The sequence below is a fragment of the Staurois parvus genome, unplaced genomic scaffold (assembly GCF_062004578.1).
Source record: "Staurois parvus isolate SC_StPar_1 unplaced genomic scaffold, SC_StPar_1.0 ptg000541l, whole genome shotgun sequence".
Taxonomy (NCBI): Eukaryota; Metazoa; Chordata; class Amphibia; order Anura; family Ranidae; genus Staurois; species Staurois parvus.
Genome location: NW_028318337.1, coordinates 797731 through 1086088, shown reverse-complemented (window position 1 = coordinate 1086088; position 288358 = coordinate 797731). Strand labels below are relative to the sequence as shown.

The window sequence follows — 288358 nt, the reverse complement described above, 5'->3', positions numbered from 1 at the left end:
TATCCAAACCGGTCAGCCTGCTGTCTGAGAACCCGCCTTCCATTGTCCAGCCTGGTGCCCGCTGTTCAGCCTGATGACCCAGGGTACGCTACCCAGCCTGATGATCCTACCCAGCCTGATGATCCTATCCAGCCTGATGATCTGGTGCCCGCTACCCAGCTTAACGATCCTATCCGGCCTGATGACCCGATGCCCGTTATCCAGTCTGATTACCCGGTGCCCGCTGTCCAGCCTGAGAAACCAATGTCTGCTGTCCAGCCTGAGGAACCGATGTCGGCGATCCAGCCTGATGACCCAATCCAGCCTGATGACCCAATCCAGCCTGATGACCCTATCCAGCCTGATGACCCGATCCAGCCTGATGACCCGATCCAAAAAAAGGGGTTGTGAAAAGAAATTCACAAAGAAAGCGGCTAGTTTGAGTAGATTTTCTCCAAGAATAACTATAATATAAATGGGCATTTGAAATCTGGGTACTTTTGATAAAGGAATTTATAATGAGATCCCTTAGTCAATATTGCCATCTTGTGGTGGCTTTATGGTAATTTATATTGTACTTTTAGGAATTTGATTTAATAAATAGGCCTGGTAATTCTTTCACTAATATTGCCATCTTCTGGTGAGAATGTGGTAATGTCTTAACTGATCATTATATTTAATCTATGCTCTTTTGATTTATATATGTATTGTTAAAATTGCTAAGCCTTTCCGTTCTCTGATATTTCCAGTCGCCTGTTTTTAATTGTATTCAATAATGACCAGCAGCTGTGCTAAGTATTTAGCCTCTTTTTTTCTCCATTGGGAATAGCTGCAAGCTAGTTTTTGCATAAATGGGTGGGTCTTAACCCACTATAAATAGGAAATTGAAATGCAGTTGTCTCATTGGTCCTGACGAAGCTGAGTGAGATACGCCCATCGGCGAAACGCGTTGACGTCATACGTCAGATACGTCACTTCCGGTCATGCGCATTAGGTGGAACGCACGCTGACCTACAAGGAGGAAGCCATTTTCACATGCCATGAGGCAAGCCTAGGCAGCACAGGCGCCGAGAAGAGGCTGGAGCCCGCGGTATATCGGCGGATGTCAGCGGTGGCTCCCTGGCCTCTTTGGCCTTGTATGGCAGTACCTATGAAGGATATTCTTTCCTCTCCTATTATCCATTGCACAGGTGGTGAGTGGACTGTTGCTGGACACTAGATATATGGTCCTATGTGACATATATGACCTATATATCCTATATAGAGTGTAAGCTCTTTCAGTGACTTTCCACATATTGTCTGTTTCACTACAGGATGGGGACATCACGGTGCTTTGTATAGGAAACAAGATATACCACATGTATTTCAACAGGCAGAAGATCTATTGGGATGTGTCTTGTTTTTCTCACAGAAAGTGGTATGTAGTCCACGTGTAGTGGTGAAGAAACCATTTCAAGCAGTGCGCTGCTTTATGCATCTATCCTTTCACCCTGGTAAAAAATGGGGCATATTTTTATTCAAGAGCCCTAGGAAACAGCTGGTTATAATCACAGATGAATGGGCCCCAACCACTTGTGCCGGCATAGGAATGTACTGCATTATTTACATGACATGTATGTTTTGTTTCATATAGGCCTAGAGGCATGCCTTCTTTTTGACGCATACTGTGCTTGCTGTATTGCATACATGTGATATTTATATCTATGGTATAATTTTTTGAAACTCCCTGTTTGGGATATAACCACTCTGGTAGTAGCATAGTCTACACATTTATAAACACGTGTTATGGTATACCTATGGTATAATTTTTTGTATACACCTCCTTTGGGAAGTGTTCACCTATGCGCCAGTGCCACAGGGACTTTAGACTCTTGTAGTCATTGTCCTTTTTGCACAGGTATTTAGACCGGTACTGGTGTCATTTTATATGGTTTTAGGTCTGTGTGTATTGTCTCATACTGAGGTGATGGTAAACCAGGGCGATTGCCCATATGTCAAATTTGTATGTGTAATAAAGCATAATTTTTGGAAATTTTTCTGAGTATCACATTCTGTTCATTATGTAGCCGCTTTCTTTGTGAATTTCTTTTCACAACCCCTTTTTTTGTATGCCTTTTTTGGCTACTGAATGGAGACCATTTACTGGGTGATATGGTAATTTATTGTACGACCTCTTAATAACTATCTTTAACAAATGTGTCTTTAGGGTTCTTATGGACCTGTTCTCATAGAGGTTATCTGACTTTTGGAAATTTGGTTTGCCACTACCTCAGTTGATGAGTGTTTTATTTTTTAAGGCGGCTGGAATATATTGATTGGAAGGGCTTGTATTCATGGCATTTATACCAGGAGAAGAGGTTGAGTTGGAAATGCATCAAGCCTTTGTAGCAGAAGGCCCAAGTTTATCTACTGAAGATGAGGACATTAAAATTAAGTTTCGGGAACATAAAAAGCTTGTTATTAAACGTCTCAACCGGAAATGGGATGCATGCTTTTTGGAAGCCTACATTAGACAGTATTATCCCACGTGGCCTGAGAAGTAAGGTAGTTCCAGCTGAACATTTACATAATGAAAGGTTTCTGGAGAAATGGAAAATGCTATGCATAGAACATGGGATTAATGGTATGAAACTTATAGTTGAGGAGGAAAAACTACAACTTGAAGAATTGGATCAGGCTATTAGTAAAAGTGCATTTGGATGAGATCCTTTTAAAAATCAGGAGAATTTTGAAAAATATAATGAGCAACTGAAAAAGGAAGTTGAAAAAGTACAAAAAAATCTGAGAACTACTAAACAAACTAAATTTAAACGTGACCTTAAGGATTGGGAAACAGGTGAGATATTTGATCTCACTACTAAAAGAAGTAGAAGTCGATCTAAACGAAGAGGTTTTCGTTCACACTCTAGATCAATGGGGGAAACCATGTCTAGTGAAAGTGATTCTGAAAATCTTGGGAAATCTGTTTCTTTTTTAGACCAACAAAATGGAGAACTCCCTCGCACCAATCAATTACAGATGGGAAGAGGATCCAAAAAGAAAGTAGAGGAATCCTTAAAAAAGAAACATCAGGAAGACAAGGGCAGAACAAGAAGTCAGAGGAGGTAGCAGATGAAAATATTCATGATAAAAAGGTAATCAATTTGGCTAATTTTCCACTCAGAAGGGAACATATTTCTTTATTAAATAAGGGTATGTCCTTCTCACCAGTAACCCCCATGGATGAGTTTGAGGTATTTAAAGATGTTAACTTATTTTTAAGAAAAGTTTTCTTGAGAATGATACATGGCAATCCCACTATGTTGGAGGATATGGCCTCCGACTCGTCCATGGAGGACCGCAAGATGCTCGATATGTTGATATCTCTCATGGAGGAAAATGAGGATGGTGATGAGAGCGAAATAGACCTGGATAATCACAGTAATGTGATTAGAAAAGTCGATCTGAATATTAGATCGACGAAAATGCCGAAAATTCGTTCCGACATGATGATCTCGACATTTCTAGATTTTGTTGCTGATGATCTTAAAAATCTTGAGTGGAAAATGCCAATTGGTGACAATCTTACTAAAAAAGAAAGAAAAGCCCTTAAAGAATTAAAAGAGACTAAGAATATTGTAATTAAGAGAAGTGATAAAGGGGGTAATGTAGTGATTTTAAATGAACAAAACTATGTTAGGGAGGTGAAGCGCTTATTAAGTGATTCATCTACCTATAGGAAAGTAGCCACTAATCCTTTTCATATGGTGGCAAAAAAATTAAACTCTATCCTAACACTGGGAAAAGAAGTGGGTTTGTTAACTAAAAAAGAGTATGAGTATCTGAGAACTGAAGAATTTAATCACCCTACTTTTTATATTATCCCCAAAATACACAAAAATCAAGAAAATCCTCCGGGTAGACCTATTGTTTCTGCCATTAATGGTCCCCTAGACAAAACAGGGAAATATATAGATCTGTTTCTTAAAGACATGGTCCCTAATCTCCCCTCTTATGTAAGGGATACTAAAGACGTGTTGGCTAAGATTGAGAATATGATTATTAATGAAAATTCCATTCTAGTGGGAATAGATGTGGAATCACTTTACACCTCTATCCCACATGAATGTGGTGTGAGATCGGCCTCTTACTTCCTTGATAAAACATATCCTACTTTGGGAGGACAGAATGAATTTATTAGTGAGTTATTGGATTTTGCATTACGACATAACTTTTTTCAATTTAATAATACCTTTTATCAACAGACTAGAGGTACTAGCATGGGAGCACCGTGTGCTCCGGCCTACGCATGTCTTCATTTAGGTTTTTGGGAGGAGCAGTTTGTCTTTAGATCATCAAGATTTCTTGTTAATGTCCAGATTTGGTTAAGATATATAGATGACGTGTTCCTTGTATGGCGAGGAACATCTGAGGAATTAAAACTTTTCATGGAAGAGTTAAATCAAAACTCCTTCAATATTGGACTTACACATATATCTGATGAAAGATGTATTTCTTTTCTGGATCTGGAAATTAGACTCGAGAATGGAAGACTCCTCACAAAGACATATAGGAAACCAACTGCTGCCAATACCCTATTAGAGGCTAGGAGCTATCACCCACGTTCACTGATTTCAGGGATTCCAGTGGGACAGTTTTTGAGATGTCGGAGAAATTGTTCAAACATCAATGACTTTAGGATGGAGGCTCAGGACCTCTATAAAAGATTTAGGGAAAGGGGATACTCTCACTCTCAAATTAGAAAGGCTCGAAGACGGGCATATCAAACTGACCGCAAGGATCTATTATCTCCTAAAAAGGATGAGAAGGCCAAATTAAGTGATCAACCTGTCAGAATGATAACCCAATTTGGAGCCCAATGGCAAGATGTAAAATTAATATTAGAAAAACATTGGAAAATTTTAACTCAATGTCCCAAATTGAATAAAATTGTAGGTGAACGCCCCCAGATGGTAGCAAGAAGAGCACCAAATCTCGGTGATCTCCTTATTCATTCTGATTATCAACCGTTAAAACAAACAACATGGTTAAAATCGCGTACTAAGGGGATGTTTAAATGTGGAAAATGTCAAATCTGTAAATATGTGGATCGTACGGACTCTTTTTCTGATTCAGGAAACAACACTCACTATAAAATTCAAAGTCTCATAAATTGCTCCACAATAAGAGTGCTATATATTTTAACCTGTCCTTGTAAAAAGATGTATATAGGTAAGACCAAAAGACAACTTAAAGTACGAATAGGTGAACATCTTAGAGATATTAGATCAAATGACCCTGAAAGTAATCTTGCACAACATTATGCTAAATATCATGGAGGTAAACTGGACGGTACAAAAGTGAAAGGTTTCTATGCATTGCACTTTCCACAAAGGAGAGGGGATTTTGACAGAGAATTGCTTAAAAAGGAGAAATATTGGATATATAAGCTTGATACATTATACCCCAAGGGGTTAAATGTGGAATGTGATCTCCAAGTATTTTTGGATAAATAGATCTACATAGTTATGTACCCTTATATTTCCATATGTTGACTAACCTATGGCATTTCCCTGTTTTCATTAATAGTTGGATTATATGCTAAATAATTAAGGTTAATCTCTCTTTTTTCGCATTTGGGAACAATATTGATGATCTCATGATATAAGTTTGAGTAGATTTTCTCCAAGAATAACTATAATATAAATGGGCATTTGAAATCTGGGTACTTTTGATAAAGGAATTTATAATGAGATCCCTTAGTCAATATTGCCATCTTGTGGTGGCTTTATGGTAATTTATATTGTACTTTTAGGAATTTGATTTAATAAATAGGCCTGGTAATTCTTTCACTAATATTGCCATCTTCTGGTGAGAATGTGGTAATGTCTTAACTGATCATTATATTTAATCTATGCTCTTTTGATTTATATATGTATTGTTAAAATTGCTAAGCCTTTCCGTTCTCTGATATTTCCAGTCGCCTGTTTTTAATTGTATTCAATAATGACCAGCAGCTGTGCTAAGTATTTAGCCTCTTTTTTCTCCATTGGGAATAGCTGCAAGCTAGTTTTTGCATAAATGGGTGGGTCTTAACCCACTATAAATAGGAAATTAAAATGCAGTTGTCTCATTGGTCCTGACGAAGCTGAGTGAGATACGCCCATCGGCGAAACGCGTTGACGTCATACGTCAGATACGTCACTTCCGGTCATGCGCATTAGGTGGAACGCACGCTGACCTACAAGGAGGAAGCCATTTTCACATGCCATGAGGCAAGCCTAGGCAGCACAGGCGCCGAGAAGAGGCTGGAGCCCGCGGTATATCGGCGGATGTCAGCGGTGGCTCCCTGGCCTCTTTGGCCTTGTATGGCAGTACCTATGAAGGATATTCTTTCCTCTCCTATTATCCATTGCACAGGTGGTGAGTGGACTGTTGCGGGACACTAGATATATGGTCCTATGTGACATATATGACCTATATATCCTATATAGAGTGTAAGCTCTTTCAGTGACTTTCCACATATTGTCTGTTTCACTACAGGATGGGGACATCACGGTGCTTTGTATAGGAAACAAGATATACCACATGTATTTCAACAGGCAGAAGATCTATTGGGATGTGTCTTGTTTTTCTCACAGAAAGTGGTATGTAGTCCACGTGTAGTGGTGAAGAAACCATTTCAAGCAGTGCGCTGCTTTATGCATCTATCCTTTCACCCTGGTAAAAAATGGGGCATATTTTTATTCAAGAGCCCTAAGAAACAGCTGGTTATAATCACAGATGAATGGGCCCCAACCACTTGTGCCGGCATAGGAATGTACTGCATTATTTACATGACATTTATGTTTTGTTTCATATAGGCCTAGAGGCATGCCTTCTTTTTGACGCATACTGTGCTTGCTGTATTGCATACATGTGATATTTATATCTATGGTATAATTTTTTGAAACTCCCTGTTTGGGATATAACCACTCTGGTAGTAGCATAGTCTACACATTTATAAACACGTGTTATGGTATACCTATGGTATAATTTTTTGTATACACCTCCTTTGGGAAGTGTTCACCTATGCGCCAGTGCCACAGGGACTTTAGACTCTTGTAGTCATTGTCCTTTTTGCACAGGTATTTAGACCGGTACTGGTGTCATTTTATATGGTTTTAGGTCTGTGTGTATTGTCTCATACTGAGGTGATGGTAAACCAGGGCGATTGCCCATATGTCAAATTTGTATGTGTAATAAAGCATAATTTTTGGAAATTTTTCTGAGTATCACATTCTGTTCATTATGTAGCCGCTTTCTTTGTGAATTTCTTTTCACAACCCCTTTTTTTGTATGCCTTTTTTGGCTACTGAATGGAGACCATTTACTGGGTGATACGGTAATTTATTGTACGACCTCTTAATAACTATCTTTAACTGATGATCCGATCCAGCTTGACGACCCAACCCAGCCTGATGACCCAACCCAGCCTGATGCCCCGGTGCCTGTGGTCCAGCCTGGTGCCCCAGTGCCCATGGTCCAGCCTGGCGCCCCGGTGCCCGTGGTCCAGCCTGGTGCCCGTGGTCCAGCCTGGCGCCCCGGTGCTGTCGAGCTAGATGACCCCGATACCCGCTGTCGAGCCAGATGACCCGGTGCCCGCTGTCCTGTCTGATGACCCGGTGCCCGCTGTCCTGTCTGTCCTGAGACTTGAAGCTGCTTAAAACCAAGGCTGATTGGCCAGTACTTTAACCCTTTAAACTCCTTCATGTTATCTGTTTGCTGTGCTGTTATGCTCTGTATATTTATATATATATATATATATATATATATATATATATATATGTGTGTGTGTGTGTGTGTATATATATATATATATATATATATATATATGTTACATCTTCTTTCTGTAAATATTTCTTCTGCACCCCTTTTAACCTTTTGGTAATAAATCTTACTTTCTGAAAGTGTTGAACTGTTTCTATAGCTCTTGAATGTAACTTACGAGTCCCTGCCGCTGAAGAACGCTACTATGAGTGTTTAACCCTCTGTATAACCGGTCTGTAGAGATAGCGGTATACTGCCGATTAACCAATCATCCTAGTGTATTGGTGAGTTTCCTCTTTCTCTGTGTAAAAAGGAGGTGGTGGCAGTGTGAAGGGTTAATTGCGTAATTAACCTGACCCAGTAACAATCGCTCCCAGGCTGCCGGTACATAGATTGTGGTCCAATTAGCTAGAAAATCGTTGTGCAGGGTGCAGCTAGGCATGGCATTGTTACGCACGTGACATCGCGGTTTTAGATTGGCTAGTCCTTCGGTCACGAGTTTGGTGAGAGGCTTGGGTCTGATGCCGCGCCCGTCACAGTGAGCATGAAAGTGCAGCAGGTGGAGACGGTCTAGGAGACTGTGCTCAGATGCCTGGGTGAGTCTGAAGATCGGGACCCAGCAGATAAGAAGAGAATTGAGCACAGGAGGTGAGTCTCCCCCTACTTCCAGGGAAACATCACTGGGAGACTGAAGACCCCAAAACTCCTCACTGAGACCTATTAAAATGCCCCCTTCTACAGGAATAAGAGTATATACAGGACAGAGACCTGACGAATACAGAAAAGCACTACAAGGCCTTACAAGATGGCTGCCTATGTACCTGGAGCACAGTCGAGGATGGTGAGTTGCTGTGCTTCACGGCAAGACATTTAAATGTTTATTAATATAGAAGGCCTAGCAGTGAAAATTTTAAACCTGGAACAGTGAGTGGGGGGGGGGGGCAGGGAAAAAACAATAGATGTATTGTCAATTAAACCATTTTGTTTCAACGCTCCCACAACCATTGAGGACGTCGGAGGACATGTATCCATTTGAAAAATTGTTGAATGTAAATATAGCTCCAAAAGGAGTCACCTCTAGGATATATAAGATCATATGTTTATGGAAGGAACTGATCCTCCGGTATTCTTGGAAAAATGGGAAAAGGAGCTTGGAACAGAATTGAATGAGCAACAAAAGAATAGAATTTTTAAACTAACAAAGAGGTGAATATGAGCACAGTTGAAATGAATTATAAATGTTTGGCGAGATGATATATTACACCAAGTGTAGCACATAAACAAGTAGATGTTTCACCTTTGTGTTGGAGAGGATGTGGAGAAAAGGGAACAATGGCACACATATGGTGGGATTGCCCAAAAATACAGAATTACTGGAAGGAAATAATCCGATATACTCAGGAGATATGTGGGATGACTGTACAGAAAGACCCGTGGACGTGTCTATTCTATAATTTTGAGCCTTCAGTGAAACTACTCAAAAACAGAGTACTTTATCACTTAATTAGTGTGGCTAAGGGCCTGATTCCCAATCTCTGGCAGGTTCCGGAGCCACCAAGAATAAATGAATGGATAAATAGAGTTGAAAATATCTATATGATGGAGGAGTTATATCCCATAGAGGAGGATACAATGGAAACATTTAGGAAAATGTGATGTAGTTGGTTAAAATTTAAAACATCTGAAAGATACATGGAACTTGTTGGAGCAGAGGGAGGAAGTCAGGAGAGAGTTTAAAGGAAAATCAGACAGAGAGCATGGAGGAGTGAGGAAAGGGTCATAGATACAGATAGATAATCACGAGAGAAGATAGAAATGCAAAGGTTTTTGTAATTAAATTGTTCTTCTTTTGTACTGGAAAATTAAATAAAGATATGGGGGCGTGGCCTGGTGTGACATGGAGTAGGTCTCGAGCAAGCAGAGCTCCGCCAAAGATTTATTCTTTCAGCTATCCTGTGCATCACACAGCAGCCTTCCTGACCAGATTGAAAATAGCACTAATCATGTCTCCCCCTCGGAAAACAGCAGATGCCTGTGTTAAGCTGGACAAATATAGGCATAAAGAAAGGGATGTGTCAGGGGAAGATGGCGGCTCCTCTATTGCTCAGGAATCCACATCAGCAGAGACTACTAGGGTGTTGGAAGCTATCTCGACCTGCCAAACATCACTTACATCTAAAATAAAAGAAGTTAAGGTGGATATTTCCCTTATTCGGCTGGATCTCTAGAAGCTCTGGGCCCATGTATCTGAAGCAGAAGATAGGGTGAGTAGTGTGGAGGATGCCCTCCCCCCACTACAGGACTCCTCTGAACAGGCACTCTATCTTCTTTCCCAAACTGCAACAAAAGCAGGATGACCTTGAAAATAGGATGAGGCGTAATAACCTCCGCTTCATTGGCCTTCCTGAGGGTGCACAGGGAAACGATCCAGTGGGATTCCTGGAAAACCTTCTCATTTCCACCTATGGTAGAGAGGCCTTCTCAGCTATTTTTGTAGTGGAGCGTGCCCACCGCATGCTGGCTAAACCACCCCCTCAGGGAGCCCCACCACTGGCCTTCATTGCTAAATTTCTTAATTACGCAGATCGGAATGCTATACTATGCCTTTCCAGGGAGAGGGGTAATATACCTTTTGATAACACGAAAATTGCATGTTTTCTGGATTTCTCTATGGAGATACATCGTCGCAATAGATTTTTAACTGTTAAACAACACCTTAGAGTCTGCCATCTTAAGTATGCTATGCTGTACCCGCACGTCTCCGTGTGCTTGGAGAAGACCGTGCACACTTTTTTGAGGAACTGGAGGCTGCCAATGCATGGCTAGATCGACTGGATCCCTCCAGTAATGGACAAAGTTACAGGCAAGGATATTGGTGATAGGGCACTCAAATATTAGAAGGACAGATAAGGCAATGTGTCACAAAGACCACAATCACCGAACAGTATGTTGCTTGCTGGGCGATTGCAGGTCGGATGGCCAGATTGTTTTGTGTGGCAGGGGAGGACCCAGCTGTAATGGTCCATATTTGTACAAATGACAAAAGTGTGTCCTTAAAAATTTTGGGGACTTAGGTGATTTTGGGGACTTAGGTGCTATATTAAAGAAAATGACCTCCAAGTTAGCATTCTCAGAAATACTGTCTGTACCTTGAGCCACACCAGAGAAGCAGCAGGAGCTTAGAGAGGTAAACAAGTGGCTCAGGAAATGGTGGCGGAAATAGGTGTGACGATTGCGGCGTCAGACCCTAGCCCTTCTCACCAACTCGTGACCTAATGTCAGGGACCCGAGATCTTTCCGCGATCACGCGCGGGTCTGCGCATGCGTGGTGTGCCGGGCCGCATTAGCATGCGAGCTTTAGGACCTGGGCACCCGCGACGGCAGCGGCGGCCGCACATTCGCGATCGCTGATGCGCCCTTGGCACCAATGAGGGCGCAGGGCGCCCTATTTAAACAGGTCAGATCTACACTCTAATTGCCGTATGGTCTTATCTGTATCCTGTGTTTCCTGAATTAGATTGCCTTGTTGCCGACCCTGCCTGACCTTGATTTGCTGATTGTCTCCTGCTCTGATCCCTGGCTTGTCTGACCATTCTCCTGTCTAATCCTGCACATTTTGATCTCCTGTTACCGAACCCTGGCTTGTGACCAGTTATCCTTCTGTCTACTGTTTTGTACCGTCCTGCCTCCACCGCTACCCGACTCTCTACCTCCTTACATCAGGCTCTCACCAGCTATACACCTCCGGTAAGTGCTTCTACCACAGCTGGGTGCACCCAGGGGCAGCGACCTGGTTTCGGCCTGCTCCAAGTCCATCCCCACCATCAGGGGCCCTGGTGAACAAGCAGGTCCGGGCTTAGATTCCGCGCCTTAGGGAATTCTGGTCTGTGGAATGCTAGAGGCTACCGCCGGCAGGTCCATAACAGAACCATATGGCCATGACAGAGTCTGGAGGAGGACCCTCTCCCTGGGAAGAGATGTGCCAACACCTGGCGGCGCTCACACAGGCCGTTAAAACACTAGAAGAAGGATATAAGCATCTGGAGGGACAGGTTCAGAGCCTGGCCACACCTGCGCCCACAACATCAGACCCAGTTAGTGCGCCCTCTGCCAGGGGCTTAGCTGAATCTTCCACTGGAGCAGTATTCTCCATCCCTCTGCCAGAGCCGCGAGTGCCAACCCCCGAGCGGTTCAATGGGGGTCGAGGAAAGTTCAGGGCTTTCCAGAACTCCTGCCAGCTGTATTTTGATCTGCAACCCCGGACCTTCTCATCGGAATCTGTGAAGGTAGGATTCATTATATCCTTGTTGCAGGGTGAATCCCAGGGATGGGCTCACCGCCTGATGGAGACTCGCCACTCACACCTGAACTCTGTTGCCACCTTCTTTAAGGCAATGGCACAGTTTTGTGATGACCCGCATCGAGCCGCCTCGGTTGAGGCAGCCCTCTATTCCCTACAGCAGGGACGCCGGGCTGCGGAATATTATGCAGCTGAATTTAGGCGTTGGAGTGGAGACACTCAGTGGAATGACGCAGCCCTGAGTCATCAATTTCGGTTAGGATTGTCTGACCTGTTAAAGGATGAATTGGCAAGAGTAGGAATACCTGACTCCTTGGAAGACCTAATAAACCGGGCCACCCCGATCGATCGTAGGTTGCGGGAAAGGAGACAGGAGAGGTCCAGCAAGGGGCCAAGACCCACATGGATGCTGCCAAGGGTACCAGTCTTGCCAAGGGTCAGTGTCGACAATTGGAATCCGGAATCGTCAGATGGGGCTGAGCCCATGCAGCTCGGTCTGATGCGGTCTTCCCTCTCAACAGAGTAACGCCAGAGACGTTGGTCGAACAATCTATGCCTCTACTGCGGAGCAGCGGGTCACATGGTGAGCTCCTGTCCGGAGAAGTTCCGTAACTCCTCTTCTATTATTTCTGCTATGTCTACTGTGTGCACAGGCAACCCCACTCACTTGGCTGTGCCTGTGTCTTTTCAGCTCCCCGGAAGAATCGTACAGGTGACAGCTATTATTGATTCCGGGGCATGTAGCTGCTTTATTGACCTTAGCTTCGCAGCCCAGCAGCAAATTCCTTTGCTCACCATGGAGCATGGCCTGAACATTTTTTTGGCAGATGGGTCTCGAATAAAATCGGGGACGGTAGATCGGAAGACCCCTTCTATACACACCACAGTGGCAGAGCATCATAAGAGTTTCTCTGTTTGGACGCCATTGCGTCCCCCCTATTTCCAGTTATTTTGGGGCTTCCCTGGCTATGAGCTCACGACCCCCAAATTGACTGGAAGGCCGGTCGATTCAGTTTCACTCACCTTACTGCCAGGAGCATTGCTTACCCAGGTTACCACTAGATACACCAACCTTAATAAGTGTAAATACCGATACCGAGTTAGCCTAAATTGTGCCTGCGGCCTATCATCAGTTTCTTGACGTGTTTATCCCACGGGGGGCAGATATCCTTCCCCTGCATCGGGCTTACGACTGTCCCATTGATCTTCTGAAATACCATTCGGCCAAATCTTCCCCCTGTTAGAACGAGAGCTGGGGGCACTGAAAGAAAATATTGATGAGAGCCTTCGGAAGGTTTTTATCCGCCCTTCCACATCACCGGCTGGGGCAGGAATCTTTTTGTTGAAAAGAAGGACCAATCCCTGAGACCATGTGTCGATTATAGGGACTTAATTAAAATCACAGTCAAGAATTGCTACCCCCTTCCCTTGGTCCCCGAGTTGTTCCAGAGGTTGAAGACAGCCTCCATTTTTTCTAAACTCGATCTCAGGGGCGTTTATAACCTAGTCCTTATACACGAAGGGGATGAGTGGAAAACGGCTTTTCGCACTCGGTTTGGGCATTTTGGATGTTTAGTTATGCCATTTGGGTTATGTAATGCGCCGGCCACGTTTCAGCACTTCGTGAATGACATTTTTAGAGATTTTTTGGACATCTTTGTAATTGTTTATCTAGACGACATTTTGATCTTTTCCTTGTCTCTGGAGGCGCATCGGGGGCATGTCAGGAGCGTGCTGGAGTGACTCCATCAGCACGGGCTCTATGCCAAAGCTGAGAAATGCAGTTTTGAGCAGAGTAGTATCTCGTTTTTGGGTCTAATTATTTCCACCACTGGGATCGCTATGGACCCTCAGAAAATCATGGCAATTTTGGAATGGCCGGCCCCCACGGATAAGAAGGGGGTTCAGAGGTTTATTGGGTTTGCTAATTTTTATAGAAAATTTATAAAGAATTTCTCAGGCCTGGTAGCACCCATCACCCAACTCACAGGTGGGGGTACGTTTTCAATGGACCCCATGTCAGGGAGCGAGGAGCCAGACACACAAGGAGGTGCAATTAAAGGTAGGTTTATTATACAAAAACAAGACAGTCTATGCAAGTCCAACAGCAACAGCGGATGACTTGGTAGAACAGTAGCCAGGAAGGATGATCGCCAGAGCCAGGGTCAGAAGCCAGGAAGGATGGTCGCCAGAGCCGGGGTCAGAAGCCAGGAAGGATGGTCACCAGAGCCGGGGTCAGAAGCCAGGAAGGAGTCTTGCCAAAGCCGAGTCGGTATCCAGGAGAGCAATGAGAAACTAAACAGGAGCTTGCTGCTGTGCAACAGACAGGACACGAATGCAATGGACAGCTACAAACAGCAGACTTATATGTGATAAGCTGCCACCTCCTGGAGGCTGAAAGCATAAAGGATCCCACAATGCTTTGCAGACACCTAAGATGGATGCCAGCACATGGAGCAGCACAAGCCCTGAGGAAAGGTAGGACCTTGACACCCCAGCAGCACAGGCTGCTTTTGAGGCTTTAAAGAAACTCTTCACAACAGCTCCCATCCTGAGTCACCCTGATGCATTGTTACCGTATATACTAGAGGTAGAGGCATCAGAAGTAGCTGTAGGAGCAGTATTGTCACAAAGAGTAGGGGCCAAGGAACTAATGCACTCGGTGGCTTTCTTTTTAAGGAAGCTCTCCCTCTCGGAAAGAAATTATGACATCGGGGATCGAGAATTGTTAGCCATTAAGGCAGTATTAGAGGAATGGCGGTATCTATTAGAGGGTGCCCTACATCCCATTTTGGTCTATACCGACCATAAGAACCTAGAGTATCTGAAGACAGCTAACACCTCTGACCACGCCAGGCCAGATGGGCACTATTCTTTTCGAGGTTCAATTTACATATCACCTATTGTCCTGGGTCTAGAAACACAAAACCGGATGCTCTCTCCCGGATGTTTGAGGACCCTAGAGAGACACCCCAACCAGATACCATCTTACCGGCAGGTAGTTTCTTATTGCTCCAGTCTGAGCTTTTGTCCAAACTACAGGCTGCTTCTACCAGGGTTCCTGATCTACCTGGAACCTCAATACAGAGCAGGGAAGGTCTCTTGTGGAGGGGGGAACAGATCCTGGTACCCAAAGAGGCTCAGACCCTGGTTTTAGGCTATTGTCATTACCATCCATTGGCAGGTCACTTTGGGATACACAAGACCCTAGAATTGGCACGACGCACGTTTTGGTGGCCAAGTATGGCCAAAGATTGTGAAGCGTACGTTAAATCTTTCCCTATCTGTAATCGGAATAAACCCACCAGAGACAGGGCTTGGGGCCTGCTGCGACCCTTGCCAATACCTGACCGGCCCTGAAATATGATCTCTATAGATTTTATCGTGGAACTGCCACCTTCACAGAATCACACCATGATTTTTGTAGTGGTGGACCATCTCTCTCATCTTAGCCCACTTCCTTCCACTAGAAAAGACACCATCCCCTTCCAAAATGGCACAGGTCTTCATTAAGGAGATAGTGAGACTTCACGGAGTGCCAAAGAATATTGTTTTGGATCGGGGAGTTCAATTCACGTCCAAATTCTGGAAGGCTTTATGTGAGGGTTTGGAGATCATGTTGTCTTTTTCTTCAGCGTATCACCCACAGACTAACGGGCAGACAGAGGGGACCAATCAGACGCTTGAACAATATCTTAGATGTTACACTTCATTTCTGCAAGACGACTGGCTGACACTTCTGCCAATAGCGGAATTTGCCTACAATAATGCGAACCATTCTGCCACCAATCAATCCCCGTTCTTCCCCAACTATGGGTTCCACCCTACTTTCCTGCCAGATCTGGTTCCAGAGAACTCAGTCTCAGCAGCTCAAGAGACCCTAAATTTCTTCACAACCAATAATAAGTTATTACAGGAAACAATGGCTAGAGCTCAGGAAGATAGCAAGAGGTTTTTTGACAGGAGGAGAAAAGGGAAATTGGTCATACACCCCGGGGATCGGGTTTGGTTGGCAATGACCAGCCTGAAACTGGCATGCCGTCTAGGAAATTGGCACCCAAATTCATGGGGCCTTTTCAAGTAGAACGTAAGGTCAATGAAGTGGCATATAAACTAGAACTGCCCGAATCTCTTAAAGTACACCCCGTTTTCCATGTGTCGCTGTTGAAACCCGCAGTACCAGATCCTTTTTCAGATCGCAGATCTAGACCTCCAGAGGCCATAGACATTGATGGAGAGGAGGAATTTGAGGTAGAGGCAATTATTGATTTCAGAAAAAGGGGTGGGCAAACGCAATACCTCATCAAATGGAAAGGCTATGGGCCAGAGGAGAATTTGTGGGAACCTGCTCAAAATGTCCATGCTCCCAGATTGATGCGGAAATTCCTTCGCAACCAGCCTCAAAAGAGAAATCGGGTGGGCATCCGGAGGCTGCCTGTAAGGGGGAGGGCAATGTCAGGGACCCCAGATCTTTCCGCAATCGCGCGCGGGTCTGCGCATGCGCGGTGTGCCGGGCTGCATTAGCATGCGAGCTTTAGGACCTGGGCACCCGCAACGGCAGTGGCGGGTCACACATGCACACTCGCGATTGTGGACGCGCGCCTGGCACCAATGAGGGTGCAGGGCGCCCTATTTTAACAGGTCAGATCTACACTCTAATTGCCGTATGGTCTTATCTGTATCCTGTGTTTCCTGAATTAAATTGCCTTGTTGCCGACCCTGCCTGACCTTGATTTGCTGATTGTCTCCTGCTCTGATCCCTGGCTTGTCTGACCATTCTCCTGTCTAATCCTGCACGTTTTGATCTCCTGTTATCGAACCCGGCTTGTGACCAGTTATCCTTCTGTCTACTGTTTTGTACCGTCCTGCCTCCACCGCTACCGACTCCGCTCTCTCTACCTCCTTACATCAGGCTCTCACCTGCTATACACCTCCGGTAAGTGCTTCTACCACAGCTGGGTGCACCCTGGGGCCATGACCTGGTTTCGGCCTGCTCCAAGTCCATCCCCACCATCAGGGGCCCTGGTGAACAAGCAGGTCGGGGCTTAGATTCCGCACCTTGGGGAATTCCGGTCTGTGGAATGCTAGAGGCTACCGCCGGCAGGTCCATAACACCGAAGGACTAGCCAATCTAAAACCGTGCTGTCACATGCGTAACAATGCCACACTCAGCTACACCCTGCTCAAAGATTTTCCAGCTAATAGACAACAGTCTATATGCCAGCAGCCTGAGAGGGATTGTTACTTGGTCAGGTTAATTACGCAACTAACCCTTCACAGTGCCACCACCGCCTTTTTGTAGAGAAAAGGGGGAAACTCACCAATATTAGCAATAACACTATGATGTTTGAATAATCGTCTGTATACCACTGTCACCGCAGGCCGAGATATATAGAAGTTTAAAACACACAGTAGCGCTCTTCAGAGACAGGGATTCTTAGTTTGCATTAAAGAGCTTTAGAAACAGTTCAACACTTTTCAGATAATAGGATTTATTACTAAAAAGGTCAAAAGGGTGCAATAAAAATTTTTTCAGAAAAAGATGTAGCCAATATATATATATACATACAGAGAGCAATAACACAGCAAAGAGATAACAGAAAGAAGTTTAGAGAGGTAGAGTACTTGCCAAAAGTGCTAGGTTAAGCAGATCAGGTTTCAGAGCAAAAGGGTACCGTCTCCCAAGTTGGTTCTGATGTTAAAAGGGAGAATTCTTCAACTTCTTCTTCAAACTTAACAGCCTTTTTCTAGGAACTCAGCAGGGTGTCGCCCTACAGCAGAGAGCCAATCGCCTCATTTGGGGAGGGGTGTTTGAGGCGGGGGACTCAGGCTAGAACCAAAATCCCTCCCAAGTTATACCAGGGTCAATAACCTTCCCTAGGTACATGTAACATTCTATCCATGGGTAGATTAATATTCAGAATCATCTGCTGAACGTCTAGATATCAAACATGCCATATTTTACTGTTCCAGCTAGAACTATATGGCTTTCTGCTCTCCTGTAGACTTCATTTTATGTAATTATTTCCTATCTCCAGATATAAAATTATATGGAAAAATGGGTTTTAAATGTGAGGTCTGTTTTACGGCTAGCTGGAATGTTTTCGAGGTCAATGAAGGACTGGTTTATGGCTTTACGAATATCTCAGATTGAGAAGCTAACAGACACCCAGGCATCAGCTAATTTGGGATTTATAACCATGAAGCTGTGCCTGATTGCATGATTAATGCTCTGCTGGACCTACTATTTACAAATAATGCAGAACTGATTGCAGATATGGAAGTAAGGGTTAGTAAGGGACTCCTCAAAGACTTTAGCCATGTTATAGCCAGACCATTATTCATAGTTTTTAAGGAAAGCTTACAGAGTGAAATGGTACAAGCTGATTGGCAAAAGGCAAACAAGAAAGGACCAAGATATATACAGGGGAATTACAAACCAGTCAGCCTAACACCAATAGTATGTAAATCATTAGAAGGAATGATAAGGGAGCTCGCAAACAAACGAGCCCAAACAGAAAATTCCTTGATAGTGTAGTATTTATTATAAAATAGCCATATTATGCAGATTCAGAAAAGCACTCACAGTATGGGAAAGAACATCAAAGATGGCCGCCAGCCTAAACACGAGGCCCGAGCAGCGTGACGTCACACCCTGGCTCCCCTCTAACGCGTTTCGTGCACCAGCATGTTTTCAAAGGGCTCTTCAGAGCCCCCCCTTAAGGTGGATTCTGCTGCTGCTTTATACCCACCATTGATAGAGGTCCCCCTGGTGGCTATTTATGATACCTGACACATGAAGTGAGATCCCCCTGGTGGATAGCTGAGTGATTCCTGATCCCTGGAGGCTGATGATCCTACAACTACTTGACCTTCTGCTGGTTGGCCAGTTGAGCTGTGGATGTTCATCCTTCTGTACCCAGAGGACCAGGAGTGGTTTAATTACTCAAATGCGCACATGTTTGCGCTATCTGGTTAGTGCAATCTACACCTATTTTACACAGCACCAGAGTCATGATTTGCACCTATATATTGATTTGGGGACTCACATGTTAATGTGTAATATTCAAATATTGAAGTTCACCATCTGCACTTTATAACGTCCGTAGACGCTCATCGCACTTGACTTTACCTCAACGCTACACAGCACTATCATATCAATTGTTACTATTTGTGGTATTTAACATATAGCGCTGCATACTTATGATTAGAGGGTGTTGATTAATAACATATTTTCTAAAGGATCTGGAGTTGTACTTGGTGTGCCCCAGGGCTTTGTCTTAGGATCAATTCTGTTTAACTTGTTCATAAATGATATAGAGGATGGACTAAATGTTTCAATCACACTGTTTGCTGATGATACAAAGCTAAGCAGGGCAATAACTTCACAATAGGACATAACAACTCTACAAGACGACCTCAGGTGAGCAGCTACACTATATGGTAGATCAGGTTCAATTTGGGAAAATGTAAAGTAATGCACTTGAGAGCTAAAAATATGAATGCAACTTACTTGCTAGAAGAAGAACCTCTGTGGTAACACTGTTCAACAAATTTTTATTTTTTGCCAGTTTTGGAAACAAAAGGATCCATTTCTTAATGAATTTCACATTCTGAGTTCAAATATAACAATGAAATTTGTCAATTGGCTCTAGTTTTTCTGTAAACGGAAAGTTTTCTACTATAGGCGTAATGACTACATAATGCACAATAATTATATAGATAGATGTCTTTCCACAAATATAAAGCAAGTGATATTGATTACATAACAAAGCCTAAATGGCATAATATATTGCATAGGATTACCAAGAAAAATTATAGCCATAAGCTAAGTTGAATCATTTTAATAATTAGGATTCTCACTAGTTTTGTCTTCAGTTTGTGTCGGTTTTGCTTCTCTTGGCTTTTCTCTTGTATTCGAGGAAAGGGCTATCTCTTACAACTGCACGTGACTACACGCTTCAGGTTCTTCCTCACTTGACTCAACCACGAAGGATTCTGGTGCTTTAGGAATTGGTAGCCCCTCTCCATGAGGAACTGGACGTATTGCCGATGGAATATTTGGATAGTGCACAGATAACTTTTTCTTCTTATTTAGCCCTTTTACAATTGGAGGCACCATACAAAAGTAACAATTACTAACATGATCTGTTGGCTCTCTCCAAATCATTGGCACAGCGAAAGGCATAGATGCCTTTTTTCCATTCAACCATTGCTCCAGTGCCGTCCCACAAGAATTGCAGCATATATGTGGTGCCCAGCTCTTGTCCTGGTCTCCTATCTTGCAGCCAAAATACAAGTTGTAGGCTTTCTTAATCATTCCTGTTATCCTCCTTTTTTGTGAGATAAAAGTTATTTCACCGCAGATATAGCAGAAATTATCTGCTTTATTCACACAAGTTCGAGGCATTACTGAGTAGCCTATATAAGCATAAAACGAAATGTAAAGACGCTGTCGAACTACAATCAGCTACAGATACTGCAGCTTTTATGCAGTGAAGTGATGCAATTAAAGGCTAATATTGCATCATCTCAGTATACATGCAATTTTCTATTGGTCACCAGTATCAATTGTGCAATATGCAGCTGAAGTTGCATCATAATTTTGAATGGCTTACGTCATTAGATGGGTGAATATATCATGGAAACTAGAGCCAATCAACATTTTTTAGGGTCATTTTCGTTTTCAGCACCCCAAAATTATGTAAGATTAGCTAATTTTATGCCCAAAACTTTTTACCTGTTGAACAGTGTAATCGAAGATGGAAAAAGATCAGGGGGTCCTAGTAGATCACAGGCTTATCAATAGCATGCTATGCTGAGCTGCAGCAAGAAAGGCCAGCAGACTATTAGCATACTTTATATAAGGTATTTACTCAAGGGATAAAACTATAATTCTACCACTTTACAAAACTCTGGTTCAGCCACATCTTGAGTATGCCGTCCAGTTTTGGTCACCGATCACCAGGAAGGATGTGCTTAAACTGGAGAGAGTCTAGAGAAAAGAAGGGCAACAAAGATAATAAAGGGGCTGGAGGACCTCAGTTATGAGGAATTAGTAGAATTCTCCCTAATTAGTAGAATTCTCTTAAACATTCTCCCAGGAGAAAAGCCGATTAAAACAGAACTTTACCCATAACAACTTGATAAAAAATAATGTTCTTTAGCAAGAAACATACATTCAACATTAATATCTATACTACCAAAATTAGTGTGTGCTGTAAATTGCCTCCAGCATTGTTCCTTTGTCTTCTTGCTGGAGGCTGCCATTTTTCTGAAGCCAAGAGCCCCTGAGCAGTAGTAAATCTTTAGGCTGTTGGCCTCTATATTTTTGGCACAGTGCCAAAAAATAGAGAGCAACTGAGCATGTGAAGAGCAGGGTGAGACAGTGTATTACTGAATTTTAAACAGTATAGGTAGTTCTTTTTAATGTTTTACATAACTAAACCTGCAAAAGGGGCCAGCCTGAAGTGATCTAGCAGGACTTCATTTTCTGACTAAAGTTCCACTTTAAGAGGGGATATAATTGCAATATACAAATATTTAAATGTTGATTCTAGCATTCGAAGGAAACTCTTAGGTCTAGTAAGACCTGTAGCCAAGCAATGAAGTTGGATGAAAAGTAGTTCAATCCTAAACTGCTTGAGATGTTCTTTTTTGTTAGAGCAGTATGGATACAGAACTCCCTTCCGCAGTTGTTGGTGTCAGCAGGGAGTGTGGATAGATTAAGAAAAACTTTCAGAAGTGTTTTTGTACATGCCCCCTCAAGATAGCTGAAAATGCAATATCTGAAGAAACATGCAGGGGCATGGCCTAACTTAGTAATGTCATCACGTGCACAGTGGAGTTTCGATACTTGCTGGATGTTGGCTGTGTTATGTGTAAAGCGCTTTGACCCTTTGCATATGTAAGTGCATTTGAAGTTTCATAACATACATGGTGTGACATTTTTATACTATGTTCTCTTTTTTACTTCCATATAATGAGTTTATAAATGGAGAGGAATTATACCAGTCTCAGGACACAGATGCAATGCTGAGCCGGTTGGAGTCTATATGCATGCTGATCTTGACCACTCATGTCTGGAGGGTCATGGTGTCTTGGTAATCACTCTTTTTTTTATTAGGCACAGTGATGCCAATGAAATGCTGTGTGATAGATGAGGGAATTCCACCATCACTTTATACGTATTTTTTTTTGGCACTGAAGTTTCATTGGGACGATTTCTTTGGTTAATATCACACTGGACTTCCTAGTCATTGCTTGATTTCACATTGGATAATATTTATGGTTGTATGATTAATGATACTTGCACTTTTATGTTAATCTCAGTTGTGGGTTCACACCATCCTTGCACTCAATTGCAAATTTACTTTGAAAATGATTTAGATTTTCTGTGCTTATGAGTATTTTTTGTGGAATTTATATTTCATTAAGATCCATTTATGTCACAGAGCTGGATTTAGCACTGCCTGTTCTGTGTGTCCAATCAAAGCATTGATAGTGTGATCTCTGTAACTTACAGTTGTGATGAGATAGTGATAACTTCAACCTCAGTTGGTGTCCACAGTCAGTGACTCAATCAGAATGATATCTTGCAGATCTTGTGAAGTTTATTCCATACACTGAGAGAATCTTACAACAATAAACATTCGATAGGTCGAAAGAACATACTGTTTCTGCTTCTTGCCATGAGGCTGTTGCAATGCATCTCTGGGAAGGGGGGAGGGCTATCTATGCAACATTAGCTAAACTAAAGGAAAGGGAGGAGCAGAGACAAAACACTGAAAACATTTAAAGGTATATGACAGTCAACATGATAGTCATGTGAAACATGACACTGCCTCTATCTTGTATATATGCTCTTATGTGTAGAGTACCAGAACATTAGGCGAACAGCTTTATCCTTTACCTGTTAATAGTTGCAAGCAAGGTCCTTTTCTCTATATAGGAATTGTACAGTGGATATAAAAAGTCTACACACCCCTGTTAAAATATCAGGTATCTGTGATGTAAAAAATGAGACAAAGATAAATAATTTCAGAACTTTTTCTACCTTTAATGTGACCTATACACTGTACAACTCAGTTGCACACCCTTAAACTAATACTTTGTTGAAGCATCTTTTAATTTTATTACAGCACTCAGTCTTTTTGGGTATGAGTCTATCAGCATGGCACATCTTGACTTGGCAATATTTGCCCACTCTTCCTTGCAAAAACATTCCAAATCTGTCAGATTGCGAGGGCATCTCCTGAACACAGCCCTCTTCAGATCACTACACAGATTTCTGATCAGATTCAGGTCTGGGCTCTGGCTAAGCCATTCCAAAACTTTAATCTTCTTCTGGTGAAGCCATTCCTTTGTTGATTTGAGTGTATGCATTGGGTCATTGTCATGCATGTTCATCTTTCTAGCAGAAGCCTGAAGGTTTTGTGCCAATATTGACTGGTATTTGGAAGTGTTCACAATTCTCTCTACCTTGACTAAGGCCCCAGTTCCAGCTGAAGAAAAATAGCCCCAAAGCATGATGCTGCCACCATGCTTCACTGTATGTATTATTGTTATCAATATACAGTATTTATATAGCGCCAACAGTTTGTGCAGCGCTTTACAATATAAGAGAGACAGTACAATTACAATGCATTTCAGTACAGAAGGAATAGGAGGGCCCTGCTCGTGGAGCTTACAATCTGTATGGTGTTCTTTTGGTGATGTGCAGTATTGTTTTTGCACCAAACATATCTTTGGGAATTATGGCCAAAAAGTTCAACCTTGGTTTCATCAGACCATAACACATGCTTTTGGGTGACTTCAGAAGTGTTTTGCAAAATTTAGCCGGGCTTGGATGTTTTTCTTCGTAAGAAAAGGTTTCCATCTTGCCACTCAGACATATGAAGAATACGGGAGATTGTTGTCATATGTACCACACAGCCAGTACTTACCAGATATTCCTGCAGCTCCTTTAATGTTGCTGTAGGCCTCTTGGCAGCCTCCCAATCAGCTACACATCCAGGTAGCTGATTGACTCTGTAATCGAATGGCCGTAGGATAAGCCTATCATTCAACACATAGCCTTTCAACTTTTGCAGCCTCAGAGTGACCCTTGTACCAGCTCCAGAGAGGGGGAATTACCTACTCCACACATCTCTGCAAGGATATCTCTGGCCTGTGGGACTTCATCTTCACCACACGAGGGAGCTTGATCTCCACATTTTCCAGCTCCTATCCATTTTCTGACCAGAAAGAGAGGGGAATCTTCAGGATATTTTATACACATGCATATTACCAATACGCTTCTGGTTAGTGCGCATTTCTATCATTTGTACTGGAGAACAGCGAGCACTATTACAGGACTGCATTTCATTTAAATTCCATAATTTTATGTTTGGTTTTATTTCTATATCATTATTGTTGCCTACATTAGGGCAACACCACACAGCGCTGCATTTTATATTTGTACACTGTTCTTCAATTGAGTTGTACAGTTTATAGGTCACAGTAAAGGTGTAAAAAGTTCTGAAATTATTTATCTTTGTCTCTTTTTTTACATCACAGAAACCTGACATTTTAACAGGGGTGTGTAGATTTTTTTTATAGCCACTGTACAAATATGGCAAAAGCTCTGAAAGCCCTAACATTTGTGAGCAAATTATTTCTGCTTTAAATTATACCTTTGCTTTGCCCATGCAGAGCAAAGCAACAGGTTTGCTTTAATGTCCCCTCTCCACTAGCCTATATTTACCTTTTCTTTATTCCCCCACCATTTCAATCAGCCACCAGAAGGCAAAGATCTGCTGGCCATACACTGAGTAAATTACAGCTGGTTCCTGATCAGAAGCCAACTGAAATATAATTTTTGGGTGCCCCTGTCGGCACCCTCCTGCCCAACATCCTTCAGTTGAAAAATTGAAGGAGCAGGGTGTTAAATTGTGGGCTGGCTCTCAGAATACAATAGCCATCCATGCCATATCATCTTGCAGACCAAGCAACAAAAATGTATCAGTGTATGGTCAGCATAAGTCTTGATTTCTCTTTCTGTTCATATTTACATGAATAAATACATGAATACATTTTCTTTGATGTCAAAGTTTTTATTGACAAGTTTGAGGGAAAAGAAATTTTGGCTGCTCTGGAAAGCCATCTCTATGTCAGCTATAAACTGCATGTTTCATCCAGCTATGTGATGCAGATAAGTGAGGGTCTTGTGTTGTAAAACTACTGAATGCACCTATTCTGAGCCCTGTTCTATGCCCATATGAGAATTGTGAAGCAAGGAGGAAAGAACAGCAGATGTGTCTGCGATCAATGTGGTCATGTTCTTTAACACCGCTGTCAGAATGCAACAGTTGCTGCATCACCCAAAAAAAGCGAGCATGAGATTTGCAGTGTGTGATCAATACATGTCCTATAATCGGTGAACCTCCTGTCCACTCAAATCTGTAAAGAGCACAAAGCACAGTGGAACATTTTGAACATTTTTATAAAAGAGGGATCTAAGACCTTATGACCCCATGAAGGTTGATGATACTGCAAGACATTTCAATACAGATGCAGGGTGAATGGTGCACAGAGGGGGATCTAAGGCACACACAGTTTGTGCTTAAGCGTAACCTGCTTTTTTTTTTTTTGGTACCCCCTAGGAGGCTTTCCATCATAGTTACAATAGATATGGAAAAAGATTTGAGTTTCTATATAGTGTAAACAAAACCCCTTTTGGGGCTTGTCTAAGCTTAGTTTTTAAAGGTTAGTTTTTGTTTGAACTGCTTCTTAATAAATTTTGGTGGCCATATCATCATTATTAATCTCAGAATACAAGAAATTGATTGTTCTTTTTCTCATAAAAACCGTATGAGTCAAGATGTGGTTATATATATATATATTCATACTGAAAAATAACATTGTTGTTCAAAACTGTTGCTGCATTGCTAAAATGTGATTTATAATGTTTGCACTTGGATTTACTAGTTAAAGAGCATTTTGAGAAATTCATGGGCTACTCATCTCTTGATTTTTTTTTTATGTTGGAGCAGTTAGTATGGAGCCTGCTTGATGTGGACGTTTGTTTCTTCTAATTTTTTAACACAAGTGCAACTCACCCTTAAGTGAATATATATTACATTGAATGTGAATGTCTTCCTAATGCACTTTAACATGATGTTTTCTATCAGAATAATAATGCTTGAAATTATTTACATGCTGTAACTGCTCCTCCTTTGTGTTTTCATTTTCTTTCAAATTTACACTTTGTAGCAAAAGCCCTGGGTAGAGGGAAATTACACTGAAATTGCCTTTTATTCTTCTTTTTAAGACAGAAAATCTTTATTAATCCTCTCCATTGGGTAACAAAGCTTCTTCACCTTTAATCCAACCTCTGCCAAAAGGATCAACAAAATGATGTGTTCTGGTAGGGCACTAATTTGCCCTGACAGCTAAGAATACAAAAAAATGCGATCCCCTCAGCAAGTAAAACCATGCTAAAAAAATATTAGTAAAGTTAGATCAGGTGCTGTGTAATACAACACAAAATGTACTTATTGTATTTACAGACTCCTCAATGAATAAGCTATAACATTCAAAACATTTAAATAAATTTATTTTCTTAGATAGTTTCTTTGCTTAGCTCTTTACTTTGTTGATGCCTTTTGCTCAGAATCTTGACTCTCTCCTGCCCGTACTTCTAACTTGTTCTTATACCCTATTTACCTTTTTTCCACTGCCTGACGTATAATCCGCAAACAGCACGAACAGGTGTTGATCCTAACAAGTTTAAAAGAAAGAATAAGACTTTTAAAGACCCTGAAATCACTAATCCTGTTTGACCATTACTTGGAAAGAAAGGTATTGATTTGCTGTGCATTTAAAAACAGAAACTGAGCTAGAGGTTGTGGAGCAAAAACTTTCAGTAAAGAACATCACTCAGACAGGAGGAAGACTGTGTGGGACCAAGCTAAACATTGCAGAAAGGTAAGGTATATTAGAACAGTGTTAACTTTTGTTTAGTTGACTAATGTTTGCTGTTTCATATAACATTTGAGTTCATTACAGATTATTTATGTCAAATACATAAGTAATAACACTAATGGATAACTGTGCAAAAACTTTAGGAACTTATTAAAAGTGTATTTTTAAATTAAAAATGGTATAACAGAGGGTGGAATTTTTCAACATACAGCTATGCTCTTGCCTACTAATCTAAGAGCAATGGATAATGCTATAATTTTTTAGTCTTCCATAGCATAAAATGACAGCCAACATTTAAGATGCACAAGGTAGTGACAGAGATGTCAAAAATGTATTTTTAGATAGGTATATATACTTACTTTAACATATTTATGAAATTAAAAGGTTTTTTTTTCATATAAAGATACAATTTTGTTACATGTTTACTGACCTCTAAAATGTTGTACTTTGTTTTTTTATAGCAAGAATTTGGTTACTGATTCTCTTAAACTGTCACTAAAACCACAACAGTAAAATCAGTCTGTATATGCAGAAAAGCATGCTTGATATACTCACTGTGGAACCTAAGGGGTTAATCCTCTGCATTGCGTAAAAAGGCTGTTTGATCCTGTCTTCTCTGATCCTCCCCTTCTTTCAGTGTCCCCCTCTTATCTCCTGATAAGACATATGGTCAAGAGCAGGGGTGGATGGGGCCCCCGGGCAATAAGAGATCATGGGATCCCTGTGTCCTTGCCCAAACTCAAAATAGCCTATGAAAAAGGTACCAGGGGCATCTCATGGGGCCCCCTACTGACCCTGGGTCCTCGGGCAGTGCCTGGGTTTCCAAATGGTCAGTCCGCCCTGGCGTGGAGTCACTCTGCACATGCTTAGTTTGGTGTGTAATGCTAGAGAGTGCATTCTTTGGAGAGTGCATGTGATTAGCACAGGACCAATCAGAACTGTCCAGACAGAGGTCAAGGGTTCTGCATCCTCCTAGAGCCAAAATAAAACTCCTCCTACAAGCTGTAACTAGTGCTCTACTGTACACTGATAGGAATCACAAGACTGCTCTAACTTCTGATGAGAAAAGGTAATTAGCAGGTTATATTTACTAAAATAATTTAATTTCCATGTAGTGTGTACTGTGGGAGACCAAATATAATGAATGCAGGGTCCTGGGTTTAGTAACACTTTAATACAAAACCTAATTCAAAAGTAATTCTTAATTAAAAAAATAATGGCTAGATATACTGTATGCATTGTTGTGTAAAATGTTTGTCATATATTACTATGAAAAATAATTCTTATTTTTAATTATTAGAGCATGTTGTAATTACAGAGTTTACTTAGCTGTATGCTTTTTAGATTGTGTCTTGGAGTCCTGGTACAACTGATACAAGAAAACATGTTTTGCCTCAGTTGTAATAGTCGTAGATGCTATACAGTTCCTCTGGTCTATAACTTCCATCAGGAAAGATCTGAAGAATCATCATCTCCAGGTGCTGTTACTAGAAATTCCATAACCTCACTAACAGGTAAAGATGTTTCTAAGATACCTTTTGAAAGCTATTTTAGAATTGGCATACATTTGTCATCAAAATGTCAAATAAAATGACAACAGCAGTTAAATCAGATTCTAAAATATTGTATAGTTATCTGCTTATCCAGCAAAACACAAAAGCTGGCCATAAACAGCTTAAAAAAAAAAGCAATTCTCCTAATTTCAAGTACTATTTGCAATTATCAATTTCCCCTTCATTTTAGAGTTTGGAATGGAAAATCTGATCCCTGATCCTTCACTATGAGGAACAGTGACATATTACTGAAAACATGTGTATCATATAATATCTCCCTACTCACTAGGTTTTTATGGTCTGTTTCTTTTTTGGGAATTACTAATATCTGTTTCATTTTATTGTTTTGTCCAAAATTGTTTTGCCATATAGGCAGCCCTGAGTGTCAGATATGCAAAATATGCCATAATATATATTGTTTATTCTTATATCTACACCTTACTCTTCGAACTAACGTCTGAGTTGTAAATATAATAATTATTAGCAGCTGTTCCATGAGACGTGAAAATTATTTCAAGAGTTCCTTCAAGTTAAAATGGTTGAGAAAGGTTGGTTTATACAGTAAAAACTGAGCACTTGGTAAAATGATCAAATACATGACTGGCCCATTTCCAGGTAGGAATTTGCTTTTGTGTCTTTCAGTTTTTTATTAGGGAACTTATTACATAGTTTTTTGCTATATTTTTTTTTAATTTGAAACATGTAAAATAGTTTTGGAAAGTAATTCTTATGTCTTGCTTTTTAACATGAAGAAATATTATGATTGCAAGAATCTAACTATATAAAAATTCTGACTTGACAGATCTTTTGGAGGTGTCTAGGTTTAGGTTACATTATCATGTCCGTCGTTCAAGAACTTACTTCAGCTCCAAACAACTTGAAGTGCTCGAGGAAGCATTTGAAAAAACACCATATCCAGATATGGTAACAAGAGAACAATTAGCTGTCTCAATCAATCTTCCAGAATCAAGGATTCAGGTAATGTGTCGCATGCATTATATGTAGTAAATCAAATTTCTATTGTGTATGTGGTAAATTAGCTCCCATTTTCTTATATTGTAAACTTTCAAACCAAAGCGAATTGGCGACTTTTTTTAGGCAACATAGACCATGGTGCCAGGGGCATAGCAAAGGTGTTGTGTCCTTTTCTTAAAGCTGGCTCTTATATGTGCAATATTTTCATATTCTTATACTTTTAAAAACTATTCTACAGAAGCATTTCCATTGTTTATAAGGAGCTCTCTCAGTGTTGTTGCATTAAAGGGACACTCCATTTTTGCGCTATTCCTTTATTGCTTCTCCATGTGTTGAGATAAGTAGGAAAAACTAAACTGTTAGGTTTAGGGATACCTAAACCACCAAGCACTGATAATCTTCATTGCAATATCTCCTACACCCCTCTCTTTATAAACTAATTAGCCTGCCAGGGTCCCCTCCATTCATCTATACAATAGTTATTAATTTCAGCAGGTGGATTTAGTTTTTACACATGCTGATTGACTACTGGGAAGTTGCAAAGTAAATGTCATAGGAGCCCAGCAGTTTAAGTGTATCCAATTTGGGAAATGTTCACCTTTGGAAGGGTGGGCTCAGAAGGATAAGTGTACTCAAATTTTAACACACATTATTGGCCATAGTTCCTTTTTTTTATCTTTTATTTAAAGGTCTGCAACAGATAACAATAAAACATTGACTTCATACAGATGCCAAATGTATTTTCCAAATAGGTACAAGACAATTTTCCAAAGGTATCCAAGGAGTGGTACAACAATACATACAGAGGCTGCAATGAAGAATAAAAACCAATATGCACAGATATTAGCAACCTATCAAGGTAAAACTAGAAAAACTGGCCAATCATATAGAGAAGATCGTCTAGGTTCCCAGAACGCATAAAGCAGCATAATGCAGTAGTTTGAGGTATGCAGAAGTCATGTACACCTAGTTCAGGCTGCATCTGTACACACCACAAAGATTTCTTTATCTATGCAGGGGAAGGGAGTAGATGGGGATGGAATAGTGGAGGATAGAGAAAGAAAAAGAGTTAGGTGAAGGTTACGTAGGGGAAAAGGGGTAATGGAGTCACCACTGAGGGAGCAAGAAAGGCGGGAGCAAGGCAGACTCAAAATGAGGTTGGTGCAAAGTATTTCAAGCATTTTGAAGGTATTCATCAGAAAAATAAAAGACGTTCCAGTAGAACCACCTGGTGTTATGTTCCTCAGATTTGTATCAAAGGAATGATGTCAGGTTTTTTTGTTCAATACCATTCATTCTTGTGAGCCATTGGGAAACTTTTGGGGCAGTTTGTTGTTTCCACATACTAGGGATACAAGCCCGTTCGGCTTTAAACAAATGTTTAAGCAGGGCCTTATGATATTGCTTCCTGGACCAAGGAGTGAGGTAAACCAAAACTGCAGTGGGGTCAGTGTGTAAGGAAACGTCCGTAACTTTATGAATAAATTGAAGCCCTGGCTGCCAGAATATGTGAATTTCGGGGCAGTCTCAAAAAATATGTAGGCAAGTACTCACATACAAACCAAACTTCCAGCACAATCACTTTATTAAAGAAACTTCTTGGCAAAGAGTTTTATGTGCTCCTACTACAGAGACTCTGGAAATTTAGAGTTAGGATCACAATGTATACAGAGGTCCCTTGGTGCAGGCACTGTGGTTTATGCATATATTTGGCAAAGACAAAGCAAGCGAGTGCACGGACTCACACAAAGCAGCAGGCATGAAAGGATGAACCCATATATCCTCAAAAACTTTTTTTATGCATATATTTGCAAACAAAACCCTCTGTTTTTAATGCAAACTGTTAGACAGGGCTAATTCGGTCATTTTGCAGGCTGGTCGGTAAGTGAACAGGGAAATCTTTTGTTTATGTTGTGCATTGCCCTTCTATGTACACCTTTACAGATTGGGGAGGTTGCCACTTTCTTTTACAGCTGGCAAAGAGTTCCTCTTTTTAACCACTTGTCCGCAGAAATACTGCTACAGGGCAGCAGGGCTGCGCAAAATCACACACACACACACACATATATATATATATATATATATATATATATATACACACACATATACATATATACACACACACACATATATACACACACACACACACATATATATGTGTGTATGATTTTGCATGTACGGGTAGGAGGCGTGCACTGCCATTGGCAGCTTCAGCTGTTGATCACTGGGTCCCGGCCGGTGATTCCCCATTGGCACCCGGCGATCACCAAGTATCACTGACGGGGGAGAGGTCTGTATGTAAACAATACAGATCTCTCCCCTGTCGGCTCTAGCACGCTGCTTTGTATTGCTCTGCAATACAAAGCAGCGTGCTTACACTGTAAAACACACACAAGGCTCACAGTAAAACAGCACACAGTTTACCCTTTGATTGCCCCAGATGTTAACCCCTTCCTGCCCAGTGTCATTGGCACAGTGTCAGTGCTTCTTATTAGCATTGATCACTGTATTAGTGTCACTGGGGATGTCAGTGACAGTCAGTTCCCCCCCAGTGTCAGAATGCCCGCAGCAGTCTTGCAGTCCCGCTATAAGTCACTGATCGCCGTCATTACTAGTATTGAAGAAAAAAAAAATTCCAGTATATATGCCGCCATATGTAGATACTATAACTTTCACGTAAACCAATAATTTACATGTATTGGGATTTTTTTTTTGCAAAGACATGTAGAGGAATACATTTTGGCCTAAATTTATGATGAAATTTGATTTTAACATTATTTTTAAATGGACATGTTTAATAGCAAAACGTAAAAAAATTTTTTTTTTCTCAAAATTGTCGGGTTCTTTTGTTTATAACGCAAAAAATAAAAAACGCAGATGTGATCAAATACCACCGAAAGAAAGCTCCTTTGTGGGAAAAAAGGACATAAATTTCATTTGGATGCAGTGGTGCATGACCGCGCAATTGTCAGTTAAAGTAACGCAGCGCCATATCACAAAAAAATGGCCTGGTCAGGAAGGGGGGTAAATCCTCTGGAGGGCAATATTTTTTTTCCGTTGTCTCATATATGCTTTGTTAATAATAATTTTATTTACCTATTGTTAAATATATTTTGTCTCATCAGGTGTGGTTTAAAAATCGTCGTGCCAAGTTCCGAAAACATCTGAGACCTAGGGCAGAAGGGAATTGCCTACCAATAGAAGTAAAGAATTCAAAAAAAGAGATGCCTAAGTACCAGAGCACCTGGCCAATGTTAGAGACAAGTAATTATATACATAAATGTGAGGAATATCCTTTTTCAACTTGCCAGAAATTGGTCAGTCAGATGCAAAAAAACATTCAAATGCCGGGATTGAAATTTTTCCCACAGCCCCCTTTTGCTGTTCCATTTTCCCCTAACTCATGGCGTTGGAAATACTTAGCATATGACGTCCATTGCATGAATGAAAATCAGTGAATTTTCTTTAGCCTGAAACCTTTTCTAAAGCAGTGAATACTACTGCTATCACTTGTTATACTGTATCATAAAGCCAGACAGCTAAATCAATTTTGTAGTTCTTTGAAATCTAGCACTTATGATAAATGAACAAATAAAACAGATGTATTTTCAGCAGTCAGTGTTTTATGTGTGTTGTTAATAGCTAATGTAAACATATACTACAGTAGTTGGGAATTGCACCATAAAAAGTAATATTTGTTTTTGTTCTCAGATATATCCATACAAATGGCACAGATTGGTGGACCTAAAACCAAAAAACATATACGTTTTTAACAAAGTTCCCTAAATCCACGCCCCCAATCGCACCCCTCAAACTAAACTATGCTACTCACCCCTCTCCAGCCCTTTACTTTAGTTCCAGGGCTTCATCCTTATCCCTTGTTTACAGCCTGTCCCACATAAATGTCTTCAGTGCTGGCTACTTCTGTGCATTGGGTACTCATTGACATAAATAGGGTGTATAATGACGCTGAAGATCCCCAGTATACAGACCCATTCAAGTCAATGGGAACCTAGTGCACAGGCCCCACTTAAAGTGGAATTGCACTATATCTGGGTACCCCAAACTAAAAATGTGATATCATTAATTTTTAATATTTAAAACAAACTCCTCCATCCATCCATATCTCCATGCTTTATTTTGCTGACATTTCTGGTAGTGACCATCTTAGTAAGGGCAGATGATTCATGTAGCAGTTACTTCCTGGAATCCATCTGTCTTTAGGTCAGGCATTGGCTGGGCTGAGAATCCTCCCTCCCTTCCTGAAGACTCCTGGGATGTATGACATCATTTGCCTAGGCATGGAAACCAGAAAGTAATTGAAGGAATGAAAAAAAAAAAGATTAAAATAAGTACATGACATACTTTCTTATCTATTTACTAATGCTAGCAGCATAAGAGTTAAAAATAGTCAATGTTGGTTGACAAAGTGAAATTCTACTTTAAGAGATCAGAACAGGCTGTAAAAAACAGAGGAGGCTACGACTCTGGAACTGGAAATTGTACTTTCTATTTTCTGTAAAACCAGACATTTTGGTACATCTGTATGGATGGAGTCAGCAGAATAAAATGGGAAATTAAACTTTGAAATAGATTTGGTACTTATACAATTTAGGGCAGAGGTGCAACCTTTTGAAGAGCGAGGGCCAATTAAGCGACTTAGTAATCGGTCGCAGGCCACAATAAGCGGAGCAGGCAGGTCCACTCTGCCTATGCAAAGCAGATACAGACACAGACCACTCTACTCAATGGGCACTGCGATCCAATATGCCCAGACAGAAGGGGATTAATCCCCTTCTATTTGTTTTAGAGAATCAGATTGGAGGTAGGTGGGTGCAAACGGACACAAGTCCATTTACATCTGCCACTCCATAGAGATGAATGGGAGGGTCCGATTGGGACTGCCTGAAAAACGGACAGGTAGACCCGATCAGACAAATCGTGTGAAAAGGGCCTAAGGCTGCTTTCATACTGATGCACTGTGGTTTACCCACACCGCCATTGCAGTGCAGTCAGGGGTGGACTGACAACTCATGGGGCCCCCGATCAATAGGGGATCATGGGGCCCCTGTGTCCTCGCCAACACCCAAAAAAATCCTATGAAAAAGCCAATGAAAGGTACCAGGGGCATCTCATGGGGCCCCCTACTGACCCCGGGCCCTCAGGCAGTGCCCGAGTGCTCGAATGGCCAGTCCGCCCCTGAAGTGCAGTGTACCTGCGGCTTTTCTGCGGGTTAGCCACACTTTGCCATAGACTTCTATTATATCCTGCAGGTGTGGTGCACTTTTTAAAAGCACACAAAAACTCCTGCATTCAGGAGTTTTGGTGTGCTTTCAGAAAGTGCGCCAAACCCAGAGCAGGAGGTTGCGGGCCACATCAGAGGACTCCGCAGGCCACTGGTTGGGCACTCCTGTTTTAGGGGTTCCTTAGTTTAAAAAAACCTTGAAGAGATATGTTGGGCAAAATGCTACACAGGGTTCAGTTATTACTTGTTGCTTACATCTGTGAGATTGTTAGCCTGAATTGGATTGTGTCTGCCTAGCTACCAATCAGAAGATACTTTGATTTGCTATCAGAATGGGAAACTATATAAAGCATGTAAATTATGTAATCCTATTATTTTAGCCTGTCTTCAATTTGAGGTCATCTGTAAGCAAGCCAGCTAGATTTTCCAGATCACTTCAAAAGGTGTATGACCTCCACACTGCCCTATATAATTTTTGACAAAATGGGGCAGTGTATGCTACAAATCTGTAATGGCAGGGAGGTCTCAACAGAGAAAAGAGACTACAGTAAGTAAAAAAAAGGCAAATAGCATTAAGACTATTAATCACAATACTCTTAACAATCCCTACTATCCACACACTGTTGCCTTCAGCACTACACAGCATGCACCCCCATTATACTCAGGTCTTTCCATCATGTGCCCTATTACACTCAATACTTCATAGAATACTCTGCATTACACTCAGAAATCTGCACCATAAATCTCAATATATTCAGCACTCCGCAACATGCACCCCATTACCGTCAAAACTCTACACATGCACTCTGGTACATTTCTCCATGCTCCCTCTTATGGTCAACAACTAGCAGCATGTAAACCTTTACACGTAGATTCCCCATGCACCCTAATACACCAAGCATACCTCAGAATGCATCAAATACTTAGCACACTGCTAAACACACCATATATACACTGTGCAGCTTACTGCAGCTGGTACTCCAAAGACACTCAGGCCTTGCCACTTTGCCCCCTGTAACACTCAGAAATATAAGTATAAAGGACTTCATCATTGTGCAGATGTGTATCTCTTTATTGAACTTTTAGGCTTCAATATTGGAAAGCGCTCAGCACAAGCATCCTGGTGTAGCAATGAACATTATCGCAGTGGAGACTATTACATAAAAATCAGTTCTCTTAATAGAGGATTCTTTCTTAAAGTGGAGCTCTGCCCACAATAAACAAATCGATCCATATTTACAGTTAGGTCCATATACAGTCAGGTCCATAAATATTGGGACATTGACACAATTCTAACATTTTTGGCTCTTTACACCACCACAATGGATTTGAAATGAAACGAACAAGATGTGCTTTAACTGCAGACTGTCAGCTTTAATTTGAGGGTATTTACATCCAAATCAGGTGAACGGTGTAGGAATTACAACAGTTTGCATATGTGCCTCCCACTTGTTAAGGGACCAAAAGTAATGTGACAGAATAATAATCATAAATCAAACTTTCACTTTTTAATACTTGGTTGCAAATCCTTTGCAGTCAATTACAGCCTGAAGTCTGGAACGCATAGACATCACCAGACGCTGGCTTTCATCCCTGGTGATACTCTGCCAGGCCTCTACTGCAACTGTCTTCAGTTCCTGCTTGTTCTTGGGGCATTTTCCCTTCAGTTTTGTCTTCAGCAAGTGAAATGCATGCTCAATCGGATTCAGGTCAGGTGAGTTACTTGACCATTGCATAACATTCCACTTCTTTCCCTTAAAAAACTCTTTGGTTGCTTTTGCAGTATGCTTTGAGTCATTGTCCATCTGCACTGTGAAGCGATGTCCAATGAGTTCTGAAGCATTTGACTGAATATGAGCAGATAATATTGCCCGAAACACTTCAGAATTCATCCTGCTGCTTTTGTCAGCAGTCACATCATCGATAAATACAAGAGAACCAGTTCCATTGGCAGCCATACATGCCCACACCATGACACTACCACCACCATGCTTCACTGATGAGGTGGTATGCTTAGGATCATGAGCAGTTCCTTTCCTTCTCCATACTCTTCTCTTCCCATCACTCTGGTACAAGTTGATCTTGGTCTCATCTGTCCATAGGATGTTGTTCCAGAACTGTGAAGGCTTTTTTAGATGTCGTTTGGCAAACTGTAATATTGCCTTACTGTTTTTGAGGCTCACCAATGGTTTATATCTTGTGGTGAACCCTCTGTATTCACTCTGGTGAAGTCTTCTCTTGATTGTTGACTTTGACACACATACACCTACCTTCTGGAGAGTGTTCTTGATCTGGCCAACTGTTGTGAAGGGTGTTTTCTTCACCAGGGAAAGAATTCTTCGGTCATCCACCACAGTTGTTTTCCGTGGTCTGCCGGGTCTTTTGGTGTTGCTGAGCTCACCGGTGCGTTCCTTCTTTTTAAGAATGTTCCAAACAGTTGTTTTGGCCACACCTAATGTTTTTGCTATCTCTCTGATGGGTTTATTTTGTTTTTTCAGCCTAATGATGGCTTGTTTCACTGATAGTGACAGCTCTTTGGATCTCATCTTGAGAGTTGACAGCAACAGATTCCAAATGCAAATAGCACACTTGAAATGAACTCTGGACCTTTTATCTGCTCATTGCAATTGGGATAATGAGGGAATAACACACACCTGGCCATGGAACAGCAGAGAAGCCAATTGTCCCATTACGCTTGGTCCCTTAACAAGTGGGAGGCACATAAGCAAACTGTTGTAATTCCTACACCGTTCACCTGATTTGGATGTAAATACCCTCAAATTAAAGCTAACAGTCTGCAGTTAAAGCGCATCTTGTTCGTTTCATTTCAAATCCATTGTGGTGGTGTATAAAGCCAAACATTTTCGAATTGTGTCAATGTCCCAATATTTATGGACCTGACTGTATATTTGGACACAAGCACAATTTTAGTTTTTTTCAGGTATTTACCAAATCATATTCAAGCTATAGTTATATAATGGATATGGGCTGAAAGTGCACACTCTTAGGTTTAATTTGAGGGTATGTACTTCCAAATTGGAGGAAGGGTTTAGGAATTACAGCTCTTAAAAGTAGCCATCCCCCTTTTTCAAGGGTCCAAAAGTAAATGGACAATTGAATCAAAAGCTGTTTCTTGGCCAGGTTTGGGCTACTCCTTCATATGTCTTCATCAATTAAGCTGATAAAAGTTCTTGAGTTGATTCTAAGTATGGTATTTGCATTTGGAATCTATTGCTGTAAACCTACATCATGCGTTCAAATGAGCTGCCCATGCAAGTGAAAAACAGGCCATTGTAACAGGGCTGGATCTAGCCTGTCAGATGTGGGGGTGCAGTAAAAAATGTCAGGGGGCAGAGGATGTGAGGTCAGTAGGGTAGTATTCAGGGGGTCAGCAGGGCAGAGGATAGTATAAGCAGTTTATAGGGCAGTCTACAGAAGCCATTAGTTTGTAGGACAGTGTATATGGAGTTATCAGAGAAGAGGACAGTGTGCAGCTGAACAGTGTACAAGAGTCAGTAGGGTAGTGTACAGGGGGTCAGCAGTGTAGACGACAATGGCCAACAGAGCATAGGACAGGGATCAGCAGGGTGGAGAAAATGGGTTATCAGGTCAACAGGATGGAGGACAGGGGTCAGCAGGGCAGAAGACAATGGTCGGCAGAGAAGAGGACAGTGTTACTGCTGGCCGAGCACTCAGCAGATCTCTTCCTCCTTTCCCCGCACTGCAGACAGCCTGGGTACTCAGAGCTCCTCCACACCACAGTACATAGCTGAGATTGGATTCCCTTACAGACACAGCATCCATCTGCACAGATTGAGGCTGTATCCGTAAGGAACTTCAAGCAAAACTCAGCAATGTGCTATGAGGGGAGGAGAAGATCTGATGAGTGCCCTCATTTCATGTCTCACCCAAAAAAAATCATCCGTTCTAGCACACTTCATACTATCCTCAAATTTCCCATGTTAGCAGAAATCCTCCCTGCCAAATCCCCCTCCCAGAACAAATCCTATCTCCCAATTCCCCCCTCCTAGCATAATTCTCTCCCATTCCCCCTCCTAGCACAACCCCCTCCAAATTACTCTTACCAGCACCAATCCGCCCTTCCCACCCAAGTCCCCTCAAAATTCCCCTTTCTAGCACAAATCCTCCACAGCCCTCTCCTCTTAATCAAAATTCCTCTACTCCCTCCTGGCACAAATCCACCCACCCCGGAAATAATCCCCCTCCTAGCCCGAATCCCTCCACCCCAATCCCCCCTCCTAGCACATATCCAACCAAAATCCCTCCTAGCACATATTCCTTCCCAATCCCCCCACCTAGCACAATCCCCCCACGATTGTTCCTGACCACGATTGATCTGCTACCATTTGTGACCGACCCTTGGCTTGTGACCGGCTCTGCTTTCGTCTGATCCCTAACCTGTTGATCCGCTATTGGTTCCCATTCTGCTCATTCCCTGGTGGGGTGATCCTGAGATCTGCGACCTGGTATTAACACGCAGCCCAATCCATCTCCACCATTAGGAGCTCTGGTGAATACCGGTTAATACTTAGACCCCGCACCTCAGGTGAGCCTGCGTCATTCCCAGGGGGATCCGCTGGTGTACCTATCCTGCTGGTTCCAGGTAAGCCTTTTACTGCTATAGCAACTGGTCTCTGAACCTGACCTTACACCGTGACCGAATAATCTGGCCCACACATGGAGGCCGCTATAGCAAATGCCATGGCTCCTGTCAGGCAGCAAATTTAAGAGCTACAAGAGTTTGGTGTTACCTACCAAAAGAAATTTGCTGAACTGCAAAGTGTAGTAGAGGGGCAACAGGAAGAGATCCATGCTCTGCAGACACGATTGCTGGACATGTGCTCCCGCGATGTTGCTAATACACGCATGCCTCTGCCACTCAAGTTCAATGGAGACCGCCGCCACTACAGGGGTTTCCTTAACCAATGCCGCATTTATTTCCAGATGCAACCTGCTGCATTTAATACTGAGAGGCAGAAGGTATTGTTTGTTATAAACCTCCTGACTGAGGAAGCCCTAGCTTGGGCCTCTCCCTATATAGAGCAAAACAATGCAATGTTAAACAGTTTTGCGACTTTTGTGACTGCAATGAACCAGGTCTTTGATGATCCCAACCGCTGCGCTACCGCTGAAGCAAAGCTGCATAGTTTGAGGCAGGGTAGACGCCCTGTTGCGGAGTATACAACTGAATTTCGACGCTGGATCTCAGACACCACCTGGAACCCAGCAGCGCAAAAGAGTCAGTTCCGGCAGGGGCTCTCTGAACAGGTGAAGGATGAGCTCGCCAGAGTAGAGACTCCTAACGATCTTGAGAAGTTCATCCAATTATGCATTCGGATTGACCAGAGACTGACAGAAAGAAGAAAGGAGAGATTGGGAAGTAATGGTGGCATGCGTTTTTCTGCTAATCAGTTCAGTCAGAAGGATTTAAACATTTCTTCAGATTATAACACACCTGAACCTATGCAAGTAGATACTGTTAAAAGAGCAATTTCTACTCAAGAGAAGGAGAGAAGACGTTTGGAGAATTTATGTTTATACTGTGGGGACTCTGGGCATTACGCAGTCAATTGTCCTAATAAAGTCAAAAGAACAATTGCTGCGACTGATGTTATCCTGCCTGAACGCATAAATTCAATTACCCAGTCTATCTCCCCATTGATCGATGAAGAAAATAAAGTTGGTCCTAAACAGTCTCATTTTGTTGTCCCTATCAAACTTTTTACTGAGGGCCATGAAATTCCTTGTTCTGCTATGCTGGACTCTGGGGCTGGAGGAAACTTTATGGACATAGAGTTTGCCCACAATAATAATATTCTCAGGAGAAACAAATCTGCCCCTATTGATATGGAGACAGTTGATGGTTCACCTTTATCATCAGGACCAGTTACTCATGAAACAGTTCCTCTAGTACTCCAATTTCAGGCTGACCATTTTGAGACCATCAGCTTTCAGCTGATTACATCACCTAAATTTCCTGTCATCCTGGGCATCCCTTGGTTTACTACCCATAATCCCTTCATCAACTGGGGAGCATGGACCATAAATTTTACATCCCCCCATTGTGAGGAACATTGTAGGAAACCATGTGCTACAAGTTGTCTACCAATCAGGAAATCACAGGCTGATATGGTAACTACACAGTCATATGACAATCTGCCTCCACAATACCATGAGTTTCGAGATGTCTGTGATAAGAAAAATGCGGATCAACTACCTCCTCATCGTCCATATGATTGTCCCATTGAACTGCTTCCAGGAGCAGAAATACCATTCAGCCGCATTTTCAATTTATCAGAACCTGAGTTAAAGGTGCTAAGGGAGTGGCTTGATGAGAATTTGGAGAAGGGCTTTATCAGACCCTCAACATCTCCTGCAGGAGCAGCCCTCTTCTTTGTTGAGAAAAAGGACTCCACCTTGCGTCCATGCATTGATTTTAGGGGCTTGAATAAAATCACTGTTAAAAACCGTTACCCACTCCCTTTAATCGCAGAGATGTTGGAAAGACTCCGCTCTGCCAAAGTCTTCACAAAACTTGACTTACGGGGGGCATATAACCTGGTACGCATGCGTCAAGGCGACGAATGGAAGACTGCCTTTAGAACCAGATATGGACACTTTGAGTCCCTAGTTATGCCTTTTGGCCTATGTAATGCTCCCGCGACTTTTCAGCACTTCATAAATGATGTGTTTCGAGATTTGTTGGACCAGTTTGTTATTGCTTATCTGGACGATATCCTCATCTTTTCGGACAACCTGGTGGAGCATTGCAAGCATGTCTGCACTGTATTCAAAAGGTTAAGGATGAACCGACTTTACATCAAACTGGAGAAGTGTGAGTTTGAACGAGCCCAGATCCAGTTCTTGGGATATATCGTTTCTTCAGAAGGAGTGAGCATGGATCCTAAAAAGATCAAGGCAGTGGTGGATTGGACTGCCCCTGGAAACGTTAAGGAAATACAACGATTTATTGGATTTGCAAACTTTTATAGGAAATTCATAAGAAACTTCTCTAAGGTAATAGCACCAATTACACAGCTGACAAAGAAAGGAGTGCCCTTTGCATGGTCAACTGAGGCACAAACTGCTTTTAGTAAGCTAAAGACTCTCTTCACATCTGCACCAATATTGGTACATCCTGATCCTGAGCTACCTTTTATTGTGGAAGTGGATGCCTCAGACACCGCCGTGGGAGCTATCATTTCTCAGCGACGAGGAGAAAAAATGCAGCTTCATCCCTGTGCTTATTTTTCTCGTTTGATGTCATCTGCTGAAAGGAATTATGACATTGGGAATAAGGAGTTGCTGGCAATTAGGGAAGCCTTTTCCGAATGGAGGCATCTGTTGGAAGGGGCTAAGCATCCTGTGACTGTCTTCACGGATCATAAAAATCTAGAATTCATCCGTTCTGCCAAGAGATTGTCTTCTAGACAAGCACGTTGGTCACTGTTCTTTTCCAGGTTCAATTTTATTATCTCATATCGACCTGGGTCAAGAAACGGAAAGGCTGATGCCTTATCACGAATGTCGCCTGGGCCTCTCCAGGAGAACACTTCTGAATGCACAATCCTGCCTCAAAAGAACTTTCTAGGGGCCACAAGTCCTAAGGCATTCTTGAATCTTCTTAAAGAGGGGTATGAGAATGACCCACTTCTCAATCATCCACCTACGGACATTAACCTGACTTATAAGAATGGCTTTTGGATTCAAGGACATCATCTTTATGTACCTGAATCTGTTCGGGTGGAAGCTCTCAAGTTGGTTCATGATTCCAAACTTGCTGGGCATTTTGGAGTCGCTAAGACCGAAGAACTATTATCACGTTCCTTTTGGTGGCCGGGGTACAAGAAAGATGTCAAACGCTATGTGACCTCATGCTTGACCTGTGCACGCAATAAGATTCCCCGAGCCTCCCCTTTGGGGTTGCTTCAGCCACTCCCTGTTCCATCAAGACCATGGGGGTCTATTTCTATGGATTTTGTGGTGGATTTACCTCCCTCAAAAGGAATGACCACCATTTTGGTAGTGGTTGACCGTCTCACTAAAATGGCCCATTTTGTTCCAGTTAAGGGGGTGCCCACTGCTGAACAGACTGCTGAACTGATGGTTCGAGAAATCTTTAAACTGCATGGAATCCCTGATGATGTGGTGTCTGACAGAGGTGTGCAGTTTACTTCGAAATTCTGGAGAAGTTTTTGCTCAGCCTTAGGTGTTACAATTAATCTGTCCTCTGCTTTTCATCCCCAGTCTAATGGTCAGACTGAGAGAACTAATCAAACAATGGAACAGTATCTTCGATGCTTTGTCACTTATCTTCAGGATGACTGGGTGGACTGTCTTCCCACTGCAGAGTTTGCATACAACAATTCTAAACATAGTGCCACCTCTCAAAGTCCTTTTTACTTAAACGCCGGTTACCATCCAGTTTTTATTCCTGATCTCCCTATCACAACTCCAATCCCTGCTGTTACCAATAGACTAACTACATTGCAGGAGATTCAAGAGAAATTGGTTGAGACTTTGAGGGAAGCTCAGGAGTATTACAAAAAGTCTGCAGACAGACACCGGAGAACTCTTCCTACGTTTCATGTGGGTGAAAAAGTTTGGTTATCAACAAAGAATTTGAAGGTCCAGGTGCCATCTGCTAAGTTGGGTCAAAAGTTTGTGGGTCCTTTTCAGATTTCTGCCCAAATCAACCCAGTCACCTTTCGCTTACAGCTTCCGGATAGTATGAGGATTCACCCTGTTTTTCATATATCACTACTCAAACCGTTTCAGGAAAATTCTTTCCCTGGAAGAATTTTTCCACCTCCTCCACCTGTTGAGGTACAGGGTGAAGAAGAATTTGTGGTGGAGAAAATCCTTGATTCCAGGATCTTTAGGAATAAGTTACAGTATCTGGTTCAATGGGAAGGATATGGACCAGAAGAAAATTCTTGGGAGCCTGAGGAGAATGTTCATGCTCCTAGACTAACAAGAGAATTCCACCAGAGGTTTCCACACAAGCCTAGTCCTAAGACGTCCAGAGGACGTCCTGGGAGGAGGGGAGTACTGTCAGGGCCTGGACTTGAACCTGGGACTTCTACTGTGTCAGGCAGTAACTCTACTCACTGAGCTACCTAGGATGCTGGACAACACTTTGCCTCATCTATTGGATAATCCTGCCTTGTGCCTTGTTTGCTCTTGAACCTTGAACTCCTTGCTCCTCCCATGAACTTCCTATATAAGCCATGTCCTTGGACTTCCTCCTTGCCAGATTATTGTGCCTTTCCAGCCAATATCCTGCTACTGTTCCTGCTGCTGTCTACACCTCTGCTACTGACCTTTGGCTTGTTCCTGACCACGATTGATCTGCTACCATTTGTGACCGACCCTTGGCTTGTGACCGACTCTGCTTTCGTCTGATCCTTAACCTGTTGATCCGCTATTGGTTCCCATTCTGCTCATTCCCTGGTGGGGTGATCCTGAGATCTGCGACCTGGTATTAACACGCAGCCCAATCCATCTCCACCATTAGGAGCTCTGGTGAATACCGGTTAATACTTAGACCCCGCACCTCAGGTGAGCCTGCGTCATTCCCAGGGGGATCCGCTGGTGTACCTATCCTGCTGGTTCCAGGTAAGCCTTTTACTGCTATAGCAACTGGTCTCTGAACCTGACCTTACACCGTGACACCCCCAATCCCCCCTCCAAACACATATCTTTCCAAATCCTCCGTCCTAGTCCTAGTATATTCTCCCTTCCCAATCCCACCACCTAGCACATATCCCCCCCCCAATCCCCCCTCGTAATATGTTTCCCCCTGCTAACACATACCCCCCCTCCAAACACATATCTCTTCCAATCCCCCCCCCTAGTCCTAGCATATTCCCCCTCCCCAATCCCCCACCTAGCAAATAACCCCCCAACCCCCCCCAAACATATATCTCCCATAATCCCCCCTCCTAGTCCTAGCAAATTTCCCCTCCCCAATCCCCCCCACCTAGCACATATCCCCCCTCCTAATATGTTTCCCCCCTAGCACATATCCCCCAAAATCCCCCATCCTAATACATTCCCCTTCCTAAACACCTATCTCACCCAATCTCCCCTCCTAGTCCTAACATATTCCCCCTCCCCAATCCCCCACCTAGCAAATATCCCCCAAATCCCCCCTCCTAATATGTTCCCCTCACTCCTAACACATATCCCCCCAATCTCCCCTCCAAACATATATCTCCCCCAATCCCCCCTCCTAGTCCTAGCATATTCCCCATCCCCAATCCCCCCCACCCAGCACATATCCCCCCCAATTCCCCCTCCTAATACGTTCTCCCCCCTCCTAGCATATATCCCCCCAATCCCCCCTCCTAATACGTTCCCCCCTACCTAGCACATATCCCCCCAATCCCCCCTCTTAATACGTTCCCCCCCGCTAACACATATCCCGCCAATCCCCCGCTACAAACACATACCTCCCCAATCCCCACTACAAATACATATCTCCCCCAATCCACTCTCTTAGTCCTAGCATATATTCCCTCTCCCCAACTCCCCACCTAGCACACATCCCCCCAATCCTCCCTCCTAATATGCCCCCCCCCACTAACACAGCATACACTACACTACACATAGTCGCAAATCTCTCTACCTCTCATTCCAAGCATAAGTTACACCCCCCCAAACCCCTCACATTATGTTCCCCGCTTGTAAGTCTCCCCCCCCCCCCACAGGAGACAGGAGAGAGGCTGTGCTGTGTCCTCCCCCTCCTGTCAGTGCCGCTCCTCCACACAGCACATCAGACAGGATTGCTAGTTCAGGCTGCACACAGCTTAATTACCCGCCCCATACACATTCCCTCCGGCCGGGACATGAGCAGACCTTGGAGAAGGTAAAGTGCTGGTAATTACACTGTATGCAGCGTGAACTAACGAAGCTGTGTGATGTGCTGTGTGGAGCGCTGCACTCATAGGAAGGGGAGCACACAGCACAGCCTCTCTTCCTGTCTACCGCTGCCACTGTCTGAGCTTTACTAATCACACTTCACTGCACCAGGCTGCACATTCCAGTGTTGGGATGGGGAAGAAACTTAGCTGCCCAGGGGGGGCACAACTGAAATTTGGGGGGGCACAGCCCACCCCAGCAGCCCCCTAAATCCGGCCATGCATTGTAAGGCTTAAAAAATGAGACAAATCCATCAGAGAGATAGCAGCAACATTAAGAGTGGCCAAATCAACAGTTTGGTACATTCTGGAGGAAAGAAGAACGCACTGGTGAGCTCAGCAACATAAAAAGGCATGGACGTCCACAGAAGACAACAGTGGCGGATGATCGCAGAATCCTCTCTATGGTAAAGAATAACCCATTCACAACATCCACACAAGTGAAGGACACTCTCCAGGAGGTGGATGTATCATTGTCAAAGTCTGCAATCAAGAGAAGACTTCACGAGAGCAAATACAGAGGGTTCACCACAAGGGGCAAACCATTCATGAGCCTGAAGAATAGGAAAGCCAAATAAGACTTTGCCAAAAAAAACATCTAAAAAAGCCAGACTAGTTCTGGAAAATCATGGATGAAACTAAGATTAATCTGTATCAGAATGACGGGAAGAAAAAAGTGTGGAGAAGGCTTGGAACAGCTCATGATCCAAAAGCACACAATGTCATCTGTAAAGCATAGTGGAGGCAGTGTGATGGCATGGGTATGCATGGCTTCCAGTGGCACTGGGTCATTGGTGTTTATTGATGATATAGCAGAAGCAGCCGGATGAATTCTGCAGTGTTAGAGATATACAGTCAGCCCAAATGCAGCAAAGTTGATTGGACGGCGCTTCACAGTACAGATGGACAATGATCCAAAACACACTGCAAAAGCAACCCAGGAGCTTTTGAAGGAAAAGAAGTGGAATATTCTGCAATGGCCGAGTCAATCACCCGATCTCAACCCAATTAATACTGAATAATAATTGATCATGCATTTCACTTGCTGAAGGCAAAACTAAAGGCAGAAAGATCCACAAACAAAACAACTGAAAAAAGCTGCCGTTATAGCCTGGCAAAGCATCAGAAAGGAGGAAACCTTGTCTTTGGTAATGTCCATGAGTTCCAGACTTAAGGCAATCTATGCCAGTAAAGGATTCTCAACAAAATATTAAAAATGAACATTTTGTCCAATTACATTTGAGCCCCTGAAAATGGAGGGACTGTGTATAAAAATGGTTGCAGTTCTTAAAATTTGTACTTGATATTTATGTTCAACCTCTTGAATAAAAGCTGAAAGTCTGTACTTCAAATTCATTTGGATTGTTTTGTTTTAATTTATTCTGGTGGCATACAGAGCCAAAAGTATGAAAATTGTGCCCGTGTCAAAATATATATGGACCGAACTGTATATGAACTTAACTGTATATGTCACTGCCACTAAGCAAATCAATTCTAACATTATTGTAAGCTGACAATTCTGTACATAGTGTTTACCTACCAGTGATATTGAGAACAGAGTATTTCCTGTAGAGGGCCGACAACAGTCAGCCAGCATTGCTAAATTGAAGATCAGAGAGCCGAACAGATCTACTTTATTATCCTTGCCAGCAGTGATGTCATTACGTTAGTGTCCATCACCACACAAGTGTTGTTTAGAATGAAGCTATTGTTGAATCTCCTCTTCCATCCTCCCCAAAGGCATATTGCAAGATGCCACCGACTAGCTTTCTACACATCACAGAAAGCTTACATAAAATGTAAACTTTCCTATAAACATTCAAGTGCACCTTTGCCTAGACTACAGCCATTAGCCACTTCAGCTGTCGTACCTTTATACCCATTAAGGACCAGAGCAATTTTTATATTTTCACTATGAGCCTGTTTGGTGATAACTGTGGGCTCAATTCACTAAGAGTTAAATACCGCATAAGTATTTGCATTAAAACAACTCCTGTAGTATTTAACTCCGTAATATGCAGTTCTCAAAAAAGCACATTAAATAAGGCCTTAGTTATTTATTTTTATTTTGCCTCATTTAACATGTGTTTTTGCACATTATTTTACCACAGACTGGCTGCTGTGGGAACTGAAATATTTAGCAATGGTATTCCTATCACTGCTAAATGTGTCATCTCAGCTCAAGGCTGCTGGTTGTTAAGGAGCTGGCACCCGCCAATGTCCTAACAACCATGACTTATCTGCTGTGAGCAGGGGATTTATGTGGTGTATACCAAGTGTATTTTATTTTTGCTGTAAACACCACATAAACCAATAGTGAATTGGGATTTTCCGTATCGCATGCAATATTTGGGTAAAATGTATTACATGACCCAAATATTTGCATGAAAAATCCTTTTGTGAATTGAGCCCTTTGTCATTACTTAAGATGGCAAAGTAAAACAAATGTAATTTTAGAGACAATCTGGCAATATTGTCTTGCAAAAATCATTGTTTATGTAGTCTATAGACATAAAAAAGGCTTTAAAAGTGTTTATGTAGTTTCTTAGGGCTGTTTAGGGTTTACTAAGGTAATATTAAAGTGTCACTAAACCAACATAACAAAAACCATTAATAAATGCTGTATTACATGCTGCTCATACTCACTCAGTCACTATGGGATTCTTTTTCTGTACTCTGCAAAAAAACCTGGTTGATCCTGCTGCTCCCTATCTCCACCTTCTGGTCATGTCCCAAATTCAGCTAGAGATTTTGCAGCTGTAGATACAACTCTACACATACTCAGTTTTCAGTGAGTTTGTATACTGAGCATTTCCTCCGTATCACATCCGAGCAGTCGATGTGATTACAGACTCAAACATATGGGCCTGTACATAGCTGTGAATTACAGCCCACTCCCTCTCTCCTCCATGCCTCTGACCTGCGAAATACAATGGGGGTGGGATATTACCTGTAGATTAACGGAGGAGTCACCTCCCTTTTATTCTAAGACACAGGCTGGAAGGTTTTATTTTGAACATCTGATCAGAAGCAGGCTGGAAAAGATCTGGGTCATGTGACAGTTGTATACAGATTAGGAAAAAGGTACTTAGATTTTTTTTTTATTAAAATAATTTCAGAGCCATCATCCACATACAGAAATAGAAGGGATAATGTAAATTAAACAGTGTGTGTTTAGTATCACTTTATAGGAAATTAAAAAAAAAATTACAAACATGTCATACTTACCCGCTTTGTGCAGTGGTTTTGCACAGAGCAGATCCCATCCTCCTCTTCTTGGGTCCCCCACTGGTGCTCCTGACCCCTCCCTCCTGCCTAGTGACCCCAGAGCAAGCAGCTTGCAATGGGGGGCACTCAAGCAGGCTCACTCCTGAGCCACTGCTCTGCTTGTCCATTCACACACTTGGCCCTTGTCTCTCCTTATTGGCTCCCGCTGCTGTCTCAGCCAATGAGGTGAGAGAGATTCCAGAGAGCCGAGGTGCTAGTGCACATCGCTGGATTGCGATGGGGCTCAGGTAAGTATTAGGGGGATGCTGCACACAGAAGGTTTTTTACCTTCATGCATAGAATGCATGCAAGTAAAAAAAACTTGAGCCTTTACAACCACTTTTTTTTACTTTTACTTTACATTTTGCCAGCCATTATGTACTACATAGCAATTCACGGCTGTTATTTTGGGAAGGTAGAGTGAGGGAGAGGAGTTGAATGTAGGAGATATGCTTTAAAAACTTTGAAGTATACTGGGTCCCGGCTCAGATTGCTTACTTTAATCCGACTGGCGGAGATAGATGTGCCCGCGATTGACAGGCTTCTGGTCTAGGGTTTTTGGTCTGCTACGAATGCTATTTCACATTACGGTCCGTAGGGATGCAAGGGTGGCCCTTCTGCACTGCCCGATTTTGGGTCTGTCTAGATCTCAGCAGAAATTGGCATTCTACCTATTTATTTCGGCCAAACATGCCATAGCTCAAGCTTGGAGAACCCATTCGGTTGTCTTCCAAGGGGTGAAGACCCGGATGATATGTTGATCAATGAACAGATGTCTAGCATTCTTCATGATTCTCATCCGAGATTCCTTAAGGTTTGGGAACCTTGGATAAAATATTCCTTGCCATCTCTGCCCCATACTAGTTATGGCCTCTTGTAGTTGCTGCCTGTGCTAGCCCTGGATCCGTGATTCTCCTAGTCTCCCTTTCCTCTGTTTTCTTTCTGATTCCTTTTTTTTTTTCCCCCTTTCTTCTAATCCTTTCTTCTTTCCGCTTCTCTTTACGGTATTATGTTGGACTACTGCTGGTAATATTTGTTTCGGCTTTTCGCCGTCCTTCCTTGCTGTCATTGGACATTTTGTTATTTGGCTAATACAAGTCAGCAGGATGTATCTGTTCTGTGTTATTGTTATGCTCGGCCCCTGCGTGGGCGTATATTGAGCTTGTTATGTTCCTAAATCTTTCTTAATAAAAATATTGAAACAGAAAAACTTTGAAGTATTTTGGGTTATATCTAAAAGTACCCCATCATAATGTATTTACATAATCTTTACATGCAATAAAAAAAACTTTAAAACAGCGCTTGCTGATCTCACTAGCAGCTTGTACTGTGAAGAAATTAATTCTTAAAGATCACAACAAAGAATCTAAAGCTGATTTTCAAAAGGTTTTCTAGCATCTTAGAAAGACTCACTGTGGCTAGACGATTGCCAAGATTCTGATGCAAGAAAAGGTAATACAAAAAGAGCTACAATTTCTGTGCCTGTGTTGTGAACTTAAAATTGTATGTCTCTGTATTGCCTGTAGCTACACAGATTAACTAGGGCTTGTTTTTTTTTACCATTTGTTCAGAACACTGACATATTATGTGCATTTTTTGGGCATAGGTTCACTTTAAGTCTGGGTGACAGCATATGCCTCCTACCAAAGATGTGACCCAGTCACCAACATTTCTTAGAAATCAAAGACACAGTAAACTGATAATCAAAAATAAAACAATACACATTTGCAAATGACAGCTGTAGAAAAAAGTTATCTAAACAAAACTAATCATTGTAGAAACCGGAGTTGTTTGTGTCGCTTAAAGTGTAACTATAGCCAAAGCATTTTCCTTTGTTTTGGATAGTGGGGAAGGGTTAGAACCCCCGCAGGCATTAAGTCCTATCCCAGGCTCCAATGTAGAGGTTTCCTCTCACTTCTTGTTTTGAGGGACAACATTTTACCAGACAGGAAGTAAGGAAAAATCTGCAACAAGCAAACATACAACAATAGAAAAAAGCTGAGCCTTCCATCTAGTTAGTTTTAAACAAGCATATTTGTTTTGTCTGTGTTGCTTTTGGAGTATGTTCTTTACTTCCTGCCTGGTGTAAAAGATGTCCCCAGTATAGCAGTAAAAGCTCTCAGAGCTTCAGATCCTTCCCACCAAGAAAAATATTTCCCTTTTCTAATGACTAGCACAATGTTTCATGTAAATTCATTTAATACAGATGTCACTCATTCTTCATAAACTCCTTAGCTTTTTTATTGATGTCACTCTGTTTTCTTTGACTGGTGACAAGCCTGTCATATCCTTCACTATGGGAGAAAGCATAGCTGGACCGTCTTCTGGAATGGTTCCTTTTGAAAGCAGAGCTCAGTTCTACGTTATTTAATGTTGGGGTTACCTGGAAAGATTTATTAAAGAGGTTTATATATATAAAAAAAGGCAATTTTTTTTAAATTAACACACATATGTCTATATGTATCTAGTGGTTTTGTACAGACCAGCCCAGATGCTCCTCTTCTCAAGTCCCCCGCCAGCGCTCCTGGCCCCTCCCTCCTGCCAGGTGCCCCCACAGCAAGCAGCTTGCTATGGGGGCACCTGCTGCTCCATGTATCCATTCAAACATGGAGCCATGGCTTAGCCCAGCCCCCTCTCGTCATTGGCTCACTGGTTGTGATTGAGAGCAGTTGGACCCAATGGCTCTGCTTCTCTCATCCAATGAGGAGAGTGAGTCCCGGGATAACCGAAACTCCAGTGCACATCACTGGATTGAGAGGAGGCTTAGGTGAGTATTAGGGGGGGCTGCTGCACACAGGTTTTTTACCTTCATGCAAAGAATGCATAAAGGTAAAAAACCTTGAGTCTTTAGAACCACTTTAATAGTTATTTGCACTGTAAAGCTGACCATAGATGAATCTAAAGTTGGTTGGTTTAGCAGAAGCCAGCCAAATTTCGATCTGTGTGTGGTCATCCCTGTTTGACAGAAGTTAGATCAACTTCTGTCAAATGGACAAACTGAAAAATGTCTGTAGATCAGTGACTGCAGCTGCTGATTAGTGTATTCTGTTCTGGACAGGAGGATTCCTCCATACACCTCATTTGTGTGGATGGAGGAATCTGTTGGGTTTTTATTTTTTGTTCAGCCCACTGACTAAATGGAAAAAAAATCATCTATAGATAGCTTTAGTTTAGACAAAATATAAATGACCCATACAGTTGCTGCTACTGTAACATACAGTTATTTGTCCACTGCTCTCACTGTGCACTTTTGTATAAAAACGTGTCTAAGGGTCCTTTCACACAGGCATTCCGTTTTTTTTTCATCAGTTCAGTCACGTTTTTTCAAAGAAAAAACGGGTGAGTTTACAGCAGTTTTTTAATCAGTTTACATCCATTTTTCAACTGTTTACATCCTTTTTTTCATCCGTACCTAGTCATCAGCTGTCAGCGGGGTTCCCCACTGACAGTTGTATATAAGAAAAAAAAAAAATTGCCAGCAATTAAAAAATCATTTAAAAAATGGCGTCTGGTCCCCCTCTCCATCAATACTAAGCCCTTTGGTTCTGGTTTGGATTTTGAGGGGAATCCCCACACCACAATAAAAAATAAAAATGGTGTGGGGTCCCCCCCAAAATCCATACCAGACCCTTATCTGAGCATGCAGCCTGGCAGGTCAGGAAGGGGGGGGGGGCGAGCGAGTGCCCCCCCTCCTGAACCATACCAGGTCACATGCCCTCAACATGGGGCGGTGGATTTGGCCCCCCCCCCAAAGCACCTTGTCCCCATGTTGATGGGGACAAGGGCCTCTTCCCCACAACCCCGTGCTGTGGTGGAGGGGGTCTGCGGCCGCAGGGACTTATCAGAATCTGGAAGCCCCCTTTTGCAAGGGGGTCCCCAGATCCCGGCGCCCCCCCTATGTGAATGAGTATGGGGTACATGGTACAACTACTCATACACAAAAAAAGTGTAGTGTGAAAAAAGACAGGAGTCATTCTTTTATTTTTATTTTATTAATAAAAGACTGTCCTCTGAAATAGATCCAATGTCAATCACGCTGCCCGCCACCGCCCAAAAAGACAACAAAAAAGGCTCCACTCCCGACACTGGCTCCTGCTGTCTGACTGCTCCTCTGGTTTGACAGTTCTTAAATATGCAAGGGGTGGGGCAATCATGTATGTGCCCCCAGCCCCTTATGACATCAATGTCCCAGTATGATGATGTCACAAGGGTGATGTCACTGGGTGGCCCTGCCCCTTACATATTTAAGAACTGTCAAACCAGTGGAACAGTCAGACGGCGGGAGCCAGCATCGGAAGCGGAGCCTTTCTTTTTTTTTTTTTTTCAGGACTGCGGCAGCGGCCATCATGATTGACGTTGGATCTATTTCGGGGGACACTCTTATTTTCCTTCTTTTAATAAGGGACTTGTCAAAGACTGTCTCCTGTCTTTTTTCACACTACACTTTTTTTTGTGAATGAGTAGTGGTACCATGTACCCCATACTCATTCACATGGCAGGGGCCAGGAACTGGGGGCCTTGCTAAAGGGGGCTTCCAGATTCTGATACACAGCCCAGGTTGTGGGGAAGAGGCCCTTGTCCCCATCAACATGGGGACAAGGTGCTTTGGGGGGCGGGGGGGGGAGAGTCCCTCCCACCCCAAAGCACCGCCCCATGTTGAGGGCATGTGGCCTGGTATGGTCCAGGAGGGGGGGCGCTCGCTCATTCCCCCCCCTTTCCTGACCTGCTGGGCTGCATACAATCCGTCGACATCCGTTTTTCATCCGTTCTGAGTGTTTTTGCAGAAGAAAAATAGGGTTTTCGTCTGTTCAAAAAAACAGATGTTAACGGATGCAGACATTAACGAATGTAAAAAGATGTTCATCGGTTTACACCCACAAGTCCATAGAAATACATGAGGGGTCCATTTTTCATATGGACAGATGAAAAACAGACATATAGAACGCCCGTGTGAAAGGGGCTTTAGAATCAAGAAAACAGAGCCCAAACATGGAACACTTTCAGCTCAGACTATATTTTTTCTGGGAATATACTAAGTCATGGCACTGTGAATTCACTATAAATGCTGGCAACAAAAAATAAGAAACATCCAAACCAGATATATGGCCATATAAATACACATATTACAAAGATCCTTTCCACTAAAGCATTGGTTTGTTATGTTCTTGTGGCACGGCCTGTTCCACAAGCTAGCAGAGGCTCGAGAAGCAAGATGCAATACTAATCCGACGAGAAAACAGTTTGTATCATACCCACTCATTGTCAGTGGTACACAGTATAAGCACTCATATATATTGTTTTTATTTTTTAGATTAGTTCTTTTATCATATGCAAGACAAATCAATAAGGTAACACAAGATGGCTTCTCATCTTCAGGGTATATGTAGTATAGTGGCAGAGAACCCTGGGGAATAAGGGAAAAAGGGAAAGGCGAGAGGGGAGACACACATAGATTTCCCACTGTTGCCAGCGAAATATTTTCAAATTTGCATTTCTTAATCATCTTTAAGGAAAAATTAGTGTTCAGGTTCAATGGTTCATTCAAAAGACTGAACAGGAAAAGCTGCTCCCACTCCCAGCATACCTGTTTTTTGCTAATGTCCTTAAAAGATTGAATGTCTTCTCTCTGCTCTAAGAGAAGCAAACCATTTATTTTCCCTTTTTTTTAATAAACTGCATGTTTTCTACAAGCAAGAGGTTTCAGTTGCAGCAGAGTTCATGGAGCTCATTTTGCAGATTTCAGAATTGGAAGATTCTCTGCAGAATTTGCTTTGGGCACTGAACTTGTTACAGTCAGGTCCATAAATATTGGGACATTGACACAATTCTAACATTTTTGGCTCTTTACACCACCGCAATGGATTTGAAATGAAACGAACAAGATGTGCTTTAACTGCAGACTGTTAGCTTTAATTTGAGGGTATTTACATGCAAATCAGGTGAACGGTGTAGGAATTACAACAGTTTGCATATGTGCCTCCCACTTGTTAAGGGACCAAAAGTAATGGTACAATTGTCTTCTCAGCTGTTCCATGGCCAGGTGTGTGTTATTCCCTCATTATCCCAATTACAATGAGCAGATAAAAGGTCCAGAGTTCATTTCAAATGTGCTATTTGCATCTGGAATCTGTTGCTGTCAACTCTCAAGATGAGATCCAAAGAGCTGTCACTATCAGTGAAGCAAGCCATCATTAGGATGAAAAAACAAAACAAACCCATCAGAGAGATAGCAAAAACATTAGACGTGGCCAAAACAACTGTTTGGAACATTCTTAAAAAGAAGGAATGCACCGGTGAGCTCAGCAATACCAAAAGACCCGGAAGACCACGGAAAACAACTGTGGTGGATGACCGAAGAATTCTTTCCCTGGTGAAGAAAACACCCTTCACAACAGTTGGCCAGATCAAGAACACTCTCCAGGAGGTAGGTGTATGTGTGTCAAAGTCAAAAATCAAGAGAAGACTTCCCCAGAGTGAATACAGAGGGTTCACCACAAGATGTAAACCATTGGTGAGCCTCAAAAACAGGAAGGCCAGATTACAGTTTGCCAAACGACATCTAAAAAAGCCTTCACAGTTCTGGAACAACATCCTATGGACAGATGAGACCAAGATCAACTTGTACCAGACTGATAGGAAGAGAAGAGTATGGAGAAGGAAAGGAACTGCTCATGATCCTAAGCATACCACCTCATCAGTGAAGCATGGTGGTGGTAGTGTCATGGCGTGGGCATGTATGGCTGCCAATGGAACTGGTTCTCTTTTATTTATTGATGATGAGACAGCTGACAAAAGCAGCAGGATGAATTCTGAAGTGTTTCGGGCAATATTATCTGCTCATATTCAGCCAAATGCTTCAGAACTCATTGGACGCCGCTTCACAGTGCAGATGGACAATGACCCAAAGCATACTGCAATAGCAACCAAAGAGTTTTTGTAAGGGAAAGAAGTGGAATGTTATGCAATGGCCAAGTCAATCACCTGACCTGAATCCGATTGAGCATGCATTTCACTTGCTGAAGACAAAACTGAAGGGAAAATGCCACAAGAACAAGCAGGAACTGAAGACAGTTGCAGTAGAGGCCTGGCAGAGCATCACCAGGGATGAAACCCAGCATCTGGTGATATCTATGCATTCCAGACTTCAAGTTGTAATTGACTGCAAAGGATTTGCAACCAAGTATTAAAAAGTGAAAGTTTATGATTATTATTCTGTCCCATTACTTTTCGTCCCTTAACAAGTGGGAGGCACATATGCAAACTGTTGTAATTCCTATACCGTTCACCTGATTTGGATGTAAATAGTTAAAGCACATCTTGTTCGTTTCATTTCAAATCCATTGTGGTGGTGTATAGAGCCAAAGATGTTAGAATTGTGTTGATGTCCCAATATTTATGGACCTGACTGTATGTGCTCTCATAGACTGGCTGCCTTGGTGTAATGTGTGAGTTAGTAGTAGTGTGCTTTATCAGTCCAAAGTTGTGGTGCACCTGTCTAGGGGAACCTTGACCCTAGGGAATTCTTAGGGAGTATGCCCACTGGGATGGCGAAGGCTGTTTAGATGGGGCAAAGGACAGATCAGGGACAATCAAGCAAAAGGGATAGCTGAAGCTGGAAGCCAGGAAATGACAGGAACTTTATATGACTTATTGCAGCTTATAGTGCACACTGTGAGAAGTTCTATGCACAGTGTAATCAGAGTAAACATTTTCAATGCAGGTGAAGAGCCTACACAATTGTGGAAGACTGAAGCTAAGGCTTGAACTTTAAGCCACCAACTTTGATAAAAGATCAGTTTTTCAAGTAGGCTACCTTTTATTTAATTATACAATGAAACATAACTGTGTATGCTGGCTTGACTTACCAAATGGCTCCTATTATGGACTAGTCTATTCCATATGCGACAGAAGAGAGAAGGAATGATGCTTATAAATACACCCAACAGCAAGATAAGCCACATATATACGCTGCTGATGGAATTTACCATTGCACCTAAAAACATAATCAGAAACATTTCACTTGAAATGACATACAATTTTTGAGAACACTTTCTGTAGGTCCAGAATCCTGGTAGGTCAATAGTTACACTAGAGTTTTGTTATGCACCACTGGACCAAGTAAAAATTCTCTGTCATTCCATTGATTATAACATACTGTACTGTATATACCATTGTATATACAATATGTCATAATCAATGGGATGACAGAGGATTTGCATTATCTTCTTACTATGTTTTTAATCTAGTTGTATGAGCCCTGCCTTCTATCCATTGGGAAATGCAGGAGTTTTAAATTATTTAGAACTGTCTAAATAATTTAAAACTCCTGCATTTCCAAATAGATGGTAGGCAGGGCTCATACTACTGGATTAAAAACATAATAAGAAGATAATCACGGCTAAGTGTCTTGATGTTTGGGGTGTTTTAAAGTTCAATCCACAAAACTGACCTTTTTAGTTAAGGACTTGGGTGAGTACAGTTGTCTTTTGGATTCTTATATCTGTAGGGAACTTTAGCAGTAAGATCTTCCAGCCATACTTTCTGACTCTGTTCTCACCAACCAATGAGTATTGGGTTTTCACACCCACATCGGTGTGATTCCATTTCTCCTGCTGTATTCTTTATAATATAAAAATTTAACAGGTAGTGTAGGGTTCCCTTGCAAAAATACACTATATTGCCAAAAGTATTGGGACGCCTGCCTTTACACGCACATGAACTTTAATGGCACCCCAGTCTTAGTCCATAGGGTTCAATATTAAGTTGACCCACCCTTTGCAGCTATAACAGCTTCAACTCTTCTGGGAAGACTGTCCACGAGGTTTAGGAGTGTGTCTATGGGAATGTATTTCCATTCTTCCAGAAGCACATTTGTGAGGTCAGGCACTGATGTCAGATGAGAAGGCCTGGCTCGCAATCTCTACTCTAATTCATCCCAAAGGTGTTCTGTCGCGTTAACATCAGGACTCTGTGAAGGCCAGTCGAGTTCCTCCATCCCAAACTCGCTCATCCATGTCTTTATGGACCTTGCTTTGTGCACTGGTGCACAGTCATGTTGGAACAGGAAGGGGCCATCCCCAAACTGTACCCACAAAAAAGGGAGCATGAAATTGTTCAAAATGTCTTGGTATGCTGACGCCTTAAGAGTTCCCTTCACTGGAACTAAGGGGCCAAGCCCAACCCCTGAAAAACAACCCCACACCATAATCCCCCCTCCACCAAACTTTACACTTGGCACAATCCAGTCAGGCAAGTACTGTTCTCCTGGCAACCACCAAACCTAGACACGTCCATCAGATTTCCAGCCAGAGAAGCGCGATTCGTCACTCCAGAGAACGCGTCTCCACTGCTCTAGAGTACAGTGGCACCGTGCTTTACACCACTGCATCCAAAGTTTTGCATTGCACTTGGTGATGTAAGTGCTTGGATGCAGCTGCTTGGCCAAGGAAACCGATTCCATGAAGCTCTCTATGCACTGTTGTGCTAATCTGAAGGCCACATGAAGTTTGGAGATATTTAGCTATTGACTCTGCAGACAGTTGGTGACTTCTGCACACTGAGCACTTCAGCATGTGCTGACCGCACTCAGCCATGAAGTGGTAAGCCACGTAAAATGACAGAGTTGCTGCTGTTCCCAGTTGCTTCCACTTTGTTATAATACCACTAACAGTTGACTGTGGTATATTTAGTAGCAAGTAAATTTCACGGTTGGACTTATTGCACAGGTGGCAACCTATCACGGTACCACGTTTGACTTCACTGAGCTCCTGAGAGTGACTCATTCTTTCACAAATGTTTGTAGAAGCAGTCTGCATGCCTAGGTGCTTGATTTTATACACCTGTGCCCATGGAGGTGATTGGAACACCTCAATCCAATGATTTGGAGGGTGTCCCAATACTTTTGGCAATATAGTGTATGTATTCTCCATATAAGCAAGGAGCAGATATCATGCCCGCCTATCCTATGAGAAAGTCATGCTGTTTGTGATGAAACGCTTCAGGAGTGTGGTTACATGATGTCAGTATGCCAGAAGCACGAGGTCGGCCATTTTACTTTCTGTACTTCGGATGGATGTTTTTTCCTTAAGGGGGCAACTTGTATTTTTATGAAACAGGTGATGATTCTTATGTACGGGATTAGTGCACTATGTTTGTGAGTATGTTTTATTATAAATACGAATAAATGTATTCCTCTGGGGTTACTACACTATGAGAGATCTTTATTCTTTCCCCTACCATATTGGTTTTCATGTGACCCATTGAGCTACTGACATGAGATTGTGAAGAGAGAACGATTACTACCCACCATATTGGGAAGGCTGATTTTGACCTAACTTAAAAGTGGAGGTAAAGAGAAGCATTGACAGGTGGTGGCACATGGTGGTATTGCAGCACGTGGATACTGGAAGCACTTTTTTTACTATACAAGTGTGGACATTGCACTGTGAACACAAATCTGGAGCGCAGGAAGATACTCTTTGCAGTTTTAGAAGGACTTTATTATGAACTCATTTGTATTGTGCACATTTGGATATTTTATTTATCCCTGAATCACCAGGTAATATTTATTTATCTATATACACATATTTGATGTGTTAGTATACACTTTTAGGTAACACTTGGTTGCGCAGCACTTTTTTAGGGGGGGGGATCAGTGCTTTTTAATGTGGAAACACATGACAGGCACTTGCAGCAACAATTTATTCAGGTTTTGACTATAGATTCACTGTTTTGGTGGTTTTATCTTTTGCATATATATTTTTTTGGCACGCACATTGATTATTGTACAAAAGAGTCACCTTACTGACTTTTATAGGGAAATCAATAGTCCCACACCTCATAGCAGCTACATGGACTGTTATGATTGTAGAAACATATTTGATACCATTTGTTCAATTACACTAAGGACGCATCTTATATTTTTTAAAAAGCAAAAGGCAGGAGAAAATGGTGCTCACTTTAACATAATAAAACCAAAAAGACCATAATAAGTGTTTTACCCAGATAGTTGAAATATTGCATGCTGGTTAGATATGCAGATGGAAGAGTGGTTACATAGGATATCACAAAGTAGCTTACAAGCGATATACCAAAAGTGAAGAAAGCAAACACAGACCATGACGCAATTGCCAAGACAGCCTGTTGGAAGAAATAAAAATGTTACAGGAAGACGGAATAATTCTGAACATATTTTCAATAACAGTAGGGTCTCATGAACACGGAGCATTAAAAGCACTACTTACAGGGGTGTCTGGCTTTTCTTCTTTTTGCCTTTAAATGCCCTCCATGTTAGCCTATGTGTCCATACACACATTTAGAAGCATGTAGAGGCAGAAGGAAAGCCCACTATTCTGGCCAATGAAATGAATGAACGCCAAGCGCTTGACACAGCTAAATGCACCCAGGCGTGTTTACACGCACCAAGCATTTTTTCTGCCAAAACACTGCTGCCATGAGGAAGAGCATTGAGGGGGGGCTGGGAAAACACCCTGTGTGCATGGGGCTTAAAGTGTTACTAAACCCAGGACCCTGCATTCACTTTATCTGGTCTCCTACAGTACACAGAACATGGAAATGCAATTATTTTAGTAAATATAAACTGCTAAATACCTTTTCATCAGCAGTTAAAGCAGTCTTATGACTTCTATCAGTGTTCAGAAGAGCAGAAGAGTTAAGAGTTTTCTCTAGGAGGATGTAGAACCCCTGACCTCCGTCTGGGCAGTGCTGATTAGCCCTGTGCTGATCACGTGCACTTTCCCAAGAAAAAAAAAACCTCTTTAGCTATACACACTAAACTGAGCATGTGCAGTGTCTCCACACGATATTTCTTATTAGGAGATAAAAGGGAGACACTGGAAAAATTATAGAATCAGAGAAGACAGGGTCATACAACATTTTCACACAATGCAGAGGGTTAACCTCTTAGGTTCCACAGTGAGTATAACAAGCATGCGTTACTGCATATACAGACTGATTTTACGGTTGTGTGTTTAGTAACACTTTAAGGTAAATAGTATCATTCTTTTCCATACAATACATGTAATAACAAGAGTGTAATAAGCATACCACCATTGAGCTCATGAAACTTCACGGCACTGTAAACCAAAACCACTTTCTGCCACCTGAATTCTGTCAAAGCCAACATTTACTGATGACAAGTGTAGTACATACAGCCATACTTATATGTTCTTGACCCAGAGGAGCTTACAACAACTTGCTTACCTACGCTTACCTTAATTATCTCTGTGAAAGTAGAATCCAGAATACAGGTTTAGTACTTCCATAAATCAAGCCTCATGCACACAGGAAGTTTTTTAAACTCTCCTAGAAGCCTTTCCTCCTGGCAGTAGTGTTTTGGCAGCACATGTGACATTGCTAGGTTTCTCTTGCTCTTGTCCTTCAGCTCTGCTGATCCTCTGCCACTCAGTCCTCTCTCTCCAGTGCCCGCTCACCTTCTGCTATAGGGTCCCCTGCTCCACTCTCGTCTGGACCCTGCTCACCTTCCTGCTGCTCCACACTGCACACCAGATGTGAAGTCTGCATCAGATACTCCCAGAATATATACACATGACCCGGAAGTGACTGCTGATGATGTCTTTCTGAGAGCCTGGTGTTGTCTTACAATATCAGAAACACTCTAAAATCTCTTGGAAAGCCTTCCCAGAAGAATGGAGACTGTTTAGCCACAAACCGAAGGTGGGGAGGGGCTAGTGGCAACATGCCTATGATTTGGAATGGGATGTCTAAAAAGCTAATCTAGGTATTATGGTCAGGTGTGCCCAAACCTTTAACTATATAGTATATGAGCTAGAAATACACTGTTCAAAAAAATTAAAGGAACAGTTTGAAAACACCTCCGATCTCAATGGGGAAAAATATCATGCTGGATATCTATACTGATATGGACTGGGTAATATGTTAGGAACATAAGGATGTCCCATCATTTGATGGAAATTAAAATTATCAACCTACAGAGGACTGAATTCAAAGACACCCTGAAAATCAAAGTGAAAAAATGATGTAGAAGGCTAGTCCATTTTTCTGAAATTTCATTGCAGCAACTCAAAATTCTACTCAGTAGTTGTATGGCCCCCACGTGCTTGAATTCATGCCTGACAACGTTGGGGCATGCTCCTAATGATATGACAGATGGTGTCCTGGGGTATTTCCTCCCAGATCTGGACTAGGGCATCACTGAGCTCCTGGACAGTCTGAGGTGCAACCTGGTTGCATCTGATGGACCAAAATATGATATCCCAGGGGTGTTCTATTGGATTTAGGCGAGGCAAGCCTGGGGGGCCATTCAATGGTACCAGTTCCTTCATCCTGGTCAGAGACAATCACACCAGTGGCCTGCTAGAGGTCATTTTGTAGGGCTCTGGCAGTGCTCATCCTGTTCCTCCTTGTACAAAGGAGCAGATACCAGTCCTGCTGATGGGTTAAGGACCTTCTATGGCCCTGTCCAGCTTTCCTAGAGTAACTGCCTGTCTCCTAGGATCTCCTTCATGCTCTCGAGACTGTGCTGGGTGACATGGAAAACCTTCTGGCAATGGCACATATTGATGTGCCATCCTGGAGGAGTTGAACTGCCTGTGCAACCACTGTAGGGTCCAGGTATTGCCTCATGCTACCAGTAGTGACACTGACCCTAGCTAAGTGCAAAACTAATGAAAAACAATCAGAAAAGATGAGTAGGGAAAAAAATGTCAGTGGTCTCCACCCGTAAAACCATTTCTGTTTTGGAGGTTGTCTCATTGTTGCCCATCTAGTGCACCTGTTAATTTCATTAACACCAAAACAACTGAAACTGATTAACAACCCCCTCTGCTACTTAGCTGACCAGATCAATATCCCAGGAGTTTAATTAACTTGATGCTATGAAGTGTTCCTTTCATTTTTTTTGAGCAGTGTATATGTTACATGTAAAAGTAAAACACCAAAATAAAATGTGTCGTGAATACCCATAAACTCGAGAAAAATTAATCACAACACATTTTATTATTGAATTTTATTATTGATGATTTATCCAGTCCCACTTTAAACACTTTATTATTTTGGTGTTTTACTTTTACATGCATTTTTTGGTCTATATATAGTGGCAGCTTCTTCACACAAGTTGCATTTGGCGCGATATAATAGGTGTTGATTATATTATCACATTTATATTATACATTTTTTTCTGGTAAGTGAATATGTTACGTTATTTCTGAAAGCTCAACCTGTTATCCAGCGAAAAAGGAGACAGAATAAACAGACAGAATAGCCTTTTATATAATATATAAAAATATTGCATTTATTTCCAAAATATTATTTTCCTCAGTTTTGAAATTAAAAGTCCATCAGTGGCTCTATTGGCTTTAAATCTGGATTGAAAGGTTCGCTTTTTGGTTTCCCAGTGCTTCCTGGGAAATCTAATTTCTGCAATACCTCCAAAACAAAATGAAGCTAAAGCTGAATATAAGCCTCTCAAACGCTGCAGGCACTGCAAGTGAGCTTTGTCAAAGACTTCTATGGAGGCTTCGGAGATGCTTTAGAGCACCATGAAAGCATCATGGGGTATAATTTTTGAAGAAAAGCAAAAGCAACATGTAAACAGAACTGTAAGGTAACCTTTTAATTTAGTGACGGGCTTTGATTGGCATTCAGAGCACTTTAAAAAGTGTGTACAAAGCCACATTTTGGAGCACATGTAAACAAGCCCTTGGTGTGCGGTGTCTAGAGGGCGCTTACAGCTAAACTCTATATAGTCACCTTCTCCACCACTCCCCATGGATCTAAAGTTTTCTTACCTCAGCCAATGTTGCAAAGAAGTAGATGTTACTCATTGTGTATACAAAAACTTGGTGATCAAATATGCCTCCAGGTCCTGCTGAATCACAGAAAGCAAAATATGGAAGGAAGAACATAACCAATGAAGTGTAGATACCATAAATTATGTTTGCCAAGATCCTAAAACCAAGACACGTGTCCTTCTGGCCAATTATGTACAGACGAGGATGCTGAAGACTTTTCTTACTATCCACATCCTACACACAAAACAAAAAGACAACATTAGTTTGTTTAATGCTAGCAGTGTTTATGCTGGGCATATATTTCAATAACATTTTTGACATAATAGTTGACATAGCTAAATCACTTTATTCCATAAAGCACAAATGTTAATTCAATAGACAGACTTATTGACATAACACTTTGTGAGTGGAGGTATGCAGATGCATAACAACTGCAGATGCATTGTGTTCCCTGATGAATATCCAAAATAATAAAAAGCTATACTACATATTATACTGACTCCTTGGTTCTGGGCACAGAACTCGTTACTAGTGATGATGACATCAAGAGAATAACTGATTTGGCTAATTGCACACAGATCTGCCTGACCTGAGAAACACTCTAGTTAGGAACCCATGCATAGAAAATCATAATTTGAATAGCTAAATCTGCATGCATATATTTAGGCAAATAAAAAAAATTACAGTTTCCATGATTTGCAAATGACTTTGCTCATTATTACTTGCTACTGACAGATTCCCATTTCCTATATCAGATTCTTATAATTCCAGTTCCTCAGCGACAGGTTCAAAACAGAGAGGTGCAGTCTTCTTATACTATAATAAAAAACTGTAACTGCAAAATTTTAGCTTATCGCATTTAAAATGATGACATACATATCTAAATATCCCAGCATGTCTGGGTTCTGGATTTTTTGTTCCTATATAGATAAACTGATATAGGCAGCTACATTTAGAAGGTTTATGCTAAAAATACATCTAATGGTAGGATAATAACTTAAACCGTGAGTAAGAAAAAATACAATAAAACACATATGGTATCTGAAGAAGTTAGGCTGTCAATGTGCACATTGAAAAGCAGCGACAGAAACAGTCACGTTGATAATATCAATGACACGAGTTCGATACCTCCCCAGGCAAGGGGATTTCCTCTCGTTCTCCAGCTAATGGAGAATCCTGACATTACCCCAATTACCCCAATATCTGCACACAGTACCTTGGCATGTCCAGAGAGTTCCAGGGGGCCCTTCCGGGTATTCTCGGCAGGGGCATAATAAGAAACAAGAGTGCCTAGATCAGCACCCAACAAAACATGTGTGGGAATTTCATCCGAGACCCCCTTCTCCCTTATCCATCTTCCCGCACCCCAGTCTAGGAATACCTTTGCACAGGGTATGCTTGAATGGGTCCCCTCAACTCCTGTGAGGGTAAGGAACTTTCCTGGGATGAGGTTCCTTGGCTCGATTACCTCTGGTCGGATCAAGGTGACTTCTGCCCCGGTGTCCCGGAAACCAGTTAGAGACCAGTTGCCCACAGTGACTGGCTGCAAATTGGCGGGGATTACCCGCATCTTCCTGCGGCAAACAGCACGGAAGAAGAGTGGCTGGCCAGATGATGTCATCTGCTTCTGCTCAGGACACTGCGTCCTGAGATGTCCGGCTTTCCCACAGGTGGGACATCTGCGGTTGTCAGGCAGGGATGGCTTGGCCCCAGGGGCTGCAGGTGTGGGCGGAGGGGAATCTTGACTCACCGGCGTAGGAGAGGTTGCTAGGGGCGATATCCCTCCTTTCCAGCCGTTCGGAGGAGCCTTGCGATGGTCAGACACTCGCGTGTGGACAAAGGTATCTGCCAAATCGGCTGCAGCTTTAGTAGATGCTGGCTTTCTCTCCAAGACAAACTGTCTGACGTCGGCCAGGCAGATGTGTAGAAGTTGATCCGATATCATGAGATCTTCCAAAGACTCGTAGGAGTCAGCTTTCAGTCCCTTAGTCCACTGTCGAATGTTGTGCGTAAGTGACTCGCCACATCCGTGTAAGAGTCCCCAGGTTCCTTCTGCATGGACCTGAACCGCTTGCAGTACACTTCCGGGGTCATCTGGTACTTCCGGATGATGGCATCTTTTAAAGCTTCATAATCGTCATCCTGCCCCTCTGGCAGTTCTACAAACGCATCCAGGGCCTTGCCTCGTAGCCCTGGGGTCAGGTACCGAGCCCATTGAGTTAGGGGCACATCTTTTTCCATCACTGGAAACTTGGCTGCGCCCACAGCCAGAGAGGCGTCCCTGTGCTCTAAGGACCCGAGGTTCTGGCTCTGTCGCTGCTGCTGCTGCTGGAGCCTTGTCATCTCCAGCTCGTGCCGACGATCAGCTTCCCTGTGGCGTTCCTCTCTGTCAGCCGCTGCTTGGCGTTCCGCCACCTCTCTGTCAGCCTGGTGTTCCGCACTTTCTCTGTCAGCCTGGCGTTCAAGGAACCGCAGGTATGCCTCAAGATCTGTCTCCATGAGGCATTTCAGGGCTTCCTGCATCTGAGGAGTGTCTCTGCTGGTTACAGGCACTCCGGTGCTGGCCCACTCAGGCGGTGGTGTGACGATACCATTCGGTGATCCTCCAGTGTCAGTCTCTGTATGCCCATCCTGCGAGGCTGTCTCTGAGCCACTGGGAATGTAGGTAGCGGGAACCCTGTCATGCTCAAGTTCCCCTGAGTTCTGATCTGCTCAGCTATCATGCTCCTGTAGATCCCGAATCAAACCTTTTGCGACCGACGTCCATTCCCCGTGAGGCACATTCCGCACTCAAATCAATTTTGCTCATTTTCTTGTATTCTGTGTCACCAGGCATAATTGCAAGCAAATATAGAATGGGAAGCAGAAAAAGGATCTCTCTCTCTCTCTCTCTCTCTCTCTCTCTCTCTCAATAAAATATGCACCGCTTGTTTCTAAGGACTGTTTCCACAAAGGTTACAATCCTTCAGTGCAGAGCCAATTTTTTAACACTCCACTGAAGCTCTTAATGCAACTATCCCACATACGCTGCCAGCCAATATGTCACGATCGCGGCGTCAGACCCCAGCCCTTCTCACCAAACTCGTGACCGAAGGACTAGCCAATCTAAAACTGCAATGTCACGTGCGTAACAATGCCACACCCAGCTGCACCCTGCACAACGATTTTCCAGCTAATTGGATCACAATCGATGTACCGGCAGCCTGCGCAATTGTTACTGGGTCAGGTTAATTACGCAATTAACCCTTCACACTGCCACCACCTCCTTTTTGTACAGAAAAAGAGGAAACTCGGCGATATCAGTTATAACACTATAATGGTTGAGGTAATCGTCTGTATAACATGTTTATACAGAGGATTCAACAAACACAGTAGCGTTCTCTTTAGAGGCAGGAATTCGTAAATTGCAATAAAGAGCTATAGAAACAGTTCAACACTTTCAGAAGGAAAGATTTATTACTAAAAGGTCAAACGGGTGCAATAAAAATATTTACAGAAAAGATGTAACTAAAATATATATATAAATATACAGAGACTAACAGCACAGCAAAGAGATATCAGAGAGAGGTGAAAGGGTTAAGGTACTTGCCAAAGTCCTGGGTTAGTAGATCCAAGTTTCAGAGCGAAAGGGTGCGGGTCTCCCCAGGTGGTACTGATGTTAAAATGGGAGACGTCTTCAACTTAGCTCTCTTAGGCCTGACAACCCATTTTGTAGCTCCCCAGCAGGGGGTGTCTCTGAAGTCAAGGACCAATACCCCATTTAGGGAAGGGTTGTCTGGGCGTAGACCTAAACTAGCCTGCCAGTGACCCACAACCAGATGTCACTGTGGCTGAACAGAGAGGCAGGGGGAGAATGAGGGGGGATGAACATGGAGAACTCTTAACAAAATGGAGGACTGCGTCAGTCTCTGGTGCGCACGTTTGCGACACAAGCCTCATCTAAGCAACCATGTCCTTTAAACAGAGAGAGAGTGCAGCTTGACAGGCTGGCATCCATCATTATCACCCTCCAGCAGAGGGGAATGAAAGACTTTCCCGACTCCAGAGCTAAGCTTGTGACCCATCACACCAAAGCAAGACAGCACAAGCAAATGCACTTATCCCATGCATCTAAAATGTTGAGTTGCAATAGCCTGGAATTAAACTGGATGTAAGGGACTGCCTAGGAGGACGACTTGGCTGCACATTGGCAAATTTTGCTGTCCAGGGCTTTTGGCAAAACTGAGATACATATTTTGCCTTGGAAAGTTGTGTGTAAGAAAAGTAACCCTTACTGGGAAGGAAAGCATATTGCCAGGGCAAAAAGGTGCACCTATTCCTCTTGACCTTGATAAACTTGTCTAGGGTTGTCGCAAACAGACAGTTTCTCTTGAAAGGCATACCTAACAGATGTCTTTTGCATGAATTTTCTATGGCCCACTTTTTTAAGCAAAGGGTTCTCTACATGTGCACAGCATTGAAACTCATCATAGAGATTTGGAAGATTACATTCACCAGGCTATCAACACAAAAGCACAGAGCCACAGGAATGAGTTCCAGCTGATGCAAGACAGAATGATCTGAAAGGGATAAACCCAAAACCCCAGACATATCTGTAGCTCTCACTCCCACAACGGCAGGTTGCATGGCGGGACCTGCCAGAGTGAAAGAGTTTTTGAAATGGACCACTAGTTTTTTATTCATCTGATTCATGAATGCTGGTATATCCACTATTTGGACAGAGAAGGTCTTGTTAAGACAGCTAATGGCAGGATTCACATCCCACTATTTTAAGCACTCTACCACCATAGTGTATTGTGCAAACTGCTTAGGAGGCGTGAAAACCTTATGTGGGTTAGGCCAATTCTCATATAAAAAGGACAGTAGCAAAGAGTGTACGGGGAAAGACTTATTTGACATGGGGGCTTTTTAGAGAGCCTGGACTAGTGTCTCTAGGTATAACTGAATATGGCTATTCTATGCCTAGACATGTGTAGACCTTGTTAGTGAGAATGCCAATGGTGTCTTTAAGATTTAGTCTTATCCCAGTAAACAGACTCCTCAAATACCAACTTAGTAAGACAGGGTACCTGCCCCTGTACCCCCAACTACAGCTTGAAATTCATAAACAAATTTTGCAGAGACGGGTGAGGAAGCCCATTTGCAGTCCCTGCATTCTGAGTCAGCAATCAGTTAAAATTTTTCCCATAACCTCAGCCACTGCAGCTTTAAATTCCTCCCTGGCCAAAACAGAAGCAAGGGGTTAGGGGGAGACTCAGATGAGAGCTTCAGTTTAGGCAAAGGACCAGGATCCAAACTGTCAGTGTAAGGTTTGTTAGGGGTACACTGCAAGCCTCCCCTGTGCTGTAAGTAGACTAAAAGCTGTGAAGCATGGTACTGCTGCTTTTGCAGCTCTGATCTGCCATACTAGGTCTAGATTGAGACCACAAGGGGTACGCACAACTACTCTGGAGCAGGAAGGGTTAACACAAAGTGACTATACTCTGGAGAAAGCAGGAAGCTCAGAACATTCTAAGAATCATGGAACTTGTGGGAGGCATGGAATTGGCTAGAAAGTGGGCAGAATGGATAACCATAAAGAGGGTGAGCACACATCCATATAGCAACCAGTCCAGGAGTAAGCAAAAAAGGTGCTGAAATTAAAAGGCTGTGTCTTGACTGTGATCCAAGTGTTGCAGCCAGTGGGTTGTACAAACCCGTAAGAGAGTCGCAACATACGCACCCTGGCACCCCTTCCTTCCAAATAGGGGTCAAAAGACCCTGACTTATCCCTGTTGGTGCAGTCCCCACCACTTATAGAATATTAGGCAGGGCTTATTTTCCATGAGGCAAACAAGGCATTTGTCTTGGGTGTCATTTTTCGGGAGGCAGCACTGCTGATATCTCTGTGGCCAGTGACTCTCTCTCTCCCTATCTCTCTTTTGTGCCCTATCCTAACAGAATTATTTATATGGAAAAATAAAATATTATGTTCCAATACTCCCTTAGCTCTGTTTGCTCCAATTTAGATATGGGGGGGGGGGGCAGGCATTTAGTGTTGCCTAGGGCAGCACAAAACCAAAATACACCACTGATAATAGGTATCCATAACTTTACCCTTCTGGTGGTCAAACTCCTGCAGGAGACTTCAGTAACTAGGGACTTTTGAAGTGTGAGCCATGGCCCTGACCTGTAAAGTGCTCAGTGACTTCCACCAACATTACACTGATGGTACCAAGGGGGTGGTCACCTATATGCAGTGTCCAGTGCACTAAAGCTCTTACCAGATAATCCCAATTCTTCACTGCTGGGTTTGGTACAGCTTCCAAGGTGACTCTGAAGATGAACCAATCCATAAAGCTACAAAATGAGCCTACAGCTCTCTGCAGCAAATGTAGAAAAATCTTTAAAAAAAAGTTAAAAAATATTTTTGATTTTTATAGTCATTCTAACACACACCTTGTCCACTGTCCCTTTGTACAGTGCCAGGATAAAAGTACAAAATACAGAGTTGAAATTAAGAAAGCAAATATCAATGACAGCTTCTGCTCTCTTGGAACAGACGGAAGACATCAGTCTCCTAAGGACCCTAACAAAGGACTGATTGAACCCAAAAACATTTGCAATTTACCAAGGCCAAGTCCACCTAAATCTACAAGTTCATCTAACGCTACCCTTTCCCCAAATTGACAATGTTGCTGTCCAAAGACGTATCTGTTGCTCCTTCATCCAGTGTGGAGACACCCTAAGACAAAAGTGCATTACTAGCTGGATCACCAAAAAATAACAAACTAATAAAAAATAAAAAATAAATAAACTAATGCAGTCACTGCATCCCGTAACTGATAAACTGCAGTATATTGCATTTATTTTTTTGGAAGTATTTTCTACTTTAAAGCAGGCCAGGAGTGGGAGAGGTTATGCAATACTGTCCTAGCAGCTTTGCTTTGCCATTGTCATCTCCTGAAGGTGGCAGCATAACCCTACATTTCTGAATGTGCCTTGTAATGTACCAGAAAAAAATGATTTTATTTGTCATTCTGCCACTTACCTTGTCCAGCATCCCCATGTAAAGTGCTGGGTAGAAAGTGTAGAATAAAGTGTTGAAAATTAGGAACCAGATATCACTCACAGCCTGTTAAAATAAGAGTGACATACACAGCAAATAAAGCATATAAATATATACTGTAAATTTGCAGTTGACAAATGAGAATGGAGCTGTATGTAGTTAATTTTTATGTTTGTTTTTTCTTTACAATCTAACCAATGTTCTCTTCTGTCTATGCTTCTCTATTTTCATAACAGTAATAATCACTAGACATTATGCCTGAATTTAAAAAAAAAAAAAAAAATCACAACTCACAGGGGTATCCAACCCTGAAATGATTTTGCTAAAAGAATTGCCATGGCAGATCTTTTTGATTTGTGTTTTTTAGATTTTTATCTAGACATTTTTAAGCTTTTGAATGTTCCCTACATGGTATCACACTTATATATGGTATGTTGGTCTTCAGGACCAAGAACCCTTGCTCCAGGAAGTTCTCAATGTGGGGGCTTTGGCACTAAAAAGTTACCTGACCCTTAGGCTACTTCTCACATGAAGCACTCCTTATGCCAATCCTCAACTTTATCTTGCACTGATATACTATAGCAAATGGCAAAATTCAGTTTTTTTGTTTTTTAGAGTGGGGAAGTGCTGAAACCCATGCCAATTTTTTATTTTGTCTGTGTCCTCGTTGTGAAAATTCACTTTCTCTATTTGTCATGGCAACCGCTAATTGGTACTGTAGACAAGGGAAAATCTAAAATGTTACAATTGTCTCTAGAAAGAGAATAGACAAAGTCTTTCAGTGGAGACACATATTTTTGTGGTAATAAAATTGTGCATTTTCCTCTCACATTTTGTCACTGGGACATGGGAAATGTCAAAAGGAACAGTTTTAACAATTGCCCTTTCTACCCAGAGCTAGAATAAAAACATTTTATATTTACAAACACTTTATCACTTAGCCTAAAAAGTGACGTTTAACATTTATGAATGCAGGCATGGGGTTCAACTCAACACATTTTGTAAACCTATAATAAAAGTATATAAATCATTCTCTGAACATCCAGGTTAGCTGCCAATGTCCCTGAGATGAGCAAACAGACCAATGAGGACCTCAGATCCTATGTATTAAATATCCCTTCACAGTATCAAATCAAGTACCCCAAAGGGATACCAACCACCTAGGTGACCCACACATACATAGTGCTAGTATAAGGTTTGGGCTTAATGTGGACCCAATGGTCCTCCAGACTATCAGGGTGCCCAAAATAATGACTAACAGTAACCCTAAAATTTGAATCTTACATAACACCATAAATACCAACCTTAAAGAAAAACCTGTCATGTGATAATTATGAAGCCTACCATTGTCTGTGTGCTAACAAGCTTTAGACTTGGATGGGATTTACTCTACTGCAGGACCAATGTCCCTATCAATTCTATAGGATGTTAGTGAGCAGGTGTGGGCAGCCCAACACAAGATTTTTACTGGCTAGAATGAAGACAATACAGGAGGCTGCTGCTATAAAGGAGAAGGTAAATAAGCACCTCTGGGTGGGGGAATTATTTAATACTGAACCTATTCTTTAAACCAAACCAAGGAAGAAATATGGTGACTGTCATTACTGACTTCATTTTAATGTTTAGCCATCAGATTAGTAGGTAAGTAAGCACCTACAGGAGTGTGGGTGGTTAAATTAAATAGTAAATACCCCTGTGCTGCTTTAAACTGGAGATTGTGCTATTCAAATTAATGGAATATAAAATGCCAATGAACTGGGTGTGTTTCTCTTTAAATGTCTTTTGCTGCTGCTAGCATCCAAATGTGTTCCCACATTAAATGAAATGCAATACTGTGATAGGGGATGCTTTGTTGCTATAGGTAGTAGTTGATATAAGTGATATATGAAATGTGTATGAAATCCTTATTATTCAAATAACTAAATTGTCATGCATAGACAAACAAACATATATAAACTTCTAGTGCATTACAACATGTCCAGACATAGACTTATTGATTGTAGTAATTCATAAAGTCCACATTGATTCCACCAATTCTCTATGCCTCCTTCTCCTTCAGAGCACTAGGGGCTCACCATTCCTTTCTTACTTGGAACCAATGAAAGGTGCCTTTAAGACTCTTATGGACTCATACTGTTGCAGTCACCTTACTCGTATGTGGGGAGAGAAATGCGCCTCTTATGGTGTAGTATGTTAAAACATTCCAATATTTATTAAAATATATTACACTTTTACAATATTAAAATCTCTTCTCTTACAGAGCTCACAATAAGTGCTTCCGTATGATGTCACTTCCAATCTGCATCTGCCTCTGCTCTTGCCCTACATGTTACGTCATAGTCACGTGACGATAGCAGTGAGCAAACTACATGTCCTTAAATACTCTATAGATGTAATTGGATTGGTGGCCATTTTTTTGTATCCTTCGCATTCAGTATTAGTGGCGGCCATTTACTCTATGATTTTTTGGAACTAGAAGCCATATAATTGGAGTCCACAAAGGGAAACTGGGCTAATAGATGTGTGCTCATGCTGCGCTCGCATAATAATAATAATACAATCCATATAAAACATTGTTCTATAAAAATATGTACACATATCCACAATGAATATATTTAACTATAAATAAAACCCATACTAATCATCTAATACAGAGGCTATCTAATGTAGGTGCTAAATAGTCTGTAGTTTTTACCAGCAATAATCAATATTCATCATTAGTGGTGACCATTTTGTCTATGATTTTTTGGAACTGGGAGCCATCGGCAGCCATATAATTGAAGTCCACAGAGGGAATCTAGGTCTAGAATCATTAAGTCTATATTTACACGTTTAATGCACTAGACGTTATATATGTTTTTCTATGCATGACAATTTAGTTATTTGCATAATAAGGATTTCATATACATTTCAGATATCATATATCAACTGTTACCTATAGCAGCGCAACATCACCTATCACAGTGTGGGTGGTTAAGCTTAGTTACATTTGTCCTTTACATTAAAATTGAACTGCTATCCCTAACCTAAACTACCCCTAAAGAGGAATGCCCATGCAGGAAAACATGACAGTGTCAGCACTTTTAACTATGGGGGAGCATGTGACTTGCTTCTCTGTGACTGCTCAGGCTTAGCAGTCAATTGCCCATGCACAGTCACATGACTGAGAGAATGACAGGTTGCTAACACTGTTGATTTCAGTGCCAAAATGTCATGAATCAAATCAGAGCAAACATTTTATATGCCAACAGCTTAATTCAGATGCTTCGGAGTATACTTCATGTGACTTCCTGGCAATAAGTTTTTAGATCTCCATTTTTTAACGTTTTTAGAGAATAAGGTAATATCATCTATATATACATGTTTAGAACAAAGTCTGTTGTGAGTTTTTTCATTTCTAACGGATTGCTTTCTATATTACCCTTACAAGTATTTTGGCTAGTTTGGTACTTACTTGAGCAGAGAAGCCATTAAAAAATGCATACCAGATATTCTGGAAAAGACATGCAAATGTCTTGTAGTGGTAATACTGCAAGAACTTTGAGAAGCGGATATAGGATAAACGTCCATGGAAAAATACCAGCTTTTGGAGGTAAGAAAACTGGGCCACTGCAAAGTCACTAGCAAGGACAGCTTGAAGACCTTCCTTCCCAACCACACCAACACCAATGTGAGCAGCTGCAAAACAAGCATAGTTAAAAATTACTGCGGTCAAATCAGCATTCATTTTTTACTTCATTGGCAAGAAGATTTGAAGGAGCACGGTGAAAAATTTTTCTTGAACAAACTGATTTCTAACATTGTATGTGATTTTCATTTGGCAAAGTCCACTGACTCCAAAATCGAACTTTAAAAGCAAACAAATTTTGAAGAACTTTCGAATGACATCTGTCAAGTCATTGAATGTACTGAGAAGTTTCAAAAACCATGACCGTGACAGAATGACAAAATATAGTAACCCAAAGTAATCAGATTGTACTTTACCATCAAGTAAGACTTGTGAAAATAATAAAAGATTAGATCTGAATTGTTCCTTTGGGTAATTGCAGTTTACATAGCCATAGTAAAAAGACACATGCAAATTCAGCCTCTGAACTTTGTTAACCTATATCAAAACCGATATAGAAACATTATGACAGGCAGACAAATTATAGAAAGAACTTTTAGTCCTAGCCAACTGTCAAGCGTTTTTGATAAAACATATCTGTCCATTGCCATGTTCTTTTATGGAAGATTAATATAGATATAGCACCCTTCTAGTTAAGCTGCTAGCTAGGTTAGGTAAACTTAGCTTTTTAGCTCTCCCATAATCAGTGGAGCTGCTTGTGATTACTCTGGCCTGCTCTGAGTTTCACAGGCTATGGGTTTGGCTGCTTCCCCCTGCCTTCTGGATGGCTCCGGAAAGTAGTGGGCTGGGAGAGTCAAATATACAGTATGAATATTTATGTGGTCCCATCCAATTCTTGCAGAATGGTGCCCAGTAGGTGCCAGAGAGAGTGCATAAATAGTCTGGGGCCTGGAGCAGAGGAGTTCTTGTCCAGGAGGAGAAGGACCCAGACAGAAGTTCAACTGTGCTTCTCCATTTGCTCAATGAGGTCCCAGCTGTACTAGCTGTACTCTGCAGAACTTAGCTGGAGCTGACTTTTTTTTGGAGGATCTGGTCTAAAGAGTTTACTGAAATAATCACAAAAATAGAACGAAAAAAGGGGCCACCTATATTGACACGAATATTAGTGTCATAATCATATCTCCAACTCACTTAACTTGTAAGTGTGGATCCATAAACCCAAGAAATACATATTGAACAATATGGTAGTGTGACCAGAGCACCCCTACCGAAGAAAAGGAGGTTACTAAAGGATCCAAGCAGAGTAATATGGGTTCAAAAATTACAAACAATATTTTATTTGATCACATAGATCATAAGGAGGTTAAACATAAGCACGGTGAACATATCAAACAAATAAAATCATTTTAAAAGCACTTGGCGTCCTCATTTCTGGGTCATATTGGCAAATAGGGTACCATATAGGGCAATGTGAAATAGTGGTATGGTTCTGATCCTAGGTTTCCATAAATTTCCAACTTGTATTAGAGTAAACCGTGTATTCAACAGGTATGTTCTTGGTATAAGCCAGGGTATGTAGAATAACCTCCTGGTATATGGAAACTGGAACATAAAGATGAGATAAATAAATATATGTGATAATCAAGGAGCTAAATCGCACCTAAGCCATACTAAGCCACCCTATACAGTAGTCAATGGACACTTTTATTACCTTCTCAGTAGTTAGACTGTCATACCAGCTTCTTAAGTGTGGAGACTTCCTGGGTAACCACCCCAAGTGAAACAAAGTCCACAGTACCAAATGATTCTGAGGATATATATAAAAATTATTGTATAGATCACGAGCATCAAGTAAAAACCCTGAAAACAAACGCAAAATATGGGTATATTACCATCAATTATGATCAAGAGGACTCCTGTCGACTTGAAATAGGATCAGGTCCTTGATGCTTGTTCAAAGATGCATATGGGGGTGGGAAGCCAGGTGGTCATCAAGGAATATAATTTGTCCAGCAGTCAGTGTACACCGTGCAAATGTTTAAACACAATCAAAACCTCCAAGAGGTGGCAGAACAGGTTATAAGAACCTTTAAACAAATATATCACAAAAATAGAACGCAAAAAGGGGCCACCTATATTGACACGAATATTAGTGTCATAATCATATCTCCAACTCACTTAACTTGTAAGTGTGGATCCATAAACCCAAGAAATACATATTGAACAATATGGTAGTGTGACCAGAGCACCCCTACCGAAGAAAAGGAGGTTACTAAAGGATCCAAGCAGAGTAATATGGGTTCAAAAATTACAAACAATATTTTATTTGATCACATAGATCATAAGGAGGTTAAACATAAGCACGGTGAACATATCAAACAAATAAAATCATTTTAAAAGCACTTGGCGTCCTCATTTCTGGGTCATATTGGCAAATAGGGTACCATATAGGGCAATGTGAAATAGTGGTATGGTTCTGATCCTAGGTTTCTCCACACTTAAGAAGCTGGTATGACAGTCTAACTACTGAGAAGGTAATAAAAGTGTCCATTGACTACTGTATAGGGTGGCTTAGTATGGCTTAGGTGCGATTTAGCTCCTTGATTATCACATATATTTATTTATCTCATCTTTATGTTCCAGTTTCCATATACCAGGAGGTTATTCTACATACCCTGGCTTATACCAAGAACATACCTGTTGAATACACGGTTTACTCTAATACAAGTTGGAAATTTATGGAAACCTAGGATCAGAAGAACCATACCACTATTTCACATTGCCCTATATGGTACCCTATTTGCCAATATGACCCAGAAATGAGGACGCCAAGTGCTTTTAAAATGATTTTATTTGTTTGATATGTTCACCGTGCTTATGTTTAACCTCCTTATGATCTATGTGATCAAATAAAATATTGTTTGTAATTTTTGAACCCATATTACTCTGCTTGGATCCTTTAGTAACCTCCTTTTCTTTGGTAGGGGTGCTCTGGTCACACTACCATATTGTTCAATTTACTGAAATAATGTCTGGCTGATATTGGAGGGAGGCATCCAACTATCCAGAGACATCTGTCAGTACTGTAGCAATATGTTATATGCTGTGTATGGCCTCTAGGGGTCTCACTACTTAGATACTGGTACAACTGTGTTATTTGGTCTCTTTGGTTGTAGTTCTAAACACAGACACATGTTTAATGGCGGCTATGAGCACCTAATAAAATGTCTGCTACTAACTACAGTGTGTGAGCATCTGAGCAGGATCGACTAACAGAACATGGTGGCAGCTGGGCACTGGACCTCTGAATAGCAAGTCTTCTGTCTACAAATACAGATTGTGTGACACTAGAACTGTACAGAGAATCAGCAACTGTAAGTACAGAGTCCCTATCAGACTGCACTATGGAGAGTGGCCTGAAACCCCCTCAGAGACTGGATGTCACTTCTTCCAATCTCTCACAGACATGGAGACACTGGAAGGAAGAGTTTGCTCTGTATGTGGACCTGACAGTGGCACCCAGAGATGAGCAGAGGGAAGTAAAGCTGTTTATTACTTGATTGGGGAAAAAGGCAGAGAACTAGCCGAGGCCCTGCTCACAGACAGCATGGCACTGACAGACATACTGCAAGCATTTGATAAGCACTGTGACCCCAAAAAGAATGAGACAGTGGAGAGATACAAGTTCTTCTCAAGGAATCAGGAGATTGGGGACAGTGTGGACAGATATGTGACAGAGCTGAGGAGACTGGCTGCAACCTGTCGATTTGGGGACATCAGGGACTCCCTTATCCGAGACAGGATAGTGTGTGGCATCAGACACTCTCACCTCAGAGAAAGATTACGGAGGGAGGAAGAGCTGGCTTTGGAGAAATGTATACAAATATGCAGGGCTGCTGAGCTGACTAAAGACAGGCTGAAGATGATGGAGGGCACCAGTGATGCCTCAGTACATGCAGTATCTGTGAAAGGCAGAGCAAGGTCCAGGCTCCCTGTGAGCTCAGTCCAGTGTAAATACTGTGGCAAAAGACATGAAAGAGACAAAGAGAAATGTCCAGCATATGGGGAGTCCTGCAGGACTTGTGGCAAGATGAACCACTTTTCAGCTATGTGCAGATTCAAAACCAGCAAACAGTACAGACAAGTCCACACAGTGACCCAGGACACAGACGAGGACAGCACAGAGGGCATCACATGGCTGCAGCTGCAGTCTGCAACAGAGAACGTCAATGTAGTCAAACATCCAGTAGCCAATGATGCAAAGCAGCTCTTTGCCATATTTATGGTGAATGAACAGCCCATAAGATTTCAGCTGGATTGTGGAGCAAGCTGCAATGTCATTCCATTTACTCTGCTTAACAAACAGGTTCCCATTGAGCTCACTGATAAGGTACTGGTCATGTACAACAAAAGTGTTCTGAAACCCATGGGAACATGCAAGCTAAAATTAAGAAATCCACGTAACAGAAAGAGCTACAGAGTGGAGTTTACTGTGTTGCAGGAGGACGATCACATTCCTTTGCTAGGAGTTAAAGCAGTTCAGGCTATGGACTTAATAAAGGTGCAGTCCCATAACATCATGGCTCTGGAAGTTTCTGAGAATACTCAAAATCCTAAACAAAAGGCAGAATACATTTTGGATTTTCACCACATAAAAACAGAGTATGCTGATTTATTTGAAGGTGATGGGTGCCTGGAAGGTAAATACAAACTAGATATTGATCATACAATACAGCCTACCAGACTGCCTACAAGAAGAGTACCTGTAGCCTTAATGCAACCGCTTAAAGAGGAACTGCAGGATTTGCACAGCAGAGGTATGATAGCACCAGTACAGGAAAGCACAGACTGGATAAGAAGTTTGGTGGCAGTGAAAAAACCATCAGGCAAGTTAAGAATATGCATTGATCCTAAGCCACTGAATAAGGCCCTTAAAAGAAATCACTATCCAATGCCAACAATAGAAGATATTCTACCAGATCTATCAAAGGCTAAAATATTTTCGGTATGTGATGTGAAAAATGGGTTCTGGCACGTGGACGCTATAAGTGGCTGAGAATGCCAATGGGATTAAGCCCGGCTCCAGAAGTGTGCCAACAAAAATTCACAAAAAACCTCCTGCGCTTACATGGAATCCTACCCTTAGAACAAAGCTGCTGGCACTAAACTTATACTCAAAATAAGTAGATAAACAATTAAAATAAACAGTGCAGCGCTAAATGCAAAATAAATATATATAATCAATAAATACGTGTTGCAATTATTCAAACACAATATACCCCTACAGGTATAAAACCAATGTGATCAATAAGTAATTAATAGTGTCATACGTGTATATCCTTATAGGGAATATTTCGTGCAAAAAGTGACACATAAAATCATAAATAATAAAGTGACAAAACACATAACAGTGCTCAAAACAAAGATGAACCAATCTTCAGTTGCAAGAAAAGTCCAAACAATCGATAATAATGATACTAATGATGACGCAATGCTTAGTGCAGGACTTCACTCTTCATGCAAAGTAATGTGCAGTGTGCGTGATTCACACGTGACAATCCTTTAATGGCTAAAATGCCCCCTCACCTCCTTACTTAGACCCCAAAGGGCCCAACAAAAATTGATGCAAGCTTTGGAAGGACTGTCTGGAGTAAAAATAATAGCAGACGATATACTAATAGTTGGGGAAGGTGATGATCTAGAATCCGCAACACAGGATCACGATAAAAAGATGATACAATTCTTAGACAGATGTAGAAAAAAACAAATCAAACTGAACCTGGCAAACTTCAAACTAAAAATGACAGAAGTACCATATATTGGACATCTTCTTACCTCAAATGGTGTTAAAGTCGATCCAGAGAAGGTGAGGGCAATACAGGACATGCCGACACCTACAGATATACGTGGAGTACAACGATTCCTGGGCATGGTGAATTATCTTTCCAAATTTTGCAAGCATTTATCAGACATGTGTGAGCCACTGAGACAGCTAACTCACAAAGACGTACTCTGGGAATGGACAGAAAGCCATGAAACTGCTTTTCAGTCAGTGAAAAATGCTATTGCAGACGCAGCAACGCTAAAATATTTTGATCCAGATCAAGCAGTGGTAGTACAATGTGATGCCTCAGAAACCGGCCTTGGAGCCACACTAATGCAGGATAAACAGCCAATCACATATGCAAGCAGAGCGTTAACTCTAACAGAGCAAGGATATGCTCAAATCAAGAAGGAACTAATAGCGGTAGTATTTGGGTTAGAGAAATTTCCCCAGTACACCTACGGTCGACAAGTGGTGGTGCATTCAGATCACAAGCCTTTAGAAAGTATTACAAAGAAGCCACTACTGAATGCCCCAAAAAGACTGCAGCGTATGCTGTTAAGGCTTCAGAAATATGATTTTAACATTTGTTACTGTCCAGGGAAGGATTTACTGATTGCAGATGCCCTAAGCAGAGCTTACTTACCCATCACAAATGAAGAAGAAAAAGACATTGAAAGCATCAATATGTGTGAATATCTGTCTGTCTCAAAAGACAGGCTGAAACAAATACAGACCTGCACAGCGGAAGATAAAACTCTACAGATCCTAAAGACTGTCATCTTGAAGGGATGGCCAAAACACAAGCAGCATGCTCCAATGGAGGTTTCTCCATTTTTTCACATAAGAGATGAACTCTCTGTGCAGCATGGAATCATCTTTAAAGGAGAAAGGGCTGTCATACCAAAATCCCTTAGAAGAGACATTATAGAAAGATTGCACTCGACTCACTTAGGTGTAGAAGGATGTCTACGTCGTGCACGAGAATATGTTTATTGGCCTGGAATGAATGACCACATAAAAAACTTTATAGCACAGTGTGAAATATGTGCATCGTGCAATGATAAGCAACCGAAAGAGACATTGCAACCACATACAATTCCAAACAGACCACGGTCAAAAGTAGGAACAGATCTGTTCACGTGGAACGACAAGGAATATCTGGTAACTGTGGACTATTTTTCCAACTTCTGGGAGATAGACTACTTACAGGACACAAGGGCCAAAACAGTAATTAAAAAACTCAAGGCCCATTTTGCCAGATATGGCATTCCGGACAACGCTGCTCAATTTACATCGGAAGAATTCAAAAAATTCAGGGAGAGGTGGGAATTTGAGCACCAGACATCATCTCCTGGATATCCACAGAGTAATGGTAAAGCGGAGTCAGCAGTAAAAACAGCCAAAAGACTCATGCAAAAGGCAAAACAGGCAGGTACAGAGATTTACCTGTCTATACTGGACCACAGAAACACACCCACACAAAACCTAGACACGAGTCCAGCACAGCGGCTTATGAGTAGACGTACAAGGACTCTCCTACCAACTGCAGGTCAACTACTAAAGCCAAAGCTTGTGGGCAATGTTAAAGCCAAACTAACGAAGAATCAAGATAGGCAAGCTTTCTATTATAATAAATCTGCAAAAGATCTGCCTGTTCTCCAGAGCAATGATAATGTACGGATTCAGCCAATAGGCAAATATGACAAACACTGGAAAAAAGCGAAGGGTGTACAGAAATTGGGACCACGGTCCTATGAAATTATAACAGAGGAAGGAAGAAGATGGAGGAGAAATCGGAGACATCTGAGAAAAACACAAGAAGGAGATGATACAGGGCCCTGGGAACAGTATATGGACACTCAAAGCGATGAGACTATGAATACCAGCAACAAAGAAACAGGGACTGCTGAGGAGCATAGGGAGGTCTCTAGGCAGAGAGAGACAGTCCCAGAAAATAGACTGCCAGAATCAGAAGAACACCAAGATTTCTGTGAAGAAACCTCATATGTTACGCGAGCTGGCAGAACAATCAGAAAGCCGGCTCACCTCAAGGATTATATCTAACTTATAGCTATGTTCTACTTCACCATTTTGTGTTTGTTATATTTCATTGTTCTTTTATTTAAAAGAGAAAGGATGTAGCAATATGTTATATGCTGTGTATGGCCTCTAGGGGTCTCACTACTTAGATACTGGTACAGCTGTGTTATTTGGTCTCTTTGGTTGTAGTTCTAAACACAGACACATGTTTAATGGCGGCTATGAGCACCTAATAAAATGTCTGCTACCAACTACAGTGTGTGAGCATCTGAGCAGGATCGACTAACAGAACAAGTACAAACAACTGTGTGAGATCACAGTGAGTATGTGCTGCTGCTATCCTTCTTGTGCTGGAGTCAGCTTGTACTTAAAGTAGACATTGCTCATGGTGTCCCTGCGTATCTCAGCCCATCAATTATTACTACAAGGACTGTACTAAGAATCTTTAGGAGGGAGATACGTATCCTCAAGTTACTACTTAACATTACTGGAGTATCCCACAGTTACCCTTCACCCATCCAAGTTCTAGTTTTCAATAAAGCATAAAAAAAGGGTACCCCTAGAATAATCATTGAGCCAGGAAATTGTCAGAGACTGTGTGCTTTGCTGCTAGTGCACTTAATGTGGAAGGAACCTGTGACAGACCCAAGCAGGACAGGGGCTTTTGGAGAGGACTAGGGGCTAGCCTTCTATGGGATCACTATTCTTCAGCCACAGACACACTTGGGTAGCATACCATTGCAGCGCCCGATACCCATCGTCCAGCACCATTTCCGCCTGGACCAGCCTCTCCAGCTCCACCTGCTATTCCTCTCAAGGATCCTCTCCTAGGAATGGTAGTCACAATGCAAGCTGATCACAAAATTACTGCGGTGCGGTTGGAAGTAATTCTCCCCAGAGAACCTTAACCTCCCTGAGGGCCTCGTTCCATAGTTCTCTTTGAAACACATCCTTCCAGTCTACCTCGCCTTCTGTTGAGACAGAGTCATCAAACTGGGCCAGAGCGTCCTGCAGTCTCCACTGAAATTCAGCTTCCATTTCCTGTCCTTCATCCATAATGCATGGGTAGAAGGCTAGCCCCTAGTCCCCTGCAAAAACCCTTGTCCTGGTTGGGTCTGTCACAGAACCTTGGGATCAAATCAGCAGGCCCTTGCTGGACTGAGTGCTACACAAAGAACGGTTTTCATACAGTATGGAGGTTTGAATCTATGTGCTGCTCCTTCTTCCTGTTACAGCTAAAAGGTGAACTTGAACTTTTCAGTTTTGAACTAGGGGAGTCCCTTATTTTGCTACTGTAATGGATATATTAAGAAATTCTTCATGGCTGTATTGGCATTGAACTGTTGCTCTGCCTTGTATTGTGCATTGCACATCGTTTGTTTGCTATTAGAATAAGGCTATAAGTGTGCTTGTCAATTTAATTAACATAGTGGTTTGTAAGTAATGCAAATGTACTTACTGTTATTAACAGGCACCTACAACACTATAGAAAACCTTTAGGGTTAATAAACACCAGATGTGCTCGTGCCACTGCATATACAGTACATTGAAAAGGCAATGTATTTCAATAGCAACAGTTAACACCAGTGCATTGTGTTGATATGCACTGGCCTGTGCTGTATAAATGGAGAACATGTCCTACTTTTATTCAGCGCAACAACAGTAAATGCATGTAAGTGCACCACAATGACCATAAATGCAATTGTCAAAACAGTTGTAGCACTACCCCCTTAGGAGTTGCTGATGAATTGGGTCCGCCTATAGTACAGCACAGCCAGGCATCACGCATCTTCACAAAATCTTGCATCCGGAGTCAGAAATCAGTCCTTGAGGTTTGCTTTTTGTTGTGTATTGAGGGGATTTGAACTGGGATAAGGTTAGGGGTGTGCAGGATGCCCAAGGGTACTGATAAACTGAGGACAACTTCCTGAAACTATTTACAAGCCTTCTCTGCAGCACAGTCTCTATTGAAGAGCTAGCTAGCATCTCCTTAGTGTACCACCCCAGACCCTAGATTAATTTATTCTTGTCACCCAGCAATCTGGAGGTAGCCCTGAACAGGGGATCTGGTTCCTGTCACTTTAAGAGATGAACAGTCATTGGCAGGCAGCTAATCTGGTTTCCCACCAGAGTGTTCCTTCACCTATCCACCCAGGGGATGCAAGTGTACTCACTCAGATCCTCCCCTGTACCACTTGTGGGTTGGTGGTAGCTACCAGGCCTATCAGCTGGGCTACTCCTTCGTTGCCACACAGGTGGTCCTCTCTCAGGAGGTCGGTGAGCTCTGAGCTATCCTCCTCTCCAGCTCAAAGCCCGTAAGTAGACCTCATTCCACTGGGCCTCCTCGCAGCCTCCTTCCTTCAGCCTCACATCTTCCACCCAAACTCTCCCTCTAACTCTCCTTCTTCCACCTGACTCCTCTCTCACTGCACAGGCTCACTCATATTTAAGGGCTATTCTGACCCCTTGCCAAGCCTCCTGTTGGGGATTTCCTTGAATATGCAGATCAGCCACTCCTTACATCCGCCCCCTGCTTCTAGAACTTTCTCCAAAGTTCTAGGCAGAAGGAAGTCTCAGAGGGTTGAGTCTGCAGCGTCTTCCAGCTCCTGACCCTCTGGCTATTACACCTGAGCTGCTTTTCAGCTCCTGTTTAACCATTAGGATCTAGCTCCCCCTAGCTGACTACACAGTCAATGAAAGTTTCCTATACAGATACAGTTGGTTTAAAAAAAAAAAAGAAAAAGCAGTTGGTTTATAAAAAAAAGAAAAAGTATATCAGCACATTTAACCGCCTCCTGTCCGCACTATAGCAGAAGTACTGCTACAGGGTGGCACGGGTGCACAAAATCAAGTATATATACGTGATTTTGCAGTTCCGGGTAGGGGGCGCGCAAGCCTTACCTGCGCCGCCATTCAGGGCCTGGGCCGGGTCCTGGCCAGTGATTGCCGAGCATCTCCGATGAGGGGGAGAACTGTTTGTAAACAATACAGTTCTCTCCCCTCTCAGCTCCTGCACACTGCTTTGCATGGCTCTGCATAGCACAGCCATACAAAGCAGTGTACTTACAGTGAAGCACTAACACAGCACACTATGTTCAACGGCACATAGCACGCAGTTAATCCTTTGATCACCCCACATTTTAACCCCTTCCTGCCCAGTGCCATTAGTACAGTGTCAATGCTTTTCATTAGCACTGATCACTGTACTGGTGTCACTGGGGATGTCAATGACACCAAGTCAGTTCCCCTCAGTGTCAGAATGCCTGCTGCAATCCCGCTATAAGTTGTAGATCGCCGCCATAACTAGTAAAAATTAAAAAAAGAAATCCCAGTATAAATATATACAGCCATTTGTAAATGCTATAACTTTCACATAAACCAATTAATTTACACGTATTGGGATTTTTTTTAGCAAAAAAAATCCCATTATCCGTATCACCAGTGAGACCTACACTCCAGCACACACAGCTCACTCCCAACTATCCATGCCACCAGTGAAATCTACAGTCCAGCACACACAACTCAGTCCCCATTATCAATGCCACGAGTGAGATCTACACTCCAGCACACACGGCTGTCTTCCAATTATCCATGCCACCAGAGAGATCTACACTGCAGCACACACTGCTGTCTTCCCATTATCCATGTCACCAGTGAGATCTATACTCCAGCACACACAGCTCACTCCCCATTATCCATGTCACCAGTGAGATCTATACTCCAGCACACACAGCTCACTCCCTATTATCCATGCCACCAGTGAGATCTATACTCCAGCACACACAGCTCACTCCCCATTATCCATGTCACTAGTGAGATCTATACTCTGGCACACACAGCTCACTTCCCATTATCCATGCCACCAGTGAGATCTACACTCCTGCACACACAGCTCACTTTCCATTATCCATGCCACCAGTGAGATCTACACTCCAGCACACACAGCTCACTCCCCATCATCCATGCCACCAGTGAGATCTACACTCCGGCACACACTGCTCACTCCCCATTATCCATGCCACCAGTGAGATCTACACTCCAGCACACACTGCTCATTACCCATTATCCATGCCACCAGTGAGATCTACACTCCAGCACACACAGCTCACTCCCCATTATCCCTGCCACCAGTGAGATCTACACTCCAGCACACAGAGCTCACTCCCCATTATCCCTGCAACCAGTGAGATCTACACTCCTGCACACACAGCTCACTCCCCATTATCCCTGCCACCAGTGACATCTACACTCCAGCACACACTGCTGTCTTCCCATTTTCCATGGCACCAGTGTGATCAGCACTCTAGCAAACTATATATGCAGCATCTGATACATGCCCTTCACACAATTTGTCTATTAGTCCTGTGTAATTTCCTGAACAGTGGCAAGATTTATTAGGCAGTCATGTTATTAGGCAATCAGGCCATCTTTACATGTTTTGACACTGAAGATACAGAAGAGATTCTCAAGATGACATATTCAGTGTGCTGCAGCTCACTCAGTGGGGTTTATTTACTAAAGCTGGTTCACTCAATCTTGTGAACTTCTGCATAGAAACCAATCAGCTTACAGGTTTTATTGAAAGCTTAATTGAACAAGCTACATAGGTTACATAGTTATTAACCACTTCCAGTCCGGATACTTTTAACCCCTTCCTGTCCAGGCCAATTTTCAGCTTTCAGTGCTATCACACTTTGAATGACAATTGCGCAGTCATGCAACACTGTACCCATATTAATTTTTTAGCATTTTTTTGAGACAGATAAAGCTTTATTTTGGTGGTATTTATTCACCACTGGGAGTTTTATTTTTTTTGCTATGTAAATTAAAAAGTCAAATTTTTTTATATTTTTTATTTATAATTTTTTTTTTTTTTACATACGGTCACCCTAGCAGTACAGTGTCACCATGGTGACACTGTACTGCTTGTGGGTGGTGATGAAGATTTTTTTTTTCTTTTACATGGATTGCTTTTACATCCTGCGATGTCACAAGTGACATCAAGCTTACTACTCTGCTTGTGATCATTGATTGGCCAATCAGTGATCACATGATTGGGACCTCGTACAGAGGTCCCGTCCGATGATCGGTGTTCCACTGTGTCCGGAGGACACAGCACGCACCGGGTCGTGATGCTGCGCACTCCCAGGGAGCGCACACAAGCAGGGTGCGGGGAGGCTGTTTATAAACGGCCACCTGACCCTGCACTGCCACCGTCCGGCTGTTTATATACAACGGCCGGACGGGAGGTGGTTAAAAGGGTTTCACCACACACACATGTACATACATGCACTTGTTCATTTGTCTCTTACTCTTTAGCATGTTGACATCATTTCCCCCATCTCCAATGGCAAGAGTTGTGACCTTCTTGTTTGTTTTCACCAGCTGCACAATGCTGGCTTTTTGTTTCGGTGTCATTCTACAGCAAATAACTGACTGGTACTGACATGCCATCTCAACCAGTTTTCTTGCTCTTTGGCTGATTTTATTATCCGTTTGCTCCTTTCTTAGAGACAAAATCAGTTTCTTCCATATGGACGTTTCTTCAGTCTGGTTTTCATACGAGGTCATAAAATTATTCTGGAAGACATTTCCAGGACATAATAGGCTGTAATATATTTAACACTATTATTATTATTATTATTATTATTATTATTGTATCTCAGTCTGAAAATATAATACCATAGCTGTTACAAATTCTTTATTGATACCCACATGCAGAAGAAAACAATAATGCCTGTTTTGTAGATTTACAAAGTCTATTCCTAAAAAGTATATTTCAGAAGAACATAGCATTGCATAACATGCATATTGCAACATGCTTGGTCTTTATGTGAGCACATGATGACAGTAATAATACACCTGGGCACCAAAACGCATACTAAGGGGATTGTGCTGAAAATTCAGGGGTATCGTCTGTCTTTGTAACCAGAGTGATTCTAGTCAGAAGCTTTAGACATGATTTCAAAATAATGTTTAGAATAATAAACTTGCGGCTTCACATCCGGGTGCCCACTGCGCATGCGCCAGAAGTGCTGTGCTTTGTGAATGGCCCTGTAGTCTTTTGGGATCTGTCAAATGTCCCAGAAGACTACGGGGAGGGAGGGGGAGAGGACAACTTCCACTTCTGATCACTTAGCACAGCTGAAGTGGGAGCGGGTACCTGTCAAATTCAGATACCCGCTCCCCAAAGGAACCAATCCCCTTTTGGGTGGAACTCTGCTTTAAGGCTACATTCACACGGTTTTGTAGCTTGAAGCTTAAAGCTCCAAAAATGCTCAATCTTAAAAAGTCAATTGTTCTCTATGGTGCCTGTTCCTGCGATCAGGTATGAACAGGTACTATAGAGCACCATTGATATTTTAAGTTTGAGCTTTTTTGGAGCTTTGAGCTTCAAGCTACAAAATGCTCAAATGTAAATGCAGCCTTATACCAGCAACAGGAACACTGCACAATGAGATGGAAAATAATATTTTTCCTTTATTAAAATAGCCGGGAGGAACAATTTGTATTCTGACGTGTTTCGTATTAGGCACAGCGCTTTCTCAAAGAATGACTACATGTATAGCATTATATAGAAACATTAATGTGTTATTAAACCCACAACAGTAAAATTAGCCTTTATATGCAGTAAAGCATGCTTGATATACTCACTGTGGAACCTAAGGGGTTAATCCTCTGCATTGTGTAAAAAGGCTGTTTGATCCTGACTTCTCTGATCCTCCCCTTCTTCCAGTGTCCCAATCTTATCACCTGATAAGACATATCCTGTGGAGATACTCTGCACATGCTCACTTTTGTGTGTATTGCTAGATAGGTTTTTTTTTCTCTTGGGAGAGTGCATGTGATCAGCACAGGGCCAATCAGCACTGTCCAGACAGAGGTAAGGGGTTCTGCATCCTCCTGGAGCAGAAAGAAAACTCCTCCTACAAGCTTTAACCAGTTCTCTGCTGAACACTGATAGAAGTCACAAAACTGCTCTAACTGCTGATGAGAAAAGGTATTTAGGAGTTTATATTTACTAAATTAATTTCATTTTCATGTTCTGTGTACTGTGGGAGACCATGTATAGTGAATGCAGGGTCCTGAGATTAGTAACACTTTAATTAATGCCACATGATCATTAACCCATACCTCCCAGCTGTCCCTGATTTAGAGGGGATGTCCCTCATTTGGAACTAAATCCCTCTGTTCCTCCTTCCTCTTCAGATGTCTCTCTTTTTGGACTAAGGTACACTATATACCTCAAACCAAATGTATTATTCAATTGACCAAAGTATTTTACAGCAATTAAACTTACATCTATCCAAATTATTACATTTGTTATTTTAAAAACCTAGTATAAAAGAAAAGAGTGGTGACAAAAAAAAAAAGTTTGTTATAACCATAATTTTTTTGCACTTTTTTTCTTTATGGTCTGTTTAACCTTTGCCTACATGCTTTGTGCTATAACATGTCCCTCTTTCCCAACTTTTTCAATTTCATTGTGCAATACAAAAATATACATATGAAACATTAAAAACATGTTTACTACCTAATGAATAATTAAATGGTGAAGCGCTAACTAAAAATAAATATATACACAAATAATAAACGTGTACTGATATTAAACACACAGTGCTCTGATCCAAAGCGGATCCAATCAAGTGCAAAACTTGTGAAACTCACAGGAATCTCCTGTGACTGTGAATACTTGTATATCAATATAAATCCCCCCTTGTCCCTACAACAGGGACTATATTGTGATAAATAAATAGTGATCCCTTATAACAAAAGGGAAAAACACTCAAATTGTGTTTAGTGACATAGTAAAGTAAATAAATAATGAACCAAATATCAAAAGAATTGTGATCAACCATACATATAACAAATGAAAAATCTCACATAATGTCCAATTAACATATATTTGTGATCTTCAAAAAACACAAATCATGCAGGTGATGAAGTCAACTAGTGGTTTCCACTCTTGTGCCAAATCCTCAAAACAGCAGAAATGCCCCCTCACCTCCAAACCGTGACCCCAAGGGCCAACTCCCTTTTTAGGATCACCCCAATGATCCTTAAGGATACTATCTCGTCACAGGGGAAGATGTCGTATATGCTCCCTTCAGCAGTATCACTTACTCCTCTCAGGTTCCTTTCAGGTAATGGTACCGCAATACAGCTCACTCTCCACTCTCTCCACTCAGGGTCCTGTGGCACAACAGCTGAGATGCTCTTAGTGCTGAAGATACAAAGATTCAGGGAGGGGTCCTATCTTGACGCCTTGAAACAAAAAGTTTTGCCTATAGTTCTACTTTAAAGAAACCTTTTCCTCCTACTTGTCGAAATTATTACTATTATTATCAGTACCATACATCTTAACAATCATTAATCAAGTTCCATCATCTTAATCCTGCTCTTTAAAAATACAAATGGGTCAGCAAATTCCATCTAAACAAGACATGAAAAACACCATATGGAATGTAGCATAAAAAGACATATTGTTTCCACACGTTCTCAATTCCCAGGAGAAGGAAGTAATTGCATTCATAGTAATAAGTATTTTTTTCAAAGTTCATACAAACTGGAATCCTGGTGTTTAAAGTAAAAATCCCCAAAAAGTCCCCTGCACAGCTTAGAAAATGTATCTCCACCTATTTCTGCCTTTACAATATTCTCTATACCCTGTATCTTTAAAGAATTTACATCTGAATTATGTATGGCAATAAAATTTTTTTTTACCATTCATTGTTTTACCCAAATTAGGTTCTTTGAAATGAAAAATTAAGTGAATAGATCAACATACACTTGCAACCTTTTGTCACGGGACTACTTATTTTGTAGCAGGCTGTTCTACCACCAGATAGCATGCTCTGAAACTAAGATAATTGCATTGGTTACATGTATTCTCTATTTTTATTGTTACATTGTATTAGATTTTTTTTGTGATGTAGCACAATATACATTCCAGTACAAATGTTGTGAAAATTATTTACACAATAAAAATGTTTTTAATTATATACTGTATATATGTTTTGCACAATGAAAGTGAATATGTTAACGTGGGATTAGTTAAAGCGGAGTTCCACTCACCCTGTCAAAAAATAAAAGTCAGCAGCTACAAAAACTGTAGCTGCTGAGTTTTAAAAAAACAGCCACTCACCTGTCCCTCGGTGTGTCCCCCGCAGCCCGTTTCACAGGCTGTCCTGTATTCCAGGAGGGTGGCATCTTCAGTGTGGGCACCCGGCTGTGACAGCTTGCGGCTTCAGAGCCAGGTACCCACTGCGCATGCGCGTCCCAAAAGACTACAGGGAGGGAGGACACCTTCCGCTTCCCTTTGGGGGGCGGGTACCCGAATTTGACAGGTACCCGCTCCCCTCAAAGGTGCCAATCCTTAATGGGGAGCGGGGGAGCAGTCCTTAAAGCGGAACTTCCCCTTTTGGGTGGAGCTCCGCTTTAATGTTTCTATGCAATGGTGTATGGGTAGTGGATTTGTCATTGTTTAAGAAAGTGCTGTGTCTAGCTTGAAACAAGTCAGAATAGAACCTTTGAATACAAGACAAAAGATTTCTAAAGCACTAGGCTTTTCTATATAGAGTAAATTTGGAGGTCCTCCTTGTCCGCATACTTGTTCTGAGTAATTGAATTAACGTTTTCAAGCCAAAAAGACATAATGATAGTCTGGTAACTGGCAGAATAAGAAGTCAGAGATAGACATGTCTCTCTCTGGAAAGGTTTCCTCCCCATTAAGGGCTCATTCACACTATTAGCATTTTTTCACAATGGATAAATGCAGGTTTTCTATGTACCCCGCTCACACTGCAGAACTGGAGTGATGTGCGTTGCAGTATACAAAAAAATACATGTGCTGCACTTTTATACCATATACTTTTAGGTGTTGTTACCTTTACCTTGTGTGCTAGATGCTTTTCTTTATACTTGTTTCCAGAGCTCGCCTATACACAATATATTTGCATTAAAAAAATACAGAATGTCTGCATTTTTCCATACTGCACTGAATAGCACCACATGAGCACAGTTCCATCAATAAAGTGTCACTACCACACTTAAAATAAATGTAAAAAAGAGAGAGAAAGAGAGAGAGAGAAAAACAAGCTGGCCCTGCACTGGCCTGCATGGTTAAACACTGCATTTTGCCATGCAGTCTAATGTGACTGTAGCTTTAAACCTATATGTTACGATCACATGCGGTAAAATGTGTCTTTCAAAACATTTCACCCCAACGCACATACTGTGGTGTGTCAGTGTGGTGTGGGGAGTCCCAGTGCACTGATACAATGCACCTCCAACCGACACGTTGCGGCAAACCACAAGACATGGTAATACACATACTGGGAAGGGGGTAAAAAAACTAAAGTGTTATTGCTGACAAAAAGAATAATTGTCATAGCAAAAGCATCATCAGTAAGCACTAATATAAAACATTTTATCTATGAAAGCAGCTTGAAAAATGTTACCTGATGGGGTGTCTCTTTAATGTTACCTACTTGGTGCTCTGCTGGAGGAAAGTACCAGGATGAAATAAAACTGGGGCAAAGTAGGAGGAAGAGTAGGGATGATTAAAAGTAGAATGGTCACAAAATAAACTACCAAATGTATTCCTGCAAATCTTAGATATATTGAAATAAATGGAGAATCTTACCAAAAAGTCTCCAGTTACCACTAATGCTTTGTTGCTACTTAGCTGTCCTGATTGAGACTCTCTCATCAAATTGTTCTCCATACTATGTAAGCCGTTTTCTAGCAAGTACCTGAATAATGACAATATTGGAGTTTAGTGCAGTGTGCATATAGAGAACAAAGGAAAATATGAGCGACATGAAGGCAGGGAAGAATTGGAAGACTACATATAAATGCAACAGAGGCAGAGAACAACTGAATAGTGCTAGGAACATATTTGTAGAAAGAGGAACAAACAACTCTTGGGTACAGCAACTCATAGGGGCTGATTTCCTAAAACTGTAGAGTGAAATATCTGGTGTAGCTCTTCATGGTAGCCAATCAGCTTTTAACTTCTGTTTGTTCAATTAAGCTGTGACAATAAAACCTGGAAGTTGATTGGTGTTTAGGCAGAGCTGCACCAGGTTTTGCACTTTCCAGTCTTAGTAAATCAACCCCAGACTGTCTATTCAACCTTGATCTTGAATTTTGTACCACAAAAGGTAATACTCCAGACTTTTATTTATATGGATTTTAACCACTTCAATACCTGGCACTTTCACTCCCTTCCTACCTAGGCCAATTTTCACCTTTCAAAGCTGTCATACTTTGAATGACAATTGCACGGTCATGCAACACTGTACCCAAATTACATTTGTATAATTTTTTTGAGACAGATAAAGCTTTTGCTGCTATTTTGTGAGACAGAGCTTTTTATGGTATTTAATCACCACTGGGTTTTTTGTTATTTGCTAAACATACGCTAAAAGATCAAACAATTTGAAAAAAAAAATGTTTTTCTTAGTTTCTGTTATAAAATGTTGCAAAAAAAGTAATTTTTTCTTTCACTGGTGTGCTGATGAGGCTGTACAGATAAATCGTGATAGGCAGCACTGATGGGCACTGATAGGCTGCACTAATGGGCAGTGATAGGCAGCACTCAGTGTAAGTGTCCCGTCAGAATTGCCGGTTACCGGCTCTCCTTTTCTCACACTGTGACAGTGCATGAAGAAAGGAATACTGATAACCAGCAAGGTTGTTTACATGTGATCAGCTGTGATTGGACACATCTGATCACATGGTAAAGGGCTGCTGTGATTGGCCTTTTAGCACAATCTGTGATCATTTGTCCAAAGGACACAGCAATCACAGAGCGTGTCGCATACACGCCCCAGGGGGTGGGCAGGGAACATTGTTCTTGGAGGACATCCATGGATGCTCTCTCAGAACTGGACAACCATGCTGTAGTCGTCTTTTGCTATAGCACAGTCAGAAACAAGTTAAAGTATATATAGACCCTCACCTTTTAAAACATGCAAAGAAAACCAAATACTTTTCCATACAAGTACATGGTACAGCAGACACGTCAGGAACATGAAATGTTGGGTTTACATATTCCTTAAGTGTTACAGGTTTGTTACAACTGAGAAAGCTACAATTAATTGTTTTGCATCACTGGACTGCCTCAAAGCTGCTTACATGAAACTGTAATCTGAGGTTTGGTTGACATTAGTGCAATTTTAGATGTGATTTCAGTTGCGCAGGATCAGGACAATGGAAATCAGATTGTTTTCAATGGTGTCCGTTCATATCAATGCAACTTAGCATGGCACAATTTTAGAAATAGGTCTTATATGGGGGGTGCTCGTGAGCAGTGAACCAAGATGGCTGCGTGTTAATCTCGCTCCTCACCGCTCAGACACATCCACCATCTCCTCACACACCTGGAGGGTGCAAACCTCTTTTCTCTACCCAGACAAGGCCTGGTAAACCCCCAGAGCACCTGATGGGGAAAAAAGATGGTCACTACCTGGGCTTCCTGTGCCCAGAAATTGGATCAGACTGCAGACAAGGCCTTCCTGCCAGACGCCTTCTTTGAAGCCTCGACTTTGATCCCAGATCCTTTTGCAATTGCACTCTCTGGGGAATCTAACCAGCTCCTTGATTGGATCAAGGGCCCTGAAGGGACCCCAGAGCCTCCACAACCAGCACTGCAGGATACAGACCTACTGCTCCGCTTCAAGGCCCTGCTGCAACGGAACTATTGATCACCAGAGAATGGACACTGCAGCCTCTGTCATGGAGAACCATGAACAGGATTTGTAAGACCTTCATATAGAGCTGGAAGCGGAACTCTTGTGCTTTGGGGACTATGAGAACAGATCTTTTAGAGGTAACTTGGGCCTCCGGGGTATCCCTGAGACTGTTACTGACCTTACCTCCACAACTATTTGCTGACCTAGCCCCTCCATCATTTTAAAGCACAGGCAGATGAAACCGTATACACCCACGCTGCTGAACCACCAAATACACTACCAGTGGGGCTTTCCATTTAAACCGACTTTCTCCTATCAAGGCCATACCCACATCCTACACTCTCTTGATGAAGCCAAGACCATCCTGGAATCTCTCTGTCTCCTACCATCCAGTGAGTCCACTTGGTCTCCAGCTGGATCTTCACCTCCCCGGTCACCTCATGGGAGAAGGCGAAGGACCGCAATACCCAGGCAATGGCCAGCTCCTCCAGAGATGACCCAAGCTGAACCACCAGATTAGCTATCTGGATCCTTGTTCCTGCTGCGGACAGTACCCTTTCCTGTTGGTAGACACTCACCGGTTGTGGCCGGGGGGTTATTTCCCCTCCTTTTGGTTTATGTTTCTGATTTGTGACATTGTTGGACTCCTTGGCCCGTGTCCCTGCACCTCACATGGTCGAATTGCAGGACACTGAGTAATCCCACCATCAACATGTTGGGCTCACAAGACCTAACCTCCCATGATTCATGACCCTTAAAGTGGTTGTAAATTCTGTTTTTTTAATTTTACCTACAGGTAAGATTATAATAAAGCTTACCTGTAGGTACAATTAATATCTCCTAAACGTGCACCATTTAGGAGATATTCTCTCTTCATTTAATCCAGCGCATGCACTCTGAAGGAACGACATACCTGTTCCGTTCCTTCAGAGCTGTGTGTCATGACCTGGGACTCCTGTGTGCACGGGAATGACATCATCGTGGTCCAGCCTGTCAGAATGCTGGAGCTCGCAAACCCGAAAGGTAGAAGGGTGAAGATGGAAGCCTGTACAGTGGTGACAGCATGCCTCTGGAGGGCTTCCTTTTAGTTCCTTTTAGCTTCCTAAGTTTTACATAATGTGCTAGTATGCAATGCATACTAGCACATTATGTCTTTACCTTGCAGGGGACTTTTTTTATTTTATAATGGACGCGGTTTACTACCATTTTAACACCATTTCAGTAGACGACCTCACCTATGGACCTAGTTTTGTTTTTTTGTGTGTGCCTATGAGAACAGGACTACTCTTTTTGTGCTATATTTGGCTAGTTCTATGCTCTCTCCTATGCCTCCAGGTGCACACAGCTTATTTTTCACAAGGGATCTTTCCCAGTGAACCTATGGACTGATTGCCTGGATCTCTTTCCTGTTTAAATGTTTGACATGGGGCCCACACATTTGGTTTGTGTCAGGGATCTCCACGATCCCCGCAGCGATGGTCCCGACGCAGGCGCAGTGCGCCGCCCTGTGCAGGGACTCGGGCACTAGGTCCGGGCCGGCCGCGGCGTTCGAGTTCGCACATGCGCAGTAGAAGCCGCGGATGCCCGCTGGGCACCAATGGCAGCGCAGGGCGGGATATTTAAATGGCCCTGAGCTGTCATTCAGTGCCTTCTGGTCTTACCTGCATCCTGTATCCTGCGAACCTGTACCTAGTAAGTTGTTTGACCCGGATTGTTCTTGACCTGCTGATTTCTGCTGCCCAGACCCTTGCTTTGCCTGACCTCTCTTCTGAATGCCCCTCATTAGATCTGACCTGCTGTTGCTGACCTGGCGTGTGACCCGACGATTCTCTGCCCGCTCCCTTGTACCATACCGTCCTCTATGTTACCGACTCGGCCTGTCTGACTTCGCACTTGCTCAGCCATCCATCCATCCCATCGGGGTCACCCAACCTCCTCATATCAGGCTCTCCCCTGTTAGAGCCCCTGGCAAACACCCCTACCACTGACGGGTGTGCTCAGTAGTGGCGACCTGGTCTCGGGGTACTCCAAGTCCATCCCCACCATCAGGGGCTCTGGTGAACAAGTACCCTGGGGCTTAGATTCCGCGCTCTGGGCATGCCTGACCAGTGGAGAGCTAGTGGTGCCGCTAGGCGGTCCCTCACAGTTTGCTACCTTCTCATTCCCCCTATTAGTATCCCCCCTGCCTCCCCCTTTCTCTTCCCCCCTCACCATCCCCCCCCACTCTCGCTCCCCCCCCTTCCTCTACCCTCCCTTAACCCCCCCCTTCCCTTACCTCCTTCCTGTCAGTCTCCCCCTCTCTTCCTCCCATTCCCCATCTCCTCCCCCCCCCCTTTTCCCTTCCCATCTTGCAACCCTTCCTCTACCTTCTCCCCCAGTCCCTTACATTAAATTGCTCTCAGAAATTCATGCCCCTACATTCGTTCTGACTGCTATAGCCTTACCTGTGGGCCTACTACAAAGCATTAGATAGCTATTGTATTTGATGTTGTTTTCCCGGACTCTGGCCTCCGGACTCAAGCCCCAGCTGGGCAAGTTTACTTAATTGTACAAGTTTTCATTTGGGTTACGTTATGTTATTATCTGAGCTGTTTACCTTTATTGTTCAACTCTCCATGCCCATACATTAGTCTCTACATGGAGGCTGGGGTTTCCTCAATCTCATTTTTCTTCACTCTTTTTCCGCAACAAACCTGTATGCTCCTACTAGAGCTGGCAGAACTCCTCTCCCGCCTCCATCAGCATTCCCCCCAGGTATATCAAAGTTTTTTTTTCTATTTAACTAAGCCATGTGTCCAGCGGTGCTTTACCCCTACAACAGACATCCTACATTCTGGGATATGGTCCAAAAAAGTCTTAAAAGATCCATCAATGATATCAAATAGACAAAAGGATTCTTCACTTTCTCAATCCACAGTCATGTGATAGTAATCAAACACCTTTGAGCTTTCAACAGATTGACAATCTATTGAAAGCTCAAAGGTGTTTGATTACTATCACATGGCTGTGGATTGAGAAAGTGAAGAATACTTTTGTCTATTTGATATCATAAAGCGCATTTCCATGTGCTCTGAGGTGAGAGTTCTGTGAGCACTGAGGTGGCACTATATGTTATGTGCACTATTTTACGTGATGGTGTTTGGGATATCAAACACATGAATTATGGAAGAATCTTTATTACAAATTGATTGATTTTACATATATGGACTCATTATGGACGTTTTATTCAGCTATGTCACTCTTATTTTTTGTAGCTATTATTTAGCAACGCTACATCACTTATTTATTTTTAATCTACCTTCTACTTCGCTTCTGCTCCAGAGAAGCACTGGGGAGTGCTGATAGCGTTCTGTTGTAACCTTCTATTTCAGTGTAATAAGGAACTGGCAGTCCCTACTGGCTGCTATCGGCTACTTCAGGGAACACTTAATGGGCAGGAAACCACCCTGGTTTCCTATTACACCCCAAAAGGTTCCAAAACAAATTATTTTCTCACCTTTTGCAAGTGGTTGCACAACACACCAAAGGAACATTAATCCTTATGGGGGATAGCAATGTCACCTTAGATTCTTCATTAGACAGATGCTTCGCTCCCGAAGCAGTCTCAGCTCATGATTTAACTTTGGAAGCCCAGATGTGGACCCTCCTTCAGTCTCATGGCCTGCTGGATGTCTGGAGGGAACTCCATCCCAGGGGTTGTGAATATACTTTTTCCTCAAACCTGCATTATAGCTTTTGTAGAATTGACCACGTCTTTATGCATTTACGTTGTGTTTCCCTGGTTGATGCAATCACCATATCTGCCTCTCCTTAGTCAGATCATGATCCCATCATTTTTTTCTCTCACACTTTCAAGCCTCACCTGCCCTCCTTTGCAGTGGAGGCTCAACGAATCCCTTCTCACCTCTAAAGATTCCTGTTCCTTTTAAAGATTCAGTCTCACATCTAATAATGTCAGCTCTGTCTCCTCAGCAGTAACTCTGTGGGAGGCCCACAAGAGTATCTCCGGGGCTAATTGATTCAGCTAGCTTCCGAGGGGAAGCGAGCAAGAATACAGCGATTCAAAGAACTATCCAAACAATTTGCCTTGGTGGATGAAGTATGGAAGTCCCATCCTACGACCTCCAATCGGGAAAGGCATGACTCCTTAGCGGCGGAGCTAGACTTGAAAAGGCCCTCAGATTGGCCAAGAACAAGTTATATACTGTACCTGTGCAAACAAACTGGATACAATGCTGGCCAGGAAACTAAATGCAGCGAGACACGCTTACACCCTTATTCGGTTGCGTACAGCTAAGGGAGACTTAACATCGGACCCTACTAAGATTTCCTCCTCCTTTGCTAACTTCCTATCTTCATTATATGACAAACCAGCTTCCTTTTTGGTTGACCTTGCAGATCAATTTTTCCAAGGCCTTTGCCTCCCCTCTCTTGCCAAGACCACCCAGGAGACTCTGAATGCCAATATCTCTGATTTAGAGGTGGCCCGGGCCATTAAATCCATTCATGCCTCAAAGACCCCTGCTCCCAATGGCTTCTCGGGCCTTTACTATCAGAAATTTATATCCATTTTAACTCCACACCTGACTTCATATTTTAATGCCCTGAAGCAAGGCTCCCTGCCCTACTTAGACTCTTTACGGGCACATGTAACTATGATTCCCAAATCTTCCGAGAACACATTTGATCCCCAAGCTATCGTGCTAATTTCTTTATTGAATGAAGCTGTTAAGATCCTGGGAAAAATTCTGAGTTTCCGCATCCATAGGTACCTGCATTCTCTGATTCACAGGGACCAGGTAGATTTTATGCCCGGCTGCCAAGCAAGTGACAATATGAAAGGTGATTCACTTGATCCATCTATTGAACCAACACAAGATCTCAGGCTTCCTTCTATCCCTTGACATTTAAAAAACCTTTGACTCTCTCTTTCTTGGGATTATTGACGCTATGTCCTGGGGAGATGGAGCTTTGGGGCTTAGCATGGATCACGACTCTCTACTCTTCTCCCACAGCTCGGGTCAAATATGCTGGCCACCTCTCAGCCCCATATACCGAGGCACGAGGCAGGGATGCCCACTGTCTCCAGTCTTATTCAATCTAGCACTCGAACCTCTGGCCATAGCGCTTAGGGAGAACCCTAATATCTCTCTGGTCAGCTATGCAGGCATGCATTACAAAGTGAACCCATTTGCAGATGACTCACTCTTGACTAACTAACCCTCTCACCACCCTCCTTAATTTGCAGCTCCTCGTCTCACGTTTTTCTGAACGGTTGGGTCTTTGTATAAATCCCCAGAAAATGACAGCACTGAATATCTCCTTGTTTTCCTCTACACCTTGCACCTCCAGATATACTTTTCATATCATTGGGCCACTTCTTCTCTGGATTATCTAGGGGTCAAGGTTACTCCTTCCTATTCTACCCTTTTTGCAACCAACTACTACCCACTTTTGAAAGCTATCACCACTCTCATGCAATCTTGTCAGTTCCCCTCCTTATTGTGGATTGGTTGCATCCACGCGGTCCAAATGACCATACTCCCTAAAGTCTTATACTACTTTAGAACCCTTCTGGTCCAAGTACCCTCCTTTTACCTGCACCTTATGCAGTGAAGAATCCTCTCCTTTATTTGGGCCTTTAGGCGCCCCAGAGTCTCACGCTGCACCCTATACACCCACAGACTGCATGGATGGTTCGAGGTCCCTAATATCTCCAAATATTACATGGCAGCACAAATTTCCCACCTCACCCTACTTCATGTTACAACAGGTATCCCTCTTTGGGTCCTCTTAGAGCTCCCTAATTGTGCTTCGATCCCCATGACTGTTCTTCTCTGGTTCCCCCATAGGCTCCGCCCTTCGCCACTTAGTCTCCTCATGCTCCACAGCTTGCGACTTTGGGACTTGGACCATTACTCAGGCAATCTTATGTCCCCCTTCCTGCCCCTTCTACCTCTATTTAATAATCCCCTTTTCCCTCCAGGTTTAGAACAGCCAAGTACATTCTCGTGGTGGTCATCCCATGGCTTTACGCAGGACACCCTCTGTCTCGTTTGAAGTGGTGAAGGGCAAACTGACCTCTCTTATAATAAATTAAAAGATGTTAAGCATTCTGCATGACTCCCATGCCAAACTCTTGAAAGTTTGGACCCCTTGGTGGTCATATGTCCTACCCACTTTGCAGCTGGCTAGCTTTGGCTGCCTTTAATTGTGGATACTGACCAAGCCTGCTCCCTTTCCTCCTTCTCTCCTTCAGTGCCATTCCCGCTAGAATCTTTTTCTTCCACCTCTCTCTATTCCCCCTACCAGGATTGGCATGCCGGTTCACTACTCTCCCCCTTCCTATACTTTACTTTTCTTATTTTTCTTGGTATATCCCTGGACCCTTGGGCCCAGGGAACACGTGTAGACCAACGACTTTGTTTGTGTTGTCGCCCATTAGCAAACTTAACATAAAAAATTTTTGCACACCAATTCGCTCATGCTTACTTAACTCAACTATTGTTGTATTCCCCCTGCATGGGTGATCTACTGTATGTTTTATCTTTGCTGCAACAATAAAACTTATTGTACCAAAAATAGGTCCTGTATTCTACTTTGGTGTAATTTCAGAAGTCACACTACTTAATCGCACTGATCAGATCAAAATTGGATTGCAGTAACATGAACCTAGCCTTAGGGTTGTTAAAGGGCCAACATATTTAAAACCATTGTGTTCTGATAATAGTATGCGGTTAAAACATATTATTCCAGAGACCATTCTCCCCAATCTACTGGCAGAATAGTCAACTACAGTCAGTTGTCTAACGTTAAAATTAATTTGCAGAAGTTGGAAGCCCTATCACATATGATCAACTAGCTAATTTTAAATCTACTTTTGCCTTTAAATGGATGGATAACTAAATCAACCACATAGGAACCAAAATACCCTATCTACCTCAAAACTTTCTGAAACTAACTTTTCCCCCTCCTGGTCTGGGTGCAATGCAGTTTTTAAAATTATTGTACTTCCTCACCTACTCTACCTCTACCAGACAATCCATATATTGATCCCAAACACATTCCTAAGTGCTTTCCGTGGGCCCACAAATCACTGAGGATTGATTACAAGCTTCTTTCCTATTCCAAATTGCATAGATGTATTGGCTTCCCAGATACCACCAAATATTACCAAGCAACACATTTAGACAGGATTATAGATTGGTATGGACATTATCAGAATATACAATAGATTGCATTAGAACAAGAATGTATTGCCCCACTTGGCTAATGAAAACGCATACCAGACACTTAGATCAGCATCCCACCATTGGACCTACTCTGAAAATGGAGACTGCTGCTAACCTTTTATCCTTCCAGACCAACAAATCACAGATATGACCCCAATATTTAGTAACCCAGATTTTAAACCAGGCAATACTGGTAAACAGCTTTTAACTCTCTTATGGATCTGAAAACAGGTTCAAATACTTCTGATCATATAAAAAATATCCTCCCACTCTCTGAACTGCAGACATTTTTAGTTCTCTATTTAAGTTGGTGACCCTACACATCCAACAATTCTTGATTAATTCTTGCTCTGTCTACAGTGTTTAAGAACGTGTGCTGAAACTGGGATCCTACCTCTCTCTGTATTGCAAATCTCTGCTCCTGATTGTTTACCCAGAGCACTATTCTCTGCATTTTCAGCCAAAATGGGAAAGGGACCTAGGCATTCAGTTCACTCTAGATCAGTAATAACATGGATAAATACCCCATACAGAGTGACAAACTGTAAGGGCATATAATAGGCTCCTATGTGCCACATCTCATAATATTAAGTAGAATTAACCAAAGAAAAAATAAAAAAGGCCAATTGCAGACTTTAGAAGCACTGCAACAAATATATCTTTAAAATCACTTTATTGTAGAAATGTAGACCATTACATAGCAATCACATACATATTACTCCACTAGGAATGCATAACCCCCAAAAGAGGGGTAGAGTATTCTATGCCGTTTACAAAACTCGTCAAAAAATGATCAAAATTGACATAAATGTACAGTATCCCGGCAAAGGTATCAGAAGACATAAATCGAATGTTGATATGGGTAATCACTTGATAGTTACTCTGTAGCAGGAGTGGACTGACAACTCATGGGGCCCCCAGGCAATAGGGGATTATGGGGCCTCTGTGTCCTTGATCAAACTCAAAAAAGCCTATGAAAAAGGTACCAGGGGCATGTCATGGGGCCCCCTACTGACCCCGGGCCCTTGGGCAGTGACTGAGTTTCCAAATGGTCAGTCCGCCCCTGCTCTGTAGTTACTCGACATGTTTTGCGACAGTATCGCTTCTTCAGGAGTTACTACATAGAGAAAAGGATTGAATCTAAGTATAACACAAATCTATCTCTCAACCCCCCACCTCACCCCCTCAGGTTCTGCCTGAATCACACACCTACTGAGCGACATATAAGACTGGATGTTGCTCCACTTCCTTAAACTGAACCTCTCCAAAACCGAGTTTCTTGTCTTCCCCCCAGACCGGACACCACCCCCCATTGACTTCTCCATCACATCCAACAACGCCACCATCAAACCCGCCCCGCAGGCCAGAGTACTTGGTGTCATTCTGGACTCCAACCTATCCTTCCAGCCCCAAGTCCAATCTTTAACAAACTCGTGCAGACTCCACCTCCGCAACATCGTCAAAATACGCACGTTCCTAACCCCAGAAAACACTAAACAGCTCATCCACTCCCTCATCATATCACGACTCGACTACTGCAACTCCCTCCTCACTGGCCTGCCTCGCCGCTGGCTAACCCCGCTTCAGTCGATCCTGAATACGGCTGCCAGACTCATTCACCTTTCCAACCGCTCCGTTTCTGCCACCCCCCTCTGCCAATCCCTCCACTGGCTTCCGATTGCGCAACGGATCAAATTCAAAATCCTAACACTGACGTACAAAGCTGTCCACCATTCTGCCCCAAACTACATCACTGACCTAATATCCAAGTACCGCCCAGCACGCACACTCCTCTCTTCACAAGACCTCTTTCTCTCTAGTTCCCTGGTCTCCTCCTCCCATGCTCGCCTCCAGGACTTCTCCAGGGTGTCACCCATCCTCTGGAGCTCCCTGCCCCAACCCATCAGATTATCACCTACTCTCCTCTCCTTTAGGCGCACCCTGAAAACCCATCTCTTCAGGGAAGCCTACCCCACCCCTTGCTAACTTGCCGACCTCCTCCACTCTTCCTACCACTCCATCCCCCACAGCTATCTCCTCCTGTACCACTATCCCCTCCCTCATAGATTGTAAGCTCGAAAGAGCAGGGCCCTCAATCCCTTCATGTTTTGCATTGTATTGGTTTTGTTCGGTCACATGTTCTGTCCCCCGTTGTAATGTACAGCGCTGAGCGAACTATTGGCGCTTTATAAATACTGTATAATAATAATAATAATAATAATAATAATAAATAACATGGTGTCACTTAATATAAACTTATTTGTTAATGATATAAATTCAAAAATACCTTGAGGTATCAGTTACGGAGCAGAAAGTGTGTCGGGATAAATGATGGTAACGCATGGAGCAACCACGTGTCAGGCAAGTCAGCAGGGGGATTCCACAGGAATGAAACACCACTTGGTAGTCCCTATAGAGGGAGGGTTTTTTCTCGAAATCTAAAAGAGGTATATAGATCATAGAATACATACATCTCTTCCCCAATCCAGATAACAATATAATAAGGGACAAAAAATATGTTGTGCTACCCTTCCAAAGATATAGGCTGTAAGATTGATGTGAGCATCGATTTTAAAGCCCAAAAAGCCACTTGAAAATATTCACTAAAGTGAAAAAATGTAGAAAGATATATGAAGGCCTCAAAGATATCCACTCAGCCACAATGATTGCTAAGAAGCATACTGTATAAAACCTACAAAAATCCAGAGAAGGGGGAAGGGAAAAAGATAAAAAATAAATAATAAATTATTAGGGAAGATATTTAAACCTGTAACCATTATATTAGAGCTAGCCAATATAGAGACCACTCCAATATCAATTAGTAAAAATGAATTACCAAACAGTGTACTAACCTTGTTACACTACAGGCAAGGATGGAGCAACAGGGAGAATAGGGCCAATATAATACACTACCTCAATTCCACAAAGTAAGAATCAACCCAGGCAATTGGGGTAGTAAAGCCAGCACATCTCTGTAAATACAAGAACCACATAGGTCCAAAACTAGGTAAACAATGGCTAAAGAGAACAGTGTCTCAAAAGTATATATAAATAGTATGTAGTATATAGTATATAATATACAATATATACACTGCCATACCTAAACTTGAAGATCCAGTTCACGGCCAGTATCACCCTGAACACCTACTGTAGTGAGGCCCACAAAAGGTACTGCCAGAGAATGGTATGGGGGTGTCTGATGGAGGAGCCAAACACTCTCTGTCCTGCTGTAACTACAGGACCGGTTGATGCGTCTCCCTCTTATGGAATCCCAATGTGGGAGATCAAAAGCGCCGGGAAATGGCGCGTGACGTCATCACGCCCGGCCAGGGATGGCCACACATGCGCAGAGCGGCACACCCCCACCGCCAGAAGGGGCGGGGGAATGTCGCAAGCAACCGCCACCAGATGTGGGGTGGCCAAACGTCGCCGCGTAGCGGACTGGGTCCACCCGCAATACTGCGGGACAACCAAGGCCCAAGTAACACGGCGCCACCGGCCACCTGTTGACCAAGGCCATAGAAACGGTGGTGCCCCATGACAACACCCCTTGGCCAGACCTTCAATTCCATACCACAACCGACCCCCTGGGGACAGGAAGCACGGATGGGGAGGGATTGAGAGAAGGGGAAAGGGAATGAGAATGGAGGAAAGGAAGGAAAGGACAAGGAAAGAGGGGAGGGGTAGGACAATGCCAAGGGGTATCCCAGCCACATCATATCTGCGAAAGGTGACATACAACATAAAACAGTGATGCAAGATAAAAAATTAAACTGGTATGATTATAACAATTGGTAGATGGTTCAGCCAATTGATAGCCAACATATATGAATATGCATAGGTAAATAGATACACAAACTGACACATAGAAATCACACACATCAAAAAAAGATACAGAAAGGAGAATTCATTAAAACCAAAACCTCCAGAATATCATGAATCATACCCAAGATCTTAAAGGAATGGTTTATAGGACACATTTTCATTAATGCCTGGCAAAATCGTAGCATTTACCCATTCTGTCCAAAAAACTTCCTTTTGTAAGATGCATTTATCCCAGTTACCACCTCTAAGGTCTTTGGGAATAACTTCAAGGACCGTAAAGGAGATCATACTGGTATCAAATCTATGATAAAGATCCAGGTATCTACTAACTGGGGTAACCATTTTTCCGTTTACAAAATAGTAGATATGATCATTAATTCTAGACCGTAGCTTCCCCTATAGGGACTACCAAGTGGTGTTTCATTCCTGTGGGATACCCCTGCTGAGTTGCCTGACACGTGGTTGCTCCATGCCTTACCATCATTTATCCCGACACACTTTCTGCTCTGTAACTGATATCTCAATGTATTTTTGAATTTATATAATTAACAAATAAGTTTATACTATGTGACATCATGTTATACTTATATTCAATCCTTTTCTCTATGTAGTAACTCCTGAAGAAGCGATACTGTCGTGAAACATGTCGAGTAACTGCAGAGTAACTATCAAGTGATTACCCATATCGACATTCGATTTATGTCTTTTGATACCTTTACTGGGATACGGTACACTTGTGTCAATTTTGATAATTTTTGACGAGTTTTGTAAACAGCATAGAATACTCTACTCCCCTTTTGGGGGTCTTGCATTCTTAGCGGAGTAATATGTATGTGATTGCCATGTAATGGTCTACATTTCTACAATAAAGTGATTTTAAAGATATCTTTGTTGCAGTGCCTCTAAAGTCCGCAATGGGTTTTTTTTTTGTTTCATTCTACTCCAGATGAGAGCAAAAATACTATGCATTTTGCACATCATTCTTTGTTCTATGCTAAATTCTAGAAGTCTGGATATAAAATTACTACATTGTACCAAAGGTCTTACATAAATGCTATCAAATCCCCAAGGTTTGTTTGAGATTTAGGAAAAAAGAGCTCATTCTTGCATCTCTAGTGTTTGCTAAAAGTGAGGCCCTTCTGCAGACAAGTGCACAAAAAAAACACATATAAGCTGACCAACCTTGACCTGAGCAACAACCCAGCCGCCTATCTTCTCCACTCAAATCACCTTCCTATATAACAGTATCTCTTCTGAGAGGCCTATCCTGCCCCCACCTAACAACTGTACTTTTATTTTCTCCATCAGCTCATCCCCCACAGTTATTACCTTTTGTATCTCGTAACCATCCCTTTTAGATTGTAAAAATAGGTAAAAGTGAGCGCTAATCCTAGTAAGCTGCTGTGCATTCAAGGTAACCAACAGAAATCCTTAATTAAAATGAAAGCTAAAATAGTGGTTCTTTCTCTGATGATGTGCGTGGCACGTAACGCGTAAGGAGGAGCCTACTCACTCCGTCGGAGCATCGTGGAGCTCCGGCGTCCATTTCTCTATAGGGACGGTTAGTCCTTTTGCTCAATTCAACAATTTTTACTTCCCTGGATGCATCGTTATTTTACTGAATCAAATTGTTTCCTAATCCTACTACACTATGGGCATTCTTCTGTTTCTGACCCCTTATGGGGAGTATCATTTCCTTTAGATGCCCAGTACCCTGTGTATCCAGAGAGGGAGCCTCCAGTCTTAGCCTGTGAGAGCTGCACCCATCCATCCCTAAAGGGGAACTCTGGACACCCCTGGAGTATCAGCAATAAAGTTCCTGGACCCTTACCATCCCGAGAGGGAGCCTGTTCCATCTCTTGGCCCAGATGTCCACCTATTGACACCAGGATATATTATACAATGCACATTAATAGTGCACGTCCGGTGAGTGCACATTTCTCTTATTAACACAAGACACAAGCACCGGTTTGAAGTTGTGGGACTTTTTTTTCTCCATTACTATAGTCACTTCTGGGGATATTTGCAGATCTATAATTCATAAAACTTTATATCATTGAATACATATTAGCTATCTCATATGTGATCATTTGTACTTATTTGGCATAACATATTTATATGTACCTGCTTCTTATCCTATTGTCCAGTTGTTAACATTTATCATTTATTTAGACATTTTAATTACCTTTATTAGCGCTACACTATTTTATCTTTCATCCCTTTTATATTGTATCGTTTGCCTTCATGTTGTAAAGCGCTGCATAAACGGTTGGCTCTATATAAATGCTGTATAATAATAATAATGATTGATTTACTAAATGCAGCTAGGGCTGCGATCCCATGTGCTGGAGACAGGAATCATCCCCATCCACACAATTACAGCTCAAGAGGTTCACTGAAATCCATCACAAGGAGGATGTGAAAGCATCTCAGAGCCAACCCAATGATATATTTCGCCACAACTGGATTTACTGGGTGGACTTGGCATATTCCAAGGAGTATAAAAACCTGATAAATGGACAATCTGTGGGTTTTCTCCTCTTCTATCTTTTCTTTCTATTCTCTCTTTTGGGTACAGTATTTGCTTATTAAAAAATGTACAGATGGATGGTCCAATATGTCAATAGAAAAACTACAATTTAATTTTGGGTCTCAAATGACTACTTGATCATTGTTTTGCTTTTATACTATGGTTTTGTCCGTCTTGTTATGCTTTCTGTCATTGTCTGGGCAACACTGTATTGTTCACATGAAATATCTGTGACATTCCTTTCTGATCTTTAAATAAAAAATGTACAAAAAAATTTATGATAGTATTCAGTATATTAATTTGTTTTTATTTCACATTCCTTAAAGTGATTGAAACCCCTCACCTTGTAAAACAATCCATTCAGTTTAAAACAGAAATTAAAGGCAAACCATTTGTGTTCAGATATAAAAAAACATTATAAATACCCCTTTCCCCCTTTTTTATAAGTGACCACATAACCTCTGTTCTCAGCTGCAAAATTGCTGGGAGAGGGGAAACAGCATAACAATTACAGTATCTTCCCAGTGAAAGGCTGTGCATGTCAGCAGAAGTCTGATCATTGGAGGAGAGCAGGCTCTGTTCCAGCACAGTTAGAGAACTGACCATGGTGTATTGTCCTGTTTATTGTGGTCAGTTATTAATAGGAAAGCAGAGGGACTAACAGGAATGCCAGGGATTTCGTACAAAGGAAGCAATACAAAGAGAACAGGATACTTTTTCATATGAGTACATGGGACAGCAGGCACATATCAAGAATATGAAATGTTGGGTTTACATATTCTTTAAAGTGATTGTAAAGGCTGGAACCAGCACCTTAAAGGGTCCTGCACTGTACACACAAAACTACACCCACCACCATCACTACCACTGACCTCCTAACTAAAGAAGAGTATGCAGCTGCTCAGGGCTGTACACATGGCAGAAATTAAACTACATGTCACATTTGGTGGCCAGTACCACCAACAAGCACAACCAATTTAGGTGTACTGAGCTGTGTCACAACTGCCCTGCAACTGTTTGCAATACACATGGTTGCAGTGCAGTGGCTTGGCCTCTTTAGGGTTAAAACAGGCGGTGAAGAAGCGACATAACTCCACCTCACAGCCTGTCAAACACCCTATGAAAAAGAGAAACATTGCGCATTGCTTTTTAGAAGGACAGTAAGGGCTGCCACACATGAAAATGAGCCCTCAGAGCATACAGATGTGAGTGCTGTAATCTAATGTGAAAGAAAAACTAAAACAAAATAAATAGAAGTAGCAGCCTACTGGCTACCAAGGGTATATCTGCAATTTACAACATACTGTAGGAGGTTTTTAAAAATGATCTTTTTTTTACCTTATTTCTGTCTCTTCCACAATCTGCATGTCACTTGAAATAAGGTTACAGGAATATGCGATGTTCACTGCTGTCTCTGCAACAATACAAGGGTATTATTTATTAGGATGAAATAAAACTAAACATTACTAAGCTACAGTATTATTACAGGTATTTATGTAGTGCCATCAAATTGCACAGTGCTTTAAACACACACACACACACACACACACACACACACACACACACACACACACACACACACACACAGTATATTCACATCAGTCCCTAACTCTCAAGGAGCTTAAAAGCCAAGGTCCCTAACTCACATATACTAGGGCCAGTTTAGATTGGGGCCAATAACCTACCACAGGGAGAATATGCAAACTCCAGGCAGGTAGTGTCATGGTTGGGATTCAAACGGATGACCCCAATGCTGCTAGGCAGAAGTTCTAACCACTTAGTTGCTGTGCTACACAGTATTTGCAAACTGTTCATCATAAATGTCTCTTGCTTAAATGATAAAGTCAAGGTTTAGTCTACAATGTGTTTGGGGAGAAGAGAGGAGGTTGTGTTGTGAGGAGAGGAATTGAAGAAGTGCACAGAGAGCTCCATAGGACTTACTGTGGTAGCTTTTGTTGATATATTCCATGTGGTTCAAAACTTCAGCCAACCACCATCTACTACGCACGAATCATGCTTAACCAAGGTGTTCGGGTACCACCCCGAAGTGTTTGGATAAATATTTAAACAAGGGGAGTGCTGCCTTGGCTGCAAATATAGGATCTTGCTTTTCAAGGAAAATTGTGTAGAGCAACGATGGGACCATCTGGTAAACCATCATGCCAAAAGCCAAAGGCTCAAAGAGAGCAACACAGTCTTCAGAGTTTGGAAAGCCTTCGATAAGCAGAGATAGCAAACCCCTTGGGAGCGTACTGCTCATAGTGAAAGTGCAGGAGGCAGAGAAAGTGGAGAAAGTGTGCCCCTCAGAGAACTTTTACCTAGAGAGATTGAGCTCCACCCTCCAGAGTCCCCAAGACTGGGGACAAGCAGAGATGTGAACTGCACCTAGAACATGCCACCTGAAGTGATCATTCAAGAAGCATACAGGGTAAACCCTGTGATAAAAGTGTGCTTCGCAAAAAACGGGTACATAGCATAGTGAAATCCTCAGAAAACATGCTGCCCACAGTGAGAGCCCCTACAACCATGAAACTGTCCTCCATAAAGAAAGTGTTGCCAGCAGCAAAAGTGCCCACTGTAAACAGCAACCTGATCAGTCAGGAACACAAGTACTAAGAACTTGTTAGATGTCACTGGACCTGTTAATAAGAAGAAATCCACCTTCACCAGTTTGGTGAGAGAAGTGTGCATGGAGTATTGTGGTGGCATGCTAGTCAAATTGCAAGGTATGGCGATCATGGCATTGCAAGATAAAACTGAAGCCTTTCTAGGGAGACCCTTTTAAGAGTCTCAGCTCTGCTGCCTGCATGCCAAAAGGCCATACTGTTTGTTCAGGACATGCAGCTGGCTTAGAGGTTTCGAGGGGCACAGGACTAAACTTGGGGTAAGGGCCCCACTCTTGCCTCAAGGCCTTCAAAAGTTTAAAGTGTAAAGACTAAAGTCGTTTTTCTACTTTAATTACGAGTTAAGAAAACCAAATCTGAAGGTCAACATCCTTGTCTTAATTATTCACCTAGAACTTTACCAAGCCAAAGTCTCAATCTCTCAAGCAATACACCATGGAACTCAGTTGAGATGCCATACCTTGTTTATCACCAGTGAGCATCCAAATCTTAATGTTTCCATTTCTCAAGAGCTGAATTGTCTGAGGAACTTCGTTCTGCAATTTATCTTCAATGGCAGTGGCTCCAAGTAGCTGAAAGAGTGACATTTTTTTCCTACAGATCATGTAGATGAATATGAAATATTTACATGTAGACAAAGGTACTTCACTTTTGTTACATTTGAAGAATTATTCCTAATGCAGTATGCATGAACACACATTTTTGTCCCATCCTGGATAAAGATGCAGAGATAGTCAGTGTTATCATTGATGTGGTTTGTAGTTCGTAACAGTTCAAAGCATGACACATGTTCAGAATTCAGTAGTTGTTTTTAGTAGCAAATGTGAGGCTGATAAATATTCCCCCAGTGCTCTCCAGAGTGCTGAACTGCATTTGTTACTCTTGTTCAGATCTTTAACTGTTCGTTAAAATTGCAGTAAATGTATTATCTTTTGTTAACAAAAGTAAAAATGTCCCTGTTCCAGAATATGTAGGTTTGTAAAGCTCCTGTGGCAAAGTGCATGGGAAAAGATGGTGTGAGTGGAGAGCACAGTAGATAATGAAAGAGGTGCCCCAGAGATAGGGGCTGGAGACATTATGACCAAGGGGTGAGGTGGGTGTGAAGTGGTTTCTGTGACCATGTGGAGAGCTGGATGGAAGGAGGTGCAGTGACCCTGGGAGGGAGGTGGCAGGGCAGCAGTGGGACCATGTGGTGAGGTTTGCAGGAGAGGGATGAGGTGGCAGTAGAGGAGCGCTATGAACTTGGAGTATAGTGGTTGATGTGAGGTGGATAGCAAATGGGCACTGTGAGTGGATGCAGTGGATGGAAGGGCTGCACTGTGACAGTGGGGTGAGGTTGGAGAAAGGCCATCACTAAGAGGAGTTGAGGTGCTGGTGGTGATGGGGAAGAAGGGTACTGTGATGGGTGGGGGCAAGGTGGATGGAAGAGGTATGCTGTTGTGGGGGAATGGGGAACAAGTGATCTGGAGGGGGAGAAAGGCAGGTGGGAGGGAGTGTGCTGTGGCTGGGGGGGGGGGGATGATTACATGGCAGGGATGGGGGTGCTGCTTGCTGTGCAGAGAAACCAGAGCCTGACCTGGTGTGAAGGAGCAGAAGAAAGTGTTGAGCATTCAGAGGCCATAGCTGTCACTATGTAGGCACTGGTGGGCTGCACTGTGTGTGTCCTACCAGCATTCAAGTGTACAATCCCAATGCACATGTTCCTGCGTTAAAAATGGCTGTGTGTATAAGTGGGTGCACATAAGTGGGTGCTGCAGCGACCGTCGGCTGGAACTGAACAGAATCAGCAAGGGAGAATGTCACCAGCACACCGAGGATCACCAATATGGGTCCAAAAGTTTTAATGAATGATCACATAGTTACAGCAAGGCAACGTTTCGGAGTCTCGCAGGACCCCTTCATCATGCATGAGACAAGGCAACGTTTCGAAGTCTTGCAGGACCCCTTTATCAGGCATGTGATGTCACATGCCTGATGAAGTGGTCCTGCGAGACTCCGAAACGTTGCCTTGCTGTAACTATGTGATCGTTCATTAAAACTTTTGGCCCCATATTGGTGATCCTTGGTGTGCTGGTGACATTCTCCCTTTCTACTAGCATTGCCACATGGGAGGGCTGAAAGAGAAGCCAAAGTGTTAGGTGTTCTCTATTTCTACTCCCTGTGTGGTATGTGTCTTTTTCTGATCCCCCAGTGGCAAAATGGAGGTAGGATAATTTTGTACATACAACCTATCTGAAAAATAGATTTTAGGGTTCAAATTTAATGTGCAATAGGCTTGGTTCATAAAAATATTAGCACAGGACATGGATTAAGTGTGCTGTCTTTTTTTAAAAAGAAGGATACATATCCTGTGTTAGCTTTGTGAATTCAGCTTTGGATACCAATTGATGATCCTCTTCAGTGATGTACCCAGGATCCCTAATAGAGGAACAAGAGTTCCACCCTCCAAACTTCCCAGGCATTGGAAAAAAATATTCCCAGTTATGAAATGTGTACAGGGAATCTGGGGAATGTGTTTGTCTGAGATTTCCTATGACATCACTGGCACATACACCATATTTAGTATGGTGGATGGGTCACAGTGCCCATCTGAAAGAGCCCTTAAAGCAAAACTAAAGTCCACTATACTCACCTCCACTCCAGCGATGCAGGCTCCTTCTCCGGCATCAACATCTTCACTTGGTCATCCTTCAGGTTTGGCATCTTTTAATTGTTTGAAGTTTGTGAGCTGGCATATTAGAAGGTTTTACAGCATAACAGACATAAACATACACATTCACATGCATGTGCAAAATTCAGCTTGAGCTACAGAGCTCTGTGAGCAACTGTCTTTTTTTTTTTTTAATCAAAGGACATAAGGAAAGACTGTAAAAGTAAAAAGGACAATGCAAAATACCTATATGCAATATTTAATATTTACCGGTACATGATTAAAAATAAAGATAATTAGAGCTTATTCACACAGGGGCATGGATCTGTACACCCTTGCAGAGGGCCGTGCTAACTGCCTGGGAATCAGATGTGATCGGAGCATCTTCACAAATCTTTACACACATCCTTGAGTATACATCTGTGTGGAAATAAAGTTCAACTTTGAACGCAGTCTCTCTTGCATTCATAGCCATGCATCAGTCCTGTACAGATGTACATGGATATATGTGGGAATATCCATGTGCCTCCCAGACAGATAAACATAGCCCTCTACATGGGTGAACTAATAAATGCACCTGTAGGAATGAACTATTATACTATAGTATAATTTTACATAAAAGCAGTTGCTACACGGGGCAAAAACTGGTGTAGTCCCCCAATACTGGACTGTTCACAACATTGTGAACTGTCATTTCAGTCATAGTGCCTTGATGCACCATAGCCTGTGTATCATTTCAGTTACTTGCTGTTACCTGTAGATTTTTTTCCATGTCTTCATATACTTGTCCAAGATTATCCTCGCGATTCTGAAGTGTTATAGAGGCTTCATGGTGCTTTGCATCCCACATCCTATATTCATGTTCTTCCACCTCTTTATATGCCAAACAGAGCGTTCTCAGAGTCTCTTCAGAAAAGACCTAGGAGTACAGAGACAAAATGGAATTTAATCTTTGTAGTGCTTATGTCACAAATACATTTTTACTGAACAAATGGAGAATATTCCTGTCCTCTGATGCTTTCTTAAATGGCACTCTCTGTGTGGATTCTACTCAAATATAAAATCATGTTAGTTTAAAGAGAACTTTTTCCCTGGTTAATGCAAGTTAATAATGCCTAAATCCAGCCAAAATGTTTTTTAATTTTATTTTGTGCACAGTAGGGAAGAGTCAGGGGCGGACTGACAACTCTTGGGCAATAGGGGATCATGAGGCCCCTGTGTCCTTGGCCAAACTCAAAAAAGCCTATGAAAAAGGTACCATGGGCATCTCATGGGGCCCCCTACTGACCCCGGGCCCTCGGGCAGTGCCCGAGTTTCCAAATGGTCAGTCTGCCCCTGGGAAGAGTTAAATCTTATGGGAAGTTTTAAATGTGTGTGTCACTGTGAAAGAGACTTCCACTTATAGTTCTGTCTGACACTCATCACCTTGATAGGAAGTAAGCACAGCCAACAGCATTTGCGTCTTGGTGGTGGGATTGCAGACTGGACAATGCTGTACAGTGAATTCATAAAGTATTCACATCCCCTTCACTTTTTTCAATTTTGCTATGTTGCAGCCTGAAACTCCAGTTGTTTAATCACTTGCCTACCGGGCTTTTTTACCCCCTTCCTGTCTGTGTCTCCGCTTACACTCAAGCCACACCCACAAAACACCCCACCTATATATTACAGCTCAGCTGCATAAAAAGGGCATTAAAAATTATTTTAAAAATAATAAAACAATGGGGGGGGGGGTCCCCCTTCCATTCATACTAAGCCCTTCAGGTCTCTTATGGATTTTGAGGGGAACACCCACGCCAAAATTAAAAAACAAACGTCAATCACGATGCCCGCAGCCGCCTCTACCCAAAAAAAAAAAAAAAAAAAGGCTCTGATCCCGACGCTTGCTCCAGGCCGTCTGACTGCTCTGCTGGCTTGACAGTTGTAAGGGGAGGGGCCACCCGGGGACATCATGCGTGTGACCCCGCCGCTTGTGGCAACTTCAACCGGGGCATGCTGGGTCAATAATGTTACAAGGAGGTGGGGCCCGCCCCTTACATATTTAAGAACTGTCAAGCCAGTGGAGCAGTCAGACGAGGAGCCAACGTCAGGAGCAGAGCCTTTTTTTTTCTTTTTTCAGGAAGCGGCGATGGTGGGCATCGTAATTGATGTTGGATCTACTTCAGGGGACATGCTTTTATTTTTCTTCTTTTAATAAAGGACTTGTCCCAGACTGTCTTTTTTCACACACTAAAAGGGGGCTTCCAGATTTCAATAAGCCCCCCAGGGAAGAGGCCCTTGTCCCCATCAAAGCACCCCCCATGTTGAGGGCATGTGGCCTGGTATGGTTAAGGAGGGGGGGCGCTCGCTCATCCCCCCCCTTCCTGACCTGCCGGGCTGTGTGCTCGGATAAGGGTCTGGTATGGATTTTGGGGGGACCTCCACGCAATTTTTTTTTTAAATTATGGTGTGGAGGTTCCCCTCAAAATCCATACCAGACCTGAAGGGCTTGGTATGGATGGAGGGGGGACCGCACGCCGTTTTTTAATTATTTTTTTAATTGCCGGAAATTCTCTCTTTTATATTCATCTGTCAGTGGGGAACCCCGCTGACAGCTGAAACATTAACGCATGCTTTTCACTGCTGAAATACCGCATGACTTGATAAAATAACTCATGCGGTATTTTAGCAGCGTTTTTTTGGTGAATTCAAACATTTTTTTCTTTAAATGCTATGCGGTATCCTACCACATACTTGGATGCGGTAAAATACTGCTTAGTGAATTGTGCCCAGTGAGCCTCTCACCGGGCCCCCTATTGACCCCAGGCCCTTGGGTAATGCACGAATGGTCAGTCCACTCCTGAGTCTGAGGTATTTAGTGAGAGGCATGGCGAGTTTTTTGAAGTTGTAATTTTTTGGCATAATTTTGTGGAAAATTAACACACTGTCATCAATGCAGTACAGTGTCATCATATAACTAGTGTGGCAGTGGTCAGGGACACTAACTGGTGACAGTATGAACAAAAGAAAAAAAAAGAAAAAATGTTACATTAGTTTTTGTTGTGATCAGCTATGATTGGCCATAGCTGATCACATGCTACAGATAGGCTGTGATTGGCCCAGTCTATACATGTAATCACTGTGACCAATCACAGCTCACAGCATAGTTTTAAGCAGTGAATGGCATGTAAGGAAGCCATTCATTGTTTACAACTGTCATGTGATCTGCTGTGATTGGTCACCGCGATCACATGACACTGGCAGCAGGACAGTGTGGTGATCTGTCATCGGCTGTGTCCCGAGGACACAACCGGTGACAGATCGCCTTTTATAGAAAGGCGTGTGCCTTTCCAGATCATGTCTAATCAATTTAATTTACACACAGGTGGACTTCAATCAAGGCATAGAAACAACTCAGCAAAAATCAAGAGAAATGGGAGGCACCTGAGCTAAATTTCAAGTGTTGTTGCAAAGGGTCTGAATACTTATGCCAATGTAATATTTCAGTTTTTCCTTTTTTATGCATTTGCAAACATTTCTAAAATTCTGGTTTCACTTTGTCATTATGGGGTACTAAGTGTAGATTAATGAGGGAAAAAAACAAATTTATACAACTGTAGTATCAGGCAGCAACATAACATTGAAAAAAGTGAAGCGGGTCTGAATACTTTATGAATGCACTGTAACTATACAGCTTAAAGCAGAGCTCTACCACAAAGGGGAAGTTTCGCTATAAGCCTTTGTCCCCCGCTCCCCATTAAGGATTAGCATCTTTGGGGGCCGGGGGGGGGAGCAGGTACCCGAGTGTGTACCTGCTCCCACTTCCGCTAGGCGAGCGGAAGCAGAAGTTGTCCTCCCCGTAGTCTTCTGGGACACGTAGTGACAGGTCCCAGAAGACTACGGGGCCATGCACAAAGCGCAGCACTTCTCGTGCATGCGTAGTGGACACCCGGCTGTGAAACCGCAAACTGTCACAGCCGGGTGCCCACACTGAAGATTCCGGCGCCAGGGAGACAAGACGGCCAGTGAAACCAGCCATGGTGAGGACACCGCTGGACTGAGGGACAGGTAAGTGTCTGTATTTTAAAAGTCAGCAGCTTCAGTTTTTGTAGCTGCTGACTTTTATTTTTTTTTTCAGGTGGAACTCTGCTGTAAGAACTATAAGGGCTCATGTGTACAGACAGTAGTAGGCATTTTCTAATGCCTAGTGTAAATTTCCTGACACTTACAACATACAGCCTGCCATACATGTTAAGAGCTGTATGTAGGGTTGCCACCTCATCCCTTTAAATGCGAACACATATTTATTACACATGTTGTGTGGCAGATTAAGGTGGTAATTAAACTCACTTAGTGCCTTATCTGCATTAAATTAGCTTTATAACCTGTGTAATTAATATGTGTTCAGTTTTAAAGGGATGAGGTGGCAACCCTAGCTGTACACGGTTATACTTTTAAAAACACAAGTTCTTCCTTGCATTGGCTTTTACCCACGCATGCATACACAACAAATTTCTAAATACAGTGGACGTGTAAACACAGGGACATTTACACAAGGCATAAAAATGCCTATAATTGTCCAGGTGCATGACCCTCATGAATCTTAATACTTACATCCAAGGCATCCATTAGGACCTCTGTGTTACAATTAGGATGCAGTCGTTGTAATATGACACTGTCTGCTCCTTTGGTGTAAAGTTTTATTTTTCCTTCTTCAGTTCTTACTGTAAGAAAAACAAATACATTTACAAACATGTGAATCTGATCTTTTCTAGGCAAAGGTTTAGCTGGAGCTCCAAGAAAACATCTTTCCTTCTAAATACCTTATTAATACAAATGAACTATGAAAATAAAATATTTATAAGAACAGAATAGATTTTTTAATACAAATATTTCTCTTTAATTCTAAGCTGTCTTTTAATGTTTAACTCATCAAATTAACAAATTATCACTTTGAGGTCTCCAGTCACAGCACACTTTTTCAGTCATATGTTGTGGGGCTTATTTATAAGGATTGTAAAATGTGCAGCTTTATCCTTCACTGCGCATTGCTAGTAAAATGCAGCATGTTGCAAGTATAACCACCCTGGTTATAAACAACTAATAATGTCAAGGGTGATATCTTTTGTATTTTACTAAGTGAAAAATCAGCGATATGCAAGTTTCTTTTTAAAAAGTGGTCACCCATCAAAACACACCAGCTTTTTTTTTGTTTAAAGCATTTGTATAGTCAAACATTTTTTTGTCTTAGTTTTGGACAGAGCGTGGGAGGATAGGAAAGCCAATACGATTTGTATTGGGGAAGGGGGCCGTATAGCATCCAATGCCTCTGTATAATCTTTCCTGGGACCTGCAGCTGCTACGAACAGACACTCATAGACATCAATAAGAAGATTTGGCTGCACACAGTTATGCGCCAGGGGTTGTGGAAGGCACCTGCACTTTATCTGCATTTGAAGCATACACCCGTGCAGAAGCTTTACACACCCCCAATGTATAACCATGTACTGTTTCATCTCCTAGTTGATGTCTATGGGTAGCTTTACATAGCAGCTGCAGGTCCCAAGAAAGTTTTTATGGAGACTCTGGATGCTGTACAGCCCACTCCTGGTGCGTGAATCCTTTAACTGTTTGTTCTGTCCTAGACAACATATGCAAAATCACTATACATTACCTGTAATATGAATAAATATTGCATTTATTGCCCATGCTAGATAGAAGAAAAAGGGGTAGTGGTTGAGCGTTTAGTAGCACCCTTTCAGCCATTGGCGGAAACTTACTGATCTTGTTGTTAGTTTATATTATTGTGATTTATATAGTACCAACATGTTACGCAGCACTCTGCATACTGCATATCAGTACCTGCCCTCAAGCAGATCACTATCTCAATCTCTCTCACGTACATACACACACATACCAGGGTTACAACCTCATCCCTTTAAAAATGAACACGTATTTAAAAATGAATATGTATTTGGTTTTAAAGCAATGAGGTGGCAACCCTAACCAGGGCCAATTTAAACATTAGTGAATTAACCTACCATCATTGGAGGAAACCCACAAAAGCACAGCGAGAACATGCAAACTCCATGTAGACAGTGTTCTAGCTGGGATTTGAACCAAGAACCCAGTGATGCAAGGTAGAAATGCTAACGACTAAGATGATGTGCTGCACTGTTATCTTTATATTAATAATAATAAACAATAGCCTTGCCTCACTCTGGAATTTCAGAGATGACAGCACAAAAATCCAGAAAAATAAATCTATTTGTTGCAACTAAGGGTAATCACAAACAAGAAATATACACATAAATACATTACTATGCAAATGTTTTAGGCAGGTGTGAAAAAATACTGTAAATTAAGAAAGCTTTCAGAAACAGAAGTGTTAATAGTTTATCAAAATCTAAAGTAAATGAACAGAAGAGAAATCCAAATCAAATTAATATTTGGTGCGACCACTGGTTTCCTTCAAAACAGCATCAATTCTTCTAAGTACAATTGTACACAGTTTTTGAAGAAGCTTGGCAGGTAGGTTGTTCCAAACATCTTGGAGAACAAACCACAGATCTGTGGATGTAGATTGCCTTAAATCCTTCTACTGTTTCATGTAGTCCCAAACAGACTTGATGATTTTAAGATCAGGGCTTAGTGGGGACCAAACCATCACTTCTAGGACTCCTTGTTCTTCTTTATGCTGAAGATAGTTCTTAATTACATTGGCTGTATGTTTGGGGTTGTTGTCCTGCTGCAGAATAAAATTGGGTCCAATCACAAGCCTTTCTGAAGGTATAGCATGATGGATAAGTATCTGCCTGTATTTCTCAGCATTGAGGACACCATTGATCCTGACCAAATGTAGCACTACCTCTTAGGAGTCGCTGAGTTTGATTTGGGCCCCCCTATGCTCTGCCACAGCCAGGCAACATTCTTATTTTCTGTAATTTTATTAAGGGCTTGAGAACTTGGATGGGGTCATGAGGTTAAACTCCTTTGCAACCATCTACAAAAAATATGGGTAGCAACAGTCTCTCTCCCCTTGAAGAGCTCCAAAGACTTTTCCTACTGTACCTATTCAGACCCCGGATGATTACTCTTTTTCACCCAGCTGCACTGAGAGTATTTCCTGGGCAAGGGGGCCCAAGAACTGTTAGTTTAGAAACAGTCCCAGATGAGAGTTGGGTCCTTCACCTGACTGCCCTCTCCCCTTATCCTGCCCAGGATAAGAGTACCCACACTGTCCTCTCCTGTTAGCTTGGTGGGTTGGTGGCTGCCTTCAGGCCTTATGCTGAGCTAACTACTTTCCTGCTACACAGGCTGTCCTCCCAGGGAGACATTAAGGCAATGGAAATCCTCTTCTCCAGCAACTGGCCTGTAAGTGGGCTCCCATCCCTGGGGCCCCCGCCCAAGCTCCACACTCCAGCCTTCATCAATTCATCTTCTGCCTGACACTGCACACCTCCCCCCAGGCTCTGCCACACTTGAGGGTTGCCTTGGTCCACCAGGGGCTTGGCCAGGGTCCCTCAAACATGCAGATATAAGCATCCTTCCCTCCATCCACCGGTCCTCCAAAAAGCTCTCAGGTTTCTGGAGAGATGTGAGGGCTCCAGAAGCCCACCCCTGTAAGAGCCTCCTAGCCTGTCCTGAGGTGAACTTCTGCCTCACTCACAGGCTTACTCAGCCTCTGACTGACAAAATAAACTACTTAACTAAGCTGGAGGGTGTTACAGAAATCTCCAACTCCATTTGCAGAAATGCAGCCCCAACGCTCTCTTCAGAGTTTGCGTGGTGTAGGCCTGAGCACTGTGGGCCTAATGCATGTTTAGCCTAGGGCCCTGCCTGGTCAAAGAGGGTACACTATGTTGTAGAAGAGCCCGATGGATGTCTGCTAGAGGGGAAATGGTTTCTGCCCTCAGAGGGTCCACTTTCTTCTTTTTCCCAATGGATGTCTGCTAGAGGGGGACTGGAGTGTCTACTCTTGGAGAATCCTGACGCTACTTTGGAGTAATGGAGACTAGAAGCCTGGTTGCTATTGCGGCATTAACCTAGCTCTCTCTTACTTTGAGCTGGAGCAACAAAACTTCAAAATGTGGTGCCCTTCATTGTCATGTAATACTCTCTACTGTGGTCATGGATCCACCTTGAGGTAAATGCTGGCCTTATCCCTGCTGGAGATGAGCCCTCTCTCTCTCTCTCCCAGGTAGGAGGGAAGTTAAAGAAGTGACGCTAGATTATGGTTAGGATCACTAAAGTGTGAGTGCATCTCCTGGAGAGTGTTTTGAAGTGCAAAGAGAATGCTAGAACATTGCAGTAAGTCTGGTGGCATATCCAGGGACTGTAGTGCTGAAACTGCTGGTTCAATTTAAATGTTCCTTTTACTTGTAAGGTTGTAAGTAGAGGTTTGTTTTAAGTCTGCGCATTGTTCTTGAGAGTATTCTGTGGTCTTTGATAAAAACTTTGTTAATTGTTTAAACGTGACTGGTGCCCATTGGTTTACATTCTCACTACAGGTCAGCCCACTTGACCTCTGGTGGTCTCTAATAGAGGGTAAGGGGGTCCTATAAAATGTCATTGCTGTTACAAAAAGAATCTTAGTTATTGTTACTTTTGCCATAGATGAGCAGTTGTCTTGTCTTCCTTACATTTGCAAATCTTTGGAGGTGCTGGTAGCCACCAAAGTGTAAAGTGTGATTTGGCCAATGAAAAGCTGTAAATCTCTTTGTGCAGAAATATGAATTTCCAAGAGTAGGAAAGATCTATTATCATTTCCTATTATGATGCTCACTCAAGTACCTAAGTGTTGTATCGAGACATCAAATCAGTGCAGGATACAGCTTCTTGTGACCGCACTTACTGTAATCTTCAAGCACCAAACTAGCAGACTTTGGGGGAATTCAATAAAGCTGCTGATCCACTTTCCTGTCAGCAATTCCTCTTGTCACTGTATTGTCAAATTTTTGAAGCATTTGTAACACTTTTGGTTCTGACAGCGACTGGTACACCACGTTCAGGTAGTTCTAAAATGCGCCAATTTTACATTGTGTCGCATTGAATGCACCATTTCTACATGCGCCAAATTTAAAAATGGAGCTAGTTAAGACCAACTCTCTTTTGGGGTACAGAGAAAAACTGGCTGAGACAGATTTTGTGAAAATGTCTCAAGTGCATTCTAAAAGTGGTGGAACATGAGCCAAATTCAAGTACAGGTTCTAGACAGGTACATTCTTTACCACTTTTAGATTGCATGAGAGACACTTTTGCAAAATCTGACTGTACCAGTCTTTATGAATTCCAGGGTTTGTTCTTAACATCTGATTGTATATCAGTAGCATTATGGTGCATGCACTTACATAAAATGGACATCCTTTTGCGATCGCTATTAAAATCCATCAGTGCCAGGATTCTGTAGGTTACTTCTGTACCCATCTCACTTATGGTGATGGATTCTTGTGTGCGGGCAAGAAAAACATAGCCAAAATTTCTGGCAGCAGTGACTAAGGCCTCTTCATCTGGAGATGCAGCCTTATAGATTAAACCTTCTACAAAAATAAAATACACAAAACAAATAAAAATAAATGCCAACATAATAGTCCATTTAAAATTTGCTTATGTATTGTCTTATTATTTTTCATCACATTTTACCTACCGTACACAGTAGATGGGTAGAAACCCAATCTGGTATGAAGCACATGTTAAACCATAACACATTTTTTTATTATACAAAACAGTTAATTACATTTGTATAACAATTTTTATCATGTAAAAATAAATATATAATGCAGACTGTATAGGAAACACGTAAAATACAGCTAAATATTGTGGGCAAATTACTAAGTAAAATGAATGGTTTTGGGTGAATGTGCAGTAAAGGTTACATCAGGTTATAATTTAGATGATAATACTATTATCCCCTGAAGAACAGATGCTGGTAAATTTTGCTTGATATAGTGCAGGTTAATCTTCCCATGCAGTGAATGATCTGTGTGTAAATACACAATGCATTAGGAGTGAATATCACATTCACTGTTTCATAAATATAATATTTTGCTTTTTATAACTGGTATCAGAGGCATAACTATTGCCATAGTGGCCCACACAGTCACTCTGGGGTAGAGGGGGGCCTGTTGGGGAACAGGGGCTTTGAGATGTTTTTCCTGCCCTGCCAGCTCATATGCAGTTCTGAAACCGCACATCTTCACAGGCAGTGGCACAGATGTGCTCAATATGGGCAGTATCATAGGCAGCTGCTGTAGGGAGAGGCTTCTGACAGGAACACCAAGAGATCTTTACAGCCGGAAAAGCAGTAAACTGTTGCAAAAAAAAAAGAACCCATGTGAGACAGCTCAGGTAGGTGTGCATTAGAGTGCACGTTTTCATATGTGTGTGTGTCTATGTTGGTGTGTTTCGTGTTTAGTCTATGTTTGTGTGTGTGTTTTGTGTGTATGATGTGTGTTTAGTCTATGTATACAGTATGTGTGTTTCATGTTTGTGTCTTTTCTTCCACCGACCACCAGGATAAGGTAGAAATCTTCCTCCCACTGACCACCAATGTTAGAGGGCATTTTTCCCTCTACTGATCACCCACATAAAAGGAGACATTGTTATTTTACTGACCACCAGCATAAGGGGCATCCTTCCCTTTACTGACCATCAATGTAATGGAGAAATCTTCCTTCTACTGACTACCAACATGATGGAGAAATCTTCCTCCTACTGACCACCAACATGATGGAGAAATCTTCCTTCTATTGACTACCAACATAAAGGGCATTCTTCCTTCTACTGACCACCAACATAATGGTGAAATCTTCCTTCTACTGACAACGATATAATGGAGAAATAGTCCTTCTACTGACCACCAACATAAGGGGCATTCTCCCTTCTACTGACCACCAACGTAAGGAATAATCTTCCTCCTACAGACCACCCATATAAAGGAGCATTTCTCCTCAAACTAAACACCAATGGAAGGGTGCATTTTTCCTTACACAGAGCATCAATGCAAGGGAACATGCTTTGTTCTACTGGCCCTCAATGTAAGGGGCATTTAAAATAAAATGTGTTATCTTAGTAAATAACATTTGCGGTAGTTTTACTGGGGCCTGTGCTACATTACTGTGATATTTAGGTTGTTGTTCAGTGTTTTTTTTTTTTGTGTTTGGTGAGGGGCCCCCAAAAATAATCTGGTGCAGAGCCCCATGAGTTCTAGTTACACCCCTAGCTAGTATTATAGCAAATACCAAAGAATGATGGAATAATAGGCCACCACCATCTGTTTCCATTGCAAACCAGACTCTTGTCATGCTCATCAACTTATTGGTTAAGAAGATAGAACAAGAAAAATCAAAAGCAAAGGATTTGTTGCTCTGTTTGCAGTGGCAGAAAGACAATAGGAAAGTATATACTCTAGCTCAGTCTATAACTTTTCCTGCCCTGCCATTTCGCATCACACTTCACAATGTCCTTAAAAAAAATCCCTACACACAATGTTACCAAGAAAAAAATACAGTATATTAAATATAATAAAACTCCTACCCTACCAGAGGATCCAATAATGTATTCTAAAATGCAAAAAAATGTACAATGCACTAAAACTGTTGGAAAAAATAAACATTTTTTAATACATCTCAGAGAACACAAAGCAGAAATGCAATCAGTCTGAAATTACAGTAGTGCTTCATAAACACAGAAGGACCATTAGAAATATTGTAGGTAAAAGAAAGGAGGGGAATAGGATGAGAAGTGATTTTGGGGCTGATGATGATGGAAGCATCCAGAACCAGTTTGGGTGGTACAGTGAAAACACGCATACATATGTGGCCCACAGCAGGATTGTTAACCTCCCACAACTCTCTTACTCACAAAATTGCTGATAGCTCACATTGTTTAGAGATAACTGGAAATTTGACAAAAAATGTTATCAACAAATAACCAACCAATATTTAAGAAGTATAAACATGAAAAGATAAGTCCCACAGCAAATAAACTACAGTTAAAAGGTCAAACAGTAAGTGTGACAAACATTGGCAGCAATAGGAGGGGAAAGCAGCTGCTTCCCAGAGTGTTCCTCATTCCTCACACTGCAGAAAGAGTGACCTTGGCTGAGGTCAACTCTGGCTGCGCATGCATGGGTCAACTGTGTCGAAAGAAACCTGCTTCCACCGGCAGCCAGTAAAAAATTGTCTATAATTTAAGGACCCATTAGGAACTCTGCCAGGGCCCCTGCTGATTTGATAGGGCCCAATTCTGGTCCGAGAGGTATTATTGTAGTGGTTATACCCAGAGTGTCATGCCCGCATCACGTGACTGCTCCTTCTATTTAAACAGTGAGGTATGCTGTAACCTCTCCACCATGGTGTCAATATGCTCCCGAGCCTGTCCCCAATCGCTACCAGAGTACTCCAATTCCAGTGGTGTGGTCCTTTTGTTTGGACCTTTGATACCTCCAGCTGTTTGCCTGTGTTATCAGAATTTCTGTGGACGTCATTGAGGGATGCTATTTATGAGGATATTTGCAAGTAGCTGTTTGTGTTCAGAACTGTTATAGGCCTCATGCACACTGGGCATTTGTTCAGCCCCTGAGAATACCTTTACTCCTGGCAGGAAAAAAGCAGTTTAAGGAATGCACCCAAAACTGCATATTTTGCACGTTTACATGTGTTTAGGAGTACCAAGCATTTTTTTCTCTCAAAAACTCCTCCACAGAAAATGCTGGTGATGGGTTATTTCAGGCTGTAAATACTCATCTAATATGACTGAAAATGTGTACTGGCACATAATTTAACATTGCGGTGCTTTTACAGGCTGAAAAAAAACAGGGATTATGCTATGCAGCCAGATTACCCTGATAGAGCCAAAGAGACATCACTGTGAAGAGTCCATGCAAAGGCAAAGTTCAAGCAAAAAGTGTATACTAAGAGCACTGGACAAATCATTGAGCACTGCCAGTTCGTATTGATGCTGTAGTCCTTGTTCACTCCACTAGTGTTACCAAGAAAACATGTGTTTAGAAAAATATGGAGCCTGAGCTTGGTGATCTTTCCTTATGAGTAAACTCACTGTCCCATTAACATGCTGACCCTATGGTTTCAGAATTTTCTGAATGACTAACATGAAATAATTAAAAATTCCAGGCTTCTAACTTAATTTGCTGCATGCTTTTTCTGAAAGTACTAAAGCCACAGACATTTACACCCAGTTCACATACAGTATATGCGGTCGTGCGGGCCGCATTTTGCACGGGCACGATAGCCCATGCATTTGAATGGACTCCCGTGTCCATGACACGCAGGTAAGAAGTCCCTGCACTTCTTTTGAAAACGCAGCCCACACGGGAACCTCAATTCCCAGTACGGTTGCCTTTTCCAGTGCGGGCGGCGTGCCATTAGAACTAATGGCACCCGCCCGCAGGTCCACATTTCTCTGCGGCTGCACGGATTTTCGTGCGGTTTCGCAGCGGCACCACCCACGCAAATGTGAACCTAGGGTCAGGCAAACAGTACTTTCAGAAGGAGGTCAACAGTGGCAATTTGCATGCTTCTTCAAGTATACATTCCTTTAAGCACAAACACCATTGCACATCCTACATCAATGTGCTGGTAGTTAGCCTTACCCTTAAAATATGTTGCAGCAAACAGTAACTTTTTTTCAGCTAACATCCATATCCTATCCTATTATATCCATATTCTGATACTACTAATGACTTACCTTCCTTGCTGTTGTCCAACATAACTGTATGACAAAGTGCTACGCCCCTAAAGAATTCTTGGATTAAAGGGTCTTGATTCTTATGCAATTCTTCCACCAGGGTTTGGTCATAGAACTCAAATGATTTGTGTGCATACTTATTCCAAGTAAATGACACTTTCTGTAAAAATATAAAAATAAAATAGCTCTGCATAGATTATTATATTACCAACACTGGACACACACACACACACACACATATATATATATATATATATACCCTGACTCACCTCACATCAGTATCAGCACAACTTCTCGGTAGCAATAAAAAAGGTTCCCCCACCCTTTCCCAAGTGTTCTTTTTTTTGTCTTCCCACAAGGGGCTAAGTCAGACAAGAAGCCAAGCATGGCAACAGGTTTTTGATGTTATACCCTTTCTGTCCGGTGGGTTCAGATGACTTGAATACACCCCGTAGGGTGAATGTAGCTCTGCAGTGGTTGGTCAGACATGAAACACTGCCCTTGATGATTCAGGAACCTTCAGGCATGAAATGGACAAAAGATGTAATTCAAATATGAAAAGTATATATACCTCAGCAGGGGCAGTCTTTATACCTTTACTAGCCATAACTGCAATGTCACAAGCCCTACAAGTTTGGACGAAGATGTTGAGATTGCTCTGTCTTAAGGCATTCCTATGGATTCCATCATGAAAACATTGCAAAAGTTAAACATTGCCACTGACTTCACTGTAGACACAGCCTTTGATTTGACCCAGTTATTGGCACATACTGTACTTTGGTGTATTCTGTGATGGGCTGTTCAGAAAGCGGATATGTGAGATTAAAGCAAATACTGTGCTCAGTACCTTTTCTGGGAAGGTGGGGAGGGGGGTAAGAGTATTATCTAGGGCACCATGGCCAGGATAGGTGGCAGAGCCCATTTTCTACCCAGCTGCATGTACTGGAACTTCTTGTAACAAGGAATACTTTTCCCTATCATCAAGAATCGGTGAGTGACATTGGACTGCAGTAAATTACATATCCCACCAAGGAGGAGCCAATAATTTTTGTCTCCTTCAGTTTGCAGACATAATTTCTTGCACACAGGTTCATCTAATAAACTGCATCATACTTGATGGGGCTGCAGAACACTTTGGCAGAAAGCCTAAGCTGCAATTTTGTCAACAGCAGTGAATGATCAGTAAACCTTAATAACCTTCCTCCTAACTTCCACTTATGGCAGACACCAGAGGTAGACCTCATGGCATCTTCCACCAAATTGTGTGTTGGGTGTACTATCCTGGTGCTCTGGACCAAGATGACCTTTTCCCCATGGAATTTTTACTGTTCCAGTTATTCCTCTGTATGTCCATTGATTGTTCTTTAATGGAAGATGGATCTTCTCTGCCAGGGTAAACTGAGGCATCCCAATATCAGGCAGCTGAATTTAATTGTATGGAGGGTGAGAAGCAGGCACCTCCTAAAAGCAACTAGAGGTTCTATGAAAACAACCTACCATAGAGTCCAAAACAAAATTCTGAACTTTTACAAAGGAAAGGACTCTCACTGGGAAAACCTTCTGTGGGTAATGTACTTAATTCTCTTCTGCCAGCATTGGATGTTGTTATAATACAATAAGAATGAAGGTGTCTGAATTTTTGGCTCTGATGGGGACTCATTAGTCCATGAATTTTCTGGTAGTAAAGTTCCTACAAGCAGTCATGAAGATAAAACCATCGATGAGAACAGTGTCTTTGAAGTGGGATTTACCATTAGTCTCGGAATATTTGACTGCAGGCATTTGTTTCCTTTCACTACATATTCCCTATGACATCTGTCTCTACAGAACGTCTTCCTTATGGCCATTACGTCAGCTTGCCAGATGTCAGAGCTCCAGGATTTTTTGTATTGGGAACTTTGTTGTCACATTTTCCCAGAGTTCTACTGAAATCCTCTTTTGTCTTTCTTTCTAAAGTTTAAGAGTTCCATTTGAATGCAAAGATGATTGTACAATCCTTTGATATGTCAAGTGAGATCAAGGAAGAAGTTCCTTTGAGAAGATTGGACTTGGTCTACCTGTTATCAACATATCTCAAGAGAAGTTAGGAAAACAGACATGTTCTTTATTTTCATCAATTATCCAAAGAAAGGCATGGCAGCTTCCTCAAGGGTCTTCTTTACCTAGATAATCAGAACCATCCATCTGGCATACACTTCAACAGGCCTTCCCCCTCCAGAAGAAGGGCTCATTCTACTATAGCAATCTCTATGGCAGTGATTGCGAAAGTGCTTGTGGAAACCTTCTGTAAAAGTAGCAAGATGGAGTTCACTAAACACATTTATCAGGCCTTACAAGGTAGATATGCTCTGGGTTCATCTTTTTCCTTTGGGGATCCTGTCTTCTCTTCTTCATTTTCTCATAATTACACCTTTTTGCAGCCTTTTTTTTAGAGCTTTTCTTTGATTTCCACCCAGTTTTATTGCTATTTAAGTTCCAAAGTATGCTGACATGAGGTGAGCCAGGAAAAGGGAAAATTGTAAGGGAGTAGTAAGGAGGTTACTGAGAGGTTGTCCTGAGGGGTCAGAGCTGACCCATAGAATGCTAACATGAGGGAGAGCCAAGAAAGGCAGCATGTGTATGATAACAGAATAGCTCTATGTGTTAAAATGTATGCAAAAATCAGTTTGGTATGCAAAGAAGTTAATATATTAATAATAATTTATTGCTGATTTGCATAACAAAATATTGAAATATTGTCTGGTCACAAAGGTTTTGATTACACCAGACAAATCTTAGCTTTGGATAGAGTGGGTAAGAGGTGGAACCCTTGACAGTTTTCTGCTGCAATCCTGAGCTCCATCATAGTGATTTGCTCTTACTTCCTCTCCTGCTGACAACATTTTAACAAACAGAAATGGAGAACTCTCCAACAGTATCACAGAGATAAATAAAAATGTATTTTCTTTACTAGAGTAAGGAAATGTTAAAACCACTGTCAGATTTGTATTCCTGATTGTGCCTGATGCTGTTCCCTTTTTTCTTGTGTGATGAAACCATTGTCATCAAGGCAGGAAGTGAGGGGAGATCTCTTTAATGAACTTCTGGAGAGTAAAAAAAACCCAAAACGGTCTTTTAATCCTTCCCCATGCTATTTTTGGCTGGGAATACACATTGAAGTAAATGTGCACATTCTGTTAGAAAAAAAAAAAAAAAACATTCTTTTTTCTAGCTTTTATTAACATTGGACATGTGTCACAAGCTGGAGATGAGATCTGGCAGAGAATAGCCAATATTTTAAGACCTCACCTTTAGCTTGCTGCCTGTACCTAATTCTAATGACAGCTAGATAGTAAACATTATGCTCATGTAGTGGTACCTCCAGCTTCTCTTCTTTTCCTGATGTTGTTCCTGAAACATAATAAAAAAAATGAAAATCCAAAAGGTCAGAATATATTTTTCTGCATTATACAATTATAAAAAAATAATTATTGTTCAGGACTAGGTGTGTGTGCCTGTGTGTGTCTGTGTGTGTGTGTTGGGGAAGGATGTGGTTAATGATTTTTTTTAAAACAATGATAAAACCATTTCTATTACAAAAATACAATCAACAGGGAATAAAAAATAAAAACAAAGGTAAAACTGACAGTAGCAAGGCAATAAGAGGTCTGTCACGCAGGACTTTAGTATAAGGGCTCGTTCAAACTTGACTGTTTTATCAACGCTTGCCAAACGCCCCATAGCGTTTGGCAAGCGTTGGTCTGGCGTTTGCGGAGCGTTTTTTTAACGCTCTGCAAACGCCGCATGCGCGGTTTAGCGGAGGTTGCTAGGCATTTGCCGAGCGTTAAAAACGCTCCGCAAATGCCTATAATGAAGTTAAAATGGTGTTACCGCTCCGCAAACGCCCCGCAACCGTGCCGCAAACGCCAGCCGGGCGTTTGTGGAGTGGCGCCATAGACTAGAATAGGAGGCTTCAGCGTCTTCTGACTCGACCAGAGGCGTCCGTTTTGCTGTGACGCTTACACTCCCGTTAGAACAGCACCATGTGCTGCAATGTGCAGAATTGTCAGAGGTGTTTGGGAAGCGGTAAAAACGCTTCCCAAACGCCTCTCTGCCGCCTGCACACAACGCTAGTGTGAACGTAGCCTTAGAGCATATACTTACCAAGTGCAGCATACACATATTCAATTGTCATCATGTAAGTTATCAAACAATTAGCAGAAAACCATTAGAAACAATTAAGAGTCTATCTAAACTACTGAACATGTTGTCTCTGCAATTAGTAGTATCCATTGCCCTCTAACGGTAACAGGAGCATGGAACAGCTGAAGGAGAATAAAGAAATGCCCGCAGCGATAAAAGAAGAAAAGAATTAGCGCAGGGCAGGCATGACTAGGCCCAGAGTGGGAAGGAAGACGTGTAAGGTTAATGTTAGTATTAGGGTTGGTAAAGGATAGCTGGGGGATCTGGTTGGTAGAGGAGAATAATGCTAAACATCACCAGGCAGGTGGGGCCATAATTTGTTTCGGGTAAGAAACCAGGCTTGCTTTGACGGGCAACTCCAAAGGAGTAGGTATAGACAGATGCTTGCCTGGGTAAGAGAGGGTTTGGGTAACTAACTGCATATTTATCCAGGTTTTATTCAAATAAAAACAAAGATGTAACTTGCGAGCCACTCACTGCTATTACAGGATCGCAAACATACAACACATCCTCCAATAAATATATAAAAAAATCAATATTAATAAACTTGTGAAAAAACAAAAATCATGTGAAATCAAAATGTCATTCCGTGCTCATCATACAAAAATTATATAATATAAAAAAATATATAAAAATTAATCAGTCTTCAATGAAAAAAATATATGTGACTTTTCCCAGTGATTCAAATCAAATCAATAATTCCAGGTGACTTCCTTAGTGAGTAAAAGATGTGCGCTCACGTCCAGATTAGCCTGTAACAGGCTAATAACGCTTTTTGTCCACTCAATGGGACGGATGTTTGTTGCATCATATGAAGAGTGGTGGGTCCCTCTCAGGCTGCTTCCCGTCTCCTACTTCTGCTGAGATCTTACTCTTATACTGCCTATCTCCTGCTTTCCTTTCCTTGGCAGGTGCCCTCAGTGGAAAGAAAATTACCAAAAATAGTGCTTTATCTTTTTTAAAAAACAGTGCTTTAAGTACCAGTTGCACTCACATTTAAAAAGTGTAAAAACCACTTTTACATCACCAACAATTTTGTGACTTTTCCCAGTGATTCAAATCTAATCAGTAATTCCAGGTGACTTCCTTACTGAGTATAAGATGTGCGCTCACCTCCAGATTAGCCTGGAACAGGCTAATAACGTTTTTGTCCACTTAATGGGACTGATGTTTGTTGTACCATATAAAGAGTAGTGGGTCCCTCTCAGGCTGATTCCCATCTCCTATTCCTGCTGGGATCTCCCTCTTATACTGCTTATCTCCTGCTTTCCTTTCCTTGGCAAGTGCCCACAGTGGAAAGAAAATAGTGCTTTATCTTTTTTAAAAAACAGTGCTTTATTAAAGTACCAGTTGCACTCACATTTAAATAGTGTAAAAACCGCTTTTATATCACCAACAATACATCAACAGCATGCCAAACACTGCCTACCTTGTGTAGACCTGTTGTCCTTGAATGGCCAGTGATGTTTTAGCTCCTCCCCTACGCGTTACGCCGCTGGTCACGCGGCTTCATCAGGGGGTTGTGATTGCTGACAGCCTGAGAGGGACCCACCACTCTTTATATGGTGCAACAAACATCAGTCCCATTAAGTGGACAAAAACATTATTAGCCTGTTCCGGGCTAATCTGGAGGTGAGCGCACATCTTATACTCATTAAGAAAGTCACCTGGAATTACTCATTGGATTTGAATCACTGGGAAAAGTCACAAAATTGTTGGTGATATAAAAGTGGTTTTTACACTATTTAAATGTGAGTGCAACTGGTACTTAAATACAGCACTGTTTTTTAAAAAAGATAAAGCACTATTTTTGGTAATTTTCTTTCCACTGAGGGCACCTGCCAAGGAAAGGAAAGCAGGAGATAAGCAGTATAAGAGTAAGATCCCAGCAGGAGTAGGAGACGGGAAGCAGCCTGAGAGGGATCCACCACTCGTCATATGGTGCAACAAACATCAGTCCCGTTGAGTGGACAAAAAGCGTTATTAGCCTGTTACAGGGTAATCTGGAGGTGAGTGCACATCTTTTACTCACTAAGGAAGTCACCTGGAATTATTGATTTGAATCACTGGGAAAAGTCACATATATTTTTTTCATTGAAGACTGATTAATTTTTATATATTTTTTATATTATATATTTTTTTGTATGATGAGCACGGGATGACATTTTGATTTCACATGATTTCGTTTTTTCACAAGTTTATTAATATTGATTTTTTTATATATTTATTGGAACTATGTATTGATTTAATATTCAAAGAAGGAGCGCAACATATTGTTTTTATATTTATCCAGGTTGTTGCTGGCTGGCCAGACTAAAAGTTGTAAACATGAAGTTACACAAGACCAGAGGACACTACCCCACCTAACACCCTATCTTTGACTAGATAAAAGGGTGCTAGGCTGGGTGTACCTAGCCAGACCTCCCATAATTTTGTAAATTTACCGGCACTACCTCTGTGTTGATAGACTCATTTCTCTCAAGATGGCACATCAGTAATCGTCTAATTTCGTAACTTTTCCCGGGACGCATCATGTCGTTTAGTGAATATACTATAAGGTAGATTGCCTAGAAGACCTTGAAAGAAAATGGATGTATTTCCAAAGATGAGACTGTTACTTGGCTGTCACATAGAAATGATTCCTTTATCCAGTGTATCCAATTATAAAAGAATCCAGGTTTAATGAAGATTGCAAGAAATCTGCAATTTACATTAACAGCATGGTACCTATGTGCCGGAATAACTAAACTCCCACGCATTTGCTGGAGTTATGTCATCCCACACCAGCCAATCAAGGTGGCCAAAGACCGGCACCTGAAAGAAGCCAGAGAGACGATGCTGGCACCAGCGACGAACCTTGCAGTTGTTGAAACATTGTTGGGGAGATACGTATTGTGGACTTTAGTTCCACTTTAAGTGTTTAGAAAATGCAGAATCGTAAGAAAGACCTTGTATCTTTAAACTCCAGTTTTGTGGGAAAAAATAGCAAATAAAAAAAATTCTTCAGCTGGTTGTTTGCCTACACCCATTGTGTGCTCCAAGATCATATTAGTGGAGGTATAAGCTACCATTGGGCTGTTCCTAGACTTTTCCTTCTGTTGACACCATCAGTGTACTTCAGGAATCCATAGCAAGAGTTGGATGGGACATGCCTCTGATGATGTCACGCATGTGTGAGGCTAGAAGAATGCAGTATGCTTAAGTATTATCACATATGCTTTGTTACTTCCTATTAGGAAAGGAGATCTGGACCACTGCTTTCATACAAATTGTCTGGGTCTTTGGAAGTTTGAGAAGCCCCTTGCTCAGTGTTCCAAATAACAATGCTGCTCAGTGAGTGTGATTGATGGAAGAACTGTGCAGACAATGTGTCAGACTGCTGAAGACCTGACCTGGTGCACTCTGGAAGTAGTGGTTCGCCTGCAGAGCATGCTGCTGGGTCTCCAGCCTGCTTAAAATAGTTTGTAAGCCCTAATAATACCTACAAAAAAACCCAAAGAAATATTATTTTTGTAGAGGATGTAAAATGTCTTTCAGCTCCTGTGAGTACTACTTATATTTACTATTCTACAGCACAGTGTTATAGGAAGCTGAGCAACCCTGCATCTGAGTATACATCTTATTGTACAACTCTAGTTGTTCAAGTTCATCCTGCAGTATCTAAGCCAGAGTGCGTGGTGTCCTATGTGCTAACTGCCTAATGTGTATTGCTTTTGGAAAGCAGGCTAGCTTACAGAGTCTCTGCATGTTGCATTTTGGTTGTCTTACTTCTAAAATCTGAGGATTTAAGAATCCAGCACTGTGTTTACTTGCCTTTTGAGTTGAGGCTTTTGAATATTTCTGAAGAGTTTGGTGTTATGAGCTCTCCTTACAGTTTAATTCAGATTAGCAGGACTTGCATTAAGTTAGGCTGTGTTGCGTGTATGACCAGTTCAAGCCAACCATCCCTTCAACGATCCAGTATTCTGAGGAACCAACCAGGCCCAGAGAAGGCTTGTTTATAGAAATCTGCACAAAATTTGCTATCTACTGAAGTTTGCAAGAGACTGACATCTGCACCACCAGAGGCCCCTGCATCACTGTGTCAGACTGTGCCTCTTCTTGGTTTAGACATTTCCTCAAATCTCATACCCCTGTATGAGTTTCCTTACTCTAATTTTGTTACAACACCACCAAGACATTTTGCAATTTTGTAATACTGTAAGTATAGCCTTACCTCCAATATTCCAACAAAAGGTCCTCCTTTTGCAGAGGTATTGCCTCACTTTTCACAGGAATTTAATTTAAGGGAATGCTCCTTGCTATACTCTTATGGTTGTAAAGAACTATTTCTAACCCATCATATTAAAATAGAACTTTAAAATTAAACTTACCCCGATATTTTTCCTCCCTCCTGCTTGTAACTAAATTGCAGTTGGTAGTTTGATTTTTTGGGGAGCAAATACCTTTTTCTTGATGGCTCTCGCTTCTTGGTTCTTTGCCGTTGCCTTGACCCGCTCCCACAGCTTCCTGGGAACCCGCTCCCACAGCTTCCTGGGATAAGGTTACATATCTCAGGTGGCTGCAGGCCAATCTCAGGGCAATCAGTAATTCACATATGCACAGTAGGGGACCAGTTGTGAGTCACCAGGAAGCCACATGAAACAGAAGGTCCGAAGGCTTGAAAAGAATTGGCTGCATGGCAGACAGTGTAGAGGCTCCATGGTCAACAATGTATATTTCTTTAAAGTCAGCAGCTATGGTACTTGTATCTGCTGGATTTTAATTTTCCCATACCTGTGTGAAGTTTCTATTTATTGTTATTGACTGGCCATGAAACAGCCCAGACTGAACCCATATTGAAAGCCTTTGGGCAATACTAAAGTGTTAGAAAAGAAAGAGCAAGAAACAAACAAACAAGAATTTATATAATCTAGGATAAAGAGTAGATATCTATTGTTACTCCAAAAGAACATAAAAGTGTAGTACAAAGCTGTTATTGTTTCTAAAGGCTATCCAACCAGAAATTGATGTTTTTGTACATATAAGTATGTTTTTTGTTTAAATAACTCCTGTTTGAACACGATATTAGTATTTGTAAAATGTGATGAGTTTTAGAGCTTTTAGTGTAAATATCAAAGACTCCAAATTAGACAGATTCTACATTTTTCTAAAGTGCCCATAATGTTGGCCACTACTGCATCCTCCTTTAATCATGCAAACACTTTGGTGTATTGTAACACATTCATATTGGACTGTCACATTCACAGTATTTTTGCACCCTTAATTGTTTGCTGTATAGTGTTCATACTCTTACTGTCAGGGATCCCCGCGATCCGTCCCTCGATGGTCCCGGCGCAGGCGCACTGCTCCTCCCAGTACACGGGCACTAGGTCCGGGCCGGCCGCGGCGTTCGAGTTCGCGCATGCGCAGTAGAAGCCGCGGCCGCCCGCTGGGCACCAATGGCAGCGCAGGGCGGGATATTTAAAGGTCCCTGAGCTGTCATTTCGTTGCCTTCTGGTCTTACCTGCATTCCTGATCCTGTGAACCTGTATCCTGTAAGTTATTGACCCGGATTGCTCTTGACCTTGCTGATTTCTCCTGCCCAGACCCTTGCTTGCCTGACCTCTCTCCCTGGATGCCCCTCTGTAGATCTGACCTCCTGTTGCTGACCTGGCGTGTGACCCGACGATTCTCTGCCTGCTCCCTTGTACCTTACCGTCCTCTACATTACCGACTCGGCCTGTCTGACTACGCACTTGCTCAGCCATCCATCCATCCATCCCATCAGGGTCACCCGACCTCCTCACATTTGGCTCTCCCGGGTTGGAACCCCTGGCGGACACCCCTACCACTGACAGGTGTGCTCAGTAGAGGCGACCTGGTCTCGGGGTACTACAAGTCCATCCCCACCATCAGGGGCCCTGGTGAACAAGTACCCTGGGGCTTAGATTCCGCGCTCTGGGCACGCCTGACCGGTGGAGTGCTAGTGGTGCCGCTCGGCGGTCCCTCACAGTACCAGAAGGCCATGACTGAGCCTCGAGGAGGACTCACCCCGTTGGACGAGGTGTGCAGGCACCTGTCTACCCTGACGCAAGCTGTAAATACATTACAGGACAGATGTCTGCAGATCGAGAATCGGTTTCAGGCCTGCACCATATCTGTTCCTGTTTCACAGGCCCCGGCTCCTGCACCTCCAGTCGCAGCAGCCCACGAGCCGGCTCCTGGGCCTCCCACATCACTCCCTATGGCGGAACCCCGAGTACCCTTACCCGAGCGCTTCCATGGGGATCGCACACGTTTTCGGTCATTTCGTGACTCTTGTCTGCTCTTTTTTGAACTACAGCCACGGACCTTTTTGACAGAGTCAGTGAAAGTGGGGTTTGTTGTCTCCCTGCTGCAGGGTGAACCCCAAGACTGGGCCCACCGACTAAGGGGAAACAATGACCCTCACCTGGTTTCGGTCGACAGCTTCTTTAACGCTATGGCCATCTTATATGATGACCCACAACGGGCGGCCTCGGCCGAGGCCACGTTATACGCACTCCGACAAGGTCGGCGGACGGCTGAGGAATACGCCTCTGACTTTAGGCGCTGGATGGGTGACACTCGTTGGAACGAGTTCGCCCTTTTACACCAGTTTCGTATGGGCCTATCTGAGGCTCTGAAAGACGAGCTCGCCCGGGTAGAGGTGCCCGAGATATTAGAGGACTTGATTGCACTCACTATTAAAATTGACCGTAGGCTACGGGAGCGCAGATTGGAGAGGTCTGGTCAGGGTCGCGGAAATCCCTGGGGGTCATTTCAGGGATCCGGTCAACATACTAGGCCAAGCATCCAGAACCTGAAGATGCCCCCGAACCCATGCAGCTAGGCCTGGCTCGGCCTAAACTATCGCCTGAGGAACACCAGCGCAGACGCTCCCAGAATCTGTGCCTGTACTGCGGCGAAGCTGGTCACATGGTGCGTTCCTGCCCGCAGAAACTGAGTAAGTTCACTTCATCTTCTTTATCTGTTGGCGACATGACCCCGTCCCAGTACTTAGTTGTTCCCCTCTCCTTTCAGCTTTCCGAAAGGACCGTGGAGGTGTCGGCCATAGTTGATTCGGGGGCATGCAGCTGTTTTGTGGATATCAATTTTGCTCACCAGCAGGGTATTCCCCTCCGCCCAAAGGAGAAGGGGTTTCATATCTTTTTAGCTGATGGTTCCCGGATAAAGTCAGGAGTAGTCAACCAGGAGACCCCTTCCATTATGACTTCCATTGCCGGTCAGCACCGGGAACTCCTCCGCCTGGATGCTATTGCATCACCCCTTTTCCCAGTCATTCTGGGGCTCCCTTGGTTGCGGGCCCATAACCCCCAAATTGACTGGGAAACTGGGGTTGTCTCGTTCCCTTCCCCATATTGTCGGGAACTGTGTCGAACTTCGGGCCCGGGGGTCCCCCAGGTTCTTCTGTGCTCTGAAGGGGATGACAGCCTGAAACAAGTGGTTCCTGCAGCCTATCACAAGTTCCTTGACGTGTTCAGTGAACGGGGAGCAGATGCTCTACCCCCCCACCGCCCATATGACTGTCCGATTGATCTGTTGCCCGGTTCTGAAATCCCGTTCGGACGAATTTTTCCCCTTTCTGAGCTGGAATTAGGGGCCCTGAAGGACTATATTGAGGATAGCCTCCGTAAGGGATTCATCCGTCCCTCCACTTCCCCAGCAGGTGCAGGGATCTTCTTTGTAGAAAAGAAGGACAAGACCTTGAGGCCATGCATTGACTATCGGGAGCTGAATAGGGTCACCATTAAAAATCGTTACCCATTACCTCTGGTACCTGAATTGTTCCAGAGCTTAAAGGCTGCGGTAGTATTTACCAAGTTAGACTTAAGGGGAGCCTACAATTTGGTTCGCATAAGGGAGGGGGATGAGTGGAAGACGGCCTTCCGCACCCGATTCGGCCATTTTGAATACCTGGTCATGCCTTTCGGGTTATGCAATGCGCCAGCCACCTTCCAGCACTTTGTAAACGACATCTTTAGGGACTTCCTGGACATCTTTGTCATCGTCTACTTAGACGACATTTTGATTTTCTCATCCTCCCTGGGGGAGCACAGGGTACATGTAACAAAGGTGTTGGGGCGGTTGCGGCAGCACGGGTTGTACGCTAAAGCAGAGAAATGCTGCTTTGAACAGACTAGCGTTACATTCCTGGGTCTGATTATCTCCACCACGGGGGTCGCAATGGACCCTCAGAAGGTCTCAGCGATCCTAGATTGGCCTGAACCCACGGACAGGAAAAGTGTCCAACGTTTTATTGGGTTCGCAAATTTCTACCGGAAGTTCATCAAGAACTTCTCGGGTCTGGTCTCCCCTATCACTCAATTAACTAAGCTTGGGACGCGATTCAGATGGACGCCCGAGGCACAGGAAGCCTTTGAGGCACTAAAAAGGTTATTTACCTCGGCACCCATTCTGGGTCATCCCGACGCCTCCCTGCCCTACATCTTAGAAGTAGATGCATCTGAAAACGCGGTTGGCTCCATCCTTTCCCAGCGGAAGGGCGCCAAGGAATTACTTCACCCAGTAGCATTCTTTTCACGGAAACTTACCCCGGCGGAGAGGAACTACGACATTGGGGATCGCGAGCTACAGGCTATCAAAACCGCTTTAGAGGAATGGAGGTACCTGCTGGAAGGTGCCTCCCATCCCATCCTGATATTCACGGACCACAAGAACTTGGAATATCTGAGGACGGCCAAACGTCTACGCCCACGACAAGCAAGATGGGCATTGTTTTTCTCGAGGTTCCAGTTCCACATCACATACAGGCCCGGCTCAAAAAACACGAAGCCTGACGCATTGTCGCGCATGTATGAGGACACCAAGGAGATCCCAGTGCCCGACACTATTCTTCCGGCAGGGAATTTCTTGGCCCTTCAGACAAACCTTCGCTCCGAGATCCTGAGGGCGTCCACAGCAATGTCTACCTCCGATGGGGCCCCCCTCCAGAACAAGGAGGGACTCCTATGGAGGGAGGACCGGATTGTGGTGCCAGAGGATGCCCGAACCTTAGTCTTGGGACATTGCCATGATCACCCACTGGCAGGACATTTTGGACCGGTCAAGACCCTGGAACTTCTCCGGCGTTCCTTCTGGTGGCCGGACATGGCCAAGGATTGTAAGATCTACGTGGGCTCCTGTGCCATCTGCCAGCGGAACAAGCCTTCAAGGAACAAGGCATGGGGCCTGCTACGTCCATTGCCCATCCCTGAACGGCCCTGGCAGAGAATCTCCATGGACTTCATAGTCGAGCTCCCTCCTTCGCTGGACCACACAGCAATTCTCGTGGTTGTGGACCGCTTATCCAAGATGGCCCATTTCATCCCCTTACGGAAGACTCCATCTGCAGCCGAGACGGCACAAGTCTTTATTCGAGAGATCGTTAGACTGCATGGGGTTCCCGAAGACATCGTCTCGGACCGAGGGGTGCAGTTTACCTCACGGTTTTGGAGGGCGCTGTGCAAAGCCCTGGATATCAAGCTGTCTCTTTCCTCGGCATTTCACCCTCAGACCAATGGCCAGACCGAGAGGACCAATCAGACCCTGGAGCAATACCTGCGATGCTACACATCATTCTCTCAGGACGACTGGGCGCCACTCCTCCCTTTGGCAGAATTCGCGTACAACAACGCTTGCCATTCAGCAACTGGGCAGTCCCCGTTCTTCGCCAACTATGGGTTTCATCCGGTCTTCCTCCCGGACTTGGTCCCGGAATGCCCGATTCCAGCGACGCAGGATGCACTGACCTTCTTCACCTCCAACAATAAGAAATTACAGGAAGCCATCCGTCAAGCCCAAGAAGACTACAAGAAGGCTTTCAATAGGAAGCGAAGAGGGAACCTGGTGTTGCAGCCCGGAGAGAAGGTTTGGCTGGCCACGTCAAACTTGAGGATGCTTTGCCCGTCGAAGAAGTTGGGACCTAAATTCATAGGCCCTTTTTGCATCAAACGGATGGTCAATGAGGTGGCCTATGAACTTGTTCTCCCTGACACACTCAAGATCCACCCTGTCTTCCACGTGTCCCTGTTGAAACCGGTAGTCCCTGATGCCTTCCCGGAACGGGAATCCAGGCCCCCGGAGGCCGTAACGGTTGAAGAGGAAGAGGAATTCGAGGTGGAGGCAATCTTGAAGTGCCGTCGAAGGGGGGGCCAGACCCAATTTCTCATCAAGTGGAAGGGCTACGGCCCTGAGGACAATTCGTGGGAACCAGCCCATAATGTCCATGCACCTAGGCTTGTCCGGAGGTTTCTTTGTGATCACCCGTGGTGGAGAGATCGGGTGGGCATCCGGAGGTTGCCCGTAGGGGGTACGGGCCGTCCCTCGATGGTCCCGGCGCAGGCGCACTGCTCCTCCCAGTACACGGGCACTAGGTCCGGGCCGGCCGCGGCGTTCGAGTTCGCGCATGCGCAGTAGAAGCCGCGGCCGCCCGCTGGGCACCAATGGCAGCGCAGGGCGGGATATTTAAAGGTCCCTGAGCTGTCATTTCGTTGCCTTCTGGTCTTACCTGCATTCCTGATCCTGTGAACCTGTATCCTGTAAGTTATTGACCCGGATTGCTCTTGACCTTGCTGATTTCTCCTGCCCAGACCCTTGCTTGCCTGACCTCTCTCCCTGGATGCCCCTCTGTAGATCTGACCTCCTGTTGCTGACCTGGCGTGTGACCCGACGATTCTCTGCCTGCTCCCTTGTACCTTACCGTCCTCTACATTACCGACTCGGCCTGTCTGACTACGCACTTGCTCAGCCATCCATCCATCCATCCCATCAGGGTCACCCGACCTCCTCACATTTGGCTCTCCCGGGTTGGAACCCCTGGCGGACACCCCTACCACTGACAGGTGTGCTCAGTAGAGGCGACCTGGTCTCGGGGTACTACAAGTCCATCCCCACCATCAGGGGCCCTGGTGAACAAGTACCCTGGGGCTTAGATTCCGCGCTCTGGGCACGCCTGACCGGTGGAGTGCTAGTGGTGCCGCTCGGCGGTCCCTCACACTTACCTATGTGTACAGTATGTCCTTTTTGAACTGATAAATCTATATTCATCATTCATCTATTTTGTGTGTGCATTGCTGTATCTTACTGATATACTTTAAGAAATGGTACAGGGGTATGCAATGGGGTTGATTTACTAAAGGCATTTGCTGCAGAGCTTAGTAAATAAAGTGAAGCTTCGCTTTGCAAAGAATTCTCAATCACAGGCAAGGGGAACACAAATCAGCATTTTTGCTTGCACATGATTGGATGATTGAAGTCAGCAGAATTTCCCTTACTTTACCAAGCTCTGGAGCAAATACCCTTGTAGAGTGCAACCACATGCAAAGTGTACAGTTTATTTGCCTTTGGTAAATCAGAATGAATGTTTCCTTAAAGAGTATAAACTATCAAGCAAGTTCTCAAAAGGACAGAGATTACTTCCAGAAATCTTACTCATTCACTTGGAAAAGGTTAAGATGTCCCAACAACCATTTAAAAAAAAATGTTTTAATTAATGATGGCGAAATTAGGAACATTTTAAATAAGATAAATTACCATAAACCTTGTGTCCAATGCAACATTTCTTGAAAGTCATAATATTCTGAGTGAGGGTGCCAGTTTTGTCTGTGAATATGTAGTCTATTTGCCCCAACAGGTCAGAAAGACTAGAGGCCCTTGCCTGGGCTGGTGTGTCTGAGTCTGGGTGGTACATCTCCAAATCCTGGCTAATAAAGTTGTTGTGGACTGCATGAATTATTTCCAGCCTGTAAAAGTTAGATAAAACAGTATTAGGATGTGTAATAAACAGTATAATCAAAGTATACAGACACAGTGGGGGTTATTTACTAAGACTGGAATGCGCAAACTCTGGTGCAACTCGGCATAGAAACCAACCAGCTTCCAGGTTATATTGCCAAAACTTAACTGAATAAGCTGAAGTTAGAAGCTGATTGACTGCCATGCATAGCTGCACCACATTCCGAGTGCACCAGTTTTAGTAAATCTCCTCCAGTTTGTCACACATCGTCTGCCTGAAATCCGAAATCTTCTGAGCTTTATCTTTGCGTGTGCGCAGTTCACAGTCACTTGCAGGCTAGTTGTTGTCCTTGCAAGTTGTTGGTCAAATATAAAATAAGAAACAAAAGCAAATAGATACACAATGTCAGTCTAAAAAACCTATATACTATAAATACCTATTATTTACACCTTCTGAAGACACTGTACTGTTGTTTACTTACATTCAGTAGGATAGCTATTGTGCTGCTGGCTCTTCAATTAGCTGAACTCCTCCACTGATTCCCCCTCTACACCTGCTACTGAAATCTTCCAGTGCAGTGGGGGTTAATGGAGCCATGACAGGCACTCACCAAGAATGCCAGACTATGCCCGCCTTTTCTGCCCAGCTCCTCCATTCAAAGAAACTGTACTATAACTTCTATGAATGAAACACAATCATTGAATGGAAAGGACAGACTTTTCATTTATCTCCCCAGCCTCCATTCAGAGTTCACTTTCCATTTATAGATGTAATAATATAGCTTCTATGAATGTAACTCAGAGTTTGTAAAAAGTGCAATCAAATCACTGGTATAAATGATTCACAATGACATTGTTTGTGATATTTTAATAAAGTATGTTTAAAAAGTAAGTAAACAGTGCAATATGTCAGGATTGGACCCCAGATTCTGCATTGTAAGGCCATGAATGGACCCTAAAAGTGTTAGTTCACCTTTACTGACTTTTGCCAAAAATATCACCAAGCATTACATCATCCTCAGTAAATTAGCAGGCAGTGCTCAGTTTTATAAAAGAAAACTTACTTTTTTAGCTGCTCATTTAATTGGCAAAAGTCAGTAAAAATGATGAACTAACCCTTTATAATTGCCAGTTTGATGCAAAATAATTCTTCTTCTCAAAAGAAATAACCTACTTAGGTTTCTCTATGGTTTGGTAGTTCTGTGTTGGGGGTATTCTTCCGCTTTTCCTGTATAGGTGGAACTGGAACTTGTGTCCTTGGACTTTCACACCTACCTAAGATTCCTGGAGCATATGTGTTCCAGCACCTGGCCATTTTTTTTTTTTGCCCAAGTGAAAATAGGGAGTTAGAGGGACCCATACAGTACCTTGTACAGGGTGCACATCTTTGCTACCAGAGGGGACACTGTGGAGCTTCTGGGATGTAATTACAAAGCATTTCAGAAGAACGGGAACAGAAAGGTGAGATAGCGCAGACAATGGGAATCGCTACTGGCAATGGGAAAATTTGAAAGTTTTGTGTCTTGGGAGCTATGATGTAGTTATCCTGGTATTTGAGGGACAGTTCTCAGAGAATATTCCTTAAGAGTAGAGTCACTAACTGTCCAATGAAGCCAAGTTCAATGAGACATGACATTTTAATAGGAGTAATAGAATACAGGGCAACAAGAGGATTTAAAGCAAACCAATCAAGTACAATTATGTGCTTAAATTAACTGTACTAGGAAAGTCTAAGTACAAGTACGATTTATAATGCTTTTGAATTAACTTTATGTGCTCAGTGAGCCCTTGAATGGCAGCATATACTTATACAGAGGTTCTTCACTACTGCCAAACTAAGAGTTAAGCTCCATCTCTGCCAGTCAGTAGTCCAATGCCTTAGCCACAAAGACCAGTTCAGGTCCTTACATTGTACTTTTAGTTTTCAGGGCTTAGCTCCAAGTCAGGCAGAAGTCAGGGTCCTCTACATAGTGTGAATCTGGGGCCAGGGACCCAGGGACATGGAGTATTAAGTCAGAGGAACAGCAAAGGCACTTTCTGCCACCATAATAAGGTGCTTTGTCAGTATTGTCAATTCAAACTCATTATTCTTCTAAATGACTCTTTCTTCTTTCTGAGACATTACAAATTAGAATGAGAAGTGCGTTTTATTATGTTTTAGCCATGGCATCTTAGTGAAATAAAACTGGACCATGCACAGAATTATAAAAAAAAAAAAGATATATATATATAGAATTGGCTGTAAATAATACTCACGAGATGTACAGAAAAAAAGGTACAAGTGTGCTCAAAATAGCAAAGTATGCCCAAAAAAAGAGAAAGCCAATGGCAGAAGAAGACAGCTGTGGAATTTCAGGGATATAGCTGTGTTTCTTTATATACCAATAATTCCAGACTCCAGCTCCAATAGCCATTGCAAGTGACATAACAGTTAACAACACTGATATCTGCAAAGCACAGAACAAAGTTCTTAGATCTAAGCATGAATTTCATTATGCAAGCTTACTAAATACAAACTTACTTACAAAGAGTACACATTTTCCCATTACGCTGTCCAACTTTGTGCTCTTCATTTTCACTTTACCAGAGTTTTTCATGATTTTTGTGTCAATGCCTAAAATATAAAAATAGAAAAAATAATTGTTGGTAATAAACCAGATTTATTTAAATGTCAGACATACAACCTTTCAAAAATATCAGTGCTTCATAGATTATATGAAAGTATATTTAAACTACATGAGGCATTCAAAACACATATTTAAGGTACATTTGACAGTATGATCTCCATGTATATATACAAATATATAAATAATAATATATAAAATAAAAAAGAAATTGATATATTAAATAATATTATTATATAGATTACATATAAACAGTAACCAGAATACAATACTTTTGAAAACTTTCATTTACCCAGAGCTGGGAAAGGCAGAGGGCAGAACGGGCATGTGTCCTGAGCACAGTGGAGCAGGGTGCACTGGGAGCTTCAGCTGCTCCATTCTCCTGCACTTCACTGACAGGAGTCCCTGCAGTGTCACTCCTGTCAGACGTAGCAGGGTTACGATAGCTGTTGGAGGGAGGATTCTGCTCTCCCTTTCTCCAATAGCAGCCTGCTGTGGGCACAAGAGGGCATGTACTCATTGAGAACTCACCTCTCTCTTAGTGTGGTGCCGCTGGGAAGTGAAGGCAGACTGCCCCTCTTCCTGTCTCTCCTTGTAATGTGACATGTTGCATCACCGGAGATGGGAAGAAGGAAGAACTGCCCTCTCAGCTTTCCCCTTTCCTCTTCAGAAACCCCCCAAAGCCCCTTTGCCTCATCTCTTCCTTAGAGTCCTTAAGCCCTTTTTCATCCCTCTGGATCCATTTAATTCTATGCAGCCCACAGAGCCCACCTCCCAGCTCCCACTAACATGTAGATACCAAAATAATCCTCCTTACATTGAGGCCCAGAGATACAGTATTTTTTCCTTCTAGTTACACCACCAATTCAAACACATAGTTTTCATTCCAGTGACAACACAGATACATGGACACAAGGAGTGACAAACCTACACAAAATTATTATAATTTAAAAGCATAAAGATACATTTACAAGATAATATACTACATTCACATGTGGGTCAACACTTTTAATATTTTGGTATTGCCAAAGGACTGTATGGTGTGTATTTTTTCTCCAGGGCCCATGTCCTACTTTTAACTACATTTTTTATTTTAGCTTCAATTTTAGAAAATTTCTGCAATGTGGTTACCTTTTTTTTTTTTTTTTTTTTTTTTTTTTTTTACACACATTGTTATCGGAGTTGCTCTGATATGATTTTTTAAACTGCAATATAAACCAGGGTGTTCATGCTTTGGTAAGGGAGTGCCGATGTTGTGATTAATAAGGGTAGTTTTACCGACCTGCATAAATGACAAGCCCATAACAGTGTGAAGTGTTGCGAATCCTACAGTCCCTCATGAGAAGGTTGTCAGTATTGAGGGGATACTTTTTTCCTTTCCAGTCCAGAACCCCCACAAAGCTGTTTATGCGAGCATTTGGAGCTTCGCATGTGATCAAACCTATACATATATAGATAGAAAAGGCCATGATAAACTGTCATTTTTAGTCATGTACATTGAAGGAAACAACTATGCAATTTCAAAATACAGTGTAAAGTATAGCCAATGGGGAAAAATATGTAGAGCAACAGTATGGTAGATGGCACACATATAACTGTACTTATAAAAATAGAATGCTGCATATATGACACTTACTCCATGTTTATGTTAACAACTACCAAACTGATTACTCACCATCAAATTCTGACAATGCTTGCTCAGTTTGTAGTGCATAGTGTGCAACCATCGGAGCTTGACGGAATTTAAGATTAGTCTCTCTGTAATTCACAAAACATTTGCAATGAGAATGTATAAAGAGTACAAAATATCTGAATATATACCTTTAGCAGCCACCACTTTATGTGTGTTGCTGGTAGTTGGGTGCTCCCAGAACTTAAGTGGGAGATATTGGATTGCCAGATTATTGCACCTAAACTGGAGGCCATTCCCTAGTTCGGTGAGTAGTTGAGGTGGGTAGCCAAGGTCATTGCCAGGGGTAGAAAAAGGCAAGTGTCTAAGCCAAAAGGGTTGAACAGGGACATAGTCAATAACAAAGACAAGATTAGGGCTAACAGGCAAGGCACTAATAGGAACTAGATATATAGGAACCAAGAGTGAAAATTATGGGAGACAAGAGTAGAGGGAACAGGAATGAGGCTTTGAACGGGGAACTAGGAACACACCAGGATGAGGCAAAACAAAGATAAAGTAAATCAGAATCACAGACACAAACCCTAGCTAAACACTATAATGGGCCACTGGAGCATGGATAGTTGTAACGGGGATTATGAATGGCTAAGTATTGGTACTAAAGAGTACAAGTCCCTGACCTGCGTTTTCTTTGACAGAACAACCACCCACTTGCTGGTATCCCTCTACCTTCTGCATATTGTGCCTAACTCCATGCTAGAGGCCTTCCATGACAACCTCGGCCATTAGCCTATATTTTGAAAAATAAAGGAATGTCTACACAAGTAGTACAGTTTCTGCACTTTACTGACATTTCTTCATAAGATGGTAGTACAAGTCACATTACATAGACATACTTCCTTAGTCACTTGACAGTACTTTGTCTATCACATATAGTGGATGAACCTCAACAGTCATTATGTGAAAGCAGCACACAGTACATCAACCTTAAGCCATGTACTGTTTAGACAGTCTCTCTCTATTCCAGGGTCATTGGTACTCACTCAAAGGGCTCTGATTTGCCATAGGCTTTATGAATCCAGCTCTCTGCATGTCATTGCAGAGACAAGACCACTGCACTGCACCTCTAGGATCTGTACACTTCTCCCTAGGTCCCCCAGAGGGATAGAACACTTGGCCTGGCCTGAAATGCCTTTTGGAACCCTCCCCAGCCTCCATCAACCATAAGAGACAGGATGACTACAGACAGTTTGTTGGAGAGCCAGCTATAGTCAGAGGGCAGAACTATTTTACCCTGTCCTCCTCTGCCCAGTCCAGTACCTCTACGCTAGCTGAATACATCTGTGTGCTGGTGGGGTAACTGCTCCCATGCCCCATCTGCTCTATGCTCCTCCCAACCTGGCATACATATGCCCAGTGAGTCACTCACTTGTACCTGTACCGCAGCCATCAGTGCAGCCTATCAGTGTACCTATCACAGCAGTTCAACAATGCAGCCCTAATCAGTGTACCTATCGCCACAGTCCATCAGAGCAACCCTAATCAGTGTACCTGTCACCACAGTCCATCAGTGCAGCCCTAATCAGTGTACCTGTCACTGCAGCCCTAATCAGTGTACCTGTCACCGCAGTCCATCCGTGCAGCTCTAATCAGTGTACCTGTCACCTCAGTCTATCAGTGCAGCTTATCAGTGTACCTGTCACCTCAGTCATCAATGCAGCCCTAATCAGTGTACTCATCACCACAGTCATCAGTGCAGCCCTAATCAGTTTATCTGTCACTGCAGCCATCAGTGCAGCCTATCAGTGTACCTGTCATGGCAGTCCAACAGTGCAGCCCTAATTGTAGCAAACTTGCTCATCAGAGATGGACGCGGAGTTCCCCTTTTTTATTAGAAGTATTCCTCAATCCTTTATTCCCTACCCCCTCCCTTCCTGAGAGGCACAGGGACAGATGTGTAAGTGTTAAAAGTTGCTGGCAGGATGGAGCAGCAGGGGGCCCAGCGCTACAAAGCCCCCCATAGAGACAGCAGACTCTTTGTCCCAAGGCCTGTGTAAAATCACACCTCCTAATCAAGATAAGATTAAGGATTGGACATCGGTCGCAAAAATCATAAAGATTTGATTCGTGATCTAGTGGAGTATGATATCCGAGCAGATCAGAACTCGGGGGAAATTGAACATGAAGAAGTTCCCGCTACCCACATTTCCAGTGGCTCAAAGATGGCCTCACAGGAAGGGCATACAGAGACTGACACTGGAAGATCACCAAATGTTATCGTCACACCACCGCCTGAGCGCGCCAGCACCGTGGTGCCTGTAACCAGCAGGGACTCTCCTCAGATGCAGGAAACCCTGAAACGCCTCATGGAGACAAATCTGGAGGCATACTTGCGGTTCCTTGAACGCCAGGCTGACAAAGAAACTGCGGAACGCCGGGCTGAGAGAGAGGAACGTCAAGCAGCGGCTGACAGAGAAGCTGCAGAACGCCAAGCTGAGAGAGAGGCAGTGCAGAGGGAAGCTGATCGTCAGCACGAGCTGGAGATGGCAAGGCTCCAGCCACAGCGACCGGGTCAGAACCTCGGGTCCCTAGATCACAGGGACGCCACTCTTTCCGTGAGCGCAGCCAAGTTTCCAGTGATGGAAAAGGAGAGTGACATTGACACCTACTTATTATCATTTGAAAAAACGTGCCGTCAGTACCATGTGCCCCAAACACAATGGGCTCGGTACCTGACACCAGGGCTACGAGGCAAGGCCCTGGACGCGTTTGTTGAATTGCCAGAGGGGCAAGATGATGATTATGAACTTTTAAAAGATGCCATCATCCGGAAGTACCAGATGACCCCGGAAGTGTACCGCAAGCGGTTCAGGTCCATGCAGAAGGGACCTGGGGACTCTTACACGGATGTGGCAAGTCGCTTACGCACCACATTCCAGCAGTGGACTAAGGGACTGAAAGCTGATTCCTATGAGTCTTTGGAAGATCTCATGATACGAGATCAACTCTTGCACATTTGCCCGGCAGACGTCAGGCAGTTCGTCTTGGAGAGAGAGCCAGCATCTACTAAAGCTGCAGCAGACCTGGCAGATACCTTCGTCCGCACGCGGGTGTCTGACTCTCGTAAGGCTCCTCCGAACAGCTGGAAAGGGGGGAAATCGCCCCTAGCAACTTCTCCTACGTCAGGGAGTCAAGCTTCCCATCCACCCACACCTACAGCTCCTGGGGCCAAGCCACTAATGCCCGACAACCGCAGATGTTTCACCTGTTGGAAAGCTGGACATCTCAGGACCCAGTGTCCTGAGCAGAAGAAGATGACATCATCGGGCCAACCAGCCCACAACTCTTCCTCCGTGCTGTTGGTCAGTGGGAAACCTCGGGGACCCAGCACCAACCTACAGCCGGTCATCGTCGGCAACCGGACCGTAACGGGCTTCCGTGACACTGGAGCTGAAGTCATCTTAGTCCGACCCGAGGTGATAGAGGTGACGGACATCATCCCAGAGAAGTTCCTGACCCTCACCGGAGTGGGGGGAACCCGTTCCCGCATATGTGTTCATCGACTGGGGTGCAGGGAGGGGGATGAGAGAGGTAGGCGTCTCGGATGAAATCCCCACAGCTGTCTTATTGGGGGCCGATCTGGGCACCCTTATCTCCTATTATGCCCCTGTTAAGGACTCTCCGGATGCCCCCCTGGAACTCTTGGGACCTACCAAGGTACTGTGTGCAGGAGCTGGAGAGGGAGAAGAAATCCCCTTGTTGGGGGAGGTAACAAACTCATGTGACATTGACAGTAGACACGTAACTGTTGATAATTATGATGACGATGATGTTGCAAATGGCAGTAATGTTGATGATGTCAGTAATATCATTGATAATGTCAGTAATGTCATTAATAAGGTCAGTAATGTTGATGGTTATGATGACACTAAGGAGGCATCCCTCACCTTAGTGGTCACCCGCAGTGCGGCAAGGGTAGCTGAGGCACAGTCTCGGGTCTCAGAACAGCAGGAGGACGTCCCTGACCCCTCCCCTTGTTCTGACCCAGTGGACTCTGCCTCTAGTGAGTCTCAGCAGTTGTCATTGTTTGCTATAGGACCGCTGGCTGAGACCTGTAGCTCCACCTTTGAGGCTGCCCTACTGACAGACCAGACCCTCGAGAAGCTCAGAAATCTGGCTAATTGCCCCCCTGCGGAGAAAAGGTTTACTGGGAGCAAGGAAGGCTGTATAGGGAGGGGCTGCCCACTGAGGGAAGGGGGGCTGACATTGGTAGACGACAGCTTGTCATGCCTCATCCCTTTAGGGGACAGCTGCTGAAGGTGGCTCATGAGATTCCTCTGGCTGGACACCTAGGGATCACTAAGACCCAAGCCCGACTGATCCATAAATTCTTTTGGCCCACCATGTTAACGGACATAGTGGATTACTGTCGGTCCTGTGTTACCTGTCAGCGAGTTGGCAAGGCAGGAGAGGTGCACAGGGCCCCATTACAACCTTTGCCTGTGATTGACGAACCTTTAAAGAGGGTGGCGGTAGACATCGTGGGGCCTCTAGCCATCCCTAGCAGTTCAGGCAAACGTTATATCCTGACAGTGGTCGACTATGCAACCCGGTATCCGGAAGCTGTGGCTCTCTCCTCCCTCTGGGCGGACAAGGTTGCGGATGCTCTGCTGGGGATCTTCACCAGAGTGGGATTTCCGGCGGAGCTTATTAGTGATCAAGGGCCCCAGTTTGTGTCCAACCTGATGTAAGCTCTCTGTCAGAAGATACAGATGACGCACATCATGGCCAGTCCTTACCATCCACAAACGAATGGCTTGTGCGAACGTTTCAATGGCACATTGAAACAAATGTTGCGCAGCTTTGTGGAGTCCCAGGGCAAGGACTGCGAACAATATCTGCCTCATCTGCTATTCGCTTACAGAGAGGTGCCTCAGGAGTCCACCGGGTTTTCGAACTTTGAACTTCTGTACGGGCGGAGCGTGAGAGGGCCTCTGGACCTAATCCCCGAGACCTGGGAGGGCAAGATTGCGGACCCTGAGGTCTCTGTGGTGGATTACGTGGTCAGATTCCGGGATAAAATGGAGATGCTGGTAGGGATGGTATGGGAAAATATGGTCCAGGCCCAGACCAGGCAGAAACATTGGTATGACCGTAATGCCAGGAAGCGGACATACAACATTGGGCAGCAGGTGTATGTTCTGCTCCCCTTGCGGCAGAACAAACTGCAGGCTGCCTGGGAAGGCCCGTACCCCATCACCCAGCGCCTGAACAATGTGACCTATCTGGTCAGGTTGGGAGAAGGAAGCAGACGGCAGAAGGCCTTCCATGTTAATATGATCAAGGCCCACCACGAACGTACGGCCTACGTCATGCCAGTCTGCAGCCAACAGGAGTCCGAGGAGGCTGACCCCCTCCTAGACCTACTCGCAGACACTAGGGAAGGGGAGTCAGCCCTCCCGATCAACCTCCACCTTACCCCCACTCAGGTACCTGGGCTGGAGAGAGTGCTGGCAGTATATGGGCGTCTCGTTAGAGGAGCTGGCTGATATGAAAAAGGAGGTGGAGGAAATGTTGCAGTTGGGGGTGATTCAGAAGTCCCACAGAGCCTGGGCGTCTCCTGTAGTCCTGGTCCCCAAAAAGGACCGGACGACCAGGTTCTGTGCAGTGGTGATGGCGTTCAGTTTCCCATAGTCCACAGACGCCTACCCCATGCCTCGGATTCGATGAATTGTTGGATAGGCTGGTGGCAGCCTGCTATCTCAAATCATGGATCTGAGCAGGGGGTACTGGCAAATTCCTCTAGCGCCTGAGGCCCGAGAAAAGTCGGCCTTCATCACCCCATTCGGCTTGTTCGAATTCATGGTCATGCCCTTTGGGATGAAGAATGCCCCAGCTACCTTCCAGAGGGTTATGAACGACCTGTTGGAGGAGCTGGAACAATGCGCAGTAGCCTATCTGGACGACATCACCGTGTTCAGCCCCACCTGGGACGAACATCTGGTGCATCTGTCACTGGTTCTGGACAAACTGACAGCCGCCAATCTGACAGTCAAACCCAGCAAGTGTCAGATAGGCATGACAGATGTCCAGTATTTGGGACACTAGGTAGGAGGAGGCACCCTGAAGCCTGAAACAGGGAAGGTGGAGGCCATCCTGGCCTGGCCTACACCACAAACCAAGAAACAGGTCATGTCATTCCTGGGGACAGCTGGCTACTATTGGAAGTTTGTATGTAACTATAGTAGCCTGGCGAACCCTTGACTGACCTGACCAAGAAGAAACTGCCCAAGGCGGTGTCGTTGACACCCTACTGTGAGAAGTCCTTCCAGGCCTTGAAGGAGGCGCTGGCCAGCACCCCTGTGCTACAGGCTCCAGACTTCACCCGTCGTTTCCTAGCGCAGACGGATGCCTCTGCATATGGATTGGGTGCAGTCCTGAGCCAGGTGGATGGTTCAGGAGAGAAACATCCCATCCTCTACCTGAGCCGGAAGCTGCTCCCGAGGGAGGTAGCATACACCACAATCGAAAAAGAGTGCCTGGCGATCGTGTGGGCGCTCCAGAAGTTACAAATGTACCTTTATGGGCAGCACTTCACCGTGATCACTGATCACAATCCCCTGAGCTGGCTAAATCGCGTGGCTGGGGAGAATGGCAAACTACTCCGGTGGAGCCTAATTCTCCAGCAATACACCATATTAGAATTATCATAGAATTATGATTTCACCATACAGCATAAGAAGGGCAGCACCCATGGCAACGCGCATGGGTTATCACGACAGGTCGAGCCGGCAGAAGTCAGTTGCGTCAAGAGGGAACTTGTAGTTCCCTCCCTGGCAACTACCTGAGGGAGAGGTGTAGCAAACTTGCTCATCAGAAATGGACGCGGAGCTCCCCTTTTTTATTAGAAGTATTCCTCAATCCTTTATTCCCTACCCCCTCCCTTCTGAGAGGCACAGGGACAGATGTGTAAGTGTTAAAAGTTGCTGGCAGGCTGGAGCAGCAGGGGGCCCAGCGCTACAAAGCCCCCCCATAGAGACAGCAGACTCTTTGTCCCAAGGCCTGTGTAAAATCACACCACCTAATCAAGACAAGATAGTTTTTTCCCTGGACTTGAAAGAAGTTGGAACCTCATACACCCTACCAGCCAGGTGACAGAAGTTAAATGAACATTCCTCAGGTCAGCTGTTCCTATGTTTCATATCATTGATTATGAAGCTGTCAGTTTTAATGCAGAGCCCATCCGACGATCCCGCCCAAAACAGGGTATTGGCCAGTATTCAGAGCCACCCCCCCCCCCCTGCAGGGAGACTTTAAAAGACAGGCTGGCAAGCCTAAAAAGTTAAGCTAAAGAGATCCCCTAATTTTAACATCGTAACAGCAGGAGATCAAAGACCCTTTTCACTCTGCAACTTGGATCTGCTTACCTTAAGGCTGAACATGGCAAGTAACTTAACCTTTCAACTTCTCCCTGTCATCTTTGTGCTGAGCTGTTTTCTATGCATATATATATATTTATATCTTAGTTACCGTATTTTTCGCTCCATAAGACGCACTTTTTTTCCCCTCAAAAAAGGGGGGAAAATGTCAGCGAATATGGAGCTGCCAGTCTGGTATTTCCACAGCCGCCGTGTCAGAATACCGAGCCGGCCGCTCAGCTCTGCAGCGGGACCTTACCTGTTCCTCGCTCCATCGCTGCGCAGTCTTCCCGCGCCAGCTTCTTTAGTGTGGGCTCTCGGCTTGACAGCCGGGTGCCCAGTGCGCATGCGCAAGTAGCGCCGCACTTTGTGAATGGTACGGCGTCTTCTGGGACACATGACAGGTCCCAGAAAGCGGCGGACCAATCACAAAGTGCAGCGCTTCTTGTGCATGCGCATTGGGCACACTAAAGGGAGGACAACTCCGCGAAAGTGGGAGCGGGTACCTGTCAAATTCAGGTACCCACTCCCCCTCCCTCCCCAAAGGTCAGCAGTCATTTTCTGTACTGTCCACAGTCCCTGTCAGGCTCCGCCCAACGGGATCTCTAGTGGTCCACAGCACAGGGTTTCCCAGGACACGGAGTCTAAGTCCCAGTCTGCCTTTTCACCAGGGCCCCTGATGGTGGGGATGGACTTGGTGCAAGACTGGAACCAGGTCGCGCCCCTGGGCACCCCCGGCGGTGGCAGAAGGGTCCCGCTGAGGGTATGTGCCCGGGATGAGCCTGCTGTGAAGGGGATGACAGGTCCGATCCGAGCGGATGGATGGGATGACAGATCCCAATCCGAGCGGGATGGACGGATGACTGCTAGGGGTGAGCGAGGTCAGACTAGCCGGGTCGGTATCGTGCGGGCAGCGTGGTACAGGGGGAGCAAGCGGAGAATGGTCGGGGTCACAAGCCAGGTTCAGCAGGTAGCGGGCAGCGTGGTACCGAGGGTCAGGCAGAAGGATGGTCAGGAACGAGCCGGGGTCAGAGCAGGAGAGGGTCAGCATAAATCAGAACAAGCAGAGTTTGGCAACAAGGAAGCGTACTTACAGGAACAAGACCTTGCGGCAACTTGGAGATGCACAGGGCAGTTTTAAATAGAGCGCCCTGTTCTTCCATTGGTGCGGCCGCGATCGCTAGTGCGCATGCGCGGCCGCCGCCGCGATCGCCGAGGACTCTGTGCTCGCCGGCTGGGACGGATCGGCAATCTGCGCATGCGCGCACCGCCAAGGACCCGGGATCCCTGACAGTCCCTGGTCATCTCCTGCACTGTCCGCAGTCTCTGGTCATCTCTTGTACTGTCTGCAGTCTCCGGTCATCCCCTGTACTATGTCCGCAGTGTCTTGGTCATCCCCTGTACTGTGTCCGCAGTCTCCGGTCATCTCCTGTACTGTGTCCGCAGTCTCTGGTCATCTCCTGTACTGTGTCCGCAGTCTCTGGTCATCTCCTGTACTGTGTCCGCAGTCTCTGGTCATCTCTTGTACTGTGTCCGCAGTCTCTGGTCATCTCTTGTACTGTGTCCGCAGTCTCTGATCATCTCTTGTACTGTGTCCGCAGTCTCTGGTCATCTCCTGTACTGTGTCCGCAGTCTCTGGTCATCTCCTGTACTGTGTCCGCAGTCTCTGGTCATCTCCTGTACTGTGTCCGCAGTCTCTGGTCATCTCCTGTACTGTGTCCGCAGTCTCTGGTCATCTCCTGTACTGTGTCCGCAGTCTCTGGTCATCTCCTGTACTGTGTCCGCAGTCTCTGGTCATCTCCTGTACTGTGTCCGCAGTCTCTGGTCATCTCCTGTACTGTGTCCGCAGTCTCTGGTCATCTCCTGTACTGTATCCGCAGTCTCTGGTCATCTCCTGTACTATGTCTGCAGTCCATTGGTTCAGAATATTTTTTATCTTGTTTTCTGCCTCTAAAACCTAGGTGCGTCTTATGGTCAGGTGCGTCTTATGGAGCAAAAAATACGGTACATTTTCTTTGTAAATATTTATTGCACCTGTTTGACTCTTAGTAATAAATCTTTCTTTCTGAAAGTGTTAAACTGTTTCTAAGCGTGTACTCGCAATTCACGAATTCCTGCCTTTTGAAGAGGCGCTACTGTGTTTGTTTAATCCTCTGCCCAATCGTCCTGCGGTGACCATATTGGACAGGCGACTTTTGAACCATTACAGTGTATATTGGATAAAGAGAGTTTCCCCTTTCTCTGTACAAAAAGGGGTGGTGGCAGTGAAGGGTTAGTTGCGTAATTAACCCGACCCAGTAACAAGCGCATTCAGGCTGCCGGTGCATCGATTGTGTTCCATTATCTGGACAATCGTTGTGCAGGGCGCAGCTGAGTGTGGCATTGTTATGCACGTCACATCGCGGTTCTAGATCGGCCAGTCCTTTGGTCACGAGTTTGGTGAGAAGGTCTGGGGTCTGACACTGCGGGCGTGACGTATTATTGTTGGTCACGGTCATGCGATTGTCGCATGTTGAGGGTGGCGATCCGGCGCCTGTGACACTAATCAGTGTACCTGTCAAAGCAGCCCAGTCAGTGGAACCTATCTTTGTACCTGTCACAGCAGCCATCAGTGCAGCCTATCAGTGTACTTGTCACTGAGCCATCAGTGCAACCTATCAGTGTAAAGGTCAAAACATCCCATCAGTTAAGCCTATCAGTGTACCTGACACTGCAGCCATCAGTGCAGCCTGTGTACCTGTCACAGCAGCCCGTGTACCTGTCACAGCAGCCCATCAATGAAGTTTGTCAGTGTATCTGTCACCACAGTTATCAGTGCAGCCTTATCAGTGCAGCCTTTCATGCCCCTAGAACACTTGAAGGTGCTCCTTGGATGTTAGGCCTCTCTATGCGGCTAGTCCATCAAAATGTCCCACATGTGGTATCCCCATGCTCAAGAAGAGTAGCAGAATGTATTTTGGGTGTAATTCTTGGTATGTACATGCTGTGTGTTAGAAATATCTTATAAATTGACAACTTTGTGTAAAAAATAGTAATTTTTCATTTTCTTTCCATATTTTCCAAAAAGGTGTAGAAAAAAAATTACATATTCAAAGGACTCATAATGACTCATAGAATATACGTTGTGGTATTTGTTTTCCAAAATAGGATATTTTTGTGGGTGTTTCCATTGTCCTGGTGCTCCAGGGCCTTCAAAAGTGTGATAGGTAGTCAGGAAATTAGATGTGTAATTTATGTCCGTAGAAACGCCTGAAGGTGCTCCTTGGATGTTGGGCCTCTCTATGTGGCTAAGCTGTGAAAAGGTCTCACACATGTGGTATCGCCATACTCAGAGGGAGTAGCAGAATTTGTGTTTGGGGTGTATTTGCAAGTATGCCTATGCAGTAGTGTATTTATGTTCTAGTTTTAACACAAAAAATCACCCACCCAGCCAACCCCCTGCACACCCGCTTGCTTGCCCGCCCACCGCCTGCAGCCCCCCCTTCCCGGGACTGAAGGAGAGAGACTCACCATCATACCCTTCCTGGAGTCCGCTCTTCTACCCACCCCCAGTTCCCCCTCAGAAACCTCCTCTACGCGATCACCCACACTTGAAGCCGGTACAGGACAAGCAGCGTCCCTTCTTCCAGGGGGCGGCATCACCTCCCTGAAAAATGCCGCCCAAGGCCTTGTTTGCCTTGCATCAAATACGCCCCTGTTCCCATGCCGTGTGTGAGAAGTAACTTGTTAAAATGACAATTTGTTAAAAAAAAAATTTATTTAATTTCTTAATTTTCCAAAGACTTGTGGAAAAAAATTACAACTTCAGAAAACTCACCATGACTTTTACTAAATACCTCAGACTATCTACTTCCTAAAAAGGGGTAATTATTTGTACTGTCCTGGCATTTTAGGGCCTCAAGAAATAAGGCTGTCAGTACATCAGGATTGATCAATTTTCAATGATACGTACCATAGCTTGTAGACGCTATAAAACGTACACTCAGACTAAATATTATACACATATTTGGGTTATTTTTTACCAAGGATATGTAGCAGTATGAATTTTGGCCTTAATTTATGAAGAAAAACTACTTTTTTGCTAAATTTTATAATAGAAACTAAGAAACACAAAATTCTAAATTTTGGGTATTTTTTCACTTATATCACAAAAAAAGCTCTGTCTCAAAAATGCTAAAAATTTAGTTTTGGTACAGTGTTGCATGACTGAGTAACTGTTATTCAAAGTGTGACAGCGCTGAAATATGAAAATTGACCTGGGCAGGAAGGGTATGTTATTGACATTTTTCTTCTGTTTTATACAACATTAGGCATGTGCAGTTAGTTTTGTTCCGAGTTTAAATTCGGATGAAATGTTTGTTATTCGGAAATTTGGATCTATCCAAATTTACGAATCACAATAGTAACAAATTTCAAAATAAATCCAAAATACATTATAACAAAACAAATTATCCGAATTCTAAATTGAATTTGAATATGAATTTAAATTTTAAATGGAAATACTACAATAAATACAATAAGGTATAAAAGTGAATTAAGATGATGATATCTACTTAGACTGCTTAATAGAAAAGAATAAAACAGAATATAAAAAAAAATAGAATAGAATACAAAAGAATAAAATAGAAATTATTAAAATAGAATAAAACAGAACAGAAAATATAAAATAGAATAAAACAGAATGGAATAATTTAGAATGGAAATAAAAGAACATATAAAATAAATGAATAGAATAAAAAAGAATACAAAATAAAATGATAGAATGGAAAATAATAGAATAGTGAGAATATATCCATTTTCTGAAATTCAAACTTAAAATAGAAAAGAATAAAATAGAAAGAATATAGCCATCTTCAGAAAATCAAATTTGGAATAGAATGTCAGAAGATGGCTATATTTCTTCTGTTTTATTCTAATCTATTCTATTCCAAATTTGATTTTCTGAAGACGGCTACATTCTTTCTATTTTCTGTTCTATTGTATTCAAAATTTGAATTTAAAATGTCAGAAGATGGCTATATTTCTTCTGTTTTATTCTAAATTCAAATTTTGAATACAATAGAACAGAAAATAGAAAGAATGTAGCCATCTTCTGAAATTTGAATTTTAAATAGAATAAAATAAAATAGAAAGAATATAGCCATCTTCTAAAAATCAAATTTAAAAATAGAACAGAATAAAATAGAAACAATATAGCTGTCTTCTGAGATTCAAATTTCAAATAGAATTGAATAGAGTAGAATAAAATAGAAAGAATATGGCCATCTTCCGAAATTCGATTTTTGAATTTCGAAATGGAATATAATAGAATAGGATAAATATAGCTGTCTTTCAAAATTTAAATTTTGAATAGAATAGAATAACAGATAAAGAATATAGCCACCTCCTGAAAAATCGAATTTCGAATAGAATAGTTAAAAAATAGAAGGAATATAGCCATCCTATAATTTGATTTGAAATTCAAATTTTGAATCAATTCGATAATAATGAATATATGAAATTAGTTCTAAAAATATATCATTCTAACATAACAAATACGATGAAACAAAATTATTAACTTAACCAAATCCGAAAAGAAATTAAACAAATTTTTCCGTTGTGCATATCTTTATACAACATGTTGGCTAAATTAGAATGAAAAGCATGTTATTGGAATGCTCAAACCTGCACCAATGTGTGTGCTGAATGAAAACTAACCATTAAAACTACATATTATCACAGTATCGTAAAAGAAAAAAAACTTGCCCTGAGAAAGATACATAGGCCAACATTACTGTCTATTGAACTACGTCCTAATTGTAAATCATCATCTTTGGGAAATAACAAATCTATACCAGACGAGGGTGCGTGTCCCTACGCACCATCTGGCCAATTGAAGAATGTAAAATATAACCTTTATTCAAATATATAAAATGTATGCTCAGCTGTAATTAATACCTATTGGAGTGGAATGTACTGTGCACAACAATATGACTGGATACCATTGCAATTATTTACCTTACATCCAAATGGTTAATAACACCAGACTAAATCAAATACCATACCATTTTAGATGAAGTGATGGCATAAAAAGAGACACTGTAGTTTGATCATAAACCTATCAGCTTGAATATATAATCTCCTATTAAGGAAATGGAGTTAACCCATGGACAAAACTAATTAGATAGTATAATCTATCTTGCTACAGATATGTAATAGGGGTACACTCATCCACGGGCTTAAATGTCGGACTCTCATGGACAAGCCCCATACATCACCATATCCAGACAAAAACACCTCACTGTCTTGAGGAATGTAAATAATGCACTGTAAAACACAGTACAGACCTCTCCAAAAAAAGGGAGGGAGAGGAGTGAATACCATGTGCATTTAGTAACATTTAGTAACTCTGCAGTATCTTACCACATACTCAGATGCGGTAAGATACTGCTCAGTAAATTGTATGTGTTCGAAGTTCACGTTCGAACATTCTGTAGGTTCAGATGTTCGTCCACGAACCAAACAAGGGGGTGTTCGGCCCATCACTAATCAGCAGTGTGGAACAAATATAAAGATATATAACGATATAGAAGCTTCAAATGCCTATATTTATCACACGTCAGGTATACTTTTAGGAAGACATGCAGGGGATAGTACAGTAAGGTAACAGGAAAAACTAGGGAGAAAGTTATGGACAGGAGAATAGGAGGATGCAAAAGCTGTCAGCAGGGTGCAGAAATGCCAGTGTCAAGTTTGGCTTAGGTTTGTGATGTATTATTAGAAAGCTTTCTGTGAAACATACCCATCAATCCCAGCAGTTTCTACATAACACATACTGTTTGGCTCAGTACTGTTCAGCAATATCATATCTGCCTGTTAATAAAAAATAGCATGTATTATTCACAGTTAGTATACTGCGAAAAACTGCCAGCTATATTAAACATCCTATGCTTATTTAACAATATCCATCTTGGCCCTATATACAGTATTAAAAATCAGTGGCTTTTATAAATATCCAGAATTGAAAGGGTTCAGGGCTAAAGGGATAAAATGGAACGGCAAATTAGAACCAAACCACCAGATACAATACCAATTCAGGAGCTCAGTAGTAAATAAGATGAACTAAAGTCAGAAGTAACAGAGCAATATACTAAGTCAGGAACAAGATGAAATGAATCAGAGAATGAAGAGCTAGAGTGAAGTCTATAGCCGCAAGTGTGGTTAAGCTAAGAACAGCGTAATGGTATAGATTCAGGAGCAAAAATGCAGGCATAAGACTATGCAGCAAAATCTACACATTAACCTTCTGGGTTCTTAAGGGGTGCCTTAGCAAATTGCCTACAAATTTCCAAAAAAATGTCAACAAGCCACTGAGTGGATCAAGCTTGCCTTTTGTTAACAAAAAGCCACAGGTTTTTATTGTGGAACACTACAACCTGGGCACTGTGAAGGCCACTGACATCTAATGATGATGTTGGTTGATAAAGAGAACGTCAAAAGCCTTCATTCTTGTTTCCCCTCCCTTCCCTGTGTTTCTCCGCTAGCACTGGGGTCATGTAAGCTGAATAAGGGAGAACAGAAAACCTTGAATACTAGTCAGTACAAGTGCTAGTCTAACGTTGGGTGTCTTATGTGTGGCTAGTGCAAAAATATGTAAAATTATTAATTATATTTTTTACATTTTAGATTGGGGTGCCTCGAGGTTTTATAAAATCTTAAAGGGTGCCTTGACTAAAAAAAGGTTGAGAAACGCTGCACTAGAGTTCAATAAACAGCAAGTTGTGTAGTGCTCATTGTCAGTTCACAGTACAGTTCTATGCAGATTCTAAATCAGTACGTTGTATGTGCACAAGAAGCAAAGTAATATTGTACATTCACACACGCCTTCCATACTCCAAGGCCAATCCTCTGCAGGCTAACTTTATGACAAAGTAATGCATTAGGGCCAGTTCAAACTGGGATCACACAGGAATGCATGCCGTGTTCTTGTGTGAACTGGCCTAAGTAAAGATTTGTAATACTTTTTTTGATAGACAGCCAAGAGCACCATGCATTTCACAACTTCTTCTATCTGTGTTTAGGACATCCTTTAGTTCTTCCCTATAGATCGTATTGGTTCATGTGAACACCAGCAAGTTAGGGCTTGGGAAACAGTGAGGAACAGAAGTATTTGAACACCCTGCGATTTTGCAAGTTCCCCCACTTAGAAATCATGGAGGGGTCTGAAATTCACATTGTAGGCGCATTCCCACTCTGAGAGATAGAATTTAAAAAAAAATTCAGGAAATCACATTGTATGATTTTTAAAGAATTTATTTGTCTTGCACTGCTGAACATAAGTATTTGAACACCTGAGAAAATCAATGGTAATATTTGGTACAGAAGCCTTTGCTTGCAATTACAGAGGTCAAATGTTTCCTGTAGTTCTTGACCAGGTTTGGCACACTGCAACAGGGATTTTGGCCCACTCCTCCACACAGATCTCCTCTAGATCGGTCAGGTTTCGGGGCTGTCGCTGAGCAACACGGAGTTTCAGCTCCCTCCAAAGATGTTCTATTGGATTTAGGTCTGGAGACTGGCTAGGCCACTCCAGAACCTTGATATGCTTCTTACGGAGCCACTCCTTGGTTATCCTGGCTGTGTGCTTCGGGTCGTTGTCATGTTGGAAGACCCAGCCACGACCCATCTTCAATGCTCTGACTGAGGGAAGGAGGTCGTTGCTCAAAATCTCACAATAAATGGCCCCATTCATCCTCTCCTTAATACAGTGCAGTCGTCCTGTCCCCTTCGCAGAAAAGCACCCCCAAAGCATGATGTTACCACCCCCATGCTTCACAGTAGGGATTGTGTTCTTGGGATGCAACTTATCCTTTTTCCTCCAAACACGACGAGTGAAGTTTAGACCAAAAAGTTCTACTTTGGTCTCATCTGACCACATGACTTTCTCCCATGCCTCCTCTGGATCATCCAGATGGTCATTGGCAAACTTCAGACGGGCCTGGACATGTGATGACTTGAGCAGGGGAACCTTCCGTGCAATGCATGATTTGAAAACCATGACGGCGTAGTGTTCTACCGACAGTGACCTTTGAAACTATGGTCCCAGCTGTCTTCATGTCATTGACCAGCTCCTCCCTTGTAGTTCTGGACTGATTCCTCACCTTTTGGAGGTCTTGTGGACGTCCACAATTTTGTCTCTGGTGTCTTTTGACAGCTCTTTGGTCTTGCCCATGGTAGTAGTTGGCGTCTGACTGACTGTGGGGTGGACAGGTATCTTTAAAGATCTCAGACAGGTGCTAAGTTAGATTAATGAGTGGAGTAGAGGTGGACTTTTTAAAGGCACAGTAACAGGTCTTTGAGAGTCAGAATTCTTGCTGTTTCTTAGGTGTTCAAATACTTATGTTCAGCAGTGCAAGACAAATAAATTCTTTAAAAATCATACAATGTGATTTCCTGAATTTTTTTTTTAATTCTGTCTCTCAGAGTGGGAATGCACATACAATGTGAATTTCAGACCCCTCCATGAGTTCTAAGTGGGAGAACTTGCAAAACTGCAGGGTGTTCAAATACTTCTGCTCCTCACTGTAACTATTAAGAGGACCACTGTGAGATAATCTTAAAGTGATTGGAAAGCTTCAAGTAGAAAAAAAAGTGTTTTACTGCTCTGTGGAATGATTTTGCAGAGTGGCCTCCTCTTCTCCGATGCTCTCTGCCCCTCATCTTCTTGATGCGGCCTCATAAGAAGCTGCTTTCTATGGGGGCCTGTGTTGCATATATGAATATATGTCTGTTTTTTTTTTCAGACTTACAGGAAAGGATCTGTTTGTTCATTTGTCTTAGAAACAGAAATCAGGTTACTTTTGCATGTTTGAGTGTTGAGTGGACTTCTCAAACAAATGCCTTGGGAACTATTACACAAGCTGTCTTCTACAACAATTAGAACTTGTATGGTCGGCTTTTGTATTGTTCTACATTTAATTATGTAACTGAAATCAACAAGTCAAGTTAATCAATGGTTAACAATAGCTTGATCTTCTTACATACACTATATTGTCAAAAGTATTGGGACGCCTGCCTTTGCATGTACATGTACTTTAATGGCATCCCAGTCTTAGTCTGTAGGGTTCAGTATTGAGTTGGCCCACCCTTTGCAGCTATAACAGCTTCAACTCTTCTGGGAAGACTGTCCACAAGATTTAGGAGTGGATCTATGGAATGTTTGACTATTCTTCCAGAAGAGCATCTGTGAGGTCAGGCACTGATATGGGACGAGAAGGCCTGGCTCGCAGTCTCCACTTTAATTCATCCCAAAGGTGTTCTATCAGGTTGAGGTCAGGACTCAGGCCTGTGCAGGCCAGTCAAATTCCTCCATCCCAAACTTGCTCATCCATGTCTTTATGGACCTTGCTTTGAGCTCTGGTGCGCAGTCATGTTGGAACAGGAAGGGGCCATCCCCAAACTGTTCCCACAAAATTGGGAGCATGAAATTGTTCAAAATGTGTTGGTATGCTGACGCCTTAAGAGTTCCCTTCACTGGAACTAAGGGGCCAAGCCCAACCCCTGAAAAACAACCCCACACCATAATCCCCCCTCCACCAAACTTTTTGCATTGGACTTGGCGATGTAAGGCTTGGATGCAGCTTCTCGGCCATGGAAACCCATTCCATGAAGCTCTCTATGCACTGTTGTTGTGCTAATCTGAAGGCCACACGAAGTTTGGAGGTCTTTAGCGATTAACCCTGCAGACAGTTGGTGACTTCTGCGCACTGTGTGCTTAAGCATGCACTGACCCTGCTCTGTCTTTTTACTTGGCCTACTACTTCATGGCTGAGTTGCTGTTGTTCCAAGTTGCTTCCACTTTGTTATAATACTACTATCAGCTGACCATGGAATATTTAGTAGCAAGGGAATTTCATGGATGGACTTATTGCACAGGTGGCAACCTATCAGATTACCATGCTTGAATTCACTGACCTCTTGAGAGCAACCCATTCTTTGACAAATGTTTGTAGAAGCAGTCATCATGCCTAGGTGCCTGATTTTATACACCTGTGGCCATGCAGGTGATTGGAACACCTGAATACAATGATTTGGAGTGTGCCAATACTTTGGGCAACATAGTGTATGTCCTAAACAAAAATGCCATATTTGAAGATACTGAATGAAAACATGCAAGATTGGGAAGGGGGACTTGAGGCTCTTTTAGTAAAGGAGTAGTGGCTGTTAAAGAGTATGTAAACCCAACATTTCATATTTCTGATGTGTGTCTGCTCTACCATGTACTTGTGTGAAATCCTTGGTGTCCCTGATAGTTCCTCTGCTTTCCTTTAAACTGACTACACCAGGCATGAGAGCAGAGCGTGGTCAGTTCTCTAGCTGTGCTGAGAACCCAGTATGCTCTCCGTCAATGATCAGACTTCTGCTCACATCCCCCCCTGTAGAGCAATTCACAGGGATGTTCAGTGTTCTGCTCTTTCTTCTCCCCCAACTCTCTGTTCTCAGGCATGGTGCGGGGGGGAGGGATGCATCACTGGAATCGATCCCCTGTATGGCTCTCTCTGCAGCAGCTGAAAGCTGGCTTCTTCTCCTCTCCCCCCCACTGGCTTTCAGCTGCTGCAGAGAGAGCAATACAGGGGATCGGTTCCAGTAATTGCCTCCCCCCACTGCACTCTTCTCCCGCCCTGTGCACCATATGTTTCCTCCTGCTGTTCAGGCCCCCCTCTGTGCCCCCACTCCCTCCGTGCTGCTGGCTTCCCTGCTCTCCTTTCCACCGGAAGCTGCAAGCATACAATAGGATCCTTCAGGATGGGTAGTGGGGGAAGTATGTCATATTTGCCAGCCCCTTCCTTTCCTGAATGAACACAATGAGTGATCAGTACCAAACACTCACTGTGTTCATATATAGCTAAAGCATAGTAAACGGTGCTTTTTATAGGGGGGGGGCTGTCAGGTTGGATGTATGGGGCCCTGTTGTTTTCTAACAGCAGCCTTGCACACAGCAGCAGGAGCCATCAGCTGTCAATCACAGCCAGTGAGCCAATGAGGAGAGCGTGGGGGACGGTGTCGAACCTCGCTCTGTGTGTCAATGGAAAGTGTCCATTCACAGAAGCACAGCTTGGGAGTGAGCCTTCTTGAGTGCCCCATAGCAAGAGGCCTGCTATTGGGGGCACTTGGCAGGGGGGAGGAGCGAAAACTGCCCACAGGGACCCAAAAAAAAAGAGAAGAGGATCAGGGCTGCTCTGTGCAAAACCATTGCATAACATGTTTGTTTGTTTTTCTTTTTAAATGAAAACCTTTAGGATCACTTTAAACTTCTCTGGTTTCATTTACCACTAGAAAAAGAAGTTCACTTACTGGTACGAAGTTATTTTTACGTAAGCATACAATGTCACCAACATGAATATCCTTCCATGTCACACTTTGTAACCTAGAAAAGCAGAACAAGCATGGTTTGCTATTTTAATATGATTTCCAAGTATGAACACACATTGTAGGTTAAAGTAGAATTTCAAGCAAAACCTTCTGTCAGTTTTAGATAAAGTAGGAGAAGGACTAGACCTTCTATAGGGTTTTCATGTGCTTGCTGCATTCAATTAGGGACATTCGTTCTCACTTAATATCTCATTGATCACCTTTGATTGAGACAGGAAGTGAACACATCTCTAAAACAGGGACAAAGGACAATAAAAGCCATGCAGAGGCACTAACTTTCCCTGTTATATCCATAACAAAAGTTAAGTTCCACTAATTACTGCAACCATTACATCTAAGCATGGGTAAGCTGTAATATATTTTTGCTTTTGGATTTAGATACACAATAATGTATTTAATATAGACTAGATTTTACAAATTGTATAAGTACTCTTCTGGAAAAAGAGCCAAAAGATGATGCTCAAATATCAAGAAATGAGGGCAAGATGTTGAGAAATTGAAATGGGCCAGAGATGAATCTAAATATTCTGCTGTGTTACCAGCAGTGGAAAGGATGGTTATACTATCTGCACATAACACAACAAAAAGTGGTATTAAACTCCAAGTCCAAACCAAAAATGTAATATGTTGTAGCTTACCAGTCATTAGATGTGGTGGGAGTATTAGTTTTCTTTTTTTTAGGCTTTTTTCCCTCTGTTTTCACCGGTGATCTGGCCAGTAACAGACCTCCTGTAATATAGAGCCTCCACTTGGGATGATGGAGCACAGGATCACCTTTGGACAGCAGCATTGTCAGTCTGTGGGGGGGGGGGGGAGTGTTAAATGTACTAGCAGATTTAGATACACTAGCAAATTGAGGACAAACGCCAGCTAACACTGCAGTTTCACAAGCAGTTACAGCAACAGTGTTTTTCTTTTGGGATAAAGGTTTTAGATAAATAAAAGCTGATCATTAAAAGCACCCCTGTCAGTGTTAAATGATTTGTCTCAACACTTTACATTTACTGGACAGCATGTTCTGTTGAAAAACAGATTTACTAGCCAGATCATCAGGTGAAAATAAAGAAAAGAATGCCTGAAAAAGGAAACTAATGCAGCAATCACATCTAAAGCTGGCAATGTTGCAGACATCAATTCTTTGGGCTTGAGAGATGCAGTCCAATACCTGCAGATGCAGCTTCAACTCCTTGGACCCTCTTATAGAGCCTATTGTCTCTGGAGCCACTCTACTTTCTGGAGGTCGAACCCTTGGGGAGCAGTAGTTTGCTGATTTTCCGTCTGGAAAGGGCCATGGTAGCTGCATCACTCCCCCTCCCAACCTTGGTCATCCCTGCAAACACTCCTAGATTTAGAAATGTATTTCCTGTCATATTTAGCGGTTGGTTGGGGACCTGTTTTAGACAATTACCTTCCTTGATAATCTCATTCCTTGATATTTTCCCTAATGCTGTAATGATTTCTGCAAAGCTGAATTTTATTAGTTGTGTACTACCTGCCAATTTTTGAATGTTGGAAATATGTCAATGGAAATACAAACATACAGTACATGTCATTTTTTATTTTATGTGACAACATAAAGAATTTAAAAAAGGTGAAAAACAGAAACAATTACACCAGCATGAGGAATGTTCCATCTCTAGCTTTTTTTTTTTACAATTAAAGATAATGGATTATAATAAGGGTGTTGTATATTTTCTATGAAATGTTTGGTGAAAAAGTCTTTGTAAGTTTGTTTAAATTGGTGAAATCTGTGAACCTAAAGTAGAATTTTAGCTTTAATATCACTTTAAATCACTTTTTATCACTGTTGTTTATTTGGGTCAAGTTGGCACAAATTATTTTGATTACTAAGCTTTGCATCCACTGGTGTACAGCAATGGACTCTAATAGCATTAGCTACATACAGTAAGCTGCTCTGTGGTTTGTCAGCAGTATGGGAGACTTCCCTTCTGTTGCCTGATATGAAGAGAGTAGGGCTGAGTGCTTCTCCAACATTCAGGAGAAATCTTGTGTTACACTTGTGTAGCACTATCCCCTTATGAGTTGCAATAGACTTGGGTCCCTCTATAGTCCTACACAGCCAGGCAAGATGCATTTTCTTCACTCAGACTTGCATCAGGAGACAGTAACTGTCAGGAATGGGCTCAGCACAGGTGGTGCTGGGGCTCACCTGCCTTGTGGGCTGCAGTACCAGTGCTGACCACCTGGTGCTCTCGGCAGCCAGAATCTCACTCCTGCAATCAAGCCATCACCTGAGGCTGATTGCAGGAGGTGTATTTAAGCAATGGCCAGGCCTGCAGTCAGTGCCTTGGTGTTGTTTCCCATGAGCCCATGTACCTGGGCCTGTCGGCTGCCTGCCTGTTTCCCCTGCTTGATTCTGACACTGATCGAACTCCGCCTGCACTGACCTCGGCTATTCCTGACCTTTCTCCTGCCTTCTACGTTTGTACCTTGTCTGCCCGATTGCTCCTGACCCAGCCTGCCTGACCACTCTACCTCTCCAGCCTGACTACGCCTGTCTGTGTTTCTGAACATACTGACTTTAGTTGGAGGTTTGGTTTTGTTTGTACTGTGCGTTGTATACTTGTGTAGTTCCTAATAAATTATATACTTATACATCACTCCTGAAGCCTGCGTTTCCATGTCAGTTCACACACCTCTGGTCATACCTGGAGCCCTGACATAACACCAAGGCCAGTCCTGACCAGAAGTGGCTGCACAGGGAAGCCATCTTGGCTTGTTGTTGTGAAGGATGCATCCTGAGGAGGTTGTGTACTTGTATCTGCTAGTCTTAGATGACAGAGAATATGCTGATCAGACTCTGAAGGAGTATGCCAGGGATCAGCTGCTAGAGTGCATACGGGTCGCTCATTCCCTAGTAGATCAGGGCATGGAGTTCTCTGAGGTGCAACCATTGATTCAGGCTTGTGCCTTCATCTAGTACCCCTGAACGCAGGAATTACTTTTTTCCACTATTCAGTACGGATCAAGTAGAATCACTGGTATGGTTGTTGGAGGATGATCCGGATTGCTTCTTGGAGCATTATTCAGCATGTTCACAACATGTGCTAGTGGATTGTATAAACGCAGTGTAGTCTTTGGTCAGACAGGCTTTGTGTAAGCTGAGCTTTGTTCAACCAGTACTACAGACATGGCCAGATTTGTTACACCCATCCTCAGTCAGCTTGCAACAACCCAGTCCTGCTTCTAATCATTCCTCTGCTCAAAGCTCTATTCCTCCATTTCCCACAGCACCCCCAGTTACAGCCCAGTATACCCTGCTATCAACCACATGTCAGTCCCCTGTTCCCACTCGCTGCACCTATCCTGCCTTTAACCCTGTAAAGAAGTCCTCTGTAGAAACTGCTCCCTTCTCTGTTCCATCCTCCAGCTCTTCTCTGTGTCTTTAGCTGCTCCCTCCGTTTATAGCCCTGCATTTACTTCCAGTGCTTCAGTAACTAAACCCAAAAAGAAGCGAAGATTCTTTCCAACCAGTACCATCCTGCCAGTATCCAAACCGGTCAGCCTGCTGTCTGAAAACCCGCCTTCCGTTGTCCAGCCTGGTGCCCCGGTGCCCACTGTAAAGCCTGATGCCCTGATGCCTGATGACCCAGTGTATGCTACCCAGCCTGATGATCCTACCCAGCCTAATGATCCTACCCAGCCTGATGACTCTATCCAGCCTGATGATCTGGTGCCCGCTACCCAGCTTAACGATCCTATCCGGCCTGATGACCAGATGCCCATTATCCAGTCTGATGACCCGATGCCCGCTGTCCAGCCTGAGAAACCGATGTCTGCTGTCCAGCCTGAGGAACCGATGTCGGCGATCCAGCCTGATGTCGGCGATCCAGCCTGATGACCCGATCCAGCCTGGCGCCCCGGTGCCCGTGGCCCAGCCTGGCGCCCTGGTGCCTGTGGTCCAGCCTGGCGCCCCGGTGCCTGCTGTCCTGTCTGTCCTGCCTGATGACCCGGTGCCTTCTGTCGTGCCTGCTGGCTCGGTGCCCGCTGTCGTGCCAGATGGCTCGGTGCCCGCTGTCGAGCCAGATGGCTCGGTGACCGCTGCCATGCCTGATGGCCTGGTGCCCGCCGCCCAGCCTGACGTGCCCCTGTCCGCCGCTCAGCCTGACGTGCCCCTGTCCGCCGCTCAGCCTGACGTGCCCCTGTCCGCCGCTCAGCCTGACGTGCCCCTGTCCGCCGCTCAGCCTGACGTGCCCCTGTCCGCCGCCCAGCCTGACGTGCCCCTGTCCGCCGCCCAGCCTGACGTGCCCCTGTCCGCCGCCCAGCCTGATGTGCCCCTGTCTGCCGCCCAGCCTGACGTGCCAGCTCCTGATGCCCAGCCTGCTTCTGGAAATCCTGTTTCCAGCAACCTGCCTTCCTGTGGTCTCCTGCAAAAAGATAAGCCTATCAGCAGGAGACCCAGCCAATCGCTTGATTCCGGCAGTGGGATGTCCAGCCAGTTACCGGACCCAGGCGGTGGAACATTTGGACCATTACAGACTGTTTTGAGCATCCTGAGGCCGCTCCTTGAGGGGGGATACTGTCAGGAATGGGCTCAGCACAGGTGGTGCTGGGGCTCACCTGCCTTGTGGGCTGCAGTACCAGTGCTGGCCAGCGGGTGCTCTCAGCAGCCAGAATCTCACTCCTGCAATCAAGCCATCACCTGAGGCTGATTGCAGGAGGTGTATTTAAGCAATGGCCAGGCCTGCAGTCAGTGCCTTGGTGTTGTTTCCCATGAGCCCATGTACCTGGTCCTGTCATCTGCCTGCCTGCCTGGTTCCCCTGCTTGACTCTGGCACAGATCAAACGTCGCTTGCACTGACCTTGGCTATTCCTGACCTTTCTCCTGCCTGCTATGTTTGTACCTTGTCTGCCCGATTGCTCCTGACCCGGCCTGCCTGACCACTCTACCTCTCCAGCCTGACTACGCCTGTCTGTGTTCCTGAACATACTGACTTTAGTTGGAGGTTTGGTTTTGTTTGTACTGTGCTTTGTATACTTGTGTAGTTCCTAACAAATTATATTCTTATACATCACTGCTGAAGCCTGCGTTTCCCTGTGCCAGTCCACACACCTCTGGTCATACCTGGAGCCCTGACAGTAACCAGTCCTTAAGCTTTGTTTTGAAGTTTTATTAGGGGATTTAGAACTTGGATGGGGTAAGGATGTATGAGATGCCTAAAGGAATGGCAACTGAGGACAAACTCTTTAGCAACTATGTGCAAGTCTTTACAGCAAAATGTATCTTCTGGAGAGCTAGCCAGCATCTCCTGTAGTGCCACCCAGACCCCAGATGACTCCTCTCCTCACCCAGCTGTACTGGGTGAATCCCTGGGCAGGGGATCCAGTGCGTGCCACTGCAGAGTGAAACAGTCCTGGATAAGACAGCAAATCCAGCTCCCCACTAGAGTGCTCCTTTATCCTTACTGGCCCAGGGGGTGCAGGCCTACTCATCTGGTCCCTCTCCTGTGCTGCCCGTGGATTGGTGGCTGCTACAGGCCTTCTAGCTGGGCCGTTCTTTCCCTGCCACACAGGTGGTCCTCTCTCAGGGGGACGGTGAAGTCAAGAGTTTTCAGCCTCCCAAGGTCCTCTGCCTGTAGGTAAGCCCCTTTCCATCTATGTCCCCTCACAGGCTCCTGCCTCCAGCGTCACATCCTTCTCTCTCTCTTCCACCCAAACTCTCCTGCTGCTGAGTAGGCTCAGCTACTCTTAAAGGTTGTCCTGGCCCCTTGCCAAGCCTACTGTCGGGATTCGCCCAGATCCCCTTAGAGTACAAACCAGCCACTCCTCAGATCTGCCCACTGCTTCTCGAAAGATCTAGAGCAGGGGGAAATTCCAGAGGGGCTGATCTACAGAGCCTCTCAGCCCTGGCCACAATTTTACCTCCCTCTGACTGTTGCACTAGGCTGCTACTCACCCTCTGCCTAACAATTAGGATATAACTCCCACTAGCTATCTTGGAGTGTGCAACAAATGAATACAACACTTCCTCTGATTGGCCAAGATAGAAATCGTGATGTCATCCACCTCGGCTAGTCAGCTTGAACTACACTTTATTTATGCCTATAAATTTACAAGTATGTACAAGTGAAATTATTCTGTATTACTTGTAATTTGCAACATTACATGTTTTTAGAAATTTGGGAGAACTATCAACATTTTGTAGCCCTATGGGATCTTGTTACCAAGCGCCTCTCTGCAAAAATATAAAGCACAGAAAAAGTACAAAAATTAGAGGTGTCTGTTTTTCTTCACTTATATAGCTACCATGCCAGTGACATTTTCATAACAGAGCTATTCGGAAAGTATGTTTCATCCCTCACCTTTGCCCTTGCAGGATTTCACATGGTTTACGGTTAATCAGGTTATCACTTCTATGACGAGACTGAAAAGCAAGTAATTCTGATTAACATTTGATCATACTTATATATTCTGTTGGAAACGTTGTAGTGCTTGAATGTTCCTCAAAGTGATTGTAAAGTCTCTTTAACCACTTGCCCTCCAGAAGATTTTACCCCCTTCCTGACCAGGCCATTTTCACACTGCGTTATGTTAATTGACAATTGCACGGTCATAGAACACTATACCCAAACAAAATTTATATCATTTTTTTTACACAAAAAGAACTTTTCTTATGGCAGTATTTGATCTCCACTGGGTTTTTTATTTTTTGAGCTATAAATGAAAAAAGACCGAAAAGTTTGAAAAAAACCCAAAATAGTATTTTTTTACTTTCAGCTATAAACATTTCCAATAAAAAAAATTAAAAACCTAATTTCTTGATAAAATTCGGCCAAAATTTATTCTGCTACATATTTTTGGTACAAAAAATCCCAATAAGCGTATATTAATTGATTTGCTTGAAAGGTATAGCATCTACAAACTACGGCATATATACTGGAATTTTTATTTATTTACTTATTTATACTAGTAGTGGTAGCAATCAGCGACATTTAGCAGGACTGTGATAGTACAGTGAGCAATCTGACAATTTGTGGGAACTGACTAACTGACACTGACATCTCCAGTGACACTTATACAGTGATCAGTGCTAATAATATACACTGACACTGTACTAATGAAACTGGCTGGGAAGGGGTTAAAATCTGGGGCAATCAAAGGCTTAACTGTGTGCTTATAAAATGTTTGTGCATACTGTGTGCTGTTTTTAACTAAGGGATGTGATAATTTTTATTTCCTGCTTTGCAGGAAGACAAAAACCACCACATCCCCACTGACGATAGAGAGATCTGTGTTGTTTACCAATACAGATCTCTCTCCTGTCATCCGCTCCACTGATCAGCGGGTGCCAGCTAATGAATTCATGGCTGGCACCCGCTGATCAGTGGAGCGGATGACAGGAGAGAGTTCAGCTCCTACCTGAGCCAGTGACAGTACAGCCGGGTGGGCGGGTGTGCTCGCATGCCCCCTACCCAGCAACAAAAAAATCATATATATGTATATGTGATTTTGCACACAACGGCCATCCTGTAGCAGTACCAATACAGGAGGTGGCCGCTAAGTGGTTAAAAAAAATAAATAAAAACATGTTATACTTACCTGCTCTGTGCAATTGTTTTGTACAGGGCATCCCCAAACCTCCTCTTCTGGGGTCCCCCACTGGCACTCTTGGCTCCTCCTCTTCTCCATGTGCTTCCATAGCAAGCCGCTTGATATGGGGCAGATGTGCAGGCTCAATCTTGAGCCAGACTGTGTATGTTTATTGACACACATGGCACAGCTCAACTCCACCCCCACTTCCTCTCTTTTGATTTGACTGACAGCAACAGGAGCCAATAGCTCCTGTTGCTTTCAGCCAAGCCTGTGAAATCACGGAGTGGGGAGAGAAGAGCTGAAGCTTGGCCCAGCACTGGATTGGTACAGGAGTCAGGTAAGTGTTAAGGAGGGGTCTGGGGGCACTTCTATTGGGAGGTTTTTAACCTTTATGCAGAGAATGTACCAAAGTAAAAAACCTTTAGCCTTTATAGCCAGTAAAGCCAAGACATACTGTAACTTCTGTTACCCATATCTGCAATGCAGGATTTTCCAAATCTCTTAAACCCCAACTCTGGGAAACTTAAAAATTCTCCCTTGCAGTGGGACTGTGTGCATACTGCAATGGTTAACAGCCCATTAAGTCTAGGAGGCATAGAAAAAGATTTACTTACCCAATCTACTGCTCCTCTGTGCTACTAGAAAGGTCCCTATAGTGTCTTCTCCCCCATGCTCCAGTGGTCTAAGGTCCTGAAGTCATCAAATCCAATGCAGTTTACATACAGTAGCCCTGCCTTGGACATGATGAGACTGAAGTACAATCCACTGAGGCAGCATGGGGGAGCGCTATATGCTGCGAGAGCGGAGGATCAGGTAAGTTAAAGTGACCTAAGACCTAAATGAGAGGTTTAATCCTTGCAGTACAGGTGTAGCCCCATTTCAAGGAGGAATTTTCAGATTTTCTGGAGTAGGGCTTAAAGATGTACACATCTAGGGCCAGAGAAGACACCATAACTTGGGTTTGAAGGCACATTTTGGGTTTGAAGGCAATTTGTTACTAAACCCAGGACCCTGCATTCACTATATTTGGTCTCCCACAGTACACACTACATGGAAATGCAAATATTTTAGTAAATATAAACTGTTAAATACGTTTTCTCATCAGCAATATATAGCAGTCTTGTGACTTCTATCAGTGTCCAGCAGAGCACATGTTAAAGCTTGTAGGAGGAGTTTTCTTTCTGCTCTAGGAGGATGCAAAATGCCTGACCTCTGTATAGACAGTGCTGATTGGCCCTGTGCTGATCACATGCACATTCCCAAGAAAAAAAAACCCTCTCCTCTCTAGCATTACACACTAAACTGAGCATGTATAGTGTCTCCACATGATATGTCTTATCAGGAGGTAAGAGGGAGACACTGGAAGAAGGGGAGGATCAGAGAAGACAGGATCAAACAGCATTTTTAAACAATGCAGAGGATTAACCCCTTAGGTTCCACGGTGAGAATACCAAGCATGCTTTTCTGCATATACAGACTGATTTTACTGTTGTGGGTTTAGTAACACATTAATAATATAGAAACAAAAGAGTAATTTGGCACTATGTAACTAGAGACCAAGCGACATTGGGGTTGATTTATTAAAGACAAACAGGCTGTTCACTTTGCAAGGGAAATTAGAGTTTACATATGAATGATCACCAGAGTTCAGTGAACGCGGTGAATATTCACTTTGCAAAGAAATCCCAATCACATGCAAAGAAAATAAAAAAACAGCAATTTTGCTTGCATATAATTGGATGGTGGTTGTCACCAGAAATTCACCTCTTTCACTAAACTCTGGGGAAAATTCCCTTACAATGTGTAACTTGAGCGGTCTATTTGTCTTTAGTAAATCAACCCCATTTTGCAGTATCACTGTGCCATGATGACCGTGAACATCACATGGCACAGACTGCATACTGACTTGCAGACTGTAAGTGAATCTTTGGCCAAATTCAACCGTATTGTGATTCAGTTAACAATGTAAGTGAACATTTTTCAAACTTCAGACTTTCACATGACTTTATGCAATATCTGATATGAACACTGATTTATCCAATGATTGGTACCCATATATCTACATAGGTCTGCTTTTGTCACTTTTTTTAGTGCATTTTCTATTATCTGTTGTAGTGCATTTACGCCTGAACACGCCTCATTTTTCAAACTGCATTGCACCGCATAGATCTGAACAGCCTCATTGAATAACATTTCTTCTCATGACATATCCATTGTTTTGCTTTACAACGTATGCACTAAAATGGGATGGTGTGAACAGGGCCTAAGAGTTATCCAATTTTCATCTATGTATGAGATGTTTCACTGACCTGAATAACGATCAATAAGCAGTATCCTATCTGACAGCTATGTAGTCTCCCTGGTGGTATTCCCGAGTGTAGCTCGGGGTAAAGTTTCAGTACCACAAGCGGTAACCCCGAGCTACACTCGGTCTTACCATGCGGCGCTGCTCCACGATCCCTCGATCACTTACCTTGTCCTGCGCTCCTGCGATATCCTTCCTGCAGTGTCCCCGGCAATGTCCTACGGCCGATGTCGGCATCTGTCATCTGGGTTCCGTCCCCTGCGAGCGTCGGGGCGTACGGGGGATGGAACGGCGGGAAATTTGAAAATTACAAAAAGTGACATTCACTAAAATCACATAGTATAACATTACTGTATCAAAGCATTTCACATACATTTTATCCCTAGTGCTTTGTCCTGCGCCCTGCCTGCATTTTTACTGTTCTTTCTGCCTGGAAACTTAGAAAAGTCCATGGCGTCCAAAAAGCGTCCCTTTAGGTCAAAAGCGGTTTTAGACCAGCTAGAGAACAGCGATAGTAAATTAGAACCACTTGCAGAATTGAGTGATAATGATCCGTGGGGGAAATTCGTCATCAGACACTGAAAACGATTTTGCAACTTTGCTCAGTGATGTGCGAACTTGGCGCTCTATTTCAAATTTCAGTGTTTTTGGTTTGATTATATTATTGAATTTTATTATTATATTATTTTTTATGATTATTTATTAAATTATAATTTATGATTTCGTGTTTCAAGTTTTATCATACTCGGGATGTTTACTAGACTCCTTGTTTAGACAGATTTCAGTGAGTTATTCCTAAAAATTACAGGCCTACAATAAAAAAATACATATTTCCATGCAAAAAAATGTACCGCTTTGAGCACAGAAATATGGACATAATCAGACCGCTAGGGAGGTTAATAGCTGTTTCCAATTATATAGTGACTGTTAATATATAATCTGCATTTTAGCTTTAAAATAGTTTATGCTGTAAACAGAAAGAAACTCATGAAGATGGCAGTGTTAGCATATAGCTGTAATATGAAGAACAACTTTTGTTTTTCTTTTCTTTTGTTATACAGCATTTAGCTGTATAAACCTAAGATCCTACAGTCATTCTTTTTTTGCACAGGTGCACAGTATTTTATATATAAAGCAGAACACCACTATTGTCATGGGTTAACACGTTATGTCACATGTTAAGGTGCATTGTGTCCCCTACGGGCTGCCTAATGCTCCAAATCGCATCAAAAAAAGGTGCATGTAACATTTCTGGCAGCGCACCTCTGCAACGTCTGCCAGCCAGGCGCATTGCATTAACACTGTTACGTGTAGTGCTGCGAGTTGCTTTAATGTGCATGTTACTGCAATGCAACAGTGAAATGGTCTAAATTTAAGTATGCATAAAGTAAATTATAACTAAAGGATTTTGTTTAGTTTTGGATAGGGTGGAGAGGGATCAGTGTACCTGTTAGTGAGCTTCACCCTCTTTATTTGTCCTGTTGATCATCCTTGAAAGTGAAGAAAAATCCCAAAATTTGGGCTGTCACCAGAACAGGAATAGAGGGGAAATCTTCCAATGGGACATTAGTTTTGGTGACCCCAGTGAAAACCTCACTTTGGAAGAATTTTAAGCAACAGATAGTATGGATTCATGAAAGGCAGAAGTTGTCAAACAAATTTGATTTCTTTTTATTAGGGGGTGAGCAAAACCTTGGACAGAGGGGTGGCGGTGGACGTGGTATACTTGGATTTTGAAAAGCATTTGACACAGTTCCCCACACACAGCTAATGTGTAAGGTAAAGTCTACAGGCTTGGAAAAATCCGTATGTAAATGGATAGAAAACTGGCTAAAAGATCGTATTCAGAGAGTAGTGGTTAATGATTCATACTCTGAATGGTCTAGGGTTGTCAGGGGTGTACCCCAAGGTTCAGTGTTGGGACCCTTACTTTTTAATATATTTATAAACAATATAGGGTCTGGGATTAAAAATCCCATTTCAGTCTTTTGCAGATGACACCAAACTGTGCAGTGGAATAACATCCTTACAGGAGGTCTCCAATTTACAAGCCGACCTCAATGCACTGTTTAATCAGACAACTATGTGGCAAATAAGGTTTAGTGTTGATAAATCTAAGGTTATGCACTTGGGGGCTAAGAATATGCATGCATAATACATACAAGGGGGGTACAACTGGGGGAATCAGGGGTGGAGAAGGATCTGGGAGTTCTGGTAGATCACAAGTTTAAAGCTGTGGTTTTTTTAAGCGAGCAAAATCCTCTCTTGTATTAAAAGAGGTATAGACTCCAGAGAGAGATATTATATTAGCCCTGTACAAATCATTAGTAAGACCTCATCTGGAATATGCAGTTCAATTTTGGGCACCAATTCACAAAAAGAACATTGGGGAACTAGAAAAAGTGCAGAGAAGGGCAACCAAACTGATACGAGGCATGGAGGAGATCAGCTATGAGGAAAGATTAGAGGAACTGAATTTATTCTCTCTTGAGAAGAGAAGATTAAGGGGGGTATGATCAACATGTATAAACACATCAGTGGTTCATATAGTGAACTCGGTGTAGAGTTATTCACTTTAAGGTCATCACAGAGGACAAAGGGGCACTCTTTTTGTTTGGAGGAAAAGAGATTTAACCTCAAGAGTTGGTTCTGGCCAGCTCAGTGGATTGCTTTAAAAACGGCCTGGATTCTTTCTTGGATACACAGAATATAACTGGTTACCAACATTTATAGGTAAAGTTGATCTTCTCGGGGGATCAGGAAGGATTTTTTTCACCTGCAGGAGCAAATTGGATCATGCTTTGCTGGGTTTTTTGCCTTCCTCTGGATCAACTGTGGGTGTAGGATTAAAATTATTATTATTTTTTTTTTTTTTCGGTTGAACTGGATGGACTTTTGTCTTTTTTCAGCCAGACTAACTACAGTATGTAACTGTAATTATTTCATCTTACTTTCTGTTTTGGCTATGGAATAGGAAGGCTAAGGGAAATCCTTAATGTGTTATGACCCTCTCTATGACTCTGGGCAGTGATATAATGATCTTCACCTCGTCCAATCAGAGAATGCTTTTCATTCATTGAGAAAATGCAAAGCATTCTCTAAATGGAGCTTGTGTAGAGTGGGTAACCTCTTACATTCAATAAACAGCAGGGCAGCTGCTTGGTACAGGACTCAGAAGCCAGTGGCAATCACTGGATTAGTGGTGCCCACCACAGTGATCTCCATCTTCCCTTGGCATCAGCCAATATGGCACCTACATAATTACACTGGTCCAAGGTTGACCAATATAATTATTCAAAAATTGCCATTCCTGAAGTTTAGCTTTATGAAAATCAACAGTTATTGCCAGTTATGACATGTCAGCACCCAGAGTTGACTGCAACAATCTGCAGCTGCTTTTGGCAGCTTCAACCAAGTGCGAGGCCATTCTGACACTTCCATGCAACTTTGAACTTGCCTGGACCCTCTCACCATCCACATCACTTTGAAGGTCTATCTTACCAGTCAATAGCAATGTATAGGAGAAAGGGAGGCAGCAGGAAAGCTTTAGCAAGTTTCTTATGAAAGTGCTGTAGCTTTGACTGTCAAAAGGGCCCAACATTTGGCAAAGCAGGGAAAACTGCTACGAATATGTGTGACTTCTGGTTATATGTTATACCTGCCAGCACTCTTTTGTTTGATTTAAGCTTTACAGAGTCTCTTTGAAGGCCTATTCACACTAGGAACTGCAAGTGAATCACACAGGAACGCTGTGCAGTTACTGTGCAATTCACATGTAGTTCTGTGCAGTGCGGTTTCAGCTCATTCATTTAAAATGGGCTGATATTGCACCACACTGCACTAAAAGTAGTACATGCTCTTCTTTTGAAAGAGAACTGCAACTTGATCATATGGTACTTGTGTACCATGCGATCCAGTGTAGGCAAACAAACTGCGTTTGTGACCTGTGTTTGGGTTGTCGTTAACTTTGCACTGACACCTGCTGCAGACTGCAAGGGCTTAAATGTATTCTAAATACAGCTAGTATAACTACCTAAAGGTGTATTTATATTATTTTCCTGTAAATGTTTGTAAAGCTGAACTCATACAGTTTGAGGTTGGGCTAGCAGTGTTAGCCAATCCAGTGTCTACTACATTGCACAGTGCTGTCAATCTAATATTACAGGACATTAAAGCGTCCACAAAAGCAGAACTGCAGCAGCTATTTTTACTATAGTCTCCATCAGAAAGGTGAGTAAATGATGCTTGTAATTATAAGAATAATTTAGGACATCAATTTGGTAAATTAAATTTGAGTATGAGATTATGATTTTTATCTGCAGCCCTACTTTAACTCCATGTCTGCATCTTACCTATTCGGATTTGTAGCTTTTCCCAAGGAAAAACGAATACACATCAGCAATGTTTGTCTAATTACATTTTTACATGCACAAAAGGAAGGTGACAGGACAAAATTAGATGTTTTTCTTACAATATCGTCTGCTATGTCTCGTAGGCCTCGTGCTACCAGAATACATATGAGTGGTATCACAATGATGTGCGCAGGCTGAGTTGAAATCTGCGGGATGCACTGTAAAAAATGTAAATATATAAAGTAAAAAAAAAACATTGTTTTGCAGCAAATGTCCATTTTACAACACATGATGGTATGCAGCCAAGTATATCACAGTATAGATTTATTTTGAAAAGTTAAAGTCTGTTAAAGCGATTCTAAGGGTTCTTTTTTTTTTTTTTTTAAATAACAAACATGTTATACTTACCTACTGTGTGCAGTGGTTTTGCGCAGAGCAGCCTGGATCCTCCTCTTCTTCGGTCCCCCGCAGGCTCTCCTGGCCCCTCCCTCCTGTTGGGTGCTCCCACAGCAAGCAGCTTGCTATGGGGGCACCTGCTGCTCCGTATGTACATTCACACATGGAGCCATGGCCTGGCCCCACCCCCTCTCTCTCCTCATGGGCTGACTGGCTGTGATTGACAGCTGTCTGAACCAATGAGGAGGCAGAGACCCAGGACAGCCGAGGCTGTTATGTACATCAATGGATCGTGATGGGGCTCAGGTAAGTATTAAAAAGGCTGGGGGCACTATGCACGCATAGAATGCATGAAAGTAAAAAACCTTTACAACCATTTTAAACTTGAAAATTCTCCCTTGTAGTGGGGCTGTGTCCACACTGCAATGGTTAACTGCTTGTTTGGGTCTAGTGTTTATAGAAAAGTTAGGCCCAGAGTACAAGAAAAAAAGCAATAAACGGAGGGTTTGAATGACAGGGGTTAAAGGAGTTTGATTCCAGCAAGGCGGTCTACAGTTTTAAAAGAAAACAAGTCTTGCAGGAACTTACCAAATTGGTCATCAGCTTGGAGCAGGTGGGGTTCAAGGGGGAGGTCAGCAGGAGGCAGGGGCAGACTGACCATTCGAGCACTCGGGCACTGCCCGAGGACCCGGGGTCAGTAGGGGGCCCCATGAAATGCCCCTGGTACTTTTTTTTTTTTTATAGGCTTTTTTGAGTGGGGGCAAGGACACAGGGGCCCCATGATCCCCTATTGCCCAGGGGCCCCATGAGTTGTCAGTCCGCCCCTGGCAGCAGGGTTTCAGAAGGTGCTCAGGTCAGAAGGGAGTCATTCCACTAATGTTAATTCAATGCCAATTTTGTAAAATTTGTGAATTTTTGTGGTTGTGTCATGGCAGCTAGAGGGGTACAAGGGACTTGTAGGTAATAACAGGCAGTCCCCGGGGTAAGAAAAAGATAGGCTCTGTAGGTTTGTTACTAAGTTGAATTTGTATGTATGTTGGAACAGGTAAATTTATTAAGTGTAACTCTAGCCAAAAAAATATTAAGTTTTGGATATCATAGGGAAGATTAACTGGCCGCACAGTGATGTGGGATTGATGACAGGTCCGCAGGACAATAGGTGTCAGCATGCAGTAAGCAGTATGATGGCCGTCTGGTGCTTTCTGAGACCAGCGTGACGTCACGCTGCCTCCGTTCTTAATTATGAATCGTATAGAAGTCATCAAGCAATATGAAGCAATCAATTTAGCATCTGTCATGACCAGGGGCGGACTGACAACTCATGGGGCCCCCGGGCAATAGGGGATCATGCGGTACCTGTGTCCTTGCCCAAACTCAAAAAAGCCTATGAAAAAGGTTCCAGGGGCATCTCATGGGGCCCCCTACTGACCTCGGGCCCTCGGGCAGTGCCCGAGTTTCCAAACGGTCAGTCCGCCCCTGGTCATGACATATACCGGTCATTTGTTCTGCACATGCTGCTATGCTATAGCATAGATCTACACAACGATTTACTGAAATAAATTCAAAAACTAAAAAAAAAATACAAAACGCAGAAAGGAAAAAAAAGGGCAGACTCGATGGACCACTTGGTCTTTTTTCTTCCATCACTTTCTATGTTCTGTTTCGGCTTTTCACATCCTCCATTACCTCAGTGCAGCGTCAGCAATACAGCACCAATAGGGAAATTAAACTGCTCCTGCCCAGGGGCAGACTGACCATTTGGAAACTCGGGCACTGCCCGAGGGCCCGGGGTCAGTAGGGGGCCCCATGAGATGCCCCTGGTACCTTTTTCATAGGCTTTTTTGAGTTTGGGCAAGGACACAGGGGCCCCATGAGTTGTCAGTTCACCCCTGCACCTGCCTACACCCTCTTGCTCTTATATCAACTTTGAAATTTAAGATTTCCACTAACTTTCACTCTCAGTGACATTGGTCACCAGGACAAATTGAGAGGACACAGCAATATGAACCTTCCAGAAGGTCTAACCCTTCCCCACTGTATCAAAAAATAAAATATGCTTCTGACTATTCCAATAAGTTAGCCAAAGGCATTTATCCTTAGTAATTTGGAAATCAGAATATTTTAACATTCATAATTTCAAATGTATCTAAATCTGCTAGTCCATCTAACACTCCCTCCTCCTTAGACTGACACTGCGGCTGTCCAAAGGTGCCACCGTGCTCCTTCATCCAAAGTGGGGGCATTGTAATACAGGTTGTATACTGCTGACCAGATCACCAGGTGAAAAAAAAAGAGGGAAAAGGCCTAAGAAAGAAAGCCAATGCAACCATCACATTTAATGACTGGTAAGCTACAATATATAACATTTTTGGTTTTGGGTTTAACATTGCTTTCACTCCCTGGCTCTAGCTAGGATAACTAGTAGTATGAACTGTTTTTTTATGGGTTAAAGTATACCTGTTCTGAAGAACACAAATTAAATATATTGCAGCTTGCCAGTCCTTAGATGTGGCAGCTGCCTTAGTTTGCAGAACATTTTCAGCAGGTACAGAAAATACATGTTAATTTACATAGAAATGACTTATCACTTTTTTTTATTTTCTAATCCCAGCAACCACCATGTAATGAAGATGAACAAAGGCAGACACGTGTGATATCCAATCCTTTGTTCTCCAATAGATACAATGGATTGAGTTTGTGTAGCCATGAAGGGGCAAGTGGTGTGTTATTTGTAGGATTACCAGGTGAAAATATAGGGGAAAGAAGTCTTAAAAAAGAAAACTAAAGCAGTTACCACGTCTAAGGACTGGTAAGCTGCACTATATTAGGTGTCCATTTACACTTTGATTTCAAATTTCACATTTTGTTGCTGTGCATTAATGCACACATATTAATGCACGTTATGGCCTGTGTTATTGTGCATTGCATTAAGGCAGCCCAATTATTATGAATGGGTTGCCAACCCACCAGAACAGATGAAAAAATGTGCATAACCCTTTTTAACAATGCATCACAAAACAACATATAGTACATATGTTGTAGTGTGGTACAGTGCATTGAGCTTTACTTCACAATACGTTGGGATGCCCTTCCTAATGAATGGCACCAAAACACATGGCATATAGAGTTTGTGGGTTGCTATGTGCTGTCTTAAATTGCTTTTATGCCACAATGCACCTTTGTGAATGTGCTCTCAGTGCTTGTTTTTGGATTTAGATATGTACTGTATGACCAACACTATGTAATTATCACAACTAGCACATGAATTGGTTGCATTGTTGGGTCACGTAGAATATAGCCAGCCAAGAAACAAGCTTAGGCTTATTATTACTTCAAATGTGAGACTTTTTTCAGTAGTGGAATCCTTGGGCTTACCTGTAAAAGAATCACCAATGTAAAGTAAATGACATGGGCCTGATGATACTGCTCATAAAGATTCAGAGGTATAAAATTCAGCAGATTGTACTTGGAGGTTTTAATAGAATTGTCCTGTGTGGGAAGAAAAATAAAACAAGGAACATGAGGTTTGAAAATTGTTTTTCCATTTAAAGGGTTATATTTTATCTCTTGCTATCCCAGCAATATGGAATATATATGTGCTTGCCAGGTTGTGTGCATGTTCGAAATATAGGGTATACTCACACTAGCACTATTACCCGATCCCAGGAGCAGTTCAGCCCTTTGGTTCATGGTTCCTTTGTGTAGTGTGACTGCTCAAAGCTGTGCCTGGGACTGGTAATCGAACCAAGCCCATGACTATAGGGAACAGGTGGCCCCAGGTGCGGTTCACTTGTGGAGCAGAGCAGATTACTGCAGCGTGAGTGCAAACCCTATCGGAGCACAGTTCTCTCCATAGGAAACTGTGCAGCAAAACAGGGATGTCTGGTTAGCAAGGAAGTGTGCCTGAGAAGACTTTCTTACAAACCTGTGTAAGTGCAAACCAGTGGGGGAGTTGGAAGCAAAGAAAATTGAACTTGAGCACAGTACATCTAAACCAGTCCAAGTTCAGCCATAGCATAAGGGTGCACTCACACTAGCACTTTTAACTTGTCCTAGGCGCTGGTTGGCCTCCTGGGCTGGTTTGTTTGTGTAGTTAGTATGTTAAAATGTCTGCAACACAAATAGTTTTACATTTTCATGACTCATCATTGTACAAGCTAAGGTTCAGTGAGTTCTACTTGGCTGGAAAATGAAGCAAACAACCTGATGACTATGGCAGTATTTCTCTACCTTTTTAGTTGCAGAATCGTACTAACAGTATGTGTGAGTGCTGTGAACCATGTTAGTTAATCATATCGCGCCTGGTACTACTTGGAATAGGTAGCCTCAGAGTGGTTCGATCTGATATGTTTTGCTGCAGTATGAGTGCAAACCGTGCTGGAGCACAGTTCTCACCATATACAAATATGTAATCAAACAGGGATCTCTGGTCTGGTTAGCAGTGTCCGATAACACTTGCAAATGTTCCCAGGAACACTTCCTTTCAATTCACTGTGTGTGCAAAATAGCATGGCAGTGGGGAGGGGGGAGACTCAAACTCGGCCACAGTTCAGTTAAACAGGCCTCAGTATGAGTACACCCTAAATATGGTACTGTATGCATTACATGTTGTAATATTTGTTAGAGTGACAAATGCACATACAGTGAGGCGCAAAGTGCTTGCGCTAAAAGTGATCACAGCAAATATGGAGTGTGTTGTCAAAAATTGACGAGAATATAAGTGAATGGATAATTCAATAGTGATTTCATATATCTATATTGTACCGCGCTCCAAAATTAATAAATCTAAGTGCTCTAAATAAATAAATAAATATTGTATATAACTAAAAATTCAATAATAATCTATATCCATAATACTTAAATTCATAATTGCATAATACTTGAATCCATAATTGAAGTGAATCAAAAAAATTTCATTAATATTTGTAAATCAATGCAAAAAAACTGCGTGCCTGAAAAACTATTCAAAAGTGAAAAAATATATAATGATATATAATGAAAATATAAAAAATAGTTCAGTTCATACGAATTGAGATGGTAATGTGAATCAATCTGATTGGCGTGGTAAGTCTATGTTCATGACATGAACCTCTCTCTCCTTCCTCCTCTCCTTTCTCCTCAATTCAGCTTTTCTCAATTAGGACTTTCTCCTCTATTTGCTTGGCTTATTCCTCCATGAACGATACATACATAGAAAAGGGAAAAAGAAACATAGTGTCTTATCCTGAGTAAAAATGTTTAATGAGCTTCTGATCTCCCACTCACATGTTATCAGCAAAAGTAACGCTTTTGTGTAAATAAATCCAGGTCCTCCTGCAAACAGCCCTGCAGGTGTGTGTGTGTTCACTCGCTATACTCGCCGTTTCCTCTGTGGATGCGTGATGACGTCACCGCCCCTCCCCTACGCGTTACGCTACAGGGACTCGTAGCTTCCTCTGGGGGATGTAGTTTTACTCCCCATCCATTATTTATTTAATCAAGCACGTCAATTGATTTATTAGTCGTTCACTTTATTCATAAATTCAATATTATTAGTATTTTCATACACTGAATTTATTGCTTTATAAGTAAGAAAACTTCTAGTGGCTCACAAGTATTTCATTAATTTGCATTTTTGATAATTCAATAGTGGCAATGGTGAAATATTCCACATAAAGGTAATGAACTAATTAATACATGATGAATGCATCCGGAAAGGAAATGAATGTAACTAAACATATGAGTCCAAGAGTGATCTGTAAATCTCCGTGCATGTGACTTCTGTGATAAGGATTTGTGAACATCAGGGCTCAGGCGGGGATAAGAGGCTCCACTGGTACACAATCAGCACACAGGAAAAGCACTCCAGACTTCACAAACCGGACCCTCACAGCACATTGGAACAGCTCCTCTCATATCTCTCCACCACGGGAATATGCAATCACTTCAATTAGGCCTGTCTTTGGGATCAGTACATCTCTAAATATCAGAATAAATATTTATAAGTTTCAGTTGATCCACTGATTAAGGGCTCAGCCTATTACACAATGTGAAAATACTCTTCTGGTCATATGTCATACTGAGCAGGGGCGGACTGACCATTTGGAAACTCGGGCACTGCCTGAGGGCCTGGGATCAGTAGGGGGCCCCATGAGATGCCCCTGGTACCCTTTTCATAGGCTTTTTTGAGTTTGGGCAAGGACACAGGGGCCCCATGACCCCCCTTTGCCCGGGGGCCCCATGAGTTGTCAGTCCGCCCCTGATACTGAGTCATCAAAACGTCTATTCATTGTGCAATTGCTAGGATTAATTTGACAAAACAGTTATTTGATGTTTGACCATAATTTTACTGTCAGGTCCTTGTAACAAATGGTGCAAACATGAATATATTATGAACATATATAGTGCTGGAATTGGATTTATTGATGATGATAAAGATCCGTTGGTATTTTGTCATATTTTAATTTTTTTAAAATAATCTTCCTAGAAAACTACAAGACATGCTTTAGTACACTCTACTATGTTATTGTCAGGGAAGGAGCATACATGATTCCTGGAAGCCCTGTTTGTGGTTGCGTAGCAGGTGGGCAAATGCACACACAGGCGCGCGCAAGGGTGCATCAGCTTCAGGTGGGCTATTTAACCTACGTTAGTTCCTTGTGTCAGTGCCTTTTGGTCTATTATGTTCCCTAAGCATCTGTGCATCTGTTCCTGTATCTGACCTGATCTGCTCCTGACTTTGCCTGCAATGAGCCCTGGCTTGCCTTTGGACTTCACTTCTGCCTGTTTCTTCTGCTCATCTGCCTTGCTGTTACCAATGATGGCCTGACTCCTGACTACTCTTCTGCCTGCCATCCATGCCTGCTAGTTGCTGACCTGGAATGTCTGGCCTTTCCTTGGTTCTTCTTCATTAAAGTCACCAGGCCAACTGTTTCAAGCTTACATACACATTGAAGTAGTTAACAAAGCAAAAACGTCTGCACCACTTTTCTAAACTGACAATACAAAGCAGTTTCTGCTCCTAACTGACAAAAGGGTCACAGGGCCCATTATTATAAGGGAGTGATCTGCTCCGTCCTCTAATGGAGTGATCTGCTCCGTCCTCTAATGGAGTGATCTGCTCCGTCCTCTAATGGAGTGATCTGCTCCGTCCTCTAATGGAGTGATCTGCTCCGTCCACTCTGCTGTGTCTGTGCAAGACACTAAAACAAAATATTAGTGTTACCAGAGCCATGGAGTAGCATGTAGTTCCTTCCCAGCAACTTCTCAGAAATGTGCTCTTCGCTATATGCACATTATTATTATTATTTTTATTAATAATATACAGAACTTTTATAACGCCAACAGTTTGTGCAACACTTTACAATATAAAGAGACAGTACGGCTACAATACAATCAAAACAAGAAGATTAAGAGGGCCCTACTCATAAGACCTTACTGTCTAACAGGGTGGGGCTAGTGGTACAAAAGGTTATAACTGTGGGGGATGAGCTGACGGAAGTGAAAAATGTCAAACAGAGGCATGACAGGCTTCCCTAAAGAGATGAGTTTTCAGGGATCGCCTAAAGGCAACCAGAGTAGGGGATAGCTGGACAGATTGAGTTAGAGAGTTCCGGAGGATGGGATAGACTCTGGCAAAGCCCTAAAGATGAGCATGGGAGTCGGAGACAAGGGAGCCTGAGAGCTGGAGGCCATGAGAGGAGTGGAAAGGACGGTTTGGGTGATATTTGGAAACAAGATTGGTGATGTAGCTTGGGACAGAGTTGTTGATGACTTTGTATGCTGTTGAATTTAATTTGTTGGGCAAACGGAAGCCAGTAGAGAGACTGGCATAGAGGGGTGGCAGACACTGAGTGGTTGGTAAGGTAGATGATCCTGGCAGCAGCATTCATGATACACTAAAGAGGGGATAGCCTACAGAGAGGTAGGCCTATGAGAAGGGGATTTCAAAAGTTAAGGTGAGTGATAACAAGGGAGTGAACGAGTAGCTTAGCGGTTTCATTGGTTAAAAAGGGGTGAATTTTAGAGATGTTATGGAGGTGAAGTCTACAGGCTTTTGACAGTGATTGGATTTGGGGCCAAAAGGATAGGTCAGAGTCTAGGATTACACCTAGTATCCTGGCTTAAGGGTAGAGTCTGATAGTTGTAGTATTGATCTTGATGGAAAAGTCATGTAGGAGTGCACGAGGGGGAGGGAACATTATCAGCATCCATTAGTGGATACATCAGTATCTATGTGTAATAAATATAGTAAGCGGGGCTTTGTCAAACCAAATGAAAATGAAAACTATAGAAAAAATCCTACTCATTTTATACATCTATAAAAAAATAAATAATCAAATGTTAGGTTGTATTCATATTAGTAGGATTATTGCACTAGTTTTCATTTGGTTTTGACAGAGCGCTGCTTGCTATGTTTATTACCTGTGCAAGACACTGCATATAGTGCAGGAGAGCTGGAAATGACTTCCAAAAACCCTGCTCTCATAACCCCTCAATTTGATTGGCATACATTGAAATTGGAGATGAAATCTGGGAAACTAAAATGTACTCCCCTACTAACTGCTTAGCTCCTGCAGCAAGGGCAAAGCCCCACTGCAAAGGAGGAACTTTTATTTGTGTAAATGTATACCACTGTTAAAGTAGTAGTAAACCGCCAAGCTAGAAAAAAAAAATTGAGCCCCTATAGATTTTTGCCATAATGTGCACTGCATACTAGCACATTATGAAATACTTACCTTTCAAACGAAGCCCTCCAATGGTGGGTTGTCACTGCTGACAGGGCTTCCATCTTTACTCGGTCTTCCTTCCAGGATCGCGGTCTCCAACCGTTTGAATGGCCTGGGTCCGCAATGACTTCACTCCCGTGCATGTGCATGGTGCTCTGCATTCCGCGGCATACTCTGTGCATGCGCTGGTGACGTCATCAGCTATTGCTGATGTGCATATAGTATCTCCTAAACGGTGTACATATAGAAGATATTCATTGTACCTACAGGTAAGCCTGATTGTAAGCTTACCTGTAGGTACAAGTTAGTACAGATAGTTTGCTACCACTTTAAAATAATGCACTTTTAGTTAATGTAACTTTTTTTGTAACATTGTTACAAACTTTACCAGAAGTAATGGTGGTTCTGAAAAAAAACATTTTTTTTTTCTTTTATCCAACCAGGTTTGAGGAAACATTTAGCCATAGTGATTCAAATGTCCAGAGGAATAAAGTAAAATAGAACATGGGCCCCTAAAGGTCTTACTCACAGGGGCCAAGCCAAAATACTACTGCCTAAGCTAGTGGGGGACCCCCACTAATTTAACTCCTATCCCCTGTACCCTGTGCATGGAAAAGTGGGTATTCTATCAAGGGAAAGTACTCCTATTCCCCCTAACTTCTTCTCTGCCCTTGCTTAAACCATGTCTTCATGGTGGGAAGAAAATTACCCTAAACTAAACTCTCTACCAGGGGTATACTGACCATTTAGTCACTCGGGCACTGCCCGAGGGCCTGGGATCAGTAGGGGGCCCCATGAGATGCCCCTGGTACCTTTCATAGGTTTTTTTGGGTGTGGTTTGAGTGTGGGAGAGGACACATGGGCCCCATTATTTCCTATTGCCCGGGGGCCCCATGAGTTGCTCTCTACCTGTTTCTGACAGCAGGTTTTCCCACAAAACTCCTTTGGTGTGGTTTGCAGGACTTCCAAAATTTAGTCTATTTACTATATTTTCAGTAATGTTGAAACCTAGAGCTTTTTCGGTGCTGTTATTTTTTAATAGGCCTCATGCAGACAGGTCATTTTTCTGTCTCCCCTAGGCATCTTTCCTCCTGGCAGCTGCATTTTGGCAAAAAAAATGCTTGACACTTGTACAAGTGTGTAACGTGTTTAGGCATATATGTGTGTCAAGTGTTTGGGCGTTAATTCATTTCATTGGCCAGAAAAATCTAAGCGCTAAATACACCTAGTGTTAAAATACATTGAGACACGTTTTTATCTGCTAAAACACCAATGCTCCTGTATGCACTGGCAAAGGGTTTTTTACCTGCCTCTAAACTCCCCTGCCTCTAAAAGCCTATGTGTGCATGAACCGGCCTAGGTCAACATGCAGAGGCATTTAGAGGCAGAAAAGAAAAACACCAGACGTCCTTGGAACAGTGGTAAACAAAGTCCAGTGTGGATGAGGTCTTAGGGTGTTTGGGGTCCATTTTAGGATACTATTATTTACATCAATAGCTGTGAGACCTCATTAATAAGTTTTTTGAATACTTTGTTACTGAAAAATCACAATGGTGATGGCAAAGGCTCTCTGAAAGCTGCATTCACACCAGAGCGATTTTCTGGTTGAAGCTTTTAGCTCTAAAACACTCAACAAGCCAAATCTAATTCATTTCAATGGCCCATATGAGCATTCTATTGCCTGAAGCAAAACGCCTGTCACTTGAAAAAAAAAGTACAAGCATTTTTTGGCCTCATAGACTTCAATAGAAACGCCTGAAAATGTTTGACTTGAGTGTTTTACGAACATTTTATCACTAGTTCTCTGCTCAAACAGCAGCTTTCCACCACTAATTTCCTCCCCCTCTCCTCCCCCTTGTGTTTTCTATCGGCTAAACGAAAACACCTGAAGCTGTAAAATGCTTGTAATACGCTTCATTGCTCTAGACCATTTTTCTCAATAGAGACAACGTTGGACCATGTTTGTGCAATATGTATCACCTACAATATCACACTTGCATGTGATAAGGTGACAACACAGGGGCACAGTTGGAAGACAGTTTTCACTTCATAATAGATGTCTCTGAACAAAGACCATTTATAGCAGGATCAAAAAGTATTCTTTTAATAAAAGCTGCCTTTTTTCAAATTATTCAAAACTAATTTGACATTACATCAACATAAAGCTTGCATAAGATTGAATGATTGAATTTAGATCTACTCTAACTTGAGGCAAAAAGTTCATATAAATGAAGCTGCTCACACATCAAGCTTAAAGGAAATCTGCTGTGGGGTGAAAAGTGACTCCACAGGTGCCTCTTACATGACATTCTTCTCTGTATTAACCCTGGCTATCATATGTGAGTTACTCTGGTGCCTTAAGGAATGTAGCAGGGTAACAACATAACTTGCAATGGATCGGTCATTTTAACTCCATTACTTTAATAATGCTCATTTTTTCCTAAACATTTTCAGTTCACCAAGATACACGTTGCATATGGGTTGTTTTTTCACATATGTAGAGAAAGCAAAAAAAAATGCTGAAGTGATAACTTTTAGTAGTTAACTAAAATATTAGAGAATAAAATCTTTTAGAGCTTTCAAGCTTTCTTCAGGTATTAAGACAGATTTGGAGAATTTCATGTTCCCAACTTTGTGGGAACAGTTTAGGGATGATCCCTTCCTGTTCCAACATGACTGTGCACCAGTGCACAAAGCAAGGTCTATAAAGATATGGATGAGCAAGTTTGGGGTGGAGGAACTTGACTGGCCTGCACAGAGTCCAGACCTCAACCCGATAGAACACTTTTGGGATGAATTAGAGTGGAGACTGCAAGCCAGGCCTTCTTGTCCGACATCAGTCCCTGACCTCACAAATGCGCTGCTGGAAGAATGGTCAAACATTCCTATAGACACACTCCTAAACCTTGTGAACAGCCTTCCCAGAAGAGTTGAAGCTGTTATAGCTGCAAGGGGTGGGTCAACTCAATATGGAACCCTACAGACTAAGACTGGGATGCCATTAAAGTTCATGCGCATGTAAAGGCAGGCATACCAATACTTTTGGTAACAGTCTATATCGTACAATCATCTAAAAGAATAAAGGAAGCAATGCTGTTTAGAAAGTGAATAAAATAGAAATTTACCACATATTTCTTCTTCCAAAAACAAAGGAAGCTTGTCTTCTTGATTTTCTGTTGGTAACTTCTGTCATTGGCTTTAACTTTCCAAACGTACTCTGGAAATTTAACAAAAATATACAGTAGGAGATTTGTTAACATACAGAAGAACATGCATATTGTCATTTGAAAGCTAAGGCAAGCCATAAATAGACTGATAAGTGCACAGGAAGTTCCTTGGAGTATTAGTCCATTTTTGGACAGTGAATGGTGTTTGCTAGATAGAGGTGTTCTCTAGTGGATCGAGGTGTTTGAAAATCTCCCTGCAATGAGTCCAATATATTCATCTTATGAGGAGCAGGGAAGAACTGCTCATACGCCACTCTCACTATTAAGTGAGGATCACTTGGTACAGATATCTCCACATATGCTCCTTCTATCTTTTCTCTTCTCCTTGTATTTCAGCTCCTAGATAATCTTTGCAGACAATCACCTACACTTTTCTACAAGCAGTGTTGGAAGTTTTGCGCACCCATCCATCTTTACACTCCCAGGGCTCTTGTAACATCTCTCATTTTTCTCTCCTCTTCTCTACTCACACTGTCACTAAAGCTGTGAAAACACTAGGAGATTTTTGAACAAGTGTTCATACGAACATTTGTAGAAAAAATTATCAGTACATTCAATGAGTTGACAAATGTCATTTGAAAGTACTTAAAAATATAATTTGCTTTTACCAATTGATTTTGGAATGAATGGACTTTACATCCACTGATCAACTTTTGTACAACTACCTTGTTGTATTTTCCCTGCTCGATCGGTGCTGCAGGCTCCCCCTTTCCCCCTTACAATAGTAACCTTTTTTCTGCTGGGGGTTTTTTTTTTTTTTTTACTTTTTCCAGTGACCCAATCCCCCACCACCATTCTGGCCTAAGCTAGGAATCGGGCTTCAGAGGAAAGGGAGATATAGACGACACAAAACCTACCCTTAAATCCCTAATACGCAGGTCATATCCAGTCTGATTAGAAGGGGGATCTGTAAACCTTTCCTCTACAGAGAGCATTGATAATCGAACGTTACTGTCATGGTAGGATGAACGGGGTAAAAAAACTTTACTTTTGCAGGAGACATAGAAAAGCAAATTGCAGATTGCATCATAGACATATTTTTTAAATTTGGCCATAGTTACACTTTTACCCCTTCCTGTCCTCCCAGGTATCCCTTTAAGCAGTTCTGAATGCCCAGGGGCTTGGAAAAATTGATGTAATGTGACCAAGCCATTCCAGCCAGCTACGATCTTTAGTCTAGACCAGTGGTGGGCAACCTTTTTTTTCAACTGAGCCAAATCTCGCCAAAACCATGATTGAAATTTATTTTGAGAGCCACATTTTTAAAACTGAAAATACATCTCCCATATAGTAATTCATCCCCCATAGTAATTCATCCCCCATATAGTAATTCATCCCCCGTAGTGTAATTCATCCCCCATAGTGTAATTCATCCCCCATAGTAATTCATCCCCCATAGTAATTCATCCCCCATATAGTAATTCATCCCCCATAGTAATTCATCCCCCATATAGTAATTCATCCCCCATAGCAATTCATCCCCCGTATAGTATTTCATCCCTCGTATAGTATTTCATCCCCCGTATAGTATTTCATCCCCCATATAGTATTTCATCCCTCATATAGTAATTCATCCCTCATATAGTATTTCATCCCCCATATAGTAATTCATCCCTCATATAGTATTTCATCCCTCATATAGTATTTCATCCCCCCATATAGTATTTCATCCCTCATATAGTATTTCATCCCCCCATATAGTATTTCATCCCTCATATAGTATTTCATCCCCCCATATAGTATTTCATCCCTCATATAGTAATTCATCCCTCATATAGTATTTCATCCCCCCATATAGTATTTCATCCCTCATATAGTATTTCATCCCTCATATAGTATTTCATCCCCCCATATAGTATTTCATCCCTCATAAAGTAATTCATCCCTCATATAGTAATTCATCCCCCATATAGTATTTCATCCCTCATATAGTATTTCATCCCCCCATATAGTATTTCATCCCTCATATAGTAATTCATCCCTCATATAGTATTTCATCCCCCCATATAGTATTTCATCCCCCCATATAGTATTTCATCCCTCATATAGTAATTCATCCCTCATATAGTAATTCATCCCTCATATAGTATTTCATCCCTCATATAGTATTTCATCCCCCCATATAGTATTTCATCCCTCATATAGTATTTCATCCCCCACAGTACTATTCCCCCCCCCCCCCTTCTAGTAAGCCAAGTCCCCCGTGTCAATTCACTTACCTTTTGCGTTCCTCTCGCTGTCTTCCCGCGCCGTTCGGGTCTTCAGGGCGGACTGTGAGAGGAGCCTAGCTCCCCTCCCCTCACGTTCGGCACGCTGCCCCGCCTACACACATCCTGACAGCCACATGCGCAGGCCGGATTAAAAGGTCCGCGCGGACTTTTGGGGCTGCCAACCGAGAGGAGGCAGGGGAGCGGCCGACCGAGAGGAGGGAGGGGAGCAGGCGCCCGGCACACAGAAGAGCCGCATTAGACTGGGTAAAGAGCCGCATGTGGCTCGCGAGCCGCGGCTTGCCGACCACTGGTCTAGACCGAGAGCTGTCTTTCTGCTGGGAGTACAGAGTAAGCACGCTTGTAGGGCATAAACATCGGCCGGCCAGGGACTTATATGTGTGGCCTGTGGGTGTTAAAGCCCTTTTGCTGCTGCCTATATGTATTGGATGGTTGTAAGGGGGTTAAGGTATACTGTGCCAGGTAAAATGAAGTTTACATTCTCACTTCAGCAGGACATATACTAAAATTGGAATGATACAGAGAAGATTAGCATGGCCCCTGCGCAAGGATGACACACAAATTTGTGAACCTTTCCATATTATCTCTCACATGGTACACAGCTGTTATTTGTTGATGACTTAAACCTTTAATAAAAAATATTTGAATAAAAATGAATTTTATACAGCATGTTTTGGATACAAGGAATGCATCTCTCCTTATTTGATTTCCCGAGGTTAGTCCTTAGAAAAAATAAATAATGCCAATACAATAGGGAAAGGAAGGATGAAGGAAGCTAACTTGGATGTAAGAAAAGTAGATTTTTACACAGATGTTTTACAGCTGCTATGTAAACTGTAGTGGATTGTGATAGACAGTCCACGTTCTATTAGATGATCAGTAAAATGACAATTTTATAGTCTTGCTACTCTCTGCTTCTCGCTCTCTAAATTCCTTACTCTCTTAAGAAAACAATCAGATATAGGGCAACGGAACAATGATAATCAAAGATGGTGCCTTCATCCGGAGTCTCACCCTAGGTGACTCATTAGAAGAAAAGTATCTTTTAATGTAAACAACCCCCATAAAAGGGAATGAGTCGTTTTGGTGACAATGATTGGAAGATATCAACACGGATGGAAGAACACGCAGGAAATCTAGGGGACTTTTCACCCAATCATCGTATATGCTTCGCCTGCGTCATGAGACTTATAAATGTTACTGTTATTTCCTCAATAAAGTAGAAATTAGGAAGTTGGCAAACTGCATTTTGTGCCAGTGTCTTACTTCCACGTGCACGTATTCTCACATTAATTAGGCTCACTGGTAGATCACAACAGCTGTGGTCGGTAAGTGATCACATCCAAAACAAAATCTATGTAAAATCTATGTTAAATACATACACTACAGCTTTATTAAATGTGTATTTGTCTGTCTTTATAATATATAAGTGGGGGGTTGAAGACCCAAAAGAAAATCATTAAAAAATATATATCATTCAATTGGGCACTTACTCAGGTGTGAGATCTGCTCTCACTTCCTGTTATGTCTTAATTCAGGAAGTGAAGGAAAACTCTGCAATGGGACATAAACAAAAAAAACTTTGTTTTTTTTACCAGTCTTTACTCTGTATAAATGAAACAAAGAGTTTTGGCTTTAGATATTGTGAAAGCTGTTCTAAAGGTAGAAATTGTTTTACCTAATGCATTTTCTCTTCTGTGTGCAGCTTCTCCCCCCAGCTCCGCTTATATTTGTCTGAGCCCAATCTTGATCCAGCAATGTGCACGAGAACAGCGGCTCTCTCAGATCTCTCGTCTCTGTCTCTCCAACCTCATTGGCTCAGAGACAGCAGTGGGAGCCATTAGCTCCTGCTGCTGTTAATCACAGCCTGTGAGGAGGGTGCAGAAGGCGGGGCTGAGATCTGCTCTGTGTCCATGGGGACACAGAGCATGGCTCAGGAATGAGCACACACGAATGCCCCCAAAGCAAGCAGCTTGCTATGAGGCACTCGGCAGAGGGGAGGAGCCAGAGGGATCCCTGAAGAGGAGGATCGGGGCACAGAGCAAAACCATTACAGTAAACAGAGTAGGTAAGTATGACATGTTTGTGCTTAACCTCCCTAGCAGTATGATTATTTCAGATTTTTGGTGCTGAAAGCGGTACCATTATTTTGCATGGAAATATGTAGTTTTTTTTTATTGTAGACCTGTAATTTTTAGGAATAACTCACTGAAATCTGTCCGAACAAGAGTCTATTAAACATCCTGGGTAGGATAAAATTTGAAACACGAAATCATAAATTATAATTTAATAAATAATCATAAAAAATAATAATATAATAATAATACATTTAATTCAATAATACAATCAAACCTAAAACACTGAAATTTGAAATATAGCGCCAAGTTCGCACATTGCTGAGCAAAGTCGCAAAATCGTTTTCAGTGTCTGATGACGAATTTCCCCCACGAATCATTATCACTCAATTCTGCAAGTGGTTCTAATTTACTATCGCTGTTCTCTAGCTGATCTAAACCCGCTTTTGACCTAAAGGGACGCTTTTTGGACGCCATGGACGTTTCTCAGTTTCCAGGCAGAAAGAACAGAAAAAATGCAGGCAGGGCACAGGACAAAGCACTAGAGAGAAAAAGTATGTGAAATGGGTTGAAATAGCAATGTTTTACTATGAAAAATGTGTTTTGAAAAAAATGACATTTTTAAAAATTTTTAAATTTCCCGCCGCCGGCGGCGCCCGTACGTCCCGACGTCACAGGGACCGGAACACAGAAGCCGGATGCCAGCATCGGCCGGAGGAGATGGCCGGGGATGCTGCAGGGGACACATCGCGGGAGCGAAGGACAAGGTGAGTGCTGCAGGGACTCCCTATGCAGCGCCGCATGGTAAGCCAATGTGTAGCTTGGGGTTACTGCTTTTGGCACTGACATTTTACCCCGAGCTACACTTGGGAATACCGTTAGGGAGGTTAAAAAGAAAAAAAATATATATATATCCTTTACAATGCTTTACAATACCTTTGTCATTTAGTTTGTCATTTAGTGGATCTCTTGACTTGATTGTCGCATCCATTGTACTCTTTCTAAAAGATATAAATTCATACAAAATAAACTTTTAAAATCAGTATGAATCAAGGCTCTGAGCGTGTACAGTTAAATTTCAGTGTATGCTTCAGGCAGTTGTTAAAAAGAAAATCCATACCAAAGATTAGTAAATGTTTTAAAGTATGCTTCATTGAAATTCTAATCTGTTAAAATAAACATAAATGGGTGTGTGTGTGTGTGTATGTGTGTTTATATATTTGAGCACATCATGCTCATCTGCAGGACTTCTCCTGAGCTTCTCCCATCCTATTGAACTTTCTACCCCAATCTCTCTGGCTATCTCCTAATCTATCCACCTTTAGGCAGTCCCTGAAAACCCTTCTCTTTAAAGAAGCCTATTCTGCTTCTAACTAGTAATCTGCCTTTTATTTCCTCCATCAGCTCATCCCCCAAAGCTATTACCTTTTTGTATCACTCAACTCTTCCTCCTAGATTGTAAGCTCTAACGAGCAGGGCCCTCTGTTTCCTCTTGTACCAAATTGTATTGTAACTGTAATGTCTACCTTCATTTTGTAAAGTGATGCGCAAACTGTCGGTGCTATATAAATCCTGTATAATTATTTATATATATATATATATATATATATATATATATATACACACACTACTAAAAGCATACTGTATGTTTGTGTATCACTTTAGCTTTAGGACAGGCAACAACATGCATGTCCCCCATCATACTGATACCCTCCACTGTGCCGGTTAACACTGCATAACAGCTGGCAAAATAAAGAAAATGAGGCAATCAAACAACATATGTATATGGCAAGGAAGGACTCAGATGCAATGAAAAAGAAATGCAATCGACATGGAATAGATGAACAGATGTCATTTGTATGTTGAGATATAAGCAATGTTTGTTGCGGGTGGGGGTAAAGGAAGGATGTTTTATCACCTATTGGAATATTAATTGATACTTTTCTTCCTTTTCTTTTCGCAGTGCTTCTTGGACAAATTAGATCAATGTTTTATCCTAGTGCTGAGCCATCAGAATCACTCTGATTGTCCCAGAAGTGCTGTGGAAAGAAGAGGCAGAAGACAGGGAATTCAAGTCCCCAGATCACTCTACCAGCTGCGTGTGCACTGACAGCTCATCACCCACAAGGTAAGTACAGTGGGGCCAAAGGTGTACAATGTTAGTTCACCTTTTCATTTTTTCTGAAAAAGTGAACTTACACTTTAAGGGTGGTATGAACTATATAAACCTTATTTGGAAGGACTGTCTCCTTTTTAAGACCACATCATTCTGTCCCTAATGCAGTCTCAGTTATCCCTTTTTTGGTCTGATGTGTACATCTCCATACAAAATGTACTATGCAAAATTTGATCATTGGGTGGCCCTGTTGGCACTCTACTGACCGACATCCTTTGATCTGAAAATCAAAGCAGCTGGAGGGAAATTGCTGACCAAATGGCTGCATCTGCCCAGATGTGCTTGGGGTGCCCACTATCAGAATAAAATAGCCAGCAGGGGATATTCCTACATTCACATTGTTCTGTGTGGATGGGATAATCCCAATAGATTTATTTTGTTCTGCCATGTGAGAGAAATCTTAGTAAGTGGCCAGCTTTACACTAGTAACTACACTAGTTAACATCCAGTACTATGCATCTGTAGCTGTATGAGGAAGCTTTGGCTTGGGAAGCAAACAGCAAACTGGCCCTTTTATACTAGGAAGAGGCTTCTCTGTGCCATGCAAATTGTGCCATGGTACTACATTCATTTGGTGAGTATGGTGGATTGATCTTAAAGAACATGGATTACAACTCTTTACATCTTCCAACATTAAATTCCTTTACACGTCTCCTTTACTCAACTGAAATTCCAGAGCTGGAAAGGAAATTGGTGGTGGAAGACGTCCCTTTTCCAGATGCTGTGACTACATGTCTGAACAGGAGCATATAACTATATAGTACTAGCATGCATCAGTGTTTGCAGGTCCAACTCTGACTGATGTCTGAATAGTGAAGTATCTCAAGTCAGGGCCACCAACCAAATATACAGTATTCTATTTGCAATGGTCTGGGAGGTCAACTGTCCCTCTGCCCCTAAGCCATTTCTCCCTTGCCATTGTGAAAGAAAAAAGTCACAAATGTTTTCATGTAAACTCTTATTATTACTATTATTATAATACAAGATTTATATTGTGCCAACAGTATGCACAATGCTTATTATTATTATACAGGATTTATATAGCGCCAACAGTTTGCTCAGAGCTGTACATAATAACATTATAATGAGAGACAGTACACGAGACAGTACAGTAACAATACAATTCAATACACAAGGGGTTCGAGGGCCCTGCTCCTTGGAGCTTACAATCTAGGAGGGAGGGGATGGTGGTACAGGAGGAAATAGCTGTAGGGGATGGAGTGGTAGGAAGAGTGGAGGAGTTCAGTAATTAGCTGAGGGCAGGGTAGGCTTCCCTGAAGAGATACAGTTGCCAGAAAAAGTATGTGAACCCCTTGGGATTACGTGGAGTTTTGCATGAATTGGGCATAAAATGTGCTCTGAACGTCATCTAAGTCACAACAATAGAAGAACACAGTCTGCTGAACATAATACTACACAAACATTAGATGTTGCTATGGTTTAATTGCACATAACATGTAAACATTCACAGTGCAGGGAGGAAAAAGTATGTGAGGCCCTAGCTTAATGACTTCTCCCAGAGCTAATTGGAGCCAGGAGTGAGCCAACCTTGACTCCAATCAGTGTGATGATATTGGATGTGTTGCTGACAGCTGTCCTGCCCTTAAAAAACACACACCTGTTTTGGGTTTACTGGTTTCAAGAAGCACTGTCTGATGTGAACCATGCCTCGCAGAAAAGAGCTCTCAGAAGACCTACGATCAAGAATTGTTGACTTGCATGAAGCTGGAAAGGGTTACAAAAGTATCTGCAAAAGCCTTGATGTTCATGTGTCCACGGTAAGACAGACTGTCTACAAATGGAGAAAGTTTAGCACTGTTGCTACTCTCCCTAGGCATGGTCGTCCTGCAAAAATGACTGCAAGAGCACAGTGCAGAATGCTGCATGAGGTAAAGAAGAATCCCAGAGTGTCAGCTAAAGACCTACAGAAATCTCTGGCACATGCTAACATTTTTGTTGACACATCTACAATAAGGAAAACATTAAAAAATAATGGAGTACATGGGAGGACACCACGGAGGAAGCCATTGCTGTCCAAAAAGAATATTGCAACACGTTTGAAGTTTGCAAAAGAGTACCTGGATGTTCCACAGCACTACTGGCAAAATATACTGTGGACAGATGAAACCAAGATTGAGTTGTTTGGGAAGAACACACAACACTATGTGTGGAGAAAAAAAGGCACAGCATACCAACATCAAAACCTCATCCACACTGTAAAACATGGCGGAGGGAGCATCATGGTTTGGGGTTGCTTTGCTGCCTCAGGGCCTGGACGGATTGTTGTCATTGATGGGAAAATGAATTCCAGAGTTTATCAAGACATTTTGCAGGAAAACGTACGACCATCTGTCCGCCAACTGAAGCTCCGCAGAGGATGGGTGATGCAACAGGACAATGACCCAAAGCATACAAGTAATTCAACAAAACAATGGCTGCAACAGCACAGAATACGCCTTCTGGAGTGGCCCAGTCAGAGTCCTGACCTCAACCCGATTGAAATGCTGTGGCATGACCTTAAGAGAGCGATTCACACCAGACATCCCAAGAATATTGCTACACTGAAACAGTTTTGTGAAGAGGAGTAGTCCAAAATTACTCCAGATCGTTGTGCAGGTCTGATCTGCAACTACAGGAAACATTTGGTTGAGGTTATTGCTGCCAAAGGAGGGTCAACCAGTTATTAAGTCCAAAGGTTCACATACTTTTTCCTCCCTGCACTGTGAATGTTTACATGTTATGTGCAATTAAACCATGGCAACATCTAATGTTTGTGTAGTATTGTGTAGTTTGTGTAGTATTATGTTCATCAGACTGTTGTGACTATTGTGACTTAGATGATGTTCACAGCACATTTTATGCCCAATTCATGCAAAACTCCACGTAATCCCAAGGGGTTCACATACTTTTTCTTGCAACTGTAGGTTTTCAGAGTGCACCTAAAGGTGAGGAGAGTAGGTGATAGTCTGATGGATTGGGGTAGGGAGTTCCAGAGGATGGGGGAAGCCCTGGAGAAGTCCTGGAGACAGGCATGAGAGGAGGAGACCAGGGAACTAGAGAGTAGGAGGTCTTGTGAGGAGTGGAGAGTACATTTTGGGTGGTATTTAGATACCAGATCGGTGATGTAGTTTGGGGTAGTATTATGAACAGCTTTATACGTTAATGTTAGTATTTTAAATTTTATCCGTTGGGCAATCAGAAGCCAGTGGAGGGTTTGCCAGAGAGGGGTGGCAGAGACTGAAGGGGTGAGGTGAGGGGTAGAGAGATAGATTTGCGTGTCGTCGGCATAGAGATGGTAGTTGAAGCCGTGAGAGTGTATCAGTTGGCCAAGGGAGGAGGTGTAGATGGAGAAGAGAAGGAGCCCGAGGACAGAACCTTGAGGGACCCCAACAGAGAGGGGGAGTGAGGGGGAGGTGGCAGCGTTATAGGTAACACTGAAGGAGCGCTGTGATAGATAGGAAGAGAGCCAGGAGAGAGCAGAGTCTCTGAGGCCAAGAGAGTGGAGTTTTTTGAGGAGGAGGGGGTGGTCAACCGTGTCGAAAGCCGCAGAGAGGTCGAGGAGTTGGAGCACTGAATAATGGCCATTAGCTTTGGCGGTTAGCAAGTCATTGGTGAGTTTGAGTAGGGCAGTTTTGGTGGAGTGTAGGGGGCGGAAGCCAGACTGTAGGGGATCAAGGAGGTTGTTGTCGGTGAGGTGGGAACTCAGGCGATGATAGACTAAGCGCTCTAGGAGTTTGGATGTAAATGGTAGCAGGGAGATGGGTCTAAGGTTGTTCAGGTCGGTGGGATCCAGGGAGGGTTTTTTAAGTACGGGAGTGATGTGCGCGTGCTTTAGAGGGGAGGGGAATGTGCCAGTAGAGAGGGAAAGATTAAAGATGTGTGTGAGGGAGTGTAGGATGGAGGAAGAGTGTGATCGTAGGAGTTGTGAGGGGATGCAGTCAAGGGGACAGGTGGTGAGGCGGGCTTCAGAGAAGACCTTAGTAACCTCTTCAGTGGTAGCGAAGTCGAAGGAGTGGAGTGTTGAGGGGGCTTTAGGGTGAGAAAAGCTAGGTGGGGTGAAAGTCTGGGCAGTGGCAAGGTTGAGGGAGTGGAGTGTTGAGGGGGTTTTAGTGTGAGGGATGCTAGGTGGGGTGGAAGTCTGAGCAGTGACGATGTCCCTACGAATTGCGTCGATCTTGTTTTTATAGCTCTTTTTTGCCTTTTATAAATCTACAAATGCAATTCAATGGAAAATGAATGGCTATATGAATGACAACAAGGTAATGATAACACATAAGCAATGCCATTTGGTTTGGATACGCACCTCTCTTTCAGCAAAAACTGTTTCTAGTTTTCCTTTAAAGTCAGGTAATGAACAAGGTAGAAAAATAATAGCTCACCAAGCATACATAGCTATAGATAGTTACAAAACAATATCACAACACTATTTAGAAAATTCTTGGAAGAAAAGCAACTCTCTTGAGCTAGCTATTGTTAATTTTGGGCAGATATGTTACTCTAAGATCTATTTTCATGTCTTTATACTGGACTGCGCATAATACCATGTACCGTAAGTTGATCTCTAACTAGATAAAACTAAGCACTAAATTATAGTAAAGTAATATCAGTAGAAAAGGATTAAAGAAAAGCTCAAATAAACACTAACATAACCAGTGAACTATGTTGAGAGAATAAACAGAAAATGAATATACGCAATCTCTAAAGAATTCAGGTGCCTTAATCTTGCGCAATTTGTAATAATACATGTATATATGGAGTACTATACCAGGCACAATAGAGTTGATGTATAGAGTACATGAAATTCAGTATCACCGAAACCATTGTACAGTTGGACTCTATCTAAAGATCAAAGTCATTTTGAACTGTTTGGGACTATATTGATCAGACTGTTAGAAAGCTTTAACATACATTTTCAGTACTATACAGTACATTGTGCTACTTTTGTGCTATTAGACGCACATAGCTGTGAACAGTCACTTTCAGCCACTCATGTCTATAGGTGGCTCTATGCATTTCCAGGACATCCCAAGCACCAGAAGTAGGCAGCGTATTTATATATTTAAATTCTAACACAAAGAACAAAAACCCTGCAATTATTTATAGTTGTCATGGAAATTTTGTATTTACAGGTTGAACTTTAAATGTGTCATATATTAGTGTTATTCATATGTCTCTCGTGTGGCTTAATTAAAGCTCTGAAGGCTGCAATTGGGCCATGCGCATTTACAATGTATGTATTACAGTACTCAGCTCGGTAACGGATGAGATGGCAGATCTGCGCTTATAGACCGGCGTGTATACCACCACGGCATTCGATGCGAATGCCGCCGGCGGTAGGCCGCGGGCCTGTATCCACATATCAGCAGCATAGTACCACATGGACTTCGTACCGCAAGGCGCCAAGCAGTTCGAACTCCGTGTGTAGGCTCATCTTACAAGCCATTACCGACCTGAAACTGTATCTGGATGGATGTGTTTTAATAAAGATCGTATCGGGCCCATTCAGATACAGACTGGCACTGTTTAATCTAGGGGATGCTTGTACAGAGAATTTATATACCACTAGGAACTAATAAGAATGGGAAGTTTGCTCTCCTCAGAGAGCTCATGGAGGGAGGGGAGGACTGGTGATAGATAAGAGGAAAGGCTACGCTCCAATCGGAATGTACATCCTGTGTATAGGCACTCCCCATGCATTGTTCTGTGGGAGGGGATTGACCTGACTCATGTGGGGGGCGTGTGTGTGTTTGTAATAAAAATCGGAGGCTGGGGTTGGATCCGTCTCTATGTGAATTCCAACAGCAACCTGAGAGTGTCGTGTGATCATTCCTGGGTACCTAGAGCTCCATTTCCCGACATCTCGAGATAGCTAACACAGTTGGAGGTGCAGGAATCGTGGAGTTTAGCTGCAGTCACGGTAAGCGAAGTTCGCACAGCTTTATGGGGGATTGCTGCGCATCCAACTGCGAGTACTCACGGTAAGGAGAAATTCGTTAAAGGCGAATTTCCAAGACATAGTATAAGTAAGTGTTTGTACTAAACATTTCTAAGGCTTCCTGTACAAGGGGGCATTTGCCTGTACATCATAAATATGCTGTGTACTCACTGCTTTTCTGCTTCTTCACTTCAAACAGGAACTTTATTCAGAGAAAAAAAAATAGAGTTTACCATAGATGCAGCTACAAACATATAAACACTACCATCTACTGGTTGAAGAATATATCTTTACTGAATGCTGATGTTGCTGTTACACAACATACATTGTATTCCAACACCCCTACTCAACAACTACTATTAGTCCCATTTTGGATCTCTGTTCAATAAACTCTGTAAGTGTCCATGTCTGCAGTTCACAAAGAGATGTCATCTCTTCATCAGCAGCTTTGATCCACTTTTATTTCCCATGGGTTGGAAGTCTTTGCATCTCATCCCATGAATCTGGCTCTGGTTTTAATACTACGTGAGCAACGTATGGCACACATTTGGCTGAGATGTCTTTTTGCTTCTGATGGATTTCCTGATTGAAGCTTCTTGTGGCCTGGTTTCTTCTTTTACAGTGTTTGGATTATCTGTGTTAATTTCTATTTCTGTGTCACTTTGTTGCTTATTTTCTTGTAGCACTGATGTGGAATTTCCCTCAGTTTGAAGCATTGTGTTCATTCATGAAATTTTGAAAACACTGTAGTTTCATCGACAGTTTTACTTCTACTGATGGTTACCTTGTTTGTGTCTTGGTGTAGAACTCTGTATCCCTTTTGAGATTCACTGTACCCCACAAGTACACCTTCCTTTGCATGAGCATCCCAATTTGTATGTTTTTCTTTTGGAATGTGCACATAGGCTTTGCTTCCAACAGTTTTAGATGGTTCAAATTTGGGACCTTTCCATTCCACAGTTCATATGGAGTATTCCCAGCTGATTTTCCTGGTAGTCGATTTTGGAGATAGCATGCTGTCATAATTGCCAGGTTGGCTTATCTGCATCAAACAGCATGGTTCTTCCACTCTCACATAGCGTACGGTTCAATCTTTCTGCAACCCCGTTTTGTTCTGGGTTGTATGCCACAGTAGTTTGAAATATTATGTTATGCTTTCTGAGAATCGCCTGTGTGTTATCATCTGTATATTTAGTGCCATTGTCTGTGGGCATTACACATTTTGCCAAATTTTTTGCTTACTTGAGCCAAATACTTTTCAAGTTTCTCTGGTGCTTCACTTTTATTGTGTAACATATAGTGAAGTATACTTGGAGTATTCATCTATAAAAGTGAGAAAACACCTTCTTTCCTGGATTAAATTTTTCCATTAGACCACAAAGATCTGAATGAATTAGGTCCAGAGGTTTTGTATTGTGCTTTGGAAAGGCTTTTCTTGTAATTTTTCCTTTTATACAGTTGGTGCATTTCATTGTTTGATCACATAGACTAATTTTTATTTCACTTGCATAGTCATTCTCCATTAATTTTCTTCATTATGTAAAAACTTCTGTGCCCAAGTCATCTGTGTCATGTGCGAATGCAGTTTGAATGTTTTTCCTCCTTGGCAGTATTAACCACCTCATTGCAGTTCAGCTGATACAGTTTATCTGTAATTTTAGCATTTACAGGTAAGATATTCCCTTTTGTGATGGCACAACTGTCATCTTGGAAGGTCACTACATTGCTTTGTTTGATGAGCTTCTTGACGGACAAAAAATTAATTTCAGTAGGGACATCCAGGACATTTTTCACATATAGCTTTCTGGTGAGACTCTGGAAAATAGGACAGTAAAGAAAACCATTTCTTATTCCTTCTGATTGCATTATTTACCCATTAGTTGTGGTGATTTGTTTTCTGTTTTACTCTGGTAAATGTGAATAAAGAAATTTATGTCATTTGTCATGTGACTTATAGCTCCTGAATCAACAACCATGCCTGCAAAAATGAGGTGAAACTTTTGGATTCAAAAACAAATTCATTATCTGAAGAAAGATCAGTTTCTTCCTGCACACTTTTGGCCTTTTGTAGTTTAGTTTTTTTTTTAGCATTCTAGCTTCCCAGATTCCGCAATCTGCTTTTAAATGGTCTTGTTTCTGGCACACAAAACATTCACTTGTTTCATGTTGCAAGTTACTGTTTTTACCTATTTTTTGGTCTTTGAAGCAGACTTTGCAACAGAAGCACCGTCTCTATTAATGCTTTCTGTTTCTTTTCCTCCCCATTCTTCTCATAGTTGCCGTTTTTACTAAAGGCAGATGAATCCATCTTCCTTTACTTCCTGGAACTCTGCCTAGAATACTGGGTCTACCTCCTGCAACATATTACAGGAAATTCCAAAGATTTATCTGTGAGGTCAAGACTACATCACCAGTGCCTCATTCAATCAGGAAGTGGAAAAACAGTAATCATAAGTAAATGCAAAAAAAGTTTGTTTAACAATTCAGAGAGTAATGATTCACACTCTGAATGGTCTAGGGTTGTCAGTGGTGTACTCCAAGGTTCAGTGTTGAGACCCTTACTTTTTAATATATTTATAATGATCTGGGGTCTGGGATTATAAATACCATTTCAGTCTTTGCAGATGACACCAAGCTGTGCAGTGGAATAACGTCCTTACAGGATGACGAGCCGACCTTAATGCACTGTTTAATTGGGCAGCTATGTGGCAAATGAGGTTTAATGTTGATAAATTTAAGGTTATGCACTTGGGGGCTAAGAATATGCATGCAACATACATACTAGGGGGGGTACAACTGGGGGAATCAATGGTGGAGAAGGATCTGGGGGTTCTGGTAGATCACAGTTTAAAGCTGTGTTTTTTTTAAGCGAGCAAAATCCTGGTAAATCACAAGCTTAAAGGCATGCAATGCCAAGCTGCAGCTTCTAAAGCGAGCAAAATCCTCTCTTGTATTAAAAGAGGTATAGACTCCAGAGAGAGAGAGATCATTTTACCCCTGTACAAATCATTACTAACGTCTCATCTGGAATATGCAGTTCAATTTTGGGCACCAATTCACAAAAAGAACATTGGGGAACTGGAGAAAGTACAGAGAAGGGCAACCAAACTGATAGGAGGCATGGAGGAGCTCAGCTATGAGGAAAGATTAGAGGAACTGAATTTATTCTCTTTTGAGAAAAGGTGATTAAGGGGGGATATGATCAACATGTATAAATACATCAGTGGTTCATATAGTGAACTTGGTGTAGAGTTATTCACCCTGAGGTCATCACAGAGGACCATGGGGCACTCTTTACGCCTGGAGGAAGAGATTTAATCTCCAAACACGGAATGTGGAATAGACTCCCAATGTGGAGTTGGTTCTGGATTGCTTTAAAAAAGTCCTGGACTCTTTCTTAGATACACAGAAAATAACTGGATACTAACATTTATAGGTAAAGTTGATCCAGGGAATATCTGATTGCCTCTCAGGGGGAACAGGAAGACATTTTTTCCCCTGCAGGAGCAAATTGGTTCATGCTTTGCCTGTTTTTTTTGCCTTTCTCTGGATCAACTGTGGGTTATTTGTAGGATTATATCTTTTTTTTTTAATGTTTGAACTGGATGGACTTTTGTCTTTTTTCAGCCAGACTAACTATATAACTATGTAAAAATGAAATGTAAGGGGATGAGCTCAGGTGTGTTCGGATACTAGTCCAAACCCTCCTGAGCTATGCTGCCAGGCAACTGTTATTGCAGGCCACTGATAATAAGTGACCGAGGCATCTTGCCCAGCACCACGTTTACAAGGGGAATGCATAAGCATGGCTGTGGGCCAGGGAATGCTTTGGCTGCTTATGATTGGCAGTCGGCAGTGACAGTGTCTTGCCTGAGCTCACCCTTGATCATCTTGCATAGCTGTATGCTGCTGTATTTTTAGTGAAACATGAAAGGTCCATTTTGAGGATTGAAACACCAGCCAATATCAATTTTTGTATGGGACTTGAGGAGCAACATACCCTCTCCTTTACCCTGGAAAGTACAGGGGCCAGCATCTGGGAAGGGAAAAATAAAGCACAAGCCTCTCAGAGGAAAAAGGAGAGGACACAGAACTGAACTGACTATAAAAACTAGTAGGGACCATAGTAAAAAAAACAAAACAATGTAGATAGAAGGATTAGATTGAGGCACTGGACCAGATAGGGGAACAGGAACTGAAAGTGACAAGGAACAAAGCAGTAACTGGGCATAACAAAAAAGGCACCCTGCTGGATCAAACAGCATATCTTTACATTGTACAGATCACATTTTTTTGGACCAATCACCTTATAACTTATAAAAAGGAATCTCAGGAAGCATTGATATGAACATACTGGGGTCAATGATAACAACAGAAGGGCTTTACCTGTACAACTGTGCTGTGTTGTAAACCTGTCACTCAATTCACTTGCTTTGCTTGCCTACTCAGAGAGAAAACTCTTCCAGCTCTTGCCTTCTTTGCGCTAGGTTACATAAGCCTGTTCTCTCTATTGCAATGCTTCTTTTATATGCAGGGTGAAGTAATTGTTGGGCCAAAACAAAAGAACCATTGTTGCTTCTTATTTATGTAAATGCTGACTTGCTGGACAACTCAATCCAAATTCCTTCTCTCACAAAGCTACATTAGTGAATGAGCTAGTAACATCTTTTAGGTTGTTATCCTTTAACAAGCTATTAAAACTGAAGTTTAGTGAAATATATTTTTGATATCAGTACCATGGTACTTAAAATGAATGAAAAGTGTCCTTTGTGCTGGTGGCTGTTATGTTTGTTGAAATCTTCAATCCTCTGCCCCCAGATGGAGGTTAATACAAGCCGTTGAACCTGTCAAAAAGTGCCAACTATGCCTGCTCTTTCCTCCCTCTTCTCCATTCAGGGCCCAGATAAGGAGTGCCTGCTCCTCTGTCCTGGCACTGCAACTCTCCTGGATCGAGTCTGCAGGATCACTACTGTGTAATGTTAGTTTACCCACCCCCTAACTCTTCCCAGCAAAGAATGTGGGTAGGAGGAAGGTAAGCAAACACTGCAAAGTGGTGATTTGACAGGCAATGGCATCCCAAGTGCGGGGCCTCAAAGCTGCAATCCCATACTCCTGCAGCAAGGGACATCTGTCCCTGCCATCTGCCTGTGAAAACTGCCAGCTTCTACTAGGCTGCTCCTAGGGTGGTTGGAGGGTTGGAGACATAACTGGGGGTGGGGGGGAGAACAACAAACACTTGTGCTGAGTAGGAAAGTATTTGAGCTAGGAGGGGGGAGGAGAAGAAGAATAATGCTAGGAGGGGGGTTTGGGGGAGAAATATGTGCAAGGAGGGGGATTGAGGAAGAGAGGATTTGTGCTGGGAGGAGGAATTTTATTAGTTGTGTAAGAGTTGTTTTAGGAGGCAACAATGGTGGTGGTGGGGGGGCAGTGGATTTGTGCTGGGGTGATTTTGGGGAGGGGGGTGCTAGGAGGGGCGGGATTTGTGCTATGAGGAGGGATTTGGGAGGGAAACTTTGTGCTAGCAGGCAGTATTTGGGGAGATTTGTGCTGGGATAGGGGAAATTGTGTGTGTGTGTGTGGGGGGGGGGGCGGGGTTTATGCTTAGAGGGGAATGGGGGGCAACATTTTGTGCTAGGTTGGGGATTTCAGCTGGGGGAGGGGGGATTTGTACTGAAAGAGGGGGAATTTTTGTTAGGGGAGAATCTTGGCTTGCAAAGTGAATTTATGCTTAGGGGGCAAGTGCTGGTTCACATATATGCAGAGTGGTTGCGGTTTGAACCGCATCTAATCCGCATGACATTTGAAATAACATTGCTTTCTATGGTGCCTTTTCACATATGTCCTGTGCACCGGCAGTACAGATTCAGTGCAGTTTGAAAAAGAGTTCTGTACGATTTCTCAGCAGTGCGGTCTAGTTCATGTGCAGATTACAGGCTATTGACTTCTAAGGGAACCGTTTCTAAACCGCATATGTGTGAACAGGATAAAATCCTGACCTAATCCTGTCCTGAACCTAATGTAAACCTTACATGAACCGCTGATCAACTACTGTATCAATTACCTGTGAAGCCTGAACTTCAATCCGCAACGTACCTGTGTGAATCAGCTCTAAGTGTGCACATTTGTGTTCACATTTTTTTGGGAGGGGGAGGGAATTTTTGTTGACATACAGTCATGGCCAAAAATATTGGCACCCTAGCATTTCTGTCAGAAAATGCACCACGTCTCCCAAAAAATAGTTGCAATTACAAATGTTTAGGCATTCTCATGTTTTTTTTGTTTGTATTGGTATGACACAAAAGTGTAGAAACAAAAAGCCAAATCTGACACATTCCATGCAAAACTCCAAAAATGGACTGGACAAAATTATTGGCACCTTCTCAAAATTGTAACAGATAATTGCATTCCAAGTTTGCGATGCTCCTGTAATTTGTAATTAAACTCACCTGTATAAATTAACAGATGATGACAATGTAGAAATCACTCCGGCAACCAGTTAAAATGGTGAAAAATTGATCCAACCTTTCTGTTGTGCATCTCTTTGTGCCTCATGGAGCATGGAGAAGAGAAAGCAGGGCAAAGAATTGTCTGAGGATTTGAGAACAAAAATTGTGGAAAAGCATGGACATTCTCATGGTTACAAGTCCATCTCCAGAGATCTTAATGTTCCTGTGTCCACTGTGTGGGACATTGTCAAGAAGTTCAAAGCCCAATGCACTGTAGCTAATCTCCCTGGATGTGAACGAAAGAGAAAAATTGATCAAAAAATGCAACGAAGGATTTGTCGAATGGTGGCTAAAGAAGGCACAGGGTACAACTGTGTCAGCTCGCACTATACGTCACCATCTAAATGAAAAGGGACACTATGGGTGGAGACCAAAGATGACCCCACTGCTGACACAGAAACATAAAAAAGCCAGATTGGATTTTGCCAAAACCTACTTGAAGAAGTAAAAATCTTTTTGGGAGAATGTGCTGTGGACAGACAAAACAAAATTACAGCTTTTTGGTAAAGCCCATCATTCTACTGTTTTCAGAAAAAGCAATAAAGCCTTTAAAGAATATAATACAGTCTCTAAAGTCAAACATGGTGAAGGTTCACTGATGTTTTGGGGTTGCTTTGCTGCTTCAGGCACTGGATGTCTTGACAGTGTACATGGCATTATGAAATCTGAAGGCTATTCAAGAATTCTGGGGTGCAATGTAGAGCCCAGTGTCAGAAAGTTTGGTCTCCATCAGAGGTCATGAGTCTTACAGCAGGACAATGACCCAAAGCACACATCAAAAAGAACCCAGAAATGATTTCAGACAAAGCGCTGGAGAGTACTGAACTGGCCAGAAACGAGTCCAGATCTCAATCCCATAGAGCACCTGTGGAGAGTTCTCAAAACAGCAGTTGGGAAAAGGAACCCTTCCAATCTGAAAGACCTGGAGCAGTTGGCGAAAGAAGAGTGGTCCAAAATTCCAGTAGAGGTGTAAGAAACTCATTGCTGGTTATAGGAAGCGATTGATTTCAGTTATTTTTTCCTAGGGATGTGCTGCCAAATATTAAATTGAGGGTGCCAATAATTTTGCCCAGTCCATTTTTGGAGTTTTGGGTGGAATGAGTCAGATTTGGCTTTTTGTTTCTCCACTTTTTGTGTCATAGCAAAACAAACAAAATAAATAAAATGAGAAAATGAGAATGCCTAAACATTTGTAATTGTCACAATTCTCTGGGCGAAGAGGTGCATTATCTGAAAGAAATCCAGGGGTGCCTATATTTTTGGCCATGACTATTTAAAGCTCATGGGGGGGGGGGGGGGGCTTTAGCATCTTCACCTAGGGTACTAGATGATCTTGGCCCAGCACTGGCTCCATTCATTGAAGCTGCTGTTCTATAGCTTCCTGCAATAAAAAGCACTCTTTTCATTGCAGGAGACATATACATTTTTCTTTTCTTCTAACTAGATATCTACTGTACCCAGCATTAGGATACTTATTTGTAACTTCTGGGTCATAACAAAAGGGTCTGTTTATAAAGGGGTTAAAGTGTTTGTTACCTTAAAGCGGAGTTCCAGTTGCACTGTAAAAAAATAAAAGTCAGCAGCTACAAAAACTATAGCTGCTGACTTTTAAAAAACAGCCAGTCACCCGCCCCACGATCCAGCGGTGTCCTCCCCGAAGCCCGTTTCACCTGCCGTCTGGTGTTCCAGACGCAGGCATCATCAGTGTGGGCACCGAGCTGTGACAGCTTGTGCCTTCATAGTCGGGTGCCCACTGCGCATGTGCTTTGTGAATGGCCCAGTAGTCTTCTGGGACCTGTCACATGTCCCAGAAGACTGGAGGGAGGGTAGGAGGACAACTATGGCTTCCGATCGCCTAGGCAATAGCAGCAGAAGTGGGAGTGGGTACCTTTCAATTTCGGGTACCTGCTCCCCAAAGGTGCCAATCCTTAATGGGGAGCAGGGGATCAGTCTTTAAAGCGGAACTTCCCCTTTTGGGCGGTAAAGCTCCACTTTAAAAAATTAGTTTTAATAATCTGTCTCTTAAAACTGTAATTTTCCATATAATTACCGTAAACACCTGGTTGATCTGTCAGTTCCCCTTCTTCTAGGCTGTAAACCAGCCATGCTAAGCAAGGATGCCAATTCATGCTGGTATGGTCAGTTTGCGTGCCTTTTATATTCGTTCAAAAGTATAGGCATGCTGTGTCTATGTCACATGTCAGTTAAAGCGACCTGACAAATGAAAACTTAAATTAAGTGTGTTTCTATTTAACCTCCTAATAACCCTTAGTTTACCAGGCCCTTGAGCTAAAAATTGCCCTGGTCTGGGGGTGCAAAGATGTGAAAGCTGAATTGGCTGAATGTTTGATTCAGTAACATTTGCTGTGCATATATTACATTATATTATATGACGTATGTTACAAGGTGACATATTACATGGCTAGTAAAGTGTTCAACTGTGATCTTCAAAAATTATTATATTTGCATGACTCATCCCAGTGCATGAAAAGTTTGAGTTTCCTTACAGTCTGACTATGGAATAATGCAGGTGACCAGCTTTATAACCTAATTATCTGTGTCATATACTACCTTTTGGCAAGGAAAATGTTAAAATTTGTAGACCTGCTTGCCGCTTGGACCATAAAGCTTTTCTGGAGATCCCAATTTCACTATGCCAGTATAAGCAGAAAAAATGCTTTAATTTTATGTACATTTGCAGTAGTATAAAATATATGGGTAAATATAGAATACTGCATATGAATATATCATATTCCTTTGAGCCCCAAATCCAATCACTGTTCAAATCTTGTAGACTTCACCTTCGCAACATCTCCAAGATACGCCCATTCTTAACCTCGGAAACTACTAAGAAACGTATTCACTCCCTTGTTATCTCTCGCCTTGACTATTGTAACTCCCTCCTCATTGGCCTACCTCATTGCAAGCTATCCCCTCTTCAGTCTATCCTGAATGCTGCTACCAGACTCATCCACCTTACTAACCGTTCTGTATCTGCCACCCCTCTCTGCCATTCCCTCCACTGGCTTTCCATTGCCCAACGAATAAAATTCAAAACATTAACAATAATATATAAAGCCATTTATAACTCTGCCCCAAATTACATCACCAATCTTGTCTCCAAATATCACCCAAACCGTACTCTCCGCTCCTCGCACAACCTCCTGCTCCCTTGTCTCCTCCTCCCATGCTCATCTTCATGACTTCTCCAGAGCTTCCCCCATCCTCTGGAACTCTCTACCCCAATTTATCAGAATATTGCCTACTCTGCTCACTTTTAGGCGATCTCTGAAAACCTATCTCTTCAGAGAAGCCTATCCTGCCCTCAGCTAATAATGGAATATTTTATTCCTCCTACCAGTCCATCCCCCACAGTTACTACCTTTTGTACTACTGGCCCCTCCATCTTAGATTGTAAGCTCCAAGGAGCAGGGCCCTCCTAACCCTCTTGTATTGAACTGTATTGTTGCTGTATTGTCTCCCGTTATATTGTATAGCACTGAGCAAACTGTTGGCGCTATATAAATCCTGTATAATAATAATAATAATAATATCATAATTACTTCCTGCAGTCAGCAGGTGAAAGTCTATGCAACCCTATTTTTCTTAAGGTTTTGTTTTTTTTTACAGCTGTTTTGTGGAAAGTGGTACCAGATATGGAAATTTTATTGCCCTTGCCCACACTCAAGAAAGCCTATGAAAAAGGTACCAGGGGCATCCCATGGTGCCCCCTACTGACCCCAGGCCCTCCGGCAGTGCCCGAGTTTCCAAATGGTCAGTCCGCCCCTGCCACTGTGTTGATACCGGTTTCCAGTTGGCAGCTGTTGCAGCACAGAAGCCATTTTCAGGAGTGTGTGCGATGGGAATATTTTATCGGACGAACGTAGGGCAATAATTGTCAATTGCCTGAACTGCTAGCATGGGCAGAGAAAGATAGTCATCCAAGAAGGATAGGTGCAACAGGGACTGGGAGTGTAGGGAGGGTGTAATGAGGTAATTTACCATATCATGTAAAGTTTCAACTAAAAAGCCTCATGCACGCAGGACGTTTTGCAAAATCTCCTTGAAGCCTTTCCTACTGGCTGCATTTTTTTGTCAGACAAGCGTTTAGGTGTGTTTACAGCGGTTGGGTGTTAATTAAAGTGTTACTAAACCCACAGCAGTAAAATCAGTCTGTATATGCAGTAAAGCATACTTGTTATACTCACTGTGGAACCTAAGGGGCTAATCCTCTGCATTGTGTAAAAAGGCCATTTGATCCTGTTTTCTCCGCTCTTCCTCTTGTTCAAATGCCCACGTCTTATTTCCCGATAAGACAGACTGAACCCATAGCCCCATGCACATGCTCAGTATAGTGTGTATTGCTAGAGAGGTTTTTTTTTCTTGGAAGAGTTCATGTGATCAGAACAGGGCCAATCAGCACTGTCCATACAGAGGTCAGGGGTTCTGCATCCTCCTAGAGCAGAAAGAAAACTCCTACAAGCTTTAACCAGTGCTCAGCTGAGGTTACAAGACTGCTCTAACTGCTGATGAGAAAAGGTATTTAGCAGTTTATATTTACTAACAATTGCATTTCCATGTTGTGTGTACTGTGGGAGACCAGATATAGTGAATGCAGGGTCCTGGGTTTAGTAACACTTTAATGTCATTGGCTAGAACATTCTGGTGCTCCTAGGCTCAATTGCAGTGGGGGGGGGGGAGGGTTTCTGCCTCTAAAAGCTCCTTCCACTAAATGCTGCTAAAAGCCTATGTATGCATGGACACATAGACTAACATGCAGAGGAGTTTAGAGGCAGGAAAAAAAAATGCCTGCCACCCCTAGATGCAGCTGCAAAATCGTCCAGTGTGCATGAGGCCTGACAGTAAAAAACGATTAGAAATCAGGTCAAGCAATAGGTTTATGCTGTACATGCAAGTTTGAGATGGTGTCGCAAACATGAGCATTGCGGAGGAAAAAAAGAGCAGAGAATACATCTACAGATATTTATTGGTTACTATAACATATGGTAGTGGCCTAGCGAGCACTGTTTTAGGTGCCTTTTCTTTTAACCACTTCCCCTCCTGAGGATTTACCCCCCTTCCTGACCAGGCCATATTTTGCGTTACGGCATTGCATTACTTTAACTGACAATTGTGCGTTCATGCAACGCTGCACGCAAATGAAATGTACGTCCTTTTTTTCCCACGAATTGAGCTTTCTTTCTGCTGTATTTGATTGCCTCTGCGTTTTTATTTTTTGCACTATAAGAAAAAAAAGACCGACAATTTTCAGAAAAATAACAATATTTTGACCAAACTGTATTCTGTTACATGTCTTTGCTAAAAAAAATCCAAATACGTGTAAATTAATTGGTTTATGTGAAAGTTATAGCATTTACATGGTGGTATATATACTGGGATTTGTTTTTTAAATTATTTTTACTAGTAATGGCGGCAATCAGCGACTTATAGCGGGACTGCGATGGGCATTCTGACACTGGGGGGAACTGACTTGGTGTCATTGACACCCCCAGTGACACCAATACAATGATCAATGCTAAAAAAAAAAGCACTGACATTGTACTAATGGCACTGGGCAGGAAGGGGTTAACATGAGGGGGGGATCTAAGGGCTAACTGTGTGCTGTGTGCTGTTTTACTTGTGTCTGTGTCCGCGTACTTCACTCTAAACACATTGCTTTGCATGGCTGTGTTGTGCACAGCCATCCAAAGAAGTGTGCATGAGCTGAGAGGGAGGAGAACTGTTTTGTTTACAAACAGTTCTCCTCTCTGTTGGAGATGCTCGGCAATCACCGGGCGCTGGCCAGGACCCGGTGTAAGTAATCACTGGCCAGGACCCGGTGATTGACAGCCCCGGCCGCAAATGGGCGTGCGCACGCCCCCTACCCGGAAATGTAAAATCACGTATATATGTGTGTGTATATATATATATATGATTTTGCACACCCATGCCACCCTGTAGCAGTATTTCTGCTATAGGGCAGTCGGGAAGTGGTTAAAACATGTGTGAAGGTGTGAAGCACATTCAAAACACTGTTGGGGAAATTCATAAAGGATGTTTGTGCCCAAATCACATAGACATACATTTGTCCATGTCTGCAATGAGGAAGGAGTGTCCACACTGGACATTCTTTCTTCAGAGCGCTCTCTCCCGCCCTTCCACACCGGCCACTGCACCCATCACAATGACAGGCTCCAGAAGTCTTATAGTGGGGTGGGCAGAGCCCACTACAGGTCTGCTTCCCTTTTGATTGACAGCACATGGGAGTGGGCAGATCCATACCCGCTATTCAGTCCAATAGCAGCTTTCAAATCTGCTGTGCGCTGACATTCAAAAAGTAAGTGGACCTGATAGGGAACTAGTCTCACATCAGGCTGCACCCACCGAGTAACAAGTCATTTCTGAATTATGGCCATTGCCCATATTTGGGTAATGACATCCCGATGATAGATTTTTAAAGTGACAGTAAGAAGAAGTAAGAACTACCTGAATTTGCTGCACGTGTCAGTAATGTTGTCAACACTGGAGCAAATGCTTGCCTGAATTAGGTGCAGATAGTTTTAAAGGAAACTACCCCTAGAAATGTGTTGTTGGAGCTATATTGAATTCCCCTGAGTGTTTTGTAAACCAAAAAAAAGCTTATACCCACTTTCAGTAATAGTTATTCATGTTCAACAGGAGTTTGTCTGTAATGTTAGGAGTTTTGCTGATCTTTCAATTAGCCTCCTCAGCTCTAACCAGTGTCATGAATATTCCCAAGCATTTATAGGCACACTGGTAACTCAATCACCTTAATCCAATCACCATGAAATGGGTAAAATGAAGTCAGGTGTGAAAGTTTGCACAACCACACTGTTCTAATTACATAATCCAATAATCATGGTTTTATGAAGACTGGGGCATGAATTACTTGTTCAAGTCCCACAAAAGAAGGTCTGAATTGTTGTCAAATCACCGGGTTAGAGATAGTAGAACAGCATTAAATGTGGGCAATTAATTAATCAATTCCAGAATAGTGTGGGATGTAGAGTGTTCTATATGCTTTATAAACTTGACTCAAATGAGCTTAAAGCAGAGTTCCAGTCACACTGTGAAAAAATAAGTCAGCAGCTACAAAAACTGTAACTGCTGACTTTTAAATAACAGCCACTTACCTGTCCCACGATCCTGCGGTTTCCTTCCCGCAGCCAGTTTCACCAGCTGTCTGCATCTTCAGTGTGGGCACCCAGCTGTGACAGATTGTGGCTTCACAGCCGGGTGCCCACTGTTCATGCCCAAGTAGCATTGCACTTCCTGAATGGCCCTGTAGTCTTCTGGGACCTGTCACGTGTCTCAGAAGACTACGGGGAGAGAGGGGGGAGGACAACTTCCGCTTCTGATTGCTTAGGCGATCGCAGCGGAAGTGGGAGCAGGTACATGACAATTTCGGGTACCCGCTCCCCAAAAGTGCCAATCCTTAATGGGGAATGGGGGACCCGTCTTTAAAGCGGAACTTCCCCATTTGGGTGGAGCTTGGCTTTAAAGTATAACTAAAGGCAAAACTTTTTTTTAGTTTTGGACAGAGTGGAGATAGATTAGAACTCCTGGTTCAGGTTTTATTGGTGTCTGTGCCCGTGTTAGGGAGGTTCACCCTCTCTATTAGTCCTGTTTACCATTATCATTAGAGATGAGCGAATTATTCAAAAATTCGATTCGGCTGATTCGCCGAATTCGCGGAATAAATTCGATTCGAGGCGAATATATTCGCTGCGAATTTAACGTGTAAAAAGGGTGTTTCTAGGCTTCAGAGAGCCTTTATATTAGTGCAGAACACTGTACCTTTAATTTAAATGCCCTTGGAGTCTGCTGGGGAAGAGAAATAATACTGTCAGTCAGTATGACATGCAGATGAGTGCCGTCGATCTTAGAATCACCGCACACTTCACTCATTTGGGCAGTCACGGGGCCAAAACCAGAGTGTGGAGCCACAGTGTGGCGGTGGAGGCAGCAGCAATGGGAGGCCATACAGCACCCTATGACAAAATGGAACCCACCAGCAGTGTGAGGAGACCTGAAAGTGGCACATGGCAGAGTGTGGCGATGGAGACAGCAGCAATGGGAGGCCGTACAGGGACCCATGACACACTCTGGACCTGGCAGCAGCATGAGGAGGCGGTACAGGGGCCCATGACAGATTACGGGCCTGGCAGCAGCATGAGGAGTCGGTACGGGGGCCCATGGCAGATTACGGGCCTGGCAGCAGCAATGGGAGGCCATACAGCACCCTATGACAAAATGGAACCCACCAGCAGTGTGAGGAGACCTGAAAGTGGCACATGGCAGAGTGTGGCGATGGAGACAGCAGCAATGGGAGGCCGTACAGGGACCCATGACACACTCTGGACCTGGCAGCAGCATGAGGAGGCGGTACAGGGGCCCATGACAGATTACGGGCCTGGCAGCAGCAATGGGAGGCCATAAAGCACCCTTTGACAAAATGGAACCCACCAGCAGTGTGAGGAGACCTGAAAGTGGCACATGGCAGAGTGTGGCGATGGAGACAGCAGCAATGGGAGGCCGTACAGGGACCCATGACACACTCTGGACCTGGCAGCAGCATGAGGAGGCGGTACAGGGGCCCATGACAGATTACGGGCCTGGCAGCAGCATGAGGAGTCGGTACGGGGGCCCATGACAGATTACGGGCCTGGCAGCAGCAATGGGAGGCCATACAGCACCCTATGACAAAATGGAACCCACCAGCAGTGTGAGGAGACCTGAAAGTGGCACATGGCAGAGTGTGGCGATGGAGACAGCAGCAATGGGAGGCCGTACAGGGACCCATGACGCACTCTGGACCTGGCAGCAGCATGAGGAGGCGGTACAGGGGCCCATGACAGATTACGGGCCTGGCAGCAGCATGAGGAGTTGGTACGGGGGCCCATGGCAGATTACGGGCCTGGCAGCAGCAATGGGAGGCCATACAGCACCCTATGACAAAATGGAACCCACCAGCAGTGTGAGGAGACCTGAAAGTGGCACATGGCAGAGTGTGGCGATGGAGACAGCAGCAATGGGAGGCCGTACAGGGACCCAACACACTCTGGACCTGGCAGCAGCATGAGGAGGCGGTACAGGGGCCCATGACAGATTACGGGCCTGGCAGCAGCATGAGGAGTCGGTACGGGGGCCCATGGCAGATTACGGGCCTGGCAGCAGCATGAGGAGGCGGTACAGGGGCCCATGGCAGAGTGGCGGAGCGTAAGCAGCTAAAATTGAAGGCCATACAGAGGCCTATGTTAAAAAGTCCCCCCAGCAGCAGCGTGGGGAGACGACTAATAGTCGTCTCCCCACGCTGCTGCTGGGGGGACTTTTTAACATAGGCCTCTGTATGGCCTTCAATTTAAGCTGCTTACGCTTCGCCACTCTGCCATGGGCCCCTGTACCGCCTCCTCTTGCTGCTGCCAGGTCCAGAGTGTGTCATGGGTCCCTGTACGGCCTCCCATTACTGCTGACTTCATCGCCAGACTCTGCCATGTGCCACTTTCAGGTCTCCTTACACTGTTGGTGGGTTCCATTTTGTGATAGGGTGCTGTATGGCCTTCCATTGCTGCTGCCTCCACCGCCACCCTGCGCCATGTGCCTCTGTCGTCTGCTCACGCTGCTGACGGCTTCCGCTTTTTAACCGAGGCCTGTGTTTGGCTTCCGAATACTGCTGCATCCACCGCCACCCTGCGCCATGTGCCTCTGTCGTCTGCTCACGCTGCTGCCAGGTCCATACTGATTCATGGCCCCCTGTACCGGCTCCTCATGAACGTGGTTCAGCGGGTTTGCATCACTTAACGGAAAATCATTGACAAACGCTGGGACGTTCAGTGTTGTGCGCATTAAGCCAGACACCAAAGGGCAGCACAGACCTGTTATTACTCGCTCAAGCATGGCTGAACAAAACCAGTCTCTACCACAAATTGGACCCAGACCTGCCCAGGGTCTCGTAAGTAGATTGCACGGAGGAGTAGAGTTCGTTATTGGAATTAACTGTGAGGGACTTTTAAACCTAGGCCTGTGTATGGCCTTCAATTGAAGCTGCTTCTGCTCCGCCACTCTGCCATTGGACTCTTGATAGTCGTCGACTATCAAGTGGCGGTGGCGGTGGAGGCAGCAGCAATGGAAGGCCATACAGCACCCTATCACAAAATGGAACCCACCAACAGTGTAAGGAGACCTGAAAGTGGCACATGGCAGAGTCTGGCGATGAAGTCAGCAGCAATGGGAGGCCGTACAGGGACCCATGACACACTCTGGACCTGGCAGCAGCAAGAGGAGGCGGTACAGGGGCCCATGGCAGAGTGGCGAAGCGTAAGCAGCTTAAATTGAAGGCCATACAGAGGCCTATGTTAAAAATAATAACATGTTTGGGGCATGATTCATGGCGGATTTAGTCAGTTGTGTCAGGAACTGGTGGTTTGAAATCCAGACTAATCCACGCCTGATTCATTTTCACAAACGTGAGTCTCTCCACACTTTGGGTGGACAGTCGTGTCCTCCGCGGAGTTACAATACCTCCTGCCGCACTAAACACGCTCTCCGATGCCACGCTACTGGCCGGGCATGACAGCCTTTCAAGGGCAAATTCAGCTAGTTGGGGCCAAAGGTCAAGTTTCGTTGCCCAGTAGTCAAGGGGATTGTCTACCTCGGTTGGCAGGGTGCTGTCCAAGTAGGCCCGAGCCTGTTGTTTGAGGTCCTGCTCCAGGTCCACCTGATGCTGCTGCTGCTGCGGCTGTACTTCTGTACTCGCCAGTACTTCTTCGCCTGGCTGCTGAAGAGGCGGATGTCTCCCCCTGTTCCTGACCGCCCTCTGTTAGCTCTTCCTCACTGTACAGTGGGGCTGAGCCCACAGCATGCGATACTTCGCTTGGTGAGGGAACACCAAAGGACAGGGGCAGGTAGAGGACACGTGATTTCAGTGGGCTTGCTCCCGGGCCATGCCAACTAACGGTTGTGTCTGACGTACCCACCGACCGTTGGCTGTAGGTGTCAGAGGTGACCTGGGAAGGGGAAGACGACCGAGTCAACCAATCGATGATGGCAGGGTTGTCGGTGGAGACACGACCGCTGGATGACACCGGGAGCACTGGCCTCTGGCTGCGACTAGTGCTGCCTCGACCCCTTCCTCTGCTGCCACGTCTGCTCGCTCCTGAAACATTGCCTCCTCTGCCACTCCTCTGCGTGTTGTCTGACATACTCTTTAATTCAATAGAGGTTGTGAAGCAGAAAGTAACGATTCTGTGTCCCTGAGTAACAATTCTGTGTCCCCGAGTAACGATTCTGTGTCCCTGAGTAACAATTCTGTGTCCCCGAGTAACGATTCTGTGTCCCCGAGTAACGATTCTGTGTCCCCGAGTAACGATTCTGTGTCCCTGAGTAACGATTCTGTGTCCCTCAGTAACGATTCTGTGTCCCTGAGTAACAATTCTGTGTCCCTGAGTAACAATTCTGTGTCCCTGAGTAACGATTCTGTGTCCCTGAGTAACGATTCTGTGTCCCTGAGTAACAATTCTGTGTCTGTCCCTGAGTAACGATTCTGTGTCCCTGAGTAACAATTCTGTGTCCCTGAGTAACAATTCTGTGTCCCTGAGTAACGATTCTGTGTCCCTGAGTAACAATTCTGTGTCCCTCAGTAACGATTCTGTGTCCCTCAGTAACGATTCTGTGTCCCTGAGTAACAATTCTGTGTCCCTGAGTAACAATTCTGTGTCCCTGAGTAACAATTCTGTGTCCCTCAGTAACGATTCTGTGTCCCTCAGTAACGATTCTGTGTCCCTGAGTAACAATTCTGTGTCCCTGAGTAAAAATTCTGTGTCCCTGAGTAACGATTCTGTGTCCCCGAGTAACGATTCTGTGTCCCTGAGTAACAATTCTGTGTCCCTGAGTAACGATTCTGTGTCCCTGAGTAACGATTCTGTGGCCCTAAAGTCTCTGTGGCCCTAACTCTGTCCCTAATACAGACAGGTCTGTCTCTCTTGAATGACCGGAGGCTAATGGAGAATTCTAAGATGGCCGCAATTTATAGCTCCACCATTACACAGTGCTGGCTGGCTGGCTGCTGATTGGCTAATGCGATCACATGTCATGAATGAATGCATTATGGGTCAGCGCGCCTTGTCTGCGCGCCTTCCCAGAGACCCCCGCTCCGTCGCCACAGATGTCGCCGCCATTTTTGGGAAAATTCGATTCGTGCATCCGAAGTTTGCTAATTTTCGGATTCGGCGCGAATCAAATTTTTCCTGATCTTCGAAATGAATTCCACTTCGCCATGTTCGATTCGCTCATCTCTAATTATCATCAAAAGTGAAAGTAAAAGAAAATCCCAAATTTTGGGCTGTCCCCAGAAAAGTAAGGGGGAAACTTCCAATGGGCACACTAGTTCTGGTGACCAGGGGTCCCCAAGGAATTCACTTTGCATTTCTAGGTGCGCGCGTGCCCTAACCGCGCCCCCATTCGCGGCCAATCACCAGGTCCTGGCCGGTGATTACTTGCCGGCGCCTAGTGATTGCCGAGCACACTGGTACGTCACTCTGTCCTCCACTTCTGTCTACATGTGCATACGGTAGAGCCGGATTAGGTCCCTGTGCTGGGAGAGGTCCCAGACTAATTGCTGGGTAGATAGCATTTCTTGATTTAATGACAGATTTGGACACTCAAAGTAGTTTTAAGTGAAAATATATTTTATTATTTTTAAGGGAATATAGGTGTTTTATTATGTATTCAGAGCTGAGCTTTAACCACTTGCCTACCGGGCACTTTCACCCCCTTCCTGCCCAGGCCAATTTTCAGCTTTCAGAGCTGTCACACTTTGAATGACAATTGCGCGGTAATGCAACACTGTACCTATATGAAATTTTTATTTTTTGAGACAGATAGAGCTTTCTTTTGGTGGCATTTAATCACCACTGGGTTTTTAATTTTTTGATAAACAAACCAAAACATTTAGTAAATTAGTAATTTTGCTCCTTCACTGATGTGCGTTAATGAGGCTACAGTGATGGGAACTGATAGGCGGCACTGATATGCAGCACTGATGGGCACTGATGAGGAGGCATTGGTAGGTGGCACTGATGGGCATTGACAGGCATCACTGGTGGGCATTCAAAGATATCACTGATGGGCACTGAAAGGCAGTACTCATACATGGCACTGATAGGCATCACTGATAGGTGGCACTGACAGGCGGCAGTGACTGGCACTGTTAGGTGGCACTGACTGGAACTGTTAGGCAGCACTGACGGGCACTGATAGGAGGCACTGATTGGCAGCACTCATAGGGGGCATTGACTGGCACTGAAAGGCAGCTCAGATGGGCACTGATATGTTGCATTGATTTGCACTGGTAGCACTGATATGTGGCATTGATGTGCACTGATGGGCACTGACAGGTGCCATTGATGGGCAATGACAGGTGGCACTGATGGGGCTGCACTGATCTTCAGGGCACTGATCATCAGTGCCCTGATGATCAGTGTAGATGTCCCCTCTGAGGAATGCCGTGAGGAGAGAAATGCCAATAACCGGCATTTCCTTATTTACATGCGATCAGCTGTTCTTGATCACAGCTGATCACATGACAGAGCCGAAGTCATCGGCTCTTTCTGCTGATCAGTAATCCGCTGTGTGTCCCAGGGACACAGCGCACTAGCGATTGACACGCTGAGCACTCTTGGGGGCGCGCGCGCATGGTTAGAGTGGGAGGACGTCATATGACGTCCTCCCAGAACGAGAGAACCACCTTGCGCCTGTCATTTCCTTATATGGCAGGTGGGAGGGTTTTAAGCTTAATAAAATAGTTTTAGTTTTAAAATTGTAGATTTTTTTTTAAAGCTTAAAGTGAAACTTCACCCTAAAGCAGGAGTGTCAAACTGGTGGCCCTCCAGTTGTTGTGAAACTACAAGTCCCATCATGCCTCTGCCTTTGGGAGTCATCCTTGTAACTGTCAATCTTGCAATGCCTCATTGGACTTTATCAAAGATCAAGCAATATTTTGCAGATACCTTTACACTTCAGTATCAAGAGAATTTTGCTTTGAGCATTTACCACGGCCTGTTATCTTCATTGAATTACCATTACTCACTACTGCATATGGGCCCCACCTTTGCTAGCAAAAAACAATGGCTACTATTACATCAGGAACTTTAAAGGACTCTAGTTGCTATTTCTAGTTAAAGGGACTTCTTCTCATCTAAGCCATTGTTATTCAAATTAGTTGTCTATACCCATTTATACCAGAATATATATATATATATATTTACATAATTCTTTGCATTCCCTATTGTGACGTGGTGGCCCAGAGGTCAACATGCCTTTTCTTCCCTCTCCTGCTGCTTGTGTTACAGTTACAAAGTTACAATGTACCATTTGTGACCGCATAATCTGTTAACCGTTGCTATTTGGTTATTTCATAGGGTGAAGTTTCACTTTAAGCTTAAAAAAAAAAATCTACAATTCTAAAACTACAACTATTTCATTAACCTTAAAGCTCAGCTCTGAATACATAATAAAACACCATTTAATTGTGTATTCCCTTAAAAATAATAAAATATATTTTCACATAAAACTACTTTGAGTGTCCAAATCTGTCATGAAATCAAGCAATGTCATCCACCCAGCAATTAGTCTGGGAGAGGAAAAGGTAGCACAAGGACCTAATCCGGCTCTGCTACATGCACATGTAGACAGAAGTGCAGAACAAAGTGACAAACCAATGTGTTGTTGCTCCTTCACTGGTTTTAATCTCCTGGCTGTGCTGCCTGGCAGGGGTGTATAAATCACAGAAGTGGATGGAAAGCATTACACATCTTTTGGCAGATAGCACAGTTCACACAACAGTACTTCAACTGTGTATTTTGCTGTGTTCATGGAGTTCAGTTTTAAAGTAGAACTCCAGCCAAAAATAAAAAGATAAAAATAAATAGCCGGTTAAAAGATAAGTAATTAAAGATTTTAATCCAGACACATCCCCTGCAAAACATTTTTCTGCCACTAGATGTTCTCAGTCTGATGGTCAGCATCATTCAACCCACTTCCTTTGAGCCCAGGTAGTCTGCATCCCTCCTCAGCCTGTCACTAAACAGTGAAAGGAGAAACAGCACAGTGATTAGATCTTCTCTCTGTCACTCTGTGTTCTCCCCTATCCACATGCATCTTGTAATCATATGAACTGATTGCCTATTTATATTGCTTCTTCCTCTCACACTCCAGCTCTGCTGTATATGGAATGCAAGAGGCTGGTACAAGGTTGAATCCATGTACTTATAATTCTTGCATATAAAAAATACATTTAATGATGTGTTAAATACAGAGCTGCATTTTTAAAAAAAAATTGCAGTGCCAAAACCTGCAAGAATGCCAAATCATTGTGAAATCTGTTTTTTTCAGGAAAGATTCTAATTGTTGGGATATATACATATAGTTGACTTTCTGCTCTCCATGAAATTAGTCTTACTATGCCTATTAGACATTATTTACTATTTATCAAATATTAAATCTATGATTCATAATAGAATTTCAAAGCATAGATGAATTTTTAACAGGGCCCACTGAAAATTCAGTACAAGGCACATTATTATAATACAATGTTCTAAAAACATTAAATTAAAGTTAAACATTCTAATTATTTTTAATACCCAAGTATGGATTTTCTTTGAGCACAACATGTTTCTTTTTCTGTTCATCCCAATCTGAATTTTTCAAGTTCTAAAAATGAAGTATCATACTGCGATATAATAAAAAAAATATATTATTACTGTTATTACTAGTAGTACAAGTAGCTTTGAAGTAGTTGCACATAAAATTTGCAGTATAATCATAGATAACCTAACTAGTAAATAATGCAAAACAAATCACAACTTACCAGAGTTGGTTATTACATAGTTCAGTGACAAAATGACAAAAGATTTTTCATGCTCACAAGAAAGTTAGCAGCACCACTAATGATTACCAAGTTAATGCCACACAAAGCAGGACTTGGAATGTAGGCGTTACACTAAAAACCCTTCATTGTGCTCAAGAAGAGTAATCTGATCTGTGATCAATCCAGGTCTTTCAAGCAGGTAGTGTTCTAAGCTATTATGAAAATGTAGTAACTGGAGCCACCCATAACTGTTTAACCTCTAGAGTTCTGCAATAACTCATCTTTGGATGTCCTTATTACACATTTTTAAATTATAATTATAAACTAAATGCTATAAAAAGATAAAGAAATTTCATTTCTAATGTGTAATGTACCTATAGACATACAATGTTTTTTTCTTGGCCTAGCTTATAGCTGGTGGGTTAAAAAAAATAACTGTATGTCTGCAGGTAAACCCCTGACTTGTACAGGCATCCCCAAGTCGATTGTTCTCAAGTGAAGCCTCAATTATCCATGATGAATCTTCTCACTCTACTGTTTTTCTTATGGTAGACTAACACTAGGGCAACTTGTACAGGACATAAATGAACATGCAGTACTTGACCAATGTAAACACATTCCACATCCAAGGTTACCAGAAGACAAGTATGCGTAGTGTAGCCAGGTGCTTGGCTATAGACGGAGCGATTTAGGATACTGCTGCAGTGCTCTGTGTGCTCCCCATGGACTTGCTGAATGGCTTAACACTACCTCATCTCCATCCTCCAGGGGAAACTGATAAGCGGAAGTGGCTCAGGAGACTTGATGGTTGGTAGCACTGAGTCATGAGAGATGAAGTTTGGGAAAGAAACTTTACTATGGTAGTTAACGGACTTTCAATTCCCAACGTGGGCTGGGTATAAGGAGAGAGAGTTGTATTTTCAAAGGCTGAATACTGTGGGATTTCCTCGTTGCTGTGAGGAGACCAAGGTGTGCACATCTCTGCTCCTATTTGCATATCATCCTGCTACAAGCCCGCAGCCATGTGCTGAAGACCAGAGTCGCTCCAGGCAGATCCAAAAGTGAGTTGACATCTGCACAGTGGGACCCCTGTTGCTGTATCGCTGGGACTGGTGAGAGGACACTGCTGCCATTAACCTGTTGCTACTGGCAGAGACTGAGCACATAGGGACTGGCTATCAAACTAGCAGCATTATTTACTGTATACAGGCTTTACTGGAACTGTACTCATGTGCACCACCATAAAGACTGGGCCCCAGCGCTAGCTGGCTGAAGAACTAGGGCTAAATACTTCTCACTCAGCTGCTTCACAAGAACTTTGCCTGTTGTCCACAGTAAGAGATACCTCTTTAGGGAGTCTTACATTTCATCACTGTGTTTTTGGTATTTAATGCTTGTAAATTTTATGGTCCTTTTGTTTTCTCTGGAAAACAATAAAGTGGTTTTAAACCCTTATATTTACCTAGTGAAGTGATTAGCTTCAGGTGATATAAAGAGATGAAACAAATCCTTCTACATGGATGAAAAGCACTAACTCTCCAGCGCCTCAAAAGGGGTCAATGCCAGGAAGAGGCCAGGGAATCCAATATGTTGATAGCCTTTGGATAAATTCTTGGTGATGCAGTCCTCAGACTGGGAAATCATCAAAACTGGAAAAGAAGCACACAGGTGGCGCAAACACCTAGCGCATTATCCAAGGTTTATTTAAAAAGTAAAAAGGAAAAAAACATACTCACAAAATGAAGTACATGAAAAAGCCTAAACGCCACAAGGATGGCCCACAATGGTGGCAGAGTGTCTGACTGACGGTAGGAGGAGCTTGTAGGAGGAGTAATAATTCTCCTCTGACTGTCCTATGAGGCTGCACAACCCCTGATCCTCTGTCTGGACAGCACTGATTGGCCTCTGCTGATCACATGCACTCTCCCAAAGAAAAAAAAACTCTCTAGCAATACACACCAAACTGAGCATGTGCAGAGTAACTCCTAGAGCTGTGTACTATCAGCAGCTGGATTGGGGACAGTAGAAGAAGGGGAGGATCAGAGAAGACAGGATCAAACAGCCTTTTTATACAATGTGAAGGATTAACCCCTTAGTTTCCACAGTGAGGATAACAGGCATGCTTTACTGCATATATAGACTAATTTTACTGTTGTGGGTTCAGTAACACTTTAAGCAATGTTTAGACAGTATTGTACTGCAGGAAGTAGTATATTGCTCTCAGAATGGTGATAAAAAGGCAATTAACAAAGGAAGACAGGCAGACCATTTGTCAACACCTGTGGTAGTGAGCTCTTAATCCACAGCTTGGGGTTCCCCAGGGCGCGGAGTCTAAGCCCCAGCCTGCTTGTTCACCAGAGCCCCTGATGGTGGGGATGGACTTGCAGCAGGCTGGGACTAGGTAGCGGCCCCCAGTTAACCCAGCTGAGGTAGAAGAGACCGCAAGCAGGAGCAGAGTACAATGGGAGTAGACTCAGGAAATCCAGTAGGCAAGCCGAGGTCAGGACAGGCGGAAGACAGGCAATGTCAGGAACCAAGCCGAGGTCGGTACATGGATAGACAATATAGGAGGAATGTCAGGGACAAGCCGGGGTCGGTACACAGGTATACTTGAATGGATTCTCAGAAGAACACGAGGCTCAGACAACAACGTTGCTCAGGCAAAGTGAGACAGACTGAGCATGTCTTAAATAGACAGGCCAACTAGGAGGCGGGCCAGGAAGTGATGAAAGGGAAGCACATAAAACCCAGGGAATAGCAGACGACGCCCATAGGTGAGCACAGAGAAACACACATGTGAAGGAACAGCAAGGAGGTAAGACAAACAAACAAGAGGCTGCAGGCTAACTTGTGACACCATTATAACCCTTAAAAGTGTAGGTCTTTCTGTGACATAAATGTAAGATTTGAGTAGCTGAGATGTGATCTGTAGAAATATGACACTGTAGATTTAGCTTCATTCCATGTTAATAAGATGGGTTCAGGATTCAGTCAGAGACATATGGTCACCAATTAGCATCTGAAAGGACAGAGCATCCTCTAGGCTGGAGGTGACACCTAGATGCCAATAAGACTTGTCACCTACGTAGTCAGACTTTGTTGCCTTCTAGATATCTTACGAGGTCTCCCCACTTTTTTAGGGCCAGGTTTAAGGGGAAACGTCCGAAGAAAAATTTCCATCAGACGGGGAGCAGAAACATCAGCAGAAGGAATCCAACACCTCTCCTCGGGACCATATCCCTTCCAGTCAATAGGATACAAAACCTTCCCTCTGATGAACTTAGAATCTAAGATTTGCTTGACTTTGTACTGATCCGAAGTTATTGGGGAAGGATGACGATGAGGACGGGAAAACCTGTTGATAATATAGGGTCTCAGAAGAGAAACATGGAAAACATTAGGGATTCTCAGATGTGAAGGGAGGCGAAGTTTGAAAGCAACAGGATTGACCTGGCGGAGAATGGTAAATGGACCAATGAAACGAGGAGCAAATTTCATAGAGGGTACTCGTAGACGCATATTCTTGGTAGAGAGCCAAGCCTTGTCACCAGGGAGGAAATTGGGATTTACGTGGTGATGACGATCTTCAGCCATTTTATACTTGGAAGCTGCCAGATGTAAATTCTTGGAAACCTCTTCCCAGATGGAATTGAAGGATCGTTGTTTATCTGCAGCCGCGGGAACGGTAGAAGAGATAGGAACAGGAAATGGCACCGAAGGATAATGACCATACACCGTGAAAAAGGGGAACTCGCCAGTACTGGCACTGGCATGGTTATTAAGGGCAAACTCAGCCCATGGTAGAAGGTCTACCCAATCATCCTGATGGGCCGAAATGAAGGCACGAATATAGCATTCCACGTTTTGGTTGACTCTTCCGGTTTGGCCATTAGAATGCGGATGGGAGGCTGAAGAGAAGTCCAACTCAACCCTGAAGGACGTGGCTAGAGCCCTCCAGAAGCGAGCTGTAAATTGAACCCCTCTATCCGAAACGATGTGAGAGGGCATACCGTGAAGACGGAAAATCTCCTTAATGAAGGTGGAGGCCAACGTGACGGACAAAGGAAGTCCCGGAAGTGGCACATTTTAGAAAACCTGTCCACAACCACCCAGATAACAGTGGAACCAGCAGAAGGGGGTAGTTCAGAAATAAAGTCCATGGAAATGCAACGCCAAGGCTCATCTGGAACCGGTAGAGGTAAAAGGAGACCTGCTGGAGCAGACGTGGAGGACTTAGATTGCACACAAACGGTGCAAGCCTGGACATATTCTTCAACATCCTTTCGCAGTGAGGGCCACCAGTAATGACGCTGCAGGAAGGCACAGGTGCGTAGTACCCCAGGATGTCCAGAAAGTTTAGGGTCGTGTGCCCATTTGAGTAGCTTTGGACAAAGGGCGGGGACCACAAAGGTCTTTCTGGGTGGGATGCGTTTAGGCTGAAGATGAGTGGTGGCTAGGATCCGATTGGCAGAAATGATAAGTTCTGGTTCAACATGACATTCAGAATCAGCACTGTCAAATGATCTAGACAAGGCATCCGCACGGGCATTTTTGGAACCGGGCCGGAAGGTAATGTCAAAATTAAATCTGGCAAAATAGAGAGCCCATCGTGCTTGTCTGGGATTCAAACACCGGGCGGACTGGAGATACTGGAGGTTCTTATGATCAGTGTAAACTAGAATGCGATGTGGGGATCCCTCCAGCAGATGTCGCCATTCCTGCAGTGCCAGCTTTATCGCTAGCAATTCCCAATCAGCGATAGTGTAATTCTTTTCAGCATCCGAAAACTTCTTAGAAAAGAAGGCACAAGGACGGAGTTTACCATCATGCATTTGGAGCAGGACGGCCCCCACTCCCAAAGAAGAAGCGTCTACCTCCAAGAGAAAAGGCTGAAAAATGTCCGGACGTATGAGAATCGATGCAGAGAGAAAAGTGGCTTTTAGTCTGTGGAATGCGTCGACTGCCTCGGAAGGCCAGGTTCTGACGTTGGAACCCTTTCGAGTCAAAGAAGTGATTGGGGCCACCAGTGAAGAATAGTTAGGAATGAACTGGCGATAGAAGTTAGTGAATCCCAAGAAGCGCTGAGTGGCTTTCAACCCAGAGGGCTGAGGCCAATTGGAAATGGCTTGGAGTTTGGCAGGATCCATAAGCAGCACTTTATCCGTGACTATGTAGCCTAGAGAAGGAACCTGGGTTTGTACGAAGAGACACTTCTCCAACTTAGGATACAGGCGGTGGTCTCGAGGACGTAGGAGAACAGTACTCACATGCTGACGATGAGTTTCTAAATCTGGAGAAAAAAATGAGTATATCATCCAGATAGACAATGATACAAACATACAGCAGATCAGAAAAAATGTAATTAACGATGTTCTGGAAGACGGCTGGAGCATTACACAAGCCAAAGGGCATCACAAGATATTCAAAATGCCCGTCTCTGGTATTGAAAGCTGTCTTCCACTCATCACCCTCACGGATCCTAACCAGATTGTATGCTCCACGGAGATCTAGCTTAGTGAAAATTCGAGCATCTCAGAGTCTATCAAAGAGTTCAGAAATCAGTGGTAAGGGGTACCGATTCTTAACGGTGATAGCATTGAGACCTCTATAATCAATGCAAGGTCGTAGCTAAAATGAATTGAGCACTGATTGATGAAGCCTCGACAGGCCTTGGGATCACTAGAAAAGTGAGGTGGTGGAGGCAACTGGAGTCTCGAAGGATGGGGTTCCACAGGGGGAACAGTGGAAGGTGGAACAGCAGGAGCCGGAGCAGGGCCCGAAGCCGAAGCAGGGGATGAGGAAGTGGACCCCACCTGTAGCTGATCCAACCGGGAGGAGAGTTCCTGCAGATAATGCAAAATCTGTTCTTGATAGGCCTGCTGGACATCGACTCTTTGCACCAAGCCCTGAAGTTGTTCCAGGAGAGGCCACAGTGTCTCCGAGGAGCTCATGGCCTGAGCAAACTGTCAACACCTGTGGTAGTGAGCTCTTAATCCACAGCTTGGGGTTCTCCAGGGAGCGGAGTCTAAGCCCCAGCCTGCTTGTTCACCAGAGCCCCTGATGGTGGGGATGGACTTGCAGCAGGCTTGGACCAGGTCGCGGCCCCCAAGTGTAGGTCTTTCTGTGACATAAATGTAAGATTTGAGTAGCTGAGATGTGATCTGTAGAAATATGACATTGTAGATTTAGCTTCATTCCATGTTAATAATAAGATGGGTTCAGGATTCAGTCAGAGACATATGGTCACCAATTAGCATCTGAAAGGACAGAGCATCCTCTAGGCTGGAGGTGACACCTAGATGCCAATAAGACTTGTCACCTACGTAGTCAGACTTTGTTGCCTTCTAGATATCTAAGAAGAGGAACTCTAGACATTTCAGCTTCAGAGACCAAGAGAGGGCTCCGATGTGTCTAGGAGCTTTGACGTATATCAGCAGATCAAAGGAATATATTTCATCTCTCATGAAAGCTAAAATATTAGTTGCAGAGAGATGAAAATACTTCCTTCTGATTGGCTACATCTGCAGGTAAAACTGTATTTGTAGCCTATGTAGAATCCCAGAGAAACGCAGACAACGGTTATATGTCGCCTGATTGCGACAGCTGAACAGTGATTGGTACTGTCGCGATCGGACTGATGCGCTGGTGTCGGAAATTCAATCCCTGACTTGGTGATTTAAACCGTTCCTGGTCCAATCAACTTTGGGCATTTCAGTACCCAGAATGTCCTGTGGGCTGGTACAGGAACACCCCCCAGAGTTGATTGGCCAAGGGCTAATGTCCAGCCCACGTCCATATTTCAATAAATTGAGGACCCTGGGATATAGACGGTGTCATTCGTATGGAGCCGGTTCTATTTGAATGGCGAATCGCAGACTTTCTCTGACTTTTATTTCTGTTTTTATTCCCTTTTATTTTATAGTCAATAGCCAATTGTGTGTCTTCTTGTATTTTCCGTATTATTTGTAACTCTTTATACTTTGTACATATTTTATGCACTGCCCACTTTCGGGATATTAAATCATAAACTTAATAAGTGACTTATAGGTACTTAAGCTCGGGTTCATATCTCCGGAGAGATTGTATGGTATTGCAGTGTCTTTATATGCTCGGTCAAGTTCATTGCCTATCTGTATGCAATTGCACTGCGTGTTGGCAGATTGCATGCAGATTGTAAGGTAGCAGATCTGCCAGATGGAGATCTGTGTGTGTGGTGGCCCAGCAGACCAGTGTGCGGACAAACTGTTGGGTGGTGGCAAGCTACCGTTTGTTGTGAGTCTGGTGTGGGGGTGTGTGGACAGTGGAAGAGTGATTAACACCGGGGTTCTAGCTTGAAGGATAGCTGGAGGAATCCTAGAAGGGTGTGCCAATTTCTAGACTGCTCCCCAATCCTTAGCGTGCACCAGATTGTATATAAGATTCGTATCTGCCTGTGTGTGTGGTCAGCCAGCTGGACACCTCAGTTAGCTAGTCGCTGTGGGCGTGTGCAGGTTGGATCCGTGACACTTTCCTTTAGGGAAATTGCAAAGTAAGCCAAGGTGTGAGTACAGTTTCCTACACCATCAAAAGACAATTGGAGACTGGAGCAAACTAGGACAGGAGGAGGTCTAGCAGACCCAAAGCCACAACAGAATTAGAAGAAAAGTTTCTGAGAGTCAACAGCTTGCATGTAAGGTAACTCAGAGAACAGCTTCAATCTCAGATTAACCACTTTCTCTCCTGAGGATTTACCCCCTTTCCTGACCAGGCCATTTTTTGGGTTACGGTGCTGCGTCACTTTAACTGACAATTGCGCGGTCATGCAACTTTGCACTCAAATTAAATTTCTATAAATAGTGAATACTTGTGAGCTATTATGAATGAGGCATTCAGTGGGTAATATACAATTGTCTACTGATAAAATGTGCTTGGTGCGCTGGCACTTACACAGACTCACTTGCTAGTGTATATACAATATTATAAATAAATTTATAGTGCCGCGCTCCTATTTACTTATATATATAACTTAATCCTTGGGGTACATGAATTGATATCTGAAACAATACATAAATCACTGTGACTAGTGAATAAAAATAATCAATAATAAATAATAAATAATGATAGATCAATTGTAAATCACTATAACTGGTAAATCAATTAAAAATAGATAAATTTAAATATGAATAGATCAACAACCTTCATTAATGTGACTGATATCAATCAATCAAAAAATCCTTAATTAAATGTGACTGTAAAAGGATGAAACTAAGATAAATAAAATCCTAAATCTGTGCCACTCAATGATCTGATGTGATCACTCCATCTATATTGTGCAAAAGCATACATAAATGTGCAAGTGCAAACAATAAAATTAATAAAATAAAGTGAAAAGTCTTTCAAATAAGTGCAATGTGCAGGTGAATTCCTTATTCCCTCTCGCCGGGTGCTTAGTGGTCTCCCTATGCGCTCACCTTAGTATTTGCCTAAATAAATTCAGGCAAATAAGCTTTTAATCCTTCCAGGATTAATGGGATGATACTCTTATGTAAGATGTTCCAGAAGATGGGTGTGGATCTATAGAGATCCTCCTGTACTCTCCTCTTTCTCCTTGTGCAGCTGCTCATAAATGGATATTTTGACCAGCTCTCTAGGAATCTCCTAATTCCCCTCCTGGGGTCACCACCTTCTCAAATCCTCCTTTCACCAGCATGGGGAATGTGGGTCAATTGAAAGAGAGAAGAAAAAAGACCATGGTGCCTTATCCTTTTGTGTAAAGGAAATTTATTACTGCCAGTTGCGGTATTACACAGCGGTATATGGCTCTTATGTGATCCAGGACAGCATAGATGATATCAGTCAGTGAGTGAGTAATACTCTGCCTCTGCCTCTGTCTTGCTGCCTGCCTCCGTCTGCACTGGAATCACCGAGCCTCTCCGATGCAATGTCGTGACGTCAGAGCCCCTCCCCTACGCGTTGCGTCACAGGGTCACGTGACTTCATCAGGGGGAAATGATTGGATCATTCTTTAAAAATCATACAATGTGATTTCCTGAATTTTTCTTTAAATTCTGTCTCTCAGAGTAGGAATGCACCTACAATGTGAATTTCAGACCCCTCTATGATTTCTAAGTGGGAGAACTTGCAAAATCGCAGGGTGTTCAAATACTTCTGTTCCTCACTGTATACTGGAATTTTAATTTTAATTTTTTTTTACTAGTAATGGTGGCAATCAGCGACTTTCTGTGGGACTGTGGTGGGCATTCTGGCACTGGGGGGAACTGACTAACTGCCAATGACATCCCCAGTGATCAGTGCTAATAAAAAAATTAAAAAAATCTAATTTCATCATAAATTTAGGCCAAAATATATTCTGCTACATGTCTTTGCTAGACAAAAATCCCAATATATGTAAATGAATTGGTTTACATGAAAGTTATAGAGTTTACAAATGGCGGTATATATACTGGGATTTTTTTTTTTACTATTTTTACTAGTAATGGCGGCGATCTGACACTGGGGGGAACTGACTTGGTGTCACTGTCATCCCCAGTGACACCAATACATTGATCAGTGCTAAAAAAAAAAGCACTGACACTGTACTAATAGCACTGGGCAGGAAGGGGTTAACATGAGGGGCGATCAAAAGGTTAACTGTGTGCTGTTTTCCTTGTGTCTGTGTCTGTGTCCGTGTGCTTCACTGTAAGCACACTGCTTTGCATAGCTGTGCTGTGCACAGCCATCTAAAGCAGTGTGCACGAACTGACAGGGAGGAGAGCTGTTTTGTTTACAAACAGTTGTGCTGTTCCCCTCATATTTGTTATTTAACTGTGCATTGTATCACCAATTCTTATTTCACCATGTTTGTTTCTATGTCTTGATCTGTTGCTGTCATCTGCTGGCCAGAATTTGCATGCTGCATGCCTCTGTTATAGCTAGTAAGTGTTTTCTCTGCTGGGTGTGGTTTTAGGCAAGCCTTGGTTCTGGTCACTTCCTGCAGCCATTTTATCTGCTATATAGTTGTGTGACAGGACATTCAATACCCTGGGCTTGTGAAGGCATCAGTTTTTGACCAGCAGTTAGCCTCAGGAAAGATATCACAGGACAGCATCAATACCTCTACTACCTTACAGTATTGTATCACTGTTTGTCGCTGTATTTTGGACCAAATAAACCCACGCTGATTTCATTCCCGTGTATACGTTTGGATCCATCTAACCTGAACATCTGCCGGTCCGGTCTGCTCCACTGCTTGGATACGAAGGTAGGAAGTTACACAGCCATTATCAGATATACCTTCATTCGCCTTCATGTGGGGACAGAACAGTCAAAAACTGCCTTAAAGTCCATACCCCGCTACAGATTCCCTCAGAGTCCAGTACCACACTCAGGAATCTCCCTAGCAACAGGCCCACTTGCAGCAAATCTGCCCGGCTACAGTGCATGTTCCACAAGCCTATGCGGAAGCACTGCACATACGCAGCATCTATACTCTTGCCTGGAAGTCCTCCACAACTCGCCAAGCCACTCTTTACATCCTATATTAACCTTTCCTCGCATAATAGAAGTACTGTTTATGCACGTTCCTTACACTGCCGTGGCCGCCGCAAAACCCCGCAATTCATTCTAAATATTTTAGAAATTTTGTCAAAGTGCCCTATCGGAGCCGTGCTGCGATTTTCAGCGCCCAATTCAAAACTTCATTTTCTTAAAGGGACAGCGCACCTTAAGTCAAAATGGCTGAAAAGGACTTTGCACAGTTCCCCGGTGATGAAATAAAGCAAATGCAACCTGATACTGATCATTATGAAGGGCAGGGAACAGAATCCACACTTCCAGCAGAACAAGTCGTGCGACCAAGACGCTCTCTCAAACCGACAGTAAAGGTCATTGAAAATTATCACACCACAAAAGATGAGCTATGTGATAACCTGGAGGAACAATGGGAACGAGTTTCCTCCCTCATGTCCGGACTTAAATCCTCAGGTGATGCCACAAGCTTACAAGTTGCCATCGGGCGGCTGGACACAGCTCAAGAAAGATACAATAGACTGTCCACAAGGTATATAACCTTTCTAAAAGACTCTAATATCGATGAAGCCCTATCAGAACTGAGCAAGGCAGAATCAATAGCCAGACAAAGAGACGTCATGGTGCTGGATGTTAAAGGTAAAGCGGAACTCCGTATCTCGCATTTGCAAGAAACTAAATCACACAGATCAAATTCATCTAAACATTCCTCTCGGTCATACAGATCATCGTGCTCAAGAAGCTCAGCCTTGAGCGACAGATTACTAGAGGCCCGCATAAACGCAGAGCAATCCAAAGCGAGATGCTCCTTCACAGAAAAAGAAGCTCTTGCAAAGGCAGAGGTCAAGAGGGCAGAGGCAGAGGCCAAGAGGGCAGAAGCAGAGGCCAAGAGGGCAGAGGCAGAAGCAGAGGCCAAGAGGGCAGAAGCAGAGGCTCGAATAAAGATTTTTGAATCAGAGATGCAGGAGGAAATTGCATTAACTAAAGTAAGACTACTTGAGCAAGCATTGAGCCAAGGTCTTGATCCAGTCTGCTCGCTACCACAGGAGATAGATGATCCAGTTGACCGCACCAGTGACTATGTACTGAATCAGGTATCTGCGCCACCCCCAGTTTGCAGTACCGTCCAAGCCGAGAACACTGAAACCTGCAAGTCAGCTCTACCTGCCGTACCACTGCCACCCACAGCACCCGAGCAACCTAATAACCGTTACCCGGAAGTGCCCTCTCAAGGACGGTTGTTACAGCAAGATCGCTATCAGGCATTTTCTAGCCTACCTCCACAGCTCAAGCAGCAGTCATCACAATATACAGAGGCTAAACGACAGCTCAACCCTGCAGCTACATCATTCTACCCGGAAGCATCTCACCCCTTTACGCCAGGAAGCCCATACGCCCCAGGGGCATCACAAGTCGTCATGGCCACAAGCAGTGAGAAATCAGATATGTCTGAGTTTGCCAGGTTTATGGTGAGCAGAGAGCTAATCAACACCAGTCTCTCAAAATTTGATGACCGTGCAGAGAGCTACAGAGCTTGGAAGGCAACCTTCAAGGCCGCTATCGCTAACCTCAACCTAACCGCAGAGCAGGAGTTTGACCTCTTGATCAAATGGCTGGGCCCAGGCTCCACAAATCGCATCAAGAGCCTCAGAACTGTCTACATGGGACAAGCAGAAGCAGGTCTCGCTGCCGCCTGGCAGAGACTCGAACGTACCTTCGGCAGTGCAGAAGCAATAGAGAAGGCTCTATTCAAGAGACTGCAGAACGTTCCAAGGATCAATCTCAAGGATGTCCAGAAGCTTCAAGATTTAAGTGATCTGCTCATGGAACTGGAGCTTGCCAAGGGTGACCCTCGTCTGTCCGGGCTGTGCTACCTGGATACAGCTCATGGAGTGAACCCAATTGTCGTGAAGCTACCATACAGTCTGCAAGAAAAGTGGGCGGCATCAGTCTCAAGGTACAAAAGAGAGCATGACGTCACCTTTCCCCTATTTATTCACTTCTGTAGGTTTATCGATGAACAGTCCCAGATGAGGAATGACCCCAGCCTCGACTTCCTGGAGTTCAACACTACAGCTTCAGCAACATCATCGTCAAGGTATGAAAGCATCATGCATAAACACAGAGACTTCAAGAGCAGCGTGAGTGTTAGAAAGACTAACCTACCATCTCCTGCAGTACCCACGGGTAAACAGTACACTACCTCATCAGGAGATAAGACCTTCAATCGTGAATGTCCCATTCATAAAAAACCACACTCTCTGAACAAATGTAGAGGGTTTAGATCCAAAACCATACAGGAGCGCAAGAAAATCCTCACCGAGCTCGGGGTATGTTTCAGATGCTGCGCTTCTTGGAGCACATGGCTAAGGACTGTAAATCTGTCATCAAGTGTGAGGAGTGTCATAGTGAAAGACATGCCTCAGCTATGCACCCAATCCCACTCTCCAGAGATTCACCCACTGCCGTCACCACCAGTCCTGCTCCAAGTCATGGCGGGGAGCCCCAAAATTACGCTAATGCAGCGACTGCTGTTTCCTGCTCATGCTTGGATGTATGTGGGGAGGGCCAGTGCGAGAAATGTTGTGCCCGAATATGCCTGATCAAGGTCTACCCAGAGGGACTACCAGGAAAGGCAGTAAAAATGTATGCCATCATTGATGACCAAAGCAACCGGTCCCTAGCAGGTCCTAAATTCTTTGAAGCCTTTGGAATAAAGGGACCATCCGAACCCTATACCTTAAACACCTGCTCGGGCCGCATAGAGACTAGCGGCAGAAGAGCACAAGGATTCATCGCTTCTCCTGTCAGTGGGGATACGGAAATACCCTTACCGACGCTGATCGAATGTGATCAAATACCCAACGATAGGGATGAGATTCCTACCCCAGAAGCTGCATTTCACCAACCTCACCTAAGGCACCTAGCCAACGTTATCCCACCTATGGACATCAACGCCGAGATTCTACTCCTGCTCGGCAGAGACAATCTAAGGGTACACAAGGTGCGTCAACAGTGTAATGGTCCTGACTATGCACCATACGCCTAGAGACTGGACTTGGGATGGGTAATCATAGGAAATGTATGCTTAAATCAACCAGGAATTGACTCCTTCAAAACGTACGTGCGTGCAGATGGACGCACAACTTGCATTAAGCCGTGTCCTCATCACTATGAGGTGAGAGAGAAGTCTCCAGGCCTCGTACAACTACCTGACGTCATTACTCCCCTCTTTGCCGACAACTTGGGGAGATCAGTCTTTCATACAACCAAGGACGACGATAAAGTAGCCTTGTCAGTAGAGGACAGAGAATTTGTCGAGATAATGGACAGTGAGTTCTTTAAAGACGAAACCAATCACTGGGTTTCTCCATTACCCTTCCGAGCTACCAGGGTAAGACTCCCGAACAACCGGGAACAAGCTCTGTCTAGATTTAACTCTCTTCAGCGTACCATGAACAGCAAGCCTGAAATGAGAGAACACATCGTTGCCTTTATGGATAAAATATTCCGTAACAACCATGCAGAACCAGCTCCATCCTTAAGGAAGAACGACGAGTGCTGGTACTTGCCTTCATTCGGAGTATATCATCCACGAAAACCTAATCAAATTAGAGTTGTCTTTGATTCAAGCGCCAAACATCAAGGTGTATCTCCTAACGATATTCTTCTCACAGGTCCTAATCTGACTAATCTAGTCGGAGTGCTGATGAGATTCAGGAAAGAGCTTGTCGCCATCACTGCTGACATTGAACATATGTTCCATTGTTTTGTAGTCCGAGAGGACCACCGGAATTTCCTCAGGTTTCTGTGGTACAAGGACATTGACACCAACGCAGAGATGATGGAGTATCGTATGAGGGTACATGTGTTTGGAAACAGCCCTTCACCAGCCGTAGCGACTTACGGGCTTCGGAGAACTGCAATAGAGGGGGAATCTGAGTATGGTACAGATGCCAAAGACTTTGTGGAAAAAGACTTCTACGTGGATGATGGGCTCAAATCGCTACCAACTGAAGAAGCGGCTATCGATCTGCTCAAAAGGACTCAAAATATGTTGTACCAAGCTAAACTTAGACTACACAAAATTGCTTCAAACAGCCTAACCGTAATGAGAGCCTTCGAGCGAGGTGATCATGCACCTGGATTCAAAGACATTAACCTGGGACTGGACAGTCCACCTGTGCAGAGGAGCTTGGGCCTCAGATGGGATCTCTCGGCTGACTCCTTTGGTTTTCAAATAAGTTGTGCAGACAAGCCATTCACAAAACGTGGTGTCCTATCAGTGGTAAACAGCCTATTTGATCCGCTGGGATTTGTAGCGCCCATCGTCATACAAGGTAAATCCCTACTGAGACAGCTTTCTGAAACCATCAAGGATTGGGATACCCCACTTCCCTCCGATAAAGAGCAAAAATGGGAAGCCTGGAAGCAATCTTTGTGTGCTTTGGATGAGATCCACATCCCAAGATGCTATATTAAAACCTCACTTACTTCTAGCGTAAAGAAGGAACTCCACGTGTTCTCGGACGCCTCCACAGAGGCCATAGCAGCGGTCGCCTATCTGAAGGTCACAGAACCCAACAAGCAAAATCACGTTGGATTCGTCTTTGGTAAGGCTAAGTTATACTATAGTCAGGCTAAGGCCTGATCATACTATTCCCAGACTTGAACTCTGTGGGACTGTGTTAGCAGTGGAGATTGCAGACTTCATACAAGAAGAACTAGGTGTCAACATAGATGAAGTTCAGTATTACACGGACAGTAAGGTCGTATTAGGTTACATCTACAATCAGACGAGACGATTTTATGTTTATGTCAGTAACCGCATAGAGAGAATCAGGAGGTCCTCCAAACCTGAACAATGGTACTATGTACCATCCGAACTTAATCCAGCAGATCATGCCACTAGACCTATGTCAGTAGGTTCCTTTACTAACTCTACTTGGCTTACAGGTCCGGAGTTTCTGCTAAGACAGGCGGACGAATGTGTACAGGAAGTTTTCAGCATCCAGGATCCGGATAATGATCCAGAAATCCGCGCTGAAGTTAGTGCATTGGTCACTGGAACAAAGCAAACCTCCAGCCTCGGTTGCCAGCGCTTTGAACGTTTCTCCAGTTGGATGAGACTCGTCAGGACTATCGCAAGGTTAGTGCACATTGCGAAATGTTATCACAATACTCACAAAGATAAGGATTGTCACGGTTGGCATGTCTGCCATAAACCCTTCTCTACGGAGAACATCTCTCATAGTGAGTCCCTCATAATATGTCACGTCCAACAAGAGGAATTCAATGTAGAATGGAAGTGCTTATACAACAAACAGCAGATTCCAATAAAAAGCCCTCTTGCCAACTTAAATGCAGTTATTGACAGTTTTGGCTTGCTCAGAGGTGGTGGTCGTTTGAATCAAGCCCACCTAAGAGTTGCAGAACAAAATCCTCTCATCATTCCCAGCAAACACCATATCACCGTCTTGCTGATCCGACACTACCACAAAAAGACTGAACACCAGGGCAGGCAAATCACTGAGGGCAAGTTACGGTCTGCTAGCCTTTGGATTATAGGTATGAAAAGACGTGTGGCCCAAGTACTGCATGACTGTGTTCACTGTCGCAAAGCTAGAGGAAAACAACTACACCAACAAATGGCTGATTTGCCTGCGGACAGACTATGTACAGAGCCGCCTTTCACCTACGTTGGCCTAGACATCTTCGGGCCATGGATGGTGTCCGCACGCAGGACCCGTGGCGGTCACGCAAACAGTAAGCGTTGGGCTGTACTATTTACTTGCATGAGTGTGCGAGCCGTTCACTTAGAGGTCATAGAATCCATGGACACATCCAGCCTTATTAATGCCTTAAGACGGTTCTTCGCAATCAGAGGACCAGTGAAACAGTTGAGGTCTGACCGTGGAAGCAACTTCATTGGAGCCTGTAGAGAAATGAACATAGACACCAAATCCATTCAAGATCACTTGGCGGAAAAGGGTTGCACCTGGATTTTCAATCCTCCTCATAGTTCCCGCATGGGGGGCTCCTGGGAGAGAATGATCGGGATCTCACGCAACATCTTGAATTCTATGTTGATGGATGTAAACTCTTCAAGACTCACACATGAGACTCTAGTCACCCTTCTCGCTGAAGTTTCAGCCATCATCAATTCTAGACCCCTCGTGCCAGTATCTATGGATCCTGAAACACCAGCCGTACTGACTCCAGCTATCCTACTTACCCAAAAAACTGAGATTACGCTATTACCTAGTGGAGAATTTACTCATGCGAATATCTACCAAAAACACTGGAAACGTGTACAATACCTAGCTGATTACTTCTGGAACAGGTGGCGAAAGGAGTATCTCAATATTCTTCAAGGAAGAAAGTGGCAACACCACAAACCAAACCTAAAAGAAGGCGACCTCGTGTTAATGAAGGAGCAACATATCGTACGGATTGACTGGCCTATGGGACTAATTACAAAGGTTCTTCCTAGCAAGGATGGCAAGGTCCGTAAAGTGGAGTTGAAGATCTTCAGAAAGGGTGAGCTTAAAATATTCGCAAGGCCAATTAACGAACTCATTTTGATACTACCCATCGAGAACATTCCTGCTGGGTGAACTCTCCTGAACTTGAACTTTGTGGTTCTTCTCTATTCCAACTCGGAATCTACTATATTGTTATGTTTATTGCATTCTAACATGTACTTTGTTACAGGTTGTTTTATATTTTATGGACATTCGTCATAGTGAAATCCCTTATGGAATTTCAGACGGGGAGTGTGCTGTTCCCCTCATATTTGTTATTTAACTGTGCATTGTATCACCAATTCTTATTTCACCATGTTTGTTTCTATGTCTTGATCTGTTGCTGCCATCTGCTGGCCAGAATTTGCATGCTGCATGCCTCTGTTATAGCTAGTAAGTGTTTTCTCTGCTGGGTGTGGTTTTAGGCAAGCCTTGGTTCTGGTCACTTCCTGCAGCCATTTTATCTGCTATATAGCTGTGTGACAGGACATTCAATACCCTGGGCTTGTGAAGGCATCAGTTTTTGACCAGCAGTTAGCCTCAGGAAAGATATCACAGGACAGCATCAATACCTCTACTACCTTACAGTATTGTATCACTGTTTGTCGCTGTATTTTGGACCAAATAAACCCACGCTGATTTCATTCCCGTGTATACGTTTGGATCCATCTAACCTGAACATCTGCCGGTCCGGTCTGCTCCACTGCTTGGATACGAAGGTAGGAAGTTACACAGCCATTATCAGATATACCTTCATTCGCCTTCATGTGGGGACAGAACAACAGTTCTCCCCCCCGTTGCAGATGCTGGGCAATCACAAGGTGCCGGTGAGTAATCACCAGCCGAGACACGGTGATTGACAGCGCGTGCCCCTTACCCAAAAATGTAAATTCACATGATTTTGTGCACCCGTGCCGCCCTGTAGCAGGGTGGTTGGGAAGCGGTTAACATTGATCGAAGTAAGCAGGTCTCAGCGTCAACTGAAAAGAAGCGCACCAAAAACATATCTCCCATTGATTTCAGTAGAAAACGCACCTGTGGTGCATTTGTGGAGTGTTTTTTGAGTCATATGTCCAAGTTTCACAGGTGCATGACTGGAGCCAGGGGTCCAGAAAATGTGGCAAAATCGCATATGCGTTTTTTCAATGGAGCAGTGTGAAAGCACCTTAAAGTGGAACTGCATTGCATCTGAGCACCACAAACCCAAAATGCTATTTAATTCATTGTTAATATTCAAATCAAACTCATCCATCCATCCATCCATGTCTCCATGCTTTATTTTACTGAGAAATCATTTTGAAAAACACCCCTTGGCATTTCTGTTCATGACCATCTTCAGTAAGGGCAAATGATTCATGTTGCATTTACTTCCTGGAATCCATCTGCCCTTAGCTCTGGCATTGGCTGAGCTGAGAATCCTCCCTCCCCTCCTGAAGACTCCTGGGATGTATGACATCATTTGCCTATGCATGGAAACCAGGAAGTAACTGAAGAAATGTAAAAAGAAAGTTTAAAACAAGTAAATATGATATCCTTTCCTATCCATTTACTAATGCTAGCAGCATAAGGATTAAAAGTAGTCCATGTTCATTGAGAGAGTGAAGCTCCACTTTCAATTATTATTATTATACAGGATTTATATAGCGCCAACAATTTGTTCAGTGCTTTACAATATAAAGGGAGACAATACAGCAACAATACAGTTCAATACAAGAGGGATAGGAGGGCCCTGCTCCTTGGAGCTTACAATCTAAGATATAGTGTGATGCCCCAGGATCAGTTTCCTTCCAGCACAATTAGCGGTCGCTTGTTTATTGTGTCTTCTGCGTGAAAGAGCCCTAAAACAAATCTGTATTTGACCATAAAGGGCAAAACAACAGGTTTGATTCAATAAATGTCTTGCAGGGATCATATCCTCTGCCATCTTTCACTTTCAGCCATCAGGAGCTAAAACAATTCTCTTCCTGGTGTGAAGGAGCATGTGGCTCCATTTGATTGAGCCAGCACTGTTACCTGAAATACTGGGGAGTCCTGAGCCCTTTGTAAGTTCTGACTGGAGCAACCTAAATCTTACGCAGGACTTTCTTTCTTCTCTTACAGTAGCTGAACAGATGTAAGGGAAAGGTAAGTATGTGTAGCTGGGGGCTTTGTACTGCATAGAACAGGTTTACTTCAAAGCAGACCTTGAAGTAAAAGACAAGGTTCACTAATCAACCCAAGGCCTTCCCCATCTCTAATTGCAGCAATAAAGCTAAAATAAAATAAAAAAACAGTTAGAAAATATACTTACTTTACACAAGCTTCTGCCCAAGAGAGGGTACCATCTAGATCAGGGGTGGGCAAACTTTTTGACTTGAGGGCCGCAATGGGTTCATATATTGGACCCGAGGGCCGGACCAAGAGTAGATGAATTATGTGTATGTGTCATCCATAGTAAGTATAGTAATATTCCCCCATAGTAAGCATAGTAATGAATCCCCCATATAGTAATTCATCCCCCATAGTAATTCATCCCCCATATAGTAATTCATCCCCCATAGTAATTCATCCCCCATATAGTAATTCATCCCCCATATAGTAATTCATCCCCCATAGTAATTCATCCCCCATATAGTAATTCATCCCCCATAGTAATTCATCCCCCATATAGTAATTCATCCCCCCTATAGTAATTCATCCCCCATAGTAATTCATCCCCCCTATAGTAATTCATCCCCCATAGTAATTCATCCCCCCTATAGTAATTCATCCCCCATAGTAATTCATCCCCCATATAGTAATACATCCCCCATAGTAATTCATCCCCCATATAGTAATTCATCCCCCATAGTAATTCATCCCCCATATAGTAATTCATCCCCCCTATAGTAATTCATCCCCCATATAGTAATTCATCCCCCATATAGTAATTCATCCCCCATAGTAATTCATCCCCCATAGTAATTCATCCCCCCTATAGTAATTCATCCCCCATAGTAATTCATCCCCCATATAGTAATTCATCCCCCATATAGTAATTCATTCCCCATAGTAATTCATCCCCCATATTAAGTCCCCAAGTCCCCCCTGTGTCAATTCACTTACCTTTGATCCGCGCGTTCCTCTCGCCGTGTCCCGCGCCGTTCCGGTGTAGCATGAAAATCTGTCTCCTATGAGGATCTGTCCCCCTCGACGTATCTGCGCATGTGCCAGTTTCAGGCATTAGCAGCCGATCGGCAATCTCCGGCACATGCGCAGATACGTCGAGGGGGACAGATCCTCATAGGAGACAGATTTTCATGCTACACCGGTCTTCAGGGCGGACTGTGAGAGGAGCCTACGGGAGCCGGATTAAAAGCTCCGCGGGCCGGATTAAAAGGTCAGCCGGGCCGTATACGGCCCGCGGGCCATAGTTTGCCCATTGCTGATCTAGATCCTTCCAGTGAGATTCTGGAAACACTGAATATCCCAAATGCCACAACTAGATGCTCCAGAAAAGTGCATTAGTGTCTTCTCTTGAGAGTTGGAATCCTAACGTGATTCTAAAGGCTCAAGGTTTCTTACCTTTATGCATTCTATGCAAGAGGTTAAAACCGTCGGTGCAGCCCCCCCCAATACTGTTCACAAGAGCCTCCGAGGTTTCTCCCTCCTCATTGGCTCCTGCTGCTGTCAATCACAGCCATTGAGCCAATGAGGAGAAAGAGAGTGCGGGGCTAGCCACGGCTCTGTGTGTGAATGGACATGCAGAGCAATATCTCAAGACCGAGCCTCCTTGGGTGCCCCTATAGCAAGCTGTTTGCTCTGGGGGCACTAGGCAGGAGGAAGGGGCCAGGAGCGCCAGCAGGGGGCCTGAGAAAGACGGATCAAAGCAGCTTGGTGCAAAATCACTGCACAGAGCAGGTATGACATGTTTGTTATTTTTAAACAAAAAAAAAGTGCATTTAAAGCTTCCCGTCCACCCTATAGCAGAAATACTGCTACAGGGGGGCACATGTACACAAAATCATGTACAGTGGGTATAAAAAGTCTACACACCCGTTAAAAGGTCAGGTTTCTGTGATGCACAAAAATGAGACAAAGATAACTAATTTCAGAACTTTTTCCACCTTTAATGTGACCCATAAACTGTACAACTCAATTGAAAAACAAACTGAAATCTTTTAGGGGGTGAATAAAAATGAAGAACTAAAATAATGTGGTTGCATAAGTGTGTACACCCTCTCATAACTGGGGATGTAGCTGTGTTCAGAATGAAGCAATCACATTCAAAATCATGTTAAATAGGAGTCAGTACACACCTGCCATCATTTAAAGTGCCTCTGATTAACCCCACGTAAAGTTCAGCTGTTCTAGTAGGTCTTTCCTGACATTTTCGTAGTTGTATCTTACAGCAAAAGCCATGGTCCGCAGAGAGCTTCCAAAGCATCAGAGGGATCTCATTTTTAAAAGGTATCAATCATGAGAAGGGTAAAAAAGAATTTCCAAGGCATTAGATATACCATGAAACACAGTGAAGACAGTCATCATCAAGTGGAGAAAATATAGTACAACAGTGACATTACCAAGAACTGGACGTCCCTCCAAAATTAATGAAGAGATGAGAAGAAAACTGGTCTGGGAGGCTGCCAAGAGGCCTACAGCAACATGAAAGGAGCTGAGGAAATATCTGGCAAGTACTTGCTTTGTGGTACATGTGACAACAATCTCCCGTATTCTTCATATGTCTGGGCTATGGGGTAGAGTGGCAAGACGGAAGCCCTTTTCTTATGAAGAAAAACATCCAAGCCTGGCTAAATTTGGCAAAAACACATCTGAAGTCCCCCAAAAGCATGTGAGAAAATGTGTTATGGTATGATGAAACCAAGGTTGAACTTTGTGGCCATAATTCCAAAAGATATGTTTGGTACAAAAACAACACTGCACATCACCAAAAGAACACCATACCCACAGTGAAGCATGGTGGTGGCAGCATCATGCTTTGGGGCTGTTTTTATTCAGCTGGAACTGGGGCCTTAGTCAAGGTAGAGGGAATTATGAACCGTTCCAAATACCAGGCAATATTGGCACAAAACCTTCAGGCTTCTGGTAGAAAGTTGAACATGAAGAGAAACATCATCTTTCAGCATGACAACGACCCAATGCATACAGGTGAAACTCGAAAAATTAGAATATCGTGCAAAAGTTCATTTATTTCAGTAATGCAACTTAAAAGGTAAAACTAATATATCAGACTCATTACATGCAAAGCAAGATAGTTCAAGCCGTGATTTGTCATAATTGTGATGATTATGGCTTACAGCTCATGAAAACCCCAAATCCACAATCTCAGAAAATTAGAATATTACATGCAATCAATAAAAATATCGGGCCTCTGAAAAGTATAAGCATGCATATGTACTCAGTACTTGGTTTGGGCCCCTTTTGCAGCAATTACTACTTCAATGCGGCGTGGCATGGAAGCTATCAGCCTGTGGCACTGCTGAGGTGTTATGGAAGACCAAGATGCTTCAATAGCAGCCTTCAGCTCTTCTGCATTGTTCGGTCTCATGTCTCCCATCTTTCTCTTGGCAATGCCCCATAGATTCTCTATGGGGTTCAGGTCATGTGAGTTTGCTGGCCAATCAAGTACAGTAATCCCACGGTCATTGGACCAGGTTTTGGTGCTTTTGGCAGTGTTGGCAGGTGCCAAGTCCTGCTGGAAAATGAAGTCAGCATCCCCATAAAGCTCATCTGCGGAAGGAAGCATGAAGTGCTCCAAAATCACCTGGTAGACGGCTGCGTTGACGCTGGACTTAATGAAGCACAATGGACCAACACCAGCAGATGACATGGCTCCCCAAAAACACAGACTGTGGAAACTTCACACTGGACTTCAAGAATCTTGCAGTGTGTGCCTCTCCATTCTTCCTCCATACTCTGGGTCCTTGGTTTCCAAATGAGATGCAAAAGTTGCTCTCATCAGAAAAGAGGACTTTGGACCACTGAGCAACAGACCAGGTCTGTTTTTCTTTAGCCCAGGTAAGACGCTTCTGACGTTTGTTGTTCAGGAGCGGCTTGACAAGAGGAATACGACATTTGAAGCCCATGTCCAGGATCCGTCTGTGTGTGGTGGCTCTTGATGCACTGACTCCAGCCTCAGTCCACTCCTTGTGAAAGTCCCCAACACTTTTGAATGGCCTTTTCCTGACAATCCTCTCCAGGCTGCGCTCATCCCTGCTGCTTGTGCACCTTTTTCTTCCACACTTTTCCCTTCCACATAACTTTCTATTAATGTGCTTTGATACAGCACTTTGGGAACATTCAACTTCTTTTGCAATTACCTTTTGAGGCTTTCCCTCCTTATGGAGGGTGTCAATGATGGTTTTCTGCACAACTGTCAGGTCAGCAGTCTTTGCCATGATTGTGATTCCTACTGGACCAGACTGAGAGACCATTTAAAGGCTCAGGAACCCTTTGCAGGTGTTATGGCTTAATTAGCTGATTAGAGTGGGACACTTTGAGCCGAGAATATTGCACCTTTTCACAATATTCTAATTTTCTGAGATTGTGGATTTGGGGTTTTCATGAGCTGTAAGCCATAATCATCCCAATTATGACAAATTGCGGCTTGAACTATCTTGATTTGCATGCAATGAGTCTATCTCATATATTAGTTTCACCTTTTAAGTTGCATTACTGAAATAAATGAACTTTTGCACGATATTCAAATTTTTCGAGTTTCACCTGTACATCCAAATCAACAAAGGAATGGCTTCACCAGAAAAAGTTTTGGAATGGCCCAGCCAGAGCCCAGACCTGCATCCAATGGAAAATCTGTGGGGTGATCTGAAGAGGGCTGTGCACAGGAGATGTCTCTCGCAATCTGCCAGATTTGGAGTGTTTTTGCAAGGAAGAGTGGGCAAATATTGCCAAGTTAAAATGTGCCATGCTGATGGACTCATACCCAAAAAAGACTGAGTGCTGGAATCACATCAAAAGGGGCTTCAACAAAGGATTAGTGTAAGGGTGTGCACGCTTATACAACCATATTATTTTAGTGTTTTATTTTTACTTCCCTCCACTTAAACGATTTCAGTTTGTTGTTCAACTGAGTTGTACAGTTTATAGGTTACATTAAAGGTGGAAAAAGTTCCTAAATTATTTATCTTTGTCTCATTTTTTATATCACAGAAACCTGACATTTTAACAGGAGTGTGTAGACTATTTTATCCACTGTATATGTATGCAAATTTGCATTTCCGGGTAGGGGGCACGCGCACCCTACCTGTGCCACTATTCGCGGCCACGGCTGTCAACCAACAGGTCCCGGACGGTGATTACTTGCTGGTGCCCGGTGATTTCTTATGATCTCCGACGCGGAGAACTGTTTTGTTTACTAATAGTTCTCCTCTCTGTCAGCTAGGGCACACTGCTTTGAATGGCTGTGCACAGCACAGCCATCCAAAGCAGTCTTACAGTGAAGCACTCCCAGTACACAGTTAACCCTTTGATTGCCCACTCATGTTAACCCCTTCCTGCCCAGTGCCATTAGTACAGTGTCAGTGCTTTTTTTTAGCACTGATCACTGTATTGGTGTCACTGGGGATGTCATTGACACCACTTCAGTTTCCCCCAGTGTCAGAATGCCCACCGCAGTCCCACAGTCCCGTTATAAGTCGCTGATCGCCGCCATTACTAGTAGAAAAAAAATATTCCAGTATCTATACAGCCATTTTTAAATGCTAAAACTTTCAAGTTAACCAATTTACACGTATGGTTTTTTTTTTTTTTTTAGCAAAGACATGTAGCAAAATACATTTTGGTCTAAATTTATGACGAAATTTGATTTTTTAAATTTTGTTACTGGACATGTTTAATAGCAAAATATCTAAAATACTGTTTTTTTCTCAAACTTCTCAGTCTTTTTTTTCTATAGCGCAAAAAATTAAAAATGCACAGGCGATCAAATACCCCCAAAAGAACACTCAATTTGTGGGGGGAAAAAGGACGTAAATTTCATTTGGGTGCTGCATTGCATGACCGCGCAGTTGTCAGTAATGCAGTGCCATAATGAATAAAATGGCCTGGCCAAGAAGGGGGGTAAATCCTCAGGAGGGCAAGTGGATAACATCACTTTATTGTTCCCAAAAGGATGGAAACTTCACTTTACGCTGTGGGCAAAATCCGGGGTAAGGTAGGTATATTTTTTACCACATTTTTTCCTGCTATAATCCAGAAGTCACGTATGGAGGTGGGGGCCTAATGTCATAAGTGGACCTTGCCTTTCAGTGTAAAGTTTGCATTAAAGCTGAAGTTTAGATATAAATTTGATTGTATATTTGCATATGATATACTTGAGTGATCTCTTTGGAAACTGCAAATCACTGTAGTTGTTGATGCTACTACAGTGAAAGCAGCTGTCTTCCCAGTCCAGTGCAGAGAGGCTGCCCTTCTGCATAGTAATCACAGGGGATGCTCACTCTGCACTGCCACCATTCACTGAACACCTTGTATTTTTTCAATAAATACAAGCCATCCTCTGATTGGAAAAAGTGGAGGTCTTGATGTCACTGCCCTGCCCCTCCAAATCATCCAGTCAGAGGACACCTTGTATTCATTGAAAAAAAGATACAGGGCGTTATGTGAAAGGCAGTGGACTCAGAAGACTGCTGCGATCGGTGTAGTAGCTCTGACTACTACAGTGATTTGCAGCTTCCAAGCTGAACCATAATAACTATAAAATAAAATTCATACCTAAATTTCTCCTTTAGGTCCTTTCCTTTTGTTAACATTAACAAATGGCTTTAAATGCTGAAGGAATTTTACCTTCATGCATTCTATATATAAAGGTAAAAAACCTTCTGTGTGCTGCTCCCCCCACAGCCCCCCTAATACTTACCTGAGCCAGATCTCAATCCAGCACTGTGCATATTAGTCTCGGCTCTACCCAGTCTCTCTCTCTCCTCATTGGTTGAAACACAACAGCAGGAGCCATTGGCAATCACAGCCAATAAGGAGTGAGCTGGGATGAGCCCTCTGTGTGTGTCTTACAGAGCGGAGTGACAATGCATATGGAGCAGGCATGCATGAGTGTCCCAGGGCACTCAGCAGGGGGGAGGGGCCAGGAGTGTAGGCGGGTCTGCTCAAACCATTGCATAGAGCAGGTAAGTATGACATGTTTGTTGTTTTTTTTTTAACCCGAGCCTTTAATATCACTGTAAACATATTTTACAGAAAAAAGTAAATTTTGTTACTAAAATATTAGTGCCTATGACACCCAATCAAACTTCAGCTAGCATAAAAATAAAAGCAAGCTTTTGACTGACTGCTGTGTGCGATAGCGTCAGTTTTACTTTCTCTAGTAACTACTCATGTTTTAAAGTATAGAGTTGTTCTGATAAAATTATACAAGTTAACATGCAACTAAGCATGTAAAGGAACTACAGACTAAAACTGGCCTAAACATGTAGTTTTCTCTTGTTCACCTCCCTGGGAAAAACAAAAGAAGTCAGTCAATCCTCCATTGGGTGGATAGAGGAATTCTCACTGCAGGCTATTGTACTTATTAGCCACAACATGAGTGATTGGCCACAGCGTGAGTCTATTAGCAAGTTGCAACAGATGATTTTGACTCACACCTGCTTATCAGCTGTGGCCAATCACAGAATAGAATCCTGTGTTTACAAACACACAGGCCTCTGTGTGAACAGACCAGTGATCTGTCTGTTTCTTCTTCCTGAGAAGCAGGGAGATAAATAGCCAATCTGTAAATAAAAGCAGCATAATTTACACAGATTGCACTTGTTAGGCATACAGCTAACTCCTTGATTTTATCTTTTTGTTCACTCAACTAGAGCTGTCTCTTGGTAGTATTTTATCACCACTATGTTTTTTTATTTTTTGCTAAGTTTTCTTCTTCTCTGTTATAAAATTATGCAAATAAATAATTGTTCTTCATATATTTCGGTCAAAATGTATACTGCTACATTTATTTGGTGAAAATAACCCAAATCAGTATTTATTATTTAGTCTGTAAGAAAGGTATAGAGTCCACAAACTATTGTATATATCTGAAAATCGATCAATCTTTCTGTACTGACGGTACTCATTTACTGTACTCATTTCTTGAGGCCCATAAATGTCAGGACAGTACAGATATCCCCCAAATGACCCCTTTTTGGAAAGTAGACAGTCCAAGGTATTTAGGAAGAGGCATAGTGATTTTATTAAAATGTAATTTTTTTGTCATAATGTTTTGAAAATTAGGATATTAAAAAGAATTGTTTCCACAATTTTTTTTCAATACTGTCACCAGTGCAGCACAGTCTCATCATATAACTGGTGTGGCAGTGATCACGGAGACTGCCTGGTGACAGTCAGTTCTTTTTTTATGTTTTTTGTAATAACACACTGTTACCACAGCAATATGACTTTGCCATAGTAATATTGTACTACTCTAGGGAAGTGATCAGTATTTTTTTTACACATTATGATTGCTTATAGCAATGCATTTCATTGCTGTGATTGGCCCAGTCTGTGCCATGTGATCACTGTGACCAATCACAGCTAGCAACACAATTGTATACAATAGACGGCATGAAAGGAAGCCATCCATTGTTTACAACTGTCATGTGACCTGTTGTGACACATGACACAGCAGTCACATGGTACCGGCAACAGGCCTAAGTAAAAGATCAACACAGCCAATGGTCACAGCCAGTGACAGATCTCGCCTCAGCACGTGAGGCGGTGATCCAGGAGAAAATCATATGACACCCACCCAGATCGACAAAAGCCTCGCCCAGCCATCATTTTACTATAGGCCACGCAGGAAAGGGTTAAAACAAACACTGCTCAAAAAAAGAAAGAAGTGCATTTTATGTTTTTTTACTTTTGTTATTTGTATTTTGTTATTTATACTTTAATTGTTTAAGGATTGCGGAAAAAAAATCAATGTTGCAAGACAATATTCACAAAAAGAAAGCCTTGTTTGTCCTTAAAAAACAATATACTGTATGTATTACGGTTTTATCTTAAGTAATGACAAATTTATTGCTGAATAAACAGGTAAATAATTAAGTGAATATTTACAAAATTTAAAAAAAACACTGGGGATCAAATACCACTAAAAGGAAAGCTCTATTTGTGTGAAAAAAATTATATAAACTTAATTTTAATTGTTGCATGACCAAGCAATTGCCGGTTAAAGTAGCACAGAGCTGAATAGCAAAAAATGCCCTGGTCATGAAGGGGGTAAAATCTCTCGGAGGTCAAAAAGTTAAAGAAAGAAATTCCTCTGATACTGTTCATAAGCTGCCTCATGGTCCCCAGCTGGTCTTAGCCTGTCAGAAAGTTACTTTGTGGTCCCCCGGCTGCAAGGGAATAGACCTAAAGTGGAACTTCACTCTCTCAAGCAACAATGACTATTTTGAATCCTTATGCATCTAGCATTAGTAAATACAGTAGATAGGAAAGTTAAATATATTTACTTGTTTTAAATTGTTTTTTTTTTATTTCTTTAATTACTTCCTGGTTTCCATGCCTAGGAAAATTATGCCATACATCGCAGGAGTCTTTGGGGGGGGGGGGGACACATGGGGTTTTATCAGCTAAGCACACCTTCCTGCCTACATGCCTGAGCCAAGGGCAGATGGATTTCAAGACGTAAATGCCACAGCCCAAAATGCTAGGGGGAGTTTTTCTAAGTGATTTCTCAGCAAAATAAAGCATGGAGACATGGATGGATGTGTAAGTTTGCCTTGGATATTACAAATGAATTACAGTAAATAATGCCTTTGGTTTGTGGTGCTTAGATACAGTGTAGTTCCACTTTAAGGAGAAGATTGTCCTCTCACAGGCAATTGTTAACCATTTCGGAGTATCCCATGCCCCCAACCCCTTTCCTGTTACAAGTTTTATCAGCAATAAATCACAAAAAGCAACCCCTAGACTGTTTATCGGAGCTGGAGTGAATAGACTGTTGCTGGGGTGACTGGCAGTCTCTATACTGTTTGGGAAGCAACCAGTTAATAGCAGCGGCCCCTATGGGGGTACTGCTTCAAGTGGAATCCTGTTTTTTGGTATATATGTAGTACTTCTGTTCGCTGTATTATTTAATACAACAATCTCTTCCTTCTTCTACAATGTGTCCAGGTCTACTGCTGCTGTTGCTAAGCTTTGCCCTGCAAGGGTTCTTGTTCAGGGTAATCTGAATCCGTGAAAGCTTCTTAGAAACAAATGAAAAGGAATGTAACCTTTTACATGACCTGCAAAGCCATATAAGAAGACCTAGTAATTCAAAATTCAAATAATTTTTTATTAATTTATGTTCAGTAAAACGATAGACACATTTGCTGCTGAAGACAAAGCAGGGTATTGGTAAATTTAAAGCGGAAGTCCACCCAAAAAGGGAAGTTCCACTTTAAGGCCTCCCCCCATCCTTTTTCATGTTTGGAAATCTTTTTAGGAGGGGAGGAAGAGAGTACCTGGTTTTGACAGGTACCTGCTCGCACTTCCACTTGACTAGTTCTCCCCCCCCCTTCTTCCCTGCTGTCTTCTAGGACATGGCACAGGTCCCAGAAGACTGCAGAACCAATCACAATGAGCAGCACAGCTCACATAGGCGCAGTGGGAATCCGGCTGTGAAGCCACAAGCTGTCGCAGCCAGATACCTACAGTTAAGATGCCGGAGCCAGGGAATGAAGAGAGCCCCCAGCGCCTCCTCACGTGAGCACACTGATGGATCTGGGTACAGGTAAGTGTCTGTTTATTAACCTCTTGCCAACCACAGATAGCCGAATGACGGCTGCAGCCTGCCAGTTTTGGGTGGACATCATATGATGATCTCCCAGAACACGCTCTCCTGCACGCCCCTGGGGGCGCACACTCGGCGATCTCCGTGATTGATGTGTCCTACGGATCTTTTACCACGTGATCAGCCGTGTCCAATGACACACTGATCACCAGGAAATGCAATTGCCGGTTATCGGCTGCACTTTCCTCACACTGTCGGCAGTTGTCAGAGGAGGGATTGGCACTGATAATCAGGGCACTGATCATCAGTGCCCTGATGATCAGTGCCCAGCAGTGCCACCCACCAGTGCCGCCCACAAGTGCCCAGCAGTGTCACCCAGCTTTGCCCATCAGTGCCCAGCAGTGCCACCCACCTTTGCCCATCAGTGCCCAGCAGTGTCACCCACCTGTGCCCATCATTGCAACCCAGCAGTGCCATCCATCAGTGCTGCCCAGCAGTGCCACCCATCAGTGCCCAGCAGTGCTGCCAGTCAGTGCCCAGCAGTGCTGCCAGTCAGTGCCATCAATCAGTGCCACCCATCAGTGCCCAGCAGTACCGCCAGTCAGTACCCAGCAGTGTCGCCAGTCAGTGCCCAACAGTGCTGCCAGTCAGTGCCCATCATCAGTGCCAGCTCAATAGTGCTGCCTATCAGTGCCACCTATCAGTGCCACCTATCAATGCTCATCAGTGCCGCCTATCAGTGCTGCCCATCAGTGCCGTCTATCTGTGCCACCTCATCAGTGCCGCCTATCAGTGCCCATCAGTCATCAGTGCCGCCTATAAGTGCCGCCTATCAGTGCCCATAAGTGCTGCCTATCATTGCAGCCTCATCAATGCTCATCAGTGAAGGAGAAAAATTACCTGTTTGCAAAATTTTATAATATAAACAAAGCGGTTTTTTTTTGTTTATAGCACAAAAAATAAAACACCCAGTGGCAAGTAAATACCACCAAAATAAAGCTCTATTTGTGTGAAAAAAACACTAAAAATTTCATATGGGTACAGTGTTGCATGACTGCGTAATTGTCATTCAAAGTGCGACAGCGCTGAAAGCTGAAAATTATTTTTTCATCTTATTTCTGTGGTGGGAAACAGCTTTTATTACTCCCTGTGATATCATCACCAGGTTCAAAAAGTTGTTGCAGGACAGAAACTAGGAAGTCATTTCCTACTGGTCTAGACATGCTCCCAGAACTACTTCTTTCTCCTGACAAAGTATGCGGAAATAAACTTCGTAAGCTCTGATATGACACAGAGCACACACTGAATGATGAAAGTCCCTCCTGTTAGCTAGGTGTCTCAACCAAATGTTCCATCACTTCAGCTTTCAACATGAAACATGTTGTCACTTTCACCCCTGAAAATCATGTAGTGTTTCCATTTTTTTTGTCTTTTGTTTGGCTTGTAGGAAAAGCCTTTGTCCCTGTGTAGGACCCAGCTGTTAGTCAGACACAAGATAAATGTCCAAGTATTATGTCTACACTGCTCATCTGATCAATTGCAGTTTTATTATTAGCTCAAAAAGCACAGTCAGTAATCAACATAAAAACTTTGACGCGTTTTGCACATAAAGTGCTTACTCATAAGGTCAATGTTTGCTCAGCTGCTGGCTGAATAAATAGATCTTAGTATCCTGCAAGAGAAAGAAAATTTTCTTAAACTTTGATCATACAACAGCTGGTATCACTACATAATACATCTTAAAACCATTGCACACAAAAGAAAAAGCTAAATATTTCAACATGTGGCTACATTGCAATTAAAATTCTATCTTAGGAATGTAGTCAATTCATACTACAATAGTCCTTTGCTTACTGCTTAGAGAATACATAGAGACAGCTAGTAGTCATATTGCATTGCATGGTATGTGAAAATACTATATAAATATACACAGTATATATATAAAAAATATTGGGACACCTGCCTTTACACGCACATGAACTTTAATGTCATCCCAGTCTTAGTCTGTAGGGTTCAATATTGAGTTGGCCCACCCTTTGCAGCTATAACAGCTTCAACTCATCTGGGAAGGCTGTCCACAAGGTTTAGTCTATGGTATGTGACCATTCTTCCAGCAGCGCATTTGTGAGGTCAGGCACTGATGTCGGACCAGAAGGCCTGGCTCGCAGTTTCCACACTAATTCATCCCAAAGGTGTTCTACCGGGTTGAGGTCAGGATTCTGTGCTGGCCAGTCAAGTTCCTCCACCCCATACTCACTCATCCCTGTCTTTAAGGACCTTGCCTTGTGGTGCGCAGTCATGTTGGAACAGGCAGAGATCATCCCCAAACTGTTCCCACAAAGTTGGGAGCATGAAATTGTCCAAAATATCTTGGTATGCAGACGCCTTAAGAGTTGCCTTCACTGGAACTAAGGGACCAAGCCCAACTCCTGAAAAACAACCCCACACCATACTCCCCCCTCCACAAAACTTTAGACATAGCACAATGCAGTCAGGCAAGTACCGTTCTCCTGACAACCGCCAAATCCAGACACATCCATCGGATTGCCAGACAGAGAAGCGTGATTCGTCACTTCAAAGAACACGTCTCCACTGCTCTAGAGTCCAGTGGCGGTGTGCTTTACACCACTGCATCCAACGGTTTGCATTACACTTGGTGATGTAAGGCTTGGATGCAGCTGCTTGGCTGTGGAAACCCATTCCATGAAGCTCTCTACACACTGTTGTGCTAATCTGAAGGCCACACAAAGTTTGGAGGTCTTTAGCTATTGACTCTGCAGAGAATTGATGACTTCTGTGCACTGTGTGCTTCAGCATGTGCTGACCCTGATCTGTCATTTTACGTGGTCTTGCGTGGAGTTGCTGTTGTTCCCAGTTGCTTCCACTTTGTTATAATACCACTAACAGTTGACTGTAGAATATTTAGTAGCAAGGAAATTATACGAATGGACTTTTTGCACAGATGGCAACCTATCACAGTACCACGCTTGAATTCACTGATCTCCTGAGCAGTCTGCATACCTAGGAGCTTGCTTTTATACCCCTGTGGCCATGGAGGTGATTTGAACACCTGAATCCAATGACTTGGAGGGATGTCCCAATACTTTTGGCAATATAGTGTATGTCCATCAGGCACACACATAGTAAGGTTTTGAGTATTTTACCTTTTCTATTACTTTTTGACAAGCGCCAAAGACTGAACTTTGCTATTCTCAAAATTTACCTGTCTTAGAACTCATGTACACTGCTGCTCATAAACGTGAGTTCAAGAGCTTTTGGCATTTTTTTGCCAAAGCCCCTGAACTCAACTCAATAAAAGTCTGTGTCCATGCACACATACTGTAGACTTTTATGAGAGTTTAATAGCAGCAGAGTTTAGGGCTAGTTAAATATACTTCTGAGTGCAGAGGAATCTCATCCAGGAGAGGAACATTTTGGCAACAAAAAACGCTAAGCGCAGCAACGTATTACCGTGTTTACATGCTTTTTTGCAGCATTTAGAGTTTTTCTGCTGCCAACAGAATAACATTCCAGTGTACATGGAGCCTGATTGAACTTGTATTTAATTTGCAACATTCGTTAATTGACCTGTGTTGCCAAGTGTTTTGCCAACTCCTAAACTAAAAGGATACTCAACACTGCCTCAGTATGGGAGGCTGAGAAATAGTCAAGCAGTACTGTGCCAGGCTTCTTCATCTTTAACCCCTTGACGCCGATATCACACAAATATGCTGCCTCGTGGAACTGGGCTTTTTTCCGTGGGGCTTAGCACACACCCAGCACAGAGACCGCGGTGTCACTGAGAGCCCCGGGTCCCGTTCTAACGATCGGGACCCGGGACTCCGATTCCAGGTCACATGATCTCTGTGATAGCCTCTGATTGGCTATCACAGTGATCAGTCACTGTACAGCCTGCCCCCCTTGCTTTTTTCTCTCTCTATGAATGGGGGAGAGAGATATATTGTATCTCTCTAACTCCTGGCATAGAGAAAAAAAAATGTTTGTTAAAAAAAAAAAGAAAAGATAAATAAATAAATATTAAAAAAATAAAATAAAAAATAAAGAAAAATACCTAGATCAAGGTTTGATCTAGTTCAGTGCCAGGGTTAGTGTTTGAGTCAAGGTCAGGGTCAAAGGTCAATGTCAAAGGTCAGGGTCAAAGGTCAGGATTTAAAAAAATCCACAAGCTTACAGGAAAGGACTGAGTGAGGAATCCTATACTCCCTGTGCCAGATAAGAGGACAAGGCAGTCAGGTGGCAAATCAGGTCAGCAGCAGCGGAGGAGGCTGGGGGAAAGGAGCAGAGAGGTCCGGCAACTAAAAGGTGGGGGTTGGCAGCGCAGGTACCTGCCCGCAGTCAACAGGTAGACCGCGATTGATGAGTTGCCATCCCCCAGAGAAAACAATGCTTGCACTACTCAAGAAAATGGTACTCTAGACCAGTGGTCGGCAAGCCGCGGCTCGCGAGCCACATGCGGCTCTTTACCCAGTCTAATGCGGCTCTTCTGTGTGCCGGGCGCCTGCTCCCCTCCCTCCTCTCGGTCGGCCGCTCCCCTGCCTCCTCTCGGTTGGCAGCCCCAAAAGTCCGCGCGGACCTTTTAATCCGGCCTGCGCATGTGGCTGTCAGGATGTGTGTAGGCGGGGCAGCGTGCCGAACGTGAGGGGAGGGGAGCTAGGCTCCTCTCACAGTCCGCCCTGAAGACCCGAACGGCGCGGGAAGACAGCGAGAGGAACGCAAAAGGTAAGTGAATTGACACGGGGGACTTGGCTTACTAGAAGGGGGGGGGGGGGGGGAATAGTACTGTGGGGGATGAAATACTATATGAGGGATGAAATACTATATGGGGGGATGAAATACTATATGAGGGATGAAATACTATATGAGGGATGAATTACTATATGAGGGATGAATTACTATATGAGGGATGAAATACTATATGGGGGGATGAAATACTATATGGGGGGATGAAATACTATATGAGGGATGAATTACTATATGAGGGATGAAATACTATATGGGGGGATGAAATACTATATGAGGGATGAAATACTATATGGGGGATGAATTACTATATGAGGGATGAATTACTTTATGAGGGATGAAATACTATATGGGGGGATGAAATACTATATGAGGGATGAAATACTATATGAGGGATGAAATACTATATGGGGGGATGAAATACTATATGAGGGATGAATTACTATATGAGGGATGAAATACTATATGGGGGGATGAAATACTATATGAGGGATGAAATACTATATGGGGGGATGAAATACTATATGAGGGATGAAATACTATATGGGGGGATGAAATACTATATGAGGGATGAAATACTATATGAGGGATGAATTACTATATGGGGGATGAAATACTATATGAGGGATGAATTACTATATGAGGGATGAAATACTATATGGGGGATGAAATACTATACGGGGGATGAAATACTATACGAGGGATGAAATACTATACGGGGGATGAATTGCTATGGGGGATGAATTACTATATGGGGGATGAATTACTATGGGGGATGAATTACTATATGGGGGATGAATTACTATGGGGGATGAATTACTATGGGGGATGAATTACACTATGGGGGATGAATTACACTACGGGGGATGAATTACTATATGGGGGATGAATTACTATGGGGGATGAATTACTATATGGGAGATGTATTTTCAGTTTTAAAAATGTGGCTCTCAAAATAAATTTCAATCATGGTTTTGGCGAGATTTGGCTCAGTTGAAAAAAAAGGTTGCCCACCACTGCTCTAGACCTCTGTCTCCCCTTTCACATCTCCTATCAAACTCCATCCAGGATTAAATGTGGTGAACATAGCACATCTGTATCCTATGGCTTCCAGAAACAGTTGAGTACTGCCCGTGATCCTTTTTTTTAATTTGCATTAACATACAATTTTTCTGGACAAGCTTTCAGGGTGTGCCCTCTTCTTCAAGGTCCAAGCAGTATTAATACACAACATTTTAGCAGAACATTAAAGTAAGACAAACAAAAGGACACATGTACATTGGTATGCTTTATCACAAGACCAGATCCACTTTGTTCTGCTACAAGCCACTTCTGCATTCATCTTGGGCCTTCCCTGACTCCAACATGCCCCAGTGCTAAACTTGACCAGTTTGCAGTTATTTGCCTGTGGGCCCTCCTGTCATTCTTCTGCCTCGCCAAAGAGATTCCATTCAAGTCTCTCCCTTGGTTATCTCAGAGGTTTCCATTTGGCTTACTATATGGACTATTGGGACTTCTTCTCTAAACACAAGGTGGATCTGTTAACAGCACATCATTGTGCCATAAACCTTACCCTCCTTGAGGAAGTATTCAGCCTCCCAGAGACATATCAAAGAGTCTCTACAAAATCTTTATCCACAAACCCTCTTCTTTGCTTTGAATTGATTTTTCTTTGTAGAAAAAAATGACATTTTCCTTCACTAATTATTACCACAGATTAAATGCATGGACTCTATTCTAAGGCTGAGAAATGTTTTTTTCAAACATCCCAAGGTGCCCTTTCTGGGCTATAGAGTCTCTAAAGTAGCCTCCTCATAGATTCTGGCAAAGTTGCTGTTTAATCCAGTTGTACCCAGCCACCAAATCCTGGACTCCTAGATTTCTCATGGAAACCCAAGTACCTAACTGACTGGAAGAGCTTTGACCTTGAAGAAAGGTCCTGGGTGCCTGCCTCTGATGTTTTGGCTCTCAAGCTGTTGAAACCGTAACTTTTTTAAGTAGTTTCAAGCACCACAGTCAATCAGTAAACAAGTGCTGTATTAAGGGGATAGGTGACATATTGTTTGGGGTTCAAGAAATGCGTTGTTACATGATAATTCTATTATGGGTACTAAGCAATAAGTACACAATAATTTGAGCATGATTTTAGTGTAGCATTGCTCTCTAAAGGCCACTAGTAAGGGTAGGCAAATTTATTTCTGGGGCTTTCCTGTAATCAGCAGAGCCACATTTGAATGCTTTAGGCTGCTCTGGGCTCTGCAGGCTGCAAGTATGATTGCTCCCCCTGTTTTCTGGAGATTTCCAGAATATAGTGGGTGGAAGAGTCAAATGAGAAGCCTATTTATGTAGCTCCAGCCAATCCCTGGGAGATGGGCCAGATGGTGGTTGGAGAGGGCATAAATATTTTTGAGTCTCAGAGAGCACAGTTCTTCCCCAGGAGGAGAGGTACTCAGCCAAAAGGGCTGCCACCCTTCCTGTCAGTCTAGCTGAAGACTCTGCCTCTCTGATTGAGGTTCAAGCTGTTCATAGCTGAGGGGGGGGGCTATTCTGCTGCAAGTTCCCAAGAGCTAAAAGAGGGGTTTCACAGTGGATCCTGTCTGGAGACTCACTGAGTAGACTGTTTTCCTGAGCCTGGAGGGAGGCACAAAGCCCCAGGGACACTGTGAGTAAAGACCTGAGAGAATGATCTTAGTGACTGTTGCTGCTGTTAACCTCTGGTGCACTAGTATTAGAGGGTTGCCTGGCCTGGAACATTGTTTGTGTTCCAGTGCTGACCACTTCATGTTCCACTGCTTAAGGAATGTTCTGAGTAGAAGCTGCAAAGGGAAGAATGTCCTTACATTCCTGTTTTTGTTCTGGAGTATCCCACAGCTCCCATAAGCCTCATCCAAGTTATTCTGTAATAAACTTTAAAAAGGCAACCCCTAGAGAATGCATACATGGGCAGCTGGAGCGGATGTCTCACTGACCGCTCCGCACATTCCCAGCACTTCAGGGGCTATCAACGGTGGCTCCAGCCCACTCCTACCCCTGATATTTACCTGGGCTGATTGCTGAGAGGGTGGAGATTCCTCTCATGCCCACCCGACTGGACGGAAAGTCCATGGGTGGATCCCATGCTGCTACTAGGGGAGCGGGAAGGGGAGGCATGATGGCATCTGACGTTGGCTCCAGAGCCTCCTTGGCTGCAGGAAAACACAACGGCAGCCATAGGAGACCATACGGACGGCTCCCTTAGCTCCTTGGCTCATGTGAGTGACCTAACTGCACCTCCTGGCTCTCTCCCTAGCCCTGCCCAGTTCCCCTCATAGGCTGCAACCCTATCCCCAGGCCATGATTCTCAGGCTTCTTCCCTGCTGGACAGAGAAATGGCGGATATCTTCATTAGCCAAACCAGTAGCCAAGATTCAGCACATGATGGACCAGCGGACTCTTCTGCTTTTCCACCTGCACCCCCGCACTACTCATCGCCCGTTTTGCTGATTTATTGCAGAGGGAATTAGATAAAGCTACCACTAAGTTGGCCTCCAACCTGAAACAAGATTTCCGTGAGTTGGGAAATCGCCTTGAGAAAATTGAATCTAAAGTTGATGATACAGTTCACAGAGTGACTCAAAATTCTAGCATGATTGCCGACTTACAAGATCACTTAGATGAAGCTTACAATAAAATAGATGATCTTGAGAATCGTGCTAGGCGGTACAACTTCCGTACTAGAGGGCTGCCTGAAATAGTAAAAGATATTGCCTCCTTTGCACTCCCTTATACATGCAACGGTGCCGGCTATCAACGAAATCCATCTGGAAATAGATCATATCCACAGGGCTTTAGGCCCTTTAAAGCCGGATGGCCCTCCTTGGGATGTAATAGTATTGCCCCACTTCCTTAGGGTCAAGGAGGCGGTGATGCGATACACTAGAGAACATCCAGATTTGGAGGTTGACGGATACCGGATTCAGTTCTTCGCAGACATCTCTCAAGCCACCATTCAAAAAAGGAGGGCCTTCAACCTGCTACTCTTGCCCTTAATCCAGAGGGATACACGCTATTGATGTAAATATCCGTTTCGCCTTCAATTTATTTATAACGCCAAATCCTATTCCTTTTCCACATTTCTTGAAGGGGAAATAATTCTGCTGAACTTCGGCTTTATTTCCCTTAGCCCTTCCTCCCAGAACCAGCCCAAAGCTAATGGACCTCCTCCCCCACTCTTACCTCTTTGGTCCTCTGCCCCCAGGAAGAAATCTACAACCCCACATTGGGTGTCTTGAGGAGTCTGTTTCCTGCTAGCTGAGGATTCCTTTAAATAGGACATTGGCCTATGCATTCATATATGTTTTTTAAATGTTTTTTTTTCCTAAAAAGCCTTGTACCTTAGCAGTGATGTCCCCTACCGCTTTAGTTTTTTAGATTGGTATATTTTTGTATAATAAGTTTGTGGCCTTAGGAGTCTTATATATGTTTCATGTGGACCCTGGGGTGCCGGGAAGAGTCTATGTGCTCTCCCTATTCAAAAGACTCTCCCCATTGTTTGACCTTGTGGAGACTTTTCCGTTCCTTGACCTAATGTCTAGGATATCTGTTATTTTATTATCTTATGTTGAATATTACTGTTTAGCTTGTAGTTGGATACAGGCCATTCTTCGGCCTTGGTGTCTCTTGTTTTTTCTCTTTATGCCTCCTTTACTCTCCCAACCTTTTTTACTCTTCTTACTTGAGGGTCAACCCAACAATCCTGAACAGCTCTTGGATACTCGATATCCCACATGGGTGAGTTTGTCTGATTATAACCATACCACTTGATTTTCATGTCTACCTTCAGATGACATACTCCCATGATCCGATTGCTTTCTCATAATGTTCAAGGGTTAGGCTCCCCTTCTAAGCCACTCAAAACATTTTCTCATTATAAGTCCCTGGGAGCCGATATTGTTGCTCTAAAGGAAACACATTTTGTCCCTTTTTTTACTCCTAGATATATTCACAGAGATTTTCTGGTTTGTTTTTTCGTTAATGCCTATGAAACAAAGAGTGGGGTGGCGCTCTGTCTTTCCAGACGGCTATCATATACTGAAACGAAAGTAATAAGGGACAAGGAAGGGCGATACCTTTTAATCAAGGGATAATTGGAGGGTAATCTAGTTTTTTTTCTTATTTACTATGCCCCTAATATGAATCAGGTGGCCTTCTTCCAATCCCTATTTAATTCTCTATATAAATAACTGGAGGGAGATATTATTTTGGCGGGAGACTCCTCAAATCTAGCATTAGACCATACGCTTTATAAATCTCATGTAATCAAACTTAAATCCCCTCTCAAACAAAGCCGCACCTTTGTACAACTTTTGCATCGCTATAATCTAATGTGGAGGGAAGCTATGACGTGTGGAGGGAAGCCAATCCCACCTCAAGAGATTACTCCCGTTTCTCTAGAGCTCATAATTATTATTCTTGTATAGACCATGTTTTTCTCCCCTTGGAAATGTTATCTAAACTACAGTCAGCTAAAATTATATCAACACCTTGGTCGGACCATGATACTGACGCTTTCTAAATTGACAGTCAAAATAGCCAAGACACACTGGCGACTAAATGAGTCCCTACTTAGCAATGAGTCCTACTATCTAGAAGCGATCGAACATTTGAAATCTTACTTAGCAATTAATAAAGCAGAGGATACGATTCCCGCTATTATTGGGCAGCTCATAAAGCTTCTGTTAGAGGCCTCTTTATCCAACTGTCCTCCAGAATTAAAAAATCTTGCGAAGAGTTGATCAAGCCTGGCTAGAACTTAACCTCTGTCTCACCACAAAAGCAGAATAGCAATTGCGCTGGATGAATCATAAATTTTTCATGTGGCGGGACAGACCCTTTTAGCACATAAGCTTACCCCTAAATATAATCACTCGGCGCTTCCCAAACTTCGCCTTCGGGTCCTTCTAGAATGTTATATTTATGCTTCCCTATATGGTCCACCCTAACCAATTGAGCCTTCCTCAATTCGATCCTTTCTGGAGACTCTGCCTCTTCCCTCCCTCACTGAAGTCTATAAAGGGCTTATGGAACAACCTATTACTGCTGAGGAGCTCAACAAAGTCATTAAATTGCTGTCATCACATAAATCCCCGGGCCCCGATGGTCTCCCCAATAACTACTATAAAAAAAATTTCTGAACATCTTCTTCCCCATATGACTCTTTATTTTAATTCTTTAAGAGAGGAGGGAGTAGTTCCTTTAGATGAGAACAAAGTATATATTAGTGTCATTCCCAAACCCAATAAATTCTACCGATGTCCACAATTATCGCCCTATTTCATTAATCAATTGTGACCTGAAAATCCTAACAAAACTTCTGGCTTTGCGCCTTAACTCTTTTTTAGCACAATATATTCATAAAGACCAGTCGGGATTCATCTCGGGTCGTAAAACATTGGACCAGATTCACTTTCAGATATCACTTTGATCTCAGCTGCCCGCTCTAATTTGGATGCTCCTCTTTCAAGGGATCTTTTGCTTCTCTCTCTGGACCTTCATAAGGCCTTTGACAGCCTAACGTGGCAATATTTGTTTACTACCTTACCAGCTTTTGGATTTGGTCCTACTTTTCTTGCTTTATTGCACTCCCTATATGATACTCCCTCGGCTCAAGTTTCCATCAGAGGTTACAGATCCTCTGTGCTTCCAATTCGACGAGGCACTAGACAGGGCTGTCCACTTTCCCCATTGCTTTTGGCACTGGCAATTGAACTGCTAGCTATGGCGATCTGCTCTCATCCCCAAATCCACGGTATCCATTGGGGTCAAAAGGAACATAAATGTGCCCTATTTCCTAATGATGTTCTTATGTATATTACCTCCCCTTTGATAACTGTACCTAATTTATTGTCTCTGTAATGCCAATTCTCTGCTGTTTCTGGGCTTTCCCTAAATTCCCAAAAAACAACAGCCCTTAATGTTTCCCTACACGTTTCTGAAGAACAGCAGCTTAGAACTTCCTACGATTTTGAGTGGGCAAGTAATTTGTTGCCCTATTTAGGATACACTTAACCGCCTCAATCAAGACTCTCTATCAAGCCAATTACCCTCCTCTCTTTAAAAAACTTAAAGATGATCTTCGTCGTTGGGTTGACTACTCCTTATCCTGTTTTGGCAGAACCAACTCGATTAAAATGACATTTTTGCCCTGATTGCTATACTATTTTCAAACCTTACTGGTGCCAATTCCGAGAATTGCAGCAACTACAAGCTGAGGTTCTCCGCTTTGTTTGGAATAACAGAAGACCTGTTATATGAACCAAAAGACATTATACGCCTCCAAATCACGAGGTGGGATTGGCCTTCCTAATCTCCATGTGTATTTTCAAGATGCTCAAATTATGCAGTTGGCTTACACCACTGCTAGGGGATCTACCTCCCTCTGGGTTTCTATCGAAGCTCTCTCCTGCCACCCTCTAGCTGTTGGTGCGTTAATTTGGCTTCCTAACCGATTCCCCCCCCCCCCCATATTATTTTTTTTTCTTTCTTTTTTTTGGTTTTTGTTTTTTCCCTTTATTTTTTTTATTATTATTAATATCTTTTATTAAATTTCAATACATAGATCAACAATATACAATTTATCAAAACACAAACAATCCAAGCAACTTCTTTACCCCTCGTTCCATCCCCCCTTATCTCTCCCTGCCCAATAAACTACCCCTGTCCAAATAATTATTTCCATTTCTTTCCTATCCTGTTTACCAATCACAGTCTAAACCCTATATTCTCTCTTCACTTTGCGGCTGTCCATTTATTCAGTTTAGTTCTCCATCTCTACTACCAGGGCACCCATCGCTTCAAGGTATTTTTCAGATGTCTTAAAATCATACCACCTACTCCAGTCCTTTCCATATTTTTCCATTCAATCTTCAGCTATATGCTATAACTCCTCCATCCTATTTATATACGCAATAATATACTATTTTTATATTGTTTCACTGACACCTCTGTCCTATAAAATAGGCACGCCCACGGGTCTTTTTGAATAGTTACCTGCAAAATCTCCTGTATATATTGAATTATGTCTTGCCAATACCCCTGTTTTCTTAACACTCCCACCATATGTGAGCCATTGTCACCCTTCCCCCACATCCACTCCAACATAGTGGTGAAATGCCTTCTCTCTGTTTATGTGCCAACATCGGTGTAAAATAACATCTAGTTAAACATTTATAGTTCATTTCTACTGTGTTCATATTCACCATCCTGTGCATCAACTTAAACCTTTTATTCTTCTGTTGCTCATTCATTTTTGTACCCAATTCTCTTTCCCATTTCTCTAAGAATAGCAGAGGTTCAGATCCCATCAATTCAATAAGGATCTTATATATCCTACAGATTACATGTTTATGTACTATCCCGGAACTCAATATTTTTTCAAATGGAAGCATATTCTCCAGCATCCTCAGTGGTTGGAGGAGTGTTGAGACAAAATGTCCTAATTGATAGTATCTAAATTCATCTACTGTATAAAATAAATCTTTTTTATTCTTTAACTCTTGAAAACTACATAACTTCCCCTTATCTACTTTATCCCTTAACCATACGTTTCTATTTTTAAACCATTTCCCAGAAATATTATCATTCCCTGGTGGAAAAAAGTCTGTGTCCACCAGGGGTACCAACAGTAAATTGTGCTTCCAGCCCATTGACTTAAGCAGACAATCACATATTCTCAACACCTCCCTTGTCAGTGTACTACTATTTTCTAATTCTCAAAACATTCGTGGGCTCCCGATAATCCTCTCTAATTGTGCGTTACTTAATATACCTTCCATTTTAACCCAACTTTTTTTGTATGGGTTATGTGTTCAATCTATCACCCGTGATAATAACACCAACATATAATACTTCCTCATATTTGGCAAATTTAATCATCCTTTCTCTTTGTTGTTACATAAAACCTCATACTTAATTCTTGGTTTCTTATTAGCCCATATAAACCTTAGTATCAATTTTCTTATTATCCTAAAAAAAAGATCCTGGTAAATATATTGGGAGCATTTGAAACTTATACAGGATTTTTGGGACTACCATCATCTTAACCAGATTGATACGTCCAATCCACGAGACCAGCCCTATTGAGAGTCTTCTCAACTCATCTTTACTTTCATTTATTAATGGTATATAATTAACTTGAAATAAGTTCTTTGTTGAGAGGGTTAACTTTATTCCCAGGTAGCTTAATTCCCTCTCCCTCCATGTAAATGGAAAGTCTTTTTACAAAATCTGCATCTCTACCTTTGAAATGTTAATATTTAAGATCTCAGGTTTTGAAAGGTTTATTTTCAAATTTGACAGCTCCCCATATCGTGTGAATAATCCCATTAAATTAGTCTAGGATTAATCAGTCTAGGATTGACAATGTAGAAAAGCATATCATCTGCATACGCTGCCACCTAATGTTCTTCTTCTCCTATCTTAATTCTTTTAATATCCATATTCTTTCTTACCAATGCCAGAAGTGGTTCCAGGGACAGGACAAATAGCAATGGGGATAATGGACATCCCTGCCTAGTACCATTATAAATTTTAAAGGTCCTTGACAGGGACCCATTCACCTTGACTGCTGCAGAAGGGCCGTTATAAAAACCCTTTTATCCACCTTACCATTTTGGTCCCTATTCCTAATATCTCTAGTGTGTTTATCATAAATCCCCAATCTACCCTATCGAAGGCTTTTTCTGCATCAATCGACAGTATAATTGTTGGCTACTTTCCTCTTTTTGCCTTATGTAGGAGGAGCAATGTTCTTAGACCACTGTCTAAAGTGCGTATATGCATCCCTAAACCCCCAAATAAATGCGTTATTATTCCAAATAACGTGCTGAGAAAAAAACAAGCAGGTGTCTACATGATTCTCTGAACCAAATGACACCTCTGAAGTGCTCTGTCAATAATCACACCACCTGTTTGAAGTACTGACCTATAATATAAATAGGTCAACGTGTGCCTTGCCCTTTAATTGGGGCTTCACAATTTCGTGGGGTTCTCCACTTATAAAGTCCTCACGGCGTTTGGGGGAGTGTTTTTAACATTTATTAAACGCTTATCGAACTGGCCTATTAGTATGCATTAATGCTATAGGCGCGTTTGATAAGCGTCAGTATTTTGAGCAAGTGTGAACAAGCCTTTAATGATTCAGAACAAGTATACAGATCAGAAAAGTCACCCTTAACTCTGACAACCTAATTTCTGGGTCCGTGCTTGCAGAGGGTCAGTATGACAGCTGGGCAACTAGTATTTTATAAAAGAAGGGTGCAGCAAAGATAGGCAACCTTTAAATACATAAACAATCCAATGACTGAAAAGACTTTGGTGTACTGTTGCACATAAATAGAGGTGCAGAGTTAGCACATGAGTTTATCTTAAAGTGTTACTAAACCCACAACAGTAAAATCAGTCTGTATATGCAGTAAATCATGCTTGTTATACTCACTGTGGAACCTAAGGGGTTAATCCTCTGCATTGTTTAAAAAGGCTGTTTGATTCTGACTTCTCTGATCCTCCTCTGTTCAAATGTCCATGCTGATAAGACAGACTGAACCCGTATCCCTTCTGCACATGCTCAGTTTAGTGTGTATTTCTAGAGAGCTTTTTTTTTCCTTGGGAGAGTGCATGTGATTAGCACACGTCCAATCAGCACTGTCCAGACAGAGGTCAGGGGTTTTGCATCTTCCTAGAGCATAAAGAAAACTCCTCCCACAAGCTTTAACCAGTGCTCTGCTGAAGTCACAAGACTGCTCTAAGGCCCCATGTACAGGGGACACTTCTGAACGATGGGAACTGACTGCTGGAAAACGTAGATTAAAAAACATCTGTTTTGCCGCGTTTGCATATCACGTTTATGCGCATTTATGAGCGTTTGCATTTAGAAGCATTTTTTTAAGATAACTTCAGGAGACCTTCCAAAATGCCCAGGAAGCACTGAAAAACAGTAGGGGATTAACTATTGCAGACATTTTGAGAGAAATAGAGAGAGCAGAAGCAGAGAGAGCAGTATTTGTTGAGATTAGCTGTGTTTTCTTTTTTTTTTTGTAGTGCTTGGATGTGTTTCAGCTCATTTCTGTGCAGAAATTATTGCAGCAGAGTCTAACATATTTCTTTCATGCAAAACCTCAAAGTACGGTGTACCAGGTCCATTTGATTACCGGGAAAACTTTGCATGCATTTTTCATGATGAAAAAAAGCTCTGGACAGCATCTGGAAATAGAAGAGTTAAAAAAAATTTCAAGCGCAAATGCCTATAAACACGGTTAGCCACGTTTACAAGCGTTTACAAACATTTTTGCGTTTGAAACGCTGATAAAATCTACTGCTGAATGTAGATTTTATCCCAGCTCCCCTGTACTCCATTATAGTGATATGACATGTATACAGTAATGTACAGGTGAAACTCGAAAAATTAGAATATCGTGCAAAAGTTCATTTATTTCAGTAATGCAACTTAAAAGGTGAAACTAATATATGGGACTCATTACAAGCAAAGCAAGATAGTCCAAGCTGTGATTTGTGATAATTGTGATGATTATGGCTTACAGCTCATGAAAACCCCAAATCCACAATCTCAGAAAATTAAAATATTACATGCAATCAATAAAACAAGGATTGTACATAGAACAATATCGGACCTCTGAAAAGTATAAGCATGCATATGTACTCAGTACTTGGTTTGGGCCCCTTTTGCAGCAATTACTGCCTCAATGCAGCGTGGCATGGAAGCTATCAGCCTGTGGCACTGCTGAGGTGTTATGGAAGACCAGCATGCTTCAATAGCGGCCTTCAGCTCTTCTGCATTGTTCGGTCTCATGTCTCTCATCTTTCTCTTGGCAATGCCCCATAGATTCTCTATGGGGTTCAGGTCAGGTGAGTTTGCTGGCCAATCAAGCACAGTAATCCCACGGTCATTGAACCAGGTTTTGGTGCTTTTGGCAGTGTAGGCAGGTGCCAAGTCCTGCTGGAAAATGAAGTCAGCATCCCCATAAAGCTCGTCTGCGGAAGGAAGCATGAAGTGCTCCAAAATCTCCTGGTAGACAGCTGCGTTGACCCTGGAGTTAATGAAGCACAGTGGACCAACACCAGCAGATGACATGGCTCCCCAAATCAACACAGACTGTGGAAACCTCACACTGGACTTCAAACATCGTGCAGTGTGTGCCTCTCCATTCTTCCTCCATACTCTGGGTTCTTAGTTTCCAAATGAGATGCAAAAGTTGCTCTCATCAGAAAAAAGGACTTTGGACCACTGAGCAACAGACCAGGTCTTCTTTTCTTTAGCCCAGGTAAGACGCTTCTGATGTTGTTTGTTGTTCAGGAGCGGCTTGACAAGAGGAATACGACATTTGAAGCCCATGTCCAGGATCCGTCTGTGTGTGGTGGCTCTTGATGCACTGACTCCAGCCTCAGTTCACTCCTTGTTAAAGTCCCTAACACTTTTGAGTGGCCTTTTCCTGACAATCCTCTCCAGGCTGCGGTCATCCCTGCTGCTTATGCACCTTTTTCTTCCACACTTTTCCCCTCCACATAACTTTCTATTAATGTGCTTTGATACAGAGCTTTGGGAACATCCAACTTCTTTTGCAATTACCTTTTGAGGATTTCCCTCCTTATGGAGGGTGTCAATGATGGTTTTCTGCACAACTGTCAGGTCAGCAGTCTTTGCCATGATTGTGATTCCTACTGAACCAGACTGAGAGACCATTTAAAGGCTCAGGAACCCTTTGCAGGTGTTATGGCTTAATTAGCTGATTAGAGTGGGACACTTTGAGCCTAGAATATTGCACCTTTTCACAATATTCTAATTTTCTGGGATTGTGAATTTGGGGTTTTCATGAGCTGTAAGGCATAATCATCACAATTATGACAAATCACGGCTTGAACTATCTTGCTTTGCATGTAATGAGTCTATCTCATATATTAGTTTCACCTTTTAAATTGCATTACTGAAATAAATGAACTTTTGCACGATATTCTAATTTTTCGAGTTTCACCTGTATATCCCAGCTCCCCTGTACTCCATTATAGGGATATGACATGTATACAGTAATGATTACTGTATACATGTCATCTCACTATAATGGAGTAAAGGGGAGCTGGGATATACATTACTGTATACATGTCATATCACTATAATGGAGTACAGGGGAGCTGGGATATACATTACTGTATACATGTCATCACTATAATGGAGTACAGGGGAGCTGGGATATACATACTGTGTACATGTCATATCACTATAATGGAGTACAGGGGGCTAGGATATACATTACTGTATACATGTCATATCACTATAATGGAGTACAGGGCAGCTAGGATATACATACTGTATACATGTCATATCACTATAATGGAGTACAGGGGAGCTGGGATATACATACTGTGTACATGTCATATCACTATAATGGAGTACAGGGGAGCTGGGATATACATTACTGTGTACATGTCATATCACTATAATGGAGTACAGGGGAGCTGGGATATACATTACTGTGTACATGTCATATCACTATAATGGAGTACAGGGGAGCTGGGATATACATTACTGTATACATGTCATATCACTATAATGGAGTACAGGGGAGCTGGGATATACATTACTGTGTACATGTCATATCACTATAATGGAGTACAGTGGAGCTGGGATATACATTACTGTATACATGTCATATCACTATAATGGAGTACAGGGGAGCTGGGATATACATTACTGTATACATGTCATATCACTATAATGGGGTACAGGGGAGCTGGGATATACATTACTGAGTACATGTCATATCACTATAATGGAGTAATTACTGAGTAATGTATATCCCAGCTCCCCTATACTCCATTATAGTGATAGGACATTTTGTATACAGTACTTACTGTCCCCCGAGTCCCCCGTGGTGGTGGAGAGGGTGTCTCCTCTCAGCGGAGGAGAGCGGACCTTTCCTGCACTTGTCCCCTCGCCGGCTGTGCCGCAGAAGCCGGAAACCAGAAGTTTTAAACCGGAACTCGGCTTCACAATGAGACTTGGAGCGCAGGTGCAGTCACTCCATGCTTCATCTGTGCTCACCGCTCGCAGCTGCTCCCCACAGAGGAATTTCTCCTCGCATTTGGCGAGCGGGCGATTGGCTTTTTCAAACCCTGCTTTAAGCTATGTTCACATGGATGTCTACATTTCAGAGTTTAGCTGCATTTAGAAGACTTTTCTAAAAGCAGCTGAACTCACATAATTCAAAGTAATTATGTTATTCATACATAACAATTAGCAATGTGTATTATGTGTTTAGCTGTGTACGAAAAGAAAGAAAGTGCTGTGTTCTGGGTCAACTATCTGCAGCTAAACATGCATAGCTAAAGGAGGAGAAAGTGAAAATAAGTAAAGTAGCTTTTGCATAGCTGCTGTGCTAAAGATGAACTACAGGTAAACCCTATCAATTAACTTATTGTATTTGTTACTGTTTGGTCTGTTAAATGCAGGGCTTTTTTTCATCTGGAACGTGGTTCAGCCACCTCCAGCACTGAATGTATGTAATGGCAAAGAATGCTAGGGAGTGCTGGAGGGTGTATTGATGCTGACTACTGGGGATCTATTGTTGTGGGGGAAGGGGTCTATAGTGCAGGGGAGATCTATTGATGCTGCAGGATCTATTGTTGCTGGGGGATAAATTGTTGATGTGATGGATCTACTGCTGAAAGAGGAGTCTAATATTGCTGAAGGGTCTACTGATGCTGACTGAGAGGAGATCCATTGTTGGGGGGAATCTATTGTTTCTGGAGGGAGCCAATTGTTGCTGGAGGAGGTCTATTGTTGCTAGCTGTAGGGGATCTATTTTACTGCTTTTCTTGTTGTCATTAACATATTCCATACAAATTACTTAGCACCACAAAATGATACTTGTATTCTCTAAAAGGGCAGTATTGGGAGGGGGTGGAACCAAGGATCAGTGCTAGGAGGTGGATAGGGGGCGGAGACAAGGGGGTGGAACCAAGGAACAGTGCTAGGAGGTGGATAGGGGCGGAGACAAGGGGGTGGAACCAAGGAACAGTGCTAGGAGGTGGATAGGGGGCGGAGACAAGGGATGACTTGGAAAGAGAGAGTTCCTGCACCTGTTGTCTGAGAAAAAAAGCCCTGCTAAATATATCATGTTTTGTTCAATAAGAACAAAAAATACCTGTTAATCCCAGCATATACATTGTAAAATGACAACTTCCTGTACACTCTGCCTCTGTGAAATGTTATCGGTTTTCATTGCTCCCTCTGAACTATAGTACAACTCCCCTTTGTTATGAAAAGAGGAGAGGGTAAGGTATTCTGTAGTCCTTGTACATTTCATATCTTAGGGTGCTAATGCTACTTTACAGCAAAGTCATGTGAAAATAAAGAAAAGGTTGTAAAAGACAACTAATGAACCATTACATCTAAAGACTCATAAGCTACAATATATTCCATTTTTGCTCTTGGGTTTATATACACTTTAACAAATGTCACCAGAACCTCTGTCACCATTGAAAGATCTACACTCCCTTTTTGTTTCTGGAACAACTATAAAATCTGTATTCTCCCCATCAGAGACACATACAGCAATACATATCTGACAGAAGTTTTAGCTAGAATGAAAGAATATGTTATCCCAACATTTCATATTCCTGATGCATATCTGTTGTACCATGCACTTGTGTTAAAAAGTATCATGTTCTCTTTGTATTGCTTACTTTGTGTGAAATCCCTGGTGTTCCTGCCAGTCCCTCTGCTTTCCTATTTCAGACTGACCATGTTAGTTATCCATTCAAGTGTGATCAGTTTTCTGGCTGCACTGGGAGAATAGTCTGCCTGTAATTCAATGGGCAGACTTGTGCACAGCCATTAAATGGGGAGATCGGTGTTCTGCTGCTTCTCCTCCCCCAGCTATCTGAGCTCCTTATGCATCTGATCAAAGCTCCAAACCTCCCAAACGCCAACCCCCTTAGCTGGCATAACATGGCCAAAGAAGCACACAAATGGAATGTCACCTATGATTTTTCTCTGTCATTGGCTTGTACAGATAGACTCCCCTTAGAATGTATAATGCATACATGTTTTTAGCCACCAAAGGCATAACTTTGCATTAAACCTAATTTGCTATGTAGTTGCCTGTTCAAACATGCATCAGTAGGGATGTTATTCTACTACATAGCTTTGAGTCATATGCAGAGACAGAGATGGTACTTTTCAGTCCAAACTTTATATAATTTATAAGTATTTATAAGTATAAGTAATGTATAATTAACAAGCCTTTGAACCAGTTTTCTATCTATTTAAATATGGAATTTTCTAAGCCGATAGACCTTAAAGCTGTATTAAACCCAAAACCAAAAATGTAATCTGTTGCACCCTACCACTCATTAACATGTTCCCACCCGGCCTATAGCAGATTGATGGCAGGGCGGTCTTCTTCTCCTTGTGACTGGGCATTATATGACATCCTGTGCATCTCGCTGCACATGCGCATCCCGGGGGGCTGTTGCTGTCAGGCTGTGTCCCTCAGAAACAGCACTTTCCTGATAAAGGTATGAAATTGGCTTTTTACCACGTGATCGGCTGTGACCTGTCACACCGCTCACTCACTGTTGCTATCTTCTCCTCCTCACGCACCGATCTTGTGTGAGGAAGAGAACCTAGGAAACGGTGAGTTTTTCAAACCTTTTCACTATTGTGCACCATACTGCCCCTAATAAAAAGAGTCCCTGTCACTGACACCAGTGGATCTGTCAGATCAGCCCATCAGTGGATCTGTCAGTGGAGCCATTTGTGTACCCGTAAGTGGATTTGTCAGTGCTGCCATCAGTGGATCTGTCAAGGTCGCCATCAGTGGATCTTTCAGTGCCACTATCAGTGGATCTGTCAGTGCCACATCAGTGGATCTGTCACTGCCGCCATCAGTGGATCTGTCAGTACATCCCCATCAGTGGATCTGTCAGTGCAGCCAATCAGTGCACAGCCCATCAGTGGACCTGTCCCTGCAGCCCATCAATATATTTGTCAGTGTATCTGTCAGTGCAGCCCATCAGTGTACCTGTCAGTGAAGCCCATCAGTGCATTCATCAGTGTACTTGTCAGTGCATCCATCAGTGCAGCCCATCGGTGTACCTGTCACCACAGCCATCACAGCACCCTAATCAGTGTATTCGTCACAAAGTCGACACAACTGCCGCCCATCAGCAGTGTACCCATCACAGCCATCCATCAGCATTTTACCCCTCATACAGCCATAATCACCAAAACTGCAATGTCCAAAAAATATTTTACTAGTGAGAAGGCGCTCAAAATCCTCAGCATGTCGGATGAGAGCAGCGGGGAGCTCTCGCCATCTGATTTCACTTCGGAATACGAACCAGTAGAAAGTAGTGGGTCAATGACTGAATTGGAGGAGGAAGCAGTCCCTTCTAAAAGGAAACAGCGCTCTGAAGAGCAGGCAACAACGAGAAGCCATATACCCCAATGGTCAATCAGCAGACACCAATGGCGCTAGACCCCAGGATGAAAGGCCTAGTACCAGCACTGGAGCATCCCACCAGGCCCCAAGAATTAGGGCCCAAACATATCTTCCTGACACCCTGGCAAACCTTTTATTGTTGCCTTCCAGCTCAGGATCAGCTTCAATCCCCTCTTTCACCGCACAGCCAGGTGTGAAGACCAATACTGAAAATGTTTCTGAAATTGATTTTTTTGTTTTTCCCTTCCAATTTACGGCAATACATTGTGGACCAGACAAATCTTTTTGCTCAGCAGTATATTGATAACAATCCCAGTACATCCTATGCCCTTCCTTTTCTAAGGAGACATCTCACAGTGGAGGAGTTAAAATTGTTTTTGGGCCTTACGGATAACATGGGGCATACAAAAAAAAACAATTGCATGCCTACTGGTCCACCAACCCCATCCACCATATGCCCATCTATTCTGCATGTCCCAGTCACGCTTTGATCTGATCATCTGAGCAACTGCTGCATTTCAATGACAACTCACAGTTCCCTTCCCGAGATCATCCCAACTATGACAAGCTTTACAAAATATGCCCCCTAATAAATTCTTTTGCTAAGAGATATGCAAAAGTTTATGTCCCTGAGCAACAAATTTGTGTGGATGAATCCCTTGTCTACTTCACTGGTCGGCTGGGAGTCAAGCAATACATTCCCAGTAAAAGAGCCAGGTATGGATTGAAGATGAACAAGCTCTGCGAAGGGGGTACAGGATATGTGCATGCATTCCACGTGTATGAAGGCAGACTCCCTGCTCCAGCCTCCTGAGTGCCCAACCTACATGAGCACAGGTGGCAAAATTGTCTGTGACCTTGCGTTCCCATTGTTCCAAAAAAGGTTATCATATCTACCTTGATAACTATTATACCAGTGTGCCCCTTTTCCAGCATCTGTACAGTAAGAAAACCTTAGCCTGCAGTACCACCCAAAAAATAGAAAGGGCTTCCCACGAAGTTTAGTAACCACAAGGCTACAAAGGGGGGAATCCGCAAGTCTGAGAAACGAGGAAGTGTTGGCCATGAAATGGAGGGATAAGAGAGATGTTTTTGTCCTGTCCACTATCCACAATGACACCTCGGTGGAAATTCATGGAAGACGTGGTCCCATCCAAAAATCTGAATGTATCCACAATTATAATCAGTTCATGGGGGGGGGGGGATTTAATTGATCAGATGCTTCAGACTATACATCAACAAGAAAGCCCCTCTTCTGGTATAAAAAAGTTGCAATTTATTTTTTCTATTTGGCTATTTACATTGCGTTTCTCATCTATCAAAAATCAACAGAAAGACCCACCACCTTCCTCAAATATATAGAAGAAATTATCACTGCCCTGATCTACCAGCAAGGATCCCCTCCAGAAAACATTCACTCTAATTGTGTGAGCAGCCTTCACGAGCAACATTTTCCAGAAAACATTCCACACACAGAATCAGGAAGAAGACACCAAAAAATGTCGGGTATGCAGCAGAAGAGGAGTTCAGAAAGACACCAGTGTTCATTGTCCCCAGTGTCCCTCCCAACCAGGCCTATGCATCGGAGACGTTATCACACGTCACTAAAATATTAGTTCCCCTTATTTTTAACAGCCTGCCATTTCTCAGTTTCTAAAATCCATGCTGATCATTTGCCTGCTGCCTTGATTGACCATGCCTTTGCCTTCCACGTTAACTGACCCTGTTTACCAACGATTCCTCTGCCTGTCGTCTGGATTGTTTCTAAACCGTTTTTCTGCCTTCCACCTGAACTGACCCTGGTCTGGCCTGTTTACCGCCAATGCTTTTGCCTGCCGTTTGGATTGTTTCTAAACCACGTTTCTGCCTTCCACCTGCACTGACCTCGGCCTGTTAATTGACCATATTTTTTGCCTGCCGCTTGAACTGATCTTTTTCCCTGCTACTGTAGTAGTGAGATGCAAGATAACATAGGGGTCGCACATATGTGAGGGGCTTCAGAGTAGAGAAAATCAGTTTTTGGTTTTTACTGGGTTTTGTAATTCCCAGATCAGGGTCTGTTAGTGCGGAGGCTTTGAAAAGATTGGGTGGGACAAAGCCTCTACCCCTGTGGCCAGGTCTTACCTGACTGAGGCCCTAAGCCTGATGTTCCTTCCTGATTCCTGGACCAATACTGTGCTGACCATATCTCTGCCTACAGCCTGTAATGAACGAGGACTTTTTATGGACCATGTTTTTGCCTTCTACCTGAAACAGTACTGTGGCTGTGCTGACCATATCTCTGCCTGCTGCCTGTAATGACCCAGGACTTTTTTGGACTATGTTCCTGCCTGATGCCTGGACTATTCATTTGGCTATTACTGACCAAATCTCTGCCTTCTTCCTGGACCACTGTTCTCCTCTGTAGATAACTTTTCTACTATAACCACAGGTAACCTTTTGTTTATCCTTTGTTTAGCTAGGCTGTGCAAAAGCCTCATGCATGTGGTATCACCATACTCAGTCAGTGTAGCAGAATGTATTTTGGGGTGTAATTCTAATTAAAAGTGTAATTTATGCCCTTTAAACGCCTGATGGTGCTACATGGATGTTGGGCCTCTGTATGTGGCCGGGCTGTGTAAAAGTCTCACACATGTGGTATCACCAAACTCAGGACAAGTATCAGAATGCATTTTTGGGTGTAATTCTTGGTATGTACATGCTATATGTTAGAAATATCTTATAAATTTACAACTTTTTGTAAAAAAAAAAATGTTTTCATTTCCTTTCCACATTTTTCAAAAACTTGTGGGAAAAAATGACATGTTCAAAAGACTCATTATGCCTCATAGAATATACGTTGGGGTGTTTGCTTTCCAAAATAGGGTAATTTTGTTGGTAATTCCATTGTTCTGGTGCTCCATGGCCTTCAAAAATGTGATAGGTAGTCAGGAAATTAAAAGTGTACCATATTTTTCGCTCCATAAGACGCACCTGACCATAAGACACACCTAGGTTTTAGAAGAAGAAAACAAGAAAAAAAATAATCTGAACCAATGGACTGCAGACATAATGCAGGAAATAACCAGAGACTGCGGACATAGTACAGGAAATGACCAGAGACTGTGGATGTACTACAGGAGATGACCAGAGACTGCAGATATACTACAGGAGATGACCATAGACTGCGGACATAATACAAGAGATGACCAGAGACTGCCATACATAGTACAGGAGATGACCAGAGACTGCGGACATAGTACAGGAGATGACCAGAGACTGCGGACATAGTACAGGAGATGACCAGAGACTGCGGACATAGTACAGGAGATGACCAGAGACAGCAGACATAGTACAGGAGATGACCAGAGACAGCAGACATAGTACAGGAGATGACCAGAGACTGCGGACATAGTACAGGAGATGACCAGAGACTGCAGACACAGTACAGGAGATGACCAGAGAATGCGGACACAGTACAGGAGATGACCAGAGACTGCGGACACAGTACAGGAGATGACCAGAGACTGCGGACACAGTACAGGAGATGACCAGAGACTGCGGACACAGTACAGGAGATGACCAGAGACTGCAGACCTTTGGGGAGCGGGTACCCAAATTTCACAGGTACCTGCTCCCACTTCTGCTGCGATTGCCTAAGCGATCTGAAGTAGAAGTTGTCCTCCCTCTTCATAGTCTTCTGGGACACGTGACAGGTCCCTGAAGACTACGGGGCCATTCACAAAGCGCAGCGCTTCTCGCGCATGCGCAGTGGGCACCCAGCTGTGAAGCTGTGAACTGTCACAGCCGTGTGCCCACACTAAAGATAATGGCCCCAAGGAGAGAAGATGACCAGTGAAACCAGCGGTGGTGAAGACAGGTAAGTGGCTGTATTTTAAAAGTCAGCAGCTACAGTTTTTATAGCTGCTGACTTTTTTTTTTTTTTTTTCAGCTGGAACTCCGCTTTAAGGGGCAGCTGCTTTGGGCCGTGCCTGGCGCTGCCACAGAACAGCCAAGCGGCCGGCCCGGTATTGTAACACCATATTTGCTCCATAAGACGCACAGACATTTCCCCCCATTTTTTAGGAGGAAAAAGTGCATCTTATGGAGCGTAAAATACAGTGATTTATGCCTCTAGAACGTCTGATGATGCTACTCGGATCTTGGGCCTCTGTATGTGTCCAGGCTGTGAAAATGTCTCACATATGTGGTATCGCCATACTCAGGAGGAGTAGCAGAATGTGTTTGGGGTGTATGCATATGCTGTGTGTGAGAAATAACTTGTTAATATGACAATTTTGTGGTATAAATAAATAATGTCTTCATTTTCCCAATAGCTTGGACTGTCTACTTTCCAAAAAGGGGTCATTTGGGGGGGGGGTTGTATTTTCCTGGCATGTAAGGGCCTTAAATAATGAGATAGGCAGTCAGTAAATCAGGTGTGATCAATTTTCAGCTTCCACACAGACTAAATACCGTAATATACCTTGATTTGGGTTATTTTTACCAAAGAAATATAGCAGTAAAAATTTTGGCCAAAACGTATAAAAATAATTTACTTACTTCCAAATTTTTTAATAGAAACTAAAAAAAAGTGTTTTTCCTTTTAATTTTCGCTATTTTGTCACTTATTTCACAAAAAATAAAAAACCCAGTGTTGATTAAGTACCATCAAAATAAAGCTCTATCTCTGTGAAAAAATGATAAAAGTTTTGTTGAGGTACAGTGTAGCATGACTGATTGTCATTCAAAGTGCAAGAGCACTGAAAGCTGAAAATTAGTCTGGGCAGGAATTGGGTAAAAGTGCCCTGTGTTAAAGTGGTTAAATGTGGTGGCTGCATTAGTTTTCTTTTTTTTAGTTTATTTTTCCATTTTCACCTGGTGATCAGGCCAGTACCACCCTTCCTCTAATAGAGTGCCTACACTCTGGATGAAGGCACAACGGAGACACCTTTGAGCAGCAGCATTGTCAGTTTCAGCAACAGTTTTGTTCCTTTTGGAATAAAGGTTTTCCATAAATAAAAGCTGATCATTGTAAGCACCCATGTCAGTGGAAAACAGTGTTGCCAACTGTCCATAAATTTACAGACAGTCTATAAATTTTAACCCAGTTATAAACTGTTTGTAAATGTCCGCTACGGACAGTGGCAGTTCATGAAAAATATGGCTGTGGGCTGACTATGGAACTGCGCATGCGTCCCCCCCACATCAGTATTCCCAGCATTCCCCCTTAAATCACTGTCCTCTGAGTTACGCTTTACATCAGCGTCTACAGGATTGCCCATTACAGTGCAAGGGAGAACTCTGCAGACCCTGATGTGAAGGGCAACACTGCAGACCCTGATGTAAGTGGGAACTCTGATGTAAAGGGGAACACTGTGGACTCTGATGTAAGGGGGGCTCTGGTGACCAAAGACCACCTTATATCAGAGTTCCTCTTTATACCAAAAGTCTGCAGCATTCCCTCTTACATCATGATCCGCAGTATTCCCTTTTACATCAGAGTTCACTTGCACTGTAAGGGGAATCCTGCAGACTCTGATGTAAGGGGAAACTCTGTGCTGGCTGGGTTATATCAACCTGACCTTCATGGAAATATATATAGTTTCTGACTTTTCTTATAACTTAAATACATTGCACTAGCTTTAGGTTTATAGCCTAAATATTGATATTTGCACTGTTTTAAATTTAAAACGGTGATTGTATGTACTTTTGTGAAGTGTCAGTAAAAATGTGGATGTCAGTAAATTTCATAATTTTTGTCAGTACAAAATTGGTGCTGTTTGTAAATTTTGGAGACATTTCACTTCGGGGGGGGGGGGGGGGGGGTTGGCAACACTGGTGGTAAATGGTTTTCTCAACTCCCAACATCTGCAGGACAGCTTGTTCTGTTGAAAAAGGCAGGGTCACCACATAAAAAAAAAGAAAGCCTAAAAAAGAAAAGGTAGTTACCACATCTAAGAAATGGTAAGCTGCAATATAAAAAAAAGTTTGCTTTTGGGTTAATGCCACTTTACGTACACATTATCCATCTGTGGGGAACTGCATAAGCATTAGCTTAGTGCAAGTATATTAACCGCTTTCCCGCCACCCTATAGCAGAAATACTGCTATAGGATGGCAGGGGTGCGCAAAATCGTGTGTATATACATGTACAGTGGGGCAAAAAAGTATTTAGTCAGCCACCAATTGTGCAAGTTCTCCCACCTAAAAAGATGAGAGAGGCCTGTAAATGGCATCATAGGTAGACCTCAACTATGAGAGACAAAATGAGAAGAAAAATCCAGACAATCACATTGGCTGATTTGGAAAGAATTTATTTGCAAATTATGGTGGAAAATAAGTATTTGGTCAATATCAAAAGTTCATCTCAATACTTTGTTATATATCCTTTGTTGGCAATGACAGAGGTCAAACGTTTTCTGTAAGTTTTCACAAGGTTGGCACACTGTTGCTGGTATGTTGGCCCATTCCTCCATGCAGATCTCCTCTAGAGCAGTGATGTTTTGGGGCTGTCGCTGGGCAACATGGACTTTCAACTCCCTCCAAAGGTTTTCTATGGGGTTGAGATCTGGAGGCTGGCTAGGCCACTCCAGGACCATGAAATTCTTCTTACGAAGCCACTCCTTCGTTGCCCGGGCGGTATGTTTGGGATCCTTGTCATGTTGGAAGACCCAGCCACGTGTCATCTTCAATGCTCTTGCTGATGGAAGGAGGTTTGCACTCAAAATCTCACGATACATGGCCCCATTCATTCTGTCCTGTACATGGATCAGTCGTCCTGGTCCCTTTGCAGAGAAACAGCCCCAAAGCATGATGTCGCCACCCCCATGCTTCACAGTAGGTATGGTGTTTTTTGGATGCAACTCAGCATTCTCTCTCCTCCAAACAGGATGAGTTGTGTTTCTACCAAACAGTTCTATTTTGGTTTCATCTGACCATATGACATTCTCCCAATCCTCTTCTGGATCATCCAAATGCTCTCTAGCAAACTTCATACGGGCCCGGACATGTACTGGCTTAAGCAGGGGGACACGTCTGGCACTGCAGGATCTGAGTCCCTGGCGGCGTAGTGTGTTACTGATGGTAGCCTTTGTTACGTTGGTACCAGCTCTGTGCAGGTTATTCACTAGGTCCCCCCGTGTGGTCCTGGGATTTTTGCTCACTGTTCTTGTGATCATTTTGACCCCACGGTGTGAGATTTTGCTTGTAGCCCCAGATCGAGGGAGATTATCAGTGGTCTCGTATGTCTTCCATTTTCTAATTATTGCTCCCACAGTTGATTTGTTCACACCAAGCTGCTTGCCTATTGCAGATTCAGTCTTCCCAGCCTGGTGCAGGTCTACAATTTTGCTTCTGGTGTCCTTCGACAGCTCTTTGGTCTTCACCATAGTGGAGTTTGGAGTGTGACTGTTTGAGGTTGTGGACAGGTGTCTTTTATACTGATAACAAGTTCAAACAGGTGCCATTGATACAGA

At 43.0% G+C, this 288358-nt stretch overlaps 3 protein-coding genes and 1 non-coding gene across 4 annotated transcripts; 3 read left to right on the top strand and 1 right to left on the bottom strand.

Annotated features, from left to right (window-relative positions):
* The first annotated feature begins 4238 nt into the window (after positions 1–4238).
* Positions 4239–7591, top strand: LOC149451392 (uncharacterized). The gene is made up of 2 exons (XM_089690728.1): positions 4239–4808; positions 7397–7591. Exons 1-2 carry the CDS (start codon positions 4239–4241, stop codon positions 7589–7591), a joined length of 765 nt encoding a protein of 254 aa, XP_089546854.1.
* Positions 7592–28383: 20792 nt separating this feature from the next.
* Positions 28384–33132, top strand: LOC149451391 (diencephalon/mesencephalon homeobox protein 1-like). The gene is made up of 3 exons (XM_089690747.1): positions 28384–28545; positions 29387–29562; positions 32685–33132. Exons 1-3 carry the CDS (start codon positions 28416–28418, stop codon positions 33015–33017), a joined length of 639 nt encoding a protein of 212 aa, XP_089546873.1. The 5' UTR covers positions 28384–28415; the 3' UTR covers positions 33018–33132.
* Positions 33133–48832: 15700 nt separating this feature from the next.
* LOC149451389 (phospholipid-transporting ATPase IC-like) lies at positions 48833–211000 on the bottom strand. Its single transcript, XM_089690727.1, has 28 exons — positions 210899–211000; positions 199338–199402; positions 193997–194088; positions 185539–185652; positions 181887–181985; positions 173880–173941; positions 167479–167551; positions 161927–161997; positions 147773–147855; positions 147380–147538; positions 145999–146087; positions 145730–145920; positions 143273–143481; positions 130893–130924; positions 127535–127694; positions 123178–123366; positions 118442–118551; positions 114603–114767; positions 111659–111770; positions 109913–109988; positions 92935–93043; positions 87602–87869; positions 74309–74532; positions 70837–70920; positions 63804–64040; positions 60015–60153; positions 56880–57007; positions 48833–51397 (listed from the first exon to the last, which is right to left on the bottom strand). The coding sequence occupies exons 2-28, from the start codon at positions 199390–199392 to the stop codon at positions 51224–51226; spliced, it is 3504 nt and encodes a 1167-aa protein (XP_089546853.1). The 5' UTR covers positions 199393–199402; positions 210899–211000; the 3' UTR covers positions 48833–51223.
* Positions 196805–196911, top strand: LOC149451390 (U6 spliceosomal RNA). The gene has a single exon (XR_016315037.1). It is a non-coding gene; the product is annotated as a U6 spliceosomal RNA (small nuclear RNA).
* Positions 211001–288358: the final 77358 nt, after the last annotated feature.

What these genes read in the sequence shown, in the direction of transcription:
- LOC149451389 (XM_089690727.1), bottom strand. Translation starts at nt 199,392, where the DNA reads ATGGATGCGACAATCAAGTCAAGAGATCCACTAAATGACAAACTAAAT. An exon ending in GAAAAGAAGAGAAGCTGGAG is followed by an intron (nt 127,695 to 130,892) that starts GTACCACTACAT and finishes ATATTTTTACAG; the next exon opens with AAAGTGTCATTTACTTGGAA. An exon ending in GTTGGACAACAGCAAGGAAG is followed by an intron (nt 123,367 to 127,534) that starts GTAAGTCATTAG and finishes TTATTTTTGTAG; the next exon opens with AAGGTTTAATCTATAAGGCT.
- LOC149451391 (XM_089690747.1), top strand. Translation starts at nt 28,416, where the DNA reads ATGTTTTGCCTCAGTTGTAATAGTCGTAGATGCTATACAGTTCCTCTG. An exon ending in TTCCATAACCTCACTAACAG is followed by an intron (nt 28,546 to 29,386) that starts GTAAAGATGTTT and finishes CTGACTTGACAG; the next exon opens with ATCTTTTGGAGGTGTCTAGG. An exon ending in TTCCAGAATCAAGGATTCAG is followed by an intron (nt 29,563 to 32,684) that starts GTAATGTGTCGC and finishes TTGTCTCATCAG; the next exon opens with GTGTGGTTTAAAAATCGTCG.
- LOC149451392 (XM_089690728.1), top strand. Translation starts at nt 4,239, where the DNA reads ATGGGAGCACCGTGTGCTCCGGCCTACGCATGTCTTCATTTAGGTTTT. An exon ending in CCAAATTAAGTGATCAACCT is followed by an intron (nt 4,809 to 7,396) that starts GTCAGAATGATA and finishes GATCCGATCCAG; the next exon opens with CTTGACGACCCAACCCAGCC.